At 38.3% G+C, this 288,358-nt stretch overlaps 14 protein-coding genes and 1 non-coding gene across 33 annotated transcripts in view; 8 read left to right on the top strand and 7 right to left on the bottom strand.

Moving 5' to 3' along the window:
- The window catches only part of LOC135468225 (uncharacterized), a 5,455-nt gene extending 2,708 nt beyond the window's left edge, over nucleotides 1-2,747 (top strand). The window contains exon 3 of the mRNA XM_064746350.1: nucleotides 1-2,747. This exon is cut by the window's left edge and continues 426 nt beyond it. The gene's annotated coding sequence lies outside the window, so the exon portion shown is untranslated.
- Nucleotides 2,748-5,726: 2,979 nt separating this feature from the next.
- Nucleotides 5,727-11,756, top strand: LOC135468224 (ethyl acetate hydrolase-like). Its single transcript, XM_064746349.1, has 8 exons — nucleotides 5,727-5,990; nucleotides 7,270-7,402; nucleotides 8,176-8,297; nucleotides 9,089-9,186; nucleotides 9,740-9,834; nucleotides 10,161-10,297; nucleotides 10,662-10,748; nucleotides 11,212-11,756. Exons 1-8 carry the CDS (start codon nucleotides 5,786-5,788, stop codon nucleotides 11,280-11,282), a joined length of 948 nt encoding a protein of 315 aa, XP_064602419.1. The 5' UTR covers nucleotides 5,727-5,785; the 3' UTR covers nucleotides 11,283-11,756.
- An 820-nt stretch (nucleotides 11,757-12,576) lies between these two features.
- On the top strand, nucleotides 12,577-22,335 carry LOC135468223 (esterase LipI-like). The gene is made up of 8 exons (XM_064746347.1): nucleotides 12,577-12,910; nucleotides 17,534-17,666; nucleotides 17,978-18,099; nucleotides 18,645-18,742; nucleotides 19,531-19,631; nucleotides 20,397-20,536; nucleotides 21,399-21,485; nucleotides 22,055-22,335. The coding sequence occupies exons 1-8, from the start codon at nucleotides 12,673-12,675 to the stop codon at nucleotides 22,126-22,128; spliced, it is 993 nt and encodes a 330-aa protein (XP_064602417.1). The 5' UTR covers nucleotides 12,577-12,672; the 3' UTR covers nucleotides 22,129-22,335.
- A 5,248-nt stretch (nucleotides 22,336-27,583) lies between these two features.
- LOC135467882 (uncharacterized) lies at nucleotides 27,584-47,859 on the top strand. Its single transcript, XM_064745791.1, has 8 exons — nucleotides 27,584-28,742; nucleotides 39,441-39,573; nucleotides 41,240-41,361; nucleotides 41,804-41,901; nucleotides 42,651-42,745; nucleotides 43,427-43,566; nucleotides 46,364-46,450; nucleotides 46,873-47,859. The coding sequence occupies exons 1-8, from the start codon at nucleotides 28,520-28,522 to the stop codon at nucleotides 46,965-46,967; spliced, it is 993 nt and encodes a 330-aa protein (XP_064601861.1). The 5' UTR covers nucleotides 27,584-28,519; the 3' UTR covers nucleotides 46,968-47,859.
- A 6,406-nt stretch (nucleotides 47,860-54,265) lies between these two features.
- Nucleotides 54,266-63,361, bottom strand: LOC135468721 (uncharacterized). Its single transcript, XM_064747118.1, has 2 exons — nucleotides 63,164-63,361; nucleotides 54,266-56,302 (listed from the first exon to the last, which is right to left on the bottom strand). Exon 2 carries the CDS (start codon nucleotides 56,276-56,278, stop codon nucleotides 54,809-54,811), a length of 1,470 nt encoding a protein of 489 aa, XP_064603188.1. The 5' UTR covers nucleotides 56,279-56,302; nucleotides 63,164-63,361; the 3' UTR covers nucleotides 54,266-54,808.
- Nucleotides 63,362-65,020: 1,659 nt separating this feature from the next.
- On the bottom strand, nucleotides 65,021-78,669 carry LOC135467689 (eukaryotic translation initiation factor 5-like). The gene is made up of 12 exons (XM_064745497.1): nucleotides 78,645-78,669; nucleotides 78,378-78,517; nucleotides 73,572-73,812; nucleotides 73,145-73,226; nucleotides 72,461-72,633; nucleotides 71,524-71,640; nucleotides 70,109-70,282; nucleotides 69,122-69,289; nucleotides 68,231-68,392; nucleotides 67,503-67,670; nucleotides 66,775-66,903; nucleotides 65,021-66,066 (listed from the first exon to the last, which is right to left on the bottom strand). The coding sequence occupies exons 3-12, from the start codon at nucleotides 73,647-73,649 to the stop codon at nucleotides 65,968-65,970; spliced, it is 1,350 nt and encodes a 449-aa protein (XP_064601567.1). The 5' UTR covers nucleotides 73,650-73,812; nucleotides 78,378-78,517; nucleotides 78,645-78,669; the 3' UTR covers nucleotides 65,021-65,967.
- Nucleotides 78,670-78,734: 65 nt separating this feature from the next.
- On the top strand, nucleotides 78,735-117,360 carry LOC135468379 (kinesin light chain-like). 10 transcript variants are annotated; one of them, XM_064746603.1, is made up of 18 exons: nucleotides 78,735-79,023; nucleotides 80,563-80,601; nucleotides 94,716-94,959; nucleotides 97,300-97,530; nucleotides 97,969-98,059; nucleotides 98,589-98,817; nucleotides 102,243-102,330; nucleotides 103,999-104,100; nucleotides 104,463-104,546; nucleotides 104,884-104,973; nucleotides 106,374-106,473; nucleotides 106,781-106,830; nucleotides 107,190-107,260; nucleotides 107,843-107,951; nucleotides 110,071-110,268; nucleotides 113,430-113,551; nucleotides 115,122-115,182; nucleotides 115,460-117,360. In XM_064746603.1, exons 2-18 carry the CDS (start codon nucleotides 80,576-80,578, stop codon nucleotides 115,538-115,540), a joined length of 1,977 nt encoding a protein of 658 aa, XP_064602673.1. In that variant the 5' UTR covers nucleotides 78,735-79,023; nucleotides 80,563-80,575; the 3' UTR covers nucleotides 115,541-117,360. The 10 variants fall into 10 exon arrangements, with proteins under 10 accessions (XP_064602673.1, XP_064602679.1, XP_064602674.1 ...); XM_064746609.1 differs by lacking the exon at nucleotides 80,563-80,601; XM_064746604.1 differs by lacking the exons at nucleotides 78,735-79,023; nucleotides 80,563-80,601 and adding an exon at nucleotides 84,507-84,798.
- Nucleotides 117,361-122,476: 5,116 nt separating this feature from the next.
- Nucleotides 122,477-122,549, bottom strand: Trnaa-agc (transfer RNA alanine (anticodon AGC)). Its single transcript has one exon. It is a non-coding gene; the product is annotated as a tRNA-Ala (tRNA).
- A 1,880-nt stretch (nucleotides 122,550-124,429) lies between these two features.
- LOC135467437 (chloride intracellular channel protein 6-like) lies at nucleotides 124,430-125,077 on the bottom strand. Its single transcript, XM_064745210.1, has one exon. It carries the CDS (start codon nucleotides 125,075-125,077, stop codon nucleotides 124,430-124,432), a length of 648 nt encoding a protein of 215 aa, XP_064601280.1.
- Nucleotides 125,078-126,463: 1,386 nt separating this feature from the next.
- On the bottom strand, nucleotides 126,464-149,535 carry LOC135466640 (uncharacterized). Of its 5 annotated transcripts, XM_064744235.1 has the most exons (11): nucleotides 146,468-146,561; nucleotides 145,406-145,438; nucleotides 143,141-143,340; nucleotides 142,327-142,509; nucleotides 139,603-139,649; nucleotides 135,091-136,459; nucleotides 133,694-134,395; nucleotides 131,743-132,399; nucleotides 129,261-130,015; nucleotides 128,820-129,037; nucleotides 126,464-128,425 (listed from the first exon to the last, which is right to left on the bottom strand). In XM_064744235.1, exons 3-11 carry the CDS (start codon nucleotides 143,283-143,285, stop codon nucleotides 128,329-128,331), a joined length of 4,173 nt encoding a protein of 1,390 aa, XP_064600305.1. In that variant the 5' UTR covers nucleotides 143,286-143,340; nucleotides 145,406-145,438; nucleotides 146,468-146,561; the 3' UTR covers nucleotides 126,464-128,328. The 5 variants fall into 5 exon arrangements, with proteins under 5 accessions (XP_064600305.1, XP_064600304.1, XP_064600309.1 ...); XM_064744234.1 differs by lacking the exons at nucleotides 145,406-145,438; nucleotides 146,468-146,561 and adding an exon at nucleotides 149,450-149,535; XM_064744239.1 differs by lacking the exons at nucleotides 145,406-145,438; nucleotides 146,468-146,561 and adding an exon at nucleotides 148,891-148,912.
- A 136-nt stretch (nucleotides 149,536-149,671) lies between these two features.
- Nucleotides 149,672-205,901, top strand: LOC135467992 (protein mono-ADP-ribosyltransferase PARP14-like). Its single transcript, XM_064745975.1, has 25 exons — nucleotides 149,672-149,892; nucleotides 157,605-158,354; nucleotides 159,382-159,456; nucleotides 159,949-160,116; nucleotides 161,185-161,466; nucleotides 163,547-163,783; nucleotides 164,725-164,970; nucleotides 166,889-167,173; nucleotides 168,222-168,467; nucleotides 169,817-170,053; nucleotides 173,661-175,385; nucleotides 176,209-176,694; nucleotides 177,505-177,605; nucleotides 179,673-179,909; nucleotides 182,125-182,346; nucleotides 184,775-184,874; nucleotides 187,119-187,265; nucleotides 190,129-190,194; nucleotides 191,042-191,218; nucleotides 192,387-192,602; nucleotides 194,319-194,548; nucleotides 195,155-195,584; nucleotides 199,355-199,491; nucleotides 200,704-200,878; nucleotides 201,468-205,901. The coding sequence occupies exons 1-25, from the start codon at nucleotides 149,724-149,726 to the stop codon at nucleotides 201,743-201,745; spliced, it is 7,422 nt and encodes a 2,473-aa protein (XP_064602045.1). The 5' UTR covers nucleotides 149,672-149,723; the 3' UTR covers nucleotides 201,746-205,901.
- Nucleotides 205,902-207,462: 1,561 nt separating this feature from the next.
- On the bottom strand, nucleotides 207,463-213,417 carry LOC135468543 (enolase-phosphatase E1-like). Its single transcript, XM_064746854.1, has 6 exons — nucleotides 213,119-213,417; nucleotides 211,741-211,842; nucleotides 210,682-210,878; nucleotides 209,647-209,779; nucleotides 208,647-208,770; nucleotides 207,463-208,216 (listed from the first exon to the last, which is right to left on the bottom strand). Exons 1-6 carry the CDS (start codon nucleotides 213,224-213,226, stop codon nucleotides 207,963-207,965), a joined length of 918 nt encoding a protein of 305 aa, XP_064602924.1. The 5' UTR covers nucleotides 213,227-213,417; the 3' UTR covers nucleotides 207,463-207,962.
- Nucleotides 213,418-213,675: 258 nt separating this feature from the next.
- On the top strand, nucleotides 213,676-255,433 carry LOC135468542 (ribosome-binding protein 1-like). 6 transcript variants are annotated; one of them, XM_064746850.1, is made up of 28 exons: nucleotides 213,676-213,753; nucleotides 214,542-215,341; nucleotides 221,978-222,117; nucleotides 226,439-226,511; nucleotides 226,792-227,057; nucleotides 228,820-228,857; nucleotides 229,490-229,664; nucleotides 230,102-230,305; nucleotides 232,166-232,192; nucleotides 233,138-233,242; nucleotides 234,703-234,875; nucleotides 235,469-235,580; nucleotides 237,138-237,233; nucleotides 239,341-239,433; nucleotides 240,022-240,102; nucleotides 240,740-241,207; nucleotides 242,195-242,287; nucleotides 243,747-243,806; nucleotides 244,444-244,509; nucleotides 245,503-245,586; nucleotides 246,018-246,086; nucleotides 246,548-246,631; nucleotides 247,143-247,223; nucleotides 247,740-247,901; nucleotides 248,717-248,746; nucleotides 249,193-249,270; nucleotides 250,969-251,013; nucleotides 254,324-255,433. In XM_064746850.1, exons 2-27 carry the CDS (start codon nucleotides 214,636-214,638, stop codon nucleotides 250,978-250,980), a joined length of 3,576 nt encoding a protein of 1,191 aa, XP_064602920.1. In that variant the 5' UTR covers nucleotides 213,676-213,753; nucleotides 214,542-214,635; the 3' UTR covers nucleotides 250,981-251,013; nucleotides 254,324-255,433. The 6 variants fall into 6 exon arrangements, with proteins under 6 accessions (XP_064602920.1, XP_064602917.1, XP_064602919.1 ...); XM_064746847.1 differs by lacking the exon at nucleotides 250,969-251,013 and adding an exon at nucleotides 250,727-250,754; XM_064746849.1 differs by lacking the exons at nucleotides 232,166-232,192; nucleotides 250,969-251,013 and adding an exon at nucleotides 250,727-250,754.
- A 4,029-nt stretch (nucleotides 255,434-259,462) lies between these two features.
- Nucleotides 259,463-267,452, bottom strand: LOC135468222 (3-hydroxybutyryl-CoA dehydrogenase-like). The gene is given in 9 exon segments (XM_064746346.1): nucleotides 259,463-261,926; nucleotides 262,295-262,364; nucleotides 262,366-262,406; nucleotides 263,044-263,142; nucleotides 263,985-264,081; nucleotides 264,369-264,463; nucleotides 265,548-265,653; nucleotides 266,326-266,462; nucleotides 267,295-267,452. Coding segments are annotated over 9 exon segments (885 nt in total). The 5' UTR covers nucleotides 267,347-267,452; the 3' UTR covers nucleotides 259,463-261,738.
- Nucleotides 267,453-267,673: 221 nt separating this feature from the next.
- LOC135467436 (calmodulin-lysine N-methyltransferase-like) lies at nucleotides 267,674-283,067 on the top strand. Its single transcript, XM_064745208.1, has 11 exons — nucleotides 267,674-267,780; nucleotides 268,365-268,546; nucleotides 269,582-269,643; nucleotides 271,275-271,335; nucleotides 272,318-272,372; nucleotides 273,448-273,511; nucleotides 276,892-276,952; nucleotides 277,589-277,663; nucleotides 277,987-278,050; nucleotides 278,677-278,805; nucleotides 280,178-283,067. The coding sequence occupies exons 1-11, from the start codon at nucleotides 267,724-267,726 to the stop codon at nucleotides 280,256-280,258; spliced, it is 891 nt and encodes a 296-aa protein (XP_064601278.1). The 5' UTR covers nucleotides 267,674-267,723; the 3' UTR covers nucleotides 280,259-283,067.
- Nucleotides 283,068-288,358: the final 5,291 nt, after the last annotated feature.

Here is a 288,358-nt window from a genome sequence, read left to right as displayed (position 1 = left end):
GTTGAAGGCGCGCGTGTAAACTCCTCAGCAAAGGTTGTGATGAAGGGAAAAAAACGAATTCAGTTGCGAAAAGGAGTGTTTGTTGAAAGTTTGACTGCAACCGTGGACCTGTGATTCAATGAAAAATGAATGGTGTAAACCGTATCTTTGATGGTGGTCAGCAAAGACTTAAAAAGAGCGGCAACGTTGTGGAAGTCATTGTAGCGGTACTTTTTTCGCAACTGTTCCAGACTGCTCTGTGTCAGTGACGTACTGAGGACAAACAGGGAAAACGTAGAGAAATTTCAACAACCGTTAGCATCGACACTCAAGAACTTCCGGACTTCAGCTTTTTATAGTAGAGCGAGTCACCAGGAACGTGGTCCGTATGTACTATAAATGGTTTTGAATGCCTCAAAGTTGCGGTGGCGCCATCATATCGTATTGTTATCGGTATATGTTGTTTGCAATAAGAGTCGACCGGCCAGATCTGGTCGTGGCCATACGCCTCACCATTTGGCTATTTTCAACTAGAAGATATGGTGCCTGTGAAGTAACAGAATGGCGACTTCTTCACGCAGTCAATACATTTCGTCGCCGATTTAAGCCAGTTGTATTCGGTGGTCAGCTGTTCGAAACCGGATAGATCCATACACAGTTTGGACTGTTTTGTCTTTAGAATTCCCCTGTAGAGTATATTAGGGTTTGTTTTTCACGTGAATGCTGTGTCGTTTGTAGAGTTGACCGATTCCACATATTCCTACTGCCGTTATTCATTGTAAGAGTTTATCATACCTGTTAATTAGATTGACTATTGTCACGTGATGCTCACTGGCCAGGTGCTAAGAGGTGTGGGCAGCCACTCGGAGAATTTGTGAACACAAAGTGCTGTCTTTAAAAATAACTGTTTTCCCGGTGATTCTTTTATTAATGTTGTCACAGACTTCTTGTTTGTGTCATGGTTGTGATATAGTTCGTTACTATGGAAATGTATAGCTTATCCTTCTTGGTGCCCTGTATTTGTGCTTGTACTAGCGTATATGGAATGAATTTCCAAAGTTACTCCAGTATGAGAGTATATCGAGCATACAAGCGCACTATGACTTTGTAGCAAACTGAGCGCCCTTGTCACTGTCCTCGAAAATAATGTTACGTTGAATCTGCCATAATACTGTGTTGCTTTAATACCGCTTGTTTGAGAAACAGTTTCCTTACGTTTGTGGAAACTGATCACGATAAAAATCTTTTAGCCGTTTTTTTTTTCTTGCAAAATTGTTATCCATGAAATGGCGTTTTTAGTTAACTAAACATGGCGATACTGAGATTCTAGTGTGAGTTCATGCCTCACTGCTTTGAAGTTTAAATTGTGATTTACACTGCCACAAAAGCAAGGCATGAAAGGAATGTCTAAATACATATCCTTTATAACGTGTGCGTTCTTTAGCACTGATTCACTGACTGGGTGTTAAATTTCCTTTAATGACGGCACGTAAAACATCCCAAGACACAAACAGCCTCACTGGCTTACTATTACATTTGGGAAATATGAGTCTCCAATACCACATCAAGTCTTAATCACTCAGACTGCAGTTGTTTGATGGAAGAAAAGTGTGATCCTACCAATTCCGCAATGGATAATCATTTGTGAGCGTATTTGAAGTCCTGGCATGGTTTGGACATATGATGACACTCCCAGCATTTACAGTTTTCACAGTTATTCTGCTTGTCTTCCGGAATGTAGATTCGACAAGATTTTACTAAAAATCCATTCCACCAATGTGTCCCCAAGAAACGCTGCTATAAGACAATAGCTACAGCATTGATTGATTCGTCGTCTTCAGCGTTGAACAAAGGTGATGTGGAACTGTGGATTGCGTTACATAAATCGAAACGTTCGGCAGTTCTATATATGGATGTTATGATGAGTATATACGTATAGACTATGGAATGGGTAAAACAGCGTGTTATGGTTATCAGTTGAAGATTATTTGTAAATTGAGCATGTATGTGTGAATTGCCATATTTATCCAGAAAGATTTTGTTATGGTACGACCATTTGTTTTATCTGTACATGTTTTGTTATATATTTGCGGGTATCTGATGCGGTAAACAGCATTATCATTTCTATGGCTGTCTGATTACACAGCCTTGCGTGGAATTCATGTAAGAGGACTTTAGGGTGAGATTTGCAGGTTATTAGATAGACTCGTCTTCACGTGTCAGAAGAAAGTTCATGTTGATAAACGAGATTTGGCATTACACGGGCTGTACCCTGCCCAGCCCGTGAATCCATCACAAACTTTCCTTCCGCATTTGTTTAGTTGGGCGCCCATTTCCGTTTGTATCATGCCCTCCCCATTCATCCTAATGAATGCCCTACGTCTGCTAGCCATTGCGTGTGCTCCTTCTGATGCTATATGTTTGTGTGTACATTATAAGCCAAAGCTTTCCCAAATTGATTGTTTGTTGTACTAAGCATAAGAGAAATCCCTGTTGCCATTTCCATGTGAAAATTGTTATCAAAAATTGTTCACCTACCTGAATCACGTATTCCGTCAAAGAGTGAGTTACAAAGAGGTAATTGTCACGCTGAGGTGACATTTATACAATTGTTCTGAAGTAATAATTATGTTACAATGTATACATGTATATGAGTTTGCCTGGCAATATTGAGAAATATCTACAGATTTAAATACAGTTAGTGGCACATGTGAAATAAGTGTGTTATAAACGAGATGTTCATTTAATACTGTCATTTTGTCTTTGGAGTGAAGTCATAAAATCATTCATCGCCATGATATGGCTGACATATTGCCAATGTGGCGTGAAACCTGAATCATTGATTCATTCATTCATCTTTGAAAATGACTTTAGTTATATGTTGACACTTTCGTCACTCATTGATCGCTATTTTTGTTTATGCCCTTGAAAAACAATACCTAACTCAATAGCAGACTGTTCAACACCTTCCCAAAAAGAACTATGACCAGAGATCAGAACAAGGGAAACGTGTATTGAAGTCAACATATTTGGTATTCTATATTTGGGCGTAACTATGTAGCCATCTTCAGGAATATGAAAATGGTTCCATTTATGGCAGCATTTTCAGAAACTAGGGACTAGTGTAACCTTACGAAACCAGAATTACCGGCAGGAAAAGATGAAATGATGTTACGTTTTTGAAGAAATTATTTTTTGTTTTGATTGGATGTTTTCACCGGTTACTACAGAATGATTCACTGTTATGACGGCGCGGTGAGTTTTGTGAATGCTCTAAACTAAACCGGCAGTGAACATAACTTTAAAGACGTGATCGACCTAATATGGAAATATTTTATTGAGTTATCTTAAGCCAAGCGTTTGGTAGTGTTAATGTGCTTGCCTTTTTTTCAGCTCGGTCAAAGACGTGGGTTCATTTTGATTCTCGGACATGCAGAAAATTTTCAATATTCTTCTTCACTTCATTGTTCCCACTGGCAAGACTGGTCAACGACGCTGTCTCGTCTACTGCGGACATTTTACGTGTTACCAATGGGACATATGTCACATGTGGAATAGTTCGCAAAGGAACTCGAGAAAGGCCGGTTGCTTACTCTGGGCACTCCAGTTTCCTTCACATATGAAACTGGTCACTATCGTATTAGTGAACATTTCTTGAGTATAGCGTTTTACAATGAAACAAGCAGACGAGTGAATAACATAAGTTTCCAAGCATCGATTCCACAAAAATATTTCTGACTTGTCAAAATTTGAAATACGATTTTACAGCTTATTTTTCGGTTTAGTGAAGTAAAAAATTTTGTCCCCCTCATCAAAGTATTGTCTAAAGTATCCGAATTCAACTTTCTGTACCAAAATTAAGTGTTATGGAAAGATTTAAAATTTAAACTTTAGTCAGAAGTGGCTTTGTGGAATTGGCCCGGTAAACAAGTCAACGAAAACCATATCTCCTTAAAGAAAGGGTTAGGGTATGGAAGCAGAGGTTATCCTAATGGCCCTTTAGTGGACTTGTGGGTAATTAGTAGCAGCCGAGGATTTAGCCAGCACATTCCAGGTGTTCGGAATTTGTATGGGTGAGTAGGAGCTTAAACTTTTCCTATGCAATAATCTCCTAGAACAATGGTATCCTTGACTCCGTTCCTGAGTTTTTCTTAACCTTTTTCTCGCCTTCTCAACTTTCGTTTTCTTGTCGACTTTGGGAAAAAGGCCTCGGCTTATCATCACAGCTCATTAGGACAAGTCACGTGACCGAAATAACATTTAATCCAGTGAAAATATTCGAAGCATTCAGCCCAGTGTGTATATCTTTCCGGTTGTGACCATCTTAAGGGCAGATTAACCATTGGGCTTTGTTAAGACGGAAATTCTCATGTTTTACTTGATAATTGTGTTTCCCAAATAAATTGTCCCGTTCAAGGAAGACATCAGAGAGCAAACTTTCAAATGACACGACCCTATATATAACTAGTCGATTCAAACTTGAAGACAACGTTGATAATTAACTGGACTAAATGTTCTCTACTGAACCTGCATTTGGATTTCTGTAGCGTTCTGTTAATGCACAGTTTTCACAAAACCTGGCAACTTAATAAAAAAAATTAGACCGTATATATTTAAAGGTTTTGAAGCTTCTTTCTCCATACGGGGGAAGTTCTATTAAGTTGGCCACCTTAACAGTGCAGGAGTAGTGCAACCTTAAGCTAGCACTGTCAGTCAGATGCAGGGGATATAAAGAGATGACACGAGACTAATGGGATTATTTTGAATAAACAAAAAAATTGGCGCTATAGAAGATCGCATTATGCTGGCGAATGCGAAAAGCTCACGTTTAAGGAGTGTTATTTTTTCGCGTCAACCATCTACCTTGTCGAAACCTACATATAGGCGTGCCCAAATTGTGCGTTGAGCAGACGTTTACTTAACATCATACTTTTCACGTATTCAAAATTTCACATATTAAACACCGTTTACGCAGTACTTTCTCCAGAAGGTTGAAGCATATCGTCTAAAATTTTACGAAAAGGCAAACTAGTTGGTCCAATTAAGCAATGTCAACTTTTTTTCTCTTCTGTAGTTCCGTCATTCTCTCTGCATAGCTGTGTTCTTAATGTAAAGAGATAGTTTATAAGCACTGCAGTGTTACAACATGCAGAGAATGCATGATGTGTTTTTTCCTACGAGTAGAACCGGTTTGTGTAGGCGGAGATTGCTGTGCAGTACAATAACACCCATTTTCTAATGTTTTATAATGGTGAAAATGGGACACCTGTGCTGTCTCCCAAAATTTACGACTTCGCTTGTCGTCGTCGTCGTCAAATTTTGACTTTTCCATGAACAATTATAGGTCTACGCCACTTCGGGTGTGTTTGAGAAGAACATCGTCGCGAGCTCTGGCGCTGGAAAAGGGACACAACACAGTATGAATGCATGTTAGAGTGACCTCCCCTACATGTTATCAAACCGGCCAACAAATATCTATACCTTTATATGTAGGTCATGTATGAGCTGTTGGAGACGTATTCAAATAAACCGTTATACTGATTCGGCGATAAGACACAGTTTGCTAACCTGCTGATAGTACACTACTGTTAATCAGAACAAGGGCATGGCTGTGTATCCATGTACTGTCCTATATCTTCTGAGCCACATGCATGTTCATGTACGACCTGTCTTATATGGGTGATATATGTTACAAGCTAACACGATCTGGTGTGGGTAATGTACCCTAAGATAAAACAGAATAGACCTGTTCTCTATTCGCACAAATTACTTTGTCAGTTGCGCGAAGTTCAAGAACGCACTGAAGATGAATATTTCTGGATTTGAGTTAAATGAAGAAACGGTTTCTTACCTACGAGAAAAGGAATCACGGGGCTTTAATGTTCCCTACAGTAATTTTACTACCAAACAGGCCAGAGAGTGGTCTTTGACTGTGGTAAAACACTTTTCAGGCAGCTGGCCGTTTGACGGTAACATCAAGGAGATACGAGGGCCATCGGACCAGGTACCAGGTAAACTTCAGTGTAGTATTACTAATCATGAAAACTGTGCAAGGTTCGGTGATGTAATGCGATAGTCCTGTAAAAGTGTAACATGCAAATAACTGTTGTTGTTATATTTCTTACAACTTTGTCGTTAAATCGAGAAATATTATGATGCCATATATTAAGAAACAAGGAAGAATCACTCTACTTATAATCGAAAAAAATTTTAAAGTAAAAGAAAGCTACAATATGAAGCAAGATTCATCATACAAAGTTCTGAAACTATGCGTAAAAGTATACTTTCTTTACTTTATAAGATGTTTTTCAAGGGTGTTGAAAGGCATTCAAATATTTGAAAACTATGATGGCCTTTATAAGCCATACTAACGTTATCTAGGAACTCTTACATCACATTAACTTTTTTTCCTGATGCTCTAGAAGGAATATTTGGGAACATTATCTCAGTCACCTTTCACTCATGGGCAAAAAGACTTAATCCAACATTCAGTGTCGTGATAGAGTTTAGAATTCGAGTTTAGAATTCGAATGTTTGAGCGCCTTTAACTCTTTTCGCAAAATCTAAAAAAATAAATGAAGGTATATTTATGTGTAGTTTTAAATGGTCTATTTACTGATGCCTACTTCGATCTTTAGAAGTCTTCCTTTAAGAAAAATTTACTGTACTCTGGTTGAATATAACTTGCCCGAGTTGAATATAACTTTCCCAGAGCTGACTATTCCTCATGGCCCACCCCCAACGCATGAACCATATGTTTTATTATACCGAATAAAAAAACAGTATCTTTTCGAGTTGTACTTTAAATCGACTAATTTGTACGTTGATAAGAGAGCTATATCCACCGTCCGCTTGTTTACTTTACGAACAAACAGACGCCAGAGAGCTCTCAAAGGGAGAAAACGGCTGTGGAATAAACGCACGTGATCGTTGGATATTAGCACGAGATCGTTGAATATAGGAACATGGGAAAATAGCATGACGTTGCATTCCTTGAGGCGCATGATCGATGTACATCCTGTTTTGAGGAATATCATGTAATCGTTTCTGGACCAATGGAAACAAAGAACTAACCTATGAGGTATAATAAATATGTTTCTAGGTGCTGTATTTGTCTCTGTACTTTTGAATACATGAATGTACAAAGTTGTATTAAGATACTTGTTTCTGGTGGATGCTTCCGTGGCAAAGATTGTTTTACGTTAATTTTTTGCGCTTAACCAGCTTTCAAACAATAGTGTGTTTTACATTTGGTTTATGTAATATTTATAACACTACATTTATTTGCAGACGGCATACCCGTGACAGTCTACACGCCACGTGACTTACCATCCAAACCTATCGTCTGGGTATATTTTCACGGTGGTGGCTGGGTGGTCGGCTGTAGGGAAGGATATGACACCCTGTGTCGTCGGGTGGCTAGGTAAGGATTAATCCCTGAATCTGAACTTCTATTCAGATTACGATTGGTAAATATAAACCTATGGGCCGTCGGATATGAGACTCCATTCGACTGCGGCTTTAAGAGATTTGTCAGGTATATAGCGTAGGTCGGTGGTATACGCCGGACACCCCGCTTTCCTTCGCCCGTAAACTTGACCCCCGTCATATACGTGTTATATTCTTGACCATGGGTATTAAAACCAGTCAAATAAAAAAATAAAAATAAGGCTCCATGAGAAATTTGAATCACCGGACTTTGTTTAGGTACCAGACAAACCTCCTGTCTTAAAGCCGCAGCCGACCAGATGGAGCTGGTTTCGAGACTGCCTCCACATTGCTGCGGCTGAAAGAACGCCTTACACGAATGAGCCAACACTTATCTCAATGTTCTATATCTCTATCGGTGTCCGTTGTCCAGTCCCTTATAGGAATGACTCCGAGGAGAATATTGGAGCTCTGCAATAAATAATACTTGAAACAAACTATCGTCATTCCGATTATTTTTGGAGATTTAACCATTAATGTTTCGTTGAAAATCATAAAATGAGAAAATCAAGAAATCACTTATTTTTACTTCAATAATCTGTTTTTAATAACACTTTTCTGTTGGCATGAAACAGCGTATCAATTTGCCGATATTAATAATAAAACAGTGTCACTTAATATTCTGTATCACTGATTTTCCTATTAAATAGACTATAATAAGCCTTTATGTGAACAGCTAATTATTGCTTTACGTTAATATCCATTCAGCTCAGCTAAGTGCATAGTGTTGAACGTTGAATACCGCCTTGCACCTGAACATAAGTTTCCAGCATGTAACGATGATGCGAAGAGTGTGGTGCAGTGGGTAATGGACAATCGCGGTGACATAGGTAAGATTTATTTATTTATTTTATTGGCGCTTTACGCGGGATTCAAGAATATTTCATTTATACGACGGCTGCCAGCATTGCGGTGGGAGGAAACCGGGCAGACCCCATAAACCTACAACCGTCCGCACGTTGCTGAAAGACCTTCCACGTACGGCTGGAAAGGGACATAGGTAAGAGAAACAAAATTCTGGATATTAACAGATACATATCAAGACACATATTAATTCCACTGTTATGTAATTTTGCTTTTGGGAATATTCAAAATTACATGTTTTTATATTGTTTGTTAGATCCTTTGCTTGGATAATATGGTTAAGGGGCACTCATTATTTTGAGTATTAATCACTATGGTGTCCCCTTGTAGCAAAAATTGTAGTATATATAGGACTGTGTTGAAACAACAAAATATCCAGACGGAAGAAACCTTACCCTACAGTCACAATCAAGTCGTGGTCGCTTTTAGACTTTGTTGAGATACGTAGGCTATTATCGGTCTGCGTGTCATGCGAAACAATAAGCAGACTATTGGAGACGAAAGCAGCCGTCCAATGGAATCTAAAAGAAAGCTAGAATTTTGTCATTTTTGCATTTTCTATCAAGCTGAGTAAATAGTGGCGGTAGTGTAAATATTTCCTGCGAATGGAAATCGTCTTTGTAGTTAGAGTCAATAAAACTTCTCTTGAGAACTATGGAATTTCTTGTATTTCCTGTAATCTAGAACAACACAGAATATAGAATTGCTAGCCCTTCAAAGTCGTTAACGTTCTTAAACTTCTTTGTGGCGGCTTCAGGTGGTCATCCCAACAGTCCCGTGGGGGTGGGAGGAGACAGTGCGGGAGGGGCCATCGCGACCACAGTTTGTTACGAGGTCAAAGGAATCGCTTTTCAGGTGAGCTTGTAACAGAATCCTTTCCTACATTACCGTAATGGTATTTATTTAAGTGTTTCATTTATTTAAAATTTATTTTATATTTATTAACGATTATTATTATTATTACTCTTTATTAACAGAGCAGTTTTAACTTTGTCGGTTTGGATAAACCAGTGCTTTTCAATGATTTATTTATTTATTACACTGTTGTTTAACGCGGCAATCAAAACTGCTTCACTTAAAGCGCTGCGGCCAGGTTTATTGATCGAGGAAACCACCGTCCTTTGCCAGTTTCCTGACAAACCTCTTGACTTAAAGTAACAGCGGAAACACGAGGTCTACTCGAACTCTCCACCTTATTGGTCAAGGCTCAGTCAGCTGCTAAGTCAACATCGCATTAGCCAAATGATTCAGCAAGTTACCGTGCCCAATCTTAAGAGTGTTCTACAGCGCAAATACCAGCTGCCCATGTTTGCAATTTTCGTGATTCTCGTGCTATTTCACTGTATGATGCAATCCCGGCTTTGTCTGAGAGGATAAGTAAATGGATTCAGATGATTTTTGTTTTCAGATTCTGGTGTATCCTAAAGTAGACACTCGCTTAGATCGTCTGTCCTACAAGCAATTTCCCGAAGGGCCTGTTCTGCCAAGAGAGCTTCTCTTTTGGTAATACATGTACTGTCAACTTATGTACAATTTTCAAGAGTATTCATGAAAACAAATCAGTTGCAGAACAGTTTAAATGCCCTTATTATATATATAGCCTATGTGATTTTATATGTGCGATCTTCCAAAATTGGCATAACACTCTTTTAAAGGGTAATTTAAAGAGAGGCAAAAATAGCATATAGAAAAGATAAATCAGGCGATTTGTCTTTGACGATGATGGCGGCATGCAAAAATATCAAACATAAATACACATCACGCCATATATCCTATGCATGTCAAATAGTTTGTTAATATTAAGTTGTTTTATCGTATCTTTTACGAAGGTTTTTTGAACAATGGTTAACAAAAGCAGACTATAAGAACATCCGAGTAAATCCTCAGATTAGAGAGGCTGATGGGATACTTCCGCCGGCTCTTTTCATCATAGCTGAGTGTGACCCAATACGAGACGATTCGTATGGTGAGTTTCGAGATGTACTTACTCAGTATTCAAGGAGGCAAACTTGTGGCTTATAAATTATTTCCATTTGTATGAAGCATTAACGTTTGACAAAATAGGTGAAATATCCTTGAGCATAAGGCCTTAAACGCCACTTAATCATTTCATAGCAAACAAGTATTCATGCATGTGAACAGCAATTATAGAGTTCCTCCTTGAGTCATGGTGTCAATGGATTGGTGATTCACCCTGCTTTCGGCCAAGTTAGACCATGGAGGTAGAACAGACCCTTCCCCCCATCCGAAAATACAAGACAGAATTTGTAGTTTGAATAAGATGTATTTTATTCAGCGTTTCTGTTTTTTTCTTCTGTTGTTCTGCTTAGATTACGAAATGAAGTTAAGAGAGTCCGGAGCTGCGACGGAACTAGTCATTGTGCCAGGTGTCTGTCACGGTTTCTTTGGATTAATAGGTAGGCCTAAGACTGTTACACTACATAAGTATTAAAATGATAAAGAAAGCTGACGGCTTATATGTATACTATATTTAATAAGTGACACTGTAAACAGAAAACGGTAACGTAAGGAATTCTACCTAAAGACCTTGGTAGAAATAAACAAAGCATGTTCAACGTACCATCTTACACTCAAAAACTTAATCTGTTAATTTTAACAGAAAGTGTGTTGTCTGAGTGATGCTAGAATGTATTCTGCCGTTGCAGCCGATTATTCCATTAAATATAGCACACTTATTCTATTAATTCAACATAAAGATTCCGTTAGACTAACAGTACATTATGTTGAATATGACAGAGTGTTTTGCCATAATAACAGAATACATTCTGGCATCATTCAGATAACAGACTTTCTGTTAAAATTAACAGATTAACTTTTAAGTGTACCCTTCGTTAATACCATTTTTTTCTTTGTCAACAGGTCATTTCAAAGGAAGCTGCGATACAGCCATAAATGCTGTTGTTAAATTTATGAAGACACATTCGCTGTGATCTTGTTGCAGTACAGGAACACTGCGTTGTATGAACACCTGTGGTCATACACCGCGTTGTATGAACACCTGTGGTCATACACCGCGTTGTATGAACACCTGTGGTCATACGCTACAGTTGGACTGTTTAATATATGTACAGTGTATGCAAGTATATATGCTTGTGGTCTTACGTGGAAACAATTTTTCAGTCATATGACGACGATGAAGGACTAATTATTAGTTTGAACGTATCTCAATACATGATCTAAGTATGACGAAATATTAATTAAAACGGCAAATTACATTCTTTTTCTTTCTATGTCCAAAGTTCCCTTAATAAGCCTGACTTCTTTCATGGGTGACCCATTCTTCTGTATGGTGTTATAAGCTAATTACATACACAAATATCCAAAACGCCCCCAATTTAATGTTTTCAATTCTCAGGTCATTGCTTTGTAATTGCTTCTTATACGAGTCAATAAATTTTGTTTTAACAATTCCCCATGCATGAAACGAGTTTTCTTTAAAACATGTGTTGTTCTGGGTATAGTGTCAAACCTAACTTTATGTATGTATGTGTGTATTCTTGGGGTTTTACAATTTTTCAATCATATGATTAATGATAATTTGATGTGTGTACATATACAGCATTTTCCTGCACATGATCCATCGATTTCATGCCGCCACTGAAGTATCATGATGAAGACAACTAACCTAACATACACAAAACAAAATAAGGGAAACTCCGAACACTGAAGTCAACATATTTGGTATTAACTATGGTAACTATGTAGCCATCGTCAGCAATATACTGCAGATGGTTGATGTTTTGGATACTGGCGTGTGCCAGTCCCCTCGATGGGACTAATTTACATCAAAAACTGTAAGAGCTTCAATGAAATCTGTATATTTCAGGTTATTCTGTAACTAAAGTTACAGGAAAGAGAGAAAAAAGAAAATTAATATTTTCCGGCGTTCATAATCTTATAATGATTAGCGCTTTGTAATCCTACAATTCAGAATAGACGATATAATGGAAACAGTGTATGCACGGTATCTCAGTATTGCATCCAAAATGATTGCTAAATTTATTGATCACGCCGTCTTCCACAGCAAGAGGCGTAAACAAGAAGTAAAACACTATTTACACTTTAAAACAAGCGCGAAATACTGGGATGTCCCAACTTCTGTAAACCATCGTTAGCGCAGCCCCTCCCTAGCGACCCTCACCGGTTCTCCTCGGATTATATTGACCTACTTTCTGTGGAAGCGTTATAACTATGTTAATCAGGCCGATGGCAGGCTCCCGTATAGGCTGTAGACTTAAGTGTTCTGGATCTCTGTTACATAAAGTGTTCAGACTTCAGGCATTACAAGCGTGGTCAAACGTGGTCTATTTTAGGCCACGTATGACTCTTTATCGGTCTTGTGTGCCGTTGACCTCTAAAAGTATTACGCATAAATATCATCCGGAAACAGACGCTTTTATCAAATTTACCGACGAACAATCCGTAGACGATGGCAGCGAAGAATGCCCAGTTGAACTGGCTCGGAAACGGCTAAATGATGGACTTGTTACATGCAATGGAGAAGTGGAATTCAAGGGAGCACTTAAAGACGTCGTCCTGTCAGGATCAGATGAATGCAGTAAGGGGGATATAACTTGTGCATTTCGATAGATCTATTAGAGTGATCTCCCTTTATTTGAAACTGTCTTTGGGACTAAACATTGCTATGTAACGAAACCGAGCAAGGCCTGGTGGATGCTGGATTCGAACACGCACCCTCATTGACCAAGGACTTGTTGTGTGATGCAACCACGTACTTACGTGTATTTAAAGGCGTAAGCAAAAGCAATAACCAATAGGCCTATACAATGAAAAATGACTTTTCGAAATAAGAAATAGCAAGGCAGTCCTAGATCTTAATCAGTTTACCTTTTCCTCAGGACATGACACCCTCATCCAGTCAGATCATACTCCCACCGGGCCAACAAGTTCCGTTTCCTTGCCCTAATTTCTCAGTGCTGAGCCCCAAGCCAGGCAGTAACAAGTACCATTTTGTCGAATCTTTAGCATGACCCAACCTGGGTTTGAGTGAGTGAGTGAGTGAGTGCTTGGGGTTTAACGTCGAACTTAACAAGTTTTCAGTCATATGACGACGATAGAGTCCTTAGAGCGCATGTGATGTCCCTCCTTGTTGCAGGACGGGGTTTTCACCGCTCTTTTATCTAGTGCTGCTTCACTTAGACGACTTGTCGAAGGCAAGTAAGCCCCACCCGAGCCATTATACTGTTACGAATCAACCATTAGTTGCACTATCCCCTTAATGCTGAACGCCAAGCGAGGAAGCTACAACTTCCTCTTTGAAGGTCTTGATCGCGGGTCTCCGGTCCGATTTCACAGGGGAACAAACTAACCATTTGGCTGCCGAAGCAGTTCAAAACCTGTAGTTTTAACGAATATGATTATCAACCACAAAAGGCACAAAGGCTCTAGGTAAAGTTCCCACATACTTTGTCCTAATTTTTACCTAGATCAGTTAGGTCAAAATGTACTCACCTACCAAAATGAAATTCTGGTCTCGAGACCTGTCAGCATTTATATCAAAGCTTTATTTGTGGTGCATTAGGATGAGGCTGCTATTAATATAAAACTAAAATCTCGATATACGTTTGAACAAAATGACAGAGGTAGGTGTATCGTACTTCGCAGTGCACCTGGTCGTGTCCGGCTCACCAAGTCTCATACGACGGGGCAACTCGTAATATGTAAATTGTGCTTATGCTTACTGCAGTTTATTACACGTCATTTCGTGAGCAAACACTACGTCTGAAATCTGAGAAAGAGGACAAACCCATTGTACACACTTTTGTAACCGGTAAAACTGCTGTGTCAACACGACCTTGAAATATAGCAACAAGGTCATCTATGTGCATGTAGAACAGGAGTCGGTATGAAGATACAACATATAAATGATTCATCGCAGGGTTGTGGTTATGTAGGCCTATAACCAGACAGGTTAGGAAACGTACACACCGGAGCACTTCAAGCGTACATAAACAACCTGGGGGAAACAATACATATACTGCCTGGGGGAAACAATACATAAACAATCTGGGGGAAACAATACATAAACAATCTGGGGGAAACAATACGTAAACGATCGAGGAAGCAATACATGAACAACCTGGGGAAGCAATACGTAGGCAACCTGGGGGAAACCATACATAAACAACCTGGGGGAAACAATACATAAACAGTCTGAGGGAAGCAATCCGTAGGCAACCTGGGGGAAACAATACATAACCAACCTGGGGGAAACAATACATAAACAACCTGGGGAAAACAATAAACAATCCGAGGGAAGCAATCCGTAGGCAACCTGGGGGAAACAATACATAAACAACCTGGGGGAAACAATACATAAACAATCTGGGGGAAACAATACATAAGCAATCTGGAGGAAACAATACATAAATAATCTGGAGGAAACAATACATAAACAACCTGGGAGAAGCAATACATAAATAACCTGGGGGAAACAATACATAAACAACCTGAAGGAAGCAATCCGTAGACAACCTGGGGGAACAATAAATAACCTGAAGGGAACAATATATAAATAACCTGAAGGAAGCAATCCGCAGGCAACCTGGTGGAACAGTACATAAATAACCTGAATGAAACAATACATAAACAACCTGGGGGAAACAATACATAAACAGTCTGAGGTAAGCAATCCGCAGGCAACCTGTGGGAACAATACGTAGGCAACCTGGAGGAAATCATACATAAACAACCTGGGGGAAACAATACATAAACAACCTGAGGGAAGCAATCCGCAGGCAACCTGGGGGAACAATACATAAATAACCTGAAGGAAAAAATACATAAACAACATGAGGGAAGCAATCTGTAGGCAACCTGGGGGAACAATACATGAATAACCTGAAGGAAACAATACATGAACAACCTGGGGGAAACAATATACAAACAGTCTGATGGAAGTAATCCGTAGGCGACCAGGGGAAAACAATACATAAATAACCTTAAGGAAACAATATATAAACAACCTGAAGGAAGCAATCCGTATACAACCTGGGGGAAAAAATACATAAACAATGTGGGGAAAACAATACATAAACAATCTGGAGGAACAATACATAAATAATCTGGAGGAAACAATACATAAACAACCTGGAGGAAGCAATACATAAATAACCTGGCGGAAATAATACATAAACAACCTGAAGGAAGCAATCTGTAGACAACCTGGGGGAACAATATATAAATAACCTGAAGGAAACAATACATAAACAACGTGAGGGAAGCAATCCGTAGGCAACCTGGGGGAAACAATACATACCTGGGGGGAAACAATACATACCTGGGGGGGAGGGGGGTAGGGGAATAACACATAGGCAAATGGCATGAGAACAAGACACAAATAGGATGAGAACAACATGTAAATAGCATGAGAAAAACACGCAAATAGCATGGGAACAACACGCAAATAGCATGTGTTTCAAAAGAACAACATATAAATAGCAAACAGCATGGGAACAAGACGCAAATAGCTTGAGAACAACACGCAAATAACATGAGAACAACACGCAAATAATATGAGAACACTACGCAAAAAAACACGAGAAAAAACATAAATTGCAGATAGCATGATAACAAAACGCAAATAGCATGAGAGCATCACGCAAATAGCATGAGAACAACACGCAAATAGCATGAGAAGAACACGCAAATAGTATGAGAACACGCCAATAGCATGAGAACAAGACGCGAATAGCACGAGAACAACTCGCAAATAGTTTGAGAAAAAAACGCAAATAGCATGAGAACAACACGCAAATAGTATGAGAACAACACCAAAAATATCAACAAAAGAACATCGACAAAAGAACAACACAAAAAGAGCATGAGAACAACACAAGGCAAAAATCTGGCAATCAACAACCTGTGGGAACAATACATAATAGTGTGTGGGAACAAACTGGGGGAACAAAACATAAACAACCTGGGGGAACAATACTGTTCAGCTCAGAAAGATTTGCTATAAGAATCGTATGTATTTGTTGATGCATTGAGAATATGCAAGTTTTTAATTTGTTCAATTGACTAGATTTATCATGAATTACTCAACGGTTGTTTAAATGGATTCCTGGATCAAGTATTGTAACAAAAACTTTACACCAATGACAGAAAGTAAAAGACTTGAAACTGTTAACATGCATCGAGTTTTTAGATAAGCGCGTTGCATAATTCGCGATCATTTTCGGACATGAAAACATAAATGGAACTGAATTTCATAGCTTTCACAGATTTAGTGAGGAAAAAAGAACTGAATTGTTTGGTACAAAGTTCAAAGCAGTTGCAACTTTGTCCGTCTAAATAAAGCAGTTCCTGTGACTGATTTAAGTTTATATTCGTGTCATTCCCCCATTCCCCATTGAATTCATCATGAGGACATCATGACCTTAGATATCACTACAGCCTTATGTATGAAATGTAGAACACAAATCTGGCTAGTGACCTATCTAATAAGAGAGCTACGTGAAGTGTCTATAACAACCAGTTTGTACAGGTGACCTATGTAAAAGATTTACAACGGTTCGATGAAGCCGGTCGATTCTGTAGAGAACGTTCCGGCATGTCGACAGAACGCTTTCACCCAGAGACCATTGCCTATCTGAAACTGGTCAAGGACCATTCTCAGTGTTCTGACGTCAGAGAATACACCCCAGAACGCGCGAGGCAAGAACGTGATGACGTCCTCAGTCACATTTCACAAGATGTAGCCTTTGATGGTAGCATCAATGACGTCAGTATTAACTCCAGCCATATTCCAGGTAATGGGGGCACTTTAACCAGCATTGGCACAGTAATGTTTAACAGTATGGTGGAGAATCAGATCGATTTTGTCATTTTCAGGAGAAATACAAGTGATATCAAACGTCTTCAGGTTTAAAGTTTTTGCAACAAGGTGTAACGACTAACAGATATCTGTGGTGAGCACAAAGTACGCGTCAGCAGTGATAATCACGTATAGTCGGCCAGACGTTTGACTCGATTATCCTTTAAGGTCAAGCCCCTTTTACTGCCAAGGTCCCTTAGCTGCTCAAGTCTTCTCGCCATGAAGGCAGTTTTGCAGTATTTTTATGCACTATGCACGAAATATGTTATATACTTGTGATGTAAGACACATGCTGAAGCAGAGATAGCTGTTATATCTTTCCAATTTTATTTTCATTTCTTGATGGCATTCCGGCTACCGTATATGTACCGACCTGTATTCCTAACGACGCCGCCATATTGGTTTACTTCCACGGTGGGGGAATGGTCATAGGGTCACGGGCTAGTGTGGACACTACTTGCCGGAGACTTGCTATGTAAGTTAGTTACAGACGCCATACTGTCGGCATTACGTTGCCAAGAAACTCACGTGCACACAATCCTGTTTTTTTCCCAGAGGTATTAAATTCACATGTGCTGTGTACCAAATACAGATGGTTGTATTCCAGTGCTCATCTTACAGCATGTATGTGGCATTAGGTACAAAATAAATTTAGTCGTAAACTTGAAGACAAACTTGATTGGAATTTTTTGCTCAAGATAAAGGTTATACTGATGTCAATACTAACAGTTATCATCGCAGAGCTATTTATCTCTGTATTCTAGTTTACCTTTGCCTATCCTCCAGGGAGACGCCCTGTATTATTGTCAACGTGGATTATCGCTTGGCGCCAGAGTTCAAATTTCCCGCTAGTTTTGAAGACGCTCAAAGTGCCGTAAACTGGGTTGTCAAGAACAAAGCCACGATCGGTAAATGACTATTAAACCTCTAATTTAGGCCCTCGCTGATTTTGGCCCTTGCTTTTATGTTTGACCCACATTTAACACCACTATTAAGTCTTTTTTTCTCACACTGTCTTGATCAGACATGGTTTGCTAATATTAAGCAAAACTAGGTTATAATGGCGTCCGCTACATAGTATCCATACATATGAAGACAATTGTACTCCGTAATCAACAGTATTTCTCATATATAACGGTGGACATGACACGGTTAAATGAAAACCAGGCAGAACTTGGGTAAAAAACCATCGCAACTCCAGCAGTTGCTTTTATGATGCTTTTCGCTTTCTCTTTCGTTATGATTGCCAAACAGATAGTACACAAATAGTTCGGTGCATTCTAAGAAACAGCGCTTTCTTCAGTTATAGGACATGCACCGTCAGGCTAGAAAATATGTTTTATATATTTTATTGCCTATAAATATACATTGCCATCATATGGCTGGAATACTCCCGATTTGGCATTAGACCACATTTCAGTAATACATATATATATATATGTCATCGATGCAGGAGGTACGGAGAAAAGCCCTGTGGGAGTCGGGGGAGACAGTTCTGGAGGTACCCTTGCTGCCACAGTCGCCCATCAGGTGCCGGGGTTAGCCTTCCAGGTATGCAAGCTTTTCTATAAATGATAGTTTACATTGCATCGTGTTTCAAATCAAGGTCATGCTGGCTCGTGGGTTTCCCCAGCCCTTAGCCCGCTATGCCGCCACCATAATGCTCACGGCTGTTGGTTAAGTGAAAAATTATTGATTACGACATTCACTACCAGTCAGATAAACAAATAGCGAACATTAGCGAGTGAGTGAGTGAGTGCTTGAGGTTTAACGTCGTACTTAACAATTTTGACAACAATATGACGACGAACGAACATTAATAGTTCAGGAAATGCATTGGGGATAAATTGTGTTGAGTGTTGAAAGTTAAAAAGCATTCATGGAACTTCTGGTCAAAAAATCAAGTCACGTGTTGAAAACTTGCAAAACATTCGTAAACTTTCTAGCCTACGAGTGCCCTTCTCTGGACAAATGTCATCGAGTTTCTGAACTCCATTCTACATTCGGAAGATGTTTTAACAAATATGTAGAATTCAGCATGCCTTTCATGTCGTTTCTTGGGAATCACTGACTCAATTAGTCTTCAAATGTTACAAAATATTGGTGAAACTTCCAGTCAAGAAGAAGGATTTCAAGAACTGTTTTGCATCTTTTCAAACCGTCAAAGATTGACTCGTTTATTGAAAAGTTGCTTAACTCATGAAACGTCTGAAATAGGACTGTGACGTGTTACCCTTGACCATACAAAATATTGCTGTGTACATTTACATTTGTTTGCATGTTGTTTCAGAAAGTTGTCTTAATCCGCACTATATAATATGGTCCCATTTCTATCACAGGTTTTGGTCTATCCACGAGTCAGCTACAAACCTGGACCAGTGAGAAGGTCAGCCAAGGACTATGAAGACGGTCCGATACTGTCCAAAGACGTAGTCGCCTGGTCAGTATGTATGTGTTGCCGCGGGAGCTGGCAGGGTAGTGTGGCTGGGAGAGGGTGGTGGGTGGGGGGAGCATAGGGATGTGTGCTTCAGGTTTTAAAGTGACACATTGTGAATTTTAGAGCGTAATTTTAAACATTTGTAATAGACACATTACACACTGTTATATGATGGAAGCGCTTTACTTTTGGGGTAGACAAATATACATTTACGAATCCATAAACAACAAGAAAATAAAAATTTGTCATTTTTAGGTATTAAACAAGAGGTTGGATCTATGCGTCAAAACAGACATTCGTTTACCAGCCGAAATGCTGATGAGATCGTGAGGGCTTTTAATATTTAATTAGAAAATGATATGCTTTCATTTCGTTCCCTCCACACCTGATGGAGTGGTTAAGGAAGTTAATTTAGGAAGGAGACCACTACTGTGTAAAATACCATACAACTAGAGGATGCAGCACCACATACAAAGGGGCAATACTCTGACTTGGTGAAAAGTGTTGTCTGAAAATATTCCCGAATCACCATAAAAATTTTATTGGATTGATCCTCTATAATCCCAAGGGCAACTTGTACACAATATTGAGGTCATTCGACCTGAATAAATTTGTTCAGTAAAGTTTCTGACAGACAGATAAACAGACAGATAACACATACACATAAACGCCGGTTAAACCATGACCTCCTTGGTGGAGGTAAAAGCTCGTAACGTGAACAGGTTGTTAAACTCAACAGAATTGCAAACTTTGTTTTACTTTGACCAGGTACCGTGGTCACTTCCTCCGTGGGGACGCCGACCTGGAGGACCCTCTCCTCAACCCGTACTTCAGAGAAAGTTTCGCAAATTTACCACCTGGCTTACTCGTTGTCGCTGAGTGTGACCCATTAAGGGATGACTCTTATGGTATACACCTCAGACTATTTACAGTTCAAATACATTTTATTTATTTGGTATGTATTACACGCCATACCCAAGAGTAGTTCGCTAAAATGAGCTTCAGGGAAATTAATGGGTTGCAAATTCCGGGTACGAGACCGAAGACAACCTTGCCGGGCAACTCAAAATCCTGACTTAAAGTTTAGCTGGATTCGAAGAAGCACCCCCAATAAGTAAATAATTAGCATACTGTTGGAGAACTCATTAGAAGACTCGAAGAGCGAGGGCACATGGATATTTTTAGCGGAATGACTGCGTATAACTGCTGTCAGAGTAAACTATATCAGTCAAATTGTTGGTAAACTATCTGCACTCAGAAAATCAATCTGTTAGTTGAACAGAAAGTCTGTGTTCTGAATGATGCTAGAATGTATTCTGTTGTTATAACGCAATACTGTGTCATCTTCAACATAATATACTGTTAGTCTAATCGAATCGTTGTGATGAGTTAATAGAATATGTGTGTTATATTTAACAGAATAATCTGCTGCAATAACAGAATACATTCTAGCATCACTCAGACTTTCTGTTAAGTTTAACAGATTATTTTTTGAGTGTGTATACTGAGAAACAAGTGCCCATTTAGGCCTAGAAGGCCTACTTTTAGAATGAATTCCGAAATGGCTTTGTGCATGCATGTCCTTATGTATGTATGTATGTATGTATGTATGCCTCTGTCTTGATATGGCCCGACCCGGGTTTGATCCCAGGTCTCCTTATTTCGAGGAAGACACTTTAACAATTACCCCACTGAAACGATGAAGATCGCTTTGTGAAACAGACCCCTGGCAAACAACACACTTTTTCTACTTGCGGTGTTTTACTGCAGATTACCAGGCCAAGATGGCGGAGGCTGGCGTGAAAGCCGAGGTATTGCAGATTGATGGTGCTAGCCACTCCTTCTTCACCAAACCAGGTCAGACACTTCACTTATTCATACTCGTGGGAATTTCATGTGATGGCGTTATATGATGATCTGTATGATGTATGTCTGAATACTGAAAATAGCTCTCGAGGTTTGAACGGAAACACATGCATAGAATGCCATGAGTTGGGCCTGATTCGTCATCTGTGACATGACGCTGAATGACGAAGAAGTAATATTGTATGGTTGCAGAGCAGTTTGTATATATATATATATATATATATATATATATATATATATGTATATATATATATATATATCTGAGTCAACCTGGCGTCACCATTATGTAATCATGCTAATGAAATATAATCATATTCAACACTAGTCTAATACAGTCTTTATATTGAATTAACGAAATATACGTGCTATATCTGACAGAATAATCCTCTGCTGCAATGACAACTTAGATTCCGGCATCGCTATAAAACAACAGACTTTCTGTCAAATTTAGCAGATTTTTTAAAGTATTCAGATAGGTCGAAAAAGCGTGCCAAAAAGCGTTCTGATGCATGAATAAACAAATAAACATATTAATATTATTAAAATATTTGGATTTGCAGGCATTTTCGTCGAGTGCTGTGCTAAGGCGTACAAGCGGGTGACACAATTTATTAGAGAAGTGGCGTACGCATAGTGATAAGACAGCACCTCCTGATCCCATGGGCAGAGGAACTTTTGAAAGTTCCGCTTATCAAGAGTTTAAAAGCGTTGTTGTCAATTTTTTTCAAGGATACAAGAAACTTTAAGATGAAGTACATGGCTGTACACAGAGACAAACTGTAACTGCTTATATGGTTATAAAACGGCAATAATGCATGCGAATGGATCGTTTCAGCAATCGTCCCAAACTGCAAACAAATAAAAATTGCTTTCTTTTATGTCTTTTTTTCCAATTATTTTTCAATGTAATTGTAATATATATATATATATATATATATATAGCTATAAATGCAAAATGCATAAATTGCAGTGTTTGTTTAATAATGGACATCATACGTGGTATTGTCAAGATTGAAATTTATGGGAACTATTTCGGTACCATGGTTTCTGATGTTTTATGTAACAGAATGTGCATGTGAATTTGGAATTTTGTGATGTGAATGAAACATGATGCTATTAATCGCTTTGTAGCACAATGACATTATCGCCTACTCTCGTAATGAAATATGAACTATTAAGATTTGCAAACCGGATTGCCCGGTAAAAAGGATAGACCTTTAGCAAGTTACAACATTCCACGTGTGATGTACACATTTGCACGCCATATTGGTTGAAGACTACTGCTCTTCAATGAACGCCAGACTTTGCAATTGGCCCAAAGATCACCGTTGACCACCTATTGGAGAGGTTCAAGTACATGTTTACGCAAAGGACAACCTCTCTTCGCGCATGGTCCAGACGTTGACCTCTCTTTGAACGCGAGACAAGTATTCGTAAACCGCTGACGTCATCACACTTTTTGGTGGCGCTTTTATACGTTCACGTATGACGCTGGATTCGAACAACCTGCCACTAATAGTTAGTTCAACATGTGCATGGCTTCGGTTTTACGTCTGTCAAGAGGCGTATGTGTCTGGTTCCTGGCAAAAGGTACCCCGGTTTCCAAGGCTTTAAACAGACCTGATCGCCGTCATATATAAGCGAATAGTCATTGTCTTGTCTTTAACACTGATGAAATATTCATTTATATATCTGACTGGGTGCCTCCGTGGCCGAGAGGAGTAGTACGCCAGCGCGGCTCAATAACCCATTAGCCTCCCACCAATGTGGTCGCTGTGAGTTCAAGTCCAGCCGTACATGGGAAGGTCGGCCGGCAAAATGCGGATGGTCGTGCGTTTCCCCTCCGTCAAATGTGAAATATTCTTGAGTACGGCGTAAAACAAAATCAAATAAATAAATAAATAATAAATAAATTTTATTTTTTCAAAGAAACTACAGTAGCGTTTATATTGACTCCAATGCACCGATGATAATTTTAGAACATTTCTGATGTAAAGCCTCCAGGAATTCACCAGACTATCATTGATGAAATATCGCCACTATTGGCTTGAAGATATGGCTAAATGTGAGATTTATTACTATCTAGACATCCTCCTCCTGCCCGCCAAGAAGCCCTTGTTCTTGGCATTATAGCACTTGATTTTGCCTTTGGTTAATCTTAACGCAAGATTGGGTTTGTCGGGCTTTACCTTGTACGAATAATAGAGATATCAGGAATCTTTTGGGTAGCGGGCCGTGGTGCAGTGGTTAAAGGCGCTTATCTTTCAATCACTGGGTAACACGAGGCGCGAGTTCAAACCCGGTCGTGGACAGAGAACCCCCGAACTCACTGTTTGTGGAGCCTTGGTAACAATAAGTGATCGAAAACGATCGTGTGACGGTTTTTGCCGTCTACCGTTCGTTGAAAACACCAATATGGTGTGCATATTCTGTACGTTCGTCAGTAACTTGCCAAAGGTCGGTGGTTTTCCCCGGTTCCCTGGTTTCCTCCACCCATGGATGAGACTGCCATCGAATTATTGAAAAATCCTTTAGGATGGCGTTAAACAGCAATCAAATAAATAAATAAACAAAAGTGCAGAAATCTTGTTTGTCATGGTATTTGACAAACACAGACGCTGATAAAAATTTTATGTAATCCAAGCAACAAAAATATTGAGACAAGCATAACATATATAAGTGGTACCATCTGTGCGGAGAATATAAGCGTCCTGTCCAACATTCGTATACCATTGGTAGTCCGTAAAGGGCGTTCCAAGTAGATAATCGCAAGATCCATTTCCAGAACAGCGTTTAACATTAGCTCCCAGGGACAATGGGATGCAAGAAATTATACAAATAGGCAATAAAGCCGGTAACACACAAGAGAGAAGCGGTCATCAGTTTTCAATGACGCTGGGCAGACAATTGATATTCCAGCCATGAATTCCATATCAAAGTTCAAATTCGTAGTCCATGAAGGAGTTCCAGGTCAAATAACAATTAAACAAGGTATCTCAGTCGCATCTCAGTCGCGCTTTGATTGCAACTGTTCATAAAGGCATCATGCAAATGCAATGTACGCGATAGATATGTGCAGAAGGATTACAGCCAGCGCCGTCTGTGCGGTTGATCACAATGCAGATCGCCAGACATTCTGAACGCTCTGTCCATACCTGCCAACGAGAGTTGGCACTAATATGCAGAATACGACTATATGCAGAAATTACTTAAAAGTAATATCTTTAAAGCTCGACATTTAAAGCTCGTATATTGATGATCTACTGTCGTTAAATAAGAATGGAGGCGTTTGATGGAGTATCCTTGACAAACTAGTTTTTGAACTAACAATTTGTGACGCAGATTAAAGTCATCACAATTTAGGCAAGATCTGACAAATGCTACAAGGCGAGATATGTATACGCCATATGCAGAACCCTTTGTTATATTGCTATCTAAATAAGGGTAATTTACAATATCGTGTTTGTACAGATATAGATCCAAATAAGATGTACCATCAGGACTATCTGTTGTCTCCTTTAAATCCAATGAAGGCCGATAGATTTCCTTCACCGCTTCAGCAATATGGGGGTTATTTAACGCCAGTAGATCATCAATATGCCGCTTGGTAAATGAAAAGGATTGAGTTTTAAAGATATTACTTTTAAGTAATTTCAGCATATAGCCGTATTCATATGAAAACAGCTATAGGTCTGCCAAAAGGGGCGCACAAATGGTACTAATTGGAAAACCTATACACTTTTGGTAAATAGTATCCCCGAATTTAACACAGATGTTATGAATGAGAAATTCAAGTAATTCAATAAATAATATAACATCCCATGAGTGGTAACGTTTATAAACAGTAGAACTAAAGAAAGCCTTATTGCTTCTGACGTTAATGTAACGGTGACTTGTTTCAGTAAATACAGAGTCAATAACGACAATTAATCTTTCAATAAGATCTTTGTGAGGAATCGTAGTGTAGAGAGTAGAGAAATCCCATGTGGTTACATCTTTGTACGGTATATGCATTTGAGCATCAAGTTCTTCTGTAAGACATTTGGAGTTGTTAAGAATCCACATGCAGCTGACACCAGAATTTTTTGTTATGACACAACAATACTTACTCCAAAATGACTTTATTTTTTGTAACGCTCTCGTAAGTAGGGTTGATAAGAGTTTGGTAGTACAACTTCTTGAACCCGCAATAAATCGAGCACTGTATGGGGATTCATGCATTTTAGGAATCCAGTAAAGATTTGGTAATTCTGTATGACGGGTAGGTATATTTATGCGCCTTTCTTTAAGGTAGGTTTTTTGTTTATTAAATAGTTCCTCCAGAGTACATGTAGTAGCAGAATACGAGGATGTTGTAGATGTACATAGCTCTTCAACAAGAATTTGATAATAATTATTGTAAATAAACATGGCATTATTAGGAGCCTTGTCTGCTACAGTGATAATAAATTAACTATGAAGGTCAGCGAGTGTTTCTTGCACAGTGGGATCCTTCAGAACCTGTTTAGCTTTAGGTAAAGTATCAGTGCCTATACGGTGTATAGCTAAGCTAACCTTCTTTTGACAATCTCAAGCCAATCGTTAAGTACCGAAGAATCCAATTTCTCCCATTTTGACCATTTTTTAACATATTCCTCAAGTGCCGAGATGATATTTTTTATGTTAGATCTAATGCATTATCCTACAGCACTAGTGAGTCGACTGATGTGACCCCATACTAAGTACCTTACAGTTCCACTGCTTGCTTATCGTATAATTGCTTCCAAAGTTCGTTTTGCGTTTTCAAAACGTTTCAATGTCTAAGCAGCAAGGAGTGTTTACAGTGAGCTTAACTTAAGAGTTTGGTTGTTTACATACCATGCCAGGTTACTGTTTGCTTTCGTAGAATCTTAGTCATGACAAAACACACGTGTTTGATAAATAATGACACATGACTTTTGCTCTCACTTTAATCTCACTCCGCGGAAAAAGTTTCTCAACATACAGAAACTGTGTCAGTTTACTAATACCAGTATGAGAGACGCATGTAACGCCTGTGTTTCCTCTTCTCGAAGCCAATGGATCAATCTACACATCGGTCCATCTCTTGTTAGCCGAACATGCATATATTGCACTATGACAAGTTCCTCATGTAAACAAACAGGTGTAGTCATAGCTAGACTAAACTTTATTCAATGGCGTCATTATCCATGCATATGATCATTATATGCCCATATTTGTACGACCAATATTTATTTTGACCAGTAACAATTTGCGGACGATTACCGATCCATCAAGATGAACAACACAACTTAATATGTTATGACTGTCAATAGATAATTCAAGATCCTTCATCATTCTAGATTTCCACACCTCCATCTTTCTCACAAGGTGGGATATCAATACTGGTCATTGCATCACTGAATGAAAAAAAAATGGAAACCTAGCAGGGTTAATTTTCTATTCATAAAATGGCATAGCACGGCTAGCGTATGACATGGAACGAATCATAATAATAATAAACTGCATGGTAGGGCTTATCACGCGATAACAATATTAAATTGTCATGCGGCAAGCCGCATAATTGATTTCCGCCTAAAAACTGAAGCTGCGGAGTGTCCGCTAAAACTGTGCAATTTTGGGATGAATTATCGCTTTGCAAAATTGCATTTCTTGTGGATGTGGGGGTATCAGTATTGACTGGAATAAACAGATATGACGTCACATGACAGATGATAAATTGATGCTGTTGGCAGCCGATGATGTCGCCAACTATACAATCATCACGTACTTAAATTGTATACATAACCACAAAAACAGACGCACATTATATATATATACAGATGTTTAATGGGAACAAAGTCGTTCTTGAAAACAAATTCAAGCGAGTGGTGAGATGTGATGTAACACGAGCAAATACGAAGGAAAATATTTGTTTAGCATCTGGCCTTGTTACGTCGAGCCGATGAAAAATACGGCGACAAAACAGGCATCTATTATACATGGAGGGTTTGGAGAAGGCCTACATGTGTATATCTACACACTGATGTGTATAAGGCCGGGCTTGATAAGGGTGTACGTCTCTCTCCCGGCAGGAAGTGAGTATATCCATTCCCCGGCAAGCTCTCTGGACGAGCTTGTTGTGTTCCCAGAGGCCCAGCCAGCGCGTTTTGCGTCGGGGTGAATCATATTCGATCACACTCATGCAGACTGGGTTGTAAAAAGCTCAAGCCAGTATTAAGCCGCCTTTGACCTATTTCAATCGAGACGCGGCTTTGTTGAACATGCTGTCGAGCGGAGGGAGATTGCCTCTCTCATACTGCTGTCTCCCAAGAGGTGGCCGACTAACCGTCATTGTGCACACGCCCCAACAGACCCGACGGTCTGACCGGTTCGAGGTAAAGTGGTAGCCCAGCAGCAGCTGATGCTCCTTTTTCTGCAGACGTCATAGTGCAGGCCTTAAACGCGGAAGGCCCGTTTGCCTACATCGAACCTCTGCTTGTGTGTTTTATGTGCTATCAATCAGTTGTTATGTATCAACAGCCCTGGGATTACACTCCGTCCAGATCGTGTTGTGAATTTTAGGAAGTGGGCGTGGCAGGGCGTTCTGGACAACCGGGCCCCTCGCGTCACACTTTTATTGCGGATTAAAGCGTATATATGCCGAGGGCACACTGACATTTCATGCCATAGCCAATTGACCATGAAGGCTGACTGACTCTAGCCTTGAACTGTCGAGAGTCCTGGGTCTTATTTTTACAACAAGCTGTAGGTACGTATTGCCTATCAGTAGCTGCCTAGACTGGGAAATAACATACAGCCTGCACTGACCACTGCACTTGACTTGGGCTGTAAAAACAAGCATTCGGAGGAAACCTGCTCTGACAGCCGGCATTGATTATCTCTTGACTGACCTGCCACGCTCCCTACCCTGGGCCTCTCATAAGCTTGGACACTTACCTCGTATATGGTATACCCCACCGGCGCTGCTGTAAGGACCTATAACCCAGTCACATGGTATACAGAGTAAGGCACTAGAAGCAATCATGTCCGTGTCATCTCCAGAAGCTAACGGCAAGGAATACAAACTGCACAAGGAGACGGAAAGCTTTATAAGCGCTATAAAAGACAATGGTTCAAGCGGACATGCCAACCAAACTATCGAGGATATCAGAAATGCTTCTGAGAGACTGGTGGAAATGTTCGGAGGTGATGTGTTCTTTGACGGGAAGATAAAGGAGTTCAGGGTTCCCTCCCTAGCCTGTGAGGGTGAGTTTGTAACGTACCGTACATGAGCTATATATCTACTCCCAAGCCCATTCGAAGAATTACCACAAATTAAACATATTGCATTTTGCTGTATAAGGTAGCGAATGTAAGTCAAAATCAGTGGCGAGTGGTTAACGTGTTAGTGCAGCATGACTTGAGATCTTCTCATCAATGGGGTCGGTGTGAGTTCAAGTCCAGCTCATATTGGTTTCCTCTATGGTCGTATGTAGGAAGGCCTTCCAGCAATCTGCTGATAGTCGTGAGTTTCCCCGGAGCTCTGCCCAATTTCCTCTACCCGCCGTCTGTTGTAAGTCAAATATCCATGAGTGCGACGTAAAACAATAATTAAATAAATAAAAAAAAATTAATACGTGCTACAAATGCTTATTGCTTGCTTCTGGATGGAGATAATTTAGAAAATGTCAGCTATATATAAGATTATGGGTAAAATCAAACCCTTTTTCACCATGCATAACGATTAATTTCACGGCAGGGGGCCTCCGTGGCTCAGTTGGTTTAGCACGCTAGCGCAGCGTAATGACCCAGGAGTCTCTCACCAATGCGGTCGCTGTGAGTTCAAGTCCAGCTCATGCTGGCTTCCACTCCGGCCGTACGTGGGCCTGCCAGCAACCTGCGAATGGTTGTGGGTTCCCCCGGGCTCTGCCCGGTTTCCGCCCACCATAATGCTGGCCGCCGTCGTAGAAGTGAAATATTCTTGACTATAGCGTAAAACACCAATCAAATAAATAAATAAATAAATAATTTCCCGGCTAATATGACTCGTTAGGGACATGATGTTAAACTGCATGTATACCGCTAATACAACGTGATTGGACGTGATTATAGTTGTATGAGTCTGGCAGTTATATATGGCTTCATCCCATGCCTGGCGCGGTCGTCTCAGCGATAACATGCAATGAATGACCTCGAGATAGGACACTGTTCATATTTATATATGGATTAGGTTTTGTGTTGTGACTGTAACATGAACATGTATTAAGGAAACCTAAGCGAAAGGCCTATTCTTGGAAGCTTTATAGGGTATGTGGTGAAATGACAGAGTAATGTTTTAGTATATATTGGGATTGTGAGTGTTGTGTGCACGTGGACCTGCGCCTATATACTCTGTTTAAGCCACGGGAACGATGTTGGAACGAGCTACACATACACTCTCAGCAGTACGTGGCATATGTGTCATATATTTATGACATAGCTGAATATGAGCAACGTTATCTAATATACAATATCAGATTTTTTATGCTTTGCGGTGCAAGCATATAGAGGTAACTATCGTTTGCTCACATAATAAGAACAAGTACCTTTGCTCACACATAAACAGGTACCTTTTTCTCACATATAAAGAACAATTAAGTACCTTTGCTTACATATAAACAAGTACCTTTTTCTCACATTTAAAGAACAAGTATCTTTGCTCACATATAAAGATCAAGTACCTTTGCTCACATATAAAGAACAAGGGCCTTTTCTTAGATGTAAAGAACAAGTTAATCCACGTGGTTAGCGCGCTAGCGTAGTGCAATGACCTTGGAGTCTCTCATCAATGCTGGCTTCCTCTCTGGTCGAACGTAGGAAGATCTGCAGCAACCTTCGGATGATGGTGGGTTTCCCACAGGTTCTGTCCTTTTTCCTCTAGGCTCTGTCCCTGCTTTGATCCATGCTCTGTCCGGTTTCCTCCCTCTAGCCACCGTCGTCAAATAAATTAATAAATATGCCTGGTTCTCCGATGCTGAGATTTGAACCATATGCATGTGTTAGAATTTTCAGAATTTTGTCTAATGTTAATGTATCTTTGCATCTTGCTGCACAACTGCGGCCTTCGCCAATAAGATTGCGTGTAAAGATCACATTAGACTGATTTGAAGTTAACACCGTGCTTAGTGAGAAAAGAGACGTTTTTATGCCAACGATGTCAGTTGTTTTTTGTCATAGTGTTTTATATTTGTGTTTGTTTGGATATTGTCAGGTCGATCAGAATATATAGCGATATATTTCTAAAGAATAGCGCATATACTTATGAAGAATTGAGCATATATGTATCTACCTTTACACAAGCTGGCGCAGGACATAATGGCAAATTTTCCAGCTAATTATATTATTAAAGAGTTAAAATGTTATTTGTAGAGATTTTGTGTCCTGTGTCCTTTGCCACTGCCATAATACTTTTTGATGCAGGACGTGGGTCTTGTCCTGTAGCTTAAGGTATCCAAGCTTGCTTAATACCCTTTATGTTTTGTCGGGACCAACCTGGTCCTGGTGAGGTGCAAGTAATGACACTTATATATGAAGGTTACCGATATACTGACTGTGTATGGGATAATCCACGCTATAACAATGGGATAATATAGATTGTCTCACGTGATACAGGTTAACCAGTGTTGTAATTTCTGCCATTTCTACACGCCTAAATCACCAGCAACTGAACCGTGATTATTGTTCATCGTAGGTAATGTGAATCTGTCTCATTGTGCCCCGCCCTTTGTCCGGACCTCTGCACAAATAGCTTTTTCTTTTACACCACCCCCCCCCCCCCCCCCCAACACACACACCCCAGAAAAAAAAACCCACAGGAATTCAAAAGGATAAATGTGAACAACGAAATCACGAACAGGAAAAAAGACCACACGTGGTCTGGTTTGGGAAGTTTTTGAAACTGACTGTTGTGTAGCTTTCTGTACACGATAATAGTAGTAGTCACTGAGCAGATATAACGTGGGTATTCTGTTTATAATCGGACCTAAAAATGGGTCAGTGAAATTTGCACTAGATGTAAACTGCAGAACCCTATTTATTCCGTATAGACACATTTGTGAAATTTACCTTGCATGTACAAGCGATTCACGATGGTGTGTATACATATTTATATATTGTGTATAAATATTACAGTGATATTATAAGTAACATTAAATACCTGCCATTGAAATATGTATAATGTATTCTTCTCATACCAGAATTTTAAAGAAGCTACTGTGCAAGATGGATTTGTATAAAGCACTGATAAAACTAAAACGTTACGTGGAAATAACATTGAATAATCTAAGGAAGGTGCATGGTTTGGTTCTTAGTTGGACATTTGTAGGCTGTATATATTTGATGACCGCTTGTAGTTAATACTTTCTGGGAATAGAGAAAACATTGAATAAATGAATGGTTTTCGTGGAAAATAGGTGAACCTTGCTCGCAACTCCTCTTTGGTATGTATTACGGCAATGCGTCGTGTGCTAAACCTTTGAGATTTTAGATAAAATGTCTTTCACTGAAGTAGACGGCGCTCGATTGCATGCGTTCTTTGTAGAGGATATATAAGCACCTCGAAATGTCAAACGAACTCTGACAGAGGATGTCAGTCGCTGACACTTTTGGAAATCGGACCAAGATAAGGCATATCAAAAAGAACCGCACCGTGTTGTTGTCGTAGTCAAAACGTTTTGGCCAGTGGATCCAGGAGATGAACCAATGTGCCACAGAGGATCGATTCCAGGCAATTTGCTACCTTGTCTATTTATAACTTGGTAGACGCCACTGCACTCTTGATAAGTTTGGGCATTAGGAGAATCTTGTCGAGTGGAGAGCAGATGGTCTTGGATAATAGCTCTGATATTTACAGCTCTAATGCGCACAAGCTCCATTACTTTTGGAAATCGGACCAATTGTTCATTACAAGAAACTTCAGCCAGACTGGATTAAATTTAGCAAATCTGTTTTCTATCAGGTATAGTGTGTCTTATACGTTTGTCAGTGAAACTGATTGTTTTGTATCTCGAAATTAAACCTTTTACCGAATATAAATACTATAGCGTAATAGACATGTTGCCCAAACAAGTGAATTATTATAGGCAAATAAATGTCATGAAATATTATTCTCTTTTGTTCATGAAATAAACACTTTTACAGTAGGATATCACCGTACTTCCAAACAGACCTCAAAACACAGTCCTTACAGCGCATGTGTCGCTGTCTACCTTCCGCTTTACATCACTGAAACCAACAGCAAATTTTGTACAGAAATCTTGAACAACGCCGAGATCACTAGGGTCGCCGTTATGAGGGCGGAAGTGATGTCAGAAAACACAAACAATCCATCTCAATCTTCGTCTAATAATACTAATCTTCGTCTAATAATCTAATAATACTTTATACACATGCATTCTCTTTATATAGAGTATGTACAACATGATTTTAACCAAATCCTGAAACAGTATTATTGATGAATGCTGATTGAATACTTCCGCGGGAGGAGACAAGTGATGACGCTAAACCTAAACAATCCTACGCGCGTCTCATATGCTCCAAAGGTCAAGGCTGCGTAGCGATGTAAAGCGGAAAGTAGAGAGCGACGCATGCGCTGCATGGAGTATGACCTCCAAACTCCTCTGAGGCCAATAAAAGAATTGTAAAGTTTCATCTCTCGTGTAAACTTGATTCATATACTTGTGCCGTTAAAGCTATTAACGCTTACACGGCGAATGCCCTTATGACAATAAATGATTTAGTGCTATCCCTAACACAGGTCTATTTACACAGGAGCATATTCGTAATATAGCCTAGTTATGTCACCGCTTTGCCAGCTTTTATTGGTAATATTGACTCTGTATTTACTGAGGAAACATTTTCTCTCTGTCTTTCTGCCAAATACATGCGTGTTAGTGATATGATTTATGGACCATATGACAGGCGTGAGACTGAGTAAATACTTTAATGGTATGATAACACCTGTGTTGACACGTACCAAACTTAACCGGCGTTTTTACTGAAGTACTTGTTGCTGATATCCTGGGTCAGGAAAGTGTAAGGTATATTCGTGCAGGACATGCTCGAACTCCTATATGTCGCAGAGAATATGCCGGTCAGGTACAGAAGTTTGAATTGATTTGAGACAATGGAAATTGGAGTTTTAATTTCATTGTGGCCTATGGTGTCACTGTTAGCGTGACCCATTGTGCTACATATTAAATAGCATAGGCTTAACCGAGCTTGTTGTATTACAGATAGCGTGGCAAATGGTGCCATATCGTAGCTAATGTGACACATTTTTAAATATTATAGCTAGTGTGACATTCTGGTCTGTATTGTAGATAGCGTGACCCTTTATGCCATGCGGTAAATAACGCGACCCATTCACAAACTAGATAGTGTGACCCATCGTACTACATGCTAGGTATCATGACACTGTGATCAATGGGAACCTGTCAAACGCCTCGTAGCAGGACCTTGACGTCATTTTTATGACGTCAAATGTTCCTTTCCCCAGAAATATGACGTCACATTAAAGACAGTACGACGTTAAAACAGAAACTGATACATTGTATAAATGGTGTACGGTTACGCTACAGTCCAAAAACAAAAACAAGTTGCATGCCGGGCAATGGGCGTGGAGAGTAATTTGTTTTACAATAGCTGCATCAACAAGCGGGTTGAACAAACTCTATGCAAAAGCACAGCCCACACTACTGTCTCTACAGATGACTTGATCGCTTTAATTTCCTAGTATCCATACCTGAAACTATACTGCCATGAAATCATATGCTACAAGAGATGAAGTAAAATTCGTTTATTAAGATTATATTATATTAACAGAAACAGGGTTTACAGTAAAGTCGACAGCAGTACATGTAAATGGTATTACCTCCTTCAAAACTTGTTGAACTCCGCCCAATACTAGGATGCCCCATTTTGTTTATTAATTATGACGTCACCCGAGGCAAATGGTTTTTGCCGTCGAAAGCGAGCTTGTGGACTTCAACATTATGAATTAGAAAAAGTTGTTCTAACTTCATTTTTTAGCAAGAATATAAACTTCAAACATATCCATGTGTAGAGCTTGTGCTGTTACGTGTCACTGACTAAAGGCAAATTTGGTAGCTAGTATCAGTGATTTTACGGACAGCTGAATATAGGCGACTCTCTAAAATAAACAGAATATAGTGTTCCATTGTGCTGCAAGCTATCCTCAAGCACTGCTTTGGACATATATACGACATATATGGCGACAGGCTATGGCAAGGAGTGGCTTTGCAGTCTTATTCGGCTGATTGTTATGGACATGTGGTACTGCTACGTAATATATGTATATCCACCGTACAGTCGATGTGCAGGCGTAATCAAATTCACGTTTCTCGGTCATTGTTCATTAGGATAACGTATATAGATGAACCGATCTGACCTAAGTGCTTTTTGAAATGTTATTGAGATACTAGCCAAGTGATCGGCAGTGAACTTTTAATATTGGATAAGGTCTAGTTCACCACCGTCCATAGGCCGTCCATAGTAAAATATGGGTACGGGTGCGAAAATACGAGCCAAAACTTATTTATTTATTTATTTATTTGATTGGTGTTTTACGCCGTACTCAAGAATATTTCACTTATACGACCGCGGCCAGCACTATGGTGGGTGGAAACCGGGCACAGCCTGGGGGAAACCCACGACCATCCGCAGGTTGCTGGCAGACCTTCCCACTTACGGCCGGAGAGGAAGCCAGCATGAGCTGGACTTGAACTCACAGCGAGCCAAAACTAAATGTCAAGTAGATTACATCTGACAACGGCTTCGTGGCCTTGTGGACAATTTTTACCTCATTCCGTGGCGTATATGAGTGTTAATTCCAAGATGTCTCGCTTTTGAGCCCTACCCACGTCGTCATTTAACACGTGCAACTATAATGTTTTCGCGCTAGGCGCATGCGCAGCTGTGGTTGACGTTTTTCTGGGGGAAAAAAGTAATCAATTCAAGTCATCAAGTCATAGCGTCAATTTCTTGTCATCTTGTCATCTGACACTTCATACTTCTACTGCACTCTAGAATAAGTATTCAAAGCAACATTTACTTTTGCGTTTTGAGCTGTTCCATAGATTGGACTACTTAGTGAAATAAGGAATAAGTGAAATATTTTTACATGATGTCAGATTCTCAACAGACGTCAGCATGATTGACCTACCAATTGAGGTCATTCGGGTTGACGGCCTTATTTTCGAGCTCGACTGAGATTTTTTGAGTAAATATCCAATAATGGTCAGTGTCCATGGTTGGAAAAGGTGCATAATTGTTCTAACTTACGGACAGACCGGGAATGATGTGGATTTGGATATTAATTATCGCGTATCGCGTATGCAGCGAGCTTACAGCGTGATAATAGGGTGCACCCGTCGTCCGCGATAAGGATGGCAGCGGTCTCCGTATCAGTAAATATAAGCCATGCTTAGGACGGATTTTCGGGCTGCTAAGATACATGCTTTTACTTGCCATGGTTAACTCGCATTCCAGAAGGCGTCTGTCATTCTCCGTCTGACTGAATATGTTCTTCTACACAAAAACATACATTTGATTGCTAGGAATTCGGAGAACTTACTGTATGTACAGAAATACTTTCAGGTAAATGTTTTGTATGGTGTGGAAATACAAGCCTTCTGGGAAATCCCCCCTTCAGACAAGGGTTTATACTATACTTATATATTGTGTGCACCGGCTTGGCATAGTATACTTAGAGAAATCATAACAGCAGCTGGCCGAGGGCAAATCAACCCAACGATCTTTGTGTGGCTCACATCAAAACTGATATCCAATTGATTGGCAAAAGGGTGAGGTGTGCGATTATTTGGCACCAGCTCCGTGTTCATGAATTTGACATATACTCGAGTCTGGCGCCACATCTGTGCTTCATTCCACTTCTTGCACCCATGAAAAAAGACTTACACCCGAGAACGTCAGACTGAAGTGCCTTACGTATCTTCAAAAATACACGACACACCGCTTGTTTGAGCTATAAACAGTCTTGTCAGGAAGCAAGGCGGCCTTTCTAGCATGCTAACAATCTCAGGTAGACCCAGCCGAGATGGATTTGATTTTCATGTTACGTGAAGGTATTGCTCACTTGGCTTCGCTTGTATTTGCTTGCAAACAGATTATACTCTTGTGTAACATTAAAACTCCGCATGTCCTTTATACACAGTGCACGAAACCACTGCCTTATTAATTATTGCTATGAGTTTTGATGGAATTCTATTGGTATGAAATGTTGAATTCTTTACTGTTATAGCTGGGACATTTGTTTGTAGACTCTTTTGTATGCAAACGATTTGTTGAACCTACTGCATAACTAAAAAGAAATCAGAAGTATTGAAATGGTATGATATAAGTATTTTGTGTCTGCAGAGACACCAGCCAGCTGTGGACATATTAAATTACTGATAAGAGTTTAGGTCATACTGATCCTTATTGGGTGGATTAGATTTTTTGTGATATTCATTCCTGTATTTTTTGTGTGTGTGTGCCTTGATGCTATGCCCGTCTTCGAGCTTCCCACGATAATTCAGCGTCATGACACCATTGTTGGTTCAGCACAAAGGTTATGAGATTAGACTCCATCAAGGTGGTCACCACAAATTCCACAATCAGCCGGAACAGGCGTCAGGGGCTGAAGGAAATCGATATGCAATAAACTCGGTTTACAAAGATTGCTACTGAAGAATCCCCAAGGGATGGGCTAAACTGTGACAGTATTAGAGAAGTTCATCCCTTTCACCCTTATTCCCCAGTGTACCTAACTTAGAGCCATAGACGTCGTTTTTCTACCACAGGCTAATGAAATAAGAAATTTTGCTATTTTGGAAAAAGCATTATCACTTGACTTTACGTGTCATCTACCGAGACATTCACCCATTTCTTACTTCTATCTGGAAGTGCAAGTTTTACGCATTTTATTTACACTTCTTCCTCGCTTCTGGTATCGGCTGTGTTGACCGGGAGCAGGGATACTATTAATAATAAACCTGTGAAAACGAGTAATGTTTTTTGAGGGGAATAGGCTGTTTATCGTTTTCTTTCCAAGTCTTTGTCCTTTGGGACTTTACTGTGTTTTGTAGGAAACGCTCTGTTAGATTGCTTTCAGTGATTACGCCAGCAGAAGAATAGCACTTGTTTGTTTCTTTCCTTTTGACTTCTGTCGAAATTTCACGTTACAGGGTTGTCGTGGAGACCAAGACCGAGAAAATTAATTTTTTTTTTTAATTTTTGAATATTTAATGTTATTTCTGAGCAGGTTATTGGTATAAAAACTATGAAAGGTTTTCAGAAGTGAATGGATATTGATAATGTTTCTGGCATAAGCTGTGGTGTATCAGATAGCCCAGTACTGAACTACGAGTAATAAATAATCTTAGTGTACACGTGTGTAGCAGGATCTTTATTTCTGCTTATAAAAGCCTGTCTGACAAAGTCTGGCAATCCTTGACGCCTGGTCGACCTAATCTTTCGCACTAATGGAGAAATAAGGGTATTGACGTCGTAGAAATAAGAAGAAATGACTACCACTTCTTCATATAAAGTAACTGCAATCATGGAAATATGACCATAAGGAAGGCTGAAATGCTATAATGGAATTGAGATTACCAATCCCCCCACCTCCACTCTCCGCTCTTCCAGACATCGTTAGACTTGAACAGAACCTGATCCCTCTCACGACTAGCTAATTTGAATCTGTCAAGCGTTTTTAGCACTGGGAGAATGGAATTAGGCTTTTGACATATTGCACAGCGTGTTTGAAATTTGGTGCCAGGATTCTTCATCCATTAATCTTACTTTGCGCAGAAATCTTGAAAAAGTATAATATTTCAGTTTTTGTGGATGCCCTATTTCACACATCAGTAAAAAATGATAGTTCACTGCTTCCGGCTGTTGATTTTGTTTTTAATTAGATCGACATGTAGAGCTTTGCTGAAAATATTTGGAAGAAGTCATGGTTTTGTGAAGGTCCTAATTACACTAGAAGAACTAAGAAACGCTTGGCTTCTGTGTACCTCTGTTGGGTTAGGCTCAGTGTTAGCCTGGGGGTGTTTTTGCAGCGGGTGGGGGTCGCCCGTCTGTATGTATGTATGTCTGTCTGTCTGTCTCTACATTTTTTTAAAAACACTGTGTCTTAAACATTATAAATTTATCAAACTTATACACCAAGCATTTACAAAGGTCAACTTGGCGAATTATTTCACGGTCACTGTGGCCAATTAAATTGTATTTTGACAGATTGTAAATACAATATCTCCTGAAGTTGTTAAGCAATTTTCATCACACTTGTATCACATATGCCTATCCCTATTGTTTTTGTTTGTCTTGGCCTGTTGTTTTGTTATTGTTGAGGCCTTCATTGCCGTGTAAACCCACCATCCCGTGCAAATTTGTATGGCTGGGGGACATTGTACGGTTTGTTAACTGTTATATTTGTACTGTTTTATAAAGTTGAGGTGGGGGCCTCCTTGGCTCAGTTGGTTAGCGCGCCAGCGCAGCGTAATGACCCAGAAGCCTCTGGCACCAACTTGCGGATGGTCGTGGGTTTCCCCCGGGCTCTACTCAGTTTCCTCCCACGACAATGCTGGCCGCTGTCGTATAAGTGAAGTATTCTTAAGTACGGGGTGAAACACCAATCAAATAAATAAATAAATAAAAGTTGAGGCATATATGCCATCATTACAATCAAACCTCATGTTCACTTACAACTGTGCTAACGACCGAGCTTACGACCGGGCCTACGACCGAAGGGTATTTCGTGCATTGTACAGTATTTGTATTGCTATGGGTGGGTTTAAACAGAGTATGTTTCCATTCAAATTTATTACTAGTGCTGTGTATCATAGTAATAGTATCTGTTGAATATACCAATTCACAGAGTACGTGTTTTCCTTCCAACAGGTGGGATTCCAGTAACAGCCTATATACCTAAAGACAGAGGTCCCAAGCCGTCTGTGTTTGTCTTCTTTCACGGGGGAGCGTTCATCGCCTCTTCACGACAAGCTGCCGATTCTATCTGCAAGATTTTCTCACGGTGAGGTTAAACGCTGAAGAATAGATATACTACTACTTACACTTCTGCTCAATGACCTTTCTTTAGGCGACAACTGCCATATATTTTCGATCTAGATCAAGCACGTAAACTTACGTGAAGCACAGCTGAAACGGCGTCTTAATCTTGATTGTGTGGAAGGTATTCATTAGGCAGGTACATAATAACACCCATGTACACTAAGGCTTTCTCCCTGTCTTCCATAGATATTTGGTTATACACATATGACCTGTTTGTAACCTGTCAACAGTAAACATCCATCTAGACTGCACCTTCCTGGTAGATTATATTTAAAGATTATAGATTTAAAGCGGTCCCTTCTAAGACTTACAAACGGCATTTTCTCTGGCGCTCGGCATTAAAGGCATATAAAACATATATACTAAAATGAAGTATATATCAGATTAAAGATCATTAAACGCTACCCTGGAAAACAGACCGAATTTTTTTCTGCTAGAAGTTTACCAACTGAGTAAAACGCTTGTAAAGTATTGAATTCTGTGGTGATCTGTTGAGACCCAGTGTGTATCATTGACGTCACGTCCACACCTTTTGCTTGAAATGGTTTGTTTAAAGAACCATTCAGCGAATGCATCCATAGCTGTATGAACGTTTTGTAATGAAGCGTGTATTAATTATCAAAAACCCGGTGTTTTGGCCTCCTGAATAAGGCAAATCCAGGAGGCAGACATGTTGTATTTGTTGGTACCGGCATTGTGGGAGTTTCTTGACATTCGAACCACAGGGTCGATGGTACATGTATAGTTGCGCAAGTAGAAGAGGTCTCGTCTGGTTTGCCCGCGCTTCGCCTCTCGAATACGACAAATTTAACAGATGGACGTGTTGTAGCCATGGTTACTGACACAGGCTGTTCTGGCCGAGGAGTCGGGAGGATCGATTCCTGCTTTTAATCATAAAACGATTTTGCCACTTACTAATGTTTTTTGATGCTTTTCCGAAGAAATTTTTGGAAATTTCAACACATGATGTTAACCAGACGCACACAATCTTTGTTACTTAGAGTACACTTTTTTTAGAGGCCATGAAGATTGATGATGGGGCATTAACAAAATGATATTGATGTTGTTCAATTCCGAAGTTCTCACCGTATGTCTGCAGTCAACCATAAAATTCCCAACGTGTTCTTCTCAGCATTTAAGAAAAGCATTTCACCACTTCATAGGACAATCTGAGCAGAGGTCTTCGCTGACCGAGCCACCTGATTGGTCATTCCGAATGTAGCATATGACCTATGACCGCGCGTGCTAAAATTTAACTCCCGTTTGATCGCCAGTTTGATCGCCTCTTTGACGTCATGAGCCTCCACCTAGAAACTTCACAGCAGTCACATAATCGAAATATTCTTGTCTTTTACGTGTGTGGCTTTGAATCTCTTTAAATTTCTTTAACGTACTTTAAACTCACGTGTGTGGTATGGGTGGATCCGTGTGTTTTTAAGTTAACATTCCATAATAGTTTCTGGCATAGAATTTATGAATGTGTAGGCCTCTATATATATAATCGAATTTGTACCTGGACCTGGAGAAAACCTTCTCTTCACTTTATCATGCTGAAGGAAAAGTGTATAGCCTGTACAATTAACCTCCTATTCAATTAATTAAATTGTGTTGTTGTTGTTACCCTTCAGAGAAGCCAAATGTATAACTGTGTCTGTTGGGTATCGCCTGGCCCCCGAGCACAAGTTCCCGGCCTGCTATGACGACGCGGTGAGCGCAGTCAGGTGGGCCGCCATGAATAAAGGTCTACTGGGTAAAGAATTACCTCATTTAATTATCCAGACTAATTTTCACAAAACGTCGTAAATCATTTTATGGTATGCATTTGTCGTGAATGACATCACCTAATGCCGCTATAACCAACAGACAACGCCATTTTACAAAATCTTCACGATGATTCTGATTTAAGAAGATTTGAGAAAGATGGTCCAGTATTGCTTCTTATTGTTGATAACAATAACTTAGACAACAGGTTTAAGTCTTAATTTCAAAAAAATTGAATTATTGGAGATATCGATTAATATCAATAAGGTAATGCATACACATTATTTCTGTCAGAGGTAGAACTCTTGAATAATAACTTGAATAATGAAGTTCGGTGAATTTGTGTATATTGGCAGTCATCATTCTTCATAATTCATGGCTGTACTTAAGTAAAGTTAAATGTATTTTTAAATACTTTTTGTACATTTCAGGAGCATCAAATGACAGCACTGTTGGAGTAGGAGGTCAGAGCGCAGGCGCGAACATTGCCGCTACTGTATGTCACGAGCTTCCAGGAATCAGCTATCAGGTAATACACATTTTACTTGTTACAATAACTGATGTCAGTTCATTGGCGGATCTTAATATGATTTGACCTTTGTGACAGAACCATATGCTCCAAATAATGTAGAAACTTACATACGGCAAATTCGTTGTAACTTTTAGTTTTTAGTTTTCGACTAGACATAAGTTATACTAGTATATAACAATGTACTCTTATACGAAGCGCAGATGAAAAACATATTTGAATTGTCTGGTGAAAACTAGCATAGTACCGTACGCGGTTTGGACAATGGTTTAACTCAGTTGCTTAGAATATTCCTTGCGTCTTTTCGTCATTCTTCAAAACTGTTGACTGATTCGCTTTGCATGACTCCGTCCTAATTTCTTAATTCTTTGGTGGTTTGTGTTGAACATTTTTTTGGAAATTGTTCTGGCGGCTGTTGACGTCCATCATGCTTGACCGCTGAGTATATTTCTTGAGTACGGCGTTAAATCCTGATGAAATAAATAATATTTGGCGCTTGTCTGGTTTATGTGCGGAGAATCTGAAATGGAAATGGTACTTAACAACCCTCTTGATTTAAATCTATTGCAGAACCAACCTCATTGCTGAATCTTAGATGTATTTCAAGATAGCTCATAGCTGACGATGCACAATGAAGGAGAATCCTAGAACGGCTCCGCGAGTTACCTCCCCTTGACGCTTTTAAATCGCTTGCATGAAAGAAGCATTTTGGCTCTCGGTGATAGATTGTGGTACTCTTTTTGTTTCAGATTTTAGCTTGTCCAAAACTTGACATGAAGATGGATCTGAAGTCCTATGGCGAGTTTGAAGATGGGCCAATCATAACGCGGCAGTCTCTGGAAAAGTAAGAATGACTAGATCTTGGCAATGTCATCTTTGTAACGATTGGGTTAACCAACATGGCAAAAAAAAAATCTTAGATAATATTCTCGGGTTGAAATCTTGCTGTTGAACACGTTTCTTTTTCTCAGGCATCTTTGTGTATGGAATTGGTCGAAATGTCTTGGGCGAACATTAAACTTGATTTCCAGTAACATCGTACGTTTGGAATTGTTCATGTTCTGATGACCATTTTTCTTTCAGAGCCTTTGTTGAGCTCGCTTATTCTTGAATTTCGACAGTATACAAAGTTATTTTATTATGATTGCAGGTTTCATGGGGTTTTGAATTTGTATAGAATTTCTTTGGGGAGATGTTTATGCCCAGTATAGTAAGTAAGATGAGTACATTTTAAAGTGGGAACTAGCTGTTCTAAATGGTTAATGCGCTATCTCACGACCATCGGGCCCTTGACAAGCGAGGTCACGTGTTCTAATCCAGCTCTCGTTATTTCAGCTGTGTTTGTGTCAAGAGGTTTGCCAGGTACCTAACGAAGGTCGGCGGTTTACTCTGTTCTCTCCAGTTTCCTTAACCCATAAAACGGATCACCGTCATATACATGTGTCAAAAACTCTTGAACACTGCGTTTAACACTAGCCAATGTGCTTAAAGTATTTTTTTTATTTATTTTTCATGTGTCTTCAAGGTCGATGTCACTTTTCGTTGATAACGAGGAAGACATGTCTAATGTCCGGTGTAATCCTCTTCATCGACCAAATTTCGAGGGACTTCCGCCAGCACTGATCATAGCAGCCGAGTGTGACCCGATCAGAGATGATGCTTATGGTAAGCATATTTTTGCCTTATAGTCCATGGGTCAAAACCCCAAATTTCACATATTGGTACCACCCAGAGTGGCCTAATCTCCGTGCTATTTCTAAGTTGGTACGTGTCTTTAGTTCATGTTTTAATATGATAGCCCTCGCAGATGGGTAGCTTTGTATGGGTTATGCCTCCTTTGAAGTGGACTCAGGAACAGAGTATTTATCTTTAGGAATACTTCCATAACTAATTCAAGCTAATCCTCTCAAACATTATGGCAGATTTGTTGCTGAAAGATGACTTTTTAGCTCTCTCTGGGAGAGGGGTGAGGTACAGGGGCGAGAAGGACTGCATGAGCAGTCTTTGCAGCCAGGAAAAGACAGAAGACATAAAGTTTATGTTTTGTAACATTTTAGGGCATTCTGTCGTGTTTGTGGTAACAGTTAACTGTTGACTTCAGTTCTAAATGTCCAAATGGTAAATTTCAAATGGCACATAGTAGGGGTCTTTCCATGACCCAAACACCGAAGGAAACTGCAAGACTTTTGATTGTTTCAGAGGGACATTCAAACCCCTTATTATCTGTCAGTGGGTAGCATGGGTGTTTAATCAACATTTTGCTCCTTAATTTGACATCTCAATTGGATGGTGACTTTAATTATGGAACACTGGGTGCTGGCAGTCATTGGTTCATTGTATAGTCAAGCTGTAGGGATAAGATTTCTCCTCTCATTCGAAAGACAAAGTAAAGTGACCCATCCAACTCATTCTGAAACATGATTGTTTGTGGATGTTTGACCTTGATGTTAAATCTCTCAAGCTTAGCACTTTATGATTTAGAAGGAGAAACTGTCTTATACGAAGAGTTTTTGTACGTTTTTATTAACTCCTAAAGTCTGAACACTATCTCCGGAGGAATAAACGAATGATTATTAACACCGCTATGTCTGGAATCAAGACTTTAATGCACGACTGCTTCGAGGTCCGCCTGTTTAGGGAAAATAGTCCTGGGTCAAGTTTTTGGATTGCTGTTCTAAGTATGCTGCCATCTGCACAAAACTAAGCAAACTGGGTAGGAGGCTTGTTCGTCCATTAGAGAATAATTGCATCTGCATGATAGTCCTTGAAACATCTTTATCTGCTTTGCTGCTGGCACAATTTCATCTCTTAAGAGCAAATATCTTGAAATCTGTCAATGTTTTGGGGGAACGCTCCGGAAGTAGTTGGTGTATCCCTATAAAATCTACAAGTGATAGTAACAGGTTAATCACAAGCACCTTTGGATGGTAAAGTCAACTCTTGCCATGGTGAGAATGCTATTGAGCTAGCGGTCATGTCCTAATGTCCACCGCTCGTTATAGAAGGTTCCATGAACCTAATCTTATTGCCATATCAAGGATTCAGATTAATCATCAAGACAATGAATGATGCCTGGCTGCTCCATTTGCATAGTAGTGCTTTCATCAACGGATGGTACATCCATTAAGAAATAATTTGCTTTAGGGTCATTTCAGTTAATGCATTTATGGCTTTTTTGGAGAGTATTTTGGAGAGTATAACTCCTAAGGGGAATCTTCATGGGTGTTGATGATAGGTATGTGGTTACCATGACAACCGCGCAAGTGAACAAATGTGTCTACCACAAATGAAAACTTTATGCGGACACGAAGTCATTTTTATTTATATAGTATATGTAAGGCAAACAGTTACCCTGTTACCATGACAACCGCGAAAATGGACAAATGTAACTCGTGACACATGGTCATCTGTGTATCTATGTATCCACAACAAATTAAAAATTTAAGCGGAAAACAGTTGGAGTTGTAGCCGGACACGAAATCATATCTATTTATATGGTATACATAGGGAAAATGGCAATCTGGTAACCATGACAACCGCGAAAATGGACAAATTCGAGTCGTGACACATCGTCATCTGTGTATCTATGTATCCACCAAGCATTAAAACTCTATGTTGAAAACTGTTGGAATTGTAGCCCGGACACGCATATGGGCGGATGGACGGACGGGCGGACAAAATCGCTATAACATAATACGCTCCGTCTATTGGCGGGGGTATATAAAAACGGATCAAAGATTTGCTCTGACATTGTAATTTTTTTGACTTGTAAATCACAGGTAAGGAAATGACACGAAGGTTTACTTACCTAAACTAGTCTACCTTAACTCACCGTAATGATAGAAATACACAGCTGGGCATATAAATCGTTGATAGACTGTTATCAACCCAGCTGAAAGTCTTGCAAACCTTACATGTAAATGTATACATGTCAACTGAACATTCAGCTAATAGCGCACGTGAATTAAAAATATGGAATGCTAAATTTTAAATGGGTCCTTTTTGTATTATTAACCGAGAATCCACTATATATTGACGTTTCTCTTGCTTTTTTGCACAATTTGCGCAACGCCCTATAAGGTGATTTTTCATGCGTCAAAATGTGTGATAAAGTTACCATTGCAGAAATGCTATTATGTGTTAATTTACTTCTGTTGACCCTATAAACATGTTTGTACCAATCAGGTTTGGCCACCTCATATGGTAGCAATATCATATCTGGCCCATGGGACTATTAGGCAGACCCGCTTCAAGAGCGAGTTGAGTCAGCCCTAAAGCTTCTGAACTCTAATTCATCTTCCATGTAGTAGGTCGCACTTTTCAGTGTGTCTTTCTCATAAAACAGAAAAGGTAGTACACCAACTCGGCAACGTCACAACGGAAAATGATGCCTTACTGTGATTTGTACCATTTTGTGTGTTTACCATTCTATAGTCCTTGCACCTTGGCTTTTCTGTCACAGAGTACTCGAAGAAATTAAAAGCTGCCAAAGTGAAAACAACCCTCATCGTCAGCAAGGGAGCCTGCCATCTCTTCTTTGGCCTACCAGGTAGGGGTTCGATTTATAACAGGCCTAGACATTCGAGAGTTTCCATCATCTTGAGCTGTAAACCCGTTAAAATCTCTCGACAAGGGAGACAGTTCATACCATACAGTAAAATTTGTCGGACGAACCTTTCTGTGTTTCCAAAGGGTTTCGGTCTCTTGATCTGCTTACAGTTAGCTTCATCTTGACCAGTGAAGTTGCGGGTTCGAATGCAGCTCTAGTAAAGCTGCTTGCCTAGTCTTGATATGCGAGACATGCCGCAAGTATTGTCTATCCCTGTAATAAATTTACACTGTAGAATACATTTTGTGTTTTTGTGTATACATCGTTCATTGATTGTTTTTATTTAACTTGCGCCACGGTTTTTGGCCCACCTACCCTAGACGTCTGTCTCTCATTTATTCAGCGTCTTTATTTCCCCACAGGTCATTTCAAGGAAAGCAGTGAGAAGGCACACCTGAGAGTAATTGACTTCATCAAGAACCACTCAGGCCGCGCAAACTTGTCGTTGCTAACCTAAGCTTTGGACACGCCATGTGGTGCTATGTAGACTGTTAGTGAGGCGAGTCCCATACTGTGCAGAGGGTCTAACTGCTGAACGAGCTGCACTCTACACTATACGCCTACTCACATCTCCAGACGGACTGACGGACGAGGAGTAAACCTATATTCCTACTGTTTCTGGAACTAAAAAACACACAGTTTACGTTAACCTAATGGTATTCGAGCAAAGAATTCGATGTAATGACGTCATGCAAAAGACAATAGTCGTTTATTAACTTGAGAAAGAACGATTTACTTGAAACTGAAACATCTCTTACTCTGTGCAGACTTGACTGTCGTGTAACTTACACCTTATATAGCTATTTTACACCTCTTGTAAACACAACGTATTACACAATACGTAGACGCACCATTCATCTAGTAGGCACAATTTACATTCTCCACATTGCAACTTACATGAACAAGATTTTATTTAGCAACCTTACTTGTGCCCTGTATATTATGTCATCCATGATGTTATAACTGTCACATATATCACACTTAAAACTTGACAGGCCATTCTAAAACCAGAGCTGAGAAACTCGTGGAAATTTTTTTTTTTAGAAATTAAGACCAGGATATGCATCGAAATCGTGACCGGCCCTTCGTGTGTATATATATGTTAAACATATATTAGCTTAACTGGAATAATCGCTTCTGTTCCTCTTATGAAAGCACATTCATTTCATAAGCATAACCGTTTCTTAGGCACACTATACGTGTATAAATATTGCAGACAGACTTCTTTATATTCTGGACAGCTGCCCTTTGTATTCGCAGTAATTTATCTTATAGGTTAATATGGATAGTCCCCCGTGACCCTGATCACGTGACATCTGGGCCCAGTTCGAAACTGTATTAGCTAAGACTGGTAGGCTATTTTATTTATATATATAAATATGTATTTATTTTATATTTAAAATTTAGCCAAACTCTACAGCCAATGCTGTTGTCCAAAGTCAAAGTATAACAGCAACAGTTTTAAGTCATATTTTAAATACTGGTACACGATTCTTTTTAGGTACAAAACAAAACACTTGACTTAAAGCTAAATCTGCAATTCAGTCTTAAACCAGTTTTTGGGGGCCTCCGTGGCTCAGTTGGTTAGCGGGCTAGCGCTGTGAGTTCATGTCCAGCTCATGCTGGCTTCCTCTCCGGCCGTACGTGGGATGGTCTGCTAACAACCTGCGGATGGTCGTGGGTTTCCCCCGGGCTCCGCCTGGTTTCCACCCACCATAATGCTGGCCGCGGTCGTATAAGTGAAATATTCTTGAGTACAACGTACAGCACCAATCAAATAAATAAATAAACCAGTTTTGAACAACCGGGTCCTGGCGTTTAGTGAATAGTCCAGTAATAGAATGATCACAACTATTCAAAAACATTGACTTTTTACGGAAAAGAACAAACGGGTAAAACGTTTGGACGTACTTGTTTTACGCGCGGGCTTCCCATGATTATTACAGCATTGCGGGATGACGTGTATCACACAGACGTTTGTTCAATAGCGTAAACAAAACAAGTAAAAACGGGATGCCATGACGTTATGACTGAAACGCTATACCTGTTGTCTTTAAAACTTTTCAGCTACTCCGCTGGATCGGTTGTTCAAAACAGATTCAAAACTTTAAACCCAGTCTTCAATTTTCTACTTAGCCCAAAAATATTTGCGTAACAGTATATTAAATGTGAACAAAATCTGCTTCTTTCATACTTTGATTTTGGACTTAGGCTAGAATTTTAAATATATGACAGGACTTAAAATCAGTCTTGACCTTTCGAACGCCAGTTGACGTGAGACAGAACGAAAATGTACAAGTCTATATAATGGCTGCAGGTGGGTTTACTGAATGACTGTAATTGTAATTCTTTATTTGTTTAACGAGGATTTCCCACAGCTCTATAGCCACGAGGGGATCTCCTCAGCATTAAATCAACGTATATACATAAAATAACATAGACCACAAAGAGAACAAATGTCATGGACATGTACAGAATAAAGTGACTGTAGTTCTGTAGTCTCTACCGGGACATGTTCGCATAATATATGACTTGCAACTTACCAAACACTGTAAATAAGATGAGCAATTGTTTTCAAGCAAATCCACAGATCCATATTTGTTATGCCACAAAAATTGTGCAGTTAATGATTAATTAGATTGTGATATTTGTGCATTGAGCTGAACCCGTGTGAGGGAATTTCATGGATGCTCACAGGCTTATAACAGTATAACAGTATATATATATATATATATATATATATATATATATATATATATATATATATATATATATATATATATATATGTATATATAATTTTACAGCGCAAGGGTAACGTGGATTTGAAACACTGGTATAAGACAGCTGATCTTTTTAGTTAGTGAATTATAAAATTGTCAAAAGAATGAGAAAGTGCTTTGTCGAATATACGCATATGTGTTTCGTGAAAGCGGATTCCATTGTATGTTTGTCTCTTTTCATAATTTGTCTCTTTTCATAATTTGTCTGGGAGGCCAATTGTTTTCAGTCTCGCTGTTCATATAGTTAAGGCTAGCTATATGGGTACACTAAATGGGAGAAGAGAAAGTAATTGTTCACTCTTAATGCGCGTGTAACACACTTGGCAGATTTACTTGGCATTGGTCAAAATAGAAGCCCTAAAAAAATGGTAATTTAACAGGAACATTCTTTGAAGTTAGATATTTTTGTTGTTTGGAAAAGAAGTCTATTGATATATGTAGCTCGTCTTTTGAGAAAAACGGTGGGAAGGCATTTGCGATGCAAGTCCAGAGGCTTAACCCGATTATCATATATAGGGTGAAGTGCCCATTACAGTCATAGCAGGTTAAGCCGTTTTCTTATTGACAGTTCATAAATCTGTCTTTTGCGAACATGGTCAGCTGTTGGTGTCAACAGGAATCGTTCTCAGACTTTGTAGACGTACATGTATCGTTATCATCGCTATCACTCATCATTCTTCCAATTCAATTGATCCTTAAAACAGAAGAAGATATGGTCGAATTTCTAACCAGAGCGGATTTTGCGCCATTGGAACGGTAGTAGTAGTGTAGTACGTGGCGGTAAAGTTACAGACCCTTTGTCTTGTTGGAACAGGCAGGTAACAAATTACCAGGGACTGGTCTGTTGCCGTTGGGGGCATATTGGTTCCTCTCTTCGTTACAAGGACACTGAGTATGGAGGATATAAAGGGGGATATAGTGGTAATGAAAACCATTGGCTTGTGTGTTTGAAAGATGCACGCTGTATAAATTTAAAAAATATGCCCTTCTCTTGAATTTTCCTATTGCAATAGTTTGTATCAAATAAGCTGATCGCTCGTGACGGATGAGCAGTATGTTTAGATCGAATGTGTATGCATGGAGAGGAAAACAGTTGGAACGTCATTTCTCAGCGGCTTTTGTACGTTTTATATTACATATTAAATCTAGTAAGAAGTCCAACCGAGTTTTATTACTGACTGTTAGTATAAAGGCGGACTCTCACTCGCGGCCATGTTTCAGCTGTGACAAAAAAAAACATCCATGGTCTCATCTGAAATGTGTCTTTGACTGTGGTCATGTCATGTTACATGGCCGTGAATGGAAGTCTGTCATAGCTTTTCCTCGCTCTTTTTGTGGGGTTAAGCAGTTTTACTTTGTCATCCACCATTATGGCGTGCAAGGCTGCACGTCTCGCATGTGAAGGTTTGCCTGTAACATGCCTACCTCTGGTGGTTTCCTCTGGGCGTTTCGGTATATCGTCTGCCCCATAAAACCGACCAACATTTCACGATTGAAGAATTCTTGAAAATATGAGCCTTAAACACCAGTCAAATGAACATTTTTGAAAAGGACCTCTTTCAAAAATCTGTATATTTTTCTACTGTAATAGCGGCAATACATTTGCGTGTCGGGTACGAAGTTTCATAAAAGCTGAGACCCTTAATACACAAGACCATGCATCCCATTCACACATATACTTTCATGATTCAAACCTAAATTCCTCTCAATCCCATTCTACGATAAAGTCAAGAAAAAAAATCAATAACAGAGATAACAGGATAAGAAATCTTCACATCGACACCATTTGCGTTAAGAGCGCAAGACTTTCGAGAGGACACATTTGGTAAGTGGCGTCGTTCCTCTATGGAAGCCGATAGCGGCAGACGAGGGGAAAGTACGAACGTGCGAAGCAAAACAAACGAGGTTTTATCACTTTGCACTTTAACTTGTACTTTCGCCTCGCCCGTTCCTGTTTTTGTTTCGTCCTTTTGTTTTTTCGAGTTTTCATTCATATAAAACGTAAGGAAGAGCGAAACAGCGAAAGCGCGGGGTCCCATCAAACTTATGCCCTTATAAATCGCTGTGTACATGACTAACCGAAAGGCAAAAGTGCGAGGTTTGACAGACTAGTACTTTCGACCTTTTGCCTTCGTGTCCATCATGCGCATAGCAATTTGAAAGCAGGAGGCTAAAGTACAAGGTTGTTTCGTTGTTTAGATCTTTGGTACTTGTGCCTTCCGCTTTTACATCGATGTGTGCATGGCAAACCGGAATGCAAAGTTACGAAAGTGCGAGGCTTGATATTGTCTCGTCCTTTTTGCCTTTTCCCTTCGCGCTCGCCATGCGCACAACGATTTAAAACCGAGAGGCAAAAGTAGGAAAGTGCCTGGTCCTTTCGTGGGTCCGTTGTTTCGATCTTTCGAATGTTTATTATGAATGAAAAAGCGTCGAAAGAAAAGCACGAGGGTGAGGTGGCAAAACCTCTTTGTTTTTCTTCACACTTTCGTAATTTTCTTTCATCCTTTCGTAATTTTGCCTCGTACTTTAGCCTCGTCCTTTCTTTGTTTCGTACTTTCCCATTAATGTCTGGTCTAAATAATCAGTAGAAAGGACGAAAGCTCGCATGGCCGCTATCGGCTTCCATGTTGCTCTCATTTAAAAGGGTCTTATTTCACAAAGCTACTTTTGACTAAAAACTTTGAGTCAAAATTTGAAGTGTTTAGTTTTATACGAGTGAGTGAGTGAGTGCTTGGGGTTTAACGTCGTACTCAACAATTTTTCAGTCATATGACGACGAAGGAATCATTAGGGTGCATGCACGTGTAATGTGCCTCCTTGTTGCAGGACGGATTTCCACCGCTCTTTTATTTAGTGCTGCATCACTGAGACGACTTACCGAAGGCAAGTAAGCCGCCCCGCCCGAGCCATTATATTGATACGGGTCAACCAGTCGTTGCACTATCCCCTTCATGCTGAACGCCAAGCGAGGAAGTTACAACTTCCTCTTTTAAAGTCTTAGGTGTGACTCGACCAAGGATTGATCCTGGATCTACCGGTCCCGAAGCGGACGCTCTACCAACTGTGCTATCCGGGCCGGTTAGTTTTATACGAAGTGAGTTAGATTAAAACGTAAAACTTGTATACAACATTGTTAACTGTGTTCCCCATTTTAAGCCAAAATTCGCTGTGTGGAACCCGCTCCATATTCCTGTCTCAATGCAATAGTGGCAGGTAAACGTGACCCTAAAAGGCAGGTCCCGAAATTCGACAGTTCATCCCTCGAGCTTTACGCTATAAACAATCTATTTGTCTGTGCTTGATACTCTGAACATGACACCTTAATCATTGCCTTGATAACTGACAGTGGTCTTCCTGTCAATAGTGTATCCACTCCGGTCGTATACGTGGGAAGATCTTCCAGCAACCTGCGGATGGTCGTGGGTTTCCCTCGAGCTCTCCTGGTTTCCTCCCACCATAATGCTGGCCGACGTCGAATAAGTGAAATATTCTTGAGTAAGGTGTAAAACTACAAATAAATAAATGCTGTATACAGTTCGGCATTGCCAAGCTAAACGGTGGTGAAATCCTGGGATATGCTGGAAACTAGTAATATAATAGGTGTTTTTTAACACTAAAATTAATAAAATCAAGCAAATTGTACTGTTTGTGAAAATTCGCATAGTTGGAATGAAGTTTACATAACTTCAGATGAGATTAGGTAATAGTTTAGTTATTTGCAATTCACTGTCTTTAATGTAAAGCGCAACAGAGTATTTCACACATTTGTCTCGAGCCCACAGGGTCCGCGCACATCGACTGGAAGAAACTGACCTGAGACCAGATGAAAGAGGCCTTACCGAGGCTGGAGAAAACGGAGCTGAGGTCAGAGTAATCCGGGCTGACAGATACCGGAGGAGACCGGGTTTAAGGGTGTCGGAGGAAACCAGGTTCATCCTGGAAGAAACATACCCTCATCGACTTCCACGTTAAAATCGGTTGACGTAAACCTCTGTCGACCCATCGAATTCCTCATTTTAACCTCCTTCTATTAAAGATATATTTTAACAAAGTAAACAGAAAGTGTAAAGATTTATACATTAAGTAAATGGTGTAAATTGAATTTTATTCTTCAAAATAGTTCAGAATGAAGAGATTCAATGGTAAATGTAGTATGACTTTAATATATCACAAAATAACAATGGCTAAATTTCACGCACTTAAGTGCGTGAAGGCTATATTAGTATTTAATCTATTTAAAACAAACAAAAACAACTTCTATCTCAAAATACCTTTACTCATTGTCTTTTCGTTTTCGCTGAATTAAGGGCAGAGCCTACAGATGGCTATATAAGGGCCACTTTTGGTGTCAATGATATGAAATTTTTTCCATCCAATACTAGTATTTAACGCGTACATATAACGCAGGATGAGTTTACAAGATATTATTCCAAAAGTGAAAGTAAAAGGTCGGCCATAAAACCCAACTTTATAGGAATCCAGTAGTTCATTGTATGTAATTCAGTGAAAAACGATAAGATTAGCTGTAAGAAATAGATTCAGTGGTGTGCTTTGTCAGCAAATTTACATAAATTCACCATCGAACTCGCATTGCCTTTTTTGTTCCTTCACCTACAGCTTATGGTGGTTCAGGTATCGCTAGACTTGTGTCGTCAAGCATTTTGTAAAGATTTTACAAACACTTTCAGGTAGAGCAAAAACTTTAATGCCTTTAACTGAAGCCAACACAAATTGGTTTCTTAAATTTCATCGGTCACAACTTCAATAAAACCTTGCATTGGCGTGCCGAGAATAAGTGAAATAGAAAGACATAGAGGGTAATGCTAAAAAGATAGGCTGCCATATTCGTTAAAACCTCGCCAATAAAAACCACGATCGCGTAATTCAAATTGTAGATTACCAACCATGTGACGAGACTTCATGAGGATTCCATATATCGGGAAACATGATGCACTGTCAGTTCAAATATTGTCACTACAAACGCAGTAAAATAAATCCTTCTTTCAAAACGTCTGTCTTGTTGACACACTGTCAAGTCGACAAGTTTTCATGTTGACATGTTTTCATGTGCGGATAATAACCTACGATGGAATTGTGTGTGCGTTCGTCCGAACAGCAGATAAAACGCCTTTGTTAAAATACCATTCCACTTCAACAACATCGCATCTGTCCAAGACATAAGTTACCAAAATTATAATTTCCCAACCTTGACACTTTTCTGTCAAAGCAAATTTTATGAATGTTAAACTTCCACGTTGTGATGTTAAACAGATACAACCATGACCTTGAACATAATGCTATCATTCGGGAAAAAGTCCGCACCATTTTGGTATAACCTCAGAAAATGTAAATGTGTTAACCTCACAGAACAGGTCATACCGAATGCGTTAACCTCACAGAACAGATCATACCGAATGCGTTAACCTCACAGAACAGATCATACCGTATGCGTTAACCTCACAGAACAGATCATACCGAATGCGTTAACCTCACCGAACAGATCATACCGAAAGCTATCTAACACTGAATAAAAGAAATAAGAAATATAAATAATAATATCTTGTTCAACTGCAAAAGTAATACCACTAACTCACAACAAAAGTTTATCAGTCGTCGATGGTTTGCATTTGGCTTCACTGCCGCTCGTATGTACCGCGCACATTTCACTCGACATGTATCCACAATGCGGACCTTTTCGTCGAGGCGTTCAGTCTGAGCTGTAAGATAGTCTATTCTTGCCTCAGCCTTCCGGAGGAATTCGGGCAAGGTCAGCGACGTGGCTACTTCTAAAGCTTGGTGCGCGTATTCTTGCGCACGTGCTAATCTCCCCCGGCGAACATTCAAGTCTGACATGGCGATGTAATAGATGGCCCTCAGAACTTGAGGAAGTCCAATTTCAGAGGCATCAGCCTCCGCCAAGAGAATCTCTGCCTCGTGAATGTCCTCGTCGCTGACAGGTAGTCTCAACGTGTCCATTACACTACCACAACGAAGCAGAACAATCGCCTTCAAAATAAGTGAGTAAGCGATTCCATACGGCCCGTCACGCGACTCTTCCCGTTGGAATTGCTCTCGTCCTTGGTCCAACAGTGCACAAACCCTTTTGATAAGACCTGATGCCTTCTCCGGGTATTTGGAAGTGATCAGAGGTAAAATATATTGTGCTCTATCCAAACGAATCCACCCGGCTGCCATTCCTTGACAGAGAACACTATTGGTTGAGATCAGCTGTTCAGCATCAGTCAAACAGGAGTTGAGCTTCGCAAATTTTTTGGATTTAATGTAAATCCAACACTGGCAAGACAAAAGATATACCATATACTGAACGGGACTAGAAGTTTTCCTTGATATGTCCTTCCCATCCTTAATGACCATTTTTGCGGCAACGAAACTGTCATTAAAACTAAGTCGACAGGCCTGTAGATATTTGACAATGCAGCGAACATCGAAGTTAATACAACCTTTACCTAAAATGGCGTCACAGGTTGCTGCGAATTCTCTAACATTGCCACTGTTGAGCATAGTGCTTAGCCTATTAAAAATATGTCGGAGCTGTTTGGATGACCTCAAGCCACCACCCGCTGGTGGAAGGAAACTAAGACAGACCAAATCCACTTCTGTCCCCGTTGGCAATGTAGATGATCCAAATGCTTTAGTCGGTGCATTCTGGGTTCCATTAGCAGACTTTGCAGCAGAGTCTTTGTCCAAAATGGCTTTAACACTGGGCACCAAGAAATCATACCCTTGAGCATTTAGAGCCCGAATCAATGATTCAAAATTCTTTTTAGGGTTCGGATGTTGACTGAGGTGGGAAATGAGAAATCGGCATTTTTCTTTTCTTGTTGCCGATTTTGCAATAATTTGCATTTCATCTTCGCTAATAACGCGGTCCTGATATAAATGGTCTATCACATGTTCCGGGTTTAGGTGGTCAATCACAACCTCTGTTACCAAGTCAGGAACTTCCGAGGACAGAGACGTATCCATCCCCGGGCTGTGTCCATTAGTCACCTACAGTGTAATGTATAAGACATTTGTTTATACTTGATGTATCCTCTATGCGCGTAATATGACAGACTTTAATCGGCAAAGCAACTTTGCCATCTTTCTTGATAATACAAATTAAGCTATATGTATGAAAATAACGGTAGGACAGTTTTGTGATGCTTATATATGTTGTTCCCTTACATCTTAAGGCCTCGTGGGGTGAATTTAACACTAATCTCTTTCCACACAGCCAGCACACAGCGGACGCCTTGGAAACCTGGTTTTTAACTCGCCATGACAGACAAAAAAAAGCATTTCAAAACAGCACACGTTGAGCACAGACAAAATCCAGATTTCAATCAGTGCAGATTGAATTCAGTGCAAATGTGAATACAAACACTGCACGGACTGAATTCAGACACAGGCAGACATAATACAGGCACAGAGCAGACTGAATACAGGCACAGACAGACGTAATACGGACACAGAGCAGACTGAATACAGGCACAGACAGACGTAATACGAACACAGAGCAGACTGAATACAGACAAAGGCAGACGTAATACGGACAAAGAGCAGACTGAATACAGCCACAGGCAGACGTAATACGGACACAGAGCAGACTGAATACAGGCACAGACAGACGTACTACGGACACAGAGCAGACTGAATACAGGCACAGGCAGACGTAATACGGACACAGAGCAGACTGAATACAGGCACGGACAGACGTAACACGGACACAGAGCAGACTGAATACAGGCACGGACAGACGTAACACGGACACAGAGCAGACTGAATACAGGCACAGACAGACGTACTACGGACACAGAGCAGACTGAATACAGGCACGGACAGACGTAACACGGACACAGAGCAGACTGAATACAGGCACGGACAGACGTAACACGGACACAGAGCAGACTGAATACAGACACAGACAGACATAATACGGACACAGAGCAGACTGAATTCAGGCACGGACAGACGTAACACGGACACAGAGCAGACTGAATACAGACACAGACAGACGTAATACGGACACAGAGCACACTGAATACAGGCACAGACAGAGCTAATAAAAGGAACACAAACATACAGTTCTATTAAAAAAAAACGGATCATTTACACAGAATACTTACACAGATATGACAAGTACGTAGAAGATAGAATATATACAAAGGCCTTACAAAGTGGATGAGAGAAAACACAGAACATGTAAACAAATTACACACACAGAGGTTCATGGGAGAGAAACAGCAGATAGAATAAATGCATTGCAGTGACAAGGCGCATAGATAAAATACAAAGTCATGACAAACTTCGGAGTAGATAGACTTGACAAAGTGCATGGGAGAAAACATAGAAACTGAAGAAAACAAACATGATGCAAACAGAATACATACACTGAAGTGACAAACTGCACAAAAGACAGAATACATACACAGAAGCGACAAAGTGCACAGTGTATAGACTACGTGCACAGAGGTGACAAAGTGCACAATGGATAGAATACATACACAGAGGTGACAGTGCATACTAGATAGAATACATACACACAGGTGACAAAGTGCACAGTGGATAGAATACATAAACAGAGGTAAAAAGTGCGCAATGAACAGAATACATACACAGAGGTGAAAACAGGCACAGCAGAGGGAATGCATACACTGAGGTAACAAAGTGCATACTAGATAGAATACATACACAGAGGTGACAAAGTGCACAGCAGATAGAATACATACACAGACGAGACAAAGTGTACAGCAGATAGAATATGTATACAGAAGTGACAAAGTGCACAAAAGATAAAATACATATTCACAGGTGACAAACTGCACAGAAGAAAGACAATATACACAGAGGTGACAAACTGCCCAGTGTATAGAGTATGTACATGTATAAAGGGCTTAAAAGCTGAGAAGATATAGTGCAGAGAAGATAGAGTACATACACAGAAGTGATATATGCAGAAAAGATAGAATATATGCACAAAGGTGACAGAGTGCACAGAAAGACAGAATACATACACAGAGGAGACGAAGCGCACAGTAGATAGAATGCATACACAGATGTGACAAAGTGCATAACAGAAATAATACATTTCCAGAGGTGACAAAGTGCAAAGGAGAAAGAATACATACACAGGGGGAACAATACACAGTAAAGAGAATACACACATAAGGGTGACAGAAGTGCACCATTGATAGAAAGTAAGTGTGTGAGAGAACACAGAACATACTGACCACAGTTGTGATATGGACAGAATACATACACAGAAGTGACAAACTGCACAGCAGATAGAATACACACACAGAAGTGACAAACTGCACAGCAGATAGAAGGCATACACAGAGGTGACAAGGTGTACAGCAGATAGAATGCATATACAGAGGTGACAAAGTTCACAGCAGACAGAATACATACACAGAGGTGGCAAAGTACATAGCAGATAGAATGCATACACAGAGGTGACAAAGTGTACAGCAGATAGAATGCATACACAAAGGAGACAAAGTGTACAAAAGATAGAATGCATACACAGAGGAGACAAAGTGTACAGCAGAAAGAATACACACATAGAGGTGACAACGTAAACAGAATATGTAAACGGTTCTTAAGTGCACAGCTAAAGTAATACATACCCAGAGGTGACATACCCAGAAGTGCATGGCAAACTTAACAGAATTTACAGTTTATCTGTTGTGTACGGGAGAGAAAAAAGAATGTGTAGAGCTCATGTATGATATAGGCAGAATGCATATACAGAGGTGACATAATGAACAGTAGACAGATACCGATGAACAATAAACACATACACACAGGAGGGAAGTGCAATGTATATAGAATGCATACAGAGGTGACAGATTGCACACAGATACATGGTGCACACAGATACATGGTGCACACAGATACACTGTGCACAAAGATGTAGTAGATAATGCACACAGAAAAATCGTAGATACAAACACAATATAAACTGAACACATACACACAATACACAAAGATATAGTAGGGACTGAATACAAACATTGCTGACACGCTCTACAGACTGAATACAGTCAGACTGTAGACAGAGAAATGGTACAAACTGAACACATATACATTGTAGACAGAGATACAGTACAAACTGAATACAAACACACTGTATATAAAGACACAGACACAGCACATACTGAACATGGGCACACTGCAGACGCACAAATACAGTACAGACTGAACACAGATATATTGTAAACACAGATACAGTGCAGACTGAACACAAATACAGATACATTGTAGACACACAGTAGGCTACACACTGAACACAGATGCATTGTAAACACACAGTACACACTGAACACAGATATATTGTAGACACACAGAACAGACTGAACACAAATAAACACAATTACACTGTAAACACACAGCACAGACTGAACACAGATACACTGTAAACACAGGCACAGCATAGACTGAACACAAATACAGGTACATTGTAGACACACAGTACACACTGAACACAGATGCATTGTAGACACACAGTACACACTGAACACAAATACACTGTAGACACAGATATTGCACAAACTAAAACAAACTGAAAACTAAAAAATGCAGACACACACTACAGATACAAAGACACACTGTAGATACACAGAACAGAGTGAAGAGATGCATTGTATATACACTGCATAGACTGAACACAGGTACATTGTAGACATACAGTACAGACTGAACACAGATACACTGTAGACACACAAAGAGGTGAAAAAGTTCAGAGAAGATAGCATTGACAAAGTCCATGGGAGAAAAGACAGAAAATGTAGAACACAGACGTGATGCAAACAGAATACATACACAGAGGTAACAAAGTGCACAGTGGATAGAATATGTATTAAGAATACATATTCTGAAAAAGCGCACAGCAGATAAAATACATACACAGAAGTGACGATGTGCACAAAAGACAGAATACATATTCACAGGCGACAAACTCCACAGAGGACAGAATACATACACAGAGGTGACAAAGTGCACAGTGTATAGAGTATGTATACAGGGCTAAAGAGTTCACAATGGCTAGAATATATACACAGAAGTGACAAAGTGCACTGTACACAAATACATTGTAGACATACAGTACAGACTGAACACAAATACACTGTAGACACAGATATTGCTGCAGACATTGACAACACAACCATATTGTATATACAGCCTGCACATGAACGCATTGTAGACACACAAATGCAGTACAGACTAAACACAAATACACTGTAGATGCAGATACAGTACAGAGTGAACACAGACACCTTGTAAGCACCGATACACAGACACTGTAAAGACACGGATACAGTACAGATTGAACACAGACATATTGTACACACAGATACACTGTAGACACACAGTACACACTGAACACAGATATATTGTAGACACACAGCGCAGACTGAACACAAATATATTGTAGACACACAGTACAGACTTAACACAGATACATTGCTGACACACAGTACAGACTGGGCACATATACATTGTAGACATACAGTACAGACTGAACACAGATATATTGTAGACACACAGAACACACTAAACACAGAACAGACTGAACACAGATACATTGCAGACACACAGTACACACTGAACACAAATACGCTATAGGCACACAGTACAGACTGAAGAGATACATTGTAGATACACAGTACATACCGAACACAAATACATTGTAGACACACATTACACACTGAACACAGATACATTGTACACACACAATACACACTGAACACAGATACATTGTAGACACACAGATACATTGTAGACACACAATACACACTGTACACACTGAACACAGCTACACTGCAGACACACAGAACAGACTGAACACAGATACATTGTAGACACACAGAACAAACTGAACACATAAACATTGTAGACACACAGAACAGACTGAACACAGATACATTAAAGACACACTGAACACAAATACACTATAGGCACACAGTACAGACTGAAGAGATACATTGTAGACACACAGTACACACTAAACAAAGATACATTGTAGATAAACAGTACACTCTGAACACAAATACATTGTGGACACACAGATGAACACAGATACATTGTAGACACATAATACACATGAACACAAATACATTGTAGACACACATTACACACTGAACACAGATACATTGTAGACAGACATTACACACTGAACACAGATACATTATTTTTTTGTAGACACACAAAACAGACTAAACACAGACACATTGCAGACACACAGTACACACTGAACACAGAAACATTGTAGACACACAGAACACACTGAACACAGATACAATGCAGACACACAGAACAGACTGAACAGATACATTGTAGACACACAATACACACTGAACACAGATACATTGTAGACACACAGATGAACACAAGATACATTGTAGACACACAGATGAACACAGATACAATGTAGACACACAATACACACTGAACACAAAAATATATTGTAGACACACTGTACACACTGAACACAGATACACTGCAGAGACACAGAACAGACTGAACACAGATACATTGTAGACACACAGAATAAACTGAACACATAAACATTGTAAACACACAGAACAGACTGAACACAGATGCATTAAAGACATACTGAACACAAATACACTATAGGCACACAGTACAGACTGAAGAGATACACTGTAGACACACAGTACACACTAAACAAAGATACATTGTAGATACACAGTACACTCTGAACACAAATACATTGTGGACACACAGATGAACACAGATACATTGTAGACACATAATACACACTGAACACAAATACATTGTAGACACACATTACACACTGAACACAGATACATTGTAGACACACATTACACACTGAACACAGATACATTATTTTTTTTGTAGACACACAAAACAGACTAAACACAGATACATTGTAGACACACAGAACAGACTGAATACAGATACAATGTAGACACACAGAACAGACTGAACAGATACATTGTAGACACACAGAACAGGCTGAACACGGACAACTCGTGACACTACCTGTTGCGTTGCTCCCGTATTTCGTTATTCGAGCAACTTATCAGAATCAAGTCTCAAACACATCACAACCTACCAGTTCTGAACCACACTGCCAACTAACACACGCACAGCTCGTAAATTAAATCATGACAGTCATGTGACCTAGAGGCTGAACTCGACTATACGTTTTTTTATGAGGTGCAGGGTCTACCGCCGTGTTTTTCTTTCTTGGAAGATGCAGTATTTTTGAGCAGGAATCCAACCTTAGGTTCTTAAGAATGTTGGTCCGCGTAACGGTAATTACCATTACTGAAAAACGATCGCCATCTTTAGCATTATACATGACAAACTCAATGTTTTATATGCCTATCAATCTGCGTGACCTACATATTCCGCCATTTGCTTGAAAATAGTGGTGTGATGTGTACACGTGTCTGTGGTGTGTTGTGGTGTGTAGCGTACTTGTACTTATGTTCTTATACAGAACAGGAACACATTCATTCCTCTTGGGTCGCCGATTCTAAACCTGCATAATTTATGATTAACTTGTATTGTTTTCAAAGGCCGGATACAGCTTCTGTATAGGTCAATACCTAGTTATAGCCTACACTGCCGTGAACATTAGCTCGATGTGCTATTAATGTACATTCATTTTGACTGCCACGTAACTTTGTATTTATTTATTTGATTGGTGTTTCACGCCGTACTCAAGAATATTTCACTTATACGACGGCGGCCAGCATTATGGTGAGTGGAAACCGGGCAGATCCCAGGGGAAATCCACGACCCGTAACTTTGTAATACACTTGATTAACATTTAACATCCTCACTGTAGGCACACAATAGTCTTACACAACTCACCTAATTCCTCTATACAACACCACTCATTGTCCAGGTAGGCTGTGAAAAGGCATGTATAAATGATCAAATCAGAGGTGACATATATGTGCCCGTTGGCTGCCTTGCTTATTACAACCGGGAGATCTCTAGGGGAATCCCCTCCTGATCACATGACTCAAGTAGTCAGGTGATGCCAGAACTTGGCCGTCAGCAACCCTCCGTCACTTAGTTCGTATGGTCCACTGTCAAAAAAAACTAATCTCACAGCGATGTTATGCTGTTAAATACAGCACACATATTCTGTTGATTTGAAGTAAAATTTGTATAAACTAGTGAACTGAATATTATGTCGTTATAACCGAATACGTTCTAGCATCACTCGGACATTCTGTCTGCGGATTTTCTCGTGTTTGATGCATGGAATTTATACCCATGTATATGATGCAATGGTTTTCGTTATAAGCCATGGTTGAAGTCCCTGCGCGTGAAAACTGTGCAATGGGAGCAAGACTATAACTATTACTGTAATGCATGCGATTCACATGTGCCACATCATAGCAATGCTGTTCTATCATTTTGTACCCCCATCCACGCACTGAAGCGATGTACAACATCCCCATGGAGGCGTTTGTTTATAAAGTTCTATAGGCCCACTCTGGATTATGGGACAGGTTCCAGGGCTGTGTCATTATCATGTTCCTTTATAAGTCGAACTCAGTCTGAAATAACCTGCAGAAAATGGGCGTCTTGAAAACAAACTTCTTTGGACGTGTATGTCACAAACAGCAATACGCACTGCATTTACCATCATTGTTGTTATCTGCCTATAATGAATTTCAAATCTGACAACCCCAACAAAATTTCTGTGTATAATTTTGTTTCATCTTCACCGTTTTAGAAGAGCGTTCATATAATGAAAACATCGCTCCAAATTTCAAATTAATATATCCACACTTCCACCGAAATAGACTTACATAAACTCTCCAAGTATCGCATATAAAAATACATATACAATTTTTAAAAAATATAGACCTTGACTACATAGGCCTATATTTTTAGCCTATCCTGGCAGCTTGGCCCTTAAATCACCCTAAACCGTCCCGATGTAACAGCCCAATTATTTCTCCGCAGAAAAAACAGACAGAAATGAAGACATATCCTGAGGTAAAACTAAATAGATTTTGAAAAAAAAATTTTTCCAAGAAAAGCAATCGAGGTTGTGAGACTCACGGCATGTTTTTGCTTGTACACGTGAAGGTTTGCTGTCTTGTGTTAATAACAAACGTTCATCCACTTTTTGTTAGCTATACCGCGCTCTTATGTTCAGATTTTCAACCGTGAAATAGGGTCAGATGTATCAAATGGGAATATGCAGAGATTCCAACATGACCAGTTTTACACAGCAAAACTTTGGCAGTCTATCAACATAGGGTTTGCGAGCGTCAGAGCTTTTGTGGTGATCAAGGTTTTCGGTACAAGGTCTTATACGCCTATATATATATACGTATATGAAAACCGCAAACCATAAAGCTTTCTAGAGTGAGAAAAACAAAGATGGCTGCGGTAAACATATAAATTAACCTACAAATCTGAAATGAATCCCTGCCATCCTCTCACCGACGTCACACACCTTTTTAAGTTTAAAGGCAACGAGTCAAAGCATTCTTGTGCTTGTGCAACGGAATAATGCAAATCACAATGATTTCGGGTGTCTCTGTTGAGAAGACTATACATAGGCCTACAATGCAATATAGCAGAGCATGGAAGGGGGAACATAAAGGAGGAAAAGTGTAGTTTTGAAAAGCACATGACGTAACCTGTGGAGAACAATGCATACAGCACCTAAATAAAACTTACCCAACTTTCCTTTGATCAAGCATGCTATGAGCTTCATTTATTTGACTCATTTCACATACTTCTAATAATTTTGAACATAGTCGTTATTTGTATTTCATCAACAATATTATAATATATCTTCAAGCAATAAATATTCCAATCATACATTTTCAATCACAAACAAGATCATTTACACTTTCACAATAAATGCTGTACAATTATAGGCTCTGAAGATTGTATGCTTTGAACACTGGTCGAACCCACTGCCGATAGCTTTCACCAGATAAAAATTTACGTGGAAGAAGGGCACTGGATAAAGACTACAAGTCACGATTACAAATTACCCAACATCTACCAAATTGTTACAGTGCACTTTCAATGTCAAAAAATACCCTTCCAATTTGCTTGACATTTAGATACAGCCAGCATTAAAAACAGAAAATGCACAACTTTCAAATGAAAATGCTTTCATTCCGTTCAAAACAATAGTTCAGACGTCAACACAAGGAAAAGGGCTTAGCAACATTACAAACATGTAGTACATAAAAAACAAATACCACAAAGAGAAGAAAAAAAAACACTAAGATTACAATGTCAACAACTACAGCACGTTTCCAAGGGAATTCCATTTTTGATCAAAATAACAATTTAATATGGACACAATTTTTACCAATAACATGAACAAAAACAATTGAAATTTTCTAGAGATAATGCTGGGGAAAAAATTAATTCAATTTTATACAGTTTTCATCATGAACAAAATTCACAGATCAGCACTTGGATGTCTATTCAGTATATAATCCCTTATGGGAAATGTCAACTAGGTCTGGAGTACATTATCAGAATGAAGTCTCATTCCAGCAGACTGCAGGTAGTTACCAATGACAAATTCTTCTGGTTTCCAACTATAAGTACATCGGTTATATCATAATTTGTAGTCCAGGGTGCCTATAATATCTGGCAGTTCCGATAGTTTCAAGCATTCTCAACTAGATAGCATCAATGTCGAAATCGTCTTCCTCCTCTGGCTCGTCTTTCTCGGGCTCCACAGTGTGAGCTCCCACTTTCTCTGTGGTGGAATACACCACCTAAGGCAAACAGAAACAAAGAGCAAAATCAGGTGTTTACTTTATAGCATAAACCGCAACAACATAGAGAATAAAACTACAGCAGTGACAACATTGTGATGGTTGGCATATGCTCAAAAATAATCTTTGCGAAGAGCAATCCACACACAGGACTAATTGGCATTTAAGAAATGTCCCACTGCCCTTGTGTCTTGAAGTTGGGGGGGGGGGGGGAGTTGGGGGAGGGGGGGGACAGGTGACCTACTGTACAACCATATCTTACAGCTTAAATGACGAACTATTTCACTGAAAAATATTAGCTCATGTCAATTTTGTGGAGGGGGGCAATGAAATGGAGTATGTCTTCTCCTTGTCCTGCATGTGGCCAACAATTTCATAGCAGGTTTCCATTAGGCAATTGCAGTCCAAAAGAGGTTCTGTATGTAAGTATGCTTGGGTTTTAATGTCCTAAAAACAAAGATTATGTGAAGAACAGTAACAAAATAATTTTCAAATGCATATGTACTGTTTTCTCTTTTTTTTTTAATAGGTACTTTAAGGTATAATGGAAGCAGCAAGTTTCCAGAAAGTTTCAGTTAAATATCTAAATTATAACTTCTGTACTTGCACGACAAAAGTAAACTTCTATTTCCCAATGTTTTGAAAGGAATGCCATCATCAGCCACAAGCTTGGATGTGATCCAATATATATTGCGCACTGCGCCTCACCTCCACATTTTCGTCATCTTCCTCGTCGTCATCATCTTCTTCCTCAGCTTCCTTCAGCCAGCTGATGAATGGTTGGGCCTTGTCATGGATTTCCTGGGCCACAGCTTTTGACACGTATTTCTTTGACACCTGAAACATGGTAATAAATTTCACACGTTGAAGTTAACAAAAAACTCTTTCCTTTGGAGAAAGACTGTGCACGTTAAATCATTGAACAGTGGTTCTGATTGAACCACTTATTTGAAGCATGTATCAGATAAGTTACAAATGAAAATGTATGGTAGGTTGACAGAAGCAGCAACAAGTTTAAAAATGTGTAGTTAGCTGCAACATATGCACATTTCAAAAACTACCAACATCAAGTAACATTGTACAAAGTGAACAGTGTGTCAATTTTACTTTCTCTAATTGCCTAGCCTACCCAAGATCTAATATGAACTTATCTATTTACTTGATATGTGCTTTCTGCAGTACAAGAATACTTCACTTATACAATGGCAGCCAGCACTATGGTGAAAGAAACTGGGCACAAACCAGCAGAACCTCATGACCATCTGCTGGTTGCTGAAAGACCCTCCCACGTGCCACTGGCAGATCCAAAATGTACGGTTCATGTGTCATCATTGAAGGCTGGTACAGATGTAGGCTGGTATAGATAAATACAAATCCCGTAAGGTTTTCACTCCTCTGTGATCCCTTATAAACTGGCCATCCTCAAACTGGATTACCTTTGTTCCCCACTCAATGAGGACCTCCTCATCTAGGATATCCAGATCGTACAGAGTCTTCAGGATGTGGGGAACTTTGGGCATTAAGTTCTCCTTATACACATTGCCAATCAGTTGCTCCAAGCCACCAAGCATGTATTTTTGGGCTTTCTTGTTGCCATGACAAAACTGAAAGAAAAAAAAACCAAAACACACGTCAGGAAGACAACCAAAATAAGACAAATTAGAATGTCAACGTCTCTTACCCTTTCATAATAAACTTCACTGTGATATTTTTTGTAACAGCTGACTGAAACTACCTATTTTGTAGGTGAGCCAAACTCCCCTCAAGAGCATTGTTAGTTGGATCTTATTTTCTTTATGGTAAAAAAAGGCTACTGGCATAAAAATAAACTTTGTTGTAAAAAAGTGCATGATGGTTAGATCCATTTGCTTTCTAATGAATTCCCATGACCTTCATCAGGCTGCTCACTGATCTTCCCATGTATGACTTGAGGGTAAGCCAGCTTGAGCGGAGCTTGAACTCAGAGCAACTGCACTGATAAGGTCCTTAAGTCACTGTGCTGTGCCCCAGCACGCTCACCACTCATCCAGACAGGTCCCTTCTACTCCAGAAAAAATGTAAACAGCATAGGTACCACTATGAGATGTAAATCATTTCCAGTTATAACATTAGTTACAGGACCCCAACACAGCAGGAGGAGGATAGTAAAGAAAGTTCTGCTTACTCTCAAGAACAGAATCCTGTGTGTTTTGATGTCCTGCAGAACTTTGTCGGACAAAAGCAGCTCCACCAAGATCAGGGGGCATTTGTCTTTCACCTCCAGACGTTCAGCCTCTGCAAGAATCTCCTTGTCTGCTCCAGCTAAAGTGTCAGCATCTCGCTTTTGCTAAAAAAAAAAAAATAAACCAGACACAGAGTAACATTCATGTTTTAGCATTCTGGACCTTCAGGTTGTACAAAATCTTAGATTTGGTAGCAAGGCTACCAAAGAGCTCGCCTGTAGGAGACATGAATGGAAGTTCAGCTCAATACATATACTTTACTGAAATCTGTGATGGAAAGACCCCATTGTGCTTTATATGCATGTAAAACTTCAGGGCAATACATGCTGTACTATTAGAGATACCACCATTAACATTTTGTTTAAATTTTGATTTAAATACATAATAGACCAAGTCATGAATTTGATACATTACGGTATTTAATATGCACACACTATATTAACGATGGAATATCCCCTCCTAGTGTTATTGTGCTCTACATGTGTGCAAACCCTGAGCTCAATACATACAATACTTTGAGATACCACTCTAAAATTTTGTTTAACATTGCCTTCCCTTTTATTGGACGCTGATGCTCAGGGTACAACATAAGCTGAAGTACAGGCGAGCTAAAGTAAAAAGTGTACCACTTTATTTGTTTCTCTATCACTCCAACTATTAACTTTCTTATCTTTCTGTCAATTTGTTTAATAGCCTTTTTCTGTGAAGGGTTATGTTAAACAATTAATTTTATTATTTAATAATTAATTATTATTATTTAATTGATTCATCTTTGGCACAGTCAGACATGTACGAACTCTTTACAACTCCCGCAATGAAGAACGAGTCCTCACCTCCACATACTTGTAGATCATATTAAGCCTCTCCTGGGGCGTTTTCTCCAGGTCGTCAGAGAAAGCCAAGCCTTTAGCAGCATCGGTCAGCTGCTCCATCCTCATCTTTACGGCATCCTCACTAACATCCTCACCCCAGTCATCTTCATCCTCTTTGTTACCAGCCACCTGAAGCCACAAATCAGAACACCTCGGGGTGAAGTTCTCGTCAGGAAAGGCGAAAAATCCATGTAAGGCGAATCACTATTTGTATATTATTTATAATCAACCAGACTTACATATATGTTCACATGTCTGTCAATCATTTGTAGAAAATTCACACTGGAACTCTTCCAACTCATAACACCTAAGACGAGGAGCCGGCCTCTTGTACAAAGCGATCATAGGTTTCACTGATTTTAACTACCGTGGCTACCATGTTTTTAACATGGTCTTGCTACCGTACACGTAGTTACGATCACTTTGTGCAAAAGGCCCTTGCCACTCAACTCTGGACATTCTTAGTTTGATTTTACAAAAACACCCTTGCCACTCAACTCCGAACATTCTTAGTTTGATTTTACAAAAACACCCTTGCCACTCAACTCTGGACATTCTTAGTTTGATTTTACAAAAACACCCTTGCCACTCAACTCTGGACATTCTTAGTTTGATTTTACAAAAACACCCTTGCCACTCAACTCTGGACATTCTTAGTTTGATTTTACAAAAACACCCTTGCCACTCAACTCTGGACATTCTTAGTTTGATTTTACAAAAACACCCTTGCCACTCAACTCTGGACATTCTTAGTTTGATTTTACAAAAACACGCATAAACCAAGGTTTACAGAAGACCATATAGCAATAAACTCCAAGAAAACATCAAAATTACCACTCAGTCAGGGCCAACTGAACTTTTTGCTTAGTAATCATATACCACCAGATTCAAACATTCTATGTTCTTCCACAAATTCACCGTACGATCTCAGACGGCCCTCCGCCTTACCTCTGGGGGCGCGTCCACCACACCTCCCGAGGCCCTTTGCGCAGCCATCTGCTGTTGGGCGTTGTCTGTATGACCATTGTCCTGATTATCACTTTTCTTTTCCTCATCTTTCTTGTGCTTGTCGTGCTTATCCCTCTTCTTCTTCTCTTTCTTACTTGGAGTTGAGCCAGGTTCCTTTTAATTTCCAGAAAAAGAAAAACAGGCTTGCACAGGCCATATAGAGAGCTGAGTCACACCAATTTAACTGTTGTTTTACGAGCGAACATATCTTTTTCAGTGTCAGAGGAGCAGGATGTAAAAACAAAAATATTAGATATTTTTCCTCATGAACACATATTAACATGTGAGGAAAGCCTTAAAAAACAGGAAAATAATAAACACATCAAGATTGCATAAAATAAAAAGTTGGACTTTCAGTTTTGTTTTTATTGCATTTTTTTAAATATTATATTTGCTTGAGGTTCAAAATTTTTTTTTATAGATTTTTTGGCACATTCACGGACAGTGTCTCCTCTTAAAGCAAGGTTACATAATATAATACAACCATATAATGACTGGTGGCTTATGGACGCATTTACAACCATTTTCTGGTCTTCCCACTATTTTACACGCCCATGTTGAAATCAGGCTCTGTACTGCAATTTATATTGTGCCAATGACATAGGACACAAGCAGCATATATAAATGCATGAGTGTGTGATTGGTCAGAGCTGGATGCTTTCAGTTACGTCATGAAAGGGAATCCAGATAACTCATTCTGCTATTGAAGATATGAACACAAGATAACACCCATCACATGAATTTTTCCACATTAAAATATTCACCATTATAAACAAAAGTGTGATACAAAGCATGCAATTTGGTGCGCTCAAAAATGGAAGTATGAACAGAAGATGGTTGGGTTGCTTTTTTAAATTCCATCAAAGCAGTCTGAAATCTAACTGGCCCTTTGAATTGGTGCTGTCACACAAAACTTTAGATATCTAAATTTTTGAACCTTGAATCAATTTTGAGAGGCAGAGCAAAGGCAGATGGTACAATCTTTACATATGTACACCATGTATGTTCTGGCCTATCCTGGTCTCCCTTAAATGTATGAATGAATGAATGTTTGGGTTTAACTTCGTACTTAACAATTTTTCAGTCATATATTGTGTCTTTTTATGGCATAGCGAGACCATGTCGCTAAAGTGCTGCCACCACTGAAGTATCATGCCGCAGACACCAAATGTGACGCCCAACCCAATCACATTATACTGACACCAGGCCAACTAGTCATGTTTACTTGCTGTAACCTCTCACTGCTGAGCGAGAAGCACCATTTTGAAGTCTTTGGTATGACCCAACCGGGGTTTGATTCGAAAAAAAAAACACTAAGCATTACGCCACGGAAGTGGTACTGTCTGATCACTCACCTGATCAGGAGGATTACGCAGGATGTACGTGGTCAGTTTATGATTCATGTCCACTATCCCAGAATAGCCACAGGCAATGCAGCGCTGCAAGATAATTTGCTTCTTCACGCTGACGTTCTGAAAAAAACAAGAATACATTTCTAAGGAGAGATTCTGTGACGTACATGTCGTGGGGAAGCCTCATACCAAAAAACAGCAATCATTTTTGTTGAAAATGGATAAAATAGCCAAATTTTAATCTTAATCTCCAACACATCGCAACAGAGGAATGAACAAGTTTAACCCAATACAATGAACCATTTTTATAAAAAGAAAAACAGCACTAGAAATCGTCATAACGTTGTTCAAAACAGACAAAAAGGTCCAAAATAAATCCTGATGTGTAAGCCATCAAGGTGAAGCCACTGAACAAGTTTTAATTCAATATGATGAACTGTTTTGAAGAGAAGTCCTGAAGACTGATTTGTGACAGACAGATAGATTAACAGATGAGAAGCAGGCCTACATACACAGTAACAGAAGTGGGCCTAATAACCGAAGTCAAACGATAGTTGTGACCTCACCCTATTGTCAAACTGTAGTTTCTTAAGAAAACTACAGACAGCATACATTCTTATTCTGGAAAGTACAGTACAACGGAGAGTGTAAAAAGATACCAAAATCAGCATTACACGCTGAAATAATGCACAGTGCTATGTGGCCTGGATCTAATAGAGCTTTCTCTCTCTGTGCCACCCCAATCTTAAATAAGACACCCATGGAAACCACTATCTTTGCCATGCAAATGCCTTATCATGTTCCACATAGGAACATGCTCTTTAGGAAGTATTGTTACTCACAATTTCTCAGTTACAAACCTAAACATTGCTGAATGACACTTACACTTGGGTTATAACTGGTGACAATACAAAAGAATATTTCCACATTATTTACTTACCAGATTTGTTTCAGGATTTGAACAGTCTGGACACAAGACAAACTTCTTGATGAAGCCATCCAGAAGGCTTTGGAGTTTGCTTGCATCGTGGGATCCATTAACGATGTAGCGCTCGTTTTTGAAGTCAAATTGTGTTTGAGCGCCGAGCTCACAGCCAAAGAATTTTGTGGGGTCTTAAACAAAAAATGTACACACTATACACAAACTGCATCAATGCCACAGAACATTACACTGACAGACAATAAAGACTAAAGTACCAGTATGCACACTGAAATTAACAGAAGGCTGTGTTTCGCAAGTCAGAGTAGGATTTTTATCAATCAGGCTTCCTGAAGGGGAATCCAATAAGTCACTCATCATTCAGTTGCTTGAAGTCAAATTCTAACTATATTTACTTATTTGTAACGCAAAACTATTCATTTATTTGACTGATGTTTTACTAAGTATTCAAGAATATTTCCCTTATACGATGGAGGCCAGCATTATAGTGGGAGAAAACCAGAGCGCAGGGGAAACCCATGAACACTCGCAGGTTGCTGTCAGATCCTCCCATGTACGATTGGAGAGGAATCCAGCATGTATAACATACAAAAAAAAATCATATAAATAATACAAATAGATAATAAACATTTAATTAATAGTGCAAGCTAAAATGTTCTGTCCTCTATTCTGTGGATGACTTACACGTCGGCGGCCTAGAAAGCGCTTTAGCAACCTCGGCCATGTTAACAATCACCGTTTTAATGCCATTCCCTTTGCCTTCTACCTGTTGAAGATGAAAACCAAAATAAGATTAATAGCATACCGCAGATTTTCAGTTTATTTTACATGTATCTCGGCAAACTGGCCACAATACAGAGTCCATCAAGTCTCTACCTTTACATACACAACATTCAGATTGGACAAACATTTACCTAATCATTACTAATAAAATCTCAATACTGAATCTAACCCTAGTGCTGCTTCTTATTTAAATGAATTCACATCACATATCAAAAGACAACAAAATTTTTGGACTTGGCATCAATTTATTTTCATATATAGCCTTATTAACCCCACAAGCTGGAATATTCCATTCAAGCATCAGAGGACAGCGCAGTCAATTTGTCACCTTGGCTATGAGACGAGGCATCTTATAGCGGTAGAACTGGTCGGACACGCTGGTGTTGACATTAACACTGCCAGCCATGTTGGAAGATGATAATTTATCCTTTTATGTTTCCAATGCTGAACACTACTCTCCGGATCTAGCTGATGTTTGTGGTTCCTGCAGAAATTCATAAACCTTAATTGAGGGGATCCTCTCCAAAGTTGTGGATAACTCTTGGTGAATGGTTGGGACACCAATGGCCCTAAAATGACAAAAAAAAAAAAAAAAGGCTCGATCAATCGTTGTAAAGGGGGTGGGGAGCAGGGTGTCAGTTCAAGCTGTGAAGGTAAACAGTAAAACCTAATGTTACAGAGATTACAGTATAAGTGATTGAAAAAACGCATTTCTACTTAGAAAACTGCTGTGTAACAAGCTGTGGTGACCCTCTGTCTTTCTTACAGGGAAAAACTGTACTGCTGCATTTCCCAAAGCCTGCATGTCAATACCAACATCATGTCTTTTAAGGTTGTTAAGGAAGGTTTACAATAAACCATGTTAAAAGTTGAAAACTACTAATAAGATGAATTTAGTGCTTCATGAGCTGTACTGTTGGACGAAAACCTATGTTTGCAGTACTCATTTCACAAATTAATGTCATAAACGACTTATCATACAATGCTTGTCAAAACCCACGGAACCAGAGCGTTTACTCCAAGTGATTTAAGAGCAAAAAAGGTTTGACAAATTAAGTGCCTAGCGGCAAGAATGATTGATAAAGCCACTACAAGGGTTCACATACAGCTCTCACAGCCTTGTCTTAACTGAATTGTCATAATCCAGGTGTCGAAAGCTGAAACAATTCACAAGTGATTATCTTATGATGTTGTACATTGTTAATTACAAAATTCCCCAGTAGCCAAACAAATAAGCGATATTCAAGATCTGAAGAAATCTTCCAAGCCGAAGGATTTTGCAGGTTAAAGCTTATTGCTATGGATTAGTAGGATTCTCGAGATAATATGGCTCATTTCGAGAAAAACTTACGTGATTATGTGACATATCAAAACCATAACATTTTACCGACATCTTATGAAATAATTTACATCATACATGTAGGATATACATACCTACAACGACATGGCCTAGGGAAGTCGTAAGGACTATGGTTATACTTAGGTGTTGATTTCAATGTGCATTCAGACGTCATTTTTTTTCCCCAAGTTCACATACTTTTACTAGTTTTTCACTGGTTAAAATTGAATGGGGAGATGTTCAATTTGCATACAAAGAAAACAGCGTAAATAAGACTTTATCTTTCTAAATTCTGTCACATCACTGTCATTTATATGACATAGTTGCTCTGTATAATTTGCAAATTTACTATAGGTTCTCAATAATTTCAGACTCATTTTAGAAAATGTATACTATGATGCCTTGCAGGGGGTGTTGTCTTAAGTCGTACACTCTGTGAAGATTGTGAAGGGGATTACCTACAGTCTATCAGTGACAGTAGTTCACATCTCCATCACACCTCGGTGAGCCTCACCAGCTTGGCAAGATGGGGAGAGACACTCCCAGGTCTTAAAAGATTTAACTTTTTGTGATTGGACGGCTGTTTTTTACAACATCATACCAATGTCGTTTAAAACTATTGCACACATTGGTAGACCTATATAAACTACAAAATTGCAGAAAAACAGAAGTCTCCAGAATTTTCGCTTGTAAACACGTGGGTACATCGCATTTGTAACATGTATTGATTAGCTGTGTTGAACTGAATGTCGGCCAATAGAATCTCTTGGATATACACGAAATTTGAAAGCTAATTATTTGTTTTTCACAACAACTAGTGTCATTTTAACTTACACAAAGACTACCTGAAAAAATTAGCTTTTGTTGAGTAAACATTGTTGTGAAAACCGGCTGGCCGTAAAAACACTGAGCGCACGCTAGAAATAATTCTGGAGAAACGATGACAACAGAGACACAACTCCATACAAACCTTTCTTAAAGAAAATCAAAGCTTGGCACAGTTGGACATATATACACAGCTACTTATTTCACGATATTCCCGAGCCCACAATATCGGCCTTAATGTGGAGTGTAGCATACTTTATGCACCTACGCCTATGTCAGAAATGGACACATGTTCCCAGGCATACCAGGCTTGGACTATTATAAAAGTTTTATAGCCTACTGGCTGGTGTCAAATACCACTCAATGTTGAATTCTGTATTGTGTAATGCATGTTTGCCCAAATATGAGGAAATGTCCTGTAATATAATTGAGTGAGTGAGTGCTTGGGGTTTAACGTCGTACTCAACAATTTTTCAGTCATATGATGACGAAGGAATCCTTAGGGTATATGCAATGTACCCTTCTTGTCGCAGGACGGATTTCCACCGCTCTTTTATCTAGTGCTGCTTCCCTGAGACTTACCGAAAGCAAGTAAGCCGCACCGCCCGAGCCATTATACTGATACGGGTCAACCAGTCATTGCACTATCCCCTTCATGCTTGTAATATAATTAAGAATACCAATGTTAATATTTTGTGTCCATTCTTGGGACTCTTTTACTGCCACATTAAAAATAAAACCTTGTTCAAAAGGTTTTTCATAGTAGCTTATTGTTCATTCATTAGCCATTTCATGTACCTGTAAGCCCGCCGATGATTTGGGAAAGCTCCTTATAAATATATTATCAACGGGATACATACAAGCTATGAATTTCTATATTATTTTAATCCTGCTTTTTGTTGTGAGTTTGTTACCTGGTAGTGATTTGTAAAACCGGTACCTGTAGCGGGTGTTGTGCATGGGGTCTTGATTTTTGTAATCCACATACACACTGCATATTTTGTCTCTCATCTTCAACTGAGGAGTTTGTCAAGATACTTCAGATTAAATGAAGTCCAAATGAACTGAGTGACGTTTCCGAGGGATGGGTGTTGAGGTATCTGGTAATGTATTATATTTATTGGCACACAGAACAAATGGTATGTATGGTTTTGCGTCAGCTAATGACCTTCCAGAGCCTCGCATGCTCCAGACCTGCAGGTGCCAGATGAAATCTACATGGTTTGTATTCTCGTCGGAGAACTGGGAAATCAGGCCGGTCATCTTCTCAGCTGGATATAACCATCTGAACTTTATTTTTTGAGCCCACATTGTTTATATAGTTTTTGTGAAATTACCAATGCCATTCACAGCAAAGCGTACTCCTCAGAGCTTGATATTCTCTCAAGGTTGTCTGGTACGCATATCAGTGGATTTTGAAGGCATGTGCATTGTAAAATTTCAAGCCTGGTAAAGCTAATTTAATGACATATATACACGAATGTACACGTATTACTGACTTTTTCTTGAAATGCCTGTGATAACATGTTGCAAAATCAATCTAAAAAGAGACTGCCCCCTCCCCCCTGCCACAACACCCACCCCCACCTTACCGAGACTCGGCTGTCAGATTTACGTCATGTTCCCGCCAAAGTAGACAGGTTGTCTGTAATCAATGGAAAGTCTGCCTTAAAATTAACACGCATGCATTGCTGTCATTTGTGTTTTATCCACATATGCCAGGCAGCATTACCCTTTCAACGATCAAACGGCAATCATCCCCATGTTCCATTCTTGTATACACCATACATGGGTGTGGAGGAAGACAAGCAGTCGGTAGATTAAAAACAATCCTGCGAACATTAAGCCTAATGCGGCGGGGTGTTGAATGCTTCCCTTTAAATAATGCCACACAACCATCGACTTTAAATATTGGATACCAAAGTTTATAGAACACAACACGGAAAGCGTCATGGTAAGTGTTTTGGGAAGGGAAATAGCAAAGATATATTTTCACTACATTGATGTTCTGCTATCAATATTTTTGCCTTTTTGTTTTTTTAAACGAGCGCATATACTGAAAAATGACATTGTAAATTACCTTGTATATACTGTCAGGAAAGGCTGGCTTAATACACCGCGGTAGGTCTATACTCCAGCCAGGTTAGGTGGCACAGCAATGTCACCCACGGTGAGCGCTTAGAGGGAGACTTCTCTGATTTATCCACCTACTTTCAATTTGTTTAAATTAGCAAGTGCCTGTAATTATTGAGAAGGTATGGTATATATTTTTTTTTTTTTAAAGGATTTACTTGTTGTGGAATGCTCTGCATTCCAACTTCCATCAGGCAGCAGGTCGGGCCCTTAGCTGGTTGCTTATACCACTCGAGTTGATGTTCCAAAACATGGTTTATAGTCGCCTTTAAGACAGGTGAACATGGTAAGGGTTGAATGTGCATGTGCCTTAGTCACGTGAACTACATCTGAAAAGGGTCTCCATATTTGGCTAGCCTCATTTGGCAAAGCATGAATGAACTGACGCAGAAAGTTACACAAAAATATAACCCTAGTCTTTACAACGGCCAACGGTTGGAACTGTTTGAAGCTACATTGTCAACTTTCACCAAACGGAAGGGGCAAAATTGTTTACAGAAACCTCACTAAAGTTTCTAGAATTGATTACAAAGTTAATGAAAATAAGGAAGCTGGTGACATGTTTATAAGCGCCAGTTTGGCACTTCCCTTAAAAGTAGAGTAGTAGTCTGAGCACCAAATCACTGATAATGCACAGTGTCCTCCAACAGGTTGTCAACGATTTCACCATATGTCGGCACTTCAAAGCCACGTGGGAGAATCGTCTATATCACCTTGGAACGTGTCCATACATTGGAAGATAACTATGTATACCAATAACAAATTGTATTAGCCACTCCAACATATTTAATTTTAAGATATGCAAGAAAGAAATGTAGTACATAAGGAATACTTTACCGAATTGACTCAATAAAGTCATAAAAACTTTCGACACGATAACCTCGCACAACGAGATGAAAATATGGCGACTGGCGGAGGGGTCGCTAGCCCAATGCTTTCGTTCAAACCGTCTTCTTCGGGTTTTCCCAACCCAGAATCTGAAATTAAGAGCACAGGGCTCAACAGGTACTAATATTCAACAATCGTAACTAACACCCTCTTCAAAGATTGGCGTTTATAGACCAAAATTCTACTTTACATTAAACGGTGTCACAGCATGCTCACCAAATCCCAAATCCTAGTTGCAAATCGCCCGGATAATGAACTCTCGAAACTTCTCGCGAGAAGCACGTACGTTTCGCCATATTTGACGAACCGTCAGAAGATAGGAAGTGGAGACCCCACGAAGAAGAAGCACAGCTAGTCAGATAAGCACTTGAAGGTTTTATTGTAGATTGAACCGAGTAAGACAATGGGCTGGGGCATTCACTATATACGTTACTTGATGTTAAAATGTTGAAAAAATATCGTAGCGGCTGCTAACTTGCAAAGCAATTTCACTGGGAACTTCGGGTCATCGGTCTGCTCGCTGACAGGCAAATCATCCCGTAAATCAGCTCCAGTTCCGGTGCAAAAAACTCGTGATTCACCAGATATCACATAGGTATGTAGTAATTATATATGCTAATTTGTCTTGTATTTTGCGTGGAAATAAGGGCTGGGGTGTAGATAGACTAAATGTCCAGACTATGAATCAGGCATGCGTTTTCTAAAATCGCTAGCTAATATTTCAAAATTGTACTGACAGTTTTTTTTTTCTCTCTGTCACAGATTTGTCATGCTTCAAATGACATATTTTGAATGATCATGCGGTTAATGTTAAACGTTTTTGTTTGTTAACAAGACTTCATCAGTCGATTCAAAGAAATTGATGAGTTAAAAATTAAGTCGGTTACTTTATGCCATTATTTTAATATTGTACTGCAACATGTTAACAGTAGCTGGCTTTTTGAGACTGAATTCAAAGAATAAAATAATAGATACATAATTACCACTTCCACAATGGAAGAATTCTAGCAGGTTGTACACAGAGTACATGACACCTTACACTTTTCATATGTGTTATCTGTTAATGTAAATCATGATAACCCATAATGAGATACAGATAAGGATTAATTCTTTATACCAGTACCATGTGGGTTTTTTAAAAAAAGGAGAAGGTGACTGAGCGCTTTTTTTTTTCTGTGTTCTTTTTTCTGACAAAGGATAAGCAGTAAATAGTTGCAAACTTTAGAAATAGAATACCCTGATTGGCACCAGTTAAAGTATGCTATGGACTTATGAGACCAAAGAGATTTGTTACGTTGAAATGCCTTCTGTCTGCATGATAAGAAAAACTGTACACAATGTGCATGCTTTGGGCTAGACAGTAGATATAGATATATTTAATATTTGCCGGTCATTATTTATTTGTCATGAACATGCTTTTCTTTGCATATTTCATATGTCCTTTATGCTGATAGACTCTTTTCAATACTAAGGTGCTTCAACATGGTCTTATATTAATGTGGCATTGGAATTCCCTTAATAAAGTTAACACATAACTGTACTATTTGTGTTTGCTCCAGTGTAGTATTTTGATTTCTGCAATTTATAAATCTAAAAAATCATAAAACTAAAAAAATATCAAATAGGTTATTTTAGGTAACAGGCTGGGCAATATGGTGACCAACTTTTTTGTCATCAAACTTGTTTTGTTATCTCCCCTTGGTTGGCATTGAAGAAATACTGAGGCTTGTGACAACGGGTTTGCCACGTAAGCATAAGCTTGGTTATCACAAAAGAATCTGAGGAAAAGTATTTAAAAGTTTATTCAACTCTCCACACCCCTTGACAGTGTTTCCTTTCTTTATAAGTTAAATCATTTCATGAAGCAAATTCTATATTGATGTGAAGGACTTGCATACATGCAGATTGAAAATTCATTGTAAATTAAATGTTGACTTTTTTTATAACACACATGTACCAGTCGCAGAAAGTTTTCTTGCTTTGTTTTATTTTATTTTATTTTATTTTATTTTATTTTTTATGTGGCATGGAGTTCATATGCATGTATTATCTTTGCATGAGAAGTTGATTAATATTTGTCATTTTCTGTTGGCATGTTCATTTGTTTTGTTTCTTTTTGGTGTTATTCTTACAGGAGTGATGTTAATATGGATGCAAAAATGGAAGCAGAAAGGTGAGATGATGAGAATAATATTATATACATTAACACATGCTCTGTACATCAGAGCTCATCAAATTTGAAGGGAAAATTCAGACCTAGTTTTACAGTGAATTGATTGATGTAGGTTTAATATAAGAGTAGTGGACCCAAGTGTTAGCTATGAGAGTCATAATCAGCATGGAACAGGGTATTTTTGTTCTTTGCCCAACACATCTATGTGCCAGTCTTGTTTATACTTTTACAGTAATTTCCCTTTCCTTGTACAAATGTGCAAAGGTTCAGTAAATGTAAATTTGCCATGCTTTATTCTCCATACAACAAGCTAATGACCCTTTTTGTATGAGGTAAATATAAGATGTGGATTCAGATGTTCATGTAGGATTAGCCAGGTCATAACATTTCCAGAAAATTACAGTGCATGTAACATTCTACTGACATTTTGCTACTTGTGATTGCCTGTCTGTGCATTTGATTTGCTTGCAAATATCGTTTTTTTTTTTATTAGCGTGGTGATAAATGTGTTTGCTGTTTTTTTACCATGGAAACTGAAGCTTGGTCTAAAACCATGTGCATTTAAGCTCAGTATTAATAATTCTTATTCATGTATAGATAAGATAAAAGTGAGTTACTGACTGTCCTAAGTTTCTAATTATGATGTGAATCAAGGGGACCTCCCTACACGAGTTGTATTACTGGACATGTGACGGAAGCTCTGGGCATTGACATATTCACATGGCTTGGTTTCTTTAGGTCATAATTGTATACTTTCTTAAATTTTATGGTGTACAACTACATTTTAAATGCTGTTATTAGAAATGGATATGGATCGTTATATCTTAAATTGTGAGTTGAGGATTTGTGCCCAGTACACTAGAGACGATTCATATTGTGTGGGACACAAAGCCTGGATAAATTTCTTCTGTAAACCAGGATATGTCAGATAATCTTAATCTGACTTAGTCCTTTACCTTGCAACAGTTGTGTTTGATGGCTTTTGTTAAAATCCAGTGGAGTTCGTAAGGTTTTATATTTTATAGCAAAATCAACAACAGATTAGTTCCACTTGATTGTGTCTTTATTGATGTACACTCTACACCTTTTTGAATATAACATGTATAGAACTGCAGACTCAAAGCAAACACACTTTTTACACTGTTCATTTGGAAACAAAAAAAGGAAACGAATCAAGATTTCGGCTTGTTTTGTAATGTTGAGGACTGGCACTTGAACTTTCGCTGTTGATTTTATTTTATTTTGACTTACAATGGGTAAATGCAGGCAGAAGTCACAGTTAAAGACAACTATGTAATGAAAGGTACATGGTTGAAATACCATGTAGTTTATCCTTCAGAATTAATGAACAGAATTCTTTTTTGCCCTGGTGTGATAATTGTGGCACTTTATGACAGTGCCACAATCTTGCCCTAACACAAGAAACAAAAACAGCCACAACCATAACCATGACAACCATCCTGCATTTTATTTCCTTGTTAATGTTTAATTGATAGGTAATGGTGATTTCATAAGGGCACATAGGAAAACCAACGGAGGAAGGGGACAGGAACTTTGTCAAACTCCCTGAAAAACTCTAGACCCTTGCCTAGCGATTATGTTCACACTTTTTGTAAATGAAAGGTGCAAGTAGTGGAAACAATGTTAATCTTACAAAAAGATAAATGGTGTAAACTATTGAATGCTGTAAACCTCACAGCTGCCTTCATGCATATTTGTTGAAACAGTAGACTATGTTTAATCCCACCCATTTGGTTGTTGATGGCACATTGTTTTAACTGTGGCACTTGACAAAGACTGTCAAGAGACTGTTTTGGCGTTAGCATTTTCATGTAGGTCCTTCGTTGTCAAGATCAAACCAATCAAAATTCTGGGCACAGATGTTTGAAAGTGTATTAGCTAATACTGGGTTTAGTCATACTTCATATTTAAATTTTAAGCCAAACTCAACAGCAAATACAGATCTCATAAGTCATAGTATTACATCAGCAGTTTTAGTTCATATTTATAATAATGTTAGACAATTTATTTAAGGAGAAGTACAACATTGAAGACTTGGCTTAAAGTTAAATCTGGTATTAAGTCGTTAACTAGTTTTGAACAACTGGGCCAGCTGTGGAAACTCAGCTGTCAAAAATCAATCAGACCATTCAGTTAAGTATCAGTACTTAATTTGAGGGTTGGTTTTGATTCACAAGACTGAAATCAACATGGTAATATTGAAAAAAAAAAGATATTTGTTAAGTTTAGACTTGATTTTGCCATTTAAACTAACCATTTAACTTTTTTTTGGTATACATGTACATTAATGTATGGGAAATATTTAGCTGGTGAAAATTCAGACTGCTGTATGAGTCATTCACATTGGTAATGCAATAATACTGGATCTGGGTTCTACAGAATGTATAGCCGCGCATGTCTGCAGACGTTAATATCCATATCCATGTGATAAAATTACAGTTTTAACAGTAAATGCTGAGATGCAATCAGGAGGATATTTATAAGGTATGGCTGTAAGGGAGCTGATAATCTATATTGTCGGCAAATCAGTGTTTCTGGTACTGGTTTTGATTTTTTGTGGAAGGTAAAAAAAATTGTAGGCATTTGTAACATTGATTCACTGTTTTTTTTGTTGTTTTTTTAATGTAATTGTTTACCCCTCTGAGTCTCATCTAGTTGTTATTGCAAATTTAAGTGTTTACAGTTTAGGTTTCAGGTGCACCATGCCTTGCTTTCTTGGTTTGGATGAAAAAAATGAGTTAAAAATCATACATTTATTAGTTTGATTAAATATGCAAGCTGGTAGTCAAGGTTATAATTCTGGTATTATGGTATGAGTTCCCAGTGATGCCAGCCAAGGAATCTCTCCCTTCATCTTTGAAATGTATAAAGAATAAAGAATGTAATTGAGGTTGATATTGATGTCAAGAGTCAGGATTAAAACACTTCACTCCTGTCAGATTAGTGTGGCTATGAAAGTTGTAAAAGTTTACTTTTGGCACAAAGGAGAAACATGAAGTCCAAATGGTATCTAGACAGTTATCAATATTCAGACAGGTATGAATGGTTAGTGATCGCCAGAACATTTATGATTAGACAGATGATTTCATTCCCTTTGCTTTCATTGCTTATTTGAACGTTATTATTCTCATGATTACGGCATGTAAAGTAAACACCTTAGAGTAAACATCTTGAAGTAAAGATGCAAGTAAAGTATTCAAGTGTTAGTAGTTATTTCACTAAAAGTTGTGTTTTTCCTCAGTGTCAGATTTTGTTCTGTTGAAGCAGTAGTTGCCAGAAGGTGGTATGCCTTAGAGGTATAGAAGCAAACATCCGAGTAATTAGCAAAAGCTACTTCCTATTGTGATATAACATGTCTGTAAGTCAGAAATAGGACGTACATGTAGAAAAGCATGGGTGTCATGGCAACAGCAGTTGTGGTAGGGCTCTCTTAGTCAGTTATTGATCAGCTTCCTTTATTGGAATGTGTGGATATTCTGCCAGACAGCGTAATTTCTCTATTATGGGTAGACGGCAATCCTGGTGTATGATATAGCCCCAAGCTGATATTTTCTAACATTTGCTCAATGGCGAAACTAATAAACTTAAGTATGTACAGAGATGGGATGTGTTAGATATACATGTAGATGAAGTATCCAGGTAGTCATGATAGAAGCATATTATGCTGATGTCTCACAGTTGTACTACTTAATTATAATGATGCATATGTTAAATTGACTTATTATTTTTATGGCAAATGAGCTCTTTTCAACCTTTTCATGGTGGCTATTTTTTTTTTTTTTTGCCTATGAATGAAATTCACAGGTAGATTTTTTAGCCGATGGCATAGAGAAAGGTTGTAGTGGACTGAGGTTCTGCAAGCACAAGAAAACAGTTATGTCATTCCTCCAATAGTCTGGCCAAATTGCACCTGCTGTAGGTCGTTCAGAACAACACACACGATAAACACTCTGTGCCTGACTGCCAAGTACATACATATCCTTTGCGCGTTTGAGGCAGATGGTTAGACTTGCGGAGCTGTGAAGGTACAAACCTACCTACATGTACATGCAGTGTCTCAGCCAGGTGTCTACCTACCTGACCACATATTGATACCTTGGGGGTTTAATCCTTAAGTTATCCTACCGTGGTTTTCATAGCTGGCTGATCTACAGGAAGACTGATGCGTGTGGACGGGTAGGTACCACTTCTCTGTCTGTTCTTACATGTTGAATATATGTAGGTCATGTCTAAGTATGTATTGCGTATAAACCTGGTATTTCTTTCATTCTGCTTTTTTAACATATGGCACGTGGTTCTCACAAATTTGTTTTTTTAAGATTGTGCCTGATTGTAGTCCTAAAGATACATGTGCCTAAAGATACGGCACATTTGAATACTGACAAGGAAGGTTACAGGTTCATTTTGAATATGCACCGTGTGTAAAATTTTAGGATAAATTTTTCAGCACGATGATTGTACTAAATTTGTCAGTGTTCATGCTGTGTTCATTTGACAGATCACATCATGGAGAGTGACAAGAGGGTATGTGAAATGGTAGTAATGTGCCAGTGTTCATACTGCTCCTTGAAATTCCTGGAAAAGGCTTTAATATTGTTCACAGGTTTCCAAGTCCGTCAGCAGTCTTGAAAAAGGGGTTTTGGGTGAAGGGCTTGAAGTTTCAGTCTTGAATATTGCATTGCATTGCATTTTGTTTGATAATGATGTTTGATAATAATGACTAAATAAGCTAACAGGCCTGTATAAATCTTCTCATGAAGTGTTGTACTAAAAGGAATAGGATAGGACTGGAAAATATAGGATATGACGTCCTTGAAAGATAGAGTTTTTTCATGTTTGGTTGCCGGATGTATATTACTATAAACTGTGCTATTTGGTGATGCCAACACATAGTAGAGTAAACTTACATGACGGTGTGGTGTAACTAAATGGATTGGTTTAAAATGAATGAAAGGGTGTAAATGTGCCCCTCATGTACACAGTCGGTAATAGATGATGTAAAAGCTGGTTATTTGTGTGGTGTTAAAGGATGGGGACAAGAAGTCAATGCTAACATCCATGATGGTGACGGTGTATTTCCGATTGATGGATAGATCTGACAAAATTTTGTAAGTTAACACTTTTGAGGGAGAGCGTATTGGTGAATTTACATTCTTGAAGGAACATTTTATGATAAACTGTGTACTATTGATGAGATACATGTAGTGGGCCTTCATGCATTGAGTGTTTGATTGTAAAATAGTAAACCACTGAATTTATTTGGATGAGTGGAGAATAAGTTACTGTCATCATTTGGAAGTAAGTTTATAAATGGCAGGGCGGGGCCTGCTTAATGTGAAAATTCTGAGGGGAAATACAACTTTTTGGCTTTATGAGGATAATTGTTACTTTTGGTGATTGACTTATATATTAATAATGAAAACCTTGTGTTTGCACATAGCGTGTCGTTCAATCAGTGTGGTAAATTTATTCCCCGGAATCCCGGAATATCAGCTTGTACTTCATTTTGAACATGTTGACACAAAACCTTAATGCTCACGCCTCCATTTTACAAAGAACACGTACATTTAGCACTACATTTGTGTAACTACCATCACCATGGCAACATTATATCCACAGTACTGGTAGATATGGACACGGAATGCTACATGCGCTTTGTGAAACTGGCCTCAGGTCTTTTTATAATAACTCAGGGAAGCTATGAATCTTAGCAAAGTTTTGCTTTAAAAAGCTACAAGAAGGTCATGTGTATGAATTTTCATGATAAAATGCATCATAGTGTTGTAGTTGTACATTTTTGAACATTAAGTGCATGCGTAATTTGTTGGGAACATATATCTCTTGCGTCTTGCACATTTTATTTTTTTGTTTATATGTGTCGGGGGGTGATTTTTTGTGAGAATGAAATAATGATTAGTAAAACCGTATGAAGAAGTTGTTGGAGGTTGTGTAAACATGCTATTCTTCAATATTAGGCATGAGGATTTCACAGAAACAATCATTCTGTTACCATGTCAGTTCCCAGGTTTAAAAATCATGGAAAGTGCGTTTCTCACGAAAATAAAAAGTTTTGGCAATACAGTACTGCTGGTCAACAGCGTAAATCTGGAATATGTGTGCTCAAAGGCCAGAAAGAAAGAACATGTACATGTATGTGTAACCAGCCCCAGGTCTGTTCCGTCTATGAAACACCTTGTTGTCTCCCTTTGTGGACTTAGCTCCCTTGATAATGGAGAAAATTGCTAGGTGGGTGAGATGCAATAATTATAATCAGGTGTTGCCACAGACCTTCACGAAAACATGGACATCAGTTTAATTTAGTAGAAGTGGTTTAAGAAAGTCTGGAATCCAAGGCAGTGTGAGGATTTCTGTTATTATATCCTGGTATTTTTCACAAAGAGCTGTAACTGCTACTTTTGCAGGAAGATTGACCTTCTGTGCTATATTACACATAGTAGGTGTGTGATTTCAAAACAGAAAATGATCTGAGTCCAAGTGTTCTATTAAGTGTCATAGGTTTAATGTTTCATAGAGCATGTTATAGTGTATAATACAACTGTAGCACATACTGTTATCATACGATGACTCAAAAATATATAATAAAAAAAAAAAAAATATGTTCATTTATCTTGAAGTAGAAAATCTGCTCAGTCATGACTACAGCAGAAAAGAAATTAGACCTGGGTAATTTTGTGTTACTGAGGCTGATATTTGAGGGGCGGAGACTTGTGCTGCACCAAATAAAACCAGCGAGGGGTCTGTATTAGACATGTTAAAATACGTGTTATATGTACTGTGTGTATATTACTTTTGAAAGGTGAATTAATGAAATTTAATAAAATTTGTATTGAGATAAATAAACAGGCTTTTCTATTTCATTTATTGGGTTCAGAATTTTTTTAAAAAATGATAGCCAAGCTACTGTACCTGTGATATCTGTCTTGCATAATGGAGGTAAATATATATTAATTATTGTCCAGTTTTTGTGAGAACTGTGCTGATGTTGGGAACCTTGTGCATTAGTGTCATTGGGTGCTTATTGACATCTAGTGACACTGTAGTATGTTAGCATATTATAATGATTTATAAATGTTGAGGATCAATGCATGCACTGATGATCATAATGTATTCGTCTGGGAGCAGACGTTTAATTATTGGACTGATGTGTTGTTCTGTTGGTCATACAGCAACTGTCAGCCTCTTATCCCAACACCTGGTTGTTGAGAGTCAACCAAGCATGACCCACACTACCTCCTCCCCATTCTACACATTTCATTGTTATTCCCATAGCTGTTTACATTTCTTGAGGCTGAAAGACAATATGCTTGGGAATGTGTAAGGTTTTTAAGATTAAGGATTTGCGAAATCAACATGGCGCTGGTGAATTGGGGCTGTGTACCCCACAGCCAAGCTAATGAAGGCATTGAGGGAGCTGATTCGCCACTGGTGATGTCAGCACATTATAATAATACTGCTGTGGCCTGATCAATGCCCTGGCCTACACTGAACACAAAAATCAATATCCATCTGTGCAGCATTTTGTTAAGGGTTCTGCCCGTTAGCTGTGGACTGTATTCTCCACAGTTTGCCCAGACTCCTAGTCAGCTGGCCAAGTCTATTTCATCTGCAGAGGGGTGTTGTGGTGATATTACCAACATTTATGGTGATATTTGGAGGGAAAGACCTTTTTCTAAGGCTGGATGACTGGTAATTCTGTGGATTCCACCCTCGTTTTGGTGTGAATATTGTGGCATTGGGTCATGTTGGATGAGTAATGAGTCCATGACTATTGCCTAGACCCTCCCTGTTATCATATCTCACTGCCAGCCATTCCCCGTGTGCCATGAATTAACCATAGTTGATGGGGAGATGTCCTGTGTTTCACCGGTCAATTCACTCTGCCATGTTGCTTTCAGGAGGGCATGAAACAGATATAGGTGCAGTAGTCTTTAGTCTCAGTTTGAAACCATGGAATCAAAAACAGCTCGAGCATATAAAATGTAAGTATGGCCCAGCTGAGAGCATGTTCTCCATTTTACACAGACATCTACATGTATGTAATACTGTCAAGCTGGCGTGCTGTGTGGCTACTTCCTCTATTTGCTGTACCGCTGTTAGCCATACATTTCTCTGTACTGTATTATGTTTTAGTTTAATGAGACCATTGTCTGTATGTGTCTATATGAATGTGCCATTGGGCAATATTAGGTCAGAAGGACGGATGATTCATACAGCATGTTGGGACGACCTACAGGTCAATACTGCTCGCAGAATAGATTGTTAACCGCCCGAGTGCTGTATATGTATGTTGTAAACCTCAATACTGTACAGCTGTGTTTATAATTGCACCTATTTATATTCACGTCATATAGGGATGGTGAACCTCTATATATAACAGTGTTTCACTGGGATGTATTTATGTCAATTGTTTAGATCCTCTCCAAAAAAACTTACCTGTCATTAAAACTGAGAGATGAATGTTGTAAAGAATATGTATGTGCATGTTGATATGGTATAGAACATACATACTTCTGGTATTACCTTCCAGTGCTGTGGCTAGATCGTCTATCACCCAGGTAGAGAGATAAACCGATAGCTGTGGTGTAGGTGTGGATATATCTATATGCTGTTTCCTCATGCATATAAAACAGATGCAGTAATGGGAATTTCTGTGCTTATACATGTATATGTATGTATAATGTATTAGGTCTGCATGAAGCTGGTGTTCGATGATGTAATGAATGGATTTGTTATTTCCTGTATGTATTTGTAGATCAATATGTTTTATACGCAGACCAAATGTTATCCAGTTTTCTCTTGCCATTTACCATTGTATGGCTTCCTAGTTTTATCATTTTAAATGTTTTCCTTCGTAACATCCTATTGCACATAAGGCTCATGCTGTATGAGGAGCTTTCCTTGTCTAACACATAAACCTATGAGTATATACAGCATATGCATGTACTTAAAGGCCTGTGTGATAGGCAAAGAAAGCTGTAATATATATAGTAACACAGAAATAACTTCAAAAAAAAAAGACCAACATTTGCAGTATACAGTTGAAGTTGACACTGTGTAAATTTTGTGATTTGTGTCATTCAGTTTAAAAATAAATAAATAAATTCATAATTTAGTTAATATGAGCAGCATATGTGATTGGCTTGGAGATATATTTGTTCGTGTCTGAGGGCACATGGACTGAGGGCAGCCTTCATTTTATGTGGTATTCTGGATGGTGACATTAAGTGGTTATCCTGTAGATGCCTTTGCCTGAGGCCAGCCATTGTGGGTTAGAGAACAGCTGATAGTTCATCACAATCACATTACATTCAGTTCTGTTTGCACCTTTTGGTGTAGGAGTCAGCAGCTTTTATTTACAGTTACTGGAGTGGATATCTTCATTTCCACATTTAACAACTTTGTCTTTTTTTTTTTTTTTAAGGCCGGATGTTGACCAAGTTACATGTACATGTACATGTATATGTCATGGCTTTCAAGAATTTATGCTCTTCGGCTACAAAAAAACATACTGTTCGACAATCAAATCAGTGACCATTTTAACGAAACAAATCCATTTTCTTATAATTTCATGTTGGAAATGAAGTTGTTTAGGTTATGATGCCAAAAAGAATGTTAGAAAAGGTGTGTGTGCCCAGGTTTGTTAAAGTGGGCCATATGTTGCTCAAGCTCTTGTTTATCTTCTTCATGTGTTCATACTTATTGTTGTGTAGTGTTACTTTACTATAATATGAATTCAGATGTAAAACAGTCCTTCTATTAAATCTATGTGTATAATGTTTGACACCAAATAATCTGTATCCATGACTTATTTCATTCATAGGTGTCCTGATTTGTGGTAGTTAAAATTTCTAGTTAATGAGACGTCAGTATCTAGCGTTAATTGAGTTCCCAGATGTTTCAGGTAAATGCTATGGGTAGATGGCTGATTGCTGGCTTAATCCAGGGATAGAACTTTAGGCTGGAGACATTTGGGCAGAGAGCTCTGCAGAGATTAACTCTAGATGCTACTTAAAATGATGGGCTGCAGTGTTGAGGCTTGTGTCATCGGGTACTTCAGTCGTTAAAACTTCCTTGGTTGGTTCTCTGCTGTCTGTGTTTATGAGACAGGATGCTTTCTTCTGGGACTTTGCTGTCATAAATTTGCCTGGTAAATAATGATTTCGCTCCACGTGCTTTGTTGTTTATCATAACAGCCCTTTTACATAATATACTGGGAATATTAAACCTGATATATTCCATATTCTTGAAGATACTGTTTTGGTTGTTTCATTTTGATCTTAAGGCTATAAAACATCTTCTACATCATCAAAGTGTAGTACGAAGGATACAAGGCCACTTTAAGACTTGGCAGCACAATATTGAATAGCTGCCGTAATGGTGAAATATTTGAAATGCATATGTTTTGAACTTAGTCAGTATAGTGCAGGAGGCCACAAGACAGACAACCAGTGTTCAAGTAAATGTTTATGTTACTGGTGAGTGCCAGGCAGGCTGAATCAGTTAGAGGGGCATGGAATGATTTTGTTCCATGGGTCATGAATGAACCTAGGGAGTAGGATAAAAAAAACCCAAAGAGGATGCTACTGAAATTCAACACCGAGGCTCCCTAGGGTGGGGTCAGATAAAATCATCGGGTATTGACATATGGTTACAATAGCTGCAGCACGTACAGCTGTGAGGTTGAGTGCAGTCATTGTAGGTATTTTCCTTTGTATTGACATAGTTGTGATATTAGTCACCCAGCTGCTGAATGCATGTATATGCGCTGGATAGTAACTTTGAATACATTTCATATCTGGTGTATTAAGCCAAGCAGAACTTGTACACAGTATAAGAATAGCACATCTTGTTGCTCAATGAATGACCATCACCAGTCTGTGATTGTTGAGGGACCATGAAGAATGCTTACCCTTCCTTGTGATGCAATTAATTTATGTCCAGGTATACAAAAAAAACTGTTTCTGACATTCTGAATTGATCCATCTCTGTCCTGACTTCTTGCTAGTCTAATCACATTTAAACAGTGGTGAAAGAAATAGGTTGTAATATGAATTCTGCCCTAGATAAACGTGTGATACCCTTTTCGGTTAACCTAATTTAGAAATTAAATTTCACTTTTACATTTTTTTTGTAGCTGAACCGTTGGCATCAAACACAAATATTCTAATAAATTGTGTCTTGTGTACATTGAATTAAAATAGGGGATTGATCCAACATGTATGTCTGCTGCAATGTTATAGAGGTCAGCAGACAACTGTGTTATAGAGACAGACACCCAGACTCTGCCAGCCATATATCGATGTGTAAACATGAATTATTTTCCATGGCAACCTGTCTGAGATGCTGCTCTGGGTCAGCTGAAGCCTGCAGTAATTACCTGTCAGTTATGGCCATGTACAGGCAAGAACAGTACATCTCCATTCATTGCCTAGCTGTACATTATACATCTTCATTCCCATTAATGTCATGATGATGGTGGTAATTTTTTTTGGCACTCCTCTCAGGTATTAAGAACATTGGATATGCAGGGAAAACTTAACCTGGATGAAAGAAGGTGTGAACATGTTCATTAACAGGGTTGAGAAACCAATGATCTTGAAAGAAACTTCTCAAAATAATAAGGGTGACAAATTCACATACAGATATCATGGTTGAAGGCTCTTTGTTAGACTCTTTAAGGCTTGTGTAGTGTCCAGATCAGATGGGAATTTTGGGTTTACCAGATTCACTCAACAAGAAAATCAGGACACTCGAAGTAAGATTAAGGCGACTCATATACATGTTCACGTACACTGGGAGATATTTGTAAGCGGCGTTGCCTGCTTTGTTAGAATTGTGACACTTTGAAGTGCTAGGACAGGCGAGTTGGACCCCAACCCAGCCTTTATACAAGGTTAAATCATCTGTACACACTCTTGTAGATGATCTTTGTTGATCTGACATCCCTACTGCTCCTATGAGTATTTGTATAGAACCAAGCCCTATTGTCTGTCTGTCATTGTGTCAACAACTACCTCTTACAGGGTACATTTACATTTACAAGGATCTTAATATCCATGTGAAGCAAGACCCATGCTCTCAGCAGCCATCAGATACATGTGTACACCATTGGGTGTATGTGACATATAACACCTTGTGTTACAGCAAGTAGTCCCCTTCATTAGTATTCACCCTCTCATAATCATTATTTTACTTTTTTGATAGCAAAAATTCGGTTACTGATCAGTTATTAATACATTCCTTCAACATAATTTCACTGTGCACACTTCATTACCTTCATGCCTTCATCAGTTTTTCTCTAGTATATCTGCTCAGATTGGGGCGGAGTATTATACAGTACTTTTATATGTAGCTACAGGGATGTTTCAGCTCAATCCTATTCATCTGATGGTACATGTATCGTGGTGACTTGCAAGCTGGTTTTATAATCCCACTGAATGCCTGTTGAAGTGTTTATTAAGGCAATATTTGAATAAGATCAAATTTCCGGATTTCAAGTAGGCCTGTTCCTTTTCATGCATTGTAGTCCTTTTAGCCAGTTACAAAATAGAGGAAATTGTGATGTAATTATGATAATAGAAGCGCTTTCATATCAAATATGGACTCTTTTAGTCTAGAGTTGCAGATACCTGCATTCAGTTGTAGAAGTATGTGTATGTATGTGTGTGAATCAGAGGCAGTTAGAGAAAAATAAGTTTTCATGTTGACAAGGTTTATCAACTTTCGTTCAAAAAAAGTTTATTGTTTTGTTTGATATATTTGAAGTCCAGGTATTTAGGTTGATTTGTGATTCAGACCTGTACATGTATAGATCTATCCTAAAGCAGAAAACACTGTAAATTATCGCAGGTTAAGTGGCTGTGCAGATGTCATTGTTGGCAGGTTGGCCTGTTTTCTCTTTCTAATACGTGAAAATTTAGACTGTAACTACTTCTCCAGTAGCAGATAAAGACTACCTGAAGGAAGACAGCCAACCTAAGGACTGGTTTAATCCCCAAATGCTGCTTTAGATCCACTGTAATTAACCCTCATTTACGTATACCTGCCTGTTGTTGGGGTGGTAAGATTATACTCACGTATTGGTGAGTTCATCCAGATAGCAATCAGTGTAACATAACAGCTCATGTGTGAAGTATTTGTGGCTAATGCCTGGATGGAAGATGTGTGTGGTGTAACAGGTCTTGTCTGTAATCACATAGTCATGTACTTACATTCAGGTCAAGCTGCACTCCTGCTGCACCCTTTACCCACACTGCTTAAGCCTTTGTAACCCCCCCCCCCCCCCCCCGAACTACATGAAAAAAAAAACGTGTATACATGACATTTGGTAGGAAGTGATGTACAACTCAGTCAGAAGGACAAGACCATGTTTACTTTTACTTTCTTTTTCTTACTTAGTAGATAACATGATATCTAACATTGGTGACACAAGCACTTCTAAGCAGCTAGGTAACTTAAGAACTATAACTGGTGTCTTACATCGAACACTGAAATGATTTTGATATGCATTTAGACTAGTATTTAGGCTGCTGTGAATTACATGTATATGTTTGAGATGAAACCTAGAATTTTTTGAGCTCGACTGTCGTTAAGATAAACGACAGCTAATTTGATACACAATTTAAAGGTGTGCACATATGAACAGTAGGCTGGCATCAAACAAAAATCTAGTAAGTAAATTAACAAAATGCAGTGCCAGGCTAACAGTATAGCTCTTGCTAGTAGCTCATGGTTAATTAAGATAGAACTATGTAGGGTTTTGAATGTACAGATCTAATGAGTAGGCTGATTTTTACCTCCCCTCCATTTTTATTAAGTCACAGTGTTAGGATGCTCATTGCAATCAGATCATGACTGACTGGAGTGGTATCGAATTGAAATGTATGGTCAAACACAGAATAACGTACTCTTTGTTGTATCATTTGTTCTGTGTTTGTAGTATTTGATAACATTATTCAGCCTTGTTTCTTGCCATTCAAAGCACATGTCATATTAATATTGCTACATACAGGTATGTTTGCATGTATGCTTACTCTTCTCTCTTAATGAAATGTTTTGTCTTTTGTCCACAGGAAAAAAATTGAGGAAATCGGCAAAATGACGGCCCTTACTCAAGAGGAAATAACATCTAACACAAAAACAGTCATTCAAGGTCTGGACACTCTGAAAAATGAACATCATCAGATTCTCAACAGTCTTTTATCCTCCATGAAAACAATCAAAAAGGAAAATGGGGACACAAACCTGGTTGAGGAAAAGACACAGATCCTGAAGAAGTCATTAGAAATGATTGACTTAGGCTTGGGAGAGGCCCAGGTGAGTTGTTTATGGAGTGTGTAATTCAGTCAACCAGAAAATTAACTGCGTTTATATTTTGTAACAATATAAGTATTCATACAGCAACGTTTTAATGAAGGGTGGTTGATAGCAAAATTTACCCTTAAATGGATATGTTTGAAGGCAGGATTAAAGTCACAGATTGAACAGATGAGATATAAATCTAATACAACATATACCACCAATCAAGGAAAAGACGGTAATGAGTTTGATAAGTGCTAATGTCAGCTAGTGTCAAACGCAGAATCGGACTGAATGTCTAAACATAGGGTTAGCCAGCCACTCATACACCAGTGTAAGTGCAGGGATGAAATAGAAGAGTGGTGCTATTTTGACTTCGTGTTTTTACCACATTTAATGTGGAAGAGATAACAAATATTGATATATGGACACCATACTCAAACAAAATAGCCTAGTCTTTGACATCGCTCGCTGACCCACTGATGTATTATTTCGCAGACAGCTATTTCCATATGGTTTGACCAACCGCGATAGCTTAGTTGGTAGAGTGTCCACTTTGGGAGTGGTAGATCCAGGATCAATCTTGGGTTGGGTCACACCTAAGTTCATAAAAGAGGAAGGTGTGGCTTCCTCATTTGGCGTTCAGCATTAAGGGCATATTTCAACGACCTGTTGACCGGTATCAGTGTAATGGCTCGGGTGGCGCGGCTTACTTGCTGTTGGTAAGTCGTCTCAGTGAAGCAGCACTAGATAAAAGGGAGTGGAAATCCGTCCTGCAACAAGGAGGCACGTTGCATGCAGGGTCTTCTTTGTCGTCATATGACAGAAAAATTGTTAAGTACGAGTGCGACATTAAACTCCAAGCATTCATTCACTCACCCCATGTGTTTTGTGTTCTTGTCTGACTGGCCCTGCTGTCATGAATGCAGAGTTTGTTAGGCATGCTTGATCTCAGCTATATTGATTGGTGTTCAAGCATTCTGGCTGAGTCTGTATCCTGATGGAATTCACTGGAACGTCAGCTAATCGTGCTGTGGAAACCTGCCAGCAAAAGCTGATCAGTTACTGATCAGTTATTGCCTGCTTTCTACTTCATCAGTGTATCAAGAAAGTTTGAAATAAAAAAAGCAGCCGATCTATGTCTGACAAGCATTGCATTTTGACCATTGTCAATTTACTGTCCATAATTACTCATCTGAAGTATCAAGTATAAGTGAAATGTTGATGAGTATGGCATGAAACATCAGTCGAATAAATGAATTTGAGTTTAAGCCTGGGAGATTTCATTTTATGGCTGACATTGAATACAGAATACCAATGTCTGAATTGAATTTGCCAGTGGATGAGAGAAAGGGTCGTCAGAAGCTGCAGCTCCATCATGCCTCACTGTTTCAATCAATCTGCTTACTTTCGTTGACTCTTCAAAATGTTTGTGGCACAATTGTATACCCTGTCGAGAATTACACAATTAAACTAACACACTGCCATTACCATGGCATTCATTGGTTAAATCCTGTCAAGTCCTGGTTAGAAATGCCTCAATCGACCAATGATTGGCAGTGTAATAAACATCACCTGTTTTCCAGGATGGTTAATCAATAAATTGCTATAGCTGTGGATAGCATTAGTGTGATGCTACGGGCAATGCACCCCAGGGATTGGTCTTTTGATAGCAGGCTGGGCAAAGGTTTCAGTTTATTAACCAATAATTATTTTGGGCTTTTCTCGTCCCCAGATACTAGTTAGATTGACCCTTGGTAATGGGAGTCTGAAAGACTGTGTGTCTGACACCCTGGAAACATGCAAATAAAGAAAAGGGTGGTGATAAAATCCGCTGTCACCAGACTGTTTAGTGGTGTGCAGTGACAGGACAACAGCACACTAAATGTACACTTATGTGCAGGTTCTCTAGTGCTCTGTTACCTGCTAATTGTTTTAGTCAACATGAGATTATTCAGGAATATGTTTTACAGACTGCATAATCAATCTATTAAGGTTCATGAAAATTTGACTGTTCTCAAAGACTGGTTACATGGAGTTTATATGGTTTTGTAAGTTGAATGCAGAGCAGTGAGGGAGAATCCACCAAGAACTAGAATGTTGATTATGCTTTTTCAGATTTTGAGCCTTTGGATTCTGCCTTTTTCCTTCTCGCATATAAACTTATATTAGGTCATACATATAGTTGATACTGGACAAAAATTTTGGATTACATTAAACACCAATACAAAAATGAATACACAGAACCTTGGAAAAAATAAAACTGTATAAAGCAGAAATTCTAGTAATGCTTCTTTCTCAGACAGAGGAATGGCTAAGGCATTTTGACCGGGTATAAACTGTGTTATTGTCTGGCAGGTCATGATGGCTCTGGCCAATCACCTGCAGCTTGTGGAAGCGGAGAAACAGAAGCTGCGTGCCCAGGTGCGGCGTCTGTGTCAAGAGAATGGCTGGTTACGAGATGAGCTCGCCAACACACAACAGAAGCTGCAGATGAGCGAACAACGGGTGGCCACACTCGAGGAGGAGAAAAAACACCTAGAATTTATGAATGAAATGAAAAAATATGATGCCAGCGATTCTACAGTGGTATGTGCACATGAACATAAAAAGTTGGAAATTCTGTGACAAATGTTTGTGGAAGATTCAAATATTTACCAGTATTGTTTTGTGAAACAGTGCCATTTTGTTCCCAGTTCATTTGTATAGTAACACAGTTACTAGCTGCTGGTATTTAATGTTTAATGGTGCTACATCCAGTTACCTGTCAAATTTACATGTAAATTATGTTGAATTTAACTCTAGATTAACTCAGATTGTGTAGTCTTAAAATTTTGGTGGATAATCGCCCATACATGTACTTGGTGAGCAGTGGCAAAATCAGCATGCCCAGGCTCTTCCCATGAAAATTAAGTACGAGGTGGATTTGTGTTCTACCTGTCTAACATGCACTCTAAGTAACTGGTGGTCGAACGTAACTTTAGAGATACATGTAAGGTTTCATACAGAATTAATTTGACATTGCAGGAACCTGGAGAGAAGGACAATGATCAGTCCACCTCTCAAACATTAGACCTGGGGTTTCCTGATGATGACGATGATCCCAACACACCAGAAGGTAGGCCTACCCGAATACAAAAGAAGCAATCTCGAATTACATTGATAATTCTACCGTGCACAAACATTGCATACAGGGGTGATTTGTGATTTTTTGTACTCTTGTATATTGGAACGCATCTAAATTTGCTTGTAAAAAATTTAAAAAAAAAAAACACATTTTATTTGTCTTTTAAACAGAGGAGTGATGCGAGAAATTCCATATTACCAGGGATTGCATTGGGCAAATCAGACATGAAATGATTGCACTACTCATCTAGCTCAAAACAGTGTTTGTGTAAGTTCGTGGCTTACATAAAAAGTTGTTTTTTTCTGGATTATCATGGTTTTGACCTTCATTCGTTCTTTTTATGTTTCCTTCTCTCATTTATTTTAACACACATTTGCACATTTTCTGTATGAATGTAAAAATCAGATGTTCCTAAGTAGGCTGTAGGGGGTTCACAAAGGAGTAGCATTTTGTCTTCAGGATATTGTGATATTCTACTGCTGACCAGTAAGACTGTTGGATGAACATTGTTGTGTTACAGTCCTGTCCCCAACCCAGCCCAGTGCCATGGCCCAAGCTGCCAGTGGTGGGTACGAAATTCCAGCTCGTCTTCGTACTTTACACAATCTGGTGATCCAGTATGCTTCCCAAGGTCGCTACGAGGTGGCCGTTCCGTTATGTAAGCAGGCATTGGAAGACCTGGAGAAAACAAGTGGACATGATCATCCAGATGTGGCCACTATGTTAAATATCCTTGCATTAGTGTACAGGTAAGATAGTGTTGTTGTTGTTTTTTTTAATGTAAGAAGCGAGAAATATTAGTGAATTTTTTTTCATATGTGCCAACAGAATGGTATTTTGATCTGTGTTTAATTTTTATGTTCTCCATTCTGCTTAGGCATTACTCTTCTGCAGCGGATTAATCTTTGACGAATGAAGTTGAGTGTTCAAATCCAGCTCATGCTGGTGGTTTGACTAAGGCATTAATTCAGGAGTTTTGTCAGGTATCTTGCGAAGACCATAGGTTTAGTCCAGGCTCTTAGGTTTCCTTCACCCATAAGTATGACCTCCTGTGTATGAAATGAATTCATTTTTGTTCTCAGTCTGGTCTGATATATTTAGCCTTTTAACTTGAAACCATCAAACCGGCCCGGATAGCACAGTTGGTAGAGCGTCCGCTTCGGGACCAGTAGATCCAGGATCAATCCTTGGTCGAGTCACACCTAAGACTTTAAAAGAGGAAGTTGTAACTTCCTCGCTTGGCGTTCAGCATGAAGGGGATAGTGCAACGACTGACCCGGGGCGGTTGACCCGTATCAGTATAATGGCTCGGGCGGGGCGGCTTACTTGCCTTCGGTAAGTCGTCTCAGTGATGCAGCACTAAATAAAAGAGCGGTGGAAATCCGTCCTGCAACAAGGAGGCACATTACACGTGCATGCACCCTAATGATTCCTTCGTCGTCATATGACTGAAAAATTGTTGAGTACGACGTTAAACCCCAAGCACTCACTCACTCACTCACTGAAACCATCAAATACCAGTAGTTCATTTAGTCACTGATTATGTGGATAAGATACTGTGAATACCTGTGTATGTATTTTGGTGCAAGACCATCATGTCAAACATAAATTGCGTTTCACACAAATAGTAAAATAAAAATGTGTTACCGTTGTACCGGAAAGTTATATTTAATAGCTTCAAGATGTATCTTTGTTTATGTCACATGTGTATACGTTATGGTAGCCCTGAGCTCTGCCAGTTGAATGTTGCTACAGCTTTTTTTGCACATAATGTGTCTGTTTTGTTACACATTTGGTTGTAATGGTTTGGTGTACTAGCAAGTAGAATGTAGTTTCAGTTGTGTAAGAGGCTGATTCATTGGTATATTTGCGTGGCATATTACTCATTTCAATTAAGCATATCTGATTTAATACAAGGCAAACCTAATATCTTATGTTTTTCATATATACATTCAGGATTTTTGCTCACACTTTAAACTCATGAAGGGAGGAAGTGGGTGGAAATCTCTTCCAACTGTTCAATTTCCATTGACATGATAAAACTCTGTAAGAGTACAGATTCACTTGGATGTACAAGTCATATGGTTTTGTTATACAGTAAAATTTTAAACACTTTCTTATAAGTTATTTGTCCCAGTTTATTTACACGCACAGATTGAAATGTAAGAGTACTCTGTTCACATAGTATCCCGATATATCGCATTTGTACATTTATGTAGCATGTGCTGTCATTGATTTGTGCTGCTCATTCATTGGTAGCTTTAGTCATGTGTTTGTATATATTCACTGAACTGTGTTGGTGTCATCTGAACTGTTTACGTTTGCTGCATAGGCTTTCAGTATATTTATGTTTATGGTTAATTGCCATGCATCTTACATGTAGTCTGGGTCAATCAAAGCATGCCCATTTACATTAGCGACCTATGGTTTTGGAATGGAAGTGACTGACACTTTTTACAGGAAATATGCCTTATCTTTTCATACTTCAAGAAAGAAAAGTTGTCTTAGATTTCTGCATTTCAAAATCATTGCAGTTTTATTTATTAAAGGAGAAAGAAAAGGTTTGAAATTGACCCAGGTTACTCGTGTGTTTGTTCTGTTGTAGCATAGCATTTTATTTGATCACTATGTTTTTGTTTTGGTGTTTTTGATGTTGATTTGGTTTTCTGTTCTTTTCTTTTTTTTTTCTCTCTTCTGCTTTGTGCTGTGTTGCATGTGCTGTATCTGCATGCGCTGCTGCACCTTCACACTGACAGAGATCAGGGGAAGTACAGAGAGGCAGGCAACCTTCTGCATGACGCACTGTCCATAAGACAGAAAACACTGGGCCCAGACAACCCAGCAGTGAGTGTCACTAGTGACTCATTAGTGCATCTGCACCTGTGAGACATGGGCAGTGTGGCAGGGGCCAGTTTGGTGAACTTGCTAGTGTTGTACATCATGCCTAACTGGCCTGTGATAGGGCATCAACATTGGTAGTGTTAATAGTACTTTTGTAAACACACCTTCTTCACATCATGTCTGACTGATAGTGCATCAATACTTGTAGTCTTCATTTACATCACACATGATTGATTTATTTATTTATTTCATTGGTGTTTTTCGCTGTACTCAAGAATATTTAACTTATACGACGGCAGCTGGCATTATGGTGAGAGGAAGCCGAGAACATCCTGGGGGAAACTCACGACCATCTGCAGATTGCTGACAGACCCAAGCATGATTGACCCGTGATGTGATGATATTTTTGTAGGCATACCTTCACATCATACATGACTGACAGCAAAATTTTTAGTGGATCCAAATTTTCTCTTCCAACAAGTCTTACCTGAGTAACTTGTAATATTACTGGTTATTAAGATTTCCAGTGTTAACAGTAGTTTTGTAGACATACATGTACCTTCGTCCAATCATACCTAACTAGCATGTGATAGTGCATTAAGATTTCCAGTATTAACAGTGATCCTGTGAACATACCCTCTGCACGTGATATCATCGACACTTGAGTAGCGTGATAAGTATATCAATTTTGTGCTGCTGATAGCAGTACTTACAACTTACCATTCAATTTAGGAATCAATTTTAAACTTGTCCAATTTGTCTCAGACAAGACAGTTTTTTCTTTACATATAATAATAAATTTTGCAATGGATTAAGTTGTTGGTCAGTTCAAACAGAATAGTTAGTTTTCTAAATAAAGTTGGCTTTAAAGCTAGATATATGTAACACAGTACTACCACTGTGGAAGAAAACAACTTAAGACTATAGAACTGGGATACAGGCTGAAGTCAGGTTGATGTACATATTACAACAGGTCACCAGCTGTTGGTTCTAGTTACACTGCTCTGATTGTAGAAGTAGTACATCAGACTGCAGGGCAGGGATAGAGGTTCAACTGATCAGGCACCTTTGGAAAAAACAATTTTGTCCTTGAAATGCCTGATTGCCTGCTGCGTTAAATCTAGCTGCTCTAAATACCTTTCAAGGGTTTCATGATTTAAATGTGTAAAGAAAGAAAAACATGGAAGAGAACCTTGAACTCTTTTGTATCAGTATTACCAGTTTATAGCAGGCATAAATTCTGTCCCTGTGTTGTGGAGTCTGATGAATTGCTGTTTAATTACCTTGTTGTTAACTTGTATCTACGTAGATTTGTGCAATGCTTCATTTTCAGAGACCAAGGCAAATACAAGGAGGCAGCCAATCTACTGAATGATGCTTTAGGCATTAGGGAGAAAACATTGGGACTAGATCACCCGGCTGTGAGTGTGAACCCGCAATTAGAATGATTCTACACAGCAGTCGTATGCAAAATTGTTCTTGTCCAAGGGTTGTAGATTACACTTTGTGAACCACATTCAGAATGATTCTACACAGCAGTGATATCTTATATGTTCTCGTCCAAGGATTGCAGATTACACGTGTTCTCATCCAAGGGTTCTGGATTACACTTTGTGAACCCTCAGTCAGAACAATTCTACACAGCAGTGATATCCTATATGTGCTCGTCCAGAGGTTGCAGGTTACACTTTGTGAACCCGCAATCAGAATGATTCTACACAATTGTCATGTACTCATTCCTATCTAAGGGTAGCAGATTACACTATTGGTGCCCAATGGATGTACTTGAAGTAATTCCTGAAGTACATCAAACATACTAAATGTTTTAAGTACAAGACAATTTTATACCAATACATAAAACATATGCTTGAAGGGGAAAAATAGGTTTAAACAACATTTAGGGCTGCCAAAAGGTAGGAATTCAACTTAATGGTTATAATATGTAAAAAGATAAGTTTTTAGCAATCAGCCTGTGTGCTGTAAGCAATGCATTTGTTTTGGTTGGATTGATTAGGCCGTTATAGGAATCTTGTCTTTGGACCATTGCCAAGGTGTAACCAGAATAACTAGAAATTTAGATTCAATTTTTTGGGCTCATGGATGGAAGAGATTTAATCTTGTGTGTCTGTAACGTTAATAGCATCGCTTTTTCATCTGGTTAATTTGCGTGAGATTAAATGGCCTCTTCAGCAGCAGGACTATCTGTCCAAGGTGATCAGGGTGTATTAAATCACTGAATGCCCGTCAGTCTTCTGCTCAGAATAAATGAATACATGTGTTTGGTGAAATCATACAGTTAAGTGTCTGTTTGCTGCTCTTTTTTGTGTGACGGAATTAGTATGATGTATGTGCTTGTTCATGCAAGCAACATGTAAATTTAAATTTAGACGGGATGTATTGCAGAGCATACAAATTAATCATTAGTAGATTTTCCTGTGTTCCAAAAAATGTTCTTATCAAGAGGCAAAGTTCCATGCAGAACCTCAAGACATACTATACATTACCAATCTTGGCAGAATTCCTATGCATTACAAGTCTCTTACATTGTAACCTTCAAATTTTTGGGCACCCTAGCAGGCTAACGCTGTTAAAATGTCCTTATCACAACCCTTGGCCATTGCCTCGAATCCAGCTCAAGCTGGTTTAGATATGGCTTTACATCAAAAGATTTGTGAATGCATACACATGTATATGTAACAGGCAAGGTGTGATTTGTATTTTTGTGCGATATGATTGGTTTCCTGGTATGGCATTCAAAGTTTAATACATGCAATGTAGAATGCATTTGTTACATGCATTTGCCAGGTATACACTGTCCCAAAAGATGCCTATATCAAAGTTCATGCTATGTTATTGAACTGTTGATGAAATACTAATGAGCTGTACATTTTGAGCCTCAAAGTGGATGGTGGAGTGTTCATAAATACACAGGATATTGCCATTTTTTCTCACAATAATGCATACGTTGAACCTCTAAATAAAATACTAAATCTTGACGTTGAACAAGGAACTAATTTGTTTAAATTGTAAAATATTGTACCCATAGCCCCGATACACATGTGTAAGCTGATGTTAATTTTGATTCCTAGGTTGCTGCCACATTAAATAATCTGGCCGTCTTGTATGGTAAGAGAGGCAAGTACAAGGATGCTGAGCCGTTATGCAAGCGTGCGTTAGAAATTAGAGAAAAGGTAATTCTAATTCAGTATCCACAAGCCTGAACATAACTTCCTGTTGCTAGATATTTGATAGTCGATGCCATGTAGCGGAAACCTTTATTAAGCTATTATTAGTGCCAGGTGTACATATAGAAAGCTGGTTTTGCCCAGTTTGTGTATATGCAGTGGACAGCCAAATTGAAAATAAAGTAATACATGTCAGCTGTTTCTTTTTTATATGGAAAGCCATTATCCTTAAATTGAAAAAAAAAATATAAATAAATGAATGAAAGAGTATTGTTTCTTTTTATATACTTGTGTACATGTTTTTATGATTCGTTGTCAGTGTTTTGTTATTTGCAGTGTGATTGTTTTAATGTCTTTTCTGTTGGCAGGTTTTGGGAAAGGACCATCCTGATGTTGCTAAACAGTTGAACAACCTTGCCCTTCTGTGTCAGAACCAAGGCAAATATGAAGAGGTCTGTAAAATGCTTCAGCAAGTCATGTTCCTGTGTTTCCACTGTTCTCAAAAATATCTCATATTTTTTTTACATTTTTTGGAGAGTAACTTTCGTTTCTTGATTCTAAGACTCTCTTGTAAATAAAAAGCTGGTACATGTTTAATTTTGCACAATATTTTTGAGTCGAAATAGGCATAGAATCAATGAAATTTGTGTTCTTATTTTCTTATGTCAGTGCATAGTTAAATGTTACGTGTTTAATGTCCAAAATTGGTAAAAGGTAGTTATATATCATTACTTGGACTGATACTTACATGTTTGTCTCCCCTTTTTGTTATGCTCACTTGGCCTCCAGGTGGAGCAGTACTATCAGAGAGCATTGCAAATTTATGAGAGCAAGCTTGGTCCTGATGATCCCAATGTAGCTAAAACAAAAAATAATTTGGTAAGATTTGATGTGATTCATCTGCTCAGCAGTAGATGTTGTGGGTGCCTTGATTTTGTTTTAATGCAATTATCATTTCTGCACATGTATGCTGTTGTAATGTAGCATCAATGGACATGTAGCATCAATGGTCATGTGTTCACTTGATTGTACGTGGTCTTCTGTTCACTTGATCGAAATTCACTCAAAAACTAATGGTGGAAATGTGAAATTGCAAGCAAAAAGTGCAGCAGTGCAATGCATGACAAATCACAGTCGTGTAAAGTGAATCTTGTATTCAAACTGATCTATATAGCGAAACAATTTTTCAGGATTACTCTCCTTAAACATGAGTAAGCGTGCAATTTATTGGCAGATGTATGTCCAGCAATGCTAACATGTCCTCTGTCCTCTTGGTTGCTGCCTGTGTGGCGCATGGTGCATGTCTTAGATCTCTTCGGTGATGTGAATTCTCTTACAGGTTGAGAAGTACTACAAGCGGGCTTTAGAAATCTATTTAAAAAGGTTGGGTTCTGATGACCCCAATGTTGCTAAGACTAAGAACAATTTGGTAAGCTACTCTGTCCCACCCTGCACTGGAGCATTAGCTTATCCTCCATGTCAGAATGCATGAACTATTCCATTATATCATTAGATGTACTAGTAACCTGCAGAAGTGAAAGAAATCTACAAGAAACTCCACACGATTAATCCTATTTTCTGGTCAAAATTGATTGTATCTAAACATTTTGATTATAAGGATAGCTGCTGCGGTGTAGGGGGACTTGTTCGTCTGTTTATAGTAAATTAGTTTCCTGGGCGTTTGATGCTTACATTTAAATAAGAGTAACACTTTGACGTAACTTAAGATACTGTTTAGCACAAAAGTGTGTGTTCAGTTGTTGTCATGGTAACTTTCACATTATTTCTTTAGACTTTCATTTTGCACCTTGCATGAAGTACACCAGTTAGCTTGCCTTGCTACGTCCATGCCTTATGAATGCGTTACTTTATTTCCTTATTTTTAAATATAATATCACATTAAATACTTGTATTATGATATTGACACATTAATAATATATCTTATGGACAAAGTAAAAATAGTCTACTGTTGAAGATGGTCTTGTAAACTTCAGGTAGATGCAGTAATAATGATTGTTTATTCATAATTCTTGCATAAGATTGGAAAGTTCATAGCGATTTCATTTCTTTGCAATGATGTTTTTAAAAATACATGCAATTTAGCAAAAATCAGCATATAGATACTTGTAATTACAATCAATTTTTGTTTGTAAAATACTTGTCGAAAGATACAATATTCATGTAGTACATGTAGCATATAAGTCTAGATGAATTTACTTAAGTTTTGTATGAATGAAGGTGCTGAGCGTTGATTTGTATTGTTTGACATCATTCTTCAGGCCTCAGCTTATCTGAAGCAGGGCAAATACAAGCAGGCGGAAAACCTGTACAAAGAAGTGCTTACCAGAGCCCATGAGAAGGAATTTGGAAAAGTGGATGGTAAGTCAAAGTGGTGAACAATGTGTGATCCATGTTGTTACAGATCATACACATGCTGTTTGTGATGGTCCATCCCTTGAGGAGACATGGTTCCCTCGCCCAAGTTGGTTCCATCGCCCATGTACAAGTGCAGAATGGTTTGCTCTGGGGTGTGTATGTGGCTAGTAAAATTTTGATTCATTTATGTGAATATTAAACCATTTTTCTCACATATTTTTGAATGTTTATTTCTGTTTTTTAAAATAGTTGGAATGCATTGGATCGTAATGACAGTTTTAAAATACTCTTAATTCCATATTGTCCACAGGGGAGAACAAACCAATATGGATGCAGGCTGAAGAGAGGGAAGAAAATAAGGTTAGTGGTAATAACATTTGTTAATGAAAACAAGCATGTCTGAGATTCTTAATTATTTGACACAAATCGTGACCATTCTTGTGGGTCTAAAGGTGAGGCAAGGCAAGTTTGACACTCTTAGGATAGATTTCTCATTTTACGGTGATAGTACTACAGAAGGTTTTTGTCAGCTAGTCAAGATCAACATGTTATTTTCATGTCATGTCTATGTTTTTTTCGTAAAGCATAGTTAATGTTTAAACTGTACACTAGTACTGAAAAATACTACCATACTTGTGCCCAGAGGTAAAAGAAATACGATATTAATTTAAGTATATTTATAGTGATTTGTTTGTAAAAGGTGTCTTCAAATATTTCAGGGTAAATACGGTAAAGATGGAGCTCCCCAGCCAGAGTATGGTGGATGGCACAAGACAGCCAAAGTTGATAGGTGAGTACAACACTGCAACATAATGAAACTTTGTAGATTGAAATAGGATATATAGATCTAATTTACTGCCCCATGTAATATAAAATTTTAGACCAAATTCATGTGTGTGTAGAAACTTTTGGTGGAATTGTTTTCTTGAGCGTGAAACCTGTCAAAAGTGAAGTGTGTTGAAAAATAATTACTGAGTTTTGCCCCTTTATTTTTTTAAACTTATGATACTTAAGAACCTACGTGTGCCTTTAGCCCGGAAGCCTCTTGAAAATGGATCCAGAGAGGTGTATCTTGAGGTTCCAAAATCTTGTGAACATTTGTCAGCATTATATTTCCTAAAATACTAATTCAGATTCAGTTGAATTTCATACATAGACACAGTTGTACAATTGCCAGACTGTATTAGTTTCTAGCCTGCAGAACTAACCTTTGACCTTCCCTCTCAGGCCAAAAATAATATTCCCCACATTTATGTAATCCCTATATTGGGAATTTGATGAAATAGGACGCCTTCAAGCTATTGTTGTACTTTTTTTTTTTTCAGTTTAGTATCGTAGTGCTGATTTTTTTTTTCAATCACATAAATTTCAGCCCAACTGTGACCACAACATTGAAAAATCTGGGAGCCCTGTACAGGAGACAAGGAAAATATGAAGCTGCAGAGACACTGGAAGAATGTGCTGTGAGGTCAAAGAAAAATGTGAGTAGCCTCCCTTTGCTGTGCTCTCCTGTCATGAATTCTCCAATTCACAGTTTGAAGTGTTCTGCTCGCAATAACATGGTGGATATCATAGAGTTGAAATGTAATGCTGGGACAAGAAGTTTTGAACCAAACTAATCCATATGGTTACATGGAAATATATATTAGTGTACCTTCTATAGGCAGATATGGGATGGTGCTTTCAAACTACTAATAAAGTTGCTAGATTTCTTTTTATGTCTGTTACAAAAGCACATTTTGTATTCTATGACTATACTGGACTGAGGAACAATACCTTCGTTCTTCAGACATGGATTGTGGTGTTTGAACCATCTGCCCATGTGATATGTAGCTAGCAATACGCGAAGGCTTCACACTAACACGGCTGCTGGTATCTCGTGTCCTATTCAGTTGGCACTGGCTTCCTCTACTCTGTTGTAGAACTCCTTGTACGACCTCTCACCATTGTTCACATTAACTTGTAGATTGACAAAGTTCTGGCCTTGCTCAGGTTTTTATCTTCCCTCCCAAAAAGGAGAGATAACTGACCAAACTCTTTATATGGCCATAGGGGTGAATAATCTAGTAGTTGGGTTTGCATAGCAGCCCATTGGAGGGAAATGCTCATATTGTTCTTCCTCGAGAAAATAACTAGTGCATCACAAGTTTTTGGACAACAGTATCTTGAATATGTTTTTTGGAAAGACACAATGTAATTACTTATAATTTTCTCTTTCATGGTATGATTACAGTAAATCACCTATACTTTGGCCTAATATTTCAGTTAATCACCTTGATGTACGAATGATAGTACAGAAGGTTTATTAGTTGATAAAAAATCATGTGATGCATGTTTGATTTACAGAAAATCACACATTTTCATATGATTTTTTACCAAGTACAGAGTGTGATTACTGTAAATCTTCAAGCTTTTCAACCACTAGAGGACTTTTAACAGTGGAATTTATGCATACAATTGTTATGAAAATGACCCCAAAATTGATTTTTTGTGTGTGTGTGTCATTAAAGATGCAAGCGTCATAAAACTGTGCCAATTATTTCTGTACACATCATTGTTCTCTCATAATGTTTCAAAACATTTGTTGAAGAAGCGGTTGAAAAGGTTGAAGAATTAAAGTAGTCAGTGAACAAAATCCTTGATATTACAGCAGTTTTGCTGTATCCAGACTGACTAAATTAGAAGCATTAAAAGAAAAAGATGCACATTATTGTAGTAAGTACATGCAGTAACATTATAAAATGACATAATGTGAGCATTTACCCTCTCTAGTATAGTTTTAATCATACCCTGGGTAAGGTTTTTTCTACCTGTAGAGATTGTTTATCTGTATTTTACATTTTGTATTGTTATTTTGATTGTACCTTTCAGGTAAGTACCAGTGTTTTCAGGTTAACTCGTGTCATTATTTGTCATGTTAACATAACTCACTCTGCATTACAACATCACTGAACTACATCACTCAGAACATTTACATACACCCACAACTTCTACAGGTGGTCGATAAAGTCACTGTGGATTCCACAAGAAGACAAGATATATACATTTCTTCTGCCGTATGTTTAGTAAGGGTATTCCCCTATTATACATGTTCCTGCCTCCAGCCCGCCATGTTGAAGCAACTCCCTCCCTAAACCATGCACTTTAGGCCTTTAGCACTGTACCCCAAACTGATGCGGCAAGGCTAGGTATTCAGCAAGGTTCCATGATCATCAAGGGACAGGTCATCCTGGAGATAATCTCTCCATTTTCCCACTGCATGCTTATCAGTGTTTGTTTTGTGCTCAAAGTTTCTTTCTCCCTGATATTTGTTTTCCCTTTGGAAGCAGTCCCCAACCAGTCATTCATTTTGTGCTGAGTTCATGTGTCTCAAGGTCTGCTTGCTTGTTCTTTATGCTTTCTCAGAATAACTCATATTTTACATTTTTATTCATTTATCTATTTTGTTAAGTTTTTCTTTTTTTTTTGTTTTTTGTTTTTTTAGTGGAATAACACATTAATCCATCTCTTCAGATTCTGAACGATTTTGCCTTGCTGTTTTTGAGTTGAGCTTTGTTTTTGCTCACAGCCTGTTGATGTTTGTTTTTGGTTTTCTGCTAGGCCCTGGAAGTAGTCAGGCAGACCAAAATAGCAGAGATGCTAGGGGGTGACTACTCCAGGGAACAAAGTCCAAAAGACAGAAAAGTACGCTCTAGGAGTCGAGACCGAGGTTTTCGAGACTCCCAAGATAATGTTGCTTATGACAAAGTGGGTGAGGGGGACGAAGTGAGTATTGGTGTCACATGGTCAGGGGATGGGGTGAGTATGAGTACATCATTGGTTCATCAAGTAAACTTTCTGGCCAATCAGGATGCACTTGATGTGTTACCATGGAGGCATTCCAACAGTCCTACCCTCCAAGAGTCCCTCACCCCAGCTGATAGCGGTCTCAGCAAAACTTTGGGTTATTAAGAACCAATGACTTCACCTTCATATTTTGTGACATAGATTTAATTTGTTTAACCCATAGCTATCGGAATTGTGTGGATTAAGAAAGAGCAGTGGCATCTTTATGTGAAATGGTAATATGAGTTGATACTGGGCAAACTTTAAGTTTGTGTGTGCTTGCATGAATTTCATGCAAGTTGCACTGAGATAATGTCCATGAATCACAATATTGCCAGTAGAAAACTTTGTTGGTGGCTTTCTTTCAGTCCATATCTTACATTACCTGCTGTCTTCCAATGCTGAAGGCAGTATGGATTCAGTTGGAATGTCTTCTTGGTTTCACTTCGCTACAATGACTGCTGGGTGGTCTCTATTTTCTGTTGTGCGCAGTCTTGAAGCACCGGTGTTGACATGGCAGTTGGTTGTCCGATACGTGTGTCTGGTTTTGTGTTGTCACATCACTGGGCAATTAGCCATGTTGTGTCATCCCAAGCAGTCCTTCACGTCATCTTGCTTTCTTCTCAAATCTTCTGCTTCTAGTTGAACATTTTGTGTGTATGTCATTTTAGAAATAGTTGTGTATGCTTAAACCACTAAGGTCTATACAACGCTCTTCTCTGTGCTGTGAACTAAAATACAGTTTCTCATTTCAAATTTTTTCTTTATTTTTGTGTTTCTGTGCTTTAATAGTGTAAGTCTGCGTGAGATGAGTGAAATAGTGTAATGTAGAAGTAGAAAGACCAATTCTGGTTTTAAAGAAACTTGCTGGTTGTATGCAAGATACATACAACATGCATTAGCATGAATGTTGATTGAAAATCCTTCATCGGATCGTAAAAAGTTATGTGCTTTAAAAGAGTGTATAGTGATAGAAGGTAGATTGTTGTGCAGAGAATGAATTGTCTGTAAGGAATGATTCAGACAAGCTGTAGAAATATAAAAGCATTTATACATTTTTTCCATTTTTGAAACATCTTTTGCTCCAGACAGCCAACCAGCAGACATTGACTTGTCCTTTGCATCAGTTCAGGTCAAATTTCCATACATACATGCCAACCATTAATGTGCTCATTCTTTTCTCCTTGTACCGAAGACTTCTTGTTGTAGTTGTAGTAGCTTAGAGTGGTGAAAATGGATTCTGTGTGGCTTTGGATTCAGTTTTAGACAGTAGCTCTTGTATTTTCCTCAAATTAACACGATTCTGACAGTTCCATCAACTGACATTTGTATCAAGCATGCTTAATTTAGCTCTTTGCTTTTTTGCTTGCTGCATGTGTTGATTTACAGTACCCTGTGCAAAAACATTGCAGTGTTTAGTCATGAAATATTGCCATGTCAATGGCTTAAAGGTGATCATTAGTTGATAACCCCAAAAATTCCTTCTGCTTTAATCTTTTAGACAGAAAGTTGCTTTGTCAAATTTCAATTAAAGGATTTAGTATTTACCTGCCATTCAGTGTAACAATACTATATTTTAAAAAAAAAATAAAGAAAAAGATATGTCTTTAAAATGTGAAAACTCTGCGTAAAGGTACATGTACTAACCCTAGCTTCTGAATGGTGTCTTGTTTTTCTAATGATATATGTTTAGACAAAGGCATGTGTTTATTTCAAGTTGGATGTACAATTTTATTCGTTGTGTTTGTAGAGTAGCTTTTAAACTTTTTCCCCCTCACAAGCAGCTTTGTGTAGGTAAAAATAAATGGTTATTTATATGTTGTAAATACATTTTGTGCAGACTTCAAATAAATAAAAACAACTAAAAAAAATTGAAATTATTACAGTAATAAAATATTATTGTAGTTGTATTCTTTGAAGTTAAAGAGAATGATGCTATTTTATATTTTACTTTGCATGACATGCTGGGTTATTTCTGTTCATATAGCATGGTTTTACCTTGTTTTGAATGACGACAGTCATTGGTCACTATCATAGTGAATTGTGATTGAGAGAGGGTAACTCCGCCCATGGCAGAAGTCCATTCTTTCTTAGAATCCATCAGATTTTTCCATTCATTTGTGACTGGACATCATTATATTATCACCATCATAAGCACATTATTATATATATGTTGTGAGCTTGTGAAAGCTTTTTGACACAGAACAGTTGATTACCTGTTTAGATTGACCCTAGGAGCAGGTTTGTGGTTGAAAGTAGTAGAAGAAACTTTGTGGTTTTTCACCTGGCCAGATCCCTGCATCGGGTTTAGGTTTTTTATATTGGGCTGTTTATATAAGGAATATCTCAGTTCTTACAGCATCATAATGGTTATAGGGTTATGTGTATTTCCAGTTTGTTTCATAATTTGGTTACAAGATACTAGACCATAATAAATATTTTTCTGTTTGTGCTAGAACAGTACAGTAGAACATGTATTTGTCACACAAAGCTGTAATAGTTTAGGTAAAGGATAAGCAGCATGTACATGTAGGACAAACATTATTTTTCATTAAAAGGCTATTTATCTCGAACGTATAATGTAGATCTTAATTACTTCACTAACCAGTTTCTTCTCTATCCAGCTAATAAAGCAAATATGATGCTTTGTTCTGCCAGCCAAGGTTGTGTAGCTGTTGTTTGAAGAACTTTCCATTATCATATGTGATGGGGGTGAAAGGATACTGCTTTTAGGATAACTTAACAAGAGAAATATGGTAGGGGTCATTATAGAGGAGTACAGAGAACAGTCTAGCAGTTAGGCATTTGATTTGTTAAATCTAGATACAAATACCTAGAAATACTACGTCTTTTGCAGCAATATTGGTCACCTTACAACCATCATTTGTAAGTGAAATATTTTCATCATGCTGCACTTTTTTTGGCTGATCATTATTTTAGTTGGATTATTTTGTAAATACATCCCTGCTCTTGTACCACCATCAAGCATTTATGTATTTGCATGTTGCTGGTGACAATTTGGGTTGCATTGTGGTGCTGGGTTACCCCCTCTCATTAAAGAGTAAAATCACACATGTTAATTCAGCTGTCTTACTGTGTTACCTGACGCCTCTAACTTTATAATCCCCTGTCAGAATGGAAAACTTAAACGCAGTGGGTCATTTTCCAAACTGCGTGCTTCCATAAGACGTAGCAGTGCTAAGCTGGTGCAGAAATTAAAGGGCAAAGGTGCAGATCCTAATGATAACTCAGGAAGGTAAGAACCCTCCAAATCTTCACAATTCATCGCCCATTGACCTGGTTCAGTGTCGGTCTAACTGGTTCAGGTTAGTTCAGATCTATCTCCAACCATGTACATCACTTAATCAACATGAACAAAAATGTAGTGTTGCTGTCACATGATCATCCACTCGACATTGTTTTTTGTTTTACCTTGATGGTAATCTCTTTTCCTGGAATACCTAGCCTTGCCAAGCTTAATAAAACATGTATTTAGCTGTCATTATTACATGTACATCACACACAGGTCGCCAGTAGATCAGGGACTTGTTTCCCCAAGCCCTCATGGCATCACCATGAGGGTGAGGTGTACGTCATACTACGAGGGCTTCTTGAAACTTGACCCTGTAGAAAGCACTTTCTTCATACATATGTGCATGCTGTATCAGGTCGTAGTATTTGAAATCCAAACAATGGAGAAAAGTTACGGGGATCCTTGATGCAGGTAGTGTGCTTTTCTTTAAACTGGTACAAGTATAACAGCAGTGTTTGATAACACACCTGACAAAAACATGGGATTCCTCCACCCCTTTTCGCTAATACCTGTAGGATTACTGACAGTCAGAACACATCTATCAATATGCTTCTAATGCTGAGCAACCAGATAATTTCATCTTTGGGGGAACTTTCTTTAGTAGATTTTACACTAATTGTCCTTTTAGATTTTACAGTATACTGCACATCTGACTGTTAACAGTACACACAATGCCTGGCTGTTAACAGTACATTTCACATCTGGCTGTTAAAGTCATGACACTGCACACAACACCTGACTGTTAACAGTACACTTCCCAAAACAGTGACTAATCCCCAAACTACATGTACATGCGTCACAAAACACTGATCAGTCCCCAAACTAAATGTACACACAAATCACTTTAAACAATCCCCAAACTACATGTACATGCTTCAGAAAACAGTGAGCAATCCTCAAACTATATATATATGCTTTACAAAACACTTTAAGCAATCCCCAAACTACATATACATGCTTCACAAAACAGTGACCAATCCCCAAGCTATATATGTCAAGCCAAAACGTCTTCAGGATTGTTGTTGTCATGCCTTTCTTTCAGCCTTATAGTCAGTCATACATCCGGTGTGTGTAAAATATATTCCAGACTAGTACTGCATTATTGCTCTTTCCTTTCCATTGGTACAAACTGTTGTAGTACTTAAAATAAACTTGGTTAGTATTGGTCTGGAAACTCATTTTGTCTGTTATCTGGTGTTCACAGTCTGGTGGTAGATCATTTTATAAAGATCAGCAACAACATAGGGCAGGTCAGAACTATGAGAGTGATTTCTGCATGTGAGCTTGTCATTGAACAAAAGAGCACATGTACAGTGGTTTGATGCCAATCAGAATTCAGCAAAGTAATCACTGTCAAGACCTGTTTATTTTTAGATTTGAAAGTTTGTAACTGTTTGGACACTGTTTGCTGAACATCAGGTAAGCTTGAAAAGACAGTATTAGGTTTTCTACTGACAAATGAATGGATGTGAATTATGAATAAACATTCCTTTTGTTTGTTTTCTTCCATCAGCATGAAAAGAGCAAGTTCCATGTCAGTTCTCAACATAAACAATGATGATATAAAGCAACATGTAAGTTACCATAGTCTGTACCATATTGTATTCTTCAGTTTGGATGATTTTTTGTGAAGCATAAAACATAAAATGTGAACAGTGCTTAGGCAAAAATAGGGGGAACCTTAAATTATGGTCTGTGTTGTAAACCAGAAATAAGTACTACATTTATGTGTATTTATTACAGTTTGGGTTATTCTTGTACATATTTAGACCTCCATTTTCTTTTAAGACTATATCAAAAGCGTTTTTTTTCTGGATACATAATGATCGATTTCCCTTATGATTATTTCAGGAAAGTCGGAGATCAATAGGTGACTTAAGTTCAAGAGGAAGAACAGCTAGTTCTGATCAGCTATCCAGCAGACCTTTCTAGCGCCCACCATATAGCCCTAGTCAGTAATAAATTGAGCAACATTAGACCTGTTCTATAATGTAGACTGGCACAGTTAAGACCAGAGCTGAAGTTGGATTGGTTCTTCATCTTTAACCACTTTTTGTTCCAAATCTACAATATCTTCATATTGAACTTTGCAAATGAAATACAAAAAGAGTGTAGAGTCTTTTAAAAATTCTCAATCCAGAAACAGAAATTTGTATTTATAGGTGGTTGTTTGTATCGTACCTTTTCTCTTCAGCCCTGGTCTTTGTCAGTGTCTGTCAGTTCTTGCTAGCCAAGCACATCTCTGTACAAATTCTGACAAATGCCAAGCCTTGTATGCTAGTAGTCATATATATATATGAAGTTTACCAATCGGATGTAAATATTTATAATGGAAATCAATAAGTTTCAAATGTCCATTGGCTCCATAACCACTAACAACTTGTAGATGACAGTATGGACAGTGTTCCAACGACATCAAGTGATTGTTCTGCATATCACCTGTCACTCCAGCTTACAGTGTTTGTTCTGTGCACAGAGTTACCTCCCCCTGTATAATGTGCCCGTTTCAAATTAACAATTATCTATTGAAATGATATATGAAGGCATCAGGTTTTTTCCACCTCTTCAGGACATTTAACTGGTATAATGTATCTGTGTGGTGTGCCACGTCCTGTATCACATATCTGTTCATGAGGGAAAATGGTAATTAGATTTGGACTTTTAAAAGGATGAAGCTTTATCCACTCATTACCAAGAGCAAGAGATGCAGTCAATTTAACTTCGATCGCAGTGATTCAAGTGGGCTGATTTGCAAATACACGTAGCCTTGTTTCAGGTCATTATCGTCAGTTCTATGTCCAATTTCACAAAATGATTTGGAGGAAAAATATTCATATTAATTCATGATACCTGAAGTCTCCACAGTTGCATTTAGACAAGCAAAATTGCACCGTTTTAAACTGAAAAGTGTCATGAAATTGGACATGGTCCTTAGCAAACAATGTTGTTAGTAGGTTTCTTTATCTGCGAAAGAGATGATAGAAACCTTCTCTTAACACAGTCTGCCAAATAATTGTAGTGCTTCATGTTATCCACTTGATAGCTTCAGGCATCCTCTATACCTACAGAGGAGACAAGTTTCCTTTTCGACTTTCGCAACATCTGCCATTGGAGTTATTCATTTGGACAAAACGTGGGCATGTCCACAGTATTGATTATGCGATTGGAGATAGAAATTGACAGGCACAGAGGTGGAAATGCCCTGACTGGCTGATATAACTTAAACAATGTATATTTGAAAATCAGTGTCTTTGATTTTTACCATTTGAAACGTAAATTATTCCATTTCACTCCATTTGTACATAGCCCTTTCCTTTAAGACATCCTACAGTAATTACAGCTTAATGTAGAGTGGTAAGGGGCAACTCTGTACTGTGTGTTTATATAATGTGTACAGTTAGTTTCACATGGACTGATAGCAGGTAGAATTGTAGTTGGCCAAAACAGATTGGTACATACAGAAAATATGCTTGCCAGACGTGGCTTAAGGCGAGAGTCTGCATGCGTCTGTATTTCTGCATCTATCTGCATCAATCCTTGCAGTATACAAAGTCCGTGATATACAGCTACATTGATTTGCTTCATCTGTGAAAGTGGATTTTCTTCCTATCTGTCCAGCCTTTATTTTCATTAGGGGCCATTTAACATAGCATACATGCTTTTGAGGGGTTCCTTTAGTTGTTCACATTGTAGGTTACAGGAGTAGAAAAACGTTTGTGCTCTGTCCATTACATTACTGACATTGCAATTGAATTTTTTTAGCGTTGAGGATATTGGAAAGATATTAATGCTGATAAGGAAATGAAAATATGCATTTATCTAAAAATGGCCCTTTGTAATTTATATCCTGTTGATCTTGTGTTATATCTGACATAATGTATGAAGGAATGCATCCATTAGTCACTGCTATACTCTTACATTCTTTTGGCTTCCAACACCAAACCTACATTTGATTTTTTAGTGAGCAGATGGTGTCTTTGGGTTAATACTATATCCTAACCTGCTCACTGCGGATGGAGTTGTGTTTTATTACGATATGCATAATGCCCAGTCCACCAGCCTCCTACCCCTCTCCATACAATGACATGTAGATGTGGCTCACAGCCTTCTGTGTTCTCAGTGTATTTGATGTAAGTATTGAATCTGGTTTCTTGTGATCAGGAAATAAATCCTCCATGCTTGTACACCATGTCTTCTGTTATTTTACTGCTCCCCTGACTGATAGAGATCATTTCTACAGGACTTTTTTTCTTAATTTGATGAGCCTTCAACCTTTTATTCCAGAAACGTGACGAATATTGACTTGCGTGAAAAGGCACCTGTACTATTTTATTTATTTATTTATTTGATTGGTGTTTTATGCCGTACTCAAGAATATTTCACTTATACGACGGCGGCCAGCATTATGGTGGGTGGAAACCGGGAAGAGCCCGGGGGGAAACCCACGACCATCCGCAGGTTATCTGTACTATGAAAGGAAAATTATGGTTTTCCGGAACATGAAGAAAGATATGCCAAAAAATGAAAGAAAAAAAAAAATTCATTTTTGAGGCATATTCTGTATTCTTAACCCCTCTATTTTGTGCATATTTGCCATCTTTTGTCAGAATTATGAGGAAATGACATCATTAATGGATATACTGGGAATGCTTAGCGCCCCAAATTCAAGCTCTCCCCACAACGAATTGTATTGACAGCTATCACCGTTGAACACAGTAGGCTACTTAATTTCCGAACTGACAGATGAGGCCTTAGGAAAACTCTAGTTTAAAGCCATTTTTACATTCAGAGAGAAAGCTGATAAACTTCTTCACAGTTTTATATGTTAGGCCACATCATATACTACGTATTGTAGCAGTTTGATTATTGTATTTGTCTTACGTGCTTTCGTTTCTTATGATGTCTATAGTTATAGATACCTATGAGTGCGACACCATTCAATCACTTTAATCCTGTTTGATATTTAACGTGGCAAGCAAAGCTTGTTAAATGAATAAACCAATCAGGATTCTTTCCCCTGAACTGAGAGACTCCGCTACTATTTGGATCCGATTTCATAACATTTCCTCAACTCGGGTTATTATCAAGTATGACTTGTACATGAGATTCGACATTCTTAAGTGAAATGAAAGTTCTCCAAGAACAGATTGTCAGTGAATTCAATGATGAATATCTCCTGAGACTCTTGAATCAATTTATGGTACCAAAGTTCAGGTGATTTATTCTGGTGTATAGTCTCAGTGTTCCACTTTTGTGATCTCAGATAAGTTCCACTTGCACGAGACTGGAGCTGGATTCTCAGGTTTTGTGAGACTGGAGAGTCCCAGAATTTTGGGACTGGAAAAGATTCCCAGATTTCTGACACTGTATTCCTGGCTTCATGGGACTGGTTCCCACCAAACGTCAACTGTCTCAGAGTTCTTAAACTGGATCACAAATCACTATTCCAGACCCTGGGACTTTTTCCCAATTCACCGTACAAGAATTTTCCCACTCTTAATAAAATATCTACTTCCTGAGAATGCTTACCAGTAATTTGGTGTCTACTCCTGGCAGATTCCAAGGCCATCTACAGATGCTGAAAAATCAGCCTATTTATAGATTTCCACATGGTGTGGGCGGAGCAATGAACCAAATCAGGAGATTGGTCAGAAGGGCAATTTTTGACAGTTTGTAAACACGATGACGTCATCACGATCGCCACCAAGCACTCCAAAATAATGGCTTTACTTAGAAGCCAAAATCTAAATGTCATTGTCTGAAAAGTCCATATTTTTATCCATATTACTCAAAAAGTATAACCAATTTCCACACAAGGGTATTAAATGATAAATTCCTTTTCAAACTGGTGGGAAAATCCTGGTCCGATTTCTAATAGCCTGTAAGTGCGGGCTCTATAGACTCCCTAATTACTAAAAATGTACGAAAAGGGCAGCAACACAAACTTCTGCTTTCGAGGTTGAACTGAGGACAATAAATGTCATTTTGCTGTGTGAAACAAGAAAGAAAATAGAAGGTAAAGGTTTTCCAGATAAAACAGTGACATTATTGTCACTACATTGCTGAAAAATACTTATAATTATCCTAAATTTGTAGGAACGTCGATACAACAACAACAACAACATCACTCGTCCATGAAACGGATACACGTAAAGCTGAGATTCCTTACATGCGGTAGCTTTATACGGTACGCGGTATGCGGTACGCGGCAAAAAATCGAAATAGTTAAAATAAGTTGCAATGATTCCATAGGTACGGTCGCGGATCCGTTTTTTCATGCGGAAACGTATACGGCAAAATCAATCGCACCATGTAGCGATCGGTGCGGTATGCGTTTTCAAAACCGGACAGGGTATCCCAAGAAATGATGGGGTGGGGTGTTTCCCCGACACGTGGTCGGAACTTGTTTAAATTGTTCTCTGGTTAGACGAAAGTACAGTTGGAATTTTTCTCCATCCAGCTGCAATTCCGAGACCAAGTTATGGAAAGCTCCCTGCTGAGCTCTTTGCCGCAAAATACTGTGGACCCACCATCGGTGTTTTCTCTTTTTACGCTTCTTTAGTTGCAACAACTTATATGACATTGCTATTATGGCAAGGTCTGAATCTTGCTCTAAAGCCACACGTCGTGAAATGGAGGAATATTATACGACATGTTTGCTCTGATAAAAACGCACCATGAATGAAAGAAAACGCATAGGTTACCGCATAAATGGAATCAGAGAAAGCGCATACCGCATGCCGTATCCGCGTACCGCGTGCCGTATACCGCAAACCGCATACCGCGTAGGCCTATATGGAATCTCAGCTTAAGTTTAAAACTTGCTGCGAGAAACAATTAAGGCTATACTTGCGAATATTGACTTCATAAATTAACTAGTTTGGCCTCAGATAACGGTCTTAACAAAACTTCCGTGAAAATTCATTAAAACTTGAATATATCGAAACTTCCCTACGTTAAATTTATTTCTCAAATCCTGCTTCCGTAAATCCCGCTACACTATTCAAAAGTAAAACCCATGCATCCTGTAGGCCAAAGCAGCTGCATGTGTGCAGTAGAATCGGACACTTTTCCATGTACAAATACTTGTTAAATAGAGCTTCACTTTTGATGAAATATACATGTTCTCCCGAGAATGGTTGTTTGGCCCGTTTCATTCATGTTCGACAAAATTATGGCCATTCTTTTTATGTTTAGGTCTGACAGCTCAAAATAGTAATGGACCACACATGTCAAATCCCCCATCACTCTTTCTCGGGACGTTATTTTTCATTCCATTCTCGCTAAAAGTAATTGTGACAGCATGGCATCACACAAAGAATGAACATTTGTAATGAGTTTGTGGGACATCTTGTTGACCTCTTTGCAACTAACTGAATTTGATTGGTGAAATATGTGTTCTTGATTGTTCTGAAAGGCCTATACTACCAGAAGGCTGGTTTTCACTGTAACCTAAACACAGGGATGTCATAGTACATGTATTAACATGGTTAGTTTGATTTTGCCTGTGTGATACAGCAATGACATTGATTTACTTATTTGATTTTATTTGATTGTCGTTTTACACCGTACTCAGGAATATTTCACTTATACGACAGCAGCTAACATTATGGTGGGTGGAAATCGGGCAGAACCCAAAGGAAATCCATGACCATCCGCAGGGTACTGACAGCAGTGATATTGAATGATGCGTAATAATCATAGCCCAGAACTATGACACCAGGTTGTGTTCAGGTTGCTAGTGACTGTACCAAGATCAGACGAGTGGCATTCGCTAGCAATGTGACACAACAGAACAGATGAAAGTTGAAACAAACAACATCAGGACATTCCACCCCTATTAAGGGTTTATTTGGAGAATCAGAATCATTTGATGATTGCTTGACTGACACTGTGAGACTGATAATCATAATATTAGGCTAAATTACTTGTAATCCTTAACCGGAAATCTGCATTCACTTGTTAGTGGTTCCATTCCTGGTCAGGCAATGATGGTTCTTCCTCACCTCATGGCATATTAGTCAACAGGTTTATTAGAAGGTTTATCATGTGTCAAAGGTCAGTGGTTTACTCTGAATGTTCCAGTTTCCTTCACCCATAAAACTGACTGTCGTCACATAAGTAAAAAAGTCTTGCATATGGTGTTAAACGCCAATCAATCACTTGACCAATCCTCTCTCTGGACCATGCTGAAAGCTTTAGCCAGGGTACTGTTTATCTAAGTCAAAGTGCAGCGTAACTTAGTGCGGGTCTTATATCCAGTGTTATACTTTGACATCGGACAGCAATGTAAACGTGTTGTCAAGTCAGACCTGCTTCAAGTAGGTCAACAGGTAGATGCCATTTTTAGATAACTGAAGCAATCAGTTGAAAATATGAAAATAAAATCATGGCCCTTTGCCATACAGGTCTTCAGTTTAAGGTGATCAGGTTTTTAGTAGGCCTCTGAAATCACTTGCAAAACAGCAATGTGAAAAATATGCGCTAACCCTCTCATTCATTACATTCATCACATTTTGAGGATAAATCTGTTTGCAGTGCTATAAGTCAAGCCAACTATATGAAGTTCTCTATCCAGTAATACATATGGCCAGATCAGTATATGATGGCTTTTATTTAATGATTACACCAAGCCTGTTTGTGCTAAGAAGATATGGAAATCTAAAGGTATTCTGTGACTGTGTTATAAGAAAGCTCAAGTTGTATATCATCATGTTAAAATAAGGGAGAGGTTTACTATCAAGCTGTATGATGATTTTTTTAAAATTCTGTAAACTAACAAAAATAGGAGAAAGATAACCCGAACACTAGCTATATGCATGGACAACCAAAATTTCATCATGCACCCAAAGGCGAAAAAACATCAACTGGAGAACCCGGGCATCGATCCCGGTACCTCTCGCATGCTAAGCGAGCGCTCTACCATCTGAGCTAGCTCCCCACTGCTGCCAAGCTCTTGGAATATGTCTATTATATTCTGACACAAAACAGGCATGCAAAATAATGACTGATTGAAATTCTGATTTTGTTATATTCAAGTTAACAATATTTCCCTCCACTTCACAAACTAATGAAATCCAACTTGCTATGCGTCTTTTTGTGTCGACAGTTAGGTTAGATCAACTCGTTCGTGACCATGGGGGTGATGGAAATGAACTTGACCACACCTTTGTTGCAACACACTTGAGAATTTCCCTCCGAACTAATTATAAAGCCATTACCTGTTATTTTGTGCATCTCATATCCTTATTTTCTGGAGAGGCCAACAATTTACCTACTTTACTATGGGTATAAACCGATTTACGCTTAGGACACGTTATCCCAACCAACCAAACCGAAATGGGAGCGATCCGCATCAATCACATGCCTGCTGTCTCTTTCGGAGCTTTTTTTTTTTAGTTCTGTCAGACAGTCTAAATCCCTTTCCACCCAAAAGTAGTACGTTGTTGTTAACGAAATGAACAACTGAGGCTGTTGTTTAGGGGCTTGGAATAACCCATAAAAAACAAAGCTTTAAAAAGCGTATCTTACGCTTTACCCAGAAGTTTTTTTGAAAGGGGAGGAACAAGTAGTGGCGAGACTTAGTTAAAGGGCTCCAGTGTCGGATATCTACTGATCGGCCTGTTTTCGAACAGTTTATGACTATATTGTCCAACAGTGTTAAAAGATTAATACCCAGATTTATTATTTATTCGTAATTAGCTACCCCTATATATATTGTTAAATTGAGTGTAAAAGAATACTGAAAAGACCACATTAATCTGAGTTCACTAGATACTAGTAATGAGACTGGTTTTACGCATTTTTACAGCCAACATTTACGTTATACAAGGCAACCCTTGCGCGAGCTATCAAAGCTTTGCCATTTCGACTAACATAGTTTATATATTAGTAAATAAATAAATTCAATAAATTCAGATTTACTTTCTCGCATAACTAATCATAGACCGAGTCACTGTCCATAATCTTTAATACACAGTGCATGCTGATGTAGTAACCAATATAGAGTACATATGACTGGACTCCCATTGGCTAAAAGCATGAAACACTGTCACGAAAGATTAACCATGCTACGTATTATATTCGACTATGCAAATAATACGGCTCAGCGGGCATGCAAGTGCATTCATTGACGCTAATTGTGATGTAACATTTTATTTATAATTTGTTTGAAATGACCGCTTTCAAAAATCGATATTTGTTACATTACCACAAACTCGTTAAAGTAGGAGAAACAACTCGCAACAGTTGATGCTTGAAAAAGAATCAACAAGGCACAGAGACTGTTGCTCGTTGTTTCTCCAGAAATGTAACTATACCTGTGCTTTTTGAAAATATCATATTTTACATGATACCTGACCATCAAACAAGGCAGTTAATCAAATGTAACCAACTTAAACTGTAAATTTCACCCAGTAATCATTATGATACTAACATCCAGGGGCCTGCTCCACAGAAGGTGATTGTACCCAATGTTAATGGTAAGACGTTATGCCGAAGTTACAACCGTGTACCTTAGCGGTGCTAAAATCGCTTTGACCATAAACTGGACACTGTGCTTTCCCTTAAAATTCACTGATGTGTTACATGTATAAGCAAGCTAGTGAACCCAGGAGCTTCTCACCAATGCGGTTGCTGTGAGTTTAAGAGCAGCATATGCTTGCTCCCTCTTGCATCATACATGGTAAGGTCTGCCAGCAACCTGCAGATGGTTGTTGGCTTCCGCAAGCTCTGCCCAGTTTCCTGTCATAATTAAAAACATGTTGATGACATATTTCAAAATAGTTCTGGAGTGGGGCAACGAACAGGTTGATGATGGCATCAGTGCACCTCCACGTTGGGATTGGCATCAAGGGACTGCTCCATGCTGGGACCGGTATCAAGAGACTGCTCCACACTGGAACCGGCATCAGAGAACTGCTCCATGCTGGGACCAGTATCAAGAGACTGCTCCACACCGGGACCGGCATCAAGGGACTGCTCCATGCTGAGACCAGCATCATGAGACTGCTCCACACTGGGACCAGCATCAGGAGACTGCTCCACACTGGGACCAGCATCAAGAGACTGCTTCACTCCAGCAATGGCAGCAGGGAACTGCTCCAGGCTGGCACCAGCATCAGAGGACTGATCCACGCCGGCACCAGCATCATTGGACTGCTCCACACTGGCACCTACATCAGGTGACGGCTCCACACTGGCACCGTCATCAGGGGACTGCTCCAAGCTTGCACCGGCATCCAGAGACTGCTCCATGCTGGCAGTGGCATCAGAGGACTGCTCCACACTGGCACCGGCATCAGGGGACTGCTCCACGCTGGCACCAGCATCAGGGGACTGCTCCCCACTGGCACCAGCTTCAGGTGACTGCTCTAAACTGGCACCACCATCAGGGGACTGCTCCACATTGGCAATGGCATCAGGGGACTGCTCCACACTGGCAATGGCATCAGGGGACTGCTCCACCATAGGACCAGCATGAGGGGACTGCTCTGTGCTGGGGCTAGCATCAGGAAACTGCTACACACAGGGCCAGGACTGCCAACAACATCGAATCAAAATACTGAAATTGTGCTTTTATGAACTTTTTTTGTATAAATCTTCACAAAAGTGTGCTACATATTTCTTGTTGTATTTGACACCATATTTTATTTGTTTCTTTTTTTATGGATACCAAGAATCAGCTCATTGCATTAGTGGATGCCTTATTAAGTTATCTCCATGTCCAAACACTAAGCATAGCTTTTCCAGCTGAGACTAAGGTATGTCACCCAGCTGTATGTACATATATGTGTATGATATGTACAGGTGCATGACCAGCCCTTAGGTCTTTATAGGCTACAAGAATGTATCTTCTTAGGCAGTAGGGGCTTCCGTGGCTCGGTTGGTTAGCGTGCAAGTGCAGTGTAATGACCCATGAGCCTCTCGCTAATGCGGTCAAGTCCAGCTCATGCTATAGACTGATGATATTAAAGATTATAGCCTTGTGGACATCTTTCTTCTTTCTGTGTCTTTCTAGAGTTTAAGATTGACCAATTCCCCTGTGGAGGTGATTCTGTAGCATCCCTGTTAAGTATAGAAATAACCAGTCCCTACTTGCAGATGATTCTGTACTATCTTGGTAGATTATAACTAAGATTTGGCAGAAGGGCTACCCCGGGTCAGGTCATACCAAAGACTTTAAAAATGGTACTTGCTGCAGCATCGCTTGGTGGTCAGAAATGAGAGATTAGAGTGGACTGGCTGGCCTGGTGTCAATATAATAATGCCAGGTGGGTGTCATTTCTGATGGTTTGGGCATATTACTTCTGTGGAGGTAGCCGTAAAAAGACACAGTATCAGTATATGTGCACACATTTAATGACTCCTCATTGTCATCTGACTGAAAACTTGTTAAGTGTTATTGATTCTAATACTGAAGTGTTAAAGGAAATACCTTTCTGGTAAGACAACTAAAGTGCCCTGTATAGAGAGATGGAATCATACCATTTTCATTTGAGTTCGATTTCATGAGATTAAAAGTGGGGTCAGTTTTAAGGAATAAACAATGAATTTAAATGCTTTCCACACACAGAGAGCAATGTGCGCTTTTGTGTGTAATTGTGTGCCTTATTGTTCAAAAATGAGAGTTAATGAATATCCAAAGTAAACACCTCACACTCAATATGAGACAAGATGAAACCATAAGTGGCATCCATGGTACCCAAGCGAAGACATTAATCACATGCTGTCACATGATTGTAGTTTGCCTTTTAATCAGACTACTTTAAATCTCACACTCCATTGCAAATGATGTACTGACACCTCTGTGCCACAGGGTTTATACCTCGAGAGATGAAGAGCACAACACATACAAAAGGACATATTTATATGGCTTTAATTAAAACTAGAATTCACACAGTTATACTCAGTTTCACACAGTATATTACTACAGAGGCCTTTATTACAGGCCAAGATGTCAGAGTGCTAGCACAGCACAGTGAGACAGAAGTCTGTCTAAGTTCAAGTCCAGCTCTAACTGGCTTCATTGTCGGTCATACAGACAAGTTCCACCAGCAATCTGCCTGGTTTCCTCCCTCCATAATGCTGGTCATCATCGTATTAAATATTAAATACTCTTGAGTATGAAGTAAAAACACCAATCAAATAAATAAATACATCACTATAGCAACAAGAGATGAAAACAAAATCCTTCTAGTTCAGCAGTGAAAAAACCTTCGAATTCAAAATGGTGACTGAATGTTTACTTCAAGTCAACTTGAAACTAAAATGTTATTTACAAACAAATGTAGCTTTGTGTTTTATATCTTGTACATAAACAAGCACCTTGAGTTTCATGGCTAACAGGACTACTGTTCAGCATTGAAAAAGGACGGATAAAACCGGAGCATATTAAATTCCAGGTATAAAACATAAGTATGGAGTAATTAAACGAGCTCCATTGTGTAAGCAATCAACAAAGAATCCAAAACAAGATACATTATACATACAAGTATACAATTTGTTCAAAATCAAAAACAATTAAATTGAATGTTAAAAGGCTTCAAGGATTTGGCTCTGATTAGCATGTAATGCAACACAAAAGTCATAAACAAGTGATGAAATAACAAAGGTGACCTCTGAATTTACAATTTTATACACATAAACATTTATGATTCATAAAAACATGATTAAAATACTTAACCAGCCTATATAATTACTCATACTAGTAACAAACTATACATGTACATTTAATTCCACAAAACATTCCATTCATGCAACAGTATTTTGATATACATGTAGTAATATATCTGAAGTCATCGTATAAGTGAATATTTCTTCAGTACGGCGTAAAACACCAATCAAATAAATCTGAAGTAGTAACATAAGGTGGTAAGCAACATTCAAGAAAATATAGGAATAACAAACCAATCTAAAGGTTAGAGTACAGAATTTTCGTACTTTTGTATGTACCATTTATTAAATGTACACAGAAGAAATCATAAAGCTATCTTATCACTCTGTAGGACAGCCACATTATTACATGTACATGAGCATAACTTGGAAACATAGAAGGTATGGATGCTTTCAGTAGAGACCTTTAGTTAGAAGCTTAAAGTTCAACTTGTAACTAAAGGTCTCTATTGTGACAGCCTGTCCAAGGGCACTGTAAGTTAGTCAAGTCAGTTAGTCAAATGGTCGTGCTTATTTAGTCAATCTGCATCCCTTCTGTATACTCTGGACTCTGCCATGCAAGTATAACCCTGCTCACCTTGGTATAAATAGTGACCTTATTTAACAGGAAGAACACTAAGCGTTAGGTGTACTAAACTACCATGGTGACATTATACCTTCAGTTCTAATCATTCCCACTTCATGCTGTGATGAAACTGACTGCAGCTCCCACAGTTCGTGATTCTGACGGGTAACGCACAGGTCCAATTACCTTAGCCTCCTACGTATGACTTACTCAGACAGGGCATCACAACGGCGCCCCCGTTGTGACGTGACCTTCCAGTGCATAGTCTGTAGACTCTTCTATGTATCTTACTCAAAGAAGGCATCTCAAGAGGGTGATATTGTGACTAGACCTTCCAGTGCCCTTGGCCTGTGGACCTTCCTACATATGCCTAACTCAAATAGTGCACCACACAGGGGACATGTTGTGATGACCATCCAGTAGTCATCTGTAGCCTGTAGGAGCCTGTAGCTCCTCCTATGTAAGATTTTCTGACAATGTATCACACAGGGGACCCTTCGTGACTTGACCCTCCAATGCCCTTGGCCTGTAACTCTTCCTGCACACGTCTCAGATACCCTGGATCAGGGTAGCCAAACCTGGATGTTCAGAGAAACATAAACTATAAAGCCTCTTGGAGAGATACACACTAAAGCCGCGAAATCTAGTTTTGATCTTGTGGGTCAAGGGCTCAATAGTCTCCGTGAGCCAGTGCTTCAACCATCTGACTCAGTGATGTTACATTAGAAGTTAATTATACATACATGCATATACCCACCAGGCTCTGGCTTCCTTTCCTTCACAAGAGCACTGGGGTCAAATTCATGAAGCATACTAGTGTTAAGTGTATAGCCTTTAGCGAAGTGCACTTTATATCTATACAACATAAGTAGTCATGGTAGTTATGGATATACTTAACTCAGTGAGCTTCATGAAACCGGCCCCTCAGGACTTTAAATTGACATTGTCATTACGTATTGTACAGCTACTTACTTTTCAGGCCCCCCACGTTGAGCTGTTTTGTGATGAATGTCATTCCAGGTGACCACGTCCTCTCTGCCTGTGGTCACTGAGCGTCCGATGGTGAACACCAGCTGTTGATTAAACGCTTGCTGTATATCTTTCAAAACCTTGTTACCTTCTCTGTTATCAGGTAAATAAGCTGTCCTCCGAAGACCTTTGTAGTATTTACCTGGATTTGGGTGACAGTCCTGTGAAAAAAAATATAAAGATCAATATACAATATTGATATTATTATACGATATTGATATGTTGGTAATATATCAAAAAATTCTATATCCACAGTATCCCAACCTCTTTGATGACCATACCATTTACACCTAATTCCACATCTCAAATACAAAATACAAGAAGCTGACTTGTGAAAAATGAAAATGTAGTTGATGTTTCATTACCCTTATGTAAAGAACTTACCTCTTGTATACCGTCAGGGATTATGTAGTCAATGACTAGAGAACCACAACGCCCATAGCCATCACATGAAGTACTTGTTCGGGAAACATTCATTGTCCCCTTAGGTTGATTCCCAGTGACTACACCACACACAGCCTTGCAAACTGGACAGAGCTTATAGCCTTTATGAAAACACTGCTCGATACAGTCTTTACAGAACATGTGACCGCAGTGCAACACCTTTGGGCGTTTCATTGTGGACAAACATATGGTACACAAAGCTTCAGTCTGGTTTTTCTCCCCATGCATATCCTCTGTAACAGGGATTGTCTTGGTTGCCTTTACCCCATTCTGATCCAAGGAACAACGATGAAGATTAACTTTACATTTGATGCACATTTGACGACCACATTCACATGTGTGTATTTGGTTCCGCTCTCTGCTAGAACAGATATAACAAACTTGATTAGCATTGTAAGGCTGGTTTCCATGCACTACATCTTGCTTATGTCTTGCAGCATTGTCCAAATCGTTCTTGGACAGGGTGAAAACCTCAGCAGCAGATGTATGAGTACCTTGGGCTATCCTACCAGGTTCCCTAAGTGTCTTCCTTGACCAATGATCTGTGAGGATACGGAAGATTTCCTGAACTGTATCTTCATCTGTATCCAGTATATAAATCTCTTCTAGAGAGCAGCGCGGTTGATCCTGAACAGACCTGCATATTTCTGCCACAAGGAGCTCAAGCCATTCACCAAGGGAAAATCCTGATGACCCTGTGTTGTATAAAACATTAAATATGAAAACTATGGCTTGTGCCATTCTCGACGAATGCATTCATTATGATCTCCCAGTCCAAAACAGAAAATGTAACTTGCTCACAAATGTATTTGTCAAAGCTTACACGAAGGAATGAAAATTTCTTGAGTTCGGCTTTAGAACATCAATCAAACCAGACACAAATACTATAACCATGGTAAATGAACAAAAAGATTCATTTCTACTTGCATAAAGAAGATGTCGTTCTCAAACATAACAGGCTTATACTTATTGTGATATATTAACTATACAAGAACAGTTTAACAAAACAGCTGATGACTGCTATTATCTTTTCACATCTATGAAATTTTATCAAGCCAAATTGCCTTTACTTTCACACATTTTCTTGCTGACCTGATGCTGTGCTACATGTACACCACACAGATTGCTGAACAAACCAACAGCACAGCCTTCTGAACTGCTGTATGATATCAGGTAATAAGCATTTGGTAGTTAGGATGGTCATGTATTGTGATATATTGCTGTAGGATATCTGACAATAAACATTGGCCAGGTATGATGGTTATGTATTCTGTGAGACGCTCCTGTGGGATATCTGACAATAAGCATTGGCCAGGTATGATGGTCATGTATTCTGTTTGATGCTGCTGTACGATATCTGACAATAAGCATTGGCCAGGTATGATGGTCGTGTATTCTGTGAGATGCTGCTGTAGAGTATCTGACAATAAGCATTGGCCAGGTATGATGGTCATGTATTCTATGATACATTGCTGTGGGATATCTGATAATAAGCACTGGCCAGGTATGATGGTCATGTATTCTGTGAGATGCTGCTGTAGAGTATCTGACAATAAGCATTGGCCAGGTATGATGGTTATGTATTCTGTGATATGCTGCTGTAGGATATCTGACAATAAGCATTGGCCAGGTATGATGGTCGTGTATTCTGTGAGATGCTGCTGTAGGATATCTGACAATAAGCATTGGCCAGGTATGATGGTTATGTATTCTGTGAGATGCTGCTGTGTGATATCTGACAATAAACATTGGCCGGGTATGATGGTCATGTATTCTGTGAGATGCTGCTGTAGGATATCTGACAATAAGCACTGGCCAGGTATGATGGTCATGTATTCTGTGAGATGCTGCTGTAGAGTATCTGACAATAAGCATTGGCCGGGTATGATGGTCATGTATTGTGATATGCTGCTGTAGGATATCTGACAATAAGCACTGGCCAGGTATGATGGTCATGTATTCTGTGAGATGCTGCTGTGTGATATCTGACAATAAACATTGGCCGGGTATGATGGTCATGTATTCTGTGAGATGCTGCTGTAGGATATCTGACAATAAGCATAGCCAGGTATGATGGTTATGTATTCGATGATATATTGTTGTAGTATATCTGACAATAAGCATTGGCCAGGTATGATGGTCATGTATTCTGTGAGATGCTGCTGTAGGATATCTGACAATAAGCATTGGCCAGGTATGATGGTCATGTATTCTGTGAGATGCTGCTGTAGGATATCTGACAATAAGCATTGGCCAGGTATGATGGTCATGTATTCTGTGAGATGCTGCTGTGGGATATCTGACAATAAGCATTGGCCAGGTATGATGGTCATGTATTCTGTGAGATGCTGCTGTAGAGTATCTGACAGCTTTTGAGCTGTTTTATAACTATAATATATTTGGTCCCAGAACCTGTACGTACCTGTCTCTTCCCAGATAGCAGGGAAGGCTATTGTCCTCAGGTGATCGGCGCTTGCCTGGGCTAAGGCTGCATTCACTAATGATTTAATCTCTTTCTTTCCTCTGTCCTTACTTATAATACTGTCCTGGATAGCAACCAAAATAAATCTGCATTTGAGACCTCTGGCTCTGGTCACAATCACGTTTCCAGGTTGATGACATCTCCTCTCTTTCTCATACGTCTCTCCTGCTATTGCTGATACTATATCTCTCATCCTAGAACGCACCCGTCTTTGTGACACGGACCTTGTACCAGTGACAATGGCATCACCATCAAAGTCTGCCAAATCTTTCTTCTGAACAGTAACTTGACACGTGCTGGTAACTGGCAGACTGAAGCTCAGGACTGGTGATGTCATGTTTGCAGAAGCAATTCTTGCTGCCCCCTGCGTTGAAGGGGTTTCTAACTGTGACGTCTGTGAAGTTGTCAGTGCTGCACGAAAGACCGCTCTCGCAGATTCTAGTTTGGAAATGGACTGGCAAAGCTGCTCAACTTTCTGTTTGTCGATGTCCAGCATATTGATCTCTGTCAGGGTGCACTGGGGGTTTTTCTTCACAAACTCACAGATATCGTTAACCAGTAACTCACAGCCCTCTCTTACCTTAAATCTTGTGGAAGCTGCAAAAGAAGTGCAGGTCACTGATATACCCTGATGTAACGTGTTACCGATATACACTGGACCAGTAGGATTGGCCAAGTACATGACCACAGTTTACTCTCACGCATACATCCATCACATGCCCTGTCAATGCAGCTACCCAGACATAAACGCATTCAGGGGGTACCTTGTTACTGATGGACAGCAACTGGACATGTTTCATAATAGTTGTCCCCAGGTGGCAAAAGAAGATAATCTGTATCTGTTTTGAAGCTCTATGATGTTAATCAATGGTATAATCAATTAAGCTCAGACTTGTGTCGATTTGTAAAGCATTTCCTTATCAAATGATGTGTCAGTATATTTTCAAAGATGCCAAAATGTCCATGTCGTGTTCATGAAATGCTTAACTATGTCAATCTTTCTAAAATGCATGTCCTAGTATAATTCATCAACGATTACAATGTGTGGCTTTTAACAAACAGCCCTTAGGCAAAGAAAGGGGTTATCCCAGGTAACCACGTGAATTAAATTCTGTGAAATTGTAGGATGATAAATCAACCAACACATTTTTCTGGTATTATTTCAGCTTTAATTAATTGCGTTAATTTATGTTATTCAGAAAAGTGATTTTATGATTATGGAGTTTGAATGTTTTTGGTTTTTGGAAGACTACAAATCACATGCTTTGTGTGAGAGAATCTGAGGAGATTATTATTTCTCTGTGTGTTTTTACATGTTTTGCCAAAAAGTAAAACTAACTAAATACCTTCAAATCAAACTGACTGGAGAGACTTGAACATCCTGAGAAAGTATGTTCAAATCAAACTGGCTGGCGAGACATGAACATCCTGACAAAATACCTTTAAATCAAACTGGCTGGAGAGACATGAACATCCAGACAAAACACCTTCAAATCAAACTACATGTAGCTAGTGAGATATGAACATCTTGACAAAACACCTTCAAATCACACTGGCTGAAGAGACATGAACATCCTGACAAAATACCTTCAAATCAAACTGGCTGGAGAGACTTGAACATCCTGAGAAAGCATGTTCAAATCAAACTGGCTGGAGAGACATGAACATCCTGACAAAATACCTTTAAATCAAACTGGCTGGAGAGATATGAGTTTCCGGACAACATACCTTCAAATCAAATTGGCTGGAGACATGAACATCCTGACAAAATACCTTAAATCAAACTGGCTGGAGAGACATGAACATCTCGACAAAATACCTTCAAATCAAACTGGCTGGAGAGATATAAGCTTCCTGACTAAGGCCACCAGGTGCCAGAACAGAGACCTACCTGTGCAGAGGGCAGGGATAGCTAATTTCTTCACTTTCAGATGACTGGCCTTTGACAGCATGCTTCGCACCAGGGAACTGAATTCAGGCTTTCCCATGTCGTGAATGTCACAGATGCCATGTAGAATATATTCACAGTGTAGATCACCAGCCTTGGTCACAATGATATCTCCAATTTTTACATACATGTAATTATACCGCTTCTTCATCTTTTCTCCAATATAGGACTCTCCAGCTGCTGATGCAACAGCACGAGACAGAGGGCTCAGTCCAAACATGTGTCTGTCATCTGTAACTCCAATTGCATCCCCATTGAATTTTATAATGTCTTTGTTGTCAATAACTAATTTGCAAGAGGAGCTGATGTCAAAGACAGCAGGCATGCCGTAGTCCAACGCTTTTCCTGCTCCAAGTCTTGACCCTTGCTTTGTGGGCTTCCCTTCCGCTAATGACTCCTGGGATGAAAACCTTTGAGCTGACGTCCCATTTGACATAGGTCTTTGAGATAAATGTTCCTGAGGTGGCAACATTCCTTGTGTGGATCTGGGAAATGCTTGTGGAAGAGCTATCTTTAGGTGTTGAAGGAGATCAGTTTTAGTGTCCACAAAATGAATTTCTGCAAGAGGTTTCTTTGTCTTGCTGTACTTCTTAATAATGTCTACTACTGCTGATACCCATTTATCTATTGGGAAACGCTGAACACCTGCAAAATGAGTTAAATATATTACAGATAAATAAAATATCAAACTCATTACTGGGCTTATCCAATGGGGAACAATCCATGCTTTTAGCACCTGGCTAAAGGAAAACCAGATACCATACACTCTACATTGTGTTGAAATTTTAAAAATTATATCCCGTAGTTCTTCAACCTTTTCAATCGCCTCTGTGACCAATATACTGAAGCATTATGAGAGAACTTCGAGGTGTAGAGAAATAATTTGCAGAGATTTATGAAGCTTGCATCTTTAGTGACACAAACAAATCATTTTTGAGTGATTTTCATAGTAACTGTATGCATAAATTATTTCTTTTGTTCGTTTATCCTAGGTTAAATATGAAATCTTCTCAAGCTCTGGTATTACATTATTTCAGTTTGTACTTTATTCCATAAACTGTTAAATAAAATGATTGAACTGTGACATTAAGCACACCACCAAACATCATGATTCATATTGAATTAAATACATTTGTTTACAATCACTGATAAACAACCTACTGGAAATAAAACTAAACTTCACCTTTAGTTTGGTTTATAGATAACTAGGGCTACAAAAGGAGATTGGAAATACAGAAGAAGTTTACATTCAACTTGGAATAATAAAATAACTCTTCATAATTTGACTTGAACTCTGACTGACCTGATGGCAAGATGAAAACTGCAAGAGAAATACTCACCTGTTCCAATTCCTAATAACGCCATAGATTTCATCTCCTCTTTCTCGGCTTTTTGCAGGGCAGCCTCAACTGATTTTTGCAGTGCTGCAATACAACTCTTCTCATCCTGGCTCTTCCACACTGGCAGCGTTACATGAAGTATTTTCTTATAGTTCAGCTTTCCAGCTCTCGTGGACACACATTTGCCAAGGTCCAGCTGGCGAAGATTTGAACACTCCTTCTCAAATTCTGGTCCAGCTGCCCTCTTGATAGCCAAAGCCGCCCCTCCACCGTGTCTGAGATGCTGGTCGGTGGAATTCACAACACAATCTACCCCCGACAAAGATGTGATGTCTCCTTCATAAACCTTCAGAATCAACTTTTCAGTAAAGAATACCATCCCTGTTTGGCCTTCCAGTTTTGAAAAAGTTCGATTTTTTCTCCTGTCTGAGGGAAGCCTTTTTTGGGATTTAGCAGTGGGATTTCTGCCCCTGTCACTTGCAGCACCGCTAAGGTTTGTCCATGTGTACTTATGTTCCTCACTAGTTCTTTCTTTGTCACCGTTTGAACTATCAGACTCACCAGACAGGGCTTCATCTGACGATTCGTCCAATGATGCAGTGTTAGTGACGGTGTGGCTGCCAGCATTCTTGTGGCTGGTGCTCATGTGTTCTTTGCCACTTTTTGGGGGGTCAAGCTCAGGGATTCTCTGCTGCCTAGTCAACTCTTTATCTCCCTGTCCATCAGGGGGAGGAGCGTAACCTCTCACATCCCTGGGGTCTATCCTTGTGTGTTGTCCCTTAGTTGTCTCTGGATCCAGCACAGAGCACCTCTTCTCTCTGGTCATCTCCTCTCTCCCTAGTTCAGCAGGAGCAGCATTATAGTCAATATCACTTCCACTGCCCCTGGGGTTTGCCCTTGTGTTTTCTCTCCCAATTATCTCTAGGTCCAGCTCACGGTGTTTCTGCTCACTGGTCTCCTCTCTTCCTAGTCCATCAGGAGGAGAGTTATATTCAGTGTGACTGCTATTACCCCAGGGGTCAGTTCTCGGGAGCTCTATCCCAGTTTTCTCTGGGTTCAGCTTAGGGTTTCTCTTCTGTCTTGTCTGTTGTTTATCTGCCAGTGGTTCTGGGTCAAGCTCTCCTTCTTGCCTCTTTTTCTCTTTTAACTGTCCTCTCGGCTGACTTGCCATCCAGGCCTCTGCAGCAAGGCTGGTTACTATATCAATGGATTTCCAACATCCTCTCACTTCTATACCCACACACTCATTATGTTTGTTGAAACTCTTGTGATGTGTGACACCACTTGGAACACATTTTCTCAGATTCCTGTTTTGTTTCAGTGCAATCCAAGCTTCTGGCATGATGACCACTGATGCCTGTACAACCACCTGCACAGGAGAATACATAATAATCATTATCAATAAAAAAATCTGAGGCATTCACATACAATTACATACATTTAGAAACAAAAGCACGAAGAGGCTGTAAACAAAAGATAAACAACTACCACAAATAACCCCCCAAAAAACATGGAAATTTTATGGAATACCAAGCACTTAAAACATTTTGCATATACTTGAAAATCAGTCAAAACAACAAAAAAGCCTAGAAATAATCTTAAACTGCAGAGCTAGTGTCCAGATTTTCCTACTGGTTGTCACTATAAAGATTACAGCCTGTTTAAATGGTACATCGCTGGGAGGGCATCTAAGAAATGTAATAATTACTTTAAATCAACCACAACGAATAGATTTGCTGCCCTAGCCGATCTCCAGACAGCCGACTGGTACGGCAGTGCTGCTCAGGTGGTGACACCGATGCTGGCCAACCCAAGGATGACTGGGCTATATCACCTGGAATTTCCTCGCTTCAAGATAGATATCATTGTATTCCCTGAGGTACATGTATTGTAAGTACCTATCTGCGATGACAACTCCATGCACATTGCTGTTGGCATAGCCTATGCCTATACAGGCATCTACAATATAAATCTGGGCGTCTGCATTAGTTTACATAGATTTGCTATCAGTTTTCAGTTCAATTAAGCACCATAATGCTGGCCGCCGTTGCATAAGTGAAGTATTCTTGAGTACAGCCTAAAACACAAATCAAATTAATAAATACAAACAGTTCAATTAAGCTTCAGGTTTCAGCTGACTGCGGCCCCAATATAGTAATCAAATCTTTTCAGTTTAGCTTTTTTCCTGTCATAGATTTCAGTTGTAAAGAACAAACTGTTTTTGGTGGATACAAAATTCTTCTGTTTTGTACTGTAAATCTAAGTTTTCCCAAGGCTAATTAGGTGGACCCTAAAACTTCCACACTAATGAACTGCCTGATGGCTTGGCTTGTTCTGGTCACAATTTATAAATGTTTCAGAAACCAGTTTGTAGACCTCATTACTCTATCAAAACAACACTTATTTTGTCAATTTCATCGTAGCTTTTCAACTAATTAATTAATTAATTAATTAATTCAGGGCCATATTAGGGTCAAACATTCACCTAATATATAGTTCTATATTAAAGTCAGCCAACCTGTCTGTCGGTCATTTGGTTTGTTGTCGGTTGGCCAAATTTTTTAGGTATGGAAGCAAAGTGGACAGATTCCAATGAGGGCATTCCTGAAGTGGTGTCACCGATTTACCGAAGTAGTTCCAGTTTTAGAGTGTACTGCCACAGTGTGTTTTAGCATCTTTGTAAGGTTTTCTTCTATTTGGGTATGTAAACCCTTCTAGAGCATCGTTATTGTGAAGCACTAGTTCATGAAAATAGTTCATAAAATTCCTGTCAAATTATTTTTTTCACAATAAAATTTAGTGTTAGCTGCATGATACATGCCGCATTTCCAGTGATTTGGCCAGGCCATGATTAAAAAAATGTTTGTTGCCAGAGCGCTAATTTCGGGCCGACTCCATCTTTTAGGGATGAGGGGGGATGTGAAAATTTCTTTCAGCAGAAGACGCACATTGCCAAGGACAAACCACTGCACTGCTCCAATTTACCGAAATTTCGTTCAGTGTTACAGTTTTCCTCTCGCTCCTAAAAATCTACCAATGGCATTATTTAAAACCTAGTGTTTGGCAGCCGACAGTCACAGATCCCTTGGGCCTACTGTTATATACCACTAGCCAGTGTGGTGGTTCAGTACTGCTTAGTATATCAGTGCATCATTAGATCAGTTGACCTACATTCTATAAGGCTAATACCTTACAATCCTGCAAATGCTCTGCATAATAGGCAGACCCCTTCTGAACCCATGGGTTACATTGGGTAACATCTTTTAACACTGGGCCTGAGTGCAAGACAACACCAACAAAAACCTTTCCTTGTCTAAGCCAGATAATTAACATAAGTAAGGGCTCGGCCATGCTGGTTGAATGTCCGTTAATACATTGAGTGAGTGACAAGGTAACTTCCATAAGTGGTGGGTACGAGGAGAAGGTCTAGTCTGTCAGTATTTGCTGTTTGAACAATATTGTAAAAGAGAACATTAAATTATATCCTGCTCAGCAGGGGATGGACAAAAGTCCTACGAGACAAAAACTACGTGGACAAAACCCCCGGCACACCTCCTCGATTAGTATTTAGTGTATATGGTAAAAGTTCTTTGAGAAAACTTGAAACATTCTCACTGAAGTGACGTTTCAGATTTCAATGTATGTTTTCAATCTATAGGACCTCTTCTTACTTCAACCTCCATGTATTCTAACTGTTTTTGATGACATCAGAAAGAGCTATATACCTCTAAGTGGTATACAGAATGCTCGACTTCCATTCCAGACTTATTTGAAAACTAAAAAAATCTACAAGTATGGTAAACAACTGCTCAGTGCTGTATTGCAACTTGTGTTAGAAATTCTAAAAAGACAAATTTTACAGATGCCTGTAAACCGAATCTAAATGCAAACCTTATTGCAGCTGCCAAGCGATACTGTTTAATAATTGTAGTAAGCTATAACCTACATGCTATGCTGAAATTTTTTATCCAAACAAATTAAATATAGTGGCAGAGTAAACTTGTATTGTCTCGACAAAAAGCATTCGATAATAATATTAGTGACATCAGAGACACTCATTTTTGGCGATACTGTTCTGAAAATGTACTCGTACAACGCTTATGAGAAGAAAGCCGAGCGACAGAGTGAAATATGCTTTGATGACAATTTTTTAGGCACACTATAAGAATTCACATTAACAAATATTTAACATCATGTTTGTGAGACTGTCAAATATGTTTTGTAGGGTTTTTGTCCGCTGAGGATTTTTGTCAGCTGAGCTTTTGTCCACCGGGCTTCTGATCGCCGGCGCTTTTATCCTGGATTCCTGCTCAGCCCATATATCTGAATTTGACTTAAGTAGGTCAGCATGACAATCCTATAGACAGCGTTTCTGAACCACAATTTTTTTAAAGATATATTCAAAGGGTTTGTTCTTGCAGTCATGTTGATGCTGGTGATGGTTTGTTTTGATTGTAGCTCCATTTGGTTGAGAGAATATTCCATTTGAAAGACAAAAACCAAAAGACCTACCTTATTTTTGAACACTTCTTCTGTTTCCGAGATGATTTCTTCTCTGCCTGTTGAAGAATTATGATATGTGACAGCCATGACTTTTGCACTTTACGGTAATTTACACAAGCACAGAGTATCAACAAGGGACATCCTCCAGAGGTTACTGTGGGTAACACCATATGTAAAATCTGAGCTCAATACATGCAGCACTTTTTCAGATACCGCCGTTAACACTTACCCTAACATCAATTCCAATGAATGTCATATTGTATCCCAGTTTATAATAATAAATATGCACCCAGGGAATCACAATGTAACTTCCCCCTCCTGTTATTGTGCTTCGAATGTATGCAAACCCTGAGCTCAATGCTGCTGATGCAGTATTGAGATATCACCTTTAACGTTTACTTTAACACTGATTCCAATACACAAAAGGTTCAGTTGTGAATTTAGTAATTTACAACAGAACATAAAACATTTTCCTCTTATTACCATGTTTTACATGCGTGCACAACTTGAGCTCATGCATTACTTTTGAAGACACTATCTTTAGCATTTACCTCTGTTTCCACTGTCAATGGACCCTGATGCTCAGGGCACGACATTAATTACACCTGTACTTTGTACAACTGAGTTAAAAATATTCTCAAACAAGAGTTTCTAAACCTGTTTAGATTGAAGAATAGACAATGTTATATAGCCTAAGTATATGTCCAGTTCTTCATGAAATTCTTAACTTGTAATTAAAGCCTGAAATATCTGAACACAGTAAGGAGTTTGCCTCCGTGGCCAAGGGAGTTAGCACGTCAGTGTAGTGCAACGACCCAGGAGCCTCACACCAATGCTGTTGCTGTGAGTTCAAGTCCAGCTCATGCTGGCTTCCTCTCAGACTGTAAGTGGAAAGGGACATATGCAAGATCCATGTATTCACTGGGTAATATTTATTTGTTTATTTGATTGATGTTTTATGCCGTACTCAAGAATATTTCACATATACGACAGCAGCCAGCATTATGGTGGGAGGAACCGGACACAGCCTGGCGGAAACCCATGAGCTGGACTTGAACTCACAGCGATCACATTGGTGAGAGGCTCCTTGGTCATTACGCTGTGCTAATGTGCTAACCAACTGAGCCACGGGCTAATAAGTACTACCGCCTAAAACCACAAGAATATTTCACTTGCACGACAGTTGCCAGCATATGTTGGGAGGAAACCGAATAGAGCCAGGATGAAACCCCCAACCATCCAAAAGTTGCTGTCAGACCTTCCGCCGTACGATCAAAGTCAGCTGGCTTTTATTGGCTGATAAGAGTCATTGAACTATAAAGACATGCCTTTCTATTTTTGCTATATTTTGAATGAAAAGACAATTTCAAGTGGCCCATAGCTGTCAGACCTGGCTCTCATGATGTGGGATTTAAAAAACAATAATCAATGCAAATGTAACTGATGCAGCAACTTGGTTAGCATAGCAAATTGCCATTGCCATTTTTAAAGCACACGCTTCAATGCTAGGGTGGACTGTTATCCTCAAATTACATGCATTTTAAGGACTCCTTCGTCATCATATGACTGAAAAATTGTTGAGTACGACGTTAAACCCCAAGCACTCACTCACTCAAATTTAAGATCATCTTCTTTCACAGTAGTTTAGAAAGCTAAAATATGAAGTAAGATTCATCAGAGAGACAACTGAAAATTATTGCTGATGTTGATCAGAAAGAAGGTATTTTTGAGAGCATTATTTCAGCAACATTTTACTAATGGGTCCCTGTGGCATCAGAGTCCCTAAACTCAGATAGTATGGTCCAGAAAGTCCACCTTAGAATTCAAACATTTGAACTATCTTCACAAAAGGTCTAAAAAATAAATGAAAGTACATTTATGCATAGTTTTAAGTTGTCTAAATGATGCATTCATCAATTTTTTGAGGTATTTCCTCAAAGTTCCTTCTGTTCATTATTGAAACACAAAGAAAAAAGTTCCCAAAACATGTGGTCAATCGCCCTGAATATGATGTGGAACTTCTTGATTTTAATCTAAAGGTTCCAGAATTTATCTTTTTCTAGATGCTGTCAAGTGCGGCTGACTTGAATCAAAAGTGAGAGTTATCAAAGGTTAACTTGCTGTAGATGCACCAAGTACACTTGTGTTAATTATGACATTATGGGCTTTATTACTCCTGAATAATTAGGTAATATGAACATGAAATCGCTATGGTGTTAAAATAGACATGTCTTTGAAGCATCTTGGTACAGCTTTGACATATGGAGGAGAGCACACTCAAAAAGATCAAGTTCCAGGTTAGTGAATGAAAGAGCACAGATCTGTATTTCCAAAAGCTAAGATGGGAAGAATGAAACAGATCTCAGAACTGTTGTACATTGGAGCAACCAACTGAAAACACTGTTCCAAGGGGTGTACATGTAACTTGTAGTTTAAAATTTATTCAGTCCAGCTGCATTTGATGTCTTAATTCTTTAATTCCACATTGAGATTACCGCACTGTTTTTCAGCTTTGCAAAAAACATGTAATTCTTCTTTAATTGTATGTTTTGGCAAAACATCAAGTCTTTTTTCTGGTTTTCCATCATACACCTTTGATCACAGGCCAATGACTGCTGGTTTAAAGCAAGTCAAATTGAGCATACATGTAGATGTGTTCATTTACATTTGCAAGGAAGAAATACCTGAAGAAATATTCAGCAAAAGCTAAAAATAAATGATTTTAATACAAACCTTGCTCAGAATATTCAGTGTCCACAGTGTCCTCAGAGGTGTCAGAGCGAGAGAAACAGTGTCCTGTGAGGCTGTGCTGCTCAGCCAGTGGCACAGATTCATACAGACTTGATGGCGTTCTTGTCCTGGATGAGCTCATGTCATTGCAGTGTCTGTCACCAGCATCAACCGCCCTCCCAGATCCTGACAAACAGATAAAAAAAACAAAAATTAAAAAAAACAACAACACATTTTACTTCTCACACAATCTTACCAAAGTCAGATCTTTGGCAGCCTCACCCTATAGTACAGCTCATGCTGCCTTCCTCTCTTGTCATAACTTGGAGAGTCTGCAAGCAAACTTGCAGTGGCCAAGGGTTTCCACTGAGCTGAACATGTTTTTTCTCACCATAATGGGGTGGTCATGCTACCATCATATTTGTAAGTGAAATATTCTTGAATCCAGCATAAAACACTAATTAAACAAATAAATAAATCCCTGTTTTTTTTTAAGAAACATTTTCTCTCAGCCCATTCAATATTGGTCCATTCAAATTTCTGTTTCCACATTTTGGGTACCAGGTGTAGTGAATTCATTGTACTTTAAACAACAAATCTGATTGGTGCTAAGTTTTGACCTCTCCAACCAATGAGAGTAAACTCGGAAAGGCAAGAAAAGGATTTTATTAACAAATTTAATTAGTAACAAGTTATTACAGAAAGTGGCCATTCGACTCGATATCACTTACTGTGACTGAGGTGGTATGAAATCAGAAATAGGCCTACCAAGGAACCGGATTCCTTAATTTTAATGTTGTACAATAATTGTTCTAACCTGCCCCAGATTGCAAATGTAAGTTTCCATGACTGTCTGCTCTGGGTCGACCTGATGATGTCTGTCTAACCTTGCCGTCATGATTCCCATCCAAATGGCCTCCATCCCAATCATCTAGTTTTCCACTGCCTCTGTTAGTTGCCATATTGCTGCATAAAACCACCCAAGATGCTCTTCAATTTTTTCTATCACACCAAACTCTGAGTAAAGAAAATGTAGAAACAGTATTATCAGTATACAGCGAGAAATTATAAAGCATATTTGCTGCTGCCTTGACTGGTAAGAGCAAAGAAAACAGGACCAGCTGGCCCAGTGTGAGTCTGATGTGACTGGATGGGGTGTTATGTTTGGTGTCTTCAGCATGATACTTCAGTGGTGGCATCGCTTTGGCGGCATGGACTCACCCTGCCACAAGATATGTACACACACTTAATGGCTCTTTGTCATCATATGGCAGAAAAATTCTTTAGTATGACATAAAATCACAAGTATAATACATATATAATGAGGAAATAAATTGAACAAAAAACTTGATGTTCAATACTTCTAAATAGCTAGACCATATTACATTAATGGGTTTCACCAGTTTTAATTGTAGGGCCTGGCTAAATACTACAGTGTAATGTGTATGCTCAATGAAGATCACAAGAACTTAACCAATGAAAGTGCACATCTGCATTCAAATCTCAAGACACATCTCGTCTTGGCTGCATATTCATGTCAGAGGTTTATCAGGCAGTTGGCAAGTTGTTCAGGCTTTATCCAGGCCATGTCATATTTCAACCAGTCTTTGTAAAACTATGTCACTACCTGACATCATATACCTGATATCACAATATAAATGTAGTCATAAATAATATAAATATATATACATGCCCACCTTGTTTTTTTCTTCTAGAAAACACTCGTATTTCATAGGCAGGCCAACAGACCCCTGCTTAATTTGGTACTGACAGAAACTCACTTTCAGTCCAGTTTCCCTGCTCCTGAGTACGACTTCAAAATGTCAATCACTAATCATAAAGGTACTGAATAGACACTATTTTCTCGGCACAATGCCAGGCACCTACGTGATACATAGCTGTTCGGCTCACCCAGACGAAAGTGCACATGCCCTTATATTTTAAAGAAGACCAAATCACATGAAGACATACATCCAATGATTTAAAGTGAACATAAAAGTCAGCCACTAAAACTGAATTGATAAAGTAGTATTCCAGAAATGTGCTAAAAATATTTTTAGAACTCTACAATGCTCATTAACAAAGTAAAAGCCACTCATTTGGTGACGCCATCTCGCCATGGTATAGCTAATATCTAGAGTGATGTCACAAACCCTAGGAGCTCTCCCTACCATCAGTATTAAACACTGTGACAATAAAAAAAGCATTTGGCCGAGCTGGCTGTAACAACTTCTGGGAATTTACCCAATATAGCACGAACTTCTGATTAATAACAGATTCTATCATTCAGAATTTGGGGAGATATTTTCATAACAAATCTAACTTTGCTCAGGAAATATAATGCAAAGTCACAATATTTTTCTTCAAGCAATGACTCTGCCGAGGAGGTGGCTGTCTTCCCAGCTCACCCTGACAACTTACTGCAGTATCCTGCCCAACATGTACGCATTGTCACTGTACGCAGTATCCATTCTCAGTTCCCTGCTCAGGAATGTGTAGTAGAAAATGCATAAGTTTAACACTTAACGTAACTGCAAAATCCAATTTATTGTATCGATATCTGTGTATCCACTATAAGAAACCACAATGACAATCGAGCGCTAATAGTTTTTTTGGCGTGACAGCCCATTATCATGTGACACTTTCAGCACTAGTAATTGGCCATGTTCATAAAGGGCTTCCACAACATGGCTACTCCTGGCGAATTGTCCGTCAGTGCCATATCCCCAATGCTGAACTTCATATTCTCAGCTTTCAAAACTTTACAGAAGCTTTTGCATATTTTTCTGTGATAACTATCTCCTGTATCATTTTTTCTATGTATATATAGTGGCAGATTTTATGTTCACTTTAACTTAGATTACAAAGGACTTAGGGACTCTTATTCTGATCATGATCAAATATATAATATATATATAGAATTGAAGTAAGAATCTGAATATCTCCAAACAAGGAAAATCGAGGTTAGTTGAACGACTATTAAAAATGATATCTCAGACGTACTTAGGTAAAACTTTCAATCATTAAACTTGGTATGTTTCTTTTCGTTATTTTGGCTGAAATTTGTTGTACGACAACTTACCCAGAATTTATGTTGTCAAGCAAAATTTGGATCCTATAACACAAGAAATAACAATTTTAAAGTCACTTGAAATTTTGATTTATTAGTCTAAGATCACTTCGTGGTCCTGGGGCCTGCTCTATTTGTAACCTATCAGAAATCTACACCTCAAAGTGTACGTAATATCAACAAAAATATATGTTTGCTTCCACTAAAAGGGAACAGGGACCTGTTAATAAGAGATGATTTTACAAAAAAATAACTAACTACAAAATGTTATGTGACAAATAAGGGAAATTCTTATGGAGAAAGCGATGTGGTGTGATCTGAAAAGGCCATCATATTTTATATGAATTTAATGCTTTTTATGGCGAATCAAAAATAAAAAAAAAATCCACGAAAATAGTTTTAGGCACAGTTTTGCATGACGCTGACTTTGTCACATCTTTTAGGCTAACTTTAGCTGCCGCATTTTTGCTGGTATGCTCAATGAGCATCAACTTTTAATTCATTTCATTTATTTTAATTTTTAATTCTCACTCTTAATTGCGCCTCTTAGAAATGTGCGCTAATAGGGGGTACAATTTCTACATGCCCTAAATGTGACCTCAATGAAGAGCTATTGAGAGACAATTTCACTAATAACTGCATAGTTTTCACGAATTTCCTCTAAACCCATTAATTCATTTGTCTTAGCGATGGTCCCAGCTATTATTAATATGCTTTATGTACTTAACTGCTACCATAATGATAACCAAATGAGAATTTTTCACTTGATGTGGTTAGTTTTATGGGTATAGAGAAAACCAAAGTGCCAAAAGTAAACCACTGGCCTTTGGCAAGTTACTAACTAACATTCCCTCATGCGTTGTACAGGTATGTGTGCCATATTTTAGAAATACAACACATCTTCAGACAGACTGTGCAAACGCCCATGCACACTTTAATTGTCATCCACTCTTTGTCCAACATGGTCTCATACACAGTGAGTGCAGGCAAATTCCCTGTGCAAGGTCGGTTTTGAGCTTGCACGTCATTTGCCCTAAAGATTAAAAATAGATGCTTCATATTCACTATACATACATGTACGGGAAAATCCGCAGAGTGTATTACACAACACAGGAATGAAATATATCAAGCCAAGGTCATCCACTCACCACAAGTCTGTACATGTACTCGTTGGCTATTTGTCAATATATGCTGTGCTGGTCTATACCAGTTCTTTGCTTTGGAGAATTATGTCTGACCTACTTTCATTTTCGAAGCCAACCACCACCTGCTCCCATGTAGATGCGTCACTACAAAGTTAACAGCACACCTAATGTACATGAGTCTGGAACCCCATGAAATAATGTCAGAAACCCCAAAGTGCTTTTGTGTAACTGATCTCTTGGAAGTATTCAATTACCACATTCATTGTACCTGAACTATGCATGTATACCTGGTAGATGTACTTGAACTAAACTGAAGTGTTATATGAAGAACTTTGCTCCACTTCAGATAGACACTGTACGCAAACAGCTATTTCAAACTGCTTTTGTCTCCAACATTTTCTAAATGGACCTGATCAAACATTCAACTCAAAAAGGAAAGTGATGGCACAGAATGCATGCATGCACTCAAAGCGTCATGAATGCATCTGTTTTTTCACATCTGACAAATGCCAGAAAAGTGATTCACAGGCCAGCAGTTTCAGTTGTTAAACATGCACGTATGGTATTAAAACCAATTAGTTTATCCAACTCATTCACATGTCAATGCCTACAAATTTTGGGGCTCTACTGATTTGATATGAGAACTGAAACTGAAGATGAAATAGTGTAATTGCTTGATATGAAATACACACAAATCCCAACAGTTCAACAGTTCTTGTTTTAGGTTTTTGTCAGTGGGCTTAAAAATGGCATTTCGCTACTCAAGTCTGCAGAAAGTTATATGGTTATAGGAATTTCTCGCTCACTTCGGACAGGGCATGCAGAGTATGTAGGCTATCTGTATGCTTGGGATTTTTGTGTCATACTTAACAATTTTTAAGTCATATAATGAGTCATTAGGTGTGGGTAAATATCCCGTCTTCTTTAGCTGCAGGGCAAGTCCATGCCCCCAAAATCCTGCCACCACTGAAGTATCATGTCGAAGACACCAAACATGACACTCAGGCTCACTGTCACCCCATCCAGTCACATTATACTGATACCAGGCCAATCAGTCATGTTTTCTTGCTCTTAGGAATAAACATTTACCCTTGTTAACCCACTCGTTAAAAGTTTCATAGCATTAACTGTGGTAAACAGAATGAATCTTAGGCTGGACTATAACCAAAAGTCCTCAGCATTGACACAAATTCACAAAGAGGACATTTTCAAAACTTACCCTTGTGTAGCCACCATGCATCTCGATCTGTTTTTGTTCTCAACACATGATCTATGTCATTGTGGCCATTCAAAACATCATTCATGTGAGATATTCCCTGGGACTCTCTGTACATATATGTATGTCTGCATTTATATAAATTTGGCAGAGGTTAACAAAGTTCATCACCTCAATGTTTTGCTCATGTAGCCTTGATAGCAGCAAGCTAACCAAATGATGTCATGCAAACTCAGAAAACTTAAATATTTTTCATGAACAGGTGTGATCAAGTGACCAGTTTGGTTCAGAGAGTCTCAGAACAGATTAATGACAGAAATCACTCAGTTGATGTTGATTTATGCTAGGGAAGTTTTAATATGCATGTGAACAGAGGTAAATGTTCCATACCCTAAATCAGACACATCTGGAGCTGTCTCTCTGGGGTAACTCTTGCATTCACTTTGCTTTAATTGACAGTTACCCCTCTAAGCAACTCATATATTGTTAGATTAGGCCTACGTACCGGTAATTAATGTAGGAGTCAGCCAAAATTGAGGTATTTCTCTACATGATAACCTAACAAAAAAAAGTACCGGTACATAACTACATCTTGACTGCATATTATTTGGGTTTTTTTTAAACCAAATTTCAAAATATGTACCACATGTATGATCTCCCTCGATCCAACTTACATGTATCTATTCTTGAGTACATACATGTACACTGACTGTTGGCCGGGGAATATCTCGATATTCATGGCTGCTCAACCCACTGAGGGTTCTCGTCCCTGAATGTGGGTTGAGCAGCCATGAATATAGCGTATCCAAATATTCTTCAACCAACATAACCAACATGACCGACAAGACCAACTGTGAATGTACGTCAGTGTGGGCCCACTTGGACTAACATATGTAAGTCTCTGCAAAGTAAACACAATGAATAAATAATCATAGCCTACATCCTGAAATCTGAACCTAAATGAAATCGATGCACAGGCCAGATATAGCAGGATTTCACTTTGCAATTTGACACAAAAATTTTCAAAATTTTCGTTTCCGACATCACATACATGTAGACTGGGAGGGGGAGAGGGGAGGGAACAGGGATTGAGGGAGGGTACTTAAGACATATCTTTGTAAAGTATGCATTGTTACCTGATTGTTTCATAATTATTTTTTAACTGGCCCGGATAGTACAGTTGGTAGAGCCTCCGCTTCGGGACCGGTAGATCCAGGATCAATCCTTGATCAAGTCACACCTAAGACTTTAAAAGAGGAAGTTGTAACTTCCTCGCTTGGCGTTCAGCATGAAGGGGATAGTGCAACGACTGGTTGACCCGTATCAGTATAATGGCTCGGGCGGGGCGGCTTACTTGCCTTCGGTAAATCGTCTCAGTGAAGCAGCACTAAATAAAAGAGCGGTGGAAATCCGTCCTGCAACAAGGAGGCACATTACACGTACATGCACCCTAATGATTCCTTCGTCGTCATATGACTGAAAAATTGTTGAGTACGACGTTAAACCCCAAACACTCACTCACCATAATTATTTTCAAAATATATCCTGAGCTTAATTCACCAAGCTTCTGTGAAAACATTTTGCTTGGTCACACTTAAAAACTTACACACAAACACTTACAGTAATACATGATAAAAGTGAGGGAAAATTAACTGGAATTATCGTGACAACTTGCAGGAGTTCGAGCTGGCCTACCTTGAAAAATCGAGAATTTAAAAACGATTACGTATGAGTAGATATCTGGAACATGTCAGCCTGCAGAGTCATACACCACCGCGAGTTCGGAAATTCCGAGAAATAACACTCGGGGAATCCCCTAGACTCAGTTTGGCTGTTACTTCTAACCAACCAATCACTGTACAAATTTTCGTCACATGATCCATGTTTAGCCACGCCTGCTATGGAGATAGGGTGAGAGATTTTGTGTAAAATGTTGGCGTGTGCGGGAAAGCGCTAGAGCCTAACAGCGATGACAGAAGATTCACCCATTTCACAGTTAGCGAAAAAATGTGTGTTGGTGAAAAATGTACCTCTTGACAACACTGACACTGTCTTGAAAGCTTTGTTTCCAGCAGCGATACGGTGGGCCACAGGGTACCAAACGAGAACGGCCATAGTTTTGTTTGACTCGCCTTCCGGTGAGTAAAATTGACACTGAAATGAAGATTCTATTCTTTTTTCATTTTTTGTCGAAAAAATGACTTGTCGATTGACAGTAACTTATATTATTTCTCCAGAGCTTGGTTCATATAAAGAATCTCTGGTACTGAACGATATTTTAGTGACTTTTCTGTGGGGCGCCTTTGTTGACGTCATATTTACTTGGAAAGAAAGTGAAAGTAAATATGTCCGATTGAAATATGTTTTTTTTTAACGAATTTAGGACATTTACATAAATGGAAGTATTCGGGTGCGTGAGTGGACGGTGTTAAGTGGGGATCGTATATGAGATTGTAGTTTAAACCTCGTCAAGCTTAATTGTTTTAATTGGCATATCATGCATTTTCACTTTCTTTTCGTAGAACAATAACGGTTGCTTGATCAAACATACTGCTAGAAAACACTCCAGTATGGGTTGGTTTAACAAGTACCTCAAGCTATATATACCTATAGGGAGGGTTTAGCTAGCATCTTTCTCAAGTATATCTCCACCCGAGGAATGTTACTGGTATTAACTTTAACTGAGAGCTTAACAACTAGCTCGAACTGGTTCTTATATTGGTGTTTTATTTTGGTATGCAACCTAAAGCGGAGCTTTGTCAAAGCCAGCATTGGTAAACTGTCTTTTAATCAAACAAGTCAAACTTCCACCAACTTCGAACTTACACCAATTTAAGTTCCAGCAAAGAACAAACTGGCTGTTTCTAAGATAAGACTGTTGCTTGTCCATCTAGAGCCCACCCTCTGCCTTTCAGAAACTTCAGCAGATTTTAAACTCACATCTCCTTCCCATTCATGGCAATCTGTTAATATCTAGGTAATTTTCATGTGAAATCATGAATATTGTTCCCTTTTCCTCTCCTGAGCATTGAAACTAATTAAGTTGCTGCCTTTTGGTCACATTGACCGCTAGAACTTCAGCGGTGCAGAGCACCTTGCCACCAACAACCATGTGTCACTTGAACTAGGCTACTTGTGGGTTCAAAATGTAACTGAAGTTTTGCATTGAAATTCTCCAGAAAACCATTATATTTCCATCACCGTCTGTAAGCACAACTTCAAACTTTAGTCTCCTTAATTCAATCCAGAATGTCAGAACATTTATTTTTAATGCATTTTAATGTTGTTGTTTTTTTTTTAAATCCGTTAGCATTGAGATCGGTTCCATCCAGTAACTTGAAGAAGTTCAGAAATGTGCAACAATTTTTTTTAGGGGCGGGGACACTGCACACTTATATCCATTTAGATGGACTAGACTGTTGCATGACCACAAAATATAATGACCAAAGTACCCTTACATTTTAAGGAATGAAAAAACAAAAATACTAAACAATGAAATTCTCAATGAAAAGTCTAATGTGAAGAAATTTTGAAACCATCAGCATATATTTGCGGGAACTTGGAATTCAAAACATATGGCAGATGTTGGTTCAGTTCAAGAGTTTAAACTGCTGGATTACTTTTAAAAGATGGTTTACAGATGCTGGCTGTGACATACATTGTACCTACATTTACACCTTGGAAGACTTAGGGAATCACTCAGAACCAAATAAAATAATTTTTAAGATTCAAGTTTTTAAGGGTAGTGAAATTTTTCTTGTACAGGTATATACCACTGATGCTGAGCACTTAGTAAGACATGTCTCAACTAGGCAGAGCTAACAAATAGAAACCTTAAACCCAAATAATACCTACTGTGGCATCCACTATTCAAGGGGAATAATTCTAACTGTTCAGTGGCGCTGCTATCAAGTGATGGTAGGGGAGCTGCCTCCATGTTGTTGATACAGAATACACGTCCAGGGTTTTCATTTAGAATTGGAGAAGAATGTCAGAGTTCAAAAGTAGGTGGCTGAAGTGGCTAAGTCACAATTAATGTAGATTTAAATAGTAAGAATATTCAAAGTAAGGGACTACAGGAATGGCAGTAGACAGCTGCCTGCAGCCTGCTACTTGCCCTTTTTGAACACCCTGCACGTCCTGTCTCTCTCTCCTACTTTATGGCGTTGTTCTCTCCATCAGACCGCCATATTTGGCGATGAGGATCACCGAAGAAATTACTACAGTTCATGGACATTTGACTAAGTTACAATTTCTGCTACATAAACTTTCTGATTTGTCCATTATTTACGATGGCCGGTTTGTGGATTGATGCACCCATTTAATTTCTCCCTTTATCTGGCGACCCAGTCATACCCTGGTTGCAGTGGCAGAGGTTGTTTACCAACTATTTGATGGCCTGGGGTACAAATGGAGTAAGCAACGAGAGATAGACTGCCATTTTACTTCATTCTCTCGGTGCAGAAGGCCAAAGAATCTACCACACCCTTCCTCCATCACCAGGGGAAAATTCCTTTGAAAGTGCTATGGCGGCATTAAAGAAACATTTTTTTCGTGGTCGTTTTATCCAGTGAGCAACGTGCGTTCACAAGACCGTAGATTCCTACATTGGCGCACTACGCGAGTTAGCGTCCACTTGTGATTTTGGAACATTACAAGACGAGACGATACGCGATTAGCTGATCGAAAAAACTTCCAGCCCCAGAATCAGAGAAAGATTACAGATCGAAACTAATGTAACATTGAATAAAGTAATTCAAATGGCCCGTTCAGTTAAGTTCAGTCTGAAAGAGGCCCAAACTTCCATTGGCACTGATCTGGATTCTGCATGTGCTGTGGTACATTACAACCATTCTAATTCACAGCCCCAGAAGAAACCTCAGTGAAATTACGGAGCCTGTTACTGTCCTGTGAAAAATGCTAAATGTAAAGCCTGTGGAATGAAGGGCCTTTATGCTGTAGTTTGGCGTAAGTCCCAGGCAAAAGTTCATGAAGTAACAAGCCCAGAGGAGGACAGTCAAGTTCTGTGCACCAAAACCAGGAAACATTTGCCCAAACTGAAGTTTAATGTGCTTGTGAACACCGAATCTGATGGTCGACACAGGCTCAGATGCGTCAATCCTGTCAACTGAATGTTTGATAAACATTTCTTATTGCAGGCTGCCCTGCCTTATACCAGTTCAATTACTGGCTACACATCCCACCCTATACCTACTGTTGGTTGATTCAAGGCTAACATTACATATAAACACAAATGTAGCCCAGCCAAGTTCATTGTTGTGGAACATGATACGAGTCTGTTGGGGAAAGATTTAATCCAGGCCCTTTCACAATACAGGGTAGTTCATTGTCATGTGTTTCTACAAACCTTTGTACACCTGAGATGGACAGCCGGCCAAAAACAAACACCCTAGCGTAAATGAGGAATCTAAGACAGTCTGACACAAAAGTTGATTGAATGTGCTCATGAAAACCATTAGGGCATTGTGCGGACGAAAATACACTTCTGCGACTTATATTGGTGGCCCAAAACAGATAAACAGGTCCAGGAGGCAATATGTAACTGTGTTAAATGTCATTTGGGTGATAAATCTGCAGTTACACAAGTTGCACCCATGCAGCCAGTTCAGATTCAGGAGAAACCCTGGCAGAAACGGACTAGATTTTGTATGCCCTAATCTAAACGCGTCAACTAACGAGAGATATCTTTACGTCTTTACGTTGCCTTTTCGTCCGATGTCACGGCCACAACAACGATTTCTTTTCTACTCTCTGTTTTCTGCAGAGAAGGCTACCTGAATGAAATCGTAACGAACAACAGCCCTCAATTAGGCTGCAAGGAATTTGAAAGTTTTCTTCGTAAACGTAATATCAGACATAGATTTTCTGCTGTGTACCATCCTGAAGGACACAGCAAATTTGAACGCTTGAATCACATTTTAAGTAAAACAGTGCAGATATCGAGAATCAAGAAACGTCCTATTAAGCATGTGATGACCAAATTTCTGGGCAGTTATCGAGTAACGTGACATGCGACAACATTCAAATCGCTCTCCATGCTACTACATGGGCGTTACATACGTACATTGTTAGACATCATGGATTACAGGAATCCACCTCCAGAAACCTTTGATAATGAGATTAATAAATGAGTAAAACATCAACAAGCCCGATCAAAAGGATTTGATAGACGTCACTGCGTGAAACCATGTTCCCTTACAGCTGGTACATATTTTAGAATTAGGAAACCCTGGTACACACCAAAAGGGGAAAGTAAATTTTCTGGTCCCATAAAGATTGTGCAACCAGTTGGCTCACATACTTATGTGTTAGCAAATGGTCAAAAATGGAATAAAAAACACCTCAATGAACCAGTTGCAAGCTCTTTTTCTGAGAGGGAAAATGGTCAAAATGGTTTGAGTATTCCAGATTTTCAGGGTTTAAACCGAAAGTAACTGAGGTAGTGTTAGGAATGTCAGGGTTCTCGTGACCCCCTTTTTTTTTTCGACTGGTAAACGGACATTTTTCCCAAAAATATAGTGTTAAAATTTCCCCCCACAGGTAAAAATTTCCCCTCCCAAAATAGATTTCTTCTTTTGTTTTTGTTTTTTTTTTGGGCCATTTCTTCTTCAAAATATTATACATGTTAATTTCATGCGTGTTTTTCTTTTTTACAAATTGTCTGTAACATTACCGAGCGGCTCAATGTACGGCTCACCTTTGAGCGATAAGCGCCACAAACAACACACGATTTGAAAGCCAAAGGAGATAAATCATTCGTGACCAGCGCGCCTCTACAACTTGTGCACCTCTGCCGTTGCTAACAATCACAAACCCTTAATATCACAAACCCTTAATATCACAAACCCTTAATATCACAAACCCTTAATATCGTACATTTTGGCGGTACTGCCAAGAGGTAACAGAATAAATTTTTGCATTAAACTTTGTTCAGGATACGTAAAACAGCCCCTAAACAAAGAGCTAATCAAAAAATTTCGCTGAAGCACGGCAAAGGAGGACACCGCCCTTCCGCACCATCCCCTCCCCGGCTGTTCCGGGCTCTGCTCCCGCTTTGCGATCGTTTGGTCAGTAAAATGGACATTCCCCTTTTTTCTTGGCGAGAACCCTGAATGTTTCTTACTGTATGGATCAGAATGTAGTGAACACTATGGGATGTGCTAGTAGCTCGGTTTAGTAGCACATTGGTTTAAAATGTATTAGTAAGATGTTTTGTCATTGTTTAAATCGATGTTTACGGACAGAGGTCGATTTCATTCTTTAGTCAGTTATTCATTGTGATTTGTACTTAGTGTTCAGTTGTGGATGCTAACATATATTATTTGTAACTTTTTAAACAAGAGGGGAAATGTGGTATTCACTATTCAAGGGGAATAATTCTAACTGTTAAGTGGCGCTGCTATCACGTGATGGTAGGGGTGCTGCCTCCATGTTGTTGATATAGAATACACGTCCTGTCTCTCTCTCTCTTACTTGATGGCGTTGTTCTCTGCATCAAACCACCATACATACTTGTACAATATAGTTGAAAATGAGTAGTTATTATGGTATTACATGATAATGAATATGATAACATTTAAACATATATGTATGGAGGAGGGTAGTAGATAGCTGGGTGGAGTAGTTCCTCCAAGCTTACTGTTGCATCATGTTTGTGACATAAGGAAGCACAATTTAATTTGGCTAGGAAATTTTATGTATTTTACTACCTTTGTCGACCCGTTATCTAGACTTTGTTGTCAACTTATTTGTAAACACTCAGATGATGCCTTTCCCAGCTGATATAGCTTTTTGGGGTATAATACATGCATGTGAAGCTGATAATGCATGTTTTGGCGTGTAATGTCATGATTTCTTCTTTTCGGATCACCTGAATATTACCTACTTTGAGCTGGCAAATCATGACTGGCATTTGTAAATTTAACTGTTAAAAAGCACAATATTGTTTAGTCAGTTTTCTAGACTTAAGTGACAGTGTATTATTTGATGAGAGTGTTCTACACACTCTCAATACCAGTTCCATGTATCCCTGTCATACTAGCAGCATATTAACCACATGAATATGGAAACACTAGCTTGTAGTAACAGCTGCAACCACTCCCCCTTCCCACCTTTCTGAGTTAAAGCTTTTAGCTAACAGCCTTGCCGGTGTCCATGTTACGCTAATTCCTCAACCTTATCGCATATGAAAGAGTAATTTTGAGTGCATCTTAAGCACATTTTAAATTTGATTTTGGAGACCAAACTACATTGTGTGGAATGGCCAATTTCAGGACTTCACAAAGAGTATAATTTTATCAATCTACACAGAATAATGCCTTCAGAATATGTGTGAATTGACACTTTGCAAACAGGTGAAAAGATTGAAGAATTACAGTACTAGTCCTTTTTTCCGATAGCCTGATGTCTATAAAGTTCACGATAATGGAAAGGAAAAAACATAAAACAAAAGGTGGTAGAAATTAACCAAAATTTAGAAAATTAGAAATTTGAGTCAGATACTATCAGAATGTGCATTAGGGAACAGAAGGTTTCCATAGAGAGCAGAAGACATTAATAGGCAAAATTTACACTGAAGCAAATAGTTTCATGCGTTTGGGGAAGGGTGGTTAGTGTTTATGATCAGATAAACACACCTGAGGGACTTTGATGTTGAGCTCATTTAAAAGAGTCCATTCTAGCCATCAGTGTGCAGGTTGATATACTATATGACTTGTCCTTGCAAATGTGCTAATTGTTATAAATTGGCCATTTTGATAGTTCTTAAATGCTACAAGTCTAGTATTTATTAACACAGCTCAACGAATTTAGGCACACATATCCAGTAGTACATACATGTATACAGTGATTTGCAGTCAGTGATTTTCAGCTTGACAGCTGTAGCAGTTTTCTGTCACATGACCTCCAAATATGGTGGAAATCACAATGGGATTGCAATTTGCGATCAAACTATACATCCTTGAAGAGACAGGATCAGATTTATGATCAGGATGCCAAATTACGTGGGGCAGCATACTTACAATATTCATACATTCATCCTAGAAATGAATGCAATGTAAATGCATTATATTGTGGACTCCAAAAGTCCTAAATGTAGTAAAGCCTGTAGTATAGTATATTTCAGCCACTGCAAGTCTGCATTTTTCTAGGACACCAACAATTTTCGACACACATACAGTACATATATAGCTTTTTACACCATTTTCAGCTTTACAGCTGTAACAGTTTGATGTCTCGTGACCTCTAAATATAGGAAAAATTGCACATTTCCGAACCTTAATTGTAATTTGTGACAAAACTATGCATCACTTCTGAGTTCATACTTGAACTCAGAAAATTTTGGTCACTTGACAAATTGGTGTTCAGTGGATTTCCACAGTTTTAAAGACATATGAATGAATGATTATAGCGGTTTGACGCCACATCGGTTTTAAAGATATTCTTGCAGATTTCTTAGCCTGAAGTTGGGAGCACCAGATAGTTTTTTTTAATCATTTTCAACAGTTTTTAGAGTTTTTTAGACCTATTTTTGAGCTAATTTCATTGGTCAATTTTGGCCCAATCATCTGATAACATGTGGTAAATGACCCAAAATTTCTGTCCAAAAAGTACATTTTTAAAGCTAAAGAAACGTCATAAAAATTTTACCTTTGGTTCAGAAATCCACATTTTTCCAGTAGGATATCACCCTACTTTCCAACCAAACTTCAAATACTTTTCTGTGGTCAATTGGGAACTTCACAATCAGTCATGTTGATATGTAACATGTATTTTTGCGGACAGTCTAAAATGCTCTTTACATACTTGATTACATGATTTTTGTTGACAGACGTTGGGTGGCAGCTATCTTGTCCAAAGCGTGATTGTGGAGAAGATATAGTTGAGATAGTAAAGTGTCCCCCTGCAGAAATTCCAAAGGATCTGGTTGAATCATACCATGAATTATCTCCACCTGAGAGCTCAGTAGGTGTTCATGATCAGTTGTGGTCTCTCCACAGTTATCCAGGTGCTGGTTCAATAGAGCACACTGCAATTAGCCCAGAGCCATCGGCTACGTATGCTCACCATACTAACGCAGATGTTCTGAGTGGAAGATCATACTCCTATCCTTTTCAAGATCAGCAGGATCACATGTCATTTGAGGGAGCTGATTTTTCAGGGATTCATTCTAAAGTAGAATACCCTACTCAAGATAACCAAGTGAACTGCGAAGATCACCCACAAGTTAGCCAGCACGCACATCCTGTCACCGTGACCAGAGAAAGTCTTGTTGAGAGCAACATAGCGAAGTTTGAATACTCTGCTCACATTGACACACCATCATCTGACAGGCATACCTGTCTTGTGCCCTGTGGAGGGGATATTAGCACAGTAGAGTACCCAGACTCTCAGAGTAGTGCGGCACCTATAAGGGACTGTGACCCACATCTATATCCTGAAACCCCACCACCCTCATACTTGAGCAGCTGTGCAGTGCAAGACACTACATCACTGAAGAGTGTTCTCCCTCAGTATACTGAGTCCCCGCCTCCCTCATACAGTGATGCTGTGTCGACCAGAGGAGGAATGTCATTACCTGGTGAGCACAATGCGTTTCTTGTCTTGTTCTTGTGAGCTAAGCTTGTCTGTGGTTGTTATACTACAGCATAAATACATGTATGTCTGCTATTTCACATCCAACTTTTCCATTGCCAACATATATTTTACTCACACATAACCAGAATTATATGAACAAACGTAGATAAATACGTACAGTACAAAAGTTGTTATAAATTATCACAACTAGAAAAACAATAATTGATAATAAGTGTTAGTAATGCTTAAGCAACCAGTGCTTAAAGTCAAGCCATGTTAATCATAGACAGAAAGCCAATGACCACAGGTTTTGGGGTTTTTTTGTATAGTTATTTAAGCTTTATTATACTCAAAGGACCACCAGCATTATGGTGGGGGGAAACCGGGCACAGCCCGGGAGAAACCCACGACCATCTGCAGGCTGCTGACAGACCTTCCCACGTACAGTCAGAGAGAAAGCCAGCATGAGCTGGACTTGAATTCACATCGACCATATTGGTGAGAGGCTCCTTGGCCGTTAAGGTGCCCCAGCGTGCTAACCAACAGTCACGAAGGCCCCTACATGCATAAGAAAATGGGACTGCAATCATCAAAAACTTCAGATGATGTCCAACTCAAGATATCTTCATCACACTTGACCTGTGTTATAACTGTTCAGTGCTGTATACTCCAGCATGCAACATAAAACGTGTGTATTTACACCATTTACATTCTGATACATATGTATGTACATTCCAACACATACATGTACAAACAGTAGTCTGTTAATTGTCAACAAAAATTGTGGGTCGCTCGCACACATCAAGAACAGTGTGCCCCAAACATGGCCACATACAATTTACCATGGCTTTTTGTCAATATTCAAAATGGGATTCAGTATTATCTAATAAACATTTCTGAACAGGGAACTGAGAACGGTTGCCCGTGTAACGGTGTATACATGTCAGGCAGGAGACTGCAGAAACTTGATTCAACATTATCAGATAAAGCAGCTTGTGCAATAATGAATAAACTTTGTCCTATGACTGCAGAAACTCCTCAGTCCGTTTTGAACGACCAAGAAAGAGAATTAACGAAGATTACACACAGATCAGCAATGGACTCAGGTGATTGTAACATTGTTCCCTTTTTTTTTTTTTCTTCAGAGGGAGGCGGGTGTGGGATGCCTTATTGTTTGTTATATTTTTTTATTTATTTGATAGGTGTTTTAGTCACTACTCAAGAATATTTCACTTAAACACTGTTATATGACTATGGCCAGCATTATGTTGGGAGGAAACCTGGCAGAGCCCTTAGGAAACCCACAACCATCCACAGGTTGCTGGCAATCCTTCCCTCGTAAGGCCCAAGAGGAAGCCAGCATCAGCTGGACTTGAACTTGCAGCGACTGCATTGTGGGAAGGCTCCTGGGTCATTGTGCCGTACTGGTGTGCCAGTTCCCTCAGCCACGGAGGCTCCTGGCGTTTGCCTCTGGATCCTTTTGCCATTTTATTCAGTGTTAGAAATCATATTTAATTTCATTTGTGGTCAAAGAATTTACCACAGCCAATCAGCCTGAATTAAAACATTAATTCTTGCAAATCTTGTTTAAATATTAGATGCAGAGTGTCAGTGTATTGAAGTTTCATCTCTACCTGAGGGTGTAGACATGGAAGAGCTGAAGATGTACTTCAGCAACAAGCGCCGTCATGGTGGAGGGGAAATCAAAAGCATAACTATGAACCCAACTCAGCTCTCAGCAGTCATCGAGTTCCAGCACCCAAGTGGTAAATATTCATTGAATTTTGCATGCAGTATTGTACCATGGAAATTGACATGTGAAAAACACAGGACAGCTTTGTTCATAAACTGACTCTACAAGCTTATTGTTGTTTGTGTAACATGTTATTGATGTGTTTTAATATACAGGTTATATGGTACTTGATCAAATTGATCAAATAGTTTTATTGAAGAGGCCTTGGTGTTTCACCATGCTTGCATTAATACACTGTTAGGTATACCAGCTTGTTGCGTGGGTGTAGGGTTGATCAACATTTTCACAAACCGAAATGACAAGTAGAAATTTTCAAGTTCTAGATGAAATATCAGGCCGTATACTCGCGCATCACGCTGGTATAACAAAGTTATGGCAGTGATGGTCCTTACAGACAGCTTTTCTTGAATTAGGCTAATACTGGTAATTCAGATAAGGCACGTCATGTGACACTCAAGCCATGAGTAGAAGCACAAATGGTTGGGTCGAGATCTCGGTTGAGCTTAGAAAAACTACTTGCCTTTATAGTTGAACTGCTAGTTAATCATTTTCGACTTAATTTGCGAGGGTGTGTAATTTAATTGTCTCAAAAAGATGTTTTTCTACATGCTGCTGTTGTTAGCTCTTGAATCATTAGATCTCCATTGAAAATGAAGGCAAGAAAAGTTATTGACTAGTACATTGTCAATGAGAATCGTGCTATCGACTTACATATGCATCTGTGACCAAGCATTTTTTATGAGACTCACCTAAGAGAAATCACATCACATCTGAAAAAGAGATACATGCACTGAGAGAAACTTGTAACATGGGAATCAGCACTCTGTGACATATTAAAGGTGTAAGATCTTATGAGATCTCACATAAAGACTTGCACGGTGAATGAATGACTTATTGGTGCTGAAAATACAACCTATAAGTAATTGAACTACTGTTGATTTCCTTGTGTTTGCAATTTGTGATGTGTCATTTGGTTTGTAATAAACTCAACTACTTGCACTGTGCTGCAGGAGCCCATGGTGGTTGTGAGTTGATTTTCTCTTTTTTTTTTTTTTTTTTTTTTGTCTTTTCAATTTCATAGCTGTCAAACGGGTGCTTGGAAAATGCCCCTTGCTCATCCGTGACAAGATGATCCATGTTCAGAAGCACTTTGTAAATGCTGCTGAAGCAGACCAGGTTAATCAGTCTCATCCAAGAAGCCAAGAAGAGTGTGTTGTCAAGGTAACAGGGTTGCCTGCTGATGTGGGTACGGACTACATCGTGTTGTATTTTGAGAACTCAAAGTATTCTGGAGGTGGAGAAGTAAAAGATGTGAAGTTCAGAAAAAATGGCAGTGTCCTGATAACATTTGTCCACAATGAAGGTAAATCACTAAATTGAGTGAATCATTATACAACTTCAAGACTAAAATATTTAAAGGAGAAAATATGTTTATGTATATTTACAATGTATTAGACTGGTATTGTACACTATACTAGGGACAAAACTCAGGTTTATGATACAGAAATTTCAAAGGTGTTGCACTTCACTATAACTCCTTGTTTCATAGTACACAGTTTACATATTCATAATACAGTGAAAGATCCTATATAATATTTCCTTTATTTCAGTATACATTTTGTCCAGTATTGAGCAAAAATGTCACAAAGCCTCAGGAAGCAAACTTGCCTAGATCAACATAAATCCAAGCATTTATGAAAGTCCATGCAGTTAGTTTGAATTAATATATTATTGCAATTCTGAAACAAAAGTAAAAATTAGCCAAAAAATTACTCACTGAAAATCAACACATGGCCTTGCTGAAAAGCATTTTTCAGACAGTGGTATATGCACAAGATGAAGTCTGTTATTATGATATAAACAACAAACACTATTAAGTTAAAGTTAAAAAATAGTATGGGACAAATACAGAGTATATCCAGACTTCCTATGACAACGTTAGTGGCTGGAAGTCATTTAAGACAGGTGTAAAATCCCTGAAGTACCAGAGATTCCAAGGCCTAGACAACCCCTTGACCCACGCCCGTTGAGCTGGGATAGTAGCTCTGCTATCTCAGCCGGGAAAAGTTATAAATTTTTATTAACTGAACTGCTCAAAGAACAGACATAGGTGACGTAATACTCAGGTGTTGGTTCCAATAACAACTAAAGCAGTGTTCACATAAATGTTAAGGGCATTAGCTTGAATGGTACCTCATGTTCAGAGCTCAGGCTATGCATACATAAACTCACGATTTAGTGTCTTGTGTATTGTGAAATTAATGTTAAGGTAAATGGTAATGGTGGTATCTCAGAAAGTGCTGAATTCAGGTTTTGCACGCATTTAAAACACAATAACACGAGTGATGTTCCATTGTAGATGCTGTGCATGTGTGTTAATTACAATTGATAATAAAATTCCGGACTTTACTTTTGTGTTCTGTATTAGAATCCTTGTTAAATGTTTGAGTACTTCATGTATTGAGCTGAAGTTGTGCATTCATGTGTCACATACAGATGAGTTCTTTGAAAGCCTAGATATCAAATGTAAGCTATTAAATAGTGACAAATAATTATATGCAGTTCATTCTTGTTTTCTGTTATAATTTTGTTCAGCAGAAATCACTTGAAACATGTATCCAGTTATCTGAAATATACAAGCTTCCCCAAGCCTTATGTATAGATTATTAGACTAAGATAGCTGACATTTGGCCTCCTGAGTAAGTAACCCTCTGCTCAAAGTATGTCCTGTATTCATTTGTGTGTGTAGCTGTATTTGTTGTGGTTTTTTTTTTTTTTTTTTTTTTTGGTCTTTTTTTTTTTATAACAGAAAGGTCCTTTATTTTTGTACTGTATTTCCCTTGGTGACCAGTTTTAATAAGATAATTTGTGTATCTTAATTACATGTACTTACTTTGATTACATCAATCTGCTTTAATATTAAATCACTTGTTACAGTTTCTCCTTGTAATGGTCCCAGATGCATATTTCTTATGCAGCTTTCTTCGACCCCTAGCTGAAGATACCAGACTATTTCTGACTGAATAACAAGATACATATTTAGCTTTTATTTGTTTGATGGGACATCAAACAAACAGGTGGTTAGCGTGCCAGTGCGGCCCAGGAGCATCTAACCAATGCGGTCTCTGTGAGTTCAAGTCCAGCTCATGCTGGCCTCCCCTCCAGCCGTACATGTGAAGATCTGCCAGCAACCTGTGGATACATATTTGATGGTCACGGGTTTCCTCCCACCATAATACTACCCCCTGTCACCTATATCTTGAGTGCAATGCCAGCTGCACCTGGCTGATTTTAAAGTCCATGGTATTGCTCAACTCAGGATTGAACCATACATGTAGGTCTTCTTTTATAAGACATACATCCAGTTACAGTTATAGATGTTATCTAATTTCGTGGAATGTTTAGGTTGCCGATGTGTGAAACTTTTTTTTTTTTTGTGTCAGATGCGGAAAGTGTGTTGGCCAAGCCAGAACATGTGATCATGCAGACAAAGATCAATGTGTCAAGGTGGCAGAGACCAGAGCAAAGAACACTGAAAGTGTCAGGGTTAATACCATCAGTTAATGAAGAAATGCTGGAGCTTTATTTTGAGAATGAGAAAAAATCAGGGGGAGGAAATACCACAAAAATTCAGATGATGGAACAAGGTAGCGCACTGGTAACATTCCAAGAGGAAGAAGGTGAGACCATAGTATGCCTTCATGTTTTATATGTGTCTGTACATTGTGTCAGGAGGTTTTCCTGGCTATTTTTTTTTTTTTTCACGGAAAAATCAGAAATTTAAGTTTTGGGCCAATTTTGCGTTGAGCTGTGTCTGCCTTTCATGGACACACAAAATGTTGTTGAGACAGCCACTGGCTACACTGACAGCTGTCTTGAGGCAGGTCGTTTGAAATTTCAACGAAGACTTTTTTAAGTACATGTACATTGTTCAAAGAAAAACAAGGAAAACATGATCAGCTGATAAGAGTATGTATTACATGACACCTAGGCCATACATTCACGTATTGGAGATGAATAGGTTCATTCCATTACAAGGGTAGAATTACAGGTAAAACTTTCACAGTTGTGAATTGTCATGAATAAATCACTGATGTCCCAGATTGTCTGTTTTTGTCTCTGATTGTCGACATGTATACTTATTGGTTCTGTTAAAATGAATATAAAACATGATTTCCCTGGCTGTTCTCCTTGCCATTCCTTATTCTACGTATAAAAGAATTGCATTTAAGGAGAAAATTTGAACAAAGAATGTACACTCTGACTGTGGCTGGATTGGGTGACTTTAAGAGGAGATGTGGTGCCCGTGCTAATATGCAAAAAAGATGCAATAAAGCCATGAATTTTCATCTGATTTGGAAAAGTCATGACTATGTTTTGAACATATCTGTGACAATTAACTGTAAAGAACACTTAAATTCCACCAATATGATGTGCATTTCTGTGCATCAGACATGAGAAAATGTGCCATTAACTTGCCAAAGGTTTCCGTAAAACTGACTGCCATGGTAGAAGTGAAAAATTCTGATGTGTGGCGATAAGTTTTTAAAAATCGCCAAACCTGACTTACTGTACATTGTGAAGGAAACCAAGGTGAGTTATTCTGTTAATTGTATTTCAGTCTGCTTGAGAGTCCTAAAGAGAAAGGATTTGGTTCTGGGGAAAGTCCCGCTGTGTGTGGCCCTCTGGGAGGAAGAAGACAAGGAACCATCCAGGGCCATCATCGTTAGTGGGTTTGACCCCAAAACCCCAGAGGAAATGATCAAATTATTGTTTGAGAATGAAAGGAAGTCCAAAGGTGGTGAAATTGAAAAGCTGGAATTCATAGAAAATGGAAGTGCACAAGTTACTTTCAAGGATATAAAAGGTTTGTGCACATTCTTCTTACAGTATGTTCTTGTTTATGTACATCTGGCGCAATTGATGACACATGCATTTTGAGTCAGAAACTGTAGGCCATGAATTGTACAAAATTTTGGTTTGAAACCAATCAATTTATTGACATTCACGTGTGATGAATTTTTTGATTATTTGAAATTGCAAAAATTTACCCCATTCCTTCTCAATGTATGATCCATCATCTGATCATGGTACTGGCCTCAAAATTTTCATCTACTGATTGTATGTGAATGTGTATGCCAGTAAAAATGAATGGAAACTAGAACCATCTCAATGCTGTGGTCCAACGAATGTCACTAAGAAATAGAAATACATATAATCCCATTGGCTGTGTCACCCCTGTGGCACTGTAACTTGGGCTGTAACAAATTCTTGAAAGTTGCCCGTGTGCATAACAGCATTTGAGATTATCCTGACAGCTGTGTAATGACAGCGGTTTCTAACTGACTACAGAGGACAGTTAATACTAAAACATTTAAAACCTAATGGGAAGCTGGCAGCATAGCTGGCAGGAATTAACTGGATTTGAACCACAGGCAACTAGATACAATGTCAATTGGGGTCATATGTTAAGAAAATGAACATTGCTCTCAGATAACAGTGCTGGAATACATGTATATGTGGACAGCAATTCTGGGGATTGGCTTTGTATGCTCTGCATATAGTGTATGGTAGCAATAAGAACGAGCTTTAAACTTCTTCTGATAGCTGAGAACAAAACACAGATCAAAAGAAAACAAACAAAACATTGTTGCAAAGTTGATTCCCGTTCCCATCGTAAACTGCAGTGACAGGTTCATGTAGTTTTGCATAAAGCTTCCATATTAGATTTTGAAGAAAAATGAAACGATATCTGGAAGGTTTTTTTTAGTAATTACGTGAAAACTACAACCTTGAATTCTTTGACATGCATAATCTCAAGGTCAAGGTATTCTCAGAAATGTTTTTGTTCGATGCAATTATGCAATTTAAAGTTGACTTACTTTTGAGCTAATTTTATTGGTCAGTTACTGCTTTATTTGCAAATCAAACTCAGATTTTTTGAATTTTTGTGGAGCCATCCACTTAAAAACTGAAAACGAAAATTTCATGCTGATAGCTTCATCCGTTCTGGAGAAGATCGTCAAACATCACAAAATGTCAAAAGTTGCTTCATATGTTCATTATTAAACCTCCAGGAGGCCTCCGTGGCTCAGTTGGTTAGCGCGCTAGCGCAGCGTAATGACCCAGGAGTCTCTCACCAATGCGGTCGCTCTGAGTTCAAGTCCAGCTCATGCTGGCTTACTCTCTGGCCGTAATTGGGAAGGTCCGCCAGCAACCTGTGGATGGTCGTGGGTTTCCCCAGACTCGGTTTCCACCCACCATAATGCTGACCGCTGTCGTATAAGTGAAATATTCTTGAGTACGGCATTAAACACCAATCAAATAAATAAATAAATATCAAACTTCAAAAGTTTTTCTACTTTTACGAGTTTGGGAAATGTTGCAATTTTACAAGCTGACTAAGAATAATGATAATATTCCGACCAATTTCGAAAGGTGTACCACCAGGATAGTGTGGACCCCTGATAATCCGAATGATTTCAGTAGGTGTCCCTCTAGGATATCGTATATTAATTAATGAATTTATTATGATATAGCTTTGTGAATGTGCTGTAGATCAGCTTACAAAATAGTGGAGTACACATTATAAGATATCTGCCGAGTCCCATTCAGTACTGGTAGGTTATCTTGTGTCAATTTTAATGGTGCATGTAAAAGTTGCATGAAAATTTATTTTGATTATCATTTTTCATAATCAAATACAATTGTGTGGGTGAACATAACAGTGATTATTGCATGTATTATTAAAAACCTTTTTTTGTTCTTTAAATTTGACAATTTAGTTGCTGAAAGAGTTCTTGAATATGGAAAGTCTGGTGGAATAAAGATGGGAGGTAAAACATTGTCAATATCAGCATGCACGCCAAAGACCAATAGCTCACACAAAACAGAGCGAAAGTCAGCAAATTTGACAGACACCATTCAGGTATCTGGGCTTAGTAATAAGGTTTCAGCTGAGATTGTACAACTCTACTTTGAAAACACGCGTCGATCTGGAGGTGGAAATGTGTCAGATGTGTCCAAGGAAGATGACGGAACAATGCTTATCAAGTTCCATGACCCGCAAGGTAAGCTATGGTATATGATAAGCTATCGAATTTGATTAGTCAAATGGAAATAAGACAAATGCTATTCAATTTGTCATGTAGAATTTGACAAATCACATCACGTGAACCTAATTAGCTTAAAAAATATCTGTAACAACTTATCCCATTTTCATTCAGCTGGTCAATTTAGCTGTGAATACGGCTTAATCAAAAGGGATTCAGAGTCTTTGATAAAGTGTCTGGAACAGATATACAGTCAACCAGCTTGGTCTACATGAAATGCATGGAAAGTGGGGTAAAAGGGTATATGGCTGGGAACAGTTTGTAGCTAGGTCCAGGTTTAATGTACTTATCATGATTATCCACTGATTTTTTGTCTGATATGTGTACATTGAAAACTCCCTAATGGGTTACAAATAATGAATTTGGTTCTTGACGTAAGTCCACTAGCTCTGACCATTAAAGCCCCAAAGTTTTACACTGCTCTCAAAATCCATGGGGCCTTGGTGATTTATAAGCCGTTTGTGCAGTCTGTCATCCACTTCTTCCACCAATATAGTGTGCAGATCTGTACATCAGTGCGGGAAAATTTGGCAGTAGCTTGCCAGTCTGTGGTGTTCACCATGCACTCCAGTTTTCTCCACCAATGCAACTGTCCGCCTTCATAGAAGTGATAAATTCTCCAGTATAGCATTGAATAACAAAGAACTTAAAAAAATTCAAGGTGTTGAACATTATTTATACCACCAAAGAGTCATGTGGTTAGTCCAATCAAAAGGCTGCCTTTTCAGCCAATGAAATGACCTGATTTCAGAATTGATGTCCAATAAAAATGTATTGCGCACAGCCAGTCACAGAAGATGCTACACATCACATGTAGTTTTTCAGTCAGGGGATCCAAGGCTAATCAGCATGTAGCCTGTGAACAAATGGATCAGTATACCATCTAAGTTCTAAGTGTAATTGCATGAAATATTTCTCACATACTGAAGGCAAAATATTCAAATATCACTATTACTAGTGCATTGTAACAGCATTAACGTCATATTTCATAACATGTATGTTTCAGTGGTGAAATCTGTGCTGTCAAGGAATGATCATGTGGTAGATGGTGTGAAGTTACAAGTCACGCCTCATGACCCACCACGTCCTGTACCAATGGACCCAACCAAAGTGTTCATACAGGGAGTGAGCCATAACACAACTTACGAGTGTCTTATCATGTACATTGAGAGATGTTGTGGACAGGAACCAATGAGAATTGTGCAGGGGGAGAAAGCTGGTACCTACATGTTGCTGTTTAGAGAAAGTGTTGGTGAGTGGCATGACTGGCAGCCAGAATAAGCCAAAGTCAGTTGGTTGTTTCTAGTTGTCCGCCAGTACACATATAATAATAATACCTTTATTTTTCAAACAATGCACATGTGTGTAAGTGTGTTACGGGGATGTAACCTTACGAATAATAATATCTATAATAATAACAACACATCTAAGTATAAATGTCACAAAAAACAAAGCACAAAAAAGCACAAAATTTCATATACATTTTAGGTTTAAACATTTCACATTTAGATTCTGAACAAATAAAGTTAAGAGATGGGATTTTATCTAGATGGTTGATACTGTGAAAGCTCATATAAGTACATGTATGTACATTTCAGTAATTGTCCAGTAACTGTAATTTTAATTAGCTTGATTGAAAGCTTGATAGGGAAAGGGCTTGTTTTATGTGAAAAGGGATGCATTTCCATAGTTTGAAGCACAGGACAGGTCATACATGTATGTGAGATAAACAAAAGTACATGGTCATTATATGCCTGTATGCTACAACATTAAAAACTTTGCACACAATATTCAGCTCAGTTTTAGTGTTTGTGTGTATTCTTTTTGATTAGAAACTGATTTGCTGATCATTACAATATTTTAGGAAAGACACGTAAATTTATTTGTTCCACAGCAAAAAAATTCTTTTCATGCTTGTTTGAAAGAACTATCTTGTTAGTTATGTATTTATTTGTTGATTTGATTGGTGTTTTACGCCATACTCAAGAATATTTCACTTATATGACGGCGGCCAGCACTATGTTGGGAGGAAGGTGGGCAGAGCGTAGTGGAAACCCACAGTCATTTGAAGGTTGCGGGGGGACCTTTCCTTGTACTGCCAGAGAGGAAGTTAACATGAGCTGGACTTGAACTCACAGTGACCGCATCGATGGGAGGCTCCTGGGTCATTGTACAACATTGGTGTGCTGACCCCCTTGGCCACGGCGGCCACACTGTCTTGCTTCTTAGTAACAGTAGTGTACTGAACCTTAAACCAGTTTAACATTGCATTTATTATATACATTGTATGATACTAAATTGTTGTTGCTGTTCTTACTGTTAAAAATTTTAACTTTTCCTTACGTATCAATCACAACATACCAGAAGAAAAATTTGTCACATTTATTCATTCACAGTAGGTTAAATGCCAAAAGTGCTCCACTTGATACAAGTATGTAAGCGTTGGGATATTAGACTAATAATCTGTAAGACAAATAATGATGGTAACATAAACTCAAATTCACATTTGATTAGTGTTTTGTTTTTCGAAATAGTAAACCATGCTTTTCTTGTTTCCATGAAATGGAACACTGCACGTTCGCAACAATGTTTTTATTCCAGACTTGGCCAAATTCCAGCAATCATGTAAAGAACGACCTCTGGAAAAGTGTTATCTCTCTGTATCAGGAGTACCCATCAGTAACTCCATCCGGGTAACCAATCTGCATCCAAAAATTACCAAAGATACCTTGCAGCTCTACTTTGAAAGCGAGAAGAGAAGCCATGGAGGCCCAGTTCAGGATGTGGAGCTCTTCAAGGAGGAAGCCTATGCATTGGTTCACTTTAACAACCACACAGGTAAAACAGGTTTATAATATGAAAGCAGTTTTGGTATTTGACACTCTCTTTGTATGACCTAAAATTTAATCAGTTACCAACGTACTCTTTTTGTCTGATTCTGAGAGTTCTGGTGCATAATATAGTATGATTACATCCTTCAGGTAGAATGTAAGCACCAAGGGTAAAATTGTATGACTTTCATTTGACTCTTAAGTATGCACCTTTCCAGCAAGGGGAATTGTAGGGGATTTATAGTATTTCTTGTATGGTATATCAGGTTTATGCTCTAAACTGATACAGAGGATGTATAGATGCAGAGGGCGAGACAGTTTCAGCAATTGAAATGATATATTCTGTACACAACAGAAAAAATACTCTCTTTAGAAATAGTACCAGATACCTACACGCAAGGTTATAAAGTGTTATGTAGTGCTGCAGACTAAATGAGACATTTGTGGGGCTGCTTGCACAAGGGGATAGTAAGCATTAGCTGATACTACAATCAACACTCTAGCATGATTGGATTGTCAGCTGTGATTGTAACTCAAAATCAAAAAATAAAACAGGGCCGACCCTGTTGGAAATATTATCAGTTGCCCGAACATTAAAGTCAGAGTACTAGATTTCCAGCTCTGGACCTGCCATACAGCAGATAGATAAGAAGAAAAAAAATGGTAGAATTTGGTGATCAGACATTAGGAAATCTAATCCACTAGTATCACGTTTCCATTGACGTGACATGATCGTGGTACATGCCCTGCAGTAATGTGGAGCTTCTCTATGTATATTAAACTTACCAAAGGGGACAATCGCTATACTTTTACAACTAATTGCGATATTATTCCATGCCCATGTGTGTCTTGTGATAGCAGTAACACAATGAAGAATACTGTAAAATTACACTCATGGCCTAAAAAAGCCACTGATTGAGAAAATATGGACCAGATCTGATGAAAAAACACCCTTCGATTATGGAGGACTCGATCGTAGTCGTATGAGACGTGCTAATTCAGCCACACCCACAACAAGAAAATGCCAAAGGACGAGGCTTATATATCCCAAAATAAAACCAAGTGAAAAGAAGAGATTTCACTCCCGTAATGCAGAAGTTATTAAGTATCTTGTTTGTTTTAAAACAGTAGCCTGTGCGACGAGCTGTATGAAGCAGAGGACTGTATGATTCCTCCTGCCATTAGTAGTTTTCGACTCACTTCGCAAAGATGTTCAGTTTAATTGTCTCAGAAAGATAGTACAAGAGTGTTTCCACATGTTGTTGTAAGCTGTTGAATTACTATGATATATTAAAACTCCTTTGAAAGTGTGGGCAAGGAAAAGTACATTGTTCATTTATAAACACCATCATTTTGCACAAGTCAAAATTACCGTACGATCGCAGTTGTAACTCAGTAAGGTTACAATCACCTTAAAAATTTCTTTGTGCAAGCAGCATAACTTGTTTTTGCAATAAGTGGTATAAACTCAGTTGTAAAGTTTACGATCAATTGTAGCTACAGTTTCTTTGAGCAAGCAGCCCTAGTCAGGTTGGGGCTTGGATGCAACCTTGTTTATACTGTATAAATTAATGGTAATAGATTCACTTGGCTTAAAATCATACTTCAATGCTCATATTCATTTACAGTAGTTTTAAGGCCTGGGGGGTTGCCGGTATTCTGATGTTGATTTTGTTTTTGTCTATTTCTCAAGGAAGATGCCGTATTTATAATCAGATAACACCAGTTTTTATATGCCCCTGCCATTAGGTTATGCCGTAGCAACTTTGTCCGTCTGTCCGTGTGTTGAGACTGTAACTCCAACAGTTTTCCACGTAGAGTTTTCATTTTTGGTGGATATATAGATACACAGATGACAATATGTGTCAAAACTGACATTGGTCCATTTTCACAGTTGTTGTGGTAACCAGAGAACCATTTTCCATATATAAAGCATATAAGTACATATGATTTCGTGTGTGGGCTATAACTCCAACTGTTTTCTGCGTAAAGTTTTATTTTTTGGTACATACATACACAGATCAGGATGTGTCGCGGCGGACATCTGTCTTGTATACATAGAGAAGCCCCACATTACTGCAGGGCATGTACCACCATCATGTCACAACGTCAACGGAAACGTGATACTAGTGGATTAGATTTTCTTAATGTCTGATCACCAAATTTTTTTTCTTATCTATCTGCTGTATGGCAGGTCCAATCACCAGTTTCCCAATATATACATGTACTACATAAATAGATATGGATTGAAGTACATATAAGAATTTTTTTTACGGCATGGTTCTGCGAGGAAAAGCATATTCTTTTCAGTGGTATTTGATTGAAATTTAAATTTTCTTCTTCTTTAATTTTTGGTGGATACATACATACACAGATGACAATGTGCTGCAACTCACATTTGCCCGCTTGCTTCGTAACCTAATATCTGTCTTAAACACCTATGAAGATTCCCCTCAGACTCCCCTGCTATTCTTTTATACATTTCAAGCGAAACTCTTGTTAGTTACATGTTATTTAGGTTGCACATTTTCTAATTCACTTGAATTATTATGTCGCCCCCTAAGTTGGCCCAAACTTTCATTTGGAGTAGACATTATATATTTGTGCCAGATTCTGTGACCCCAGCTTGTCAGACAGATAGTCTTAGAACTACTGGGCACAATTTAATCAAATTTATTGTAATAAAAACACCATAAACCGTAGTATCTGATTAGATTTTTGTGCATACTCTGTCTTGTTCTAGCAATTCTCAATAATAACTGGTTAAGAGTTTAGAACCTGTATTTGTTTTTTTGATTGGCTACATTTTATCTGCAAGATATCTCCTGAACTAGTGTATCAAATTTGATCAGATTTGAGTTATACTCCTCGGCCACTTAGGGTGAGTGAGTGAGTGCTTGGGGTTTAACGGCGTACTCAACAATTTTTCAGTCATATGACGACAAAGGAATCATTAGGGTGCATGTAGGGTGGATTTCCACCGCTCTTTTATTTAGTGCTACTTCACTGAGATGACTTACTGAAGGCAAGTAAGCCGCCCCGCCCGAGCCATTATACTGATACGGGTCAACCAGTCGTTGCACTATCCCCTTCATGCTGAACGCCAAGTTACAACTTCCTCTTTTAAAGTCTTAGGTGTGACTCGATCAAGGATTGATCCTGGATCTACCAGTCCCGAAGCGGACGCTCTACCAACTGTGCTATCCGGGCCAGTCGCGACCACTTAGGTCTAAGGAGTACTATCATGGCCCTGTCTGTCTGACTGCCTGTCTGTCCACCTCTTTACCACCATACATGTATCTCTGAACATGTTCACAGGAAATTCATGAATTGAGATGATAAATTTACATGTGCCATTTCTTCTTAGTGTGCTAGCACAGCACAGTGACCTGGGAGCCTCTTATTAATGGGGCCACTGTGCATAAAGTCTCTTGCTTCCTCTCTGGTCATAAGTGGAAAGGTCTGGCGGCAATGTGCAGATGGTTGTGATTTCCCCAGATTGTACCTCCTTTCCTCCCACCATAATGGTGGCCATTGTTGTATGAGGGAAAATTCTTGAGTATGGCATAAAACTGAAATAAAATAAATAAATATTTTCCTCTATCTTGTTGCAGATTTGAACCAGGTGCTTCAGAACAGCCATGTATTAGAAGAACAAAAGCTGTCAGTATGTGTACACTACGACTGTCTTGGGCTGGTGTCGTTGGATGGAACAGCATTGCCCATAATTATACCCAAACCAATAGAGGTGCCCCTTAACCCCCATGTCTTAGAATTCATTTTAACTTGTGGACCAAACCAGCAAGCTCTAGAACAGGAACTTCTGCCCTTGGGTGCTGAAGTTGACTGGAGGGGAGGCCCAAAGGAAGGAATCCTAGTACGTTGCAGCCTTGAAAAAAAGGAGAAAAACCGACAACAGATCGCAAGATGGAAGGAAACTGTGAGCCATGCTGTTGCAGAATTTATGAAAGTGTTTCAGGTTCAAAAAGTGGATTGCTTGCAGGAAACATGGCCTCAGATAATTGAGCGTTTAAAATCGCCACAGTTTGACTTGAAAGCAGGGGGACTTATTATCCCCAATGACCAAAGCAGCACTATTGTTGTTGTAGGACATCGGCAGATGGTGGAAAAGTGTGTACAAGATGTAGAAACACTTAAGAAAGGTATTGAAGGAGAGATTGAGCGCCAGAAAAAGTCAATAAAAGAAGTGAAAGATTTGAAACACTTTGAGTTACTTTACTTGAAAATTCAAAGGTTGAAAGAAACCGTACAAACAGTCGAGATAAAGTTGTGCTTTCAGCAAAATCAGATTGAGTTTGTTGGCTTGCCGACTGATATAGATCTTGCAAAGGTTACGATGTATGAGCTGCTGCACTCAAAGAAGTCATTTAAGCTAGATTTGTCACCCTGTATTTGTGAGTTCATGAAATCTGGTGGAGTCAAGAAGTTCTTGGCTGAAAAATTGAGGGAAAAGAGTGTGAAGGCAGTTTGGGACTTACAGGAAACCCATGTCACAGTCTTTGCCGCCACTGACAAACACTTGGTAGAAGGAACACAGCTAATTAAGACTAATCTGACAGAAGCAGAGATAAACATTAAAGAAGAGTCCAGCCCACTCCTGTCTTCTCAGCCTTGGCACAACATGGTGAATCAATTAAAGGAAATGCACCCCGGGCTAATCCAGATTATCCTGAAATCAGACAACACTCAAGTCAACATTGTCACCACCAGTGATTTGATGGGAGAGGCCCAAGAGGTTGTCCAGGGTTTTCTTAAGGAAAACACCATCATCTCTGAGTTATGTCAGTTAGACTCTGGTACAGCACGGTTTGTAGACAGGTACAAGCGAGAAGAGATCAAGTCCTTGGAAGCACAGCTTCAGCAGTTTTCAGTATCTATAGAAGTGAAAACACACGACAAAGGATCAGGATTGCAAGTCAAAGGAAGTGAATTGGGCATTCGTCAAGCGAAAGTGAAACTGGAGGAAATGACAGGAAAAGTGACCTCCAAACGCTATCATGTAGACAAACCAGGTTACCCAAAGTACCTCATATCTGAAAAGGGAATGGAATTTCTCAGCACTGTTGAGTTAAAGCATCAGGTTGTCATTTGTGAATCTTCTAAACAAGATGCCTCCATGGCTGAAGAGGAGTTTGTCATGGTATCCAAGCAGAGTTCTGACAAACACACCATCAAGGCATCTGTCTCTCTACCAGGTAACAGAACTATCATGGTGGTGAAAGGGGACATGACTAAGTATAGGGTAGATGCCATGGTAAATGCTGCTAATGATCGCCTACAGCATATAGGAGGACTAGCAGCAGCCATTCTCAGAAAAGGTAAGCATAGTTCTAACAATAACATTATTAATAATTAGATGGCGATGATATTGCCAGCTGGGGCCTCCATGGCCTAGTGGTTGGCATGCCAGTATGGCATGATGAAACCACCCAGAAACCTCTCACTAGTGTGCTTTCTATGAGTTCTAGCCCAGCTCTTGCTGGTTTCCTCGCTAGTTGTATGTGAGAAAGTCTGTCAGCAACCTACAGATGGTCATGGTTTTCTCAAGGCTCTGTTCAGTTTTCTCCCACCGTGATGATGTCCGCCAGCATATTTTGTTAAATACTCTTGAATATTGTGTAAGACAGCAATCAAACAAATATTACAAGCTGTAGTTTTTTTAACTACTTATATGTAAGATAAGGAAAATGATACTGATGGTGCCAAAGGGTGCATAAGCTGTTGTGTTTTGTTGTGCCTGTTTGGTATTGATGTTTCCTTCCCAGCTCATGAAAACAGAACGTTACTGTAGAAACTACAACATCATATCATTCTAAACGTTGTACTGCCATAATTTTTTGATTCAATAATGGCTCGAGGTCCTGATTCACAATACTGCTATTTAACGGGATTAAAAAATACGCCGCCTTCCCATTATTTTTTTGGTCGTAAGCTATTGTCAACTACATGCAGTTTTCATGTATTTACTTTTGACTTTATCCTTATCTTGCCATACATGCCAGGAACCTGCAGATGGTTGTGGACTTCCCCCAGGCTATGCCCAGTTTCTTTCCACCGTCGTATAAGTGAAATATTCTTGAGTACAGCGTAAAACACCAATCAGGTTTTCAATATATAATTCAGTAAATATCCTTCTCTCAGGTGGTCCTTCGATACAAGCCGAGTCAGATGTGTATATCAGTGAACATGGGAAACTTCTGGAGGGCAATGTTGCAATGACTGGATCGGGGAACCTGCCATGTAAAGCAGTTATTCACGCTGTGGGGCCTATTTGGAGAGGAGGACAGCAGACAGAAGAGGACCTGTTGGGGGAGGCTGTGTTTGAGAGCTTGGATGCTGCTTCCGAGAAAGGATTAAGATCCATTTCCATTCCAGCTCTGAGCACAGGGGTGTTTGGCTACCCACTGGCTCCTGCTGTTAACATTATTGTGAAGTCTATATTAGACTTCTTTAAGGAGGAGCCAAAAAGCAGTGTTGGAGAGGTGCATTTGATAGATGTTGGAGACAGGACTGTGATGGAATTCGTTACTGCTCTTGTGAAGAACTGTGGAAGTGAGAAAGTCCAGATGTTTGGCGATAAGCCAGTCCCTGCCAAACGGAATCTAACTTGGAAAAACACTACTGTGGGTAAGTTTTGACTGAACCAAAAGACAATTTGAGTCCTGTATTCTTGTTGCTAACATTTCAGATCAGTACTAATGACTGAGGGTTATTAGTACAATGTCTGTTACACAGGTCTGTTGATACATGTATCAAAGACCTTGAAATTGGCAACCAGTCTTCCTTGACACCCAGAGTAATGTGAATCTACTGCAATTGGGTCATGATGGGCTTTTCTGGAATGGCATTTCCTGCAAGGCAGCATGATGAATATGTTAGCACTGAGACCAACTTCCTTCAAGGATATTTCTATTTAAAGTGACATTAAACGCCAAATACACAGCTACAAGTAACATGTAGTAGGACTTGTGAGATGAAGATCTAACCTGATCAGCTGACAGGTGCTATGCCAGGTTGTTGAAGCATGCATGTGCATCGTGGGCAGAAAGCTTGTACATGTAATTGTGAGCTTGCTTATATTAACCAAGGCACAAAGAAAACTGGTGCATAATGGATATTTGGCTGGGTGCAAGGAATTGCCCGGTCGACCGTGTCATGCTAGTTCATTCCAGGACGTGTGTAACGATATATCATTAGGTGGGGTGACTGCAGACAAGTGTTTTTGGCAATAGGCCGAATACTTGATTTTTTGACGTAACATATACAAATAATATGCACGCCTGCAGTCTGAACTTATTGGGTTGAAATGTCTTCCCAAGGTGAGGTCACATAGAGTTTAGTGTCATCACTGTCACTGACTGGTGTGAAAATAAATGATTTCAAACAGTTTAGTGAAAACTTGCACAATGTTAATTATCCAGTGGTTGACTGTTTCAGCTCAGTCCCAAAATCCTGTCAGGGATCCCACCAGCGGTGATGTTAAAACTCGCTCAGGCATGAAAATTCCTCTGGTCAAGGGAGAACTTGCAAAACAAACAGTGAGTTCAGCATGTCATTGTTTTATTGATGGACAGTCTGCTGTCGGTGACAATTTGTAAAGGATTGATACTGATTGGCTGGCAATGTAAATAGGATTTCTTGGTTTCCCTTACCCTTATACTGGAGGTGTACTGGAGGTACACTTGAGGAACATCTGAGGTGTAGCATATCTGAAGTGATGTGTGTTTAAAGTATATGCAATTATGCCAATTATGCAAGCTAGTTCCTCAAGTACACCTATAGTTCACCTCACCTGGAAGTGCAGCCTGTAAATATTAGGTAAAAATTATGATGCATGAGGTATCTCTGATGTATAACTGAGGTACATGACTATAGGCAGGGTGGATGTACACTGTTTTCACTTTTATTTTCATCGAAAACAAGTTCAAAACACTAAATATTGGCTGTATAAATTATAGATAAATTTAATTAAGTTTGTGCATGCTGATCTTTGTTTACAGTATCTGCAAATCTCCTCTGACTTACAACAACAGTGATATTCATTTATATCTGGGTTTCTAGCTGGTTGATCAGAATTTAGTGCAACTCCTTTTTATGCCCTTTAGAACTGTTCATGCATGTGCCCAAACATGTTACGAATTCTGTCCCTGGCTGCATCAATCATTACATAATCGGGTTGTTTTGCCAAAGCCTCGAATATATATGCACATTTTTCAGGGCAGCCATCTTGGAATAATCAGGGTCAAATATAATCGTACCCTTTGATTAATCAGTATTTGCACACTGAATGACAAGTCAGCATAGGCTGAGACAAAGGCTTATATTTATTTAATAAACATTTTTTCTTTTCCACAAAAACATTTGTAATTTTGTACTGGCCATTTTGTAAGTAAAATGTCTAAATCTGATCTCTTAATTGTTTGAAAAAAGTTGCTGAGGCTTATCTGAGGTACATGACCACTAAATTATAATCAAAAACTCTCAAAGTTCCTAAGGTGTACCTGAGGTACATCTTCTAAGTTTTGATTTTTTTTCAAGTTGCTGAGGTGTATTTGAGGTCCATTGTCTTATATTCAAAAACCACTCAAAAACCTAGTTTCTTAGGTGTACCTGAGGTACATCATTCATCTCTTTTAACTTTCAAAGTTTGAAATGTGTAATAAGTGTTGATTTTTTTTTTAAGTTCCTGAGGTACATCTGAGATATAGGCATATGGCTTGGGTGTACTTGAGGTACAGTACACCTCAGGTAGTACATGTATAGATGGGGTGTACACCTCATCTGTACCTCACACTAAGGTGTATATGAGGCGTACACTCTATATACACCTCGTCTATACCTCAAACTGAGGTGTATGCCTCATGACTGTAAGGGTTTACTCTCGTAGTCATGAACTAATATGGCATTGATAAAATTCAACTTTGGCCAGGCATAGTGTGGACTTGCCCATCTTTCTCTTAGCCCATTAGCACTCAGTGACAATTTTCTATGCCTTTAAGCATATCCCTTTAAATTGTTAAAAACAAAATGCTGTGGAGTTCACATTGTCACGAATACAAGGTTGTGTTATAAATACATATATACCGAGTATAGGTGTTAGGAATGCAGGAATTATATCTATACATTTACATAACATTGTAAGTGTGATTTAGTCCTACTGCATGTAACAATGCACTCCAGCATTAAGGGAATTAATGAAAACATCATGTGTAAAATATCAGTATTAATCACTAGTAGTGAAATGTTATATTTATTTACTAGCAAAATACTCGGCTTCATCTGGGTGCTAAGAGATAAAACTCTGTGACTACACATGTGACAAATGAGGAACTGAACACATTCTGCCAGGCCTGTAAATTTTTGTCTGTGAAACTGACTACTTACTTTGATATGAGTTTGAAATGACCAGTGTGTATTGGAATCTGATTACATAATAAATAATAATTTTAAATGATTTAAGTAATATTACATCATAAAACTGATGACGAGTCCTCTGTGTGAAGACAGTCCACCCTGATCTAATGAGATTTAAAAGTTTAAGCAGGTAAAGTAGAGAGACTACTAAAGAAAAGACATTTTTGCATGTGTACTTCTTGACTCTCCAGGTGGATGTTTTGGTGAATTCCACTGGCAAAGACTTGGCGCTTAAGAATGGAGCTGTGTCAAACTCCTTGTTGAAGGCAGCTGGGCCACAGCTTCAAGCAGAGGCGAGTCAGCGATATCCAAATGGCGTCACGACCCACGGGGAGGTACTGGTGACTCAGGGATACAAGCTGTCGTGTAAGGCCGTCTACCATGGCTCTTTGAAGGGGTATGATGCCACTACAAACACATCCACCAAGGTATTAACAACTGTAGGTTCCAAGATAGGGTTTACAGGTTATGACAACTTTGTGTGCTGAATCCAGATATGACAATATTTCTATAGGAAATGAGAAAAACCAGTGGAAATGCCCCCCCCCCCAAAAAAAAAACTCATGCATAGGAGAACATATTGTTTGTAATTTGCCCTGCCAAGTTCAAGGCTGCATATTCCATGTCTGTAAAAAACATAGTTTTAAACAGAAATGACATTCACTCACCTGGTCTGCTCTTGAGCCAGTATATATGTAATTCTTCAAGAATATAATTGAGTTTCTTTTTCCACACTTGGTTAAACCATCTACTGAACAACATACTTATAACTTTACTTATCCAAAAGACTGGTAAAGAACTGAAATATTCTACTTTCAACACTACTGATATCTGTCCTAAATTTTAGAAGAACTAGGTAGGTTTGTGCATGTATTTGAAAGTACAAACCATGTCTGCTGCGACTGACATGTCATACATGTATGCTCTGTTTAATAGCAGACGGATACTTTTGAAAGAGTTATGGATGAGACAGGGCATGGCTATAAACTGCAGTTATGGCAAAGACCATGTTGTGTGCATAATTTCCTACTAGAACATAAGTTTGAGAGGGAAAACTGTAGCATATCTAGACTATAAATGGGCTTTCTTGAAGCTGCAGAAAATGTTACTTGAATACATGTGCTGCTTATCTGTAAGAGCATTGAAGGCTAACCATCGACCAGGCCAGGTGAATGAGGCAGGTGTCGGTTGATCATGACAAGAGTTCGATTACACCTTATGACACACTGACTTTTTCTTTTTTCTTCTCTAGCTCTTTCTTTTTTGAAGTCTTTGTTTTTCAAGACTTTACATTAATGTATACATGTATGTATCTTCAGAAGGAAAATTTCCTGGATAGGCCATGTTTCCTTTCAAGTTTTGTTTTTCATTTCATACCCTTATGTGAATTGAAAAAAACAAAAAGAATTATTTAACATATGTAGACAACAGTTCAAATTGGTGCGGCACTATCTGAAATAAAGTGAAGTTACCAGCAAGCCACATACTACTTTCCATATGCAGGGGACTGTAGCCGTAAGTCTACTCGACCTCTGATGAAAAGCCTGCACAAGTCGCATATGGTGACGTAAACATAGCTATTTAACATAATCCTGGCTGACCTATGGAAACGACTTTACTATCTGGCAGGAAGTGGTAAACAGTAAATGACAGATGACTTGTGACAGTTGACACCTATAGCTCTATATACCACAATGATGCGATCTGATGGCCACACCAAAAAAATGAAAAGATTATGTGGATTTCAAGGTTTAGCATAAAATTTGTTTAGCACAGCTGGTATCCACAGTGAATAATCGTGTTGTGACAGCCCAAAGGCGTGATTTGACGATGGAAAGGAAGATTTCTAAGGAGCTTCTGGACGCTTTTCGCTTCGTCTTCTCTGACGTTGTTGTTATGAAAGGAGAGGGCTATGTCTGCATGCCATGTTCTGTGAGATTAAATAAATTAGAAAAGGTTCTACGGAAAGAGGAAACCTGCAAACGAGAGAGCGGGGATATTTGCAAGGATATTAAAGAGGAGTGGGAAACGAACAAACAGCACTTCTTCGGTCGACATCTTACTTTTGCCAGTTCTTGCTTGATAATTAATATTAATGAAGACACACCCCACTTCAACCAATGAAAATTTGTTGTCTTCCGCAAAGGCTTTTTTCTCGGACGGAGCGTTCATTGGTCAACACTGATTACATCACTGTCCACTTGTATAAGAATGTGATAGGTATTTCGACAGACCGAAAACGGTAGGGTGCCGGTAGGTTAGGATGGTCTGGTTAAGAGAGACTAGTCACATATTTGCTTCAACTCTTCCATTGTGTCAGCCATGACAGCTGTAGCTTTTTTCAGTCTTATGTCAATGTGTGCATCATGTCACTGTGTTAAAACTACATGCCTAGGAGCCTGCCATCAGTGCAGTAGCTGTGAGTTCAAGAAAAGCTCATGCTGGCTTCCCCTCCAATCATACGTGGGAAGGTCTGCCTCCCTGCAGTGGTCGTGGGTTTTCCACGGGGCTCTGCCTGGTTTCCCCTCAATATGGAAGTGAAATATTCTTGAGTACAGCATAAAACACCAATAAACTAAATAAATAAATAAAACTACATGGTCTATTGCTTGTGTTTATTTTCTGTGTTTGTGATTCCAACAGGTTCTAGAGCAATTCATTATGAATTGCCTGACCAAAGCCCAGACAAATGGCTTCACAAGCATAGCCTTCCCAGCCCTAGGTACAGGAAACCTGCATTTTCCAGACGCAGTTGTTGCTAAGATAATGTACGAGACGGCAATAAAGTTCAGCGATGATAACCCGAAGTCATGCCTTAGGACAGTCAGCTTTGTTGTGTTTCCAGCCAGCAAGTCCACTGTCAAGGTTTGTTAATGTGATGTGCTTTTAGCCAGATGGATTGTGTTGTGTTTCAGTCAAGTATATCTGCCTTCTTCATTATGGCATATCTGAAGAAAAAATCAGCGAGGCAAAAAGTCCTTCGCATCGATTTTCTTCCGGTGTACCTGTGGATTGATTATGGAATGCTGAAAGAAAGATTTTTTCCCAGGATGAGTGATGTCTCTGGGGCATGATATTGTGACTTTAACATGGGGCAGTGTAGGAAAAATACCTGAAAATCATCAATAAACATTTACCTTAATCAAAAGTGCCAAAAAATATATATATTTAAACTGGCAGATGTTTCTCTTAAATACATAAATTGCTATAGTGTAAGACAGAAATATAAAAATAACCCTCGGTGTTGCAGAACAATGGTGTCATGGCTTAAAGAGATGTCATTCTGTTGCCATATTTCAAAAACTATATACGTGTAATGCTGCATCCATCTATTTCTGTAATGGAACTTTCTGTTATTTTCAAAATAATATGTTCCTATGATTGCGGTCAACTTAATGATAAATGCATTTACGTCAAAATACAATTAAAGGTTTTTACCCCTCAGCCAATATTGGCCAAGGTGTATTGTCGTAGCGGGCAGAGTCTGTCCGTCCATCTAAACGCTCTATGTCTAGAATGGCTTAGCCCAAGTTCACCAAACTTACACCTTGACATGAGGAAGATCCCTGTTAATTTTCAGTGATCTTGGCCTTTTTCTTCAAGGTTATTGGGGTCATTAAGTTAAATTTTATTAGAGGCTTGCAAACATGATATCTCCAGAGTAGTTTATGCCAAATTCACTAAACTTACACCACACAAAGACTTGTCATGAGAAAGAACCCCTTTGTTTTCAGCAACCTAAACTTTTTCTTCAAGGTCATTTGGGTCATTTAAGCTAAATTTTATCTCTAGAATGGTTTAGCTCAAGTTCACCAAACTTACACCATACTTACACCTTGGCATGAGGAAGAACTCTAGTGATTTTCAGCAACCTTGACCGTTTAAGCTGGCCTGTATAAAGTGCAGGCATAGCTTATGTCATACCCTGAGCATGGGCATCCTTGGCCAATAATAGAGAAAGCAATATTTATCAATGTGCTAGGGGTGGTTTCTCAAAAAGTACAGCATGTATTAAGCTCAGGATTTGCTCACATGCAGAGCAGTTTAGCACAAGGGGAATGTTCCATCATTGATTTGATGTGTACACAGTAAGCACAGGCAATGACTGGAATTATTCCTGACTCAGTGTATTGTGTATAAGAACCTATGTTAAACAAAGTGTTAGGGGCAGTTTCTCAAAAAGTAGTCCATGTATTAAGCTCAGAGTTTGCACACATGTAAAGTAGAATAGCTCGAGGGAGGATATTCCATTGTTGATTGTGTGTGTACATATTTCCTGACTTAGTTTGTGATGTATTAGAATCAATGTTAAACAAAGTCTTAGGGCCATTGTCTCATAATGTACTGCATGTATTGACCTGAAGTTTTACATGAATATAAAGCACAATGACGCAGCGGGAATCTCTGTAAGCATATTAATTTATTCCGTAAATTACTGAATTCCTGACTTTCCTGACTTAGTGTGTTGTGTATTAATCACTGTTAATCAAAATGTTAGACTTGCTATCGTAAAAAGTATTGTGTGTGTATTAATTTCCTTAAATTACCAAATTCACGATTTCATTTCTTTATGCATTGAGCTGAAGTTTTGCAGTCAAATGTCTCATACAGGCGAGCTCTTTGGTAGCCTTGCTACCAATTCTAAGTTCTTCCAGGTCATAGGGATCATTTAAGTTAAATTTGATATAAGAAGCTGCAAGGGCACCCCAAGATAAACAACAACAACAAAATTGTTATCCTAAAAGGTATTCTCCTGCTTCATGTTTCACAACCTTCTAAATGCCACTCAGAGAAGAGCTACACATTATTACAAACCACAGTTAAGTTGGGTCTGTCCATTACATTGTACATGTGCTCAAGGCTTGGGGGTTTTTAAGTGCATTGCACAGCATTTTCTTTAAAAATGCCATGATGAAAATCTAATCAATTTTATGTTAATATTTAGCAGCGTAATGGCTGAGCTAACGCAGAAAATATGCAACTTGCAGACTATGCTATCTAAGAGAAGATAACAAGTGCTAGACCAATGAGGTTTTGTGTTCAAAAGGCTGGTATAGCTGTAGCTTTATGTCCGTTTTTCTCAGGGGAAATGGTATTCTCTGAGTTTTCTCCGCAATTTCCGCGTACGCATACGCTCAGTCAATATCAGTTAAGTGGACTACTTCTGTCAATATTAATGATCAGTGCGTAAAACACCAGACAAATGAACAAAGCACACAAAGTGAGTATTTAGATACTGTATATTTATTAACATCTTGTAATGGATCATTTATTCTTTCAAATTGGAATAAAGGCATTTGAAGATCAGAGGAGAAAGCTAAGTGGATTACCACATGAAGCCACAGTGTCCCATAGGAGGAAGAATCGCAAGTATAACAGTCTCTCCATGGAGGGTAAGACAGGCTTTTGGTTGCAACTGCATAGTGATGGCAGTACATAGCCTTCATACTGGACATTACCATTAAGCGCAACAAACTTCACACCTTGATTTCACTGCATAATCGGGGCCTCCGTGGTTCATTTGGTTAGCGCGCTAGCGCAGCGTAATGACCCAGGAGTCTCTCACCAATGTGGTCGCTGTGAGTTCAAGTCCAGCTTATACTGGCTTCCTCTCCGGCCGTCTGACAGCAGCATGTGGATAGTCGTGGGTTTCCCCTGGGCAGTGCCAGGTTTCCACCCACCATAATGCTGGCCGCCGTCGTATAAGTGAAATATTCTCGAGTACGGCGTAAAACACCAATCAAACAAATAAATAAAATCACTGCATAATCACTTTTGGTTCCCGATTTAATGCTAAATTAACAATTTTACTTTTTGGCACTTGTCAAGTCTGAGGCCCTGTGTATTAATTTGGTATCTATTACATCCTCAGATTTTAAAAATAACTACAGCGTTCGCACGGGTCCTTGAAAACCTTGAAAGCACTTGAATTTTATTTTGGTAATTCAGTGACTGGAAAGTGCTTGAATTTGATCATTTTTATGTGGAGGTCCTTGGAAGTACTTGCTTTTGTTTGTATCACGTCAAGAAGTTATTCGGTGGTAAGAATCTGTGAATGAACTGGCAAAGGGCATGCACCTAAAACGCCCGCCAGTGGCATGTACGCGGTCATAGTTTTGCGCCATTACAGACTTCTTTTTCCCCGCCAGAGGGCGCCAAGATCGCCATTTTTTGGTTTGGCGGTAAGAAATTACGCTGTAGTCATTGAGAGCGATTTGGTGCATGAAACAATGCATTAGAGATACCAGGCAACTGTCGTTTTAGCGACGAACGGCTGCAGTTCCCAGATTTCAAGGACTGGCTTGTGCGCAGCGCCAGCAGTGTCAATCGGGCATACTGCCGATTGTGTCTCCGAAGTATAGATGTCTCCAGTATGGGCAAGTCCGCCCTGGACAACACATGAATGGCAGTGGCGCTGTTTACAAACACGTAGGTTGTGCAGAAATATTTTAAGCTGCTTTTTATTCTGACGGACAGTGGGAAATTTATAAGAATCAACGATTGGTTATCTGATTATCAGTGATGTCTGCACCGACTGAAGGCACCAACACAAGGCTGCGTACCGGTCTAATGCCACGGCATGGCTGTACCACGCGTACAAAATGACCTAAAAAAGTATTCAAGCTGCACCTGTTGTCGCAGTTTGTACGCGAAAGTGTAGATATGACTGTCGTTTGAGGTACTTGAATTTGTGTTTTAAGTACTTAAAAGTACTTGAAAAGTCCTGGAATTGTTTTTGGGCCGTCAGGCGTGCGAACCCTGTAACTAAGCTCAAATTGACATTTTGTTCAGTTTTTTCATTACAAAAAGCCATTAATCCCACCAAAGAAAGTTACAGACTGGAAGTTACTGTGCCCTCCAGGTGATTTAGAACATTAAATACATTGCACTGACACCTGTACTCGTGAAATTAAATGGAATGTAGAAACAGTTTGTGCAGCACAATATTTCCTTTATGTTTAAGCCAAAGAATTTTGTTTTAAGATGAAACTGTTCTCTTTGTTTTTGAAACATGTAACAAGTTTCTCAATGTTATTTTATGCACTTTCAGTGGTTTTCCATATTTGTCAGTAGTGTGTCATTGTAGCTCACTATTACTCATGCATTACCACATAATATTGGGAGTCCCGCTGATAACAAACTTTTATTTTAGTCCACATTAAATTTCTATACTTAACCCATAGTAATTGATATGGCCCTTTGTTGTTGACAAGAAATCATGCTTTAGAGATTATGTTAATGTGTTAGTTTTATTTTGGAAAAAAATTAATTCAACTTGAGAGAAATTTAGTTCTATGTAGGATCCAGATATGCCATGCCGTGTGTGGATTAAGGCCTCAACATAGCTGTATGTGCATAGTCACAGAAAGTCTGTACAAATGGTCTGAATTATCTCACCCCTTTCACTGGGAGCTCATGAAAGCTGTGAGTGCTTGAATTGTTCATCTCAAAATCATTTCTTGCCAGTTGTAATGAAGTAGTTACATTCTGGAGCAAGCAGTGGCTAGCAAGATAAGATATACATGACAATGGCAGATTTTCAACCAGGAAGTTGATCTACATATATACTGATAATTGATAGAAATGACATTGGCTTGTTTGGCCAATTTGACCTCACATGACTGGCCGACTTTCAGGTAATACCCCTGGCCGGGCCCCTGTACAGGAGGAGGAGATTTTCCCACTTCAGAAAATCCGCTTCAGCGTGTCACAAGGGGACATAACTAAGGCTGGTACAGATGCCATTGTGAACAGCACAAATGAGGCACTGAACCTAAATCAAGGTAAGGCTTAAAATCAAGGGTGTTCAAAAAAAGGTAGTAGCAGGCTGCAGAGAGCTGTCTACTGCCGTCGCCGTAGCCGCCTACTTTGAATATTCTTACTATTTAAATCAATAGTAATTGTGACATAATTATTTTTAATTCAGCCAACTATTTTTGAACTCTGACCTCCTCCAATTCTAAATGAAAACCTTGAAATCGTGGTTTGTGGTTGTTTCAGAGTAATAGAGGTGTTAATTTTTGGTTTATAAAATGAGATCATTGTGATTCACGTTATTAGTACAGGAGGGGACTTTTTTTTTATATACCTCTCCACGGTGTTAGGTGTGGGTATTCTGGAATCACCCTGTGTGTCCATTTGCCTGTAGACACGATTTTGTCCATGCATTCACTCCCAAACTACTGCGCCGATTTCAATGAAACTTACCATACATCTTGCCTATCATCTGAATTTGTGCATGCTCAAGTTTAATGGCAGTGGGGTAATTAGTTTCATAATTACACCCATTTAGGACTTTATGTAACAGTGCTTTCCATGTATTCAGGTTTTCCCATGAATCTCCTCCCAAACTACGGAGCTGATTTTGATGAAACTTGCCATGCTTTGAACATATGTATCATGAGGTTGCAACTTCTGGAGGGGATAGGAAGGGGTCGGTAATGGGCCGTCCCCCACTAACCTATCTCTTCCACTAGTTGGGATAGTTATGGTGGCAAAATTCACACATGCTTTTATTATTATTTCACTGTTTGAGTACTTTGTGGTGATTTAATTTGCCACTGTATATCTATATATATATTGTTTTCAAAATCTCGTTGGAAGTGGTTTACACAATCCAAATTACCATGTTTTGCAACACATATGTAATGTAACATATTGTTTCAAATTGTTTGTGTCTGAGGGTCTCAGTGTAGATCAACCCAGTGTTGACTGAGTATAAAAAGCATTGTATTTTACCCTCTTGGAATAAAGCCATTAATACTATTATTGTGAATGTTGGCTATTATTTAAACCTGTGCATGCATAAGTTTAATGTCAATCAGGTAATTATTTTTATAATGTTATTTTTGTCATAATTACCCCTATTTGTTAGTTCTTTTCCATATATTAAGATTTTGCCCATGCAAATCTTCCTAAAATACTGAACCTATTACCATGAAACGTAGGATACATTTTCCCTATAATCTAAACATGTTTAGGCTTAATTATAATTTGGTAATTATTTTCACAATTACTCCCATTCAGGTACTTTATAGTGCAGTTATAATGGATTTTCATGTACACTATTCTCGGATTACTGCATTTCTCCATTCAAACTGTATATACCATTAGTGCAATCAATATATACCACAAATGGCCCATGAAATAAAATATGAGGCTAAGCTAAACAACACGACATCCTGTCACTTATTTTAAGGTTTTCTTTATTTTTGGAAAATGTTAGGGGATGGAAGGAGGGTAATTGGGACATCTGGATTCTATTTTTTGTTTTTTAAATATACAGGTACAGGATGTGTTGAGATTATGAATGGATAAGTCATAAGCTTTGTTATCAAATTGATGGAGATCGTTATTCAGGAATAGTTTTACTTTACAAATTCAGTGTGAACCAGATTACAAGTATATTTTATGTGTCTGAAGCAACTGTTACCGTTTCAAATATTAATGATGTTAAAGTGAACATAAAGTCAGCCTCCAAAGCTCAATTAATTAATAAAGTAGTATTCCACAAAATTTCTAAAAATATTCCAAAAATTCTACACCGCTTATCAATAAAGTAAATAGCAAAAAAAAAAAAAATAGTAAATCGTCATTGCCTAGACACTCATTTGGTGACGCCATATTGCCATGTTATAGCTATCTAGAGTGACATCTACATTGTAGGAGCTCCACCGTAACATCGGTATTAATGCAAATACTATATAATGAGAAAATACAAACAAAAACACCTGATATCCAAGCAAAGAGTATCAGCTCTGTTCTTTGTTCAAAGGGCCGATGTTTCTTTTAGTTTGGCGCTCAGTCAGGGAGATGTTTTAGCGGCCCTGTTAGTCCTCATCCTCATCCCGTATGGGTGTAAGCATTTGGCCAAGCTGGCTGTACCGACTTTACCGAACAAAGTAGGACCTACTTATTGATGGCAGACCCTTTCATTCAGATATTGGGAAGATATTTGCGTCATAAATCTGAGCATTTTTATTGCCAGCTCACCCTAACGAGCTACTACAGTGTGCTGCTCAATATGTATGCATTGTAACATGGGCAGCCGTTCTGAGTTCCCTGCTCATAAATGTGTGGTTCAAAATGCATCAGTTTAACACTTAAAAATTAACCACAAAATCTAACTTATTGTATCACTATGTCTGCCTATCCACTTTAAGAAACCACACTGACAATCTAGAACTAATAGGGGTTTTTTTTAACCTGACAGCCAATTATCATGTGATGCTTTTAAGGCTAGTGATTCACCAAGTTCTTAAGGACTTCTACATGACTACTCAGAGTGAATTGTCCATCTGTCATATCCCCAGTGCTGAACTTCTTGTTCTCAGCTTTCAGAAACTCGATAGAATTTTTTACATATTTTTCTGTGATATCTGTCCTGTATAATTTTTCTATGTATATACATGTATATATGCAGACTTTAATTCTTACAAATACTGTACCTAATGACCCTTTGTCGTCGTATGAAATAGCCAAGTACGACATATAAACAACATATAAACCCAAGCATATAACCAAATACAAATACTATAATATGTACCTGTATTTTATTGAATCTAAATATTAAGTGTGAAGCCCATATGCTATTTTTTTGTTCACTGTGGTATGTGTATGTAACTTTCTTCATCCTGTTAACTGTAGGTGCTGTTTCCAGTGCCATTCTGAAAGCTGCTGGTGATCAGCTCCAGCAAGACTGCAAGTCACAAGGTAAGGCTGACAGTTCACAAATCACCGAGTTTGTTAGGCCAGTCATGTCATAATAATTTCCATTCATATGTTAGTTAGTCTATAAGAATGATTTTCACTTTAGTAAAAGCATTTATTATTGGCAAATAAAGATCATAAAATATTACTTTTGATGTTGAAACTCCTGTAGGGTGTCATCCTATTTTCATTGCTAACCTCAAAATAACTTTTTAACTTCAATAGAACCCTCAGAATTGGGCAAAATAAGAGGAAATTTTTGGTCTGATACTGTGTATGTATTCCTTTTCTCCAGGTGAGTAGATCCAAACAGGTGACCTAAATAGGAAAGAGATAGCGTGATCTGGACTACGTAGCCAACAGGGATTCACATTTAAATTGCTATGATAACTTCAGAATCCTCAAAATTGTTCTTGCTGTGTTCTAGTCACCACATAGATATAGATTTTCAAACCCATAACATTGATTTGTAGCTTTTGATTGGCTGACATCACTTTATTGCTATTTGATGTAATATTGTGTTTCGCCTAAAGTTTTAGCATTTTTCAAGTGACACGTTTCTTTATTCTCATTGATTCATCCATCTTAGTGGGTCACAAAAGAAATTCTTTTCATTACTTTCTTCTCATTACTTTCTTCTCATTACTTTCTTCTCAGAAAAACTTGAGCCTTGGCATCAGAAGCATCATTTTAAGGTCTCTATCATGCTTAGGAAAGTACATTGTAATTATGCAAGGCTAAGTAATTTGGAGACATGGCGTAAAACTGCTGTATAAAAAAATTTGTATAGATCTTGGGGGAATGTATAATTGCCATGCATTTTTATTTAGCATTGCCAATTATGTTCCAGTGAAGAAAATGAAAGCAGAAGGTTGTGTAGTTACTGGAGCAGGACGCTTGAGGTGTAGGCATGTCATTCACATTGATGCACAAAGTTCTCCCTCCTGGAAGTCCAAGATCAAGAAGTGTCTTGAGGCTGCAAATAAGATGGAATTATCATCAGTCTCTTTCCCAGCGGTGGGAACAGGTAAGTTCATACTGACCTACATATATGGACAATTTACATGATAGATACAGAGGTTATGAACGCGTATATGCACTGTTAGATCTTGATTGATGTGTAAGCAATGGTCACTTTGGAACATGTATATTTCCAAATCCTGTACCTGATGCCACATGCATCAGTGATCTCACAGTAGGGAAAATAGCATGGTGAAACCATTACAATGTCTTCCAACAGTGTAAGAAAAGTCTCAATATCCCTGTGATTTGTGCTGAGCAGGCATGTGGCAGAGTGTCAGTATCAGTCAGCATACAGAGTAGAGATGAGAATGTGACTATTTTGTGTATATGATCTAAACGAATACTGAAGAATGACATCGTTAAAATAAACGTTGAACTTGTTCTCACTTTACAAGTTGTCTACAAACATAGCAGATGGAAGCAACCGATAAAACAAATGCGTGTAGTCCACATTTAAATGTCCTTTTCTTATTTATGTAAGGTATAGCCCTACATAACGATCAATAAAACTAAACATTGAGTGCCATTTTTAGCACTTTAGACAAGTGATTTAACATACAGATGAGCAGAAATTTCAAAAAAAATTTTTATAACCTTATAATAATATTGATATAAAGCTTGGCACAAGTTCTCCCTTTGATAAGGTATAGATAACTACAACAATGAGAGCAGAGCTGCTTACTTGAAATTTTATACACTGCAGACAACAAGGTTATGTAACCTACATCTAAGACTAATGATTCATAATGAAGTATCAACATTCTCAGCCTTTTAAACAATTAATTATATACATATTTATACTGATTTATTGCATTAATCATTTATGTTTGAAACCTTTCATAACTTTCAGCAACTAAACCTTTTTTTTTTTAGTAAAATGATTCTAAACAAGTAAAACTTGTTGATAGAAACATAAGCCCAAATTACAATTTATCTGATGTTTCATTATCATTCTTTACTGATGTTGTAACATATTCACCCAACTCATCTTAGTAAAGGAGAAATGTCAAGCTCATGCCTACTGACAGCATGAGACTGTGACATATTATAAAATCCTTCCACTATCTCTGATATACATGTATGTACACCTGAAATGCGTCTATGTATACATATGTATACACGCAAACATGTTTCTATCAGCTTGCGTATAACTTCTGCCTTGTCATTTTTAGGTGTTGGCAAAAAAAATCCGGAGGAAATGGCAGAGGATATGTATGGAGCAATCAATGAATTCCAGTCCAAGTTGCAGGACACCTTATGTATCACAGATGTACAACTGATAGTTTTTGAAGAATCCATGGTGAACAGTGTGAAGAAAGGCTTGAGGAATTGCTTTTCTAGAGCTGGAGCAACACCCAAATCCTTCTTCCGCAAAGCATGGGATAGTTGTAAGTACAGGCATACATAGCCTCTATAGTGAGTCACCCTCAATCGTTGTGCTAAGTGTATTAAATGAATACTCATAATTTTGTCAAAACCTACACATAGTTTGCTCATTTTGAATGATTATGAGGGCTCTGTTGATCTTTAATAGAATGGTGGTTCTTGATGTTTGTTGAAAGGTAGAATAATACCTTACTGGAAAAATGTCAATTTCAGCATGAAAGTAATATTTTATAATATTTGCCTCCAAAATGAACTTTTGGGGGTTTTAGATCTTATACCATATGCAAATCAGAAAGACAACAGTTACTGCAGATTTCTTCCTTTGTGTAAAAATACAATTTTTGTTGTAGCTTATGTGAACTGACTTGTAGTATTGCTGCTCTCATAATTTTCCAAGACTTGGCCTTGGCTTACTTATATTGCTTGTGACAGTCATAACCATCTTTTATGCAGGAAAAGATTTCAAAGAGATACATGCACGGTCAAAATGTTTGATATTTCAAGCTCTTCTGTGCGATGATCTCGACCAGTTCTGAGTTCCCCCAACATGGTTTAATTATATGTCTGAAATTACTTATCTTTGCATGATTCAGATCGTTTAAAAACGAGCGGATGAGCAAACATTTTGACACCTGACATGTACTCTGTTGGTGAAGCTATAATTGTCTTTTCCTTTCAGGTATATTTATGATTTTGAAAATAATTTGTTATTTCCGTCCATTTTTTTTATTTTATTTTCATCAGATGTTTTAAAATTAGAAGGCAACATGATTAGCGTAAACAGCTCTTTCATGTCCATTGATTCAGTGTTTATAACTTTTCCTTCTCTGAAACTTTCTGGAGAGCATTTAATTCCTGCCATGTAAGTCCATCCTTTCAGTGTCCAGTAGAAAAAAAGTTGCCATTGGTTACCAGATATAAATCTACAGCTACTTAGTCCATTTATTCATCTGAAATGTCTGAAGGCCTTGCAGGCTCAGATAGTTAAGCACTGCAGTGTAGCTCAAAAGGTTTGTCAGGTGCTTGGTGAGGATGAGTGTTTTCTTTTGGGTATTCAGGTTTCCTGCTGCCATAAACCTTGCTCGTTCCCTGTTCATCATATAAGTGACAAGTAAAGTGAATAGATAGATAATTTATCAGAACTGGAATCTGGGCGAGCAATCGGTTAAGATACAAGATGCATACATAACATTGGGTGATGGCAGATATCTGTTTTAGACAACGATACATATACATGTAACATGTGCAGTACATTTGAGATTTTCCTGAAAGTTCCTGCCGAGTATTAAATCTTGCCTTCCTTTGGTTAATATTCATCATGTTTTATACAGAACTAATTAGCACACTAATTTGTGATGGATGTCTTCATGTATGTAGGTTATCTTTTTGATTTGCCAGTAAGCTTTATAACATAATGTGAAAGCATATACATGTTGATTAAACTGAGAATTCATGTAGGTTTCATGATAACAAGTAAACCTTTGTTGTATATTGAAACTTGAAGTTAGTACATGTGTGCGACTTCTGCTAGTTCAGAGTGTGTGTACTTTTGCTTTATGCTAAACATTCATAAGTTTTACCAATTCCTTTTGTTAGTGATGTGTAAATTCTCAGTTTTGGAAGAATGAGACGTGTTTTTTTATGCATTATTATGGTATACTCCTAGAAAACATTTTCTATAGTTTACTTTTACATTTTTATGTACTTTGGTTTTATAGTGACAGGAATGTTTGCTGGTGGAGAAGCCGATACAGCATCAACATGGGAGGCAAGCCCTGCAGGAAAAAGAAAGTCTCCTAAAGAAATTGCACTGGTGGTGATATCTGATAAAAAGGAGGCCATTGAAAAAGCGATCAGTAATATTGAGAGTTGTCTGAAGAGTGAGATGTATGACCAAGTGATCACAGAGCCATGGACAGAGTCAATCAAGAACCTGTCCGATCAACATGTTAGTTTTATCTGTAGCCAGATCTGCTATGTCGTTCTTCATATTCAAGGTCACATTGAGTATTTAATTATATCGTAAACATTTATATTTTATTCTAAATGTTAGTTTGTCAAATAAGACGAGGATTCAATACCAATCATGGACAGAGAATTTTCATGGTTTCCCTGCTTCCATTGTTCTGGAACCCTTAGCTTGGTGGCAGTAAGATGCTGACAGTGCTCTTTGGTGTGGTTATGCTTGTTTGAAATCTCTTGCCTACAACCAGTATGATGTACGTCATAAGTGGTAAAGTTCTTGAAAACTGTATGCTGGTTACTAATGTGTTTAATTTTTGTGGTTGGTGGGACCATTATTGTGAATATCAGCAGAATCAAGGGCTTTTGGGTTGTGCAACTTGCTGTTCATCAACTCTAAAAGTACAAGAATAAGAAGAGTAGTTCTACCAAATGATTCTTTGATTCTGTATGCATTACAAAAGTAATTGTTGTTTTTCCTTTTACACCATAAAATATTCAGCAGTAAGTGTATTTCATTTAAAACCCCCACATTATACGTGTACATTGTTTTGTGAAATTAAAAGTTAAACAAAACCTTTTGCTTTTACAGGTAGCAGAGATTCTCACATGTGAGAACAAACAAGATGTTACAATAAAGATAGAAAAGAGATTAGGTCGAATCCGGATTCAAGGCCTGCCTACTGATGTCATGACTACATTTCAGATAATCACAACCATTTTTAAAGAGATAGACAGAATGGTTCATGAAACCAAAACAAGTGAAGTGGTGGCTGGCATTGTACAGTGGTACTACATGGAGTGCAATCCCACCAGCACCTCTGTCGCAATACCTCTCACGAAGTACGACAACCAGTTGAACATGGTGCTGGAAAAAGCTTTTCTCCAAAAGGAGAAAATGAAAGTGCTCACTGCCGATGACGGCTGTCAATACTGTTACGACTTTGAGGCAATGGAGGAGTACCCAGATGATGACCCGAGCGACCGGGTGAAAATGATACGGAAAGAAGTGAATGCTCAGAGTAAGCTGCCACTTACACATTTTTCAGGCTCATTGAAATTATCAAGGTTTTTTTTGATAAAGACTGGCATTCCAGGATGGTAGGTGTTAAGGCATTAACATTTATAAATTTGGTGTTTTGACACTTGACATAATATAATGTAAGCCTTGTTCTGAATTGCTCGGTGTAAGTGTACATGTGTTGTGAGCATTTAGGTGGCATAATATTACCCCTTTTGTCTTTGTGTCTGTACTTAGATGCTAACTAAATCTAACAAAAAAGAAAAAAACATAGGCAATGAAAAGGGTACATTATCAGAATTTGTATTATTTGCCATTGATGTATTGTAAGGAGATGACTTATACAGAGCACTTGCTGAGTGGATATAGAGATTAGTACGTGTAGCATGTATATACACTCTGGAGAACTTATACCTAAGGCTTTCGCATTTGTATAATGTTGGCTACTTGATGCTTGTAAAGGGCATTCCTTTTCAGTGGTTGGAGTCTCTTGTGTTGTGTCTTTGACAAAGCTTTTCAATGAAGCAGCGCCACATGTACAAACGTTATAAATATACGTTGGCGTGAAAACAAGACTCCCTGGCAAAGACGCTGATAAACAAATATGACAGGGACTGGTTGGCGTATTGTGCAGGTTAAGAAATAAAACGTAGCTTGTCATGTTCAAATCACCTACAGTCATGGAAAAAATTATTAGACCACCCTTGCTTTCTCCCATTTTTTGTTCATTTTAAAACCTTGCACAACTGAAGGAACATTTGTTTGGGCAAAGAAAGTGATGAAAACAGAAATAGTTCATAAGGGTTTTATTTAAGAGGTGATATCTATCAGTTCTCTATGAATTTCTTGACAATGACCAAAATCACTTAAGTTCATACATCTGTAGATGTGGCAACTGTATTCTCAAAAACATTTTGGCATTTCATTTTTTCTCCTGTCTCCTAGTCACGTAGTCACATGACTCTCATTCCCACACGGGAGTTAGTACTTGATTGCATGCCCATTGTTTTTGATGACTGCAGCCATGCGCCTTGGCATGCTCTCCACCAGTTTGTTACATTGCCCTGCGGTCACAGCAGCCCATTCCTGTTGCAAAAACTCGAACAAATTTGCTTTGTTTTTGGGCTTGTGGTTCTCCATTTTGAACTTGATAATATTCCACAGGTTTTCAATTGGATTCAGATCAGGTGACTGAGCAGGCCAATTCATGGTTTGAATGTTCCTGTTCTCTATCCAGGTTTTAACTGACCTTGCCGTGTGGCAAGGGGCATTGTCTTGTTGGAAAATCCAGTCATTCGAGCCAGGAAAGAATTTAGCAGCTGATGGAAGAAGACTGTTTTCAAGAGTAGCTCTGTATGTGACTTGGTTCATTCTCCCTTCACACAACTGCATCTGTCCTGTTCCACCCATACTGAAACAACCCCAGATCATCACTGATACACCCCCATGCTTTACAGTAGGAGCAAGGCAGTCTGGTTTGTAGGCTTCCCCAGGCTTCCTCCTAACCAGTAAGTTGGCTGGAGTAGGCATCAACTCAAAATTGGATTCATCACTGAAGAGAACTTTAGCCCAATCATCAACAGTCCAATTCTTGTGATCCCTCGCAAAACGCAAGCAGGCCTTCCGCTGCCTCTCGTTGATGAAGGGCTTCTTCCGTGCCCTGTGCCATTTCTAAGGTCTCTGGAGGTCTGACGACGATTCTTGATACAGGACCGGATGAGTGCTCGGTCATCTCGTGGGGTAGAAAGACGTTTCCTGCCTCGACCAGCTAGCAGTTTTGTAGTACCATGTTCGGCTTGCTTTTTCTTGGTGTAATGAACTGCTGTCTTAGAGATCTTCAGTTTTTTGGCCACTTGTCGCTCGCTCAATCCAGTATCCAGCTGTGCCAAGATGGCTGCCTTTCTGGCTCCACATAATTCTTTCATTTTAGGCATTATGAGAGCTGACAACTACCGAGTTGTGCTGCGTCTTAATATATAAAGAAGAGACCCCTATTTATGTAAGCCTACATGTAAACAGGAAACCACTCTTTATGTAAGTCTGCATGTAAATGGAAAGCATGAAATTGCCTCGCATACACCCTAGGAATACAACTGACCTTAAAGCATATCAAATACGACAAAGTATTATGGAATAAGCTGGATTTTTGTCGTATTCATTGTAATCTTCGGTTAATACACCTTTAGGGTTGCCAGGCATTAAAATGAACAAGAAACCAAAGAAAATATGAGTGGTCTAATAATTTTTTCCGTGACTGTAGTCTGCTTCGGGACCGGTAGATCCAGGATCAATCCTTGATCGAGCCACACCTAAGACTTTAAAAGAGGAAGTTGTAACTTCCTCGCTTGGCGTTCATCTTGAAGGGGATAGTGCAACGGCTATTTGACCCGCATCAGTATAATGGCTCGGGCGGTGCGGCTTACTTGCCTTCGGTAAGTCGTCTCAGTGAAGCAGCACTAGATAAAAGAGCGGTGGAAATCCGTCCTACTACAAGGAGGCACATTACACGTACATGCACCCTAAGGATTCCTTCGTCATATGACTGAAAAATTGTTGAGTACGACGTTAAACCCCAAGCACTCACTCACTCAAATCACCTAGATAACAGACAGCACAGAGTTGACCATTGTTTGAGAGTAAGGGGCCGCAGGCTTGTGTAAAATGACAAAATGATCGTGGATATTTCTGAAGTTGAATGTCCGGTTTCCTCCCACCATAATACTGGTCGCCGTCGTATAAGTGAAATATTATTCAGTACGGCGTAAACACCAATCAAATAAATAAGTAAATGGGGTTGAATGCACAACAGTAAATGCTTTAAATGTACTGTAATTGAATGGCTGTAAAATGTTGCTATGGCAACCATGACTTAGTAGGAAGGATAATGATACATCATATTTTGGCCTGGTAAAGAAGTAAAATATTTTGCTGCAGTATGATGAATTGCATTTCCTATTACATCATCATTTGACTCTTCGCCAACAAATGTTGGGGGTGTTATCTCAAAATAGCACTACCTGTATTGAGCTCAGGTTTTGCATACATGTAAAGGACAATAATGTGAGGGGGATGTTCCATTTTTGATGCTCTGTGTTGAATTAATTACTGTAAATTACAAAAGTCAAAACTTTGTGTCTTATAAATAATAGAACCAGTGTTGAGGCAGTATTACGGGTGGGATCCAAAAGTACTGTATGTAGTGAGCTGAGGTTTGTACATGTAAAGCACAATGAAACAAGGGGGATGCTCCATTGTTGATGCTCTGTACTTGTGTTGATTGTTGTAAATTATCAAATGCATGAACTTCACATCTCTTATGTGTATTAGAATCCATGTTAAGGTAAATATTGAAGTATTGAGCTGAAGTTTTGCATGTCTCCTACAGGTGATCTGGGGACATGATAGGGATATTGCATTCTTCATGCCCTTCATGTGTGCAAATTTTGCGTGAATGACAAAATTCATGACATTTTGCTATGGTGTATTACTCCGTCTTACAGTAATGTAAATGGTAGTATCTCAAAAGGACTTGACAGGTATTGAACATTTCTGTTCATGCATCTCTTGCAGGCCAGCATTGTATATAGCTGTTGCATCATATAGGCGGGATAAACTTCATTTATCTTTTGAGCTGTATACCATACATCTTTGCACAATGTGTACATCCTTCCATGCTGTTACCTGTAGGCTCTGTCTTTCAGGTATATCACTAAGTAATAACAATTGTTTAATTTAATGTGTATATGATTCTGTTTTTCCTGTTTCCTATAGGCTCTGGGTTTGAACTGCCTCCCACCTGGACACACATGGCTGATCAAGATCTGGTCACGGTGGAGTTACAGAGTACTGATTCAGAATATCAGCAGGTCATCAAGAACCTTCAGGGTCAAGTGACAAACATCATCAAGGTAGTCAGAAAAGATATAAATAGACATAATGAAAAACAAAGAAACAAGGTGTTAACCAGGGCTGCATAATCTTCACCTATAAATGAAATCCTGAATCATTGTAAAGCTTATAATGGGCAATAAACATGATGGATGGAACCATATGGGATGTCCCGATATGAGATCACACCTTTTCAGTGATTGCCAAAATGCAAAGTGCTGAAAGTATTCATTTCATCTGCAGAATTTGGTGAATGAATGGCAAGATCAACATATTTGAGTCTTTTAGTAAATCTAAATCATCAGAAATGTTTTCATAAATTCTGGATACTGCAAAATAAAGGCCAAAGACTAGAATAGAGGACATTCCAAAAACAGATTGAGTAACCAGAAGCCTTGGAAATTTGTCAGAAGTAGAGCAAATTTTTTGCTTCTTTGTCTTGACAACACTCTTTGAATTAATTGCCTTTTACAGACAATGAATACATTATCAGTGCCCTATCTGTACCCCAGTAGGTTTGCACCTGCTACAATTGTCAGTGTGAGTTAAGCTCCAGCTCATGCTTGTTGTCGTCATCTATAAGTGAAATAGTCTTGAGCACAGCATAAAACATAAATGAAGTGAATAAATAAGTAAATAAAACTTGTCCTTTGTCTTGTAAGTTACGTATGCATGTAATTTTTTGTCTCCATCTACCGGTCTCCGTGTGTTGGTCGTTCACTACAGCCTTTCTGGTCTCCTCTGCCCATAAAACTGGTTGTCATTGTATGAATGAAAAATTACTGAGTAAGGCATTAAACAGTATCAAATAAATAAATTTTGAGTACAAGTTAAAAACACAAGTGATATAAGTAAATGTTAAATTCACTGGTCATGTTATTTTATGAACCAACAAGATCATTATACTGTACATGTAATACCATTTGATAACATTAGGCTGTGTGAAAAGGGCTCTATATGTCCTGTATGTATGCTGAAAACCGTTGAGCTGTGTTCAAAAACACACGACATGCATGCCTTAAAATATTGCCCAAAGGTCAATTAATTACGTTTAGCACACTTACATGTACATGCTGTATAGTGTACAAACCATGCACTTACGGCTATGAAGAATGTACGCTTTCTAATTAAGTTGGTTATTGATCAATACATAGACAAAATTCAATTAACTGTAAATGACACCGCATAGGCCGAAAATACCAACTAATATTTTTATCTGTTTTTCTCTTAAGATTGAACGTATCCAGAACAAAAGCTTGTATGAACAGTATGTAGCCAAAAAAGGGAAAATTGAGAGATCCAACCCTAACAAAACTGTGGAGAAAATACTATGGCACGGAACAAGTTCTGATACAGTTCAAAGCATCAATAACTATGGCTTCAACCGAAGTTATTGTGGGAAAAATGGTTAGTGCTTTGTCATGTCATTTGATTATCATGGTGTTTGAAGATCATAAAAATCGAAATGTCTTCCAGATGTCAATGCACGTCTTGCTATTCAGATTTCATAGTGACTTTGTATTGATGAATTAAATTTTTAGTCTTCAAAGGATGGTTCAGCTGTTCGGGCCTCAACCATCAAGCCCGAATTTGTCCCCAGTTCAAATCAAGCACTCGTCAGATTGCTTACACCTGACAGTGGCCTGTATATTTCTCTGAACTTTCTTCCCTCAAAGACCCAGACTGACGTTGTACAAATTCAATATCCTCTTAAGTACTGGTATAATCAAAAGTCAAATATACTTAGAAAACAAATGTGTGCACGGCTGGGGTGAAAGGTTAATTTAATTATCTTAAATAGTGTCAAAGGTTAATGGAGAATTATAGGAATAAAGCTGAGCATGTCCCATTTTCTCATCAGAAAGTTCATTGACTTATATTTTGGTTTTTATTTGCTGTCTAGGCTGAATCATAAGTACTTTCCCTTATGTAAATGCATATATTAACAATCCTGAGCTACTGTCTGTGTTTTTTTTTTGTTTTTTTTTAATTTCAGCTACGGCGTTTGGGAATGGTGTCTATTTCGCAGTGAATGCTAACTACTCTGCCAGCAATACATATTCCCGACCAGACGGGCAGGGGCATAAGAGGATGTATCAGACAAGAGTTTTGGTTGGAGACCATACCCAAGGTAGATCTGGAATGATTGTGCCACCAAACAAAAGTGGCCCCATTCTCTATGATTCTGTAGTAGACAACCCTGCAAACCCAAGCATGTACATCATATTCCATGATGCCCAGGCTTACCCGGACTATTTAGTAACATTCCAGTAAGAAAAAGGAAGTACTACTTTGATTTGTTTTGTTCCCAGGCTTTGTGTGTGCCAGTTTACTGAACCAGTGGATGTATTATGGAGAGGGTAAATTTGTGATACAAAAAAAAAAAAACAGGCTGTATTAGGCCTGTTTTGATGAAAAAATTGTCTGTATCGCAAAAATTTTTCATGGAATTTTAGATTTACATTTTATTTGGAAGTTGAGAATTATAATTTGGACTTAATAACTTAATGATAAAGGCGCTATTTCACATACTAGTATAAAACTATACCGAAAGTGAATTGTCTGTTGCGTGATGATCCAGTATGAATCAGTGGGATAACACCATGAAAACGCATAATGTAGGGACAGGTTATATTTCTACGTCATGCAACAGTAAGATAATATGTACATTGAAAGTTGTCTTTAAACGCTAAATTTTATGGAAAAGTGACCCAAAAAAATAAGTCCCAACCAACATACTCCAATTTTCCAGATAGAGTTAGGTTACATAATATGATTTTTTTTTAAGGATGGCCCAGGCCTACAACTTAAGTGACTTGTATAATCTGTTCATATACACAAAATCGCATCTTATCGCATAGAATAGTAATTAGAATTAAAGTTGTTACGTTCCTTACAGTGATACCTGTGGCCAAGCACCAAGGCCCAAGTGAATGTCAAATGAGAAAACACTATGAAAGTAATGCACTGAATTAATTTGTCATGATGGGAAGAATTAAGCTTTGGAAAACATAATGCTAACATAATGCTAACACACATAACGACAAATAGCTTTATTCAACTGCCAATGTACAGACAATGGAAAATTCAACAGATTCAGCCTGCATGTTCAAAGTGTCACAGTATTTACAAAAACAGGCAACATGGAGAAAAAGCATGACAAAAGTGAAAAATAATCAACTGGGCTCGAATTGCGAAAAGGGCTGGCATACGTGCAAACATGCAGTACATCATGCAGTAACATCAATGTTAAATGCACAGGCTTACATTTCTATGTCTGAAGTAGAGTGTCATTTAAATATTTCTAGCAAGAAAACTATTGATCGTAGCTCAAATCCTTTGTGCAGAAAGGGCATGTCTTGGGATACAATTTGGTGCAAGTTTCACATTTCTAGCTACAATAGTTCTTGAGTTACAGGCCACTGGAATTACGTAACTGAAAAAAGTTTTTTGACCATATCTCAAAAAGTTACAAAGATAGGCAAAATCCAAAAGGCAGATTTGGAATCAGCGTTGCCAAATACACCAGAATAAATGAAAACGTTTTCAAAATTAGACACTTTTTATGACGTCATAACTTCAACCAATGGCTAGCTTCCAAAGCTTTTGATGAATGTCCAAGATTTTTTCAAACTTGCTCTAACTGGGATCACTCTACAAGTACATCAAAGGTCAGAAGAATCCTTTCATTGGTTCTTGAGAAGATATTTAAAGATGGTTGTCATGTCATACCAAAATTTGCCTCATAACCTTGTTCCTAAAATCACCATATTTCAACAACATCCAATGAAAACTTTTCCTCTCAGAGCTCTTAAAGCTTTGAAGAAAATGAAAGAAAAATATTAAAAATCTAATTTCAATAGGTGTACCATCACAGAGTGCTTGACAACGTTATAATGTATAGTGAAGCTTGAATGCCAGTGTATTTGCTTATTAGGCAGATAAATAACTCGTGAGACACTACACATTTACGATGTTAAACTGTATACTCCGCTTCGAACTCCCTGGTCGGACTACACCAAGACCTTAAAAATGGTACTTGTATTTGCCTGTCTTGGCACTCGGCACTAACAGGATAGAGCAAGAAAACAGGGCTAGTTGGCCGAGGGTCAGTATAACGTGACCAGGTGGCTTCTCGTCTCTGGCGTCTTATGTATGCAACGGCAATTTGGCGACATGGATTTGCCCTGCACAAGAAGAAGGACTATACGTACACACAGCTAGTGACTCCTCGTGCTCAAACGACTGAAAAGTTGGTTAGTACGACGTAAAATTCCAAGCATAATTACATATATATCTTCTATATTGCGTATTTAAAGTTTAATAGCCCCGGTGAATATTAGATTGAATTTATTTGTGACAGGATTTATGCAGTTGATGTGCATGTAATTCCTTTAACCTGGGAAGGGCATTGCTAAACATACAACAGTCGCTGTATGATCACATTAATTCTTCCATACGCTGTGGGGGGTCCTAACAGTTGGTGGAAAAGTAAACTTCCGTGACATCAGCTGTCTTAAAACTGTGCAAATGTGATTCCTGTTGAAACTGTCATATCTTGGGGAAATAATAAAACTTCCTATGATCTATCTGTATTTTGGGGACCGTAGCATTCATTAACAAGTGCATGTATCTTAGTACCACAACTAACTATGACATCAGTCATTATTTTAAACTTAATAAACAGTTTCGTTACATTTTGCCTACTAAATAAAGCTGATTTCAGAAACTCGAGATAAGTTGCTGTGTTCAGTCAAAGATGATTACAGTTTCCTAATGTTAGGATTTGAACTGTGTGTTTCCTAGCAAATCTTTGATACTTAAAAATGATATTGTTACATAAGAAATTTTCTGCAATATAAAAGATATATGCAAATAATCTCACTGAAAGTGTGGTAAAAAAAATAAGATTATCGATGGAAAACTGGTTATATTGCATTTTCAACATTGTAAAGTACATTACCTAAAATTTTGCTCATTTTGCCTGATTCTAAGAGTTGCTTTGATCTTTGAAAAATCTGAGATCTATTTGTAAGGTAGGATGATATGCTAATGGCAAAAAGTAAGTTTGGGGCACCAAAAGTAAAATATAATGACATTTGTTTGCCTTTTTTTGGGGAAAAAATTGAGGTCATTTACAGTAGTATCAACAAAAATGTAATCAACGTTGAATTAACCCTAACAAAGTTGAACACGATGCTGCACTTGAAGATCAGTGCTGTAACATGGTTTGTCTCTGTAACTGCTGTAAGTATGCTACTGTTCTGTATGACCTAAGTGATAGGAAATCTCAGGTGTGAGGAGGATATGGACATGAAACCAGGACATAAAGACAAAAACTGTAATCACAAGCGGCTCATTTCACGAAGTGCACTTAGTTAAGTAAGCCCTTAACCATTGTGACGTTTTACCAGAGATATAAAGTGCTTTTAACACTAAGTAAGCTTCATGAACTGGCCCATGGACTTACGTGCCATGTTAGTAAATCTGGCAGTGGTCCGTTCTACTTTTAAGAAATCTGGAAAGCATGCATGCATGTTAAGCCTCAAACCCCAAGATATGTGGCCTACAGTAAGTATTTACCCGCTTGGAACAACACGTTATATATGTGGCCTACAGTAAGTGTTTACCCGCTTAGAGCAACATGTTATATTTGAGATCCCATTCAAGTTATGCTGAATTCCTTTTGGTATCAGAAAACTTAACGACTCTTGTCAAAGGACTGGCTTTATCATCACTACATTTTGAGTTGGCAAATTTATATGTTGAATCTTGTATTAGTGTTCTGAAATTGTTAAAATCTAAATAATGTACATTCCCATTTATTTACCCATTTTATGATAGTGATTAAAAGCTTTTGATATATCTGAATTGCTTTGTTTTAACCAAAATAATATATGTTCTGCTTTTATTTGTAGTGTTTGTTAATTTTTCTTTTTAATACATGTATTATGATACTATTTCATGTTAGATAACGCTGCACGCAATAATGTTTTAATATATACTGTGGCTGGTATATGCTTTAATTGGAGACGAATACACTTCCATGAGTTAATTCCATAGAACCAGTTTCAGCCAGAATCTGAAATTTCATTTGATTGCTTATTTCTAGACTGTAAGAGTTCAAGTTGGAACCTGAAATCTGAAGTAACAGGAATTAACTTATGCGTGATATTGAAATTTCAAATTTGGATTTAAGTCAAAAGTCGCTTTGTGGAATGGGCATCTTGATCCATTTGTTTGATGACACGAACACTAATTAAGCCTCAATCATTCATTCTTTAGGAGTGATTTATTAAGTGCTAGCTATCATGTCTGTTAACGTTGAGAAAAGTGCTTTAATACAAAGAACGCCTGTACGTACAGAGCAGATTTAGAGTTGGAGGCTAGAGTATATTTTGAGGAAATAAAAATTATTTTCAAACATTTATTGGTATATTCCTATATTGACTTCAAACATATGAGTGGTAAAATTAGGCATGTGGTTACCATGACAACTGCAGAAGTGGACAAATGTGTTGACCACGAAATGAAAACTTCAAGCAGAAAACAGTTGCGGCCCGAACACAAAACCATTTCTGTTTATATAGTATATACAAGGAAAATGGTTATCTGAACCACCGTGAAAACGAAAATGGCTGTCTAGTTACAACAATGAAAATGGATAAATGTTGGTCGCGACACATCAGCATCTGTGTATTTATGTATCGACCAAAAATTAAAACTTTGTGGAAAACTGTTGGAGTAATAGCCCGAACATAAATGCGGACAGACAAAATCGGTATAACAGGATACGTTCGGCCTAATGACGGTGGCGTATAACAATGTTACGCCACTCTTGCGCTATGTACAGGTCATATCTATGAAGCATTGTACACACGCACATATTCTGCCCATAATGCACCGAGTGATACACGACAGCCACCACCGTTTTCCTGTCGGCATTGTCGGTGAAAATGCCAGAATGTATTGTTTCAATAAACCACAGGATTTCTTCCCTAGTGGTCTGTTTGAAATGCAACTACAGTATAGATGTGGAAATATCCATTAGCATATCTTATGACATTAACAGAAGTTCAACATAAAACTGTACATCTTTAGGAGGAAGAGGAACTTTGACCACCTACTGGTCACTTGAAGTTCCCTCAACTCTTTCACATTCCACTCTGCCTTCCCAAGTGAGAACTGGTAGTCAGGCATCTACCAGCTCCATGCAGGACAGAATGGCATAGTCGCAGGCATAAGGACCTTGAGAATATTTTTCTTGCTTCACTGCAGGCAATCGGCCTTGAAGATATTAAAGGATTGCCTCTGGTGAAGCAACAGCCAGAAAACTCTGGTCCAAGGAAGGCATATTTACTGAGACAGGGACCACTACACCGTATCCATTATTAAATGAGAACGTTCACAGCTGGTATGAGGCATCCTACCTGGTACTGATGGAATTCTAATAAGCCAGTTGCCAGAAATAAATTTCACATCTCTATAAAAATCAAGTCTTCTGTAACAGTCACCCAACGATAACTCTGGGGTTGTTTTTTAACTTGGCGATTTCCACAACTTTTGATTTATGAACCGTGCTCACCGTCAGATTTTTGTTCCAGACACCAGCAGGATTTTATTCATACTAAGCAAATTAGCAGGTTGTGCTGGGCCCTTTCATACAGTCATACGTCTTGCGTCCTGACACATATGGAATAGTTTGAAAAAAAAATTGAAATGTCAAGCAAGCTACAGTGGATGGAGAAACCAATCAAAATGACTAACGTTCAAAGTGAAAAATTCTTGTTTAACTATGAAATACATGCTCATTATTTTTGGTGACTGTTTTCCAGACAGATTTTTTTTAAAGCCTTCCATTTGCTACTGAAGCTCTGTATTTTGCATGGGCTTTGTTAAATTAATATCATACGTGTGATTCAAATCTGCAGATGGTCACACTGCAAATTTCGTAACATATTTAACCACAAAAACACAGAACAAATTATGCGTATAGTAAAACTACCACTTTATTGTGACAGGAGTCCATAAATATAAATGGCGAAAGGGCACTAGCGGTTGGCTTCCCCAACATGGTCTTCATGTACAAACGAACTTGTACTGTAAAACATTAACAATGCCAGCACTGACAAAACTGTGACCGTCTCCTTCGAAAAACCTACCGTTTTGATTGAAAAATGCCATCCAGTACAGGTGGAATGAAAGAATATACATCAATACAACATGAAAAATGGTTTTACAAAGCTATTCATTATACAACATGTGAAAACATAGTAAGAGAGAAGACTAAAAACTTAACCAAAAAATGTTACAGTTCCTAATGTTTACCCAATAAATAGTAAAGATCAGGGGGAAGATGATAGTGTTTTGAGATGAAGAAAACTAATGAGATGACCTGGTACTACTACATTCTGATGTGACCTCACGACATGGCAGAGATTGGCAGTCCATTTAAAACAATGGCAAAATGGCAGTGATGTCCCGGTGGTGACTACTGGTTGCTCTCTTCCCCCTCGACAGCCTCAGCTTCGTCTCCGTCACCATTCGCATCGTCCGCTTCCTGATCGCCATCAGCATCGCCTTCCTCACCAGGCGCTAACTTCTTGGTGCCATCTTCAGCCCCTAACAACTCGTCGAATGACTCAATGTATGGGAAATTTTTCTTATCGTCTTCTGTCAGTGCTGCATTTCCTGGTCGCACAACCAACTGGCTCTTCATGCCAGCCTTTACAGCTGCAGAGGCCTCTGAAAGAGGTCACAACACTTATTGATGAACAGAATTCAAATACAACGTCATTTATTTGGAGCGCTCCACACGGAACTTTTCTTCACCTAAAAGCAATTCTTAAATTTATTTCACTGGTGAAGACTTTCCAGTTATAGGACAGTGGTCAGATTTACTGGAGGTGTGCCTGGACAAAACCACCGACCTCTGTCTGGTACTAGACAAACCTCCCGACTAAAACACACAACTGAAGAGACAAGAGCTGGATTCGACCATATGATCTTAACTGTCAAGAGCCTGATAGTTAACCTGTATACAAGGGACAACTAAGAAGTAAACATGTGGCAAGGCTAAAATTTAAAGTGTTTAAAAAGTGTCAAGGGTGGATATAGTTAGTATTGGGTGAACACTTAATTTCTAAATAGAACTATATGTCAAGTGACAGCTCACCTTGTGGGATGTCTGTGAGAAAAAGAATCTCCTCTGGTTTCACGCCCACTTCTTCACTGATTTTCTTGTAGCTGTCACTTTCTGTTTTTGATCCAACATTTGTGTCGAAGTACCCAGTCAAAGACTAAAAGAAATTAAGCACATTTCACATCAATCATACCCTTAATCTCTGATCGCCACTGCATCAGCATGCAACTTTAAAATGCCACACACATTTTCTGACTGGACAGCTCAAAGTAAAGCTGCAAGATCAGAAATAAATTCATACTCCAGCCATGAAACAAAGGATTGTTATAAATATTTCATTTGGGTTTTATACACTATTCACATATATTTCACTTGTAACACAAAGAGAACGACGGTAAACCACCGTCCACCAGATGACGGACATAAACCAGGCATTAAACTGCAGTGTAGGTGTCTGAGCCAGCAAGTGTCCCATGATGACATTCAGGCTTTCGTATTAAAGCACGGTAGATCACCTACATATACAATTTCATGGAATTTTTCAATTTCAATTTTGAATACTAAATTGGTTAAAAAATTGCAAAGGACAGTAAATCTCCTGATTTTTCATCCTTTAGTACTGAGGCCTCTTGCACAAAGTGATTATAGCCTAAGTCGAGGGTAACTACCATACCACGACCAGTTAAAATCAACTTAGCCTATGACCACTTCGTGCAAGCGGCCCCAGTTGCACTGGTACCAAGGGAAATAACTTTCCTAGACAGCTTATCAACGCTGGGAGTCAGCACAGCACAGTTTTGGAGCTTCAATTGCATTTTCACATCTTTGACAACTGGTTAATTAAATGTGTTCCCACGATCTTCTCACCTGAAATACAAACTCCTGCTGTATTTGTATTTTAATAGAGAATGAAAATTGATAAATAATTAAGAATTATCCCAATCCTCTATTTTCGTAAGCAGAGAAATAAGAAAAAAAAAATACATTGGTTACCAATGGCCAAAGTTCACAGCTTAGAGAATAGCATTCTCACCTCTGAGAGATCCCCCTCTGTGGAGTGTGCAAACAGTAATTTCTGTGCTTCTGTGCTGCCTGAGGAATATATGTACACTTTCTTCCCATCCTCTACCAACTGCTTGATAGCTGGAGCAACATCATCAAACAGCCTGGCCAAAAAGAATAAGGATGTATGATTGGACTTCAGTAAGCATTCAAACTTGGCAAAGCATACCTAGGCTATTAAAGAGGCTATACCATAGAATACTGGCCACAGATATACTATCAGTTAGGTGAAATTCAGTCATTTCTATGATCAAATTGTAATGGTTGAAACAGATTCCTGCAAAAAGTTTAACAATAACCAACTTTTTTTTTTGTTGGGATAATGTAGACGCAACCAACAGCAACTTACAAACCTAATACAAATGAATTAAAGCGAATACTAACATCAAACCCTGCCCAGCTGTGTGAAACAAACTCATGCTGTATCTGTAGTGCTGTCTAGAAGTGACAACTTGCTCGTGCTGACGAGTTAATGTTCTGTTTAGAAAGACTCACCAATGAATCTAACATTTATTAACTCTCACTATCTCAAGAACCATTAAGCGATCGGCATTACATATTTTCTCCAAACTTCTATTACCATTTTCATATTATGCATCACCATTAGTCAGGTTGGAATTTTCTGACACTATATAATTTGGTCTACCTGAAATATCTGAATTTGATTAGTGCTTAGTTCTTCCTCGCAATCTGTGGCACAGCTTCATTAATGATTCGCTTAGCATAGTGTACACCTCAAAAGTAAACTTTACTCACTATAAGCAAGAAATGAAATCCCTATCAGCCATAACTAATCTGCGAACTTGTTCAACACTCACTGGTTTCAATTTCTAGGGAATCAAGGCAACCAAATCACCTGACTTGCATATATCCTTATACCTGTTTGTAATTTTAGCTTTTAATAATTTCTTTTAATGCCAGTGCTTTGCATAAGACATCATTGAGACCCACCCCTCTTGAGACTCAATTTAAATCGACCAATGTGCTTGACCTACAATGTACTTACTCTCCTTTCACTTTGCCCTGTTTGTATGCTTCCCGCCAAATATGACCCTGTAACTGTTTGAGTGCTGTGGATTTTCTGTCTTGATTCATCTGCCAGCCTACACTGTCCACCACTGCTTTTACTACAGCATCCTGTGGACTCTCAGCTCCAGGGATTGCCACTGCCCCCTCAACACCATCAGCAACGTCTTTGGCAGCCTGCAGATGTATGTCATATGTTATTACCACAAACAAGGGTTTGTTCATCTGGTGCACCACGAACAGAAACCCCACACTTGTGGACCCTCCAATGATCCACAACGAGGCTCTAGATCAGGGTATCATCATTATGGTTTGTTTGTCTAGCTTCAAATCATTCTGTGTTATCCATTAGGCATAAATACTTCTTTTTGATATTTACTACTTGGATATAAACCGCAAAATATTGCATAAACTAATTTTGTGATGGTAAAGTAACATTGCTTAACAAGAATCATAATTTAAATAGTTTTAATTCGGATTTCTAGGACCAATGATCTATTTCATGCCAAATTCAGTTCCTTAGGGTTAAGCAGTTAAGAGCCAAATTTTCTTGGGAGTCAAGGTAAAAACTTAGTAGCATTTGCATGTTAAAATGCATTTATTTCACAACATGAGAGGGCACAGTTTACATTCTGTCCCTAGAGCCAACAGTTATCAATTTAATCTTATCAGTTGTCATATATTCAGAAAAAAAATATATGTGTGTATATATATATATATATAGTTTTTGAAATCTTCAAACTTTAGAGTCTTTCTTTATTTTGGATGTTGTATCGAGGTTTCCTCACACTTCTATGAAAGCAAATTATTGAAATGTAGGCTTTATGCAGAGCTAATCAATACTGGACAAAACCACAAACTCCTCTAACAAGCAGAAAATGCATGTGTGTGCAAACCAAGATCACCACCCATAGAAAAAATATCCCTTTTCTGCCATACACTAGGGATGTACAACGAGGTAACAAAATCATTGCTTATTAGCCTTTATCAATAAAAGCCAACAGGGAGCTGGTTGTCATAGCAATGCACTGCAACTTACCAATTCCCTGAGAGCTGTGACATCGCCCACACATTCTTCCTCTGCAAAATGATTTGTTAAGTAGGTCTCCACATTCTCCCTGACATACGGAAACAGCTTATCCTGTAGGAATAGATTCACATCATTCATGAACTAGGTCTACCACAAAGGTAGGTTCTCTTTATAATGCTGACAGCAACTTATTTTATGTTGGCAACAAGACTATACAATGTAGCAAAAAAATGTCCATACAATCTGCTTGCTGCCAAGAATAAATTTTTGTCCATGGAACCGTTTTAGCAACAATGTACAAAAAATTGTTTATTTTTGAAAAGATTTTAACTTAAAAAACATATGCTTTCTTTCACACTAAGTAATACTGCTCGAGTACAAAGGGTACAAGATGTTTCTTCACGGACGAGTGGCTCTCATTCCTCGTTCAATAGACTGACCATCACTAGTCACGTGAGCGGTCAGTCGGCCGGTTATGGCTAGACACATTTGAAAAAGGCCACGTGACAAGACAATGGTTTCCCGCTTGTCTTTGAAAAGCACTAGATGGTCTTTACACAAGGCTACATCTGACCGATAAAAATAGAACGCCGGCTAGTCCTAAACTAAGTAAAAAATGCTTTTTCCACAACTTCCAAGCGATCGCGCCTCCACGCGTGCCCTATTACAAACAATGATTAGACACAAGTGTGACTACACAAAGCACTAACAATCAATTCATTTTCAATAATGCAGGAAATTTAAACATTAACATGCATGTGAAAAATTACGGTTCAAAACAAAGAATGAAAGGCGATGCACATCCCATCACAGGACGAACTGAAATTCGCGTTTAGTTTTTTCGTACGAATTTCAATCAGATTCTCTTGTAGCAGTCATAGCTAACGTGTTTAAAGATGCCGGCATTTCACTTAAAAGATTGAAAAAGAACAGTTAAAATCGGTTTTTTTTTTCTTATTTCGCGCACGATAACACCGGGTTTAATTCGTTTACTTGTATATCTCAGAGTACAAGGGAGAGATTTGCATAAATTATACTGGTAATACTGCACAAGGTAGTTCCTTTTGCAGTTTACAGCACAAATCATGGCGTCCAATGCTTCTTCCTATGCAAACCAATGAAACCCAGTGAAGAGAATTCTAAGTGGCTTAGATTCACATCTAATCTAGATAATTTATCAAATTCGGTGATCAACAATTGTGTGGGCCAAAAATTCCATTTTATCGCTCTTTTACGGTCTATGAAAGAAGCCTTTGTTGAACTAAGGCGGTGTATATGCTGAAGTGCGGCTCTAGTGGATGCCGGCCTCTGGTAAACAACGCACGTGGGCACTGCACATCTAACAAAACAACCTACAATTTTTGTATTTTGACCCTTTTTGTCTTACCTTAACAAAGCTTATTGGTGTGGTAGTTCCTTCTATATCCAGAAGTAATACTTGTATCCCTTCGAGAAGAGCGTCAGCTTCCTCTGCAGTTCTTTTCTGTGGTGCCATTTTAAATGTTGACCGTGATGCCGCTTCTACCGCTCAAGCGCGCTTTCTCCTTCCCGCTAACAAAGAACACTGAAGCAACCGACAGGTGCGCGTAACGTTTACTATGTCCGATAGGTGGCGCTAGTTTGTAATTCATTGAGCTGCGCAGTGACCTCTTGGTGTTCAAGGAACTGTTGTTACGCCTTGAGGGACAAAATGAAGATGTAATTCTTTTATTTCCATAGAACATGTCACTGATTTATTTGTTAGTACAAAATGTCTTTGGTCATGGTTCCTCCTATTACCGCTTATTTATGCTGCAAATATGTAGAAACACGAAATATAAAGGAATTTTATTCTGTCCACGATGGACGTGGCAGGGGGTAAGAATACCACGTATAACAGCAGAGGGCTGATCAACCAATCAGACCGTTCGTAACAAAATTAGTAGGCGTTGTCCTTTGGTTCGCCATTGTCTGTAATGGGGGACAGGTCAATCGACAGAGGAAGGCGTGAAATTATTTCCACGTTGACAAGATAGCCCATTCGTAAGTTTTTGCTATATATCAGACAAGAAAACAATACGGAGACACACTCTGTAAAAACTCGTATTTGAAAGAAGCATCTGAGAGTGGGCTTTTCAATTTATCTACTGAGCAGCCGGTCACGTTGTCAAAGTTCTCACGCTGTCGTTGCTGAACTACTGCGTATAGATTCATATGCTGCTCAAGTGGTTACAGACTGCTTACGTGGACAGCTCGGTACTGTAAGCTACATGTAGATATACCCAGGATTTTTCTCTCTAACGTGGATAATTTAATTAGTATTGCCCATGCCATTTAATGCATCAATTTAAGCATGTCTTGGTATGTTACATATAGTATTTGGAAAGTTTTATTTCCTACAGATGTCAAGTGGCAGAACTTTGAGTTTTCTTTTTGTCTCTCTTACCGTGTTCAAGAATTTAAGGGCAGTAGATTTATGTAATGGCGTGTGAAAAGTTATAAAGACTGTTAATGTGTGGCACCTGTTCATTATTTACTGATACACATAATTAGTTGATTACTGTGGCATTGACATGGGTCTTGTTTTAGTTTGTGTGTTTTCATGAAGAAAAAATTATCTTTATCCCTTGATGTATGATCTTTAACCCTTCCTCCGAAGTATGATTTTGTGACTATAGCTGATGAAAGAAAATAACTTGTTGATGATTTGTATGAAACATTCTACATGTACTGAGCATTCGGTTTTAACTATAACAACTCTGTGATCATATTGTTATCTCACTGTTTAATCTTCATATTTTCTCTGAGATGTGATGTTAACTTTTTTTCAGCTTTGAAGATAACACATACTTGGCACACTTCATGAAGGATCCTCATCAGACAACACCTGAACTGGAGTGATAACATACGGACACTAATTTTAAGATGGATCCACAAATTCTGATTGCCGCGGCAGTTTCCTTCATCATCCTGGTGATTCTCGTTTACCTCATCTCAGTTTTTGGCATGCGAGAGAAATCATTTGATGAAGTAATGGCAGAGCAAAAGAGGCGTCAAGAAGAAGAGCTCCTGAAGAGCAGATCTGAAAAGAAAGCTGAGAAAGAGTCTAAAAAGAAATGGAGTCGTAGGAAAACAGAGAAAACAAGGGAAAAGGGTTTGTATTCCCAGTCAGAAGTAATAGTTGAAACGTCTACTGTTTCTGTTAAGCCTAAAACCCTGGAGTACGATCCGGACCCAGAGATCATAAACCCAGAGGACTTCCCATTCAAAGAAACCAAAGTGACAAAGTCCAAGAACAAGAAGACCAAATCCATTTTAGTCAACAAGGAAGAAAAGGCTCCTGTAAGCAATGAGCTTCATGCTCCATCACTGTTTCACCCGTCAGCTCCACCTAAAGATGAGGTGGAACTTAGGCACAAGACTGTTACAGAGGAGCATAAAGTCACGAAGAAGCAAGAGGAGCGACCATCTAAAGGGGATGGGAAGATTTTGGAGACAAGCAGCCATGTAGTGAAGGAAGAGATGATCAGGGCAACAACCGATGTTCAGCATACTTCATCCACTCTTTTAAACAGCAGCATGACCAAAACAGCTGATAAGAAGAAGACAAAGGCGCACGGTGGAAGTGGAGGTGAGAACATACTTTGGTCACCTTTACTGGTAATTAAGACTGCAGAAATTAACACCTGCAGAAATTTTAGGGTGTATTTTATTTTTTCTACTGTCCAATGTGTATGCCTGTATGGTGCACATATGCTTTCTCTGAGAAGCACTAATATATAAAACTAATGGGAAGCTCAGCAATGACACCAACTGATCAACAATAGCTTTCTTGAGGCAAACTGACGATCAGGGGAACAGGGCCTTAGAACTGATTCTTCTAGTAGTTTCTGTGGTTTCTGTGGTTATCTGCTGCTATTAAATTTTTGACATTTTATGACGTTCCAAGCCTGACATACTTGTAAGCAACAGTAATTCTTCAAACCACTAGTCGGAGTGAATGGATCTGCCGAGCCTCCAAAAGTTTTTTTACAGGCCTGATTTGCCTTACATGTAGGTGGTTTAAGGTAACTGCAAATTATGATGTAACAAAATTACCCGATGTAACAAAATTGCCCGATGTAACCACGTGAAAATACGTTGAACCATTCCATAATCTTAATTTCTAAGTGCAGCAGCTTTCCTGATGTTTAGTTATCTTCTTAGTTTGTAAGTAGCACATGTTACATATCCCCTGCTGATTTGCACTGCATCACGGCTTTGATAATCCAAGTAATAGAATTCAATTACTCCTTCTGTTTAGTGCACACTAGTATGCCACATGTGACATGTTTATCACAGAGGCATATTGTCAGGGTGTCATTGTAATGCGACATGTTTCTCCAGTCTACCTTGCCACATGGACTCGGTACACAGTGTATTCTGTATATGGTACAACAGATGTCTAATTGTTCATTATGTTATCGCTTAGTATATTTCTTAAAGCAATAGCTCCGTGAAGAAGTCAGTATTCATGGGTAGACTATTTTTGTCCTCTGATGACTGCCTTTCAGTACAGGTTAACAGAACTGATTGTGTGCAAGTATCATTCTGTAAGACTTAACGAAGCTAGAGACCACTTGATCTCCTTAGTAATAAAAGGGCTTGGGTGAAGAAAACGGTCCTCCCAACGTTATTGCGTAGGAAAATGCCTTTTTTGAATCGCTGTCTGCGATCTTGTATTCGTTGGAAGTGTGTAATTTTCTGCTTTCCACTGTCTGATTTTTGTCTGCAGAACTTTCATGATGTTATTTTGAACAACTTGGCCTTACTTTTTGATAGCAAAGTGGCAAAAAGTGAACTTTTCCCCAGTGCTTTAACATTGGGCATCCATTTTGTTTTGGACATGAAAGGGTGGTCATGTGACCTACAACATCCGACCAGTCTTACAGAATGTGACTGTGGAGTTAAACGCTGTAACTTGGGCAACCATTATGCACCACAAGCTCCATCATCATACAGATTAACCATCATCCGTACATACATCTACATATTGTCTTTTCACCATAGCATTTACAAAGTGGTACCTTTTTTAATTTAAAGCAGTCTTTTGAAGACATTTTGTTTTTTACATTAATTTACAATATATAGGTGAAAGTCAAATAATAAATTTTCTTTTTGTACCTTTAGTTCTTAACAACTTCAGCACTTGATAGTCATACTGTGTACGACATTATCTTCTTACAGAGTACACAAGGACTGGTAATCCTGCTTGAGTGTTCATGAACAAAGATTTCATGGCATTTTCCCCGTAGATCAAATTATCATTTATATCTATCAAGGGCTGGATGATAGCATGAAGGGAAGTCTGTAAATCAGCATACATGTACATGTAGTAACTGTGACCCCAACTGGGGCGTTGTGACCTGTCACTCAGTGCAGAGCGAAAGTAACTCTGTTGATGAGTTCAGGTCAGGGGAGGAAAGGGTGGCACACAATTTTGAGGCCATCAGATCTCACACTATACCTGTCAAAAACAAAAAAGAAAAGATTGCTTCCTCCTTTCATGCCTGTTGTAAAGACTGTTTCCTCCATCCAAGCTTGTTGTAAAGACAGTTTCCTCCTTTCATGCCTGTTGAACTACATGTAAGTGAAATTTGGCGAAATTCCAAGAGCCTCTGTTTTTACATGTTAATTTTTTTTTTCCATTTTGATCATGTTGCAACAGGTATTATTATGTAGTAAGGTCTCAATTTATCACAGTGATTATATCAGTCCATGACTGAATTAATTTAATTCACAAAAAATAAACTGAGGGATCTACATAAGTGGGCTATGGCTATAACCTCATCATCTGGTCCTTGTATGTACAGGCCTGTGTTCACGTTTCCTCAGTGTTTGTATTTTGCCATCAAAACACACTGACAGCAGCGATGTTTACAAGATTTTCTTGAACATTTTACAAAGGTCATCTTACAAAATGAGTAATTAATTTGAAATCTCGACTCCTTATGGAAACATAATGACACTGGTCAGCAGTTCAGTAAAGTAATGAAAAAATGGCAACATTGTTTCACGGGTATCCAAATGGATACAGATGAAAACACTTCACAGGTAGGCTTATCTCGTTCTAAAGGTATTGGATATGGTATACCCATGGAAGCGCTATAAGGCCGGCTTTGCTCAACAGTGGTAGAGGAAACTTTATATCTTGAAAGAGCGCCCATCAGATGTAAACAGAATAACATTTCAAACGATGGGCAAAAAAAACAAAACAATTAATTAAATGAAATAAAATCAGGGCCTTTTTGAAGGCCATAAAATTAAACATATAATATTTTTATTTTAGCACTATAGAATTATTGACACAAAGAAATATTAATTTCTATGTCCCACCACGTTAAACTTCTGAATTATCAGCTGCCTTTTTAGCTTAGTCGATGGAGTGGCCACTTCGGAGCAGTGAGATCCAGGATCAATCCTATCAGCTATTTATATGAATGATGTAATACATAACAAAGAATGTCAAATGTGATTTAATGATTGATATTTTAATTTACACTATTTCCTTGTTAACATCAATCAAACAGTATTATTAGAATAGTACATATGCATGACAATTCTCTCTACGAATTTTTCCTTCAAATGGGATCAGACTTGATACTTTTAAAACTAAGAAACATATAACATGTAAAATGTTAGAGCCTTCTACCTATACAGGAATTGTGGATATATGAGAGAGTCATTCACATGGTGGTGTACTACTCTGCAGTGAGATGATGAAATTAGTGTATAGGTTTGGGGTTCGCACACACTTTTCTGGACTCTAATTTCCCCTAGATTACATGGAACTAAGAAGAACGGTCTTTTGAGGTTTGTGGGGAACTGGAAGGTGGTATAATACTCTACAGAAAAATTAGCACCAAAAAGATATTTTTTGACTTCTATTTGGATCTAAAAATACACACTTTCAGGTGATTTTTGGAAACAATTACAGTAAATGTATCATCCTATGACTCAAAAATGGTTAAGTACAACATAAAAAACATACATGTGTGTACACGCACACACAATCAATGTAAATCCTGTTCAGATTCATGCTACAGGTCAGGTTGTCTGACTTAGATGTCTTAAGTTGCATGTACACTATTTATTTTAGCTGAAGTCCTCTTGGTTACATGTTGGGCAAATAGAGAAAAAATATTTGATGAATATCCTGTTGAGTTGTGAGAACAAACGGAACAAATTGTGAGTGTGGTATGTTTCGTCAACAGTGCTCTCATTTGTTAAGTCCAGATCTGCATTTATTGAAGACTTCTCAGTGGTTAATTGTTACGTCTGGTTATGAAAAGTTCATTGCTTGAAATTAGTTCTTTGGAGTACTTTAAAAAACCTGCGCATTTCTCAGTTATTACAATTAAGTAAGATAAAGCTCCTTAGCGTGAAAAATATTATGACAAGATATGTGACCAATGATTTGAAACATGCGTTGTCTGGACCATGACCTACATGCGATTAGAACACAGTTGTCTTCAATGTCCATTGATACTCACACCAATATGTATATCTAGAAATACGTACAAGAATGTTTTTTCTGACATTTGTGCAAGCTCTCTGTTGACTGCATGTATACATGTATATGTAGGCATTATCAGAAAGCCTGGACTGTTGAGGTCACTTTGTAGTTCAGCTCGGGTTGGTCATTGGGTTAAAAAAGTCCAGAAATTCATGAGCTACTTTTAGCAGAGACATGAATTCCACCTGATTTTATGTACATGTAATCTGAGTAAAATCATATTCTTAAGTACATCATAAAAGAAAAATAATTTTACAAAAACAAGATCAAAATTAAAATCCTTTTTATCCCTGCATTATGTGTGTTGAAAACACAGTAGTTAACTAGTACCTTTTAGTCTAATGAAACCTTGTAGTTATAAAGGCTTTTGTTATTACCAAACTGAACTGCAAACATTGTTGAAGGCACTACCTTCTGGATTGGTACAACATCACGTGTGCATCACGTGTATACTTTGTACATGTATTTGTTTATCTGTAAATCTATACAGTCTTGTAAATTGCTACACATGTCCATGTACATAGATATCTACAGCCATACTTGCTCCAAAATATCACATACTGTCCTAAATTCTTGACAACTTTGACCACAGATATAGCGCACATTTTGGGCCGATCAGATTAGACTGTTACATAAAATGGACAGCTTGTTTATGATTTCTTTTGAAATGTTTCCTTACCGGAGCATTGCATATCAGTCTTCAGAATCGTGTATGAACTGTACTTTTAAATTGCATACTAATGCTACAATTTACTAACTCGTCCAAATTGTTGAGGGCTTAGGGTAGTCCCCTTGCCTGACTTGGGAGTAATCCCTCTACCCATAACAATCCTTACCATGAGCTTATGTAAAGTAGCACCATTAATCCACCACCATATGTTACCTGGAGCACAAATAGAGCCAGCACGATCAGATGGTCAGCCTTCAGTGCTGTGCGTTTGATTCGCACTGTTTTATTTCTCGCAGTTGTGTAGCAGATGATATTGATCAGCGGTTTTGATAAAGTTAGTCTTCTAGCATGTCCCACGTGTCACTTGAGAAAGAGATTCGGGACACACCTACAGATGTGCAGTCTACCGATAAATAGAATTTAGAATTTAAAGGTTAACAACGTAGTGGTCCTGAATAAGTTAAATCATATTTTTCTTTTCTTTTCCATCTTTTTCTTTCCTTTCTGGGGGCCTCCATGGTTCCAGTTGGTTAGCGCGCTAGCACAGCATAATGACCCAGAAGCCTCTCACCAATGCGGTCGCTGTGAGTTCAAGTCCAGCTCATGCTGGCTTCCTTTCCGGCAGTATGTGAGAAGGTCTTCCAGCAACCAGTGGATTGCCTGCCACCATAATGCTGGCCGCCGTCGTATAAGTGAAATATTCTTGAGTACGGCGTGAACCACCAATCAAATCAATCTTTTCTTTCTGTATTCCTTAATGATTTTATATATTAAGTTTTGACATGTACTTGCATGTATTTCTTTGAGAAAAGTAGGAAGAGTTGCGCCTAACACTACATGAAAATGCTTTAAGATGAAGCTACAATGAAGACGTACATGGAGAAGAATGTTCAAGAAGACATGTGCTAGTCGAACAGATTGATAAAACAGTATTATATCCTTGCTGTTCATGTGTGTAATAATAAACATTTAAAATGTTTTGGAGCACATGTACATGTTTTTTTTCACATCACTATAGATTCTTTTTTCTGCCAGTACACTCATAGGCCTACATGTAGGTGAAGTCGAAAAATGTGAGGTCACGCCCACATCAGAAACTCAGCACTGACACCAACAAAGCTAAAGCAATTAATGGCTGATGCATATAGTTCGACAAGGATGTTTTTCATTTGAAACAGCTAGGGTAATCCATCTCAACAGAAAGTTTGTTTGTATCATGTGATTATTTGTGAATGTATTCATGGTAGGAATGATGTCATCTTCCACAGTGGAGATTTTCCCTCTGTTTTTGTGATGTGTTCAGTGCGCCACGAAAAGATCAATTCCCAGTAAATACATTCACCATGTGTGCACAGTCAGTTGGATGTGCCCTAGTGAATTCACCCAGCTTTTGCATTGTCATTTCAAAGTGTACATGTAGACATTTACTCAAAACTTCTTATACAAGCGCATAAACTTTAAAAAAAAGGCAATTTAAATTTTCTTCACAGTGAAGTTGTGGTTAGCTACATGTATGTCTTATTAAAGAGTACTATAGTTCAATAATGGGGCAAAATGACCCCTGGGGGCCTCCGTGAGTAAGTAGTTAGCCTACTGATGCAGCACAATGACTCAGTAGCACCTCACCAATGCAGAGGCTGTGAGTTCAAGTCCAGGTCATGCTGGCTTCCTCTCCATTCATACGTGGAAAGGTCTGCCAGCAACCTGTGGATGGTCATTAGTTTCCTTTGGGCACTGCGCAGTTTCCTCCCATCATAATGCTGGCCGACGTCATAAGTGAAATATTCTTGAGAATGGCGTAAAACACCAATTAAATTAAAATTCCTAATGTTGCAATACATGTACATAGCAGCCAGCTTGTTTCATAGAAATTAATTATTTTTTTTTTTGTCAGTGATGTTGAGAAATTGGTTGAAACCGTAGCAGTTGTAAAAAGATCTACATGATTGAAAGCACAATAGGACATGTGGTTCTTGGTTACATTTTATACTGCTGCATGGTTTCATATTTACTTCCACATTGTATGCATTTTGTCACCACAGATGCTGAGGCTACCTATACCACGAATCGCCTCATTTCGGCAGTGAGAAGCGCAACGCTGAACGACGTTGAAGTGCAGACAATGATTGACATTCTCCTGAACAAGCAGCAAGGCTCGGCAGCCATTGAAACCTGGAGCAAGGTACGTTCCCAGTTATAATCACAGTCTGAAACATTGGCATGTACGAGGAGATTTAAACAACAAAATGATAGAAAAAGACAAAAATGTTTTCTCTTCTTCCTGAAAACATGGCACCTTACTTGGTTATGTTTAAAATGTATATACTTGTATATGTACATTGTTTACAAAGCTTTGATAAGAAGTAAACGTGGTCATCAAACATGTAAATAACAGGCCTCAGAATTCAAATGCATTTTAGTACATGTGAGCTTATAGTTAAATGGTCGTGTTCTTATAAGGAGGTTGTTACAGGGACTAGGATTACAGATTTTTGGAGCCTGATTCTGTTTAGTTTGTTTGTTTGATTTATGGTAGCAAATCTCTGACAAAGCCGGAGTGAATGCAGTAAACGTTGTATTCATGTAATAGCTGACGGCCATGTAGAGCCTTAATGTCGGAACTAGCGAGGACGAAAAGTGCCTAGACATTTTCTTGTCCAAATGGAAAACGTATTAACCATGCTACATCGTATACAGGGATTTTCCATGAAATTATAGGTGAGAATTTATATGCCCCATGACCATATATGCGTCTTCCCCGAAGATTTGAAACATGCATATTTATATAATCACCAGGTAAAGTCAGTCCATGTCTTCACACATCAGTAATGGCTTTGACTCCTCTCCATCCACAATTGCCCAAGCATATCGAGCTACTGTTTGTATGATACTATCACCTCATCAAATCAGTCAACTTGACTTGCAGGAGAAAAATCTGGTGTATTGTGTTTCACCATGAGTTTAGTATTTTACAAATGACACATTCTGCTTTAATCTGATCAACTTTTTTTTCTGAAGTTTGATTAATTTTTTGCCAGAAAAGCTTGTGTTAGCCTCAGAAGTATCCTAAGGCCTTAATGTGCTTCTGAAGTTGCATTTTTGCATGCCATTCCCTTCACAGTTATCTAAAAATGTTAAGTTATGTACTGATATTCTCACTACAGTTACGGTATCTTGACATGCAAGAGTAAAAACTTACATGCTTCCTGCCTCCTTGAAACTATTTCAGTTTTTTAGATTGTCATTTTGCAACAGTGAATTTGTTAAATGGAAACTAGGCTGTCCAAACATGCATGTAGGAAAAAAAAAACTTCACGGAGTTGAATTTGGAACTTGAAACAGTGGTAAAGCCCACGGCGGAGCTGGATTTTATCACACAATAAATGTGACATTGTAACCGATATTGAAAGAAGAGGTGCAGATCATGTAATTATCAGTACATGTGGTTGTTTTGCCCACCCACATCGTAAGGTCCTGGACTGTTACATGTGTGGTTGGATTGAGTAATGCGGTATCTCTGTCAAACTGCGGGTTAGCCAGAAATTTAAAAGAGACCATCCAGACAGACCTATTTTGTTGAAAGGGGATGGGGGTGGGGGGGTAGTGCAGATTGAAATTTTTCCGATCTCTCCTGTGTCAAAAGATGATTTTCCATTTCATTCATAGCAGCAGGTAGCTGGCTAGCCATATGTAATCATTATAATGTCACCCCTACTTGTAACCCTCAAGTAATCAGGCCTCAGTATTAGTCAGAAAGGGTGGAGTGTCACTGGCCACTGGAAGTTCACCAACCTGCTGAACTGAAGTGTATGGGATGATGAGGGTTGCAAGGGTTGGAGGGAGGGTGTAACTTGAGAGTCTTCTGAAGCTCAGTGTGTTTTTGTAAATACTTCAAGATGAATTAAAATCACTTGACAGGCATTTGGAGAATTTCTGATGAGAGTAGGAAATGTTTGTGAGGTCTGCTCTTTTGGGATCAGATTCCCAGCAAGTATAGCAGAAGGACATGCATATAGATACTCTAATTCCTCAAGTCTTGCATATGAAGGGGGAACTTTCATTGCAATTTGTGACCATTTTTTATTTTGATTTTAATTTGACAAAACTACGTTGGTTGGATTATCCAGTCTCAGGGCTTCACAAAAAGTATAATTTTATTCGCCAGTACAGAATAATGCCTTCAGAATATGCTTGAATAAACTGAACCTGCGAACCTGTGTAAATGTTGAAGAATTACACTATATATGTATACAGTAGTCAAACAGGAATTGGAACTCAGTCCCTTTATACTGAGATTTTTATCAGCATATGTATCATGTGGCAAACAACCCTCCCTATAACCAGGCACCTACCCTCTACAATCCAACCCTTCAATTAATACCACATGTTTACATTAAACTGGAGGTTTCCATGGTGATCTGACATACCAGCTGTGGTAAACTACTGCTGTCTTCAGTTCGAGTTTAATGTTATTCTGTTTTCCAAATTACTGTTACAAAGCTGCTGAATACATGAAAATATTTACATCTTTTTAGTGAATGTTATTTAGCATCATCTTGGTACACATCATCTTGATACACACCACCTGTTCTGCTTAATTGTTTGTTGTCTTCTCTAGATTTTTCGTGTAAGATTTGAAGAACTGTCAGTTCTGTCACATACATGTGAGACTCAAATTATTCAACAGGGACCAATGCGGTTGCTGTGAGCTCAAGTCCAGTTCATGCTGGCTTTCTTTCAGCCACATATGGGGAAGGTCTGTCAGCCACCTACGGATGGTTGTGGGTTTCCACTGGACTCTCGCCGGTTTCCTCCGGCTTGCTGCCGTCGTATAAGTGAAAAATTCTTCAGTACGGCATAAAACACCAGTCAAATAAATAAATAAATATTCATCAGAGTTTGATTTGCTAAAAGACATGTACTTTTTCACCCATAATACTAGCCCTAAGCCACCGTCATATAACTGAGACCTTCCTGAGTGTAGCTTTAAACAATGATCAAAGTAAATAAATTAAGTAATTACTTGACTTCAGCTTCTTCCGCCAGTAACCTTAGTGATGTCCTGTAACATAGAAAAATTCTTTCTATGAATTTGTAGGCTCACAACATCTGAGTTCTTCTTCTCAGAAACGCGTTTTAATTTTGGAATTATATGCACATATCATTATTACATACAGTATAATACAATAAGACTCTAGGCTGTTCCTGAAAGCTGATCTGCGTAACTTTTATGGTAAAATTTGAATTGGAAAGTTGTTCAAAGTATTGGATAAATAAGAGTAACTTTTTTGTATTGAATGTAGTGAGAAATTGTACGACTCAACGTAATCTGTGCGAGGGAAATGAGGTTGTTACAGGTGTCTGTTGGGGTTAGTCACTGACTGTGAAAAGTCCCTCTGTTGAATGGGATAGAGGGGAAGGTAATCATACTTGTGGAGTGAAGAATGCAGTTGTGACTGCCATTGGGTGAAGATCTGCATACAGACCTACAACCCTTAGCAAATAACACTCCATTTATATCAGTCGGCCTGGAATGTCATACCCGGGGTTCTGAGTTCAGGTGACGTCATCAGCATTTACCTGTGCTCTGTTAACCCTTTCAGACCTCGTTATCCCCTACATGTATATGCAGATGTACTAACAGTTGGGAGGTCAGCCTTTGTCAACTAATTGCAAGTTCAGAATCAAGCAAGCTGTTATTTTAAACGTTTCAACAGAAGTTTAAAACTTTCATTTTGCAGATAATTTGCTTCTATTTTAAGTTCTACATTATGTTGTTGTTGTTTTTTTTCCTTTCTCAAATTATGTTTATGAAGACCAGGAAATATTTAAATACTTAAACATACGCTTAAGTATTGTGAATTGCTTTATGTTATGGTGTGATTTATTATTCTTTTGTAATGTGTGATTGAATAAATAGGTCATGTTAGGTTTAGTAACTTCATAAAAGATGTAGTATGAAGAAAACTATATTCATGAAAGATGTAGGATGAAGAAAACTATATTCATGAAAGATGTAGAAAGCTATAAAGAACCTAAACAATGGCCGAGTGCTGACAGCTAGATGTGTCAGTGTGAATCTATAGAAGGTATTAAAACCAGTTAGGTTACCTGTGGGGTTTAGGTTTATGACTGTGGTATTGCTCTGTACCTTTTCTTAGAAGACCGACATTTATTTTTAACCTGAGTCAAATCTGACTGTCGTGGTTTACAGCTATGAATAGTTTTAATATTGGAAATTTTAAATATATCTGTTAGTACAATATTAGAGCAAGTACATGCAGGCATTGGCTTGGATTACATTGGCTGGTGTTGTTTACTCACTAATAATATTAATAATATTGATTTCGAATCAGACGGGTGATACCATTGTACATGCATAATTCTAATAATTATGTTATTAATTATGAAATAGTTGTGTGTGAATGGCACATAGCTGTATACAGATTTCAATTAGCAATTGTCATGATACTTGTTCTAGTGAGAATTTTTGTGTTTTGTAGAAAAGCCAAAAGGGAGACCCAGTTGCACTGTTGAAGAAACAGCTGGAGGAAAAAGAAAGAGCTCTCCAAGAAGGTGTGGCATTGAATAATATTAGTATATTATTTTTCATCTAACTTGTGAATTATATGTTTTATTACATAAAATGAGGGTGGAAATAGAAGATAATATCCGTAGACATTGGTTTAAAATCTGTTTCCAAATTATGACTGAAGACTGAAACATGTTTTTATTTGACCATACAAATTTGATATCTTGGCTGCTGATTTTGAACTTAGATACTCAGGTTCGTGTTCAGAGAGGAAAAAAACCCCAACAAGACCAAAAGAACAAATGTGAAATATTTTGTCCTCAGAACAACAACTTGCCATGGCTGCAAACAACAAGCTGAAAGAAGTAAAACAGGAAATTGCGCAAGAAAAGGCCCGCTACTCATCCTTGGAGAAGAAAACTGGCGAGAAGATGTCTCTTCAGGCCAAGGAGATCCAAGCTCTCCACGCCCGGATGCAGCAGACCCACGAAACCCACATGGTGGAGAAGAACAGCCTACAAGCTCGCATGTCCCAGATGGAGAACCAGATGGGACCCGGCAACCAGAACCTCATACAGAAGCTCACTGATGTAAGTACACCCAGTGGAATTATTAAAAACTAAGGCTGTTAATCTAAGAAAGTCCAGCTCATCCATTGGTACAAGTGGAAGGCCTGGCAGCAACCTGCGTATGGTTGTTAGTTCACCCTAGCCACCGCCTAGTTTCCTTCCACCATAATGCTGACCACTGTCATATATATTTTTGAGCACTGTATGAAACACTAATCAAATAAACAAATAAATTAATCTGAGGCTATTTTATTGCTGGCAGAGGGGATTAATAAGTTCCCCTCAGAACAGTTAGCCCATGGGCTAGCTATGAAGTTCCATGTTCTAATCTATTCCCCGCCAGTAAAGCTTATGCATTGCATGTACATATACATCAGTTATTAAACACCTATCAAATAAATTAATAAATTATGTACTCATAAACAAAATATCATGTATACTTAAGTATTTATTTGTTTATTTGATTGGTGCTTTACGCTGTACTCAAGAATATTTCACTTATACAACAGTGGCCAGTATTATGGTGGGAGGAAACCGGGCAGAGCCCGGGGAAACCCATGACCATCTGCAGGTTGCTGGAAGACTTTCCCACGTATGGCAGGAGAGGAAGCCAGCATGAGCTGGACTTGAACTCATAGCGACTGTATTGGTTAGAGGCTCCTGGGTCATTACGCTTTGCTAGCGCACCAACCAACCATAGTTAAGTACGATGTTAAACCCTAAACATACTTGCACATCTTGCACATACATGGATAAGCCTGTACACGTCTGTTATGTTGTCTGCATCAGCATATCTCGAACAACAGACTAGAAAAATATAATTTTCAGCGCCAAAGGTAACATTTTAGACTAAAAATTTGCCTCTAAAACTAAATTAAACTGCCTCTTTTTCATGAGAACGTATAGGTCAAATACAGTAAAATCACCAGTAGATCATTGTCTGATAAGGTTCAGATCTGTTTTTTTAGTTCAGTGAATAGCACTTTATCTCTCGTTATACTGAACTCTGTGTCATAAAGTTTGCTAATTAAATAATGAATTACCTAGAGGCTTATTTACTTGTCAGCTTTGCATCACACCTGGCCTTGTCATTAAAAACTACCAATACATAGGCATTGGTCATGTCAAGAAAAAAAAATTAAGGAAATGAAACAAAATATGAATAAGGAAACTAAATTTTTGGCGTGTTAACCCTCCCCTTCCTCTTACTGCCACCTCCATACTCTGTGCATTCCTTTAATTGTATGCTTAGCTGATAGGAATTACTAGCTGAAATACATATTTATGATAATAGGCTTGTATTTGTATGCTTGACTGGAGGCATGGAATTGTGAATGTCAGTTACTATTGAGATTACTATTCCCAAGAGCATTAGTGACATAGCTGTAATGAAATCAGGATCCATTAATCAATATTTATGACGGTAAAGGCTAGATGTCTAATATACACCTCTATTTATTAACAAAAATTGCAGATTTCTAGCATACTGAGAGTTTCTAGACTAATATGGGGATTGTCTCTCGTTGACATCATAAAAAGTGTGAAATGAATCCACATCTTCTTTTTGAGAACAATTACTCGTTTATTGACTAAGTTGACATTCAGTATATATCATTTTTTTTTTCCATTTTGCTTTTGGGGTTCAACTTGTTTATTGCTTTTAAATATAGTCACTTACCCAAACATTATTACTGCTGTTGCAAAAGCAAGTTTTTTACAGACATCTAAAATGTAAAAATGTTGAAATTTGTGGTTTAACTCTCATAAATGTTGTTTTTAACAGGAAAACAAACAGCTGAAGGAATCCTTGGATAAGATCAAGTATGTTCTGCTTCAGTTATTTTTCCCCACCCATCACTAAAAATTTCTTCTTGTGTGTTCGTAAGATTATATGTAAATAGTTTGCTTCAGATAATTGAAATACTATTGAAAGTGGAACAAACAGATCCTGTTAGTCAAAACACGTTTGTTTACACTATGAAGAATAGCTAAGAGATATTTGGGAACATTTATTTTTGAAAAATTCTGGAAGCAGTTGTTGTTTTGTTGTCTGTTGTACTAGTGATAATATGAGATTGTGGATGGCATTATTCATCGTTACAACTTGGAATATCTGGTTAAACTTATGTTGTATAAAGAAAAATCGATTCTTTCTCACGGAGGGCTTACCAGATTTGCTCATTGTCGTACATCTAACTCGCAGGATACAAACTATCACAGATATGCAAGTATGATGGCCTATGGCCAAGTATAAAACCATCCTGTAAAGTCGTACTATTTGTATTGCTAAGATAGACATCATAAGAAGACACAACATCTTTTGTTTCTTTATGGGCCAGATTTGTTTCAGTTTTGGAGCGGATTTGTGGGACTTTGCCAGTTTGGTCAGTGTGCATGTATCTTTGCTTACACAAGTAGATGTAATTGTAAACAAAGCTGTATGATTTTCCCAGAGCGGAGAGTATTCCAGCAGCAGACATGAGCAGACTCACCCAGAAGATACAAATTTTGGAGACCGAGCTGGGAAATTCCCACATCAAGTTAAACGCTGCAGAAAACTCAAAAAAGACCCTGGAGGCAAAAGTAGCTAAATATGAAGAACAGCTAAGATCTGTGGAAACTGGACAGGTGGGTGTGGCTAGATAAAACATTGTAGCCTAAGTTTTGGGAAGAAAGCAAAGATCTTCTGAAGTAGTTTAAAGAAGCTGTATCAGAGATTTCAGGAAAAAATTCTCCATCGGTAATAAATTAAATTTTCTCTGTTTACCAACAACAGCTCAAAACTGTTGGGTGATTGTGTTCAGTTATGCTGTTTTAAAAGTCTCTTTTGGCTTTATTTTACTGAAGCTGACTGCAACTTTCAGGAGATTTGTAATGTAGCTGGTAAAGTGTGGTGCTTCTTTCCTCCACAAAAAAAAATGGTCAAAAAAAAAAAATTCCTGGTCAAAAAAAAAAAAAAGAAGTGAAAGGCCCATGTGAGATAGGATATCAAAATCTTGTCTGACCAATCATCAAGTTGTTGCAGCTAAAAAACAAAAACTGAAAGAAAGAAATAAATTTTGCAGAAGGACACAGAAGTGGTTCTCTCCAAAAAGCTTGAGGAGGTCAGTCAACAGTTGAGAAAGACTGAAGGTCAGAAGGACACACTGAGCACAGAGATGCAGAAAGCCCAGACAGAATGTCATGCTCTCAAGACTCAGCTGAAGGAGCTGGAAAAGACACTGTCCGGTGCCAACGAGAACTCTAAAGGTCTGCAGGCAAAGCTTGAGGTATTGTCCTGTTGCTTATTGATGTCAGTGTGTACTTTCCTCTTTAACTAAGTGTTACCTCCCCTTAGGAGATCTTCTCTCTTGAAAACAGGGAAATATGTATTGAAAGATGTACATGTTGGATTTCAGCAATGGTTTCGATTTTATTATTTCATAAATAATAAAATGGATTTCTTGGTAATTACCAAGTACTGTTTTTCAGTACAAGACAAATCGGCACCATTGCAGTGTAATTTGGGGATGGGCAGAAACTTGGGGTCAGAGCATTTTGGTGGATGTCATTGGAATGTATTAAGTTCCCCCAGGGCAGTACCTAGATTCACAGCTGTGTCTTTGGGTCGAACTCAAAGTAATAGATTAAACCCTATTACAGGGTGCTCCAAAGCCAACAAAATATGCCCAGTAAATGGCTATGCTGTACTATTTCTCTATGCATCTTAAGATATTAAATTTATTAAGAGACGCACTATCATGATGTGTCCTACTCAGACCTGACAGGTGTGGAAGCCACTGGATGAAAAAGTCCTACCTTATGTTAACAATACGCTGTGGCTTTCAGTCTTCCAGTTAACGTCATGGAGCATTCTTGAAAAAATAACTCCACAGGGACAGCCCATGTAAGTTTTGTAAACTTTATATCCTAGAGATGATGTCTGTGAATGCATGAGCTGGCACATCCAAGTGCAGGTCTCTTCTTGTGGGGCATGGAGAGGTTTGATTAAGGGTGACCTTCTGAGTTACTGGCTAATCATCACAGTAAGATCACCAGCCGACATTGTGATTGATTCCTAGGTACTGCCCTACATGTACATGTATGTCTGATTATCTTGTGTCTACCTGTGTTTGACCATTTGTGCTGAATAAGACATCACCTCATTTTGAATGAATATGCATGAAGCAATATTCGGTATGCGGAATATTAGCAACAATATGATGTGTGGAAATTTAGAAAATGATGTGAATAGCTTTCTTAGTACCATGGGTGTTGAATTCAGTACTGTTAATAGATTGTAAGGTATATAAAGTATAAGTACACAGGTGAGTTTCTGCTTGTTAATGAATCATCTAATTTAATAACCAACCCTGTAAACAGACATGGGAAGCCTCCAATTAAAAGTCTGAAGAATGAGTGCAGAGTTTCTGTTTACTGTAGAGTTTTGAAAACTAAAATTTACCATTTTCTTCACAAATGCATGGTGTGCCTCAATAGAGACCAGGCCCCTGGATCGTAAATAGATCAAAATTTTAAATCACTTCAAAATTGTAATTTTTTTACAAAGGAGGTCAAAACATTGCATGACAACATAAATCTGGGTAAGTTATTAGAACACAAATTTCAGCTAAAATTGCAGAAAGGAACATACCAAGTTCAGTGATTGAAATTTTGTCTAAGATTGCTTCATGATCCAGAGGCCTAAGGTGCATGTACATGCAGTGTGAAGTATATTCAAGATATCTGAATAAACAGAAGTAGGAGCAAAAGTTTTCAGTCAAATTTGTGTTTGTGAAACCAGCGCAACTATTATTATAGGTAGTAAGCTTTCTAATAGTCTGCATTGTACGAGGAGGGGTATTACATTAAAATATTTGCAAAACATTTAAAGTATGTGGTAGTTTGTCATATAAGGTATAAATTACATAATACATAAAATAATTATGAGATTCAACTTTTGCTAATACTCGATACAAAGGAACTTATTCTCATTAAACCAGAAAAGGGATTTTCTTGGCTCTAATATGCCTTCTTGGGGGAGGTGTGTCTGTTTTACAACTGTGTGGTGTGGTGTGGAGTGGTTGTGGTTTGTTTGTGTGCTGCTTGGTGGCTGGTGTTAACTTTAGCATCACTTCTCATCTGTATAGCCTTGGTATACTTACACTTGGGGGATGGTGAGTTTATTCCCATCTTTTAATCTTCGTGTTACTGTTTTTTGGGGTTTTTTTACCTGCTTTATTGTGATTCAGTTTCAGTTCCTGTCAGGAGAAATTCTAAAGGAATCCTGTATTATTGCAAATGTGCAATTTACAACCTAGAAATTTTGAATTGTTCACTGTTTTCATGCCTTTATTTACAGAATTGACAAATTCACTCTAGCAAATTTGACAAAGCTGATTATATGTGAAATACACGTTGTGCACAAGTGCTGCTATTTCTTTTGATGTGTGAGATTTAATGGAAGTTTTTTAAAAAAAAATCACTTAACACAGAACCAATAAATCATACTGTCTTAATCCTTTAGCTGTAGCAGGTTTTCAATTCAAAAATCGTTTCTAAGATGTTTTCTATACGCGTTCATGATATCAAGAATAACTGAAGAGACACTTGACATTAAAGTCATTTTTGAGTTTTAAACACCATGAGATCACATTTTATTGGTTAGATTTTTTGTTTTATTTTTTGTTCAATAGGTTGGTTTTATTTTCTTTTGGGTGTTCAAAAAATCATAATTTTTTTTGTCTTATTTGTTTTTCTTGTTTTCCTTTCATTTGATTTCTTGTTCATTAGATTTTCTGTGCTCTGTTCTGACCCATTCCTTATCACCATTCAAGTTTCATTCACACTGTTAGTCCTAAAAACAACCCCCAATAGCACAAAGATATAAGAACAACTTATCATTAAATGAGTGTTGTACAAATTAGAATTTTGAACTGAAATTAACCATCAGTACTTCTCTGGAAAACAGTGAAGCTGTTGTAGCATAATTGTTGTGATTCTGTCTTCCCTCTGCTTATAATCACCCCCTCCCCCCCCCCACCCCACCCCTTGGTCAAACTCTTTTGTTAGTGTTTACTTGAGTTAAGCTATGTTTCACTAGTTTTGGTTGTGTTTTCCAGGCATCGGAGCAGCAGAAAGTGACTCTACAGACAAGCGTTCAGAGCCTGGAGCAAAGAATGGAAAACTTCCGTAAAGAACAGGCAGAGAAGGACGCTGAACTGAATGTAAGTGTCCTAGATTTCTCTATGATTATGCCTGTCCCTGTGCTGTTTTAGTGTAGAATAGAACCATCTGAGAAAAGTGTTTTAACAACAAGGTGTTACATAATTTCTAAAGAGTTGACCGAACCAGGAATGGCATATAGAAAAAGAGTACTGACAATAGTAAAATAGAAAATTATAAAACTGGTGTAGCATATTTATAGCAATCATCTTCAACAAATGTTTTACCTAAGGACCAGGCTATATATACTCCAGGACCTACTTTACAGCTACCTTCCTATATACTGTGAAGTACTTAATTTTCGCATGGAACTAATTTTCGCGGATTTTGAGGTCAATAATTTACCGCGAAAAATAATTCTTGCATTGAATCATTTACTACAGGTGGTAGTATTAATAAAGTGAAACTGGACTGACAGTAGTTGTAGTAAAAAAGCCCGGCGGGACGGCTAAATTTAAACAGCAGGGAGACAAAAATTAGGCTTTAAATACATACAAACTCGGGTGATAGGGCTTGGTGGGTATAAAGGGTTAAAGTGGGAGTTCAGCGTCTTCGGTATGCCGATAGTGGATGAAAAGTAGATACGGCACATGCTGGTTTCCAACCAATGTATTAATGTAGTTGGTTTAATCTCTGATCCAGATTACGGAGATTAGCAACACTGCAGGAAACAAAGGACGATTAAAGCCACCCTTGATAATCCCTGTTTGACGTGCTTGATTAATTTTGACCATAAAATTAAACAGTTTTTAAATTTTTTTTCTTAGTTTTCCCTTGATTTAATACATGAAAATTAATTCCCACAAATATGTTTTTGGAGTAAATCTGCGAAAATAATTCCCAGCGAATAATAAGTACTTTACAGTAAGTTTGCATGGATGCAACGTGACAACAATTCACTGAGACAGTACCAAGGCAGGTAGAACAAGTCACGGCCATTAAAAAAGAACACAAGAAACTTGCCAGAAAATAAAACAAGGAAAGAAAACCTCAGTGTGAAATACAAAATTTTTCCAGTAGACCAGTCTTACAGTTTTCTATTTTAGTTGCTAACCTGGATGTCTAATAACTTTCATTGTTACATACTTACAGTATTGTTGATAAAGGTTCAGTGGCAGCCTTGAACAGGCAATTTCTAAATTTTGACACTCCCACTCTTGCGGGACCTTGTTGGTAATAAGAAATTGATAGAGCTGGTGCAACCGTTCTCTTCAGTCTTACTGAACATTTGTTCAAGACCACTTGTCTTATGAGAAAGTTCATTTGGAAGTTGCCAGATGCTTGTGGTTTTCTCCAAGCACACCAGTTTCCTCCAGGCATAAAACTGACTACCATCTTCTAAGTGAAACACTTTTGACTATGGTGTTAACCCTCACCAGATGAATTAATAAATAACTGTAACCATATGTCATTTTTATGAAAACACGTTTTTAACAGTTTTATCTGTTTTTGACTTCTCCAGAAACTGCGCGTGGACAACCGCAGTTTGTCTGACCAGTTGAGGAAACAGACAGAGCGACAACAGGGTGAGGGCCAAGAGGAACCCTCCCAGCCTGATGGGGCTCCCAACGGCCACCTTAACCACGACACTAAGGTGGACAAGAGTACCATTCAGCTGCAGGAGTACCAGAAACTGTAAGTATTAAAGTACTTGAACCGTAGCTGCTGACCTTGGTTCTCAGGAACACCTGTTTTTACACTCTTATATAAGGGATTACATTTGAATTCAGATTGAGTCCTCTTATCCGCTAGCTTTCAGCAAAATGAAGCACATCTAGAATAACAAAGAAACATCCTTCATAAAATTTAGTAGTTCTGTTGTCTTGTATTTTCTTTTTGGGAATGGTATTGTGTGCGTTGGAATGCCATCGTGTAAATAGTTACAGAAACTTGATTCATAGTTTTTTGGAAGTCTGCCCTCTACTGTGTCCAGTCAGTGTGCAATACATGATTTCGGAATTCACATTTATTAATTTTCTATTTGTGAATTATTTATGAAGTTTGTGCGGCCCCTACTTTGTGACCAACGTCATCGGAATTATACAGGAATTTCCAAGACCTTTTTGAGAAGCTGTGTGTTTATGTCAGCTGGTTGTCAGGAAACAAAGGGCTTCCCTCTCCCGTAAACATAGAAGTCCACGTGTAATAAGATTGCACAATACATAACATGTATTAAAATCCCATTGGGTGATAATTTACGCCTGGATTTTCAATTTTGTTTACGGCAGGCTGTCTGAGAAGGAAAAGGAGATCGCAAGATTAACCAGTGACTTAAATGGAAAACATGAGGAAATCAGCAAGCTGACTCAAGAAATAGAGAAGCAGAAGCAGAAAAATAATGTGAGTGCCTGGCTAGTGTTTGATATTGATGATTGGATATTTGCCAAAATAATGTCTAATATATGGGGAAGGGTGTATAAGCCTTATTGTAGTTTCAAGTGCACTTATCATCATGGGAGTCTCAAGGTAGATAAAGAAATCACACTTTCTTGATGTTAAACTAAAAAGCCACATAACCCAAATTTCTTATGATTTATGTGATTGTGGGCAACAGTGTAGATTCAAGTGGAAAACTGAGAAAAATACATACAAATAATGTGAACTGAGCAGAATGAAGCATAATCGAAACTCCGATAAGGCTTATTCTTTGTGCCCTGGTGACAGGCTGTTGGTGACATAATTGCTGTGAACATCTGTCTGTTGATTGGAGGTTTTTGATTAAAAGAGCTATGAAGTATGTCCGTTTTAAAATTCGTGTAAGCTGCATTTGCAGTGTTTTTGTAATGTTTGCATTCTTAATGAAACAAGAAAATGTGTTAAACTATTTTTTCAGATGAAAATCAGTCAAGATTGCGCAAAATTACGCCTCGCTGTTATAAATTGAAACATTTTTGTTACTATTGCTTTGAAGCTTTGAACTTATTAAAACAGTAACTGTTTACATGAGCAGTTCTTCCTTTTTTCTAATATAAACCTGTCTAAATTTAAACCTCTTGGGCTAATCTGGGAATTATGACAAAGTTTTAAACTTTGGCCAAAATGTCTTTGTGGTTTCGGCACCAAGAATATGTCATCGATGGCCCGTAGTCTCACACCTTTCTTCATGAAGTAATACTTTGCAGATTTGTGACGAAATTGAGGTATTTGTTAATGTCTTGCAAAATTTACCTACTTTCGTTACAAGTTGAATGAATTCCAATCCTACCATACATTAGGTCAGTTTTTGTTTTGAGTTAAGAATTTACCTTGTTCAGCAATTCTCTGTGACCTGTTGTGACCCCTTCAGTGTGCTTTACATCTGTAGCTCTCTTCTTTTAGGAGGTAGATTCTTTTGGTTCAAGGTACCGGCTTCTTAGGGGACTACTGCTCATTGGCTATTAAACCAACTGGAATGGAAATTAGTATAACTTTTTTTTTTTTTCAATGTCTGAGTTTCTGATTTCTGGTATAACTTCTAAGAAGCCGTTGCCTGTCGATGAATATAGATGTCTTTTCTGTCAATGGTAATTTATGTTACGTTCTACTAAAAACATTGCTCGCTTCATTAATTATTCCTGTGTGTTCTGTACTTGAAATACTTGAAAAATTCATGCAAATTGTTTCCTGTTTTGTACAATTTCTTGTAGATCAATCTTTTGTATTTTGGTGAAGTGTTAAAAAATGACACTTATGAGGTGTGTGAGGAGTTTTCCCCTTTTTTCCTCCCCAATCACTGAATTTTGTGGTGGAAATAACTTCTGAAACAAAAAGGGCAATGTTTTTATCTCTTACTAACAGTCTAATTGCGGGATGTTCTTGATCAGGAATTGGGATATACTGGGTACAAAAAATGTACGAGAAGATCTTCATGCTGAAAAGCTGTGTGCTAGTGTGTTGCAATGCATTCCTGTTTTGTAGGAAATTCGAGAAAAGAACTGGAAAGCTATGGAAGCCTTAGATAAGACAGAAAAATCTATAGAGGAAAGGGTTGTCAAGGCTGTAAATTCATCAAGGGTAAAATATATTCAGACTGTTTATTCATTATAACGTTTGTGAAGTGGCTGTGGCTTTCTTTTCCAAACTGTAAGTTTAACATTTCTGTGTACATCGTAGTTAGCATGTTAAATCATGGAGTTGTGATAAATGTTGAATGTGATTCCTCCACCACAGTCTCCGTAATGAACTTTTTGTGTGACTTTTGTGGGTTTTTTTCTGGGGTTTAATTCAGACTTCGTCTTATTTTTATTATCTCAGAATTATCAGTCCATAAAATTTCAAATCTTTATCCTTGCCCACTGCTAAATTGGTATTGCTGAGTTGGCAGTTCCTACATGGAAGATATTTTCATCAAGAATATATGAATTTAAATCCTCTTCAGTATGGTTTGTTGAAAACGTATGTCAAATGCTGTAATTTTTCTCTGCTTGAATAGAAATCTAGTCTTCCTGCCTGTACAGACAATATGGCTTACTAACCCTTCTCCTTTTTGCTTCAAGTGTCAATTTTGGTGGTGGAAGTCTCTTTCGTGTTACATGCTTTCCTTAATCAGCTTTTGGTGATTTCGTTTGCTTTTAGATCAAAGGAAAGACCACACACATGTAGTATGAAATGAGATTTAGGAGGAAGACCAAGTTGACCTATTTTCTGTTTTTTTTTTTCTTTCTTGAATTAAACTTAGTTAAGTGTTTGGATTGTAAGTTTAGCTTACGGACCATATTGATCAAGTTTGAAACCAGTGATGTTGCACATCTTTTTTTCTACACTTTTATGATCAACTCTCAAGCACAAGTAATTTTTGCATGAAAAAGTAAATGCTAGTACTGTTTAACAGTTAGAGAAAAGTAAGTGTAACATCATTGGTGATATACATTATCAGTGTGCTCCATAAAACCCACCAAAACATTTTAACTGTCATCAAATTAGTGAGAAAAAGTAAATAAAAAAATACAGTAAGTCTTCAACCTTTTCACATGTTTCTAAGTTGTAACTGTCAGTTCAAGCATATTCTGAAGACATTGTTCTGTGTAGACTGTAAAACCATACCTTTTGTGAAGCCCTGAAATTGGTCTATCCAACCAATGTAGTTTTGTCTCGAAAATCAAATTAAAAATAGTCATTAATATCTGTGATAGTTGCTCTTTGATATGTGAAAAGGTCGAGGAATTAGGGTAAGGCATTTTCAGATACAGTTCTCATTTATCTTTCTAGTGAACATAACTTTTGATATTACATTTTCTCTGTCTAACATTTTGTATCTGTACTTATTTTTGTCCTGGTTGCAGACTATTCTGCACAAATTAACTGCACAAACGATTACACTGTTAACAAATAAATTTAAACTTGGTAAGATTTCCGAACCTCTCAATCAGCATTGGTTCATGGGTCATACAAAGACTGATCTGATTACCCCTACAATGTGCTGAGGCATTTCACCTTGCAGAACAAAGTTTGAAATTTGTCTTTTGTCCGTTTTACACCAGGAAGTATATCCGTTAGGTAATGCTACTCAAAGTGATAGGGAAAATACAGAATCTGAAACTGAAGAGGTTTTCGTGCACATCAGCATTTTATTTTTAACCATTAATAATTGGAATCAACTGTTTGGAGAAGTTTGATTGCCCCATTGGGCTCTGTATGTGGCAGTGCAGTCTATATCATGCAACATCTTCAACTACACAGAGAAATGGCCAGGAAACACGATTACCATGGCCAGGAAACATGGTTGCCATGGCAAGGAAACATGGTTGCCACAGTAACGCCTGTAGCATTTGTTGCCATTGCAGTGCACCTTACACAACATGTATATGAGCTTTGTGAGACAGATCCTTGTTTCGATGAAAGGTTTGTCCCCTGGGTGAATTATGAAACATCTATTTTTAACAGTGAAATACAATCAATGAAGTACTGAGATAGTTTGAAAGTGAAACTGAAAGCAGGCATAGATGGTATCCTCCAGTTCACCTACCACTGCTTTTGAGTCCATTCTCTACCCAATGACCATGCACTTTATTCTGTATTTAAACCCATTGCCTTTGTTGGTGTCTCAGTGAAATGAAAGAAAAATCCACATCAGGTACAAGGTTATTGATTTAGTGTGTAATTTTGTTCTCTGTTTTCACAGGAAAAGTACACAGCAGAGCTGAAAGATTTTGAATCATATGACAAGTCTGTAATGCAGAGGATTTTCCCAGAAATTTCAGTTAGTTCATCAATGGTGAGTTGAATGGAGGGCCTCTGCATACAGCTACTCTGTTTAAGCCTTTTATGGGAATAGTGCATTTTAGAATGAATGAATGAATGATTATGGCTTAACTCCACATGTGTTTCAATGTTGGGCAATGTTTCAACCTTATCGTAGTGGGAACATGTTGACACATGAAACACATTCAGTATGATTGCGGACAAAAATGAAACCCAAAAGTGTGGACGTTTTAAAGCAGATGAGAAAAATCAAAACATTTAAAATTCGAAAACCACAAGTGCATTGTAGAGGCAAATAAATGTTGCACAGTACAACTTTTCTGCAATACATACACCATCCCCCCCCCCCCCCCCCCCCACTAAAAAAAACCCAACCACAGAATGAGGAAAAGTGAGTGACTTCGTTTTTGTTGAAATTCCATAAATACAAAATATGTCTGATCACACAAACTAAAATATTAATTGAAATATATGTAGAAATAAATTCTTGTTAAATCTGAACTCAATCTGTGGCATGGAACATTTTTAAATGTTCAAATGATTTTCAGAAGCAATGCTGCTTGGGCAGCTCTTATAGCCAACCATATACATTGTTTTACAGGCCCATAAAGATTGGATGAGTTCATTTGAAGAGGAGGCTGTGACTTATATTTCTACCTTGTCATCGAAAGCTGGTTCTCCGGTAAGATTTTGCTTGTGGTGTTGTGTATTAATTTTGAAAGTTTATAAAGTTTCTGTTGCGCATAAATGTCTCACAAACTTTTCATCAAGCAGGCTTGTATGTTTTCTTGGTGTGACTTTTTTTTGTGTGTGAATTAAGGCTTTGTGTGAAATAATGGGTAGGTATTTTGATAAATTTGTCAGAAATGTTAATCATTAGTTAATTGAAGTCTAGCTGCCATCCTATTAGCTGTATTTCTGACCACAAATTAAAAACAATATGATTTGTGTTTTATTTATCAGCGTTGTTAGTATTTACAAATTTTAGAGGAAGACTTCTTGTGCATGCTGGATGTGATGGAATAGCTTCATTAACCTGAAAATGTGCCTCCAGTTGCACCCTTTCCCTGTTAATCCTATTATAGAAGGTTAACCCCTTCCCTGGCACTCCCTACGTTTGGTTTCAGATGATTGGGTGATACCTCAGAATTATTAGACACAACCGTATTAAAGCATTAGTGTCGTATAGATAAATACTGGAAATTTCAATCAGCCACATGTAGGTCTAAATTTTTGGAGCCATTTATTTTTATCTAGAAGTATATATATTTTTTGTTAGAAAGATTAGGCGGTAAGGATGTGCCTGCGTGTTTTATTAGGTTGTGGATCCCAGGAAGGAAGAGAGACTAAAACAAGCAGAGGAAAGAGCTGTAGAATTAGAAGATAGATTGAGAGAAGCCATTGGAAGGTCCCAGGAGTTTGAAGGTCAGCTGAGAGAAGCAGAGGAGAAAGCAATGGATGCAATGAACAGATTGTCTGAGGAAGAGAGTAGAGCATCCGATCTTGCCAGTAGATTGAGAGAAGCAGATGCCAAAGCTAGTGACACATCTCGCCTTTTGACAGAGGTGGAGAGCCAGCGTCAGTCGGTGGAGGTACAGCTAAGGGAAGTTAACATGAGGAAAACAGAGCTGGAGTCCCGTCTCCAGACAGTTGAGGCTGAGTTGCAGAAGATGGAGAGCAGTTCTAGTCAGACAACTGTCACAGAAACCCGGCTTTTGGAAGTCGAACAACAGCGGGATAAATTAGAGTCTCAAATTAAAGAATATAGAAGTGTCCTTTCAGAAACAGTAAGTCAGAGTTGATGAAGTAGTTGTGTTGGATGCACCAGTGCTCTTCAAAGGGGAATAAATCATGCAACAGCAGATGGAACAGTAGTGTTCTCTAGCCCTCTTTGATAACAACACTAAAGATTTCATTAGCACCTCAAGTGATGGTGAATAAAGGTAGCTGGTTTTGGTATACAAGTAGGCAGAAGGCACTGCTGTTACATGAGTTACAATATTTGCTTCCCTTCTGGGCATGGAAAAATATACACAGTTGGAAATTTTGCACCTCTCCACTATTATAATAGACAAACCTGGTTATAAATTAGTGCTTAAACAAAGTGGGAACAGAATTAAGCTGTGGTACATGAAATCAATGTTCTCCGAAAATCTAAATTAGCAAGAATAGTTGCCCCAGTATAAGCAAGGTGTACAAGTTCAGGACTGGTATAAACAGGCAAAACCTATTGTATGTATCTCCCCCAAAGGTCCCAACCTTATTAGAAACTTTTGTTCCATTATCCCTTTAAAGATATAGCACATCCTAGTTTGAATCTCCTATCCTAAGACCATGCATCTTGATGTTTCCTATGTGTCTTTGATTGGTTATGGGTTTGCTGTGAAGAATCGGGCCATACCAATTTTAGTTTGTGTTTTACAGATGAGCCAACCCTGAAAAAAATCCAAATATGGAGGAAAAATCTGCCATTTTGTGTTTTTGTCTGATCTGAAGTTTTGGGTGATTTTCCAGTTTTTCAAGGCTTTTTGATCATAACTGCTGGGAAAGACCACATTTTCCACAAATCATACAATTTTTCATATGTATTTGTTTACCCTCCTCCAGCATTGAAAAAAGATTCATTGTGCCTGTCAACCAAAAAGTTAAATTGTGTGGCCTTGGTTTGCAAAATAACTAAAATGCTTTTATTTAAACATGATCGAGATTGAAAGGAAAGTGTGTAGTATTTTTTATTTTTGATATTTAGTAATTGTACACTTTCATATTTACAGGAAGACAAATTACAACAACTACAGACTAGTGTGGAATCTGAGGAACAGAAGTGGATTGCCAGACTGCAAAGTACAGAAGCAGAGCTAACAAAGGTATGTCTCATTAAAATCATGTATGAAATGTTGGATAATTATTGTATTTTGCTTGATTCTGATTGATTCATCCCCTTTGCAGGGCTTCATAAGAGTCTGTTTTTTTTTTTAAGTTCCCATGGTGTCATGGTAACCAGATTGTCATTTTCTTGATGTATACTGTATAGTAAGGTATGAACTTCTGGGCTACTACTCCAGTTGTTTTTGATGTATAGTTTTAGTGGATACTTGGATACAGAGGTGACGATTTGTGAAAGAACTGTCCATTTTGACACTTTGCCATGCTAACCAGATTGCCATTTCTCTGGTATCTGCTACATACATTAATATAGACTTTTTGCGTCCAGACTACTAGTCCAGTTGACCGGCCCTGATAGCTCAGTTGGTACAGCATCTGCTTCGGGAGTTATAGATCCAGGGTTGACCCTAGGCGGCTTACTTGCCTTCAGTAAGGCATCTTAGTGAAGCAGCATTAGATAAAAGAGTGGTGGAAATCCGTTCTGCAACAAGGAGGCACACTACATGCACACTAAGAATTCCTTCTCCGTCATATGACTGAAAAATTGTTATGTACGTTGTTAAACCCCAAGCACTCACTCATTACTCCAGTTGTGTACAGGTGTGACAATGTTTCGTTGCCTCACATTTGTTCATTTTTGTGCGCCTGCTGCTATAAGGTGGAGCAGACAATAGTACAGTAGATTTGTCCATTAGTTAGTTCGTATTCGTGTCTGGGCTATATCTCCAATTGGTTTTCCGTGTGCAGTTTTTTTTTTTACAAGATACAGATGTGTACTTCATGTATGATTTTCAGGTTACTATTTAATACAAAACTTCTCCTACGCACCATTGAAGTACTTTTCATCAGAGTTTATTTTCATCACAATGCTGAACTGGTACATTTCAAGCAAATCTATTTCTTCAGTTGTGTATTGTGTTCACCTGTCCTCCTAATTCATGTTGTTCTTAATGCCAGGCGACTCCAAAGTTGTCTAAATGAGTGTCCTGTATTGAGCCAGACATGCTGTTGCTAAATATTATCTGACTTTATCCTACAAGTGAAGAAGTTAGATAACTGTAAGAGTATGGTAAAAATGTAAGCGTATTTTGGCTTCAGTCTCGACAGGAGTTGCTCTCGTTAACAGAAGAGATCACCACTTTATCCTACAAGTGAAGAAGTTAGATAACCGTAAGAGTATGGTAAAAATGTAAGCGTATTTTGGCTTCAGTCTCGACAGGAGTTGCTCTCGTTAACATAAGAGATCACCACTTTATCCTACAAGTGAAGAAGTTAGATAACTGTAAGAGTATGGTAAAAATGTAAGTGTATTTTGGCTTCAGTCTCGACAGGAGTTGCTCTCGTTAACAGAAGAGATCACCACTTTATCCTACAAGTGAAGAAGTTAGATAACCGTAAGAGTATGGTAAAAATGTAAACCTTGATGTATTTTGGCTTCAGACTCGACAGGAGTTGCTCTCGTTAACAGAAGAGTTCTCCAAGTCAGCTGGGAGTAATGAGGTATGAATTACTGTTGCGTACAGCATGACTGACTCTGCTCAGTTTCTTCCCACCATAATGCTGGTTGTCTTGGTATAAGTGAAATATTGGCATAAAACACTGATCAGATTATTAAATAAATGTTATCAGCCCTTTGAATTTTTATATAGGACTTTCAGGACAGCTCTCTGATAGGATCTGCTCTGTGTCTCCTACCCATCCACCTGATTTAGATCATAAAAGTGCAGTATGTGTCAAAATCGATAAATGCCAATCAGTGAAATTATGTGTAAGGCATTGAAAAGGCATTGAATTCTGATCACAACATTCTTAACTGTAGTTTTCTTCACATGAAATTTTTGGTTCATACTTTTCAGATACATTACAGCACATTTTATTTTGTTCATGGCATAACACAAATTTTTGGGTACCACTTCTCGGCTACATGTGTATATTATATATTTATAATAGTATATTTGCACTGTGTATTTTGTTCATAACAAAGCACAGAGTTATAGGTTGTACTCTTTGCCTGTAGATGCATTTTATAAATGCAGATTAATGTAGACTGTAGATGCTTATGCACAACTATTTTAGCTGACAAATCCATGTTTGAGTTTACATTTTCACTTGAAATTATCCATCTGTTGCCTCTCAGGATCTCGACCACCTGGGCTTCACGTACAGGTGTGTCGAGAAAAGTCTTAAGACCATTGTAGAAGAGGTATGCGTTTTGTTAATCACCGTAGCTGGGGTCAAGTCATTTGCTTCTTATCTCTCTCTATCTATTTCTATCTCTCTGTGGTGGCCTTACTGTAGCGTTTTTTCTTTGTTCACTGGTTACCATGTTGTGGTTTTAATTTGATCAGTGGTAAGGTATGACCTGGTCAGTCATATAAAGATCACATAATTTGGTGGCTCAAATCCTGGCAATGGAGGCGATCTTTTTCTTAGATTTCATTTCATATACCTGAAAGTTTTATCAGGCACTTTACAAGCTGTTATGGTTTCACAAGTGTGTTCTCTGTATGTACAACACTTCACCTTCATTAACAAGAGCAGCTTAAATCAAATAATAATCTGACAAGAATGTAAGTAAAGCTTTTACTCTGTCCAGGAAGCTTTTGTGTAATGTAGTAATATAAAGGTGTTGGTTTTAATTTTGATTTTAGTTTCGTTTTCTGTCCTCTCCCAACCCACCCAGGGACAACCCCACAGACAAACTCCCACACCCATCATATGTAGTGTGAATTGTGCCTTCATGGTAGTGATGACAAGGCCTTGCTGTGATTGGTAGATGAAATAAGGGATTTTACTTAAGAGTCGCAATTTTATAGGTGAAAACATTGGTTAAAGATGATGTGTTTTGTTTATCATATATCCAAGCTACTGATGTACTTGACTCCTTGATGAGATAGTCTGTCGTACTTTGAGGTAATATTGTGACAGTGTCACTCAACATGAACTGTGTTTAAGATAGATCTGGAGGCCTGCTTTCCCAAATCTCATAAATACATTTTACATAACTTTCTTCACACCTCGTCAGGCTCTATTTGCTTCCCTTTGCACAGGAGTGGTAGGTCTTGTACACATTGGCTGACCCAACGAAAGATTCTGAATTCTGTCTGCGAAGGATGCACTGTTTCTGGGTGCTGTTTCACATCTGATAATTTGTGTTATTATTTTGTAATGTGTTTTTCTGTTTCATGGCTTTCAGATGGAGGAGAAAATCATATCCATGGAGAGCCAGCTAAAGTCCTCTGAGACAAAATATACCACTGTACAGAAACAGTTGTCTGAGGTACTTCATTGAATACTTCTGTTTTAACATCCAGTTTATTCTAGTCTCAAAAGTAGCTACTGAGAAAAGTAGCTATAGATGGAGAAATGATGTAAACATTACTCACCCTAAATGATATAAAGTGGGGCATTTTTTTAGGCAAATAAATTTCATAAAGTGTTACATTTGGTGCTGAAACTTAGATTTCCCTAGGATGTCATCCTGCTTTTCAAACAAACAGCACACCTTTCTAAAATCAGTAGAATTGTGGAAATGAAAAAGTTCGTCATGGATGAAATTTTGGATCATTTAGTGTATTGCTCGGTGTACATATATTTGTATGACAGATGGTAAGATAGTAACAATTTTTTAAAACAGCAGGGACTGTGTGCAGGCATACTAAAGCCTGCACTCTGTTGCAAAAATTGTAAAATCTTTCTTCTCCATTTCAGGCTCAAACTAAAATATCGTCTTTACAAATCCAATTATCTGAAGCTCAGCAGTCCAGCTCAAGTTCAGATGTGAGTTTTCTTTTGCCTCTGCTCGAATGTATCAAATTGATCAAAATTGTATAATTATGACCATGATTTTTTAAAACATGAATGGATTCATGAAGATTCGTGAAAATATTATCTGAAGTACTGAGGTCAGGTTTTCATATCCAGCTCCCTGGCTGAACTGTTGCTAAAGCTGAAAGCTAAGAGAATAGTAATGTAAATTTTGTGAAAGACCACTAAACCTTATCCATGAAAACAGTGCGGTTTATTTATATATTTTTTATAATCTTTTCAAAACATCTCTGAGTGGAATATATATATATATATATATATATATATATATATATATATATATATATATATATGGAAAGAATATCAGATTTGCCTTGGATAATTCCCTTAATACAGTTAGGACTGTCCTCATGTGAAAGCATGCCTCAAATGGTGAATTAAGATGTATGTTGATGTTTTTGTTTTTCTTGTAGCTCCAAGAAACTGTCACATCCTTGAGACAGCAGTTACAGGTGGCTGAGGAGAAGAAAAACGAAGCTGACCTCCAGGTGATAGAGGTAAGACAACATTCTGGGAAGTGTTCTGTACAACAATGTAACCAAAATGTAATGTGTACACATTCTAAATGAATGAATGAATGAGTATGGCTGAACACCACATGTGCGATATTTCAGCCATATTGTGGCCATGTAAACTAAGGTAGGAGCACTCACTGGATCATTCGGGTAAATGTCGCTTTCACTGTAACTGATCCACGCTTGATCAGTGATGTTTTAGGTGGAACTCAATGATTTTGGACGAATATTGATCCAAAGGTCAAGGTCATCAAGAAGTTGAAACATGATGGGGCTGACACATTTTCTAGTTATAGTTATACAATTTGACCAAATTTTTTTTTAAAGTTTGAAAATATCTTCATCTAAGGAACCAAGCTTCGACACAAACACTTGTATGAATAATTATACATTATGAAGTCAACAATTTTAAGTGGAATGAGCTGTAATATGATTTTATATTCATATGGTTTGAACATTGTATAAAGCTGCTACATCTTTTATTGCTCTGCAGTTGGAGAACCGTATTACCGTTTTACAAACACAGCTTCAAGACGGAGAGAAATCAGATGTAGATCTCTCAGCCCTTAAAAAGGTGAGTAAAACATGGAAAAAACATATTTTTCCAGCTTGTCCATACTGATGAAATTTGTTTCAAGGAGGCTCAACAATCATTGTTCTGTTAGATCATTTGTAAAACCCATCTGTTTATATCATTTTAACACATCTGTGTAAAGAAAATGTATAAAAGATAGATACGCTAAGTTTTTTGATAGATGCGTTTTTTGAAAGAAGTTAGTAGTTAGGCTAGTAGTGAACCAGTGCACCAGATTTGGAATTCACAGGCATTAGATACAAATAAAATCATTGTTTTCATGGGTTAGCGTGTCATACCCCCAACAAAAAACATGTAGAAAAGAAACAAATTGTGTGCATTTTTTATTACAACAGATTAATTTGGCTGTGTAATCCATCCTAGAAGATATGCATGTAATTTGTTCTGAAAGGTAAAAGTGGCAACGTTCAACGAGTCCTGCGCAAATGAATTTTTCAATTCTTTACGACATGTCTAAGTGTAATTAATTGACACATTCAATTACATTTTCTCCAGTTGATAGCAGAATTACAGGCTCAGGTGGAAGTAGAGAAGAAGCGAAATAAAGAGTTGTCCTCAAATGTTGTGAGGTTAAACGGAACAGTGAAAATCGGCCAGGATGCGCTGGCGGAGGAGCAGCGACTAGTCAAGCAGCTGCAGGACCAACTGGCTCTCAAGGTACGTACATGATTGTGGTGAAGGCATGATAGGAGTCACTGTGCAGTATAAACACCTGTTCTGGCAATAGTGCTCTAGCTGTTCACCACATCTGCATCTCGCTTAAGTAACTGTGCCTCTGGCAAGGTACTGGAATGATCATTAAATGCGGGCTTAAAAGATTGGATATGATATATATTGTAAAGCCTTTATTCCAAGCGATTGTACAATGGGAGACTCGAGGATGAGCTACACAGACGGTCCAAACGACAGTAGAATGCATCGTTTTCGTTTGTGACGTTTTAGTGCTGGTGTACCTGTTATATGATGTATGAGCACACATAAGTGTGACGTAATGAAGGGAAGGATTAATGAGTTCACATCTTTGGATTGTCTTGATACAAGCTTTATGAGTTCCCCATTGTACAATTTGCCCTTCCCAGAAGCCCTACAAATTTGAGATAATTTGACTGCCACCCATGTGGCATTACACGTTAAGCCCAGCAGACAGGTTAAGATCTGTAGTCACTTACTTGGCAAATGCCACTGGTTCAACCTTGGGAAGTTCCTCTATCAATAAAAACTGATTATCATCCGAAAAGCGAAATGTTCTCAAGTATAAGATTAAACCCAACCCATATAAATAAACTAGCAATAAGGATTGTAGACACTATGTCAGGGTAAAGCCTCCATTGTGATGATTGCTGCCACAAATAGACTTGAACATCCTGGAAAAGATTTCTCAGAAACAGATCAATGTAATTGCTATTGATTGTCACACCTGTCCTTGTGCAGGCGGTACATATCTAGTTATGTCTGTCATTCTCCTATTGTAGAATGGAACAGGACCCGTAGATGCAGATTCAGTGAGTATTCAGGTCCCGGTAATACATACACTTGTATTGATTGTTCATTTCCTCCATTTTGACTGATATGAGGCTGATACTTTTCATGTATTGTACATGCCTAATGAAGAAATGTTTCTTTGTTTTTTAAAGCATTTCTGTAAGACTTCCATGCTTTGGGGTTTTTTATAGGAATCCTGCAAAAACTGTGGCAGGTTGTTCAAAATTGTCTAAAGAATTCAACATGGCATATCGTCTTAAAATTTGGACTGATGTTTTTATTTACAAGATATATTATGGGATAAGAGTCTTGTTGAGACTTATAAACCTGTGTACAACGCAGTCACTAAGTTTCTCATTTTTGTTCCTTCATTTTCTTGAGAATAATTCTGTATTACTACATAACATGACAGAACGTTTTGGTGTTCGCTTTCATTGAAATTATTGCATTTCATTCCATTTTGCAGTTAAAAGCCAAACTAGCTGATACACAAAAACAGCTGGAGAGAGAAATCATGGCTAATCGACAGCTCAGCCAGAGACTGGTAAGTGAAAGAAACAGATACCTGATACTTAATATGTCATGCAGTGAATTGGGGGACACAGCTGTTGTTGTTGTTGGTACATAGGCCTGCACGCTTAATATATAATGTAGTTATATGTATGCTTGAACCATGTTGTCACATTTCAGATGAGAAAGCTCGATAACTGTATGATCCATGTCCACATATTGTGCCACAGTGTTTTGTGAAAGTAGTTTTTCTTTATTCCTTTGTTGTGATAGCTTGAAAGATGATGTGGATAAGGTGGCTTTTCAGTGAGTCTGTCTGTAGTGCTTTGACATCTTGTTGGGATGGAGTTGATTAAGAGTGTAATGGTTAGGATGTAGTACCCAGGGTCTTTGTGAGAAGTGTAATGTGATACACCTATTGGGTATGAACATTAAGGACCTGTCCTTGTGTGCACATCTTGGTAGTGTTTCCATGAAGCGTGAGTAAACTAGGTTGACAGTTCTTTGGTCCGGAAGAAAAGATATCCTTACCGGAGCATTCCACTACTAATTCCTTGTGTAAATTAGCTCATTTTGCCACCATTACAGAAATTTGCTTCCTCAAGCTTTTTTTTTTCCTTGTGGGTATTTTGCTTTTGTCTAGTTTCATGTTTCAAGTCTGCTATTTGGTGTGAGATGAAGCTGACACTTAAATTCTGTTTTTAAAAGTCGCACTGAATCAGTTCTGCATATGTAGGGTCCTTTGTTTTATATTGTCACTTTTTCACAAAATCCCATCCCATTTAGCCGTTGAGCATGTTTAGCTTTGCACGCTGTAGCTTTTGTGTTGTGGAAATATTCAGTTTTTAATCACCATTGATGGCAAATTAGACAACTGCTTCTCCACAAACTTAAGAAATTGGTCAAAAGTAAACAAGTTTATTTAAAAAATATTTCTTCTATACATCTTATATTCATACAATTGATATTTAAGTCAAGGTATGATTAAGTAACAGTAGTAGATGTGCTTGTAATGAAAACATTATCAGACTGATTGTATGCACAAAGAGAAAACTTGATTATAACTATTTTCCTGAGCTTTCACCCATCATACAGTGTATTTTAACGTACCCTATTAAGTATTATTCTTGCATTTATTTGTATGGTAAAAATAAAATTATGTCATGTACCGAAATATCAGTATACACATTGATGAAGTAGATGGACTTTACTGAGGTGTTGGGATTTTTAGCAAATCGAACCATGGCTGTAAGTCTCAATGTGTAAGGTTATTTCAACTGAAATTCATTCTTCTTGTTTTTTTATATACAAAAACATACCCTCCCCCCCCCCACTCCCAAATAAAAAAATTCCATAAGCCAAACCGACGATTCAAAATCCTGGTTCGCTTTGTTTCAGCATGAACATCTCTGTTAGACTTAATGATTGGAAATGTACACATCTGTCAATGAGAGCATGTTTCCTTCATCAGAATTCCTTTCTTGTTCTAGCGCCCCCGTAACAAGGGTTTACTCTCAGGTATATCTTGTCACTGACACACCGGGCCCAGGGAGGCTTGGCTGGGATGCTGGGCTAGGGGCTGGCAAAATGCTTTTCATTCATTGGTCATGCTGGTTGTTAACCCCTCCCTATGTGGCTGGTTTTTGGGACCAATCCGCTTCCTTGTTGCATAATATTTCACGTCATGGCCGTCTTCACTCATGATTCATGGTTTTACTGGTTTCAATTTAAGGCCCATTGCTGATATTTGTGGGATTAATTCATTATCACTTGTAAGGCAAGTCAGTTAGCATTCATATTGATTCATGTGTTCAATTATTTTATTTTATTTTTTTTTATTTGCATTTGTTTTCCATTCATCACTTGTGTGTTGAGCTATGTCATTGATCATGACTAATATGTTAGTGTCAGGTGGTTGTTTCATTTGTCAGTTATCTGCTTTCTTGTGCAATAATTGCTTTGCTTGATTTCATTGTGTGATTTATGGATGGTTGTAAATAAGAGTGAATGCCTTTAGTAGTATGCTGACAATGTACCTTTAAAAATAATGTGAAATGGAAGAACAAGGCGGGGTGAAAAGGGATCTATGCCAGTCCTTAAAGTGTATGTACCTGTAATTAGAATGGCATAGACACAACAAGAGTGATTATTCAATTACTGGGATATCTTAGATTAATGCATGCATTAATCTACTAATATGTCAATGATCCATAAAATTAATGATTTTAACAATAAAGTCTCATTCCTTGAAATGAAAACGCAGTTTTGAAAGTAATGGAGGAGACACATGTCAGGAAATTTGGTGGGGTGTGGGATGGGGGGGAATACTGTTTTTAAAAACAATTTTGTGTATTTTTAGTCAATTGTGTGGCTGTTTAGCTTTAATTCTCAAACATGCACTGCTGCAGCATTTTTTATGCACTGCTTTTTATGTCTTTTTGTTTCACGTTCAATAGGCAGTTATGGTGAGTACAGTCCTTTGATAGAGCTTGTCTCCCCTTGATCTTGCACCAAATCCCTGCCCATCCCCCTCGCCCAAATTGAATACAACTGCGTGGCATCCTGCCAAGCCCTACACCTCACCTAACCTATTATAGGCTTCAACTTCCAACAATAGTAAAGTCCTGAATTTTAGGACAAGGAAAGTTCTACCGGTTAAAGCCACCGGTATGTGGACTGCAGGATGGTCACTTTGTGACAGACCACTCAAGTAGCCCCAAACCCACAGCAGATGAAAACTAGGTGACTGCTAGAAGCTTACTAGTGATGAACTAGTGGCTTGTTAATGAGAACTTTTATTTTGGGGTGAGAGGAGAGTTTATCCAGCAAACAGAAGCCGTCCCCAACATGAAAACACCCATTACCAACCATCCAGGCCAAGTTGGCCAACTTTGTCTAAGGATTAGTTTTCCCTCTTGTTGTCTATTCTTATTCACATTGCTTGGAAAAATGAAGAAATGTGAAGTAGACTAGACTACAGAAGAATGATAAACCAGATCAGAGTCAATGTCACCTATTGTTCTGTTGCCTTATAGACATTTGGCCTGATGCTACAAGGTTCTTCTCTTTGTTCCTCTTCCAGAATCATGAATGGTAATTTAACAGTAATGTTTCCTTCAGTGTGATCACTGTGTTTTAAAGAAGAGTTGAATTCAAAGTATTCTACTGGTCCACAGAAAAATTAGGATCATTTAGAAAATTGAGACTCTGATCTGCCATATAGTGATTAGAACTGTCATACCCCAGCCATACTCTGAATTAGCACCTGCCCTGTCTTTTTGTTACCATAGTTGTGTGATAAGATACGTGTAATGTGGTATATCAAGCTGCTTAATGGAGAAACGGTCAGTAGAAACAGTTCTAAATCCCTCCCTTTTATAAACTAAATGTGGACAGGTTTTTGTTGGCGTCTTAATTCTGCTGAAGGGAATGTACATTCAAATTCTGCAGAATATTTGATTAGCATTTTAATGGCCTAGAATTTCAATGAGTGCAATTTGTCTACTTCGAACTGTGATTCAAAATGTAGAGTGTTGATAGAATCGGATTGCTGCAGTTTGCAAGTTCATGTTGGCAAGAATAGACTATTGGACCATAGCATGGGCTCTGTTGACAATTTTAGCCAGTTTCCGGGAAACTAACTAGAACTACATCGTAATGGGGCAGTGTTTCATTGTGAAGAATGACTTAAACCACCAGGATAACTTTATGCTGTAACATTCTGCTTGTTTAATATGCCTCAGACTTTTCTAGTAAGTAGCAACACAAAGATTTAGTTTATATATTTTTTTATAATTATACATATTTCTTTTCCAGTTGAGCGTATTAGGTTATTAGGCATCATGAGCATTTTGACTTGCATGTTGCATTCTTTATATGAGCATTACTGTATCAAATAAAAAATATGAAATTGAGGTACCTACCGTACTGTGTGATATTCTTCCTCTACATTCACTTAATTTGTTTGTTTTAAGAGCATTATTTTGAAAAAGTGCTAGAAAAATAATAAGAGTTAGTGGGCTGAAGTTGGGTGACCGATTCATTATACATGTAGAGTATGTTTATCATCAAAATGATGACATTATCAGAACCAAAGGAATGAGGCATGCTAGGGTGGGTTAGTTTCTTGACATTTTGATTTTTGTAATAGAATGTAGACTTATTATGCTAGGATGACAGAAAGCTTACGGTAACCATGATATTATTGCACTGTATTATTTGAGATTGGCTGTCAGCCGTTGCATAGGTGAAATATTCTTGAGTACGGCGTAATGTTAGGACTTTATAGTTAGGAGACATTGTCATCAAAGGAGAGGAACTGTTCAACCCATTCCTCTATGATCAAAGTGTAATTTGTTGGAGGTTGGGAGAGAGGGGGTCTAGACACTGGCAGTGTAAAAAGTGAACAGATGTAATGTTGTTGGGATGAAATTCCTGGAGATAATTCTCAGTATAATCAAAAACATTGTGTTTTCACAACTTTGTGTACTTAAATTGCATGATTTTCTTACTATTAGTCTCCTTGGTGTTATGTCATACCTTTTTATTTTACAAGGGTGATCTGCCGAAGACTGAGAACTCACCTGCAGAGTTCTTAATTTATGTGGAATTTTGGGAGCTACTTTTAGTCTTGTGAAGTTTTATCATCAATTTTTTTTCAAGAGTTTTGTGTGATAATCCTGTTTTTTCTGGGCTTGTATTTCTTCCTATGCCATCAGAGAGATATAAAATTTCATTGTGCCCACAACTTGGAAAACTGGTCTTTTGATAACTTGAAGATTTAGTAAAAATCTTTATTGAATTTGAAGTAATAGTCTGAACTTGTGGCAAATTTTCAGAAGTTGTAATTCCGCGTGAAAATTTATGATCTGTAATTCATCTGTTTAATACATGTTTTGCATTAACTCTGTCTACTAACTTGTTCAACTGTATGTAATGTTTCAAACATGATTATAGATTTGATGGAGTCTGTTCTTATGAACCCTTTTAATTTTATCTTTATATGTGGTTTGTTATCAGTATGGTAGCAAGTAAATTTATTTGTGTTTATAACTTAAATTAATCATTCATTTATTCATATTCTTCAGGCTGCTTCAGCGGGAAATGATGTAGGAACATCTGTGTAATGAACCGGCTGGACGCCATGGATACAGGAACTTGTTACCTGTTCACCCCTCCTAGGCTGAAATGGATCTGCTCCTCTCCAGGATTTTATGTCGCCAGAGTGGTCACCATTTTATGTTCTCATCCCTATGCTAATGGGACCGATTGCATTTTATTTGTGGACCAAGTCTATTTTATTGTCACTACACATAAGACTATAGTTGATCAGAGATAGGCCTATTGTTTATATCTTGTTCTGTTATTGTCTGTCTTAATAGTTACATTATTGTTAATCGATAATACAGCCCACTATGCTATATTTATGTCGCAAAATTATTTCATTTGGAGATGTTATGTATACTATTATTTTTTTTGGCTACTGTTAATTGTTTCATTCTTTATTGTTTTCAAACAAACTGGTTCAGTTTTGTTTACCCTTTTTTAAAAGTACTGCACCAGTGATGCAACACATGGATTTCAGAAGAGTTTTTGATGATTTCAAAAGATAATGTTCACAGTGTTCTCTTTGTGTATGTTTCTGTTAAATTTGAGTGTATTTTTATGAGACTTAAATTTTGGCTTGATTACAAAGTACCACAGTTGTTGCCCCATTGACTTGGTAGGTATTTTACTTACTTGACTTAATTTTTATTAGGTTAACTTTACGATTCTTCTGTATCTGGCCAGTTCTAGACTTCCGGTTTTCATTGAATATGTACTTTGTGTGTAAGGTTAAGACTTTAGTTTGACACTTGTGAACTAGGCTAAATTGTTTGAAGTTAGCTCATTTATGTGAGAGTATCCGGTTTTGATGAAGTTTGACAGTTTACAGTCTGTTTTGGTCCTTGCCATGAAAACTTGTGGCACCCACAGTCCTGCTGTAGATCCACAACCATTGAAATGAAAATGGTCCACAACAATGTGACAGTCTTCACACAAAATGTACTGTATATACCTCTTGTGTCAGGTTGGTTCTTTTGAACTCAGCCGGTGATCTGAATATATATTTCCTGATTTCTCATTAGCCCATAAAAAATGACCTCATTGTTTTAAATATTCTGTGGCAGTTGTTGAATGTGCATTTTTTTTCCCCCTATCTACACATAACCAGTTGGCCAGTTGATGGGGAGACAGATCAGAAAGTTGCACTAATTGAAATGCTAAAAAGAATTGGAGACTGGTGAATCTAATGTTATAAGCAATATCTATACTCTTCTGCATGTACACTTTTTCGCTTGCCAAGAACCTGTGGCAAATGTCAGCATACCTTCGAGGTGACCATGTTCATAGGGGTGATTCTACAGATTGATTCCACCTGACAGCTCTTATATAAACTTTGATTGGAAAGTATTTTGTCTCTTCCTTTTCATCGGGTGGCAATTCACTCATAGGACTTGCAATATCTCAGATTAAGATGATCAACCAGATTGGTTGATTTGCATTGTTAAAACAACAATCAAATTCTATAATTACACAGGTCGTAATTTTACTTTGATACACTGCCCGCTAAGGAAGAGTCGAGTGCTGTTACTCAGTTAACGTGAATTTTGTCTGAAGGCTTCATGGTAACCAGGTAAATATGAGAAGAAAATTTACAGGTCTTGAATTTAGCAAACCTACTTGGTCCAGTTTACAAATTTAGGATTCATATGTATTAATTGCATTTGGTTTGACATATCCATTCTCAGACTAACCAATCTGCTTGACAAAGACATGGTGATAAGGATTTCATAGTAGAACAGATAAATTACTTCTGTGCAATAGAACTCGTAGTTATTTATTAGAGATCAGATGATTATCACATGATTGGTGCTATTATATAAACAAGTAATTAACATACTGCCCTGCTAGCACTGTTGTATGTTAGCTCAGAGATCTTCTTGTGAGCACAGCTGTATAACCATGGTAACAGGGTTTAGGTAGAAACCTGTTTTCCTGAGCGAATCATTGCCTGTCCAATAGAAGCTGTCTTGCCCCTTGAATTGTAATGGTAAGGGTCCCTCAACTCTGTATTGAAATGTAAGACTTAGTGAATTCTTAACAATTTTTTGAATTTCTTTTCTTGGCAGGCAGTTAAATTTAGGCAAGAAAAAAAACTCAAAGCTATGTACACAGAGAATTTTTTTTTTCGTTTTTTTTTGGGGGGGGGGGGGGTAATTTTTATTTATGTAAAGAAATGAGTGGTAGACTACTTGAATTGTTCTCACTGCCCAGTGAGTTTTTGAATCCTTGATTTCTAAAGCATTGACCAAAGCAAGATAAGGTTTGTAGGCCATTTTGTTTTGCTCTAGCCCAGGTCATGATTAAGCTTGGAAGAGTCATCCCCATCTGACTCTGTGCGTCGATTGATTGATTGATTGTGATAATGTTGGAACAAATGTATAATCCATGACAGAGGATAGTTTCTCGGTGTTAGCACTATATGGAGCACTATAGTTTCCTGAAAAACAAAGAAACTGGCTTGTTGTAAGAAATCTACGTCCTAAATATGCAGTTTGTTATCTTGCCAGTCTTTGTTTTGAATTTTGATCATATAGTCCTCTGCTTTCGCTTTGCATGTTCGCTTTTGCTGCTGATTCTATGGTCGGTATTACTAATGATGAATGCTGTTATAGTGTATTAAAGCTTACAGATGGCGAGTGGTTTTTCGCTGACCTTGTCGGCACAGGGATATCATGGGTGACGTCTGCTTGTGAATAAACTTCCTTCTGTCTTTACAGAATTTCTGGTGTTTTTGTTTTTGTGTGTTTCAGTATTTCCACAACCCGATTTGCCGTTTGTGTGGTCAGAATTCTGATCAAGAAATACTGGAATTCCCAAGGGAAAATTTTCATTTGGGATTTCAAACTTCTGACTCTAAACAATTCTTCCATCCATAAACATAAGCACCATCGTGTAATTGAGTAATTTTTTAATACTGAATCAAAAGAACAATCAAATAAAACAAAGAAATATTCAGGACTTCAAACTGTAGTTTGCCACAACAAATTGCAAACGCTATAATGATTTGAACTCTTAGTGGTACACAGGTTCAGTGATAAGGAAGAAGTTGAGGCATCACCATCTAGATGTGCAAAATTTAAGAACTGATCCATTCAAATTTCTACTGATTATTTTGATGGGTAAACTAGCTGTGTTGCACAAAGTATGATTACCCTAATGCTTTAATCTTCTTTACCACCACGGTGACCGATATTTTGAAACGTTCCCAGACAACCATGGGGTATAGAGAAATAATCTACTGCACTCAGTTTTATGAAGCTTACATTAAAATGAAATCATTTTTGACGCCACTTTCCTGTATAACTGTATGTACAAATTCCACTGAAAAATGAACTTTAGAGGTCAAAGGGGTTGAAGAATTACAGTACCTTGTAAACTGATACAAAGGTGAGACAGTGATAATCCGTCGGGTTGTTTTGATTGACAGCATTGAGATTGTGCCTACTGTATGCCCTAGTTCCGACTTTGCTGGTTATTCGGCCTTGACGGGACAGGACTACGCCCACAATGTTCAGTCTGTTCACTGATGGTTCACTGCGGCAGCACTACAGACTTGAAAATAGTGCAACCACCGTGTTAAAAGAGACACTGATGAGCTAATGTTATCTGGTTAAACCCTGTTTTAGTGATGCGGTTTGTTGTGCTGACTTGCAAAGGCCTGCAAGGTCTCCCCTTCACCCAAATTTCAAGATATAGTAATATACCTCAAAAAACTAAATATTTTGTTCAAGAATTTAGGATAACCATTGAGGTTTGCAAATCCTGCAGCTCCACTGACAATTCTCATCCGTATTCGTGTCTGGGCTATAACTCCTAAAGTTTTCCTTGTACAGTTTTAATTTTTAGTGGATACATAGGTACACAGATGATGATGTGTAGCAACTCACGTTTGTCCATTTTCACGGTTGTCCTGGTAACCACATAGCCATTTTCCTTATATATACTATATAAATAGAAATGATTTCGTATTGGGGCTATAACTTCAACTGTTTTTCGCATAGTTTTCATCTGTGGTCGATACATTTGTCCACTTGTGCGGTTGTCATGGTAACCGCATGCCTGTCATTAACACCCATGAAAACTCCCCCCAAGGGTTATACTCACCACAATGTGGTTAAGATGCTCTCCTCTTCAGTCTCTGTGTCACACAAGATTTATTGACAATTTACCGACATGGAATTTTCAAGATTCCCCTGCTTCCATGGTTCTCGAGGTCTTGATAGCACTGGTTGGATACAACACATCCGAAGGGCCCCCCACCCCTTCTTGTGACTCGTACTCTTCATTCCATTCCTGATGAAAGCAATTGTGACATCAGAAACCAATATGTATCCCACATCAGTTGACCCATTTGTAACAATACTGCTTATGATTGGTCGATTGCCAGTTCTTGATTAACAGTTCGGAAAAGTCTGTATGTGGTCGCCAGTGTTGCATCATGTAGCCTTACATGAAGTTTGCTGGCCACCACCTGCCTTCCAGCAAAATGACATGTCACACTTGGAAAATTTCACCAATGAAAAACCTTCCGAAAATCTATGGTTTTCTCCACCCATAATATACTGGCCACCAATGTCATGTAACCATGACAGTCTTGAGTCTGGCATTAAAACACAATCAATCAGGAACCCGACTGCTATCAGCAAAAATTAAATACTCTTGAGCAGGGCATTCCAATACATTTCACAAGTAACTAGTGTACATCTGGCTTGGCTGATCATCAGAATGTCAAAAATGATAGTTATTCTTACAACTTGTTGGAAAATAACTTTGAAAGAGTAAATGCACAAAGTCACATTTGCTGGTTGTCAGTAAAAATAAAGCTGTGTCATTCAAAGATTACTTTCATTTGGTCCCTTCCGTTTACACTTCTCATGAGCCACAGTGCCAGAGCTTAACACAGACACACAAAAATTCTTCCAACTGGAGAAAAGCAAACCACTTTTGTGAAATGTTTGCATGAATTCATTTCAATAGTCTTTTCTTCTCCTAACCTAAAGCATTTCAGGTACAAGCTGTACAGGTCTTGTTCATTCTGCCAGAGTTCACCGTTGGAAAGTTACTTGAGAATCAAACAACTACACACAGGTATTTGAATTTTCAATTTTATTAAAGCCTTAATGACATTAGATCCTCCATTAAGAAACTGCAAGTCATTGAAAGTTTGTGTCACATCACCAAAGTTGCATCAATTGTGTGGTCAATTATAGTACAAACTTCTCCTTAGAATTTAAAATTTTTTTACAAACAGCTGCATTCTCATGGCAGTGAAGGTACGGTAAATGTCTTGCAAGACAGCCTTACATCTCCACATCCAAGACTGCATGTGTGAGAAAGGATGCCTCTTATCTATTTATACATTTTATTTATTGATTTATTGGATTGGTGTCTTAGGCAGTACTCTTATTTCACTTATACGACAGTGGCCAGCCTCATGGTGGGAGTCAATTGGGCAGAGACCAAGGCAACCCATGACCATAGCAAGTTGCTCCTGTAAACATTAGGATTTTGTGTTGCCATGATACAAATATCGACGTGTTCTAATATTACTACAAAAATATTGCAACGAAAGGTACAAGTACAATTATTCAAGCAATGATTTTTTTCAAATATGATTTCTGTTTTCTCCTCACTGAATCTACATGGTACTGAAAAGAAGAGAGGCTCCTATCACTCATAGTGTAATACATGTATACAATAACAAAACAGTCTAATCTATTCACAAAAATGTCACAAAAAAACAAGGATAAAATACATCATAGTACAATGTTATCACTTTGTTGTTAACACCAGGCACATCCTGTAATATGGAATCAACATTTCTGTTTTACTTGATTTGGGGTTTAAGGCTGTACTGCAGAATATTTCACTTGTGTAATGATGGACAGGTTTATTGCTGAAGGAAACCGTGAATGCCAGGTCCTTTCTCTGAAACCTTACAAACTTTCTGACTTTCAAACTCAGTGGAATTTGTGGAAACTGTATTTGAGAAGACGACTTAAAACAGTCAAGGGCCAATCAGCTGCAGTAGATCAACTAATTAACCAAATATATGGTCAAATAAATTGAAACAATGCAACTACCTCATCAGAATTATACACTTTCAAGAGGTTTGTCACTCTGGGCCCACTTTCATACAAATATGTCAATCAGTTTTTCTTAACTTTTCTCATAAATCATGTCTCTTGCAAAAAAAAAAAAAAAAGGACTTGTGAAAGTGGAACTGTGTATGTCACAAGGTGCAGTGGTTTCTTCTGGGCTCTGCCCTGCTTCCTTCAGCCATGAAATGGACAGCTTGGGGTCGTTCCCATCATACAAGTGAAACATTTTCAGTAAAATACTGAATTAGTAAATGTAAGTAAATAAATAAATAAAGAATTTGTATAACAACAGCATCCCAGAGATTGCAACAATTATAATACATGTATATAACAAAAGCACTGACATTTTTAACTGATAACTATATTAAACAAAACCGACAGGCATTACACACTAACAAATATACTGATATATACAGCTCATTAACTCTGCTCTACAGTGGAGATCTTTTCTATCCATTTAACATTTGTCGGCTTTTTGTCTCACTGGCACATCATGTGATGTCACTTCAAATCCCACAGACAAAATACAATTATTCTAAATACTGGGGACAATTCTTCACTGGGCACAATCCTTGATACTACCAACATTTTACCAACACAAGGCATAATGCTATCAGACGCTTAGATGTAAGTAATACTTATAACTTATTAATACTTATGAAATTATTCACACATTGCTAAACAAAAAGGTACAAGAATAACTTGATATTTGGATGATAAATATGATGTTGTTTAAATCTAAAAAAAAATTTGTGGGATGGATATACATATGTTTAGATCTGTAACAAAAGTGGTATTCAATGTCAAATAAATATATGAAAGTAACAATACATCAAGGAAAAGGCCACTAAAACTTCATCCCAATAATTCATCACAAGAAAAAAAAATGAAATCTTTACCTCAAGATACTTTAACATATTTTTAACAGCAAAAAGCAGCTCTATATTTAAGGTCACTATATGTCAGTCAGTCAGTTTGTCGGTTCGTTCGTCAGTCGTTCCCTCAAATTTCTGACATCCTATTTTTTTCATTATTACTTAGTTGTTTTTATTTTTTATTTCACTCTTTAAATTTTATGTGAGTTTTCACCAACTTTTCACCACCCTCCCATTCAAGTAGTGAGTAGTGTGTGGAAAATTGCATGAAACTAAGGGTGTTCTACCATACTTTAAATTCTGGAACCATTACGTCAGGTGTTTTAGCTGTTTTAGAAGGGAGTAAATACTGCACAATTCTAAAATATCACAGACAACTACTACACATACTGGCCAGGTGATATGGCCACTGGACAGCCATCAAGAGAGGTACACAGGTATGACCTCTGATATGTCCTTCCTACAAATAGGGCAGCCATCTCGTCTGTTCAGCAACATTTTTGAGCACTCGTGGCAGGTGATCATGTGATGACAAGGGCAGAGGACGCAGTCTCGATTTCGATCCATGCAGATGGCACAGTCATGATCGTGTTCACTGCGGTACACGACTGTGGTGAAATAAACATGACTGAATAAGTCAACAGCAGGTCACCCAACAGTGCTTTTCTACTGAAACCTTGAAAATACACGATACATCTACATCTACATGTACTTCCCTGTATATAAGAGTACAGTAAAAAGCTGTAAGAAAAAAATATTCACAAAGACTATGGATTAAACAAAGAGAACTGATGATATATGATTATGTTATTATTGCTTTAGCCTTTATATTTGACTTAGTGACAAGAGTTGAGACATTACTAGTATACACTAATGAAAGAATATTTATACTGGCAATTGTCTACATGACATAGTAAGTTTTAAGCAATTTTAGGGGACTTCAAGTTAGAAAAAAAAAAAAGAAAACCTGCTTTACCTTCTTCATCATCTGGGGGTGGAGCATTGTTCCCACGATGAGACAAAGCAGGCAGAGTGCTCTCAAAAAAAATAGGTCATGCCACTGGAGTTTCTAATTTGTTCCAGTCGAGCTGCAATATATGAACGTGCACAAATGACAATGGGATGAAGGACAGGACACCAATTTTAACAACGGAATGTCCAAATGAAAGTGGAGGAGCTGTATTAAATCACAAACATGTAGTTCCTTAGCTGTTTAAGGGAGGCTGTGTCCACATTCCACAAACTGCCATATACACTTGGTCAGTTGATGGCAACTGTATTAACACCTAAGTCAAGCTTCATATCAGTCTCAGTCAAATCCAGACTGAAATTAACACGATTTATTTATTCAGTGCTAGACAGCATTATGGTGGGAAGAAATCATGCAGGGTCTTGAGGAAATCTACGACCATCCACAGGTTGTAGACCTTCCAATGTACGGCCAGACATGAAGCCAGCATGAGTTGGACTTGAACTCACAGTGACCACATTGGTGAAAGGCCCCTAGGCACGCTAACCACCTTGGCCAAGGAGGCTCGCTAAAGTTAACACCAGGCCTAACTAAAAATAGCCTACACCTGAATACCCATTCACCCCTGTTTCTAACTAAAAGTTTGCTCCACAGATGTGAAATGCCAGAACAAATAACAACGAAAACTGGAAATTCAGAATTCCCTAAACCAGTGTAGCCATGAACAAGGGGCTTTTTCTCTTCGCAAAACTTACCTCTCTTTCTTTCTTCTCTTTGATCCTCAGATAAAATCAAAGGTTCTCCACCAGATCGAAAGAACAGAGTTTTTCCCATCTTCTCCAATAATAGACGTACTAGAAACATAGATCATGCCAGTGAAAGAATGTATGCTTGCGGTTTTACATTGTACTCAAAATATTTTTAAAAAGTCTTATGATCACCAAGAGTCATTAGGTGTGTACATATACATGAACCTTGTCTCCTTGTGGCGAGTCTATGCCCTCAAAGTGCTGCCACAACTAAAGTATCACGCTGAAGACACCAGGCATGACACCCCATCCAGTCACATTATGCTCACACCGCATAACACCTTAGTGCAAAGTGCCAAGCGAGGCAGCAACAAGTACCATTTTCAAAGTATATGGTATGACTTGACCAGGGTTTGATTCACGGTCTCCCAACTTGGAGGCCGATGCTCTAACCATTAGGCCATTGAAGTAGTCTCATCACAACAGATAAAACACTATCAGCATAGATGTGATGTCATTACTAAACTGAAGACAAAACCTGCCACATGTGATTAACAACAACATAACAAAAGCAGCTCTGGGAGGGCAGAATGTTCCTTAATGATTAGGAGGCTTCCAGTCCACATGTCAATCAAATTAGACACGAATTGCCACCCAACAACCTACCCAACCACAATGCAGAAGCTACAGCTGATTTTAAATACCTACTATATGTACTATGACCTAAGCTTATTACAAAACTTTACACATATCCTTGAAATCTTGCAGAGGGTATGGCAACTATGTCATCAACCCTGCCACCCCCCTCCCCCCCAAAAATCCTTCCTTCATTGGGAGAGTTGCCTCCCCTTGTAAAAGCCTGCCCAACCCATTCAATGGAAGCGGTAGCAAACAGCCCAAGCAGGGCTGCTGAGGATTGTGCAGTTAAATGCAAGATGAACACTTACCTTTCTCAATAGTGGCAGGGGAGGTAAAGGTGTTAGGTGTGATCTCCACCTCTGGGATGTAATAGACAGGAAACAAGAAGCGTAGACCTGTCGTCCTCTGGTACATAAAAAAAACCCTTACATGTCAAGAATGCTTTTTACTGACATGCACTTACAGGCAAAGGCCATAAAACACAGATCAGGAAAAAAAGTGAATTCTTTTTTTAACCAAGTAAAATGTATGTTTCTAATACACATCATGTATACATCATAGAATATATTATAAACAAGGCCCAGCTTCACAGAACAGTCACACAATTACATGTGCAGAGACATCAAAACAATATACATGTAATGTGTGCTGTACCGTACTTCACACCACAATGTGCAGATTGACTTAGCTACCTCCTGAAATGAGGTCCTCGCCACAACTGCAGCTCCATCCAGCCTCAGGGTGTTGGTGGCAATCACAGCATCCTTCTTACACAAGTGAGACACTCCTGAGAAACAAAAATTAGAACAATTGTAAGAGAGGTGTAACTTACAAAGCGTCCTTCTTATGCAGGTGAGAACCTGTTGAGAAACAGAAAAGAGCTGTAAAAGGTGTGGCTATCAGAGTATCCTTCTTATACCAGTGAGAAACTCCCGAGAAACAGAAATGAGAAGAGTTATAAGAGAGATATAGCTATCACAGTATCCTTCTTCCACAAGTGTGACACTCCTAAAAAACAGAAATGAGAACAGCTGTAAGAGAGGTATGGCTATCACAGTATTCTTCTTACACAAATGTGACAATCTGAGAAACAGAAATGAGAAGAGTTGTAAGAGAGGTGTGGCTATCACAGCATCCTTCCTACACTAGTGTGACAATCTGAGAAACAGAAATGAGAAGAGTTGTAAGAGAGGTGTGGCTATCAGAGCATCTTTCTTACACTAGTGTGACAATCTGAGAAACAGAAATGAGAAGAGTTGTAAGAGGGGTGTGGCTATCACAGTATCCTTCTTACACTAGTGTGACAATCTGAGAAACAGAAATGACACAAGTTGTAAGAGAGGTGTGGCTATTACAGCATCCTTCCTACACTAGTGTGACAATCTGAGAAACAGAAATGAGAAGAGTTGTAAGAGAGGCGTGGCTATTCTTACACAGGTGAAACCATGCTGAAAAACTAAAATGAAAAAAAAAATGTAAGAGAGATGTCACTATCCCAGGGCTCTTACACCAATGCACAATAGAAATGTGAAGAGCTGAAAGACTTACACAAGCCTCTACTCAGTCTTATGAAGAATTATTTATTTTATTTCATTGTTATTTAAAGCCATACTCATGGGACATATATAGGGTTTTTTAAGTCATTACAGTCAGGTAAAAGCAAAACTTGAACACTAAAGATGCATTTAGCCAAGAGATTAGGTGTTAGCTATAACATGGAGTAAGCATAACAGTTAAGGGTGGCCAGCGGCTTCAACTTTTCAGTAAATACAAGCCAGCCCTAGAACACATTTTCAGGTTAAGCTGTCTTTTAAGTATTTATTGCACCACACTTGTACATTGAAGGTGTAGGTCAATACTTATTAACTTACTTTCAAATAAATCCTGTTTGACATCCAGGTCATCAACCACTGCCTCAAAAATGAAATCAGCGTCACTGACAGTTTCTTCCAGACGGCTCATGCATAAAATTTGACCCTAAAGTAACAATAAAAAAAAAGAATTAATTACAATTAATACCAAAAATCACAATATAATTTATCTGAGTAATAATTCTGTTTTAGCCAATGAACAATTAAAGAGCCGAAATATCTAGATAAGTCTTCTCTCTGTATCACAACATTCTACAACTGACTGACTGGTGTTGAACACTATGCCATGCACGCCCACGTTAATTGCTAAATACCTTACATTTATTTATTTATTTATTTGATTGGCGCCGTACTCAAGAATATTTCACTTATACAACAGGAATTAGCATTATGGTGGGATGAAATCAGGCAGAGCCCGGGGAATCCCACATCGGTTGCTGGCAAACCTTCCCACGTATGGCCGAAGAAGAAGCCAGCATGAGCTGGGCTATATAACAAAACCTCTTGACATAAAGCCTCAGCCGAAGCAGCGACAGCTAGATTTGATTTTGACAATGCTGCTAGAAATGATTTGTTCGTGTCATTAAATACGCAAGCTTCATAAAACTGTGCAATTATTTCTCTAACCCCCCATAGATCTCTCGGAATGTTTCCAAATATTGGTTGCAGAGGCGGTTGAAAAGGTTGAAGAATAAGGCTATATGTAAAGCAAATCCTGATCAATTTGCTCCTGATGGAATACATTCAGACTTATGCTGCATGTATAGAAATGCCTTACAATGAAGTTTTTATGAGTCAGAAGTCCCTCAGTTCGCAGGTAGCGCTTGTCTTCCTCCATCCTCTCGAACACTGTGTTCAGAGAGTTCATGTTGGAGTCATACACCTTGACCCGGTGTCCATGATATGCCAGCTCCCCTACAATAATAAACAAACTATAATAATTCACATTACTGGTGTATTTTTTCTTTGTACATTTTGCACATAGCAATTAAGGTGTAAACAAGTCAAAAGTGAAGCAGCCAGTGATATAAAAATATCAAGTGAAAACATGAACTTTGCCAAGTTATGTTTTTAATATAACTCTTCCATGAATATGTTAGACAGGTGGTAGGCAAGTTGCCTCCAATGAACATATACATATAGCCACATAAGAGGGCACTAGCTATCTGCTGTTTTGCCAACAAGGCCCCAATTAAGAACACCGAAAAAAAGAGAAATATAGAAAACTTCGTCTCAACTACTCAACCTTGACTGGCTTCAAAGCATTTACTCAATGTCTATTTATATCCATGATGGAAACCTTGATATGACTGACTGATCACATGGTACACATATTATGTTAATGATCCAGAGATAGAAAAATATGGGCTTAAACAATTTAAATGAGTACTTATTAGTACCTGATTACAACTACCGTCTGGTTTGATCTATTAATATTATGATTATCATTACCACTGGTACACGTTTCCATGTGAAAGAATCACGCAATGTAAAGGGGCACATGCAGTTACATGTAGCCTATACACTGACCTATTAATACTTACCTATTTACACTCTGTTTCGACTCATTACCTGTTTACAGTCTATTTTCTTAACTTATCTCACAATACCTCAAAATAATTAAATTTATCGTCAGAAATTTTGCCTTTCATGCACAGTATAGCCAGGCTATCACAATCCAACAACAGACATGCAGCCAGTATGGCAGTAGACAGCGTAAATGAAATGCATAGTTCTGACAACTTACCTGCTATTTTGACACCCATTAGCCCACATCCTAAAACAGCGATTTTAACCATGGCGCTAAAAGTAACTGAAGGCCTTATTCGAAAACGTGAACATATGTCAAAGTAAGTAAAAATCACAATGAACAATGTGCTAGCTGTCAAACCGATCTGCCCACATAAAAACCTTAACCACGGCCGCAGTTTCGTATCTAGCACTTCTATTCCATATTGTTGTCAACAAAAGTACCCTAATATAAACGGGTGTTTTGTTACACAGTTCCTGTCGTTTAAAACAAAGTGATTGACATTTACTTCAGCATTTATGGAAAAAAAAACTCTAACAAAAATTGCTTTCGAAACTGCGGTTACAAATATGCGATTAACTTTGCATACCAGCGGGAAAGCGAAAGTGGTCGTTGACAGCCGCTTGTTTTTAGGTCGCTCATTTAATGGCAGAGAATGGCAAAATATCCATATCTAGGCAACGATGGAAGCTTCTTGCGCAGGTTGAATTAACCCCAAAGTACAGAGCACATAAACTCATTCTATTTGGAGTTTCAGATCTTATTCTTTCAATGTTATTTAGAGGTTAAGCGTCTACAATCTTCTAAGTCTTACACTCACTTATTCTATTTCTACTGCATTGAAAGGCACATTATATTTTCAGTCGATGCATTGAATGATCGTAGTTACGACTATATGTTTCTTCTCCAGCAAGCAACATCGAGCAATGCTTCAGCTGAAAAATATTTATTAAGCTGGACCAGCAAACATACGTACTGTACCCTCCTGAAAATTAAGTTGACCAGCAAACATGTAATACTGGAGATTAAGCTTTATGGCTCAGTTATGAATCCTCTATATAACTCCTTACGCATACATTGCATGAAACGGATAACAAGTCATGTTGTATACAGTAATTACAGGTTTATATATAATGTTGTTAACTGCAATAAATCATCCCAGGCATGTATATGCTTTCCTCACCACCACAGACATCAAAGAAGCGAATAAATCAACGATGCATACATAGTTTTCACTAAGGAGCTACCTGTTAAAACCCACACTAACTTTAACTGTCTTCTGCCAGGTTATCACTCGTCAGCCAGATTATCTGAGTGACCCAGAAAACAACTCCGTGTCTGTCCGCCGCTTCAACAACTTTGGCTTACTGGAGGTCAGAGTTCATGAAGATGGGATTAGCAAAGACTCCAACTCTGTCTGGCTTGAGTATTCATCTAAGGATTTTGCGGACATCTCCTGTGTTATCAGGTATACCCGTATTTGTAAATGTGAGCATGAGGCTATTGGCATTCAATTTCTTGTTTCTCATCCCAGTATTTTGGAAAACTGATGCAGGCAGCAGAAGAATTTTCTTTTTTTTTTTATAATGTCAAGATTTGTGACAGATTAAAATGGTGTGTGCGTGGTGACAGGAAAACAAGAAATCGAGTGTAACAGCAATATTGTATGGACATGCAAGAGGCCAAATTATCATGCAGCGGGAGCAGCTTTCCAGTACTTCTACCAGCAGTAGCTAGTGGGAATTTCCCCTCAACTCAGTCAGTAGTGCACTGGACTTCAGCTGTTGATACCTGATTTCCAATCCTGGTGTGACAATACAATCCTAACCTCACAGTATTAAGTTTTATGTTGAACTCTCATGTCCATCTGTGAGCTGAGCTAGATCCTAATTCCTTAAATTTTAATAATTTACACATGTTATTCCTCTTTGTCCTATTTTTTGGTACTAAATGTTAGATCCTATGGTCCTGGGGACAGTTGTTCAGAAGTGTTATTAAAAGTTAAGCCATGCTTAAATCTTAGAACCAGTCTTATCCTAATACAAAACTTAACTGCTACTACACTTTTGAACAACTGGGTCTTGTTGTGAAACTTTATCTTACACATCAATTATACATTGTCTAACATTGTATAATGTTAGACCCTTAAGGTAAGTTTTTGTAAGGTAAGTTATCACATACTTGCATGATTTTTGAGGATTAATTACTGTTGGTTACAGAAAGTGACATTAAAGAATGGTTATTTCATTTTATTTATACTCCTGGAGTCAGGATGAAATATATTATTTCTCACCTAAATGACGGGTAATACAGAAGAAAAAGAGACAGAAAGAAAATTTATATATATATATAAAATCATTGTGAGGTAGGTCTACATGTATGTTGAGATCAAGAAGTAAGCGCATGATTTTGTCAAATGCATCATAACATGGGTAAAGCTGCATATGAAAATGAAGAATTCCTGCACGAGTAACACATACTTCTTATGTTCTTCTCTTTACAGACAACTACAGGGCAATGTCACACTGGATACATTGCTGGGCTTCAACAACACAGGCAATGTGTGTAAGTTACACCTGGCTCAGCAGGAAAGTTTTCTCCCTGAAGTATTTTGGGTGTGGAATGTAGGGAAGTTCATGTGTGTACCTAAATGTTATCTTTGTAATATTGGAAGTGTATATATAAACAGGTGTTGATTTAGCTGAATAGTTTGGGTACCCTTTACATATGCAAATAACGCAGTGAAAATTTTTTATTTTGGATTCCCGAACTTCTGACCCCCAAACCCTTTTGACAGGTTCAAAAATGACCTGTATCAGGCCCAAATGTATAATTTAAACAGTGTGCTATATATTAAGTATTGTATGGGATACTCCAGGTATTGTAATCTGACATGTCTGAGAGTCATCACCATGGATGTTTTCATTTATCCATTTTATTTATTTGATTGGTGTTTTATGCTGTACTCAAGAATATTTCACTTATTTGTATACAACGGTAGCCAGCATTCTGCTGGGAGGAAACCGAGAAAATCCCACAATTATCTGAAGAGAAGGAGCATGGCTATGTTTTCAACATGACATCCCTGAGATACTACAGTTACATGTATGGTCTGAATCCTATATCATTCATCGAGTCATCAGCTGCTTTTTTATGCCAGGCTGTTGGTTTTTTTTATATGCAGTGGATTCAAAAATTTCAACTACACCCACCATAATGCTGGCCACCGTCGTACATGTGAAATATTTTTTGAGTATGGCTTGAAACACCAATCAAATAAATAAATAAATTTTTAACAACATGCTCTTAATTTTATCATCATACGAAGTCTTGTATCGAGTAGCTTTCACCAATAATGTTGACAAAACCCATACTGATAGGTTTTTTGATACAAAATAGCTGAAGATTGTGTGAAAATTGCTGTTGTCATAAGCTATACGTATATATAGTTAGATTGAAGGGTAGAAGATTATTTGATGAATTCTGTGCTGAGCAGACCAATTGTACGACATAAATAAGGTGAAGTGTGTACAAAATTTGCTGTTCCTTTCAGCTACATAAATACAGTTGTATTGAAGTAAATCCAAAAGTTGTCCGGTGAAAGCTGAATGCAGTATATCTATACTCGACAAAAATATAAACGCACAAAGCATTTTTATATTGTTTTGTCTCAGTATTAATTGTGGCGTCATTGTCCCCCAGATTTTCACATTTTAGGGCAATAATCCAGGAGCTATGGCAGCATGAAAACAGAGTGGTTGGTAATCACAGTTGATGCTCTTCATGATGCTAACAGTGGACACACTCGGTACTGCGTCCTGTGAACTGTGATAACTGTCCTCTCTGTTTTCACGCTTCCGATAGCTGCTGGATTATTGCCCTAAAATGTGGTGGAAATTGGAACTACAGTTGATAATGATTGTATTGAAGTAGAGCCAAAAGTTTGATGATAATTGGCCAAAAAGGAAAAATGATGGAAGAACAGAAGCCAATATAAAGTGGCCTGCTGTTGCCATCCACAATATTCTCTTTACTTGGCATCAAATGGCGTCATCTGTGGAAGTCGTCTCCTTCAGCTCCTGTTAGCCATTGTGTGCATGGGGCTCCCAAGTCTGGTGACTTAGGATAACTACCTGTTCTATAACTTTTATTATGTTCTCAAGAAATATATTCCTATTTCTGTTATTATTTGGAAGGTGTATGGCCCTCAGAAGAAGTCATGGCTTATTACTGTCTGAAACACAGGGAAGACTTCAGGTACCGTATTTCACCTAAAATTTGGTGTGTAAAAATGGACTTTCAGAAGAGCATAAATCCCTTAAACATAACTTTTTCTGATAACAAAATAAATCTTACTTCACATGAAACTCTTAAGTGGCCCTGGATGAACAAATCAGAATTAAGGAAAATGTATCACTAGAAATAAGCTACATTTTAGGACAAATACAATAATTGAATCAGTATAACCAAAATTGACCAATTAAATAGCACAAAATTATTATTCGCCTGTTCACATTTTACCAGATCACAACATCCATATACACTTCTGTGACAGATAAAAAAAGTTGCTTAATATGTAACCTGTTTAATTTACTCTGTGAATATTGCCAGCATATTTTTCTCTGAATCGTCAACGGAAAGTTTGTCCATACAAGCGAACATGTCTGTCTAGTTCTTCTTGGCTTTAGGAGTTGTCAGATCAGGTTACTGTGCATTGCATGTCGCTGGTGTCAGACTACCTCAGTGATGTAATGTGTCAAGAACCTGTATTCTCTTACCATGTATGTCACAAGACGATTATTGTCTCCAACCTTGATTATTTATTTATGATGTGATGATTACTATTGTTTTCTTCTTTGTCATAAAACTCACTAATGTTTCAAACGTTATGTCTCGAGGGTGAAGATGTGGAACAAGAAATGAAATGCCATTATTTGTCTTGCTGTCTTTGGTCCGTGTTTTTGGTTGGTGAATGCAGGGATCTTTGGTGACTAAGTGGTTTAAGGATTCTGCCTGAAGTCTTAGCTATTGACCGAAGAAGATGCAGGTCCAAAACCTAGTCTTGCTAGACTGGCTGCAGCTTTAGGCGAGGACTTGGTGAGGTACAGGGTTAGCCAAGCCTTTCCTCCTATGATAAATGTGAATATCATCATACGTTCATGAGAGAAATGCTCTTGAGTACACCTACAGAATGCAAGAATAAAATAGGTCTTCATTTCACAACAACTCTGCTTTGCAGGTCCAAAGTGGTTTGTGAAGTTGGAGGAGGGATGACCTGTTTAGCTGGCGTGTTTGTAAGTTATCAGTCATGGTTACCCTTTCTAGAAATTAAGTTAAATGTGCCTTATGAATGAGTGAAATTTTTAATATTTGCGGATGTTATATGACAGTTAGTATTTTGAGTGCTAGTTTATGGCATGCCACTGGCTCACCTGTAGCACACCACTAGCTCACTACTAGCATATCAGTAACTCAACACTAGCATCCCTTCATGACCATTACACGTAGTAGGATGCTATAACCACCTTGTCATAACTGTGTGTGCGTAGTCCACTATTCAATCTACACACAGACACACAACAAAGTGCATGTACTTAAAATTTTGGCATGCATGCATGCATGTCCATATGTCCATACATGCTGGTTTCTGGTTCAGGCAGTGTCACTGTCGGGGATATACTGCTGAGGTGACAAAGCCATAATCAGTCATCCACTCATTCATTCTTTCATCTCATTGGATGCATTTTGGATGTGGGTTTTTAAAATGACAACAAGGTATTGCTTGTGAGGCAATAAAATACAAACTGCATAATGGAGAATCACATAGCGCTTTTGAGGAAGTTTGACGTGTTTCTCTGTGGATCTCCTTTAGAGCTTCTTAAAATGTAAGATGTTCATAGTATAAAAATGTTCATAATACTAACCATAGTTTTCAACAGTACTTATCATGCGTGCATTTAGTTTGTGGTATTTCAGTTATAAAGGGTCAAATCCAGCTCACGCTGGCGTAATCTCCACTCATACTTGGGAAAGTCTGGCAGCAACCTGCAGATTGTCATAGGTTATCTCCTACCATAATGCTTGCTGCTTGAGTATGGCTTAAAACTCAAGTCAAAACAATGAATGAGTCATTTGTGTAGGGCATTGTTTAAATTTCCTGGGGCCCGGCTGGCTCAGGGGGTAAATGCCCTGGTTGGCTACAACTGTGAGGTCCTTACCCAATGAGGTTGCAGCTCTTACAGTTCTGGCTGCAGCTTTACATCAGGAGGTTGTCACCTAGGCCTACTTTATCCCATAAACCTGACCACCATCATATGAGTGAAAAATTTTTAAAACCCCAGTCAGTCAGTCAGTGTTTCCAATTTGCAGACAGCAGTTTGTACAGAAGCTGCAGAAGTGGTCCTGACAGATGGCAACGAAGAGTCAGTGAACAGTGAGTACATTCAGTCTATATTTGTCTATAGAGCAAGTGAAGGTAACTGAGTGAAGTCACGGGCCAAATAACTAACAAGTAAGTAATAGGTTACTGCACTCAAATCAATCAAAAACTGTTTAAGTTTATTGGGTGTAACAAGAAGGATAAAATTAAAAGAATAGCTATGATAAATAAGTTGTCAGCTCTGGGTGTCAGTCCAATAGATTGTAGTATTATGATTAAGACTTTAAAGCTCACTAAGATAAGGATTTTTGTTTGGGAACTAACCTGGTCACTGGGAATTGATGATGAACAATGTAATTGAGCAGGACAGGATTGTGATTCCTTCTTTATTGTAGCTATAGTTCATCCAAATTAAATATAAAGTTACCAGAATTCTACGAACTAATGCTAGACGCTTAAGAGGAAATTAGTAATAAAGACATTGAACCAGCTAACCATATCCTTTGGGATAATAAAAATGTCCTCTATTCCAGGAAGTCGTTATATTTTGATACTTGGTAATCACCAGGTATTGTGTTTAGCAGAGATGTTCTGAACAATGAAAGCAAAATTGTATGGTTAAGAGACATACATATTATATATAAAATCGGTGTTGATTATGACAATTATATTTATGGAATAAGTTGGACAAAGCATTAAGTTCTTTCCCTGCGAATAAACAGGTACAGTTAAGTACCATTAGACCTAAGGATAAGGTTGAAATTCCAGCGGTTGGAAGGTTAGCAATAAATGACCCCAAAGTCTGTACAAAATATTTTTATTGAACATTAAACAGAGAATCGGCAACTAGTAAACTAGTAAAACTAACATGTTCTATGACAGTCCCTCATGTTCTGTGACATTCCCTCATGTTCTATGTGCGGCAGAGAAATTGATACAATGAAACATCATTTTTTCTCGTGTGTAAAGCTTCAATACTCTTTAATGTCGTTTTCTAATTGGAGGACTTCAGTTCTGTACACAGGGATAACTCTTAAATCTGACCATGTGATATTCAGCTGTTTTGATGAAGGAAATAGTAATAATAAAATGTTGAACTTTCACATTTTTTATGCTAAGTATTACATTTTTATGAGATACCATGGCGAAACTTCAGTATATTTTACGGGCTTAATAGCTACATAGAGAATATAGAAAATATCATGCAGAAACTTAATGGGTAAAATTTTTGAAACCTCATATTATAACAAAGTTTTTTTTTTTTGATAGCCTTCTCATCTATCCTGACCTTACGAGAGTCATGCGTTGTTGGGCAGGGGGTGGGGTCATTGTGTTATATCATCGTATTGTGAGTTATTCTGTATATAGTTATAACTATACTATCAGACCAGTTTACCATACATGTAATCAGGGTTACTGTAAATGCCTTTTTATTCGCGGGCATCAACTTTCGCGAATTTGGTAAGAAGACACATTTGAAGGAAACAACTTTCGCAGAATTTTTAACAGAATTTTTGGACAATTGATAAACAAAAATCAAACTTAAATACAGAAACGTCAAGTAATAAAACAACTCAAGCATTCAAATAACATTTAAACTTGTTTGTACGATATGACAAAAATTCTATACAATACAGTAACTTGATCAGACAAAGGCAGTTAATCCTCCTAAGCTTTTAATCTTTTGAAAACTGTTAATCTTCATAAGACGAAGCCCTTACCTGCTGTGTGAGCAAATATTCGTGTCACTCACCCCGATAGACGATGAAGGATTAAATGTGATATAAATAAATCCCACTGTTTAATTCTCATGCATCACTAGTGTGAGTGAAACTTTGAGTGAACATTCTAATTAGGTATTTCTAATTAAGTATTTGAAAAAGTATTAGAACTGTAGTGCTTGAATTATAACTGTAACACATGCTACATTAATAAATTACTTACATGGGTTTTATATTCAATGGCCTTTATTTTTGCGGAAATGTGTTTGCGACGAAATCCACGAATGCTAGTACCAAGCGAATAAAAAAGCATTTATAGTGTGTTGTGAAATGTATACATGTAAGCATGCAAAGTGAAAATGTATAAAGCCATGCCCTTTGCATCTCTAGACCACATGGCATTGCATGGGACAGTGTAAAAGCGTGGTGACAAATATGAATAAATGCCCAGTAGTCAGTCCACGGCTAAAAAAAAAAAAAAGAAATGACTAGTAAGTAATAACTCTTATAGCCACTTGGTGTCTCAACCGCTACCTTTGCATACCTGAACCCTGGCTGAATCATGAGGTATGTTTTCTCTTTCTACAAAGTACTTGTGGCATGTTTTATAGGCCATATATAGACATACACTGTGATCAGAAGTACATAAATGGAGAGAAGCTTGTCACAACATTATTTGGCAGTTCACATAGCTGTATTCCTGCTGTGAGTTCAAGTCCAGCTCATGCTGACTTCCTCTCCAACCTTATGTGGGGAGGTCTGCTAGGAACTTGCGGATGGTCGTGGGTTTCCCCCAGGCTCTGCCCAGTTTCCTCCCACCATAATGCTGGCCACCATCATATAAGTGAAATATTAAAACACCAAACAAATAACTATCTCTATTTAGGTCTCTGATAGGTCACTGGGGTGATGTTACTGAAAATACACTAGGCAATGCCAAGGAACTATGAGAAATAATTTGTAGTCTGCATAAGTGTCAGTGTCTTTGTCAGCAAGTACTGTCATTTTCGCCAGAATGCATTTGTGATGCATTCATCTGTAAATAGAAATGTCAGATTATCTATAGCTGTTAAATGGCGAGTGTGTGCACCAATCAGAGTGGAGTGTGAGGAACTAGATGGGGAACCATATGTGTATAAAGAGAAGGAGGCACACTTCTCCCTGTTCGAGAGTGCGAACATGTGGGTATTTGCTGTTTTACTCGCACCAACACGCATACTCGCTCACACACAGCTTTGAAAACATAGTTTAAATAACATGGGAGTTAATATAAAACTCATAAGCCCAAAATCAGGTTGTGTTGACATTCACAGTTTTTATACACTCTGCACATTGTTCTGTTGACTTACATACTATTATTAGCCATACTTCTCTGAGTATCGTCCAATGTTGCTCATTTCCCTATACCTTCCCATGTTATTTTTCACCTCGTTCGTCTGCTTGCCACTGACATGTACGAGCGAAGTGCACGAATTTTATGTTACAGTAGCTGTAACATTTCACATTCATTAAGTGAATGGTCCATATTAAAAGACAGAGGGTAAAGATTTGTCTGAGTGACTTATAAATCAGATCTTATGCCTTTATTTTATAATGTGGTGAAAATAATTCACCTGACTTGTATCATACACATATTAGAGTGTGGAGTAACCCTACACAAATGACTGATATCATTATAAGTGATATCTTAACAATTTTTTATTTTATTTTCAGACCTGACTTACACAGTTGCTAGAAACCAGCAGTCTGTTGGCTCCACTAAGTGCTCAGCTAGGTAAGTGGTATACACTGTGTAACTTTACAAACTGTGACTATCACAGGATGGTTTTAAAGTTTTTCTTTTACTATGGAAAACGGGACTGTGGGTACATTTCTAGTAAATATCTGTATAAGAAAAACAATTGCCCTTTCTACCAAGACATTTATTGACCTGTTTATAGCCATTGACCATTGAGGTGGCATATTTAAGTCTACGTAAAGCATTCCTTTGTTTGTTTTCCTCCATCCTTAAGTATGAGACCACTCCAATTTAAATTTTTGTTTTACAGGCAGTATGAATCATCTAAATGTCAGAGGAGAGTTAAAAAAAAAAATTTAACTTAAATCTCTTGTGATTTATGGGAAATGTGGACTGTCCCAGTTATCTTTCCCTTTGAGGACATGTATTTACATGACGGAAAAACTTTTAAAAAATGGAAAATAATAAAAAATAAAAAGTTTGATTTTCACTTTTATTTTTATTCCATTGCTTTAGATTTTTTAGTGTTGGCTTGCCCATAAAACACAAAGTAAAATTTTTATAGGCTAACTAACATATCAGTGGAAAAAGCTGAGAATGACAAGCACGTAAGACTAGTTGGTGTATGATTGTCAGTTTTGAAAACAGTTACTCTTTCCTGTTCATTTTCAGATTACTACGCTGGGGCCCAGATTTGAACATGCCAGAATTAGAGTCTAAGTTTGACTCTATTCTGTGTGCTGATTGGTAGGGCTGTTGTTGTCATAATTATTTGACAAGATCACAGTGTTTAGATCAAATGTCTCAAGAATCTTTTATAAAATCTTCACTACTTTAAGATCATTTTTGTAAACATTTGTACCCCATGCATGGAGAATTTCACTAAAATCACCATCACAAAATTAAATCTTCTAACGCTTTTCAATTGATTTTTATGGAAGACACACACAAAACTGAACACTTGCAGTGTGTCTGTGTGTATTTTACATCATACAAGTAAAGACATTCTGCAGTATGGTGTTAAACAACAATATGTGTATTTACATGTATCTGTGTTTTCTTTGATCCAGTTTGTTCTTTGATGAAGGCAGAGAGCACCTAGTAAATATGCTGTCCTTGATGCTGAAGCCAGGGGTAAGTACTGTGTGTTATGTGAAAGATCATGCTAATAGACATTGCATTAGGATTCTTTTATCTGTGGGTATATAAATGTATGTGTTTTTGTGGGATTTGAGCAGGACTTTAGGAGGATTTGAGCAGGACTTGAGCAGGACAGGAGTAAATTACAACAGAGGATTGCTTGAATGTGATGAATTGTTCTGGTTTTGTCTGGACTGCTTTTGATCTTCTCCTCCAATATAACTGATCACCTTTATGTAATTTTAATAATAATAATATTATAATATTCTTGGGTACAGTATTAAACATTAATAAAAACAAATACCCATAAATTTAATGTTCATTTGCAAGAACACTATTTCTATTAGTTTTGATGCTCAACAGAGCCAGTATGAATGCGCACGTGGAATGTTTTAAATTTGAGATCAAAAAAGAATTTTGAAGCCGTAACAACAGATAGTGTGCAGTGGCTGCAGAGCTAGAAGGGCTGGGGCTTCAGCTCGCCCCACTGCACTTGCCGTTTTCAAGAGCAGCCATTTTGTTAGACATGTCCCCGGACCCTGGCCGAATCACTTTAGAAATGGTGTCCTTGTCCCTGGTACATACACATGTAATACAGATACTGTCTTTTTTTTTTCCAGGGCCAAGCCCTAATGTTCGCACCCACCAGGGGAAATACATTCCATGAGTTTACAAAACTTGCCCTGAAAACTTTCGAACTTGAAGTAAAGAAAAATTATGATGATATAGTTTGGAATCTTCATCAAAAGGTAAGGTGTTAATTATTAGTCAAGGAAAGGAAGAGAGGTAACCTTGTGTTTAAATATATGTATGAGATCAAAAACATTGCACTGTTAATGGACAAGACAGCATACTCAAGCATACTCAAGCTGTCTAAAAAGTTTCATACTTTATTATTTTAATGAGATTTCACCAAATAACATGAAGAACAAAATGAGAGTACTGCACAAATGGCTGGTGTGAGTCGAGGCAGCCATCTTGAGAATTTTATCCAATCAAACATGTTGCTATCAGATTGTGTGGTCTAAGCTGTGACGTAACCTTTACCCATTCACTCCATGAAGTGACATATGATAACACAGGACTACTCACTTTGAGATCATTTACAGCAATTTAGTTACATGTAGCGGAAGGCCATTTCACAAAGTGTTGTAGGGCAGGTGTGTATCAATTACGGACCACCAAAGATGTAAAATCAGTTGATTTACAAGCTGTGTAATATTCAACGTTGGCATCACAAATTATGTCAGACAGTAGCATGCCACCTCGGCCCAAACTGCATTCATCTCCCCAAATACATTTTTTGTTATTCATCTCCCCAAATACAGTTTTAGTTAAATAACAAATATCAGAGTCAGTGCAAAATTCAAGGGATGCTGAGGGTTTATAGGAATGAGAAGACGGCATCTCACCAAATAATGCTTAAAATTATTTAAATTTTATGGTACAATTTTTCTCTGAATTTATTACAACTGAAGAATTTAAAGGACCTGGTATGATGAGGTGCAGGAAAGTGCAGGTTTCAAAATCCCAGCACAATTCTGTAAATTTCAAAATCAAAAGTATGAAACTTGGTGGAAATCACCCATGAGAGTTACATGGCCATAAAAGAGATTTATTAGTAAAACCCACCAAAAATGCACTCTGGATCAAAAACGTCATTTCTTCGTTCAAGCGAGGCACTGTGTCATTAATTTACATTGTGAAGATCAACGTTAACCAAAAAACTGTTTTTACTGAAACTTTCACTCTGCACGCTGTCAAAGTTTCGTTTTGGTTAACAGTTGTCTTCATATGTAAAAAATAAACTTTAAAAGGTGATCAATATAATCCTCAATAAATTCAACCACAGACATGGTGCACATTTTCTGACATAGATAAATTATTCAAATAATTGATGTGAAGTTCATACATGCATGTACCCCTACCCGAACAATATATTTCTGTTTTTAAATATTATAGATTATGTTTTTGAAATGCATCTTAAGGTTTACTTCACTGGTTGAGTTTGTTAAGAATTTAAAGTACCTGTACAGATAAATTTTGATTTACATATCTGCTGAGTTCTTGCCACTATAATTATAGTACTATCATTATACTTGGTCTGTTTCTTGATTTCAGTTTTTGTCACAGGGCAATGATGTGTATGTTGAGAACCTACATTACCCAGTCATGCTTGTGCTGACCAAACCGATGCCTTAACAACCACCACCAGTTGTTTTTTGAGAATTTTCTTCTAAAATTTGGGACAGATATTAGTAGAGTTGAAAGTAGATGATTACATTTCTTTACCAGCCTTTTGGAAAAGTGAAGATATGTGTATGTTGTTCATCAGATGATCTAACCATGTGAGGAAAAAGAAACTCATTATTCCTGCTATAGTTACATATATATTGGCTAAAATGAGCAGACCAGGTGTCCCAAAAATTAGAAGAAATAGGGTACCTTTTCTTGACATGCAAAATACCCATAATGCAAAGTACCCATAATGCTACATCTACATGCTCACAACAACTACCATGGCGAGATAATTACTGTAGGTGCAATGTTGCAGTGGTAGTTGTTGGTATATGTAGGTAAGGTGTGGTTTTTGCAAAACAGATGCAACATTCATATGTAGATCCACATGTATTTAGAAAAGCTGAAAAATAATTTTGTCTTCTTATAGAGTATGTATTTTCTGACAAGATTTTTGTTCCATTTCCTAGAACTCTTGTTGATGATATTTTACAAGACCATGTAGATGGCCATATCAGTATATTCCATCCATGTTGATGTCTGATGTAACATTACATATATATGCCTATATAGCTCTGCCATTTGTTCTATAAAGAATATTTAATCTTTTAATTAACTTAGTTTTGGAGAACAAGCTGTGGCCCTAGAGTTAACATGCAAGCATTTTCAGTAGCAAGGGCCAACAAAGTGTGGGTTCAAACCTGGTATGGACAAGCAACTTGTAGATTGCCTTGATCCCATTGTTTGTAGAACCTTGCCGACGGTAAGTTATCGAACAAAGCTTATTTAAGCAGGCTAACACGACCGCTCATTTTCCTCCAATATGGAATGTACACTGTACGTGGAAAAAGTTCATCTGTAATTTGCCAAAGATCCGTGGATTGCCGTCAACTCACAAAACTGATTGCCATAAAATAATTGAAAAAATCATACAGGGGAAGGCCTGGCAGCAACCTGTAGATTATTGTGGGTTTCCCTCGGGCTCTGCCCAGTTTCCTTCCATTGTAATGCTGGGCACCATTGTATAAATGAAATATTCTTTAGTGCGGCAATAAAATACCTATCAAATAAATAAGTCATGCCCGTGACAAATGGGCTACTGGTTTTTTTCTGCCATATCTGGATTTTCTACCCAGACTCACCACTGTCATCATGTAATTGAAAAATTTAAAAGAGTAACATTAAACACCAACAGATAAATAAATAAAAGCCCAATGATTCTGTATTAGGATGTGAATGATGTTACAATATGTAAAAATCTAACATATTTTGTGGTCCACAGATCAATAATCTGCCTTAGGTGCTATATTCCTTTGTTGTCAAACCAAAGAGTGACAGCTCATTTTCCATGTTCCTTCCATACCCAACACATTGATGGTCATTTTATATTTTCTGGTACCATTAAGATAATGAAATGGTGAAATGGATCACATTAGTAGTATATTTAAAAAATTATTTGTTTCATGTACATAAATGATCTTGAATGCCCCACCTATACCATTGACATTGTAGGACCTTTAACACACTGTATATTTAAATATGAGTCTTGATGTAAATAGTAAACATATATCTATAAACATGGTATAAATCAGAGCTTAGATGTACTGAGGTAATTTATTTGTATGGTGTTACATGGGCTCAGGCTTAGTCATTTAACAACACTGGTGGTATAGCCTGTTCAGGCTTAGCTAATTTTCTACTGTGGTTGTATCTGAGGTTAATCCTAGGTTGTACGCATTAGTTCAGGATTAGTCATTTGGCTACTTTGGCTGTATATATTAGTTCAGGCTTAGTCATTTGGCTACTCTGGCTGTACAAAATAGTTCAGGCTTAGTCATTTGGGTACTCTGGCTGTACACAATAGTTCAGGCTTAGTCATTTGGCTACTCTGGCTGTATACATTAGTTCAGGCTTAGTCATTTGGCTACTCTGGCTGTATACATTCGTTCAGCTTAGTCATTTGGAAACTCTGGCGGTATACATTAGCTCTGACAAATTCATTTTGCTATCCTTTCATTACACATTCGTTCAGTGTCACTTCCATCCAGATGTTATCTTCCACAAAACAAGTCAAGATGAAAAAGTTTTTAATGGCACTCTACCCAGCATTCCCTGTCATTGTGATATCCTGTCATTGATTTATGTGTCATCAGGTTGTGTTTTGAAAAGAATCAAAGTAAACTGTTTGGCCCTGTATGTCTCAGATTCATGATGTTATCATAATATTGCTAGTGACACTCTCCTCACATCAAAGTTCAGATAGTACAGAGCTCGGACATTGGTTGACCATGCTCCCATGACTATACATGTACATATTCCATACACTCTGCTGGAAGAATCTCACATCTGGGTATTATAGTTATGATGTTATTTATTCTGACTCAGTTTTGGATTATATATTTGCTTATTTATTCATTTTACGTACTATATTGAAATCGGTAAATTTGTGACCTCTACCAGTACTGTATAACAGTCAAATGGATAAAATCAAAATAGATGTTAGGTCTGTCGGACAAGCCAAAAGTTCATTTCAGTAAGCATTGATCTTGAGAGAATTCTTAAACTGTGTGCTACTTTCGTAAATGGTTGCTGTGTATTTCCGACGCCTTAAAATTGTTTCAAAAGATTTGTATGATTTGATGACTCATGTGCTGTGGTTGTTCATTGGATTTAATTGTTTTGATTTAATTCTTTTGATCTCTATGTTTAATCGATTTCAGAATTGGTTCCAATTTCTTTCTGGACTGTTCATAAAAAACGGTTTCAGTCCAGTTACTTTTGACTTTTTGTGTTGATAATTCTTCAAAAATATTTCATTGTTCGTAGATTTGTGTGATGTTAGATACTCAGTGATATTTTCGGTCTACCTTGAAGCTGCAGCTGTAGTCATTCACAAGGGCGGTAGTGGGAGTTACAAGATTAGTTATTTTTTTAATAAACTTTATGTATTTTTTTTTACTTTCAAAATATTTGAATATTATTTTGTATAAAGAACTTATTTATGAGATATTATTTCTTCTTTCATAGCAAAGGTTGCTAATTTATTTATTAGCAGCAATTATATGCTTTGATCAGATAGATATCCCTGGAGCTTGGGTGAATAAAATGTGAGATGTATTGAAAAAAAAAGTGAAGTGTTGGGTTACTGTGTTATTCAATTTTACCAGTTGATCGTGGCACCTGTAATTAAAAATCTGCATTATAGTACGATTTCAAAAAAAAGAACAAAAAAAAACGGGAAAAACAGTATATAATGTAATGAGTTTACAATTATCCCACGTGCGTGGCGTGGATTGGCGTGGCGTGGCAGTCTGTTCAATTATACTTCTGTAAAAAGCCACTTATCTTCGTCCACTTATTTCGGTCGGCCGAAACATGGGATTAATCTATTAATTAGTCGGAATTTTCAATATTCCCCATGATTCCATTGTTCCCCAGACATTGGTACTGTATAAATCAGTTATAACTATATAAATTCATGCGTAATATTCACGGATGTGGTCAGTGTTTCCAGAGACCTGTGGCGCAATAGATATATACCCAAATAACGTCAATTACAAAGAAAAAGTAACATCTACTCATTACAATTTGCTGCGAGTAAATTAAGGCACTATTCTGAAGAAACCGAGGGAACGTGGACATTGTTTTGCGTAAGCCGGCGTGCAGCTAAAAATGCAGTCGAGCCATATGCGAGACGTTTCTTAGGAAGCGGGGGTTTCCTTGGTTGACGGGTTTAGGACGCACAGCCCAATGACCCAGTAGCCTCTCACTAATGCAGTCGGTGTGAGTTCAACTTCAGTTCATGCTGGCTTCCTCTCCGGCCGTAAGTGGAAAGGTCTTCCAGCAACGTGTGGATGGTCGTGGGTTCCCCCTGGGCTCTGTAAGTATCCTCCCAACATCGTATAAGTAAAATACTTTTGCGCACGGCTGAAGACGTCAATCAAATAAATAAATCTTTGGGAGACGTCCCTTCATAAATGTTTTGTAAAATAAAATGTGCCTACAGTCTGCGGGAACTTATGGAAACCCACAGTATGTTCTACTTCTGACGATCGTGGACCTTGCACCATGTCGCTTCTGAACTTTTGCTGATATCTATTTTATTATATGGCTTGTAGGTGTAAATATAGCATGAGATCCTGACGCATATAGACACGTACTAGTGTACCCAATACAGATGCACGAGAAGTGCCGAGTGTATCTTACAGCGAGAGTTTTTATTCATTCTCTCCTACCAACATCACTAATCATAATTCAAATCATTGATGTCCTAGATTTGATATGTGAACTTGTATATTTTTCCATCTTCGCGGCTGTAATTTGAATGGTACGGCTTCAGAAATCAGATACAAGACGAATTTCGAATTTTTAGGCCAACGCATGCGTCCATGGGAACCTATACTGGAATAGAAACAGCTCGTTCATCCATCTCTATATTGGAAAAATGTATACGCTGTACCAGGGTACCAAGGATGTTAACAATAAAGGAGATACAAAATATGCCAATGGAAATGCCTTCATGCGTGGTATATATAACATCTGATCTACAGGATATGCTAGATCCGTCAGATGAAAGGGGTTAAACAGATGTGAACAAAAGTGTACGATATGTCCGTAATTATTCCCGGAACAGAAATTCTCCGTCTATAGTATTACACGAGATAACGACGAGAGAAGGACAAATGTAAAACATTTTGAGGGAAAGAGAACAGTCGGAACTGAGGGACAATTGTGTTAAATGGAAAATTAAAAGTTACAACGGCGATTCACCTGGAGGAAATAGGAAGAAACCTTGGACATTTACTTATCAGATTTTATATTTAACCTGTTCTCATGATGCCGTTCTCCCCGCTTCCAGTACATTTTAGGTTTACCGCTAGTGAGAATCTATAGAGGTCGAAATAGACATTTCGTACACCATTCGTCAACTACATATTGGACGTACCAGGTGAATAATCGCAAGACCAGTATTTTCATAGCAACGTTCAACACAAACCACAACATGGCAAAGAGTGAAGTATTTATAGGTTACTGGATTGTATGGTCCTGTATGGACTCGTCTTGGGCGCCGGAAAGGGACTCGTCCTGGGCGCCCAGGAAAAGGACGAGCTTGGGTGTATAATAAATCAAGTTATTATACACCTAAGTGTCCAGCGCCTACTATATTATGTAGTAAACACAACTGTCCAATATTTTTAATATATTGGACAGTTGTAACTGTGACGTCACACGTACGGACTACTTTTTGTTTGTCAACAAGCAGACGACACAACACGATGTTCGTCCAGAAAAATCTCTGTCTCTGGACAGTCCGTTTTACCTCACACCAATTCCCGAATGTTGCCTCAAACCTGATGCAGCTGTGTGGTGTTACTCCACTCGAATGGGAGAGCATCGTTTGGGAGAGCTAATGAAGAGGGCAGCAGCAGAGGCTGCTGGACTGAAAGGCCGGAAAACTAATCACTCGGTCCGAAAAAACAACCGTCCAAACCCTTGTAAAATCTGGCGTCGCTCCACATAAAATTATGCAGGTCACCGGACACAAATCCCTTGCTAGCATCCAGGAGTATGATTCTAAATTAGATCACGTAGAGCAGAAGCAAATGTCGAGTTTACTTCAGGGCAATCGCGCCTTTAGTCAACCATCTCTCGCGCTTCCACTCCCTGGCCGGTCAGTTCAAGTGCACACAAACGAAATTTTCACGACTTCGATGCCATCAACTTCCGCACAGAATCCCAAGGATAATCAGCTGTCAGTAAACTCTACTTCTCTTTCGTCCTCATCCTGTAAAGATTACACTAGTCTGTTCGGTGGCGCAGTTTTCAATAACTGCACTTAATTTTCACTGAAACGTCTGCATTCCTTTTCTTTACACTTCTGTTTGTAAAACACCGCTTCGGCCACGTGCGGCTCAGTTTTCCGTCAGCCAATGAAAGTGCTCCATTCAGTATTCCATATTCATCCGCAACCGGCTATCGGCTATTGTTACGCGATATGAAATAATTAGCACGGTTTTACTCAATTTGTTCAGCTTTCGAGTTTATCTACTTACGTTTTTGACAAGTGGGTGTAGGCCTATAATAAATAGGTTATTGGATTGTATGGTCCTGTATGGACTCGTCCATACAGGATCATACAATCCAATAACCTATGATTACAAGCCACTAGCACAGATTCACATGTTAGGAGAAGCAGTCAACAGTTGACAATCATGCAAGAAAGACGTAACCAATGTCTTAGGCGTGTAAATATGATCAGTAATATCCAAATCGCGCGTACTAAGCCTGCAAGTAAACAAGTTTTCGTGAATGAAAAGTACGTATCTCTGTTGTGCTTTGAGACATATATAAGCATTAAGATATATCTTAATTTTATCCAAGTATATTGATAGGAGTACATTTCATATACGGGACAAAGTCAAAAGCCACACGTGACGTTACGAGTACGTAACTTCCATGGGGACCAGGGGCCCGTTTCACAAAGCGCACGTAACTTCCATGGCGACCAATATTGTTGGTATTACGTCGCCATGGTAGTTTTGTGAACGTAGAACTACGAGCGCTTTGTGAAACGGGGCCCAGTACGGTAGGTATTAAGTTATCATGGTAGTAACGTGAACAAAGCGCTACGTTGAAAAACGTGGTCCTGGGTTCCTGAAAACAAAAAACGGCGCGACGGTCGGTAGATTTCCAAAACCAGGGTTTAAGTAAACATACTGGAACAAAATTACTTGATGAGCTCTTTCTGATATTTGGAAGAGTTTTTCTTTTTTAGACGATTAGCTGTACAAAACGTAATAAGGCGTGTATATTTTGAGTGAAACATTTGGTTTGTGATGATGAATTAAGAAAGCAATTAATCAATTTCTTGATACATCATTTATTAAATGACAATTTGTCCTTACCAACTGCAGGGAAGATCTTGAAAAATCGACTGGCTGTTTATATCAATTCTCCCAAGTTATTGTCAGACCATCTGCAAGGAAATAAAACTAATTATATTGCGATGTTACTTTCCTTCTTTACTTGGCCTTTGTTTTTTCTCCACAGAGTAAACAGTGTATTGTATGTTCATTGTAAACAGATTTCATGATGGCATCGTCATTTGAAACGTTTGCATTTTGACGCTCTGCCGGGGGCTCGGACACCTTCGAGCACTGGGACATCGTGGTACCCTTCTGTCAGCTGGACCCATATCGAATCCTATCAAATGACAGTCGGGAACAGGCTCTTTGTCCATCAGTGAGGTCGCCCGCTCCGGCACGGGACTCTTCGTCCGTGTTGTATCAGGGGCAGCGTCCTTGGTGGGGCTTCGAGGTTGCCTGTCATCAACGTAGTCATCAGATACCTCCTGGACAGGGCGAGCCGTTAGACATCTCTTCATCTGCACTCGCCGTGGTGTTTTCTTGGTTTCAGGTTTTATCTCGCCGAATTCTCTCGTACTCAGTAATGTCAGAATGGTTTGCTCTCGCTGGCTTAGCAGTTGTCGCGGGGAAGCGGCACGGTTTGTCAGTATGGCGTGAACGGTTGCCCGAACCCCGTCCTCGATAGCTGACGTCAGATCCACCTTGGGCAGGACCATTTCAGCCCTGTTGGTTGGACAGCCACAGGACCCGGCATCTCTATTGTCCTCGAAGGACATTCCAAACTGATGTCTGCATGCGTAATGAACTTCCGGACCATTCCAGCGTTGCTCGCCAGACTTCCCCTTAGGCATGTTCTCGGCGAAATGGACAAACCTTTCGGAAGTTTTGGGAAGGCTGCTACGGTCATCGTATGGAAGGGTAATTTGAGTAGCGTCCAGTTGGAAGCGATTGAAAAGGCCAGTTTTTCGATATCTTTTGTCATATTTGGGACTCTTCTGTTTAGCCTCGTGGCATTCTAAAGGGAGAGCGGCGGATGCTGCTCTCTTGTTTTCCGCTGGGGGACACGGGGATATCTGTTGGACAACCAAGCTTCCCAAAGGGCGTGTTTGTGGTACCACATATCGGTCACTCCCGAGAACTTTCTGCTGAATGGCGTATGTGGGTCCTTTCCGGCACATCTTCGCCCTTTCTTTGTCCG

Source organism: Liolophura sinensis, chromosome 6, assembly GCF_032854445.1.
Source record: "Liolophura sinensis isolate JHLJ2023 chromosome 6, CUHK_Ljap_v2, whole genome shotgun sequence".
In the NCBI taxonomy this organism is placed as follows: domain Eukaryota; kingdom Metazoa; phylum Mollusca; class Polyplacophora; order Chitonida; family Chitonidae; genus Liolophura; species Liolophura sinensis.
The sequence above is the reverse complement of the archived record's forward strand: the minus strand, read 5'-3'. Positions and strand labels throughout refer to the sequence as shown.

What these genes read in the sequence shown, in the direction of transcription:
- LOC135468224 (XM_064746349.1), top strand. Translation starts at nt 5,786, where the DNA reads ATGAATATTTCTGGATTTGAGTTAAATGAAGAAACGGTTTCTTACCTA. An exon ending in GCCATCGGACCAGGTACCAG is followed by an intron (nt 5,991 to 7,269) that starts GTAAACTTCAGT and finishes ATTTATTTGCAG; the next exon opens with ACGGCATACCCGTGACAGTC. An exon ending in GGACAATCGCGGTGACATAG is followed by an intron (nt 8,298 to 9,088) that starts GTAAGATTTATT and finishes TGGCGGCTTCAG; the next exon opens with GTGGTCATCCCAACAGTCCC.
- LOC135468223 (XM_064746347.1), top strand. Translation starts at nt 12,673, where the DNA reads ATGACTCTTTATCGGTCTTGTGTGCCGTTGACCTCTAAAAGTATTACG. An exon ending in ACTTGCCGGAGACTTGCTAT is followed by an intron (nt 17,667 to 17,977) that starts GTAAGTTAGTTA and finishes CCTATCCTCCAG; the next exon opens with GGAGACGCCCTGTATTATTG. An exon ending in ATTAAGGGATGACTCTTATG is followed by an intron (nt 20,537 to 21,398) that starts GTATACACCTCA and finishes GTTTTACTGCAG; the next exon opens with ATTACCAGGCCAAGATGGCG.
- LOC135467882 (XM_064745791.1), top strand. Translation starts at nt 28,520, where the DNA reads ATGTCCGTGTCATCTCCAGAAGCTAACGGCAAGGAATACAAACTGCAC. An exon ending in ATCTGCAAGATTTTCTCACG is followed by an intron (nt 39,574 to 41,239) that starts GTGAGGTTAAAC and finishes GTTACCCTTCAG; the next exon opens with AGAAGCCAAATGTATAACTG. An exon ending in TCTCTTCTTTGGCCTACCAG is followed by an intron (nt 46,451 to 46,872) that starts GTAGGGGTTCGA and finishes ATTTCCCCACAG; the next exon opens with GTCATTTCAAGGAAAGCAGT.
- LOC135468721 (XM_064747118.1), bottom strand. Translation starts at nt 56,278, where the DNA reads ATGGATACGTCTCTGTCCTCGGAAGTTCCTGACTTGGTAACAGAGGTT.
- LOC135467689 (XM_064745497.1), bottom strand. Translation starts at nt 73,649, where the DNA reads ATGGCTGGCAGTGTTAATGTCAACACCAGCGTGTCCGACCAGTTCTAC. An exon ending in GCTTTCTAGGCCGCCGACGT is followed by an intron (nt 72,634 to 73,144) that starts GTAAGTCATCCA and finishes TTTTTGTTTAAG; the next exon opens with ACCCCACAAAATTCTTTGGC. An exon ending in ACAGGATTCTGTTCTTGAGA is followed by an intron (nt 67,671 to 68,230) that starts GTAAGCAGAACT and finishes TTTTTCTTTCAG; the next exon opens with TTTTGTCATGGCAACAAGAA.
- LOC135468379 (XM_064746602.1), top strand. Translation starts at nt 88,591, where the DNA reads ATGGAATCAAAAACAGCTCGAGCATATAAAAT. An exon ending in CTAAAACAAAAAATAATTTG is followed by an intron (nt 104,974 to 106,373) that starts GTAAGATTTGAT and finishes ATCATTCTTCAG; the next exon opens with GCCTCAGCTTATCTGAAGCA. An exon ending in AAGACAGCCAAAGTTGATAG is followed by an intron (nt 107,261 to 107,842) that starts GTGAGTACAACA and finishes CATAAATTTCAG; the next exon opens with CCCAACTGTGACCACAACAT.
- LOC135467437 (XM_064745210.1), bottom strand. Translation starts at nt 125,077, where the DNA reads ATGGTGGAGCAGTCCCCTGATGCCATTGCCAGTGTGGAGCAGTCCCCT.
- LOC135466640 (XM_064744234.1), bottom strand. Translation starts at nt 143,285, where the DNA reads ATGGCAACTAACAGAGGCAGTGGAAAACTAGATGATTGGGATGGAGGC. An exon ending in AAGAAGTGTTCAAAAATAAG is followed by an intron (nt 136,460 to 139,602) that starts GTAGGTCTTTTG and finishes TCTCCTGTGCAG; the next exon opens with GTGGTTGTACAGGCATCAGT. An exon ending in TCCCTGACGGTATACAAGAG is followed by an intron (nt 129,038 to 129,260) that starts GTAAGTTCTTTA and finishes TTTTTTTCACAG; the next exon opens with GACTGTCACCCAAATCCAGG.
- LOC135467992 (XM_064745975.1), top strand. Translation starts at nt 149,724, where the DNA reads ATGACAGAAGATTCACCCATTTCACAGTTAGCGAAAAAATGTGTGTTG. An exon ending in TAACAGTCTCTCCATGGAGG is followed by an intron (nt 184,875 to 187,118) that starts GTAAGACAGGCT and finishes GCCGACTTTCAG; the next exon opens with GTAATACCCCTGGCCGGGCC. An exon ending in GGCACTGAACCTAAATCAAG is followed by an intron (nt 187,266 to 190,128) that starts GTAAGGCTTAAA and finishes TGTTAACTGTAG; the next exon opens with GTGCTGTTTCCAGTGCCATT.
- LOC135468543 (XM_064746854.1), bottom strand. Translation starts at nt 213,226, where the DNA reads ATGGCACCACAGAAAAGAACTGCAGAGGAAGCTGACGCTCTTCTCGAA. An exon ending in CACCAATAAGCTTTGTTAAG is followed by an intron (nt 211,843 to 213,118) that starts GTAAGACAAAAA and finishes CTATTCCTACAG; the next exon opens with GATAAGCTGTTTCCGTATGT. An exon ending in CAGGGCAAAGTGAAAGGAGA is followed by an intron (nt 209,780 to 210,681) that starts GTAAGTACATTG and finishes CTTTTTGGCCAG; the next exon opens with GCTGTTTGATGATGTTGCTC.
- LOC135468542 (XM_064746847.1), top strand. Translation starts at nt 214,636, where the DNA reads ATGGATCCACAAATTCTGATTGCCGCGGCAGTTTCCTTCATCATCCTG. An exon ending in GTCTGCAGGCAAAGCTTGAG is followed by an intron (nt 230,306 to 232,165) that starts GTATTGTCCTGT and finishes TCATCTGTATAG; the next exon opens with CCTTGGTATACTTACACTTG. An exon ending in TAACAAGGGTTTACTCTCAG is followed by an intron (nt 250,755 to 254,323) that starts GTATATCTTGTC and finishes CATATTCTTCAG; the next exon opens with GCTGCTTCAGCGGGAAATGA.
- LOC135467436 (XM_064745208.1), top strand. Translation starts at nt 267,724, where the DNA reads ATGGCAGAGAATGGCAAAATATCCATATCTAGGCAACGATGGAAGCTT. An exon ending in TCCACTAAGTGCTCAGCTAG is followed by an intron (nt 276,953 to 277,588) that starts GTAAGTGGTATA and finishes GTTCATTTTCAG; the next exon opens with ATTACTACGCTGGGGCCCAG. An exon ending in CCTTGATGCTGAAGCCAGGG is followed by an intron (nt 278,051 to 278,676) that starts GTAAGTACTGTG and finishes TTTTTTTTCCAG; the next exon opens with GGCCAAGCCCTAATGTTCGC.